The sequence below is a fragment of the Arvicanthis niloticus genome, chromosome 12 (genome assembly GCF_011762505.2).
Source record: "Arvicanthis niloticus isolate mArvNil1 chromosome 12, mArvNil1.pat.X, whole genome shotgun sequence".
Classification (NCBI taxonomy): Eukaryota; Metazoa; Chordata; class Mammalia; order Rodentia; family Muridae; genus Arvicanthis; species Arvicanthis niloticus.
In genome coordinates this window covers 23,307,225-23,549,506 of record NC_047669.1, presented here as the reverse complement: position 1 = coordinate 23,549,506, position 242,282 = coordinate 23,307,225, and the positions used below count along the sequence as shown (strand labels likewise).

Below are 242,282 nucleotides of genomic sequence, written 5' to 3'. Positions count from 1 at the left end.
AAAAAAATTAGTGTTTCTGGTAGAGCATAATTTGAGCTGCTTTCCTCTTGTCTAATACGTGAATTAAAATAACAGAGGTGGGGGTGGGGTAGAGGCCACTCCTGGGTTAAACATTCCAGATTCTAAGCTAGTTGTATGCTGAATTATTTTGGGCTATCTAGGCTAGTTCCATGCCGAATTATTTTGGGGCTATCTCAGCCCCTTAAATAGCCACTTGTTTGGTCACACAACTCTTGTCACGTTCTTGGACTATTAAGTAAGTCTTTTTGAAATGTACAAACAAACCCTTAGCTTCCACCAACCCAAAAGCTAAGCATGCTATCCACATCTGAGCCCCACAGCAGAGGTTTGTCGTGATTTGCTGGATCCAACCTACATAATGTTTCCACCAATGCATCTTTAAAATGTCTTAATTTATAGCTCTCTTTGCTTTGTAAATATTAAAAACTCGGTGAAGCTGCTACCACAGAACAGTATATAGAGCGATTTAAATGTGTTCCTGGGGCCAGAGTAACTCATATTGGTTCCAGAGTAAACTCTTGTAAAGCCCACTGAAAAAAGAACTCACGATCCGTGGAGAACTGCAGACGCACCCCGAATTACTCACGAGAAACACAACTTGATGCAATCACATGAGGTTTACTGGCTAGCCAGGGCTGTCTTCCCTTCAAGCCCACGCAGGGGCAGAGGAATTCATCCCCAAACAAAAGAATTTTACAGCTTTTAAGGGGGAATCTACAAACCAGGTGGGGGTGGAGTTAGGGAAGGGGGAAGGCTGAGAGTGGAGTTAGGGAAGGGGGAAGGAGGGGGAAGGAGGGGGACAGGTCACTAGGTCATCGATACATTTGATCTCAAATTCCTAAGATGGATGGTGTGTCACTTTATAATTGGCTATTTTGGACTAGTTTCACACTATATATCATGAGCTCCAGTTCAAGGGGGTCAGGCTTATCTCAAACTTTAAGCATTCTGGCACCAACTGTCTCAGGGCTGTTAGTTCAAAGCGAGGCCAGGCTAATCTCCGGCCCATAGCATCCTGACACCCTTAATATTAGGGTTTGTTCAGTTAGGGCCATCTGTTCAAATGCTCAGCTAATTTCCTGGGACTGAGGCGACACAGTGTTTGACTTACAGGTTTTTATGTCTTTGCTTTTAAGAGTAGGGTTCAGGGGATCAACTTAGATTTTTCTATCTTTCATTCTCTTACTCCCTTTGAGATGAGAGCTGCACTTTTGTGTTGACATTTGATAGGGAAGGGACTATTTCTGCACTGAGAGGAATTCTATCCTGAGGATCGTATGATCAGAACTGGAGATTCTGGATAGATGCCTTCGGTACTGAAAGAGGAGACTCTGAAAGCGCATGAGGGGCCTTCTGAACGAAGAACCTAATAAATGTGCTTGACCAACTTCTGGACATAAATTGGTGCCTGATAGTTGCCTAGTTCCACAGCTCATCTCCACAGGCCAACTAGTGGATGGCGAGCCTATCCTGAAGAAATTATGGCCATTAGTTTGGAGGGAAGAAAACGAAAGAGGTGAATTTAGGAAGCGGTTAAACAACAATATTCTAAAAGCCCACCAGAGGGAAGCATTACTCCATGAAAGAAACGCTTCATTCCTTTACACATTAATTCACTAGGAAATTATTGGGCATCAACTGTACACTAGACTATGTGTCAGTGATGCAATGTGGAATGGTTCCTGCTCTGAAAGATACTGGTGCAAATATTGACTAAATAGATTATAAATTTAAATTGTGACTACTGCTCAGGGATAAATTCTATCAGAAGACTATCAGAACAGAAGACTATCAAAGGAATCCTGACTTATCGTCTCAGTGGAAATTAAAAGTCCAGCTATAGACCTACACAGTCTGTGTCTGGGTTTAGAAATGTAATAATTGGTTAATAAAGTTGCTATCTTGGGCAACTTTCATAACCCCTCAGTATTTCCACATCATATGATAAGAATACTAAGGGTCTATTATTATGTGGATGAGTGTGTATACAGAATGCTGAGACCAGGGCTGCCATATAAGTTCTGTTCAGAGAAAATTACATTACATATTTTAACAAGCCCTAATAATAATCCAAGACTGTAATGAAGAAAGAATAAGTCAGGGAAATCTCTTATAGCTAGCCCATCAAATACTAACTTACTTTATTAAGTGAACTATGATGAAATAAGGAAGACCACTAGGAAAGCATTGAAAGGAATGGTCTGTGACCTGCTACAAGCCTAAACTATGCTTTTGAATCTTCAATATTTATTCCCAATATTTTTTAAGTCTTTAACTAAATCTGTAAGGCTCGGGAAGCCCCCAAAGGGGACCCCACTAGAGTCACAGGATGGCGCGCACCCAAAGGACACACGGAAGACCAACTTGCTGCAAGAACACGAGGTAGTTTAATGGCGGAACGTTCCGGGCCGACACGTGTCTCAATGTGGGAGATAGGGGCATCGACCTCGTGGCTCCAGGGTTTAGGGTTTATATAAGCTCGGGGTGGGGAAAAGGAGAAACTTTCGCGCGGGTGCATACGATTGGTTGTTTTCCAATTTTTGAACATCTGGTCAAACCGGTCCATGGGGGCGGGGAGCAGTTCCTTATCAGGATCTTCATTCCTGGGATGCCTCCGTAGCCCATTGTCCTGTAACTCTGCATTCTTTGTTTACGGATTAACTGGCCTCTGGTTGGCAAACCAGAGGGGCAACTTTAGCTACTCAGGCTAGGGAAAAAGAATCTATAATTCATGGGACCCATAAAATTTTCTTTTAAATCCAAAGCTACTTCTCAAAAATATCAGTACCATAGACCTGGCCATAAACCCACACATAAGGAGGTTGTAGATCCCAGTAAGAAACATTCTGGTATTGATTTGCTAAATGGGCATGTTAAATTGCCATCAAAAATGTATCGTTAAACCCAATGATTAATCTGACTCTCAACTTTGGCAGAGAAACATCTTTCTGTAGCTATGCAGAGAGGTCAGGGCTCTGGGAACAGATGACTGTTGAATGTTCAGCCCTAAGAGGGGCACCAATACAAGCCCTTGCAAGGCTCGGAGAACACTTGGGAAGAGGGGACTAAAGAATGTAAGGAGGATGGAGCTGTGAGACACTGTCTTCTGGACATGACACAGCTGTTGCACTCAGTGACATCACCACAGCTGTGGTCACCCGCACATGATCAAACCAACAAGATCAGTCAACTTTCCGGCAGGCATCACTGAACTCAGTAGAAGGGAAGAGGGAAGACTTGAGCTCCCTGCTAGCACCCACACAGTAAGCCAGACAGCAGCAAGCACCTCTAATCCCATCAGTAGGGATTAGGGGAGGATTCCTGGGGCTTGCTAGATAGCCTCAATGAGAGACCTTATCTCAGAAAACAATGTGGAAACTGATAGAAAGGAGAAAAGTAACTGAATTCTTGGCTTCAATAACATGTCTTTTTAATTGCTTTTTTGTGCACTGCTTGACTATGAGGGAAGGCAGTAGGTACATATCAAGAGAGAGGGGCTCTAGACCAACCCCATCAAGGCTTAGAGAACATCCAGGTATAAGGGCAAACTGACCTCCAAGACCTTCTAATTTAAAAGGTTTACTCCCAGACTCTTGCCCAACTCCCTTCCCTGTAGCAATGAATTAGTTAAACGGCTCTATGCTGCTGGTGGTTCATGCTTCCAGCCATTCACCAGAGCCCTCTGGATTCACGAACAAGACACACACACACACACACACACACACACACACACACACACACACAACCAGTTAATTTTGAAATGCCTTGGCTAGCTCAGTGACTGGGTACTTCTAATCCTCCCAGCGGCTAGCCTGTATTTCCCTGATACTCCTGGCTTAACACTGTCTAATTCTACGTTTTATCTTTGTTGCCCTGTTAACTCCATAGGGCCACTTTCACCTTCCACCTACATTTTGGATGATTTTTCTTCTGTAGCTCCTGAACCCAATCCCTCTATCTCTGAGTCATGGCAAATCTGCCTCCTATCTGTCCCAAGACCAGGAAATGGAAAAGTCCCACCTCTGTCTTCCCCGCCCAGCAATTTTGTAGAACAAAATTTTGCTAGCAATTTTAGAGAACAAAATTAACATTATAACACAAGCAGCATTAGGCCAAACCCACTTCACTTCTCCCTTACTGCTGACACCTCTCTCTTTTTCTCTCTCTCAGGCCAGTAGGCTAACTCCCAGTCAGTAGTCAAATTCCCCACCTCTGCTAGCCATAGGTTGCCCTCTAAGTGGGTTTGGCTGGGCTAACTTCCTACCAGCTGACTAACACCTCCCTCTCCCAGCTGCACTGTGGATCACTGAAAACAAGGCCTGGTAGGCTTGGAGAGTTTACATCACCAGGAGAATTTCACCCTTACTATCACTTAAAATGACCTAACCAGCTAAATGCATCCTGAATGGTCCAACTGAAAAAGGAAAATAGAGCCAAGCTTTGCTCCACACCCTATTAAAAAGTATATAACTATGATGATTTTATAATTTATATATTTATGATTTATATAATTATATAAATAATATAATTATTTAATATATAAGTAATATGATAATGGACTGAACCTCTGAACCTGCAGTCCCAATTAAATGCTATCCTTATAAAAGTTATATATGGGGCTCACTCTGGCTTTTTGTATTGTATGTGTTTCTATGCTATCTCTGCTGAGATAAATCAAGTATGTGATGGACTACGAATTTCTTGCCCTTTAATTCTTTTGACAGAGAAGCAGATTGCAGACAAAGCTAGACCACAACAACTAGATTACTTATTGCTAGATTACAAGTGGTAGGGAGAGGACACTGGAGAAAACAAAAGTAAAGGTCAGCAAAAGCTGTCAAACAAAGTCATTAAAGCCACATGTCAGACTTCTGATGCTGTGGCTAAACAGGGTGAAATGTGGGCGGCTGGGGAAGGGACAGCAGTTCAAAAATAGAGCAACACGTCCTAATTTCAGAATAGAGCTCAGGAATGTCCAGGGTTTTGAAATTCAAATGCATTCAGATTAAAGACATAAAATGAAACATAGATACAAAAAATACAAATAAATTGTGGGGGAAAGTATAAATATATTTAAAAATCAGCTAGACATTAAAATTACCTCCAAAGGAATAAAACCATAACCACTGGAAGACTTTTCAAATAAGTAAATAAATTCTATACTTACCTAATCTGTGGTTTAAGAATAAAAAATTATAATAAAGACTTTTGAAGGGAATTGAAATTGTAATTAGCAGACCCTCACTAAGTGGGCTACTCCTGAGTCTACATCAAAAAGAACAAAGAGAAAGAACAATGATCAAAGAACTCAGACAGGATTAAACCTAAATAAATATTTATGGCAATAATAATAATAATAATAATAATAATAATAACTTGTGAAGAGCATAAGAGCAAACTTGATCCAAAACAGAAGCACAAACAACATGAAAGGTTACATTTAAACATGAGTTCGGTGTTTGAAAGCTGGATATTTTATTTTTGGAGAGGAATATAGAGAAAGTGAGCAATTTTTTTTTAAATTAAACTAAACTAAAAAGAAAAAATAAAAATAAGCAAATCAAACTTTAGGAGGCAGCTTGAATAGCTGACACATAGTAGGAAGCTTGTAGGGGGCGGGGGGGGGGGGAGGGACAATAGCGTTCGTGTTCATTACAGTTGCCTGAGACTCTAAGCAAACTTTCATAGACAGGAGGAAGAAAGGGAGAGCTGGAGGAACAGAGAGAAGAAGGCAGAGAGGGCAGGAGAAACATCAGTGTGTGTGTGTGTGTGTGTGTGTGTGTGTGTGTGTGTATTTGGGTGGTGACAGTGGGTATGTAAAATCAGGTTTTAAAATAATAAAACGTTAAAGCTTGCATGTACCTTACATACAATATACCATGTGGGAGCAAGAAAAAATTAAGTATAAAGTACAACAGAAGGTTGGAAAGCCCGAAAGAATACATATAACAATGTACAAGGTGAGGAGGTGAGATAACCTCAGATATGTCCCTAATCCTAGCAAACTCTAGTGGTTAAATCCACGTTGAAATTCTCAGACTGGACTGCCTATTGAAGGGCACACCTAAAACTAAAACACCTAAATCGCGCTTATGTGGCTCCCTGAGAACTTAGAAAGCTGATGGAGGCTTTGATACAACGTGGGAAGCTTGAGCTAAAAACAGTAATGAAGTCAGATCCTGTCACAGTTGCACAAGACTCTAAGCATATGTGTATGGATGGAAGGAAGAAAGGGGGAGAAAGAAGAAGGGAGGGAGAAAAGGAAGAATGGAGGGAGGGGAGAGAGGGAGAAGAAGCATCAGTATGTGTGTTTGGGTGGTGATGGTAGATATTGCTAGTTATTGAGGGTCAGAACCTGTGCCATGATAGATAGCCTTACTAAATCAGGTTTAGCCAACCTGTCATTTAGAAAACAGTTAACTGTCAAATTAAACAAACAAGGAATAGGTAACAGCAGAGAAAAGGGTTACTCAATGTGGCAATATTGGGAAACAGTATGAAGAGATCCAGTGATTTGCCTCAGGCCATATTCAGGGGCTCCAAAAAGAAGACAATGATATCTGTAACTAAGCAGTGTGGTCCGGCTTGTCACTGAACCATTGTTGTCGCTCCAGCCAAGTGATCTGACCAGTATTCCACACTGGTGGAATCTCTGTGGGTAGAGGGGCTACTCTGGCTGCTTTCAGGCTTCAGTGTTCTCCTTCCAGCATGAGATTTCTAGGGGGAATTAAAATGCCCTAGCATGTCTTGTTTTAACAGCCTGGGTAGCCAGAGTGAGGTACAAATATCTCTAGATGGTCTCTATTCCTCCCAGATGTGCTGGTTACATAATTAAGAAATGACATTTAAATTCAAGGCCTTTTACCATAAGGATACACACACACACACACACACACACACACACACACACACACACACTATATGCGCCCAGAATGAAACCCATCAAACAAGACTGGAAATGGGCATTCCAGAGGATTAATAATAGCTAAGGTGGGAAATAAGAGAGAGGCAGGACAGAAATGGGCATCAATATGGTGCCTAAGATGTCTAAAAAGACTTAAAGGATACAAGTCACCAGGTTCCATTCACAATGAAGGGAATAAGAAAAGACAGGACTCTGGGCAGACGAACATCCCACTGGGTAGTCAAAACGGGCACAAATGAGAAGCATCTGGTAGTGAGTTTGGTCCACTGTTATGTTTTCAGATCTCCCAGGCTGAGTTCCCCAGGCTTAAGCTACTTGCCAATGACTGTGTTTCATTCTCTTCCAAGGCACCAGACATAGATCAACACTTGCCTGTGGGAGACAAGAAGTATCCATTCTATGGGTAAACACAGTATTCCTACTTGGCAACTGTGTCTTGTGTTCAACATACCCCTGATGGGGGACCTACTCTAACTTCTTTGTTGAATCTGCTACTGTTAGCTTCAGACTCGCAAAGCTCTTCCTGGGAAAGTGGGTAGGGGTTTAGATTGTGCATACAGCAGTCCATATGCTACTGCTATAACTGACCAGACCATATGTGTCTCTAGTCGTGATTGACTGAGGGTTGGATAAATAATGTATGCCCGGCCATCTGGGTGTCACGTTCTACTTGGTTTTTGTTTAGGGTAAAAAATATAGAATTAACTTCAATCTGCTGCAGGTAGACATCCAGAATTGCTATGCATTTTTTCCTCCTTTGTGCTTTTGACACTTCCATAAAAGGGGAGGGGTATAGCTTTGATGGTTTGTTTCCTGGTCCCCTGTCTACCTGTCTTGTTGTTATGCTAGCACCAGCCTTTGTTTATCACTACAGCTTTGTAGTATAATTTGGGTCAGGTATTGTGATACCTCCAGGATTCTCCTCAGGATTCTTTGGCTCTACATGGTCTTTTATGGTGCCATACACATTCTTGGTTTTTTTTTTTTTTTTTTTAGTTTTGTGAAGAACTACATCACAATTTTTATAAGAATTGCATTGAATTGGTAGATTCCTTTTAGTATAGCCATTTTCACAATACTAATTCTGCCAATCAAGTAGTATGGAAAGTCTCTCCTTTATCTAATAGAACCCTTGATTTCCTTTTTTCCAGTGTCTTTCTTACTTTCTTTCTTTCTCTCTCTCTCTCTCTCTCTCTCTCTCTCTCTCTCTCTCTCTCTTTCTTTCTTTCCTTCTTTCTTTCTAGACAGGGTTTTCTTTGTATAGCCCTGGCTGTTCTAGAACTCTCTCTGTAGACCAGGCTACATACAGACTAGCCTTGAACTCAAAGATGCACCTGCCTCTGCCTCCCAAGTTCTGGGACTAAAGGTGTGTGCCACCATTTCCCAACTTTCCATTTCCCATTTTTATTGTAGAGGTCTTTTTTAAATTGATTATGTTTGTTCCTATAAATTCTGTCTCATGGAGTTATTATGAATGAGATTTTCCCTTTAACTTCTTTCCCTGTAAGTCCACTTTAGGTACATAAGAAGGCCACTGATTTTTGTATACTGATCTTGTATCCTTCATCTTTGAAGTAGTTGCTAAATCTCTATGGGGTCTTAAGTATAGTCATGTCATCTGTAAACAGAGACAGCCTTCTTCCTTTCTTGTTTTAGCCTTTTTATATTTCATTGTCTTACTGCTCCAGCTAAGGCTTCAAGCACTGTATTGAAGCAGAAAGATGATTTAGAGTAAGTTCTTTTGTTTTTGTTTTTAGTTTTGTCATTTAATATGTTTTCTATAGACTTGTTGTATATCACCTTCATAAGTTTCAGATATGATCCATCTACTCCTAGTGTCTACAGAACTGTATCACAAAGCCATGATTAACTTTGTCCAATGCCTTTTCTGCATCTAGCAAAACTTCAACTTTTATTTGAATTTGGCTCTCCAAACATACTTCCTCCTTTTCCTCCTCTTCCTCCTCATCCTCCTCCTGCCCCTCCTCTCCCTTCTCTTTCTGTTTTCACAAGGTCTTGGGATGTAGCACAGGCTAGGCCCAAATGCCAAATCCTCCTTCCTCAACAGGTTGTATGCCACAACACCTGGTCTAATGGTTTTGTTTGTGTGTGTGTTTTTCTAGGACTAGAAATTCTAACCCAGCACTTTGCACAAGGTAGGCACGTAATCTACCTTTGAGCTACATCTCCAGCCCCCATCCACACTTTTTCACAGCAACACTCCCTCTCTCCCCAGTTCACCCTTGTGAAGTCTGCCCAAGCAGAACTGGGATAATCTATATGCTCTTTCTACCTCTCAGCACCCTCTGTGTGAGTTGGACAGAAAGCAAAGGCCTCTCCGGAAGGACTTGGGAGCTATGGTAGAATTTGTAATGGGTCAAATGGATGGCTGCTCTCACTACTCCTCATATTCTACATGGCTAAGAATTTTGTAGGAACCCCAGCTAAATTTATTATGAATGTATCCAGGTTTGGGGAACATGCTGAGAAATGAGTGAACCCAAATAAAGACCTTCATGATGGTGGATATTAAATTATGTACCAGTTCTCCCCTGATTTTTACTTATGACCTCGCTGGCTTAAAATAATAAGCATCTGTTATAGTTCATGAATCTATCAGGCGGCTAGGTGGTTCTGGCTGAGGCTGGGTTCTCTTGAATGTTTGAACTTTGGCTGCCTCTAAACTCTTTAAAATAGCCTAGGTTGGGGAATGTGAGCCCTTCTTGGGGGAAGGGGTTGGGGGAGGAGTCTGCACAGCCTCTGAAGCTGGCACACAAGCATGCTTCCGTTTAGGTTAGCACTCTCTACAGCTCAAGAAAGTGTGATTGAGAGCAAGATAAGAACACAGACAAGACAGAAGGAAGGGCTCAGAATATGATCTGAAAAACCACTCAGCAAGATAACTCCGTCCTTTCTTATGTTTTGCCAAATTTTCTAATAAAGAGAATTATGTGTTCCCTGAAATCAAAGCCATCTGAGTAGTCTAGTATAAGAGTAATATTTAGAAGACAGAGCCTGGTCCAGCTTGTTCGGGCAGCCGCCATGTTCCTGCTGCTCGACTGTGACCGGGGCTCCGGCTAGTTAGATTATGGCACCAAAGACCCTGGCACCCATGAGAAGCCAGCATGGTGGATGGCTCTGCCAATCCCCTATGCTGCATCCACAAAGCTCAGCTGAACACCAGACAGTATCTGCCGTTCTCGCAGTACCGGTAGAATGAAGACTTTTAATGCTTAAAGATTATCCAATGGATTTATATATTTGGAAATGCTCAAATAATAAGATGCCCATGCAATTAGAATTGTTACCTAATTAATATCTAACCTTTTGATAGAAGTTGCTACCTGGAACTGCTTTCGACTCATCCATCTTCCTCCATGATCCATAGCCTCCTTCTTCTCCTCCCCTTCCTCTTTTCCTCCCCTCCCCTTCTTCTCTTCTTCTCCCAGCCCCACCTCCTCTTCTACTGCCTGATCACCGAGCTCCACTGCGAATACAGTGTAGCAGAATAAATATCCTGCTATAGTCTAGTCTAATAATAAAGTGTGTTATGTTTGCATACTTAAATTTACTTTCCTCAGGCCCATGGCACTTGCAGGTGTCATGGTTGGTCTCTGTACTGCCCAGAAGCTCCGCAGTCACCATGAGACCAGAAGTGGCATGATAAACAGTACAAGAAAGCCCACTTGGGCATATCCCTGAAGGCCAATCCATTTGGGTGTGCCTCTCATGCTAAGAAAATTGTGTTGGGAAAAAGTAGGGGTTGAATCAAACAGCCAAATTCTGCCATCAGGAATTGTGTCAGGGTGCAGCTCATTAAGAAAGGCAAGAAGATCACAGCATTCATGCCCAATGATGGCTGCTTGAACTTCATTGAGGAAAGTGATAAAGTTTTGGTTGCTGGATTTGGTCAAAATAAGGTTCAAGTAGCCAGTGTGTCTCTTTTGGCTCTATACAAAGGCAAGAAAGAAAGTCCAAGATCATAAAATTTGACAATGGAAACACAGTAATAGATTTTCATATTCTGAAAAAAATTTTTTTAAATTTAGATTTCCATCTCTTTTCTATCTTGTAGAAGAAACTCATAGTGAACTATGTACTATGTCTCACTCTATGTACTAATAAAAACACGCCATCCTACATGAGGTTTAATTAGATAAGAAAGCACTTTTTCCAGGCATGGTGGTGTACATCTTTAATCCCAACACTCAGGAGGCAGAGGGGAAGGTAGAGATCTCTGGGAGTTTGAAGACAGCCTAGTCTACAGAGCAAGTTCCAGGACAGTTAGGGATACACCAAAAACCATGTGAAAAAAAAAAAAAAAAAAGCAGCACTTTTAACTACCTTCAAAATGGAACATAAATTTGAAAATCCCAGTCTCATTATGTAGTCCAGGCTTACCTTGAACTCGTGATCCTGTCTCAACCTACCAAGTATTAAGTGAGTTGTTGTTGCTTTCTAATTTTAAAAAAGACATCTATCATATGTTTTGATAACTTCTCTTACCAGTTGTGGTAGTCAGCTTGTCATACTTCACAAAGGTGTCTGTGGAGATGTTGATGAGAATCAAATTCTATCCTGATGGTTGTGAGGGCTGACACCTACCTGGTACTGAGCCCATTTCCTTATACATGCTAAGTAAGTATTCTCTCACTGCACTCAGTTCCTAGTTTTCCCTCACTTCTTTCACTAGAGATGGGGTCTTACTAAGTTTCCCGGGCTAGCCTTGAAGCTGCTCTGCAACCTATGTGGGCTTTGAGCTAGCCATTCTCCTATTTCTTCTTCCCAGCTAACTGGGACTTCAGGCGTATGTTATCATACCAGCTCCACTAGCACTGCTGTAGAGTTTATTTCACATGCAACTTACACAATTCACTGACATACCTTTAGTTGTTGTTATTGTTGTTGTCGTTGCTTCTGCTGCTGCTGCTGCTGTTGCTGCTGTTGTTGTAATCCCCCCTGAGTGCTGGGGTTGAAGGCATGAAACACCACACCTGGCTTCAGAGGCATTTTTAAGTATTAGGTTTATTTTGAGGTAATGGTGCACGAGATCATTCACAGAGCAATGTTGGCATTATGTTTGCCATATGCTGTATATCAGCTATAAATGGTTACACCTTAATTTCCTATTATTCTTCCGACAAGTCCAAGTGTTTTTTCAGTGAGTCTTTCAAAGACTAAGTCCCCCCAATAAAAATACTTCCTTTTTATTAGACTATTTTTTTTTTTTACTGATTTGCTTGTTTGATTTTTGCCTTTGCTAAACACACCAGCACAACACAGCACTGTATCTATGGCAACATATTTTGCCATATATTTACACTGGTGGGAATGCTTTTAGTATTTCCTTACTATGTATTCTCCTGGTGTAAAGCAAAGCCTCTGGGGATGGAAGTTAATGGAAAGACCACACCTGCTGCAAAGCTGACAAACTGATCAGACCCTTAATGACTATAGGTAGGTTGGAGTGTTGCAGGTCCAGAGCCAAATTACAATTTATTTTGGCCTATCTTCTTGTCTGGTGTGCAACTGGCATGCCATAGGCATTGTGCTTATGGAAAATAAGGTTTGGATTTTTGGATGATGCATAACAAATGCCTAAGTTTCAGAAAAAAAAATCTGTTCTACATGGAGTGAGTTTTCCTAGGATATAATTGGGAGTTGTAATATATAGATAGATATGAACAGATATATAGATGATAGATATAGATGATATAGATTATATAGAAACACACAGAGATGTATATGCTAAATATGTGCAGATTGCTAAAAGTATCAAGATATTGCTCTTCCTTGCCACATTGCCTTGAAAAATAACTTGGCTTTTTGCATAGGATTAATTTGTAACTGAAACTCTACCCTGTCTCCAAGCTTTTCACTTTTCCTCATTTAATACCAGATTGACCTATGTTTCCCTCTTTCTCTGCACCCCCTATGCCCTACCCCTTCTTTCTTTCCTTCCTCTCTTCTGACCGTCAAACGCAGAGCCTCCAGCACAGTGGGCAAAAGCATTCTGCTGAGCCACCATCCCCAGTCTAGGTTCATTTGTAAATTTTCATTTGAGCTAAAGCTGACTGGAAGTGTTTCAGGCCATCTGATTTCTACTCCTACAGTGGCCCTGATGAGGAGAAAGCCTCCTGCAACTCCTCAGCAACACAACTTATGCAACACCTGACACCACAGGATCAAGCCTGTTCCCGTGAATCCTGCTCTCCAGTCCCCACGTCCTCTCTAATCTACCCATCTTCTCCTGGAAGCCCTCGTCCATCCTCTAGAATAAGAGAAGTTGCCAAGTTCAAGGGAAAATAGACTTCAACTGTTCTAAATGTGTGTGTTGATTTGCCTGGTTTCCCTGGAAGGGAGTCGTGTGGTAGGACAGCCAGAAGCTGCACACTCTGTTCTTGGACTCTCAGTGTCTCATTCTCCTACAGCTGGATATGAGAGTCCAGGTTGGCCTCTTCTGCCTCAAGTCTTACCTCCCGACCATTTCATAGACTTTTCCTTTCAAAATGATATGTAGCCTATTTGGTCCCCTCCACCCGAAACCCCACTCCTTTACTTAATCTTATTTTTAATACTATTATAAAGAAGTTTGGAATAAATTATTTTAAAATGCCAACACTTCAGGCTCTTCTTGATAATTTGTGCTTTAGGAAATCACTTTTAGCCAAATAATAACTGTCAAGAAAACAATACCATTATAGACACTTGTTGCATAGGAACTGATTAACATAAAGTGGAATGTTTCTTTATACAAATATTTTTATATAGGAATCAGGAGGTCACAATAAGTGAACCTTGAGTTTATGTGAAACCCATTTTACCTGAGTAGTTTTATATCTATAAGTAAAAATAAATTCCAAATAAGGAAAGAACGTGCCCAAAACAGGAAACAAATGGTCAATGTTCTAAAATAACTAGGTTATCACAACTGTGATTCGAGCCAAATGGAAAGTTAAATTTGATTTCCTCTTAAGAGTAATGTCTATGTTAAAATTATTATGCATTCTATTACCACATTCATTGTGTCTTGGTGAATAATCTCAGTTAAGTATTGTTTGTTGACAAAACAAATCTCTTTAGTCAATCTGATACCATCACTACTGTACCTACACTAAAATATAGTGTTATTTGCATAGTCAATAAAAATAAAGTATAAAGGGCTAGAGAGATGGCTCAGTAGTTAAGAGCACTGACTGTTCTTCCAGAGGTCCTGAGTTCAATTCCCAGCAACTACATAGTGGCTCACAACCATCTGTAATGGGATCCAATACCTCTACTGGTGTGTCTGAAGACAGCTACAGTGTCTCATATAAATAAAAATTAAAAAAAAAAACTTTTAAAAAATCAAGTGTAAAATAATGGGTTAAAGTTTTATACCCACCAATCAGCTCTCTGTATTATCACTGTCTATGATGCACTGAAGTTTACAGTCAGTTCCTTTGGTCATTCAGCTCTTACAGTCCAGAAATCTGAGCACACAGAAGCTGCTTTCCTCTTCTTTCAGCATAGAGAACACAGTTGTCGATCATAGAAGCTTCACCTCAGTGTGGGTCTGTCCTTCTATTTCTGTAAATGAATTGCTAAAGGCTGCATATTATTATGTAATATAGAATTATATTATATATGTTATATACAAACATGTTATATTTACATTATATTATAGAGAGACATTATTATATATAGATGTTTTCAAATGTCAAAGAGAACAGACAATAATGAATTCTCATGAGTTTGCCATACAATCTTCACAAATATTCATTCATCACGTTTTTGGAGTTCTCCTTGGTGTAAAGTGAGTCAGCAACTGGTTCCTTTTTACTGCTGAGTAGCATTTCTCTGTGTGGACACACCACATTTTGTATAGTCATTGCACAAGGACATGTGGACTGTCCTTAGCTTCTGGCTCTCACAGACACTGCTGCTATGAATAGTTGTGTGCACATCTTTTCGTGGGTTCATGCTCTCATTTCTTTTGGGTAGATTTCAAAATGGAACTGCTGAATCATGAGGCAAGTTCATGTTAAACATTTTAAGAAATTACCTGATTTTAATGGTAATATCCCAAGTATTTTATATTCCTGCTTCAGCTAATGAGATTCCAAATTCTCAATCTCTCATCATATGCCTTTAAATATTCTTCATGGAAATATTTTTCAAATCTTTTGCTCATTTGTTGTTGGCGGTATTGGTTTTTCAAGACAGAGATTCTTTGTATAATAGCCTATCCTGGAATTCACTCCATAGACTAGGCTCGTCTGGAACTCATAGATCTGCTTGCCTCTGCCTCCCTTAGTGCTGGGACTAAAGGTGTGCACCACCACCATCCAATTCTGTTGTTCAGTTTAAAGTGTGATACCTGTCTTCTTAATTTGGAGATTTAGTAGTTTGATATTGTTCTAGTTTGCTCCTTTATTGCTATGGTAAAACACTGACCTAAAATAACTTGAGAGAGGGAGGAGAGGCTTTATGTTAGCTTACAGGCTACAGTCCATCAGCAGGGAAGCCAGGCTAGGAACTGAAGCAGAAACCATGGAGAAATGCTGCTTACTGGCTTTCTTCTCGGGCTGGTTTGGCTATCTTTTTTTTTTTTTTCTTAATGGTGAACACCTGTATTTAGAAATAGCTAGCTGGACCCAATATAGATGATTCCAGTCTCCAACATCCAGAGCGACATAATCAGGAGGCAGCTGAGCACACACCTTCTTCTCCCCACCAGGTCTCATCAGGATATTGACTTTGGCCACATCAATGTCACAGAGTTTCTTCATAGCCTGTTTGATCTGCTGGCTTGTTAGCCTTGGCATCCACAATGAACAGAAGTGTGTTGTCTTCTGTCTCATTCATGGCTGACTTAATGGCTGGAGGAACGTCCTGTCTTTCTCCCGGGTCCAATATTGTCTGGGTATTTGCCTCCAGAGCATCAGGATCTGAGGCCACAGGAAGATGGGTGACAGGTGAGTACCTTTTGTGGCTGTAGACAACTTTCAGCTCTGCCTTCTTGATTTCCAATGCCTTTGCTTCGGCTTTGGTTTTGGTTCTGACAGGGCAGGAGCTTCCTTCTTATGGTGCCATCTTGGGAAAAGCTCAGCTAACTTTCTTATAGAACCCAGGCTCACCTGCCCAGGGATGGCACGGCCCACAGCTTTCCTCCTCCATCAGTCAGCAGTATGAAAATGCCTCACAGACATATCCGCACAGACATATCTGCACAGACATATCCGCAGGCCAGTGGATATGTATATAGGAAGCAATTCCTCACTTGAGGTTTCCCCTTTTCCCAGGTGTCAAACTGACAACCAAGATTAATCACCACAGGTTTGCATTTCAGATCCAAGTCCTTCATAGCTGCTATTCACTCTCTACCTAAAAAGGGTCCTTTTATGCCTCTTTCAGAGCTGGTTTGCTACAATGGATGCTTTCACCTTTATGTATCTAATAACATCCTTGTTTCCTTTTCTTTTTTGAGGATTGTTTGTTTGTTTGTTTGTTTGTGACAAGGTCTCTGCCTTAGTTAAGGTTTTTCTGCTGTGAACAGACACAATGACCAAGGCAACACTTATAAAGGACAACATTTAATTGAGGCTGGCTTACAGTTTCAGAGGTCCAGTCCATTATCATCATGTCAGGAAGCATGGCAGCGTCTAGGCAGGCATGATGCTGGAGGTGCTAAGAGTTCTACATCTTAATCCAAAAGCAAACAGGAGAAGACTGGCTACCCCCATGGCTAGGAGGATCTCAAAGCCCACCCTCAAAGTGATACACTTCCTCCAATGAGGCCATACCTACTTCAACAAGGTCACATCTCCTAATAGTGCCATTCCCTAGGCCATGCATATTCAAACTACCACAGTCTCTCTATGTTGGCCTAGTTGTCCTATAACTCACTCTGTAGACCAGGCTAGCCTCAAATTTACAGAGATCTGCCTGCCTCTGCCTCCTAAGTTTAAAAGGGTATGCCATGACGTTAGGGTATATATATATATATATATATATATATATAGAGAGAGAGAGAGAGAGAGAGAGAGAGAGAGAGAGAGATAGATATATCTCCTATTGCAATGGCCTTTCTTTAGGACCAAGCTCTGTAGCTTGTAATGTTGTCTGTTGTTGGCTCAATAGCATACCTTTCGCTGGCTATCTTCTGTACTCTCATCACACTTAGTTCTAAAAAAGTACTTTAGGGGCTGGAGAGAAGGCTCAGCACTTAAGAGCACTGGCTTCTCTTCCAAAGGACCTAGGTTTGATTTCCAGCATCCACATGGCAGCTTACAGCTGTAACTCCAGTTCCTGGAGAATCACTGCCCTCTTCTGCCCTCCATGGGTACTACACACATATGTATACATACATACAGTGAAAATAAACATTCGTAATGTATATAAGTCTAAAAAGGACATAATAAATAATAATAATGTACTTGATTTTAATCTCTATATCAGTGATGTTTTAGTATATGAATACATGTTCACATGTGTGTAAGCATATGTGTACATGCATGTGCATGCATGTATGTGTGTTGGCCTGAAGTTGACTTTAGGAATTTTTCTCCATCACCCTCCACCTTATTCACTGAGCAGGAGTCTCTTAATTGGGCCCAGAGCTCACGGATGCAGGTAGTTTGGCTGGCCAGATCCCTCTAAATCACCTAGCATTTTGCATGGGTTCTGGAGATCCAGATTCAAAGCCATCTCTCCAGCCCCCTCCTCCCCCCCCCCCCATCATTTTAGTTGAGTCACAGAAGCACCAGCAAATAACACCTTCCATTCCCAGGCTGCTGTGTTCTTTGAAACCCCATCACATTCCAAGCACAGCCCCTTTTCCTTCTTCCTTCTCTGGGGTTCCAGACCTGATCCTCATTTTTCTTTCTATTGGCTGCTCTCATGCTTGGCCATGATGACTGGAGAGAACTACAGGGTTAAAGTCTGACTGCTTTCCCCCAGAAGAATCCCCAGAAGGCTTCTTCAATAACAGATCTCAATGTTTTCTTTCCTCTTACTCCAAGTTTGGTTCCAGAACAACAGACAATAGGCACTAAAGCAACCGAGCAAGATCCTTGCATCAAAGACTAAGCCCACCTTACCAGGAATTTCCACCAGTCTTCCTTTCACTCTTTTACTGCCAGGGTCCTATAGCTCCCTTCCATCCTAACCTTCAGGCCCTCTGATTCATGAACATCTCTCTTTGTGAGAGTCTCATGAGTGAGTCTCAAATGCAAGTGTACCCACTCCCCAACACTGGAGAGGTTCATGGCTTCTGCTTCTATGTGCTCCAATGCTTATGACATAGATCCAGTCATACATGTACAGCTCTCCTGGTGAAGGTGAAATGGGCACTCTTTCTTCCATGGTATCCATATCATTCATAAGGTCTTAGCCGTCACAGGGATCACCTTCAGATCCTCTGCTGACCCAGTGGTAAATCTGTCCTAGGTGAACCTAGTCTAGTATGAAAAGCCCAAGCTTTGCAGCCTGTGTGCTAAGAGACAACCTGGCTTCCAAGGTCCCTCAGTAGGGTAAACTGTATTTCAAAGTACTAATAAATGCCAGACTATTTAGAAAAATGAGTCTCTTCTTGTCCCTACCCACAGTGCTGAGGATTGAACTTGGGGTACTCCATGTGGCAGGTGAGAACTGTACCACTGAGCTAAAACCCAGCTCTCTTTGTTTCTTTTTTTAGACATGGTCTAGCCCTGGTTAGCTTCAAATGCATCACAGAAATTGACCTGCCTCTGCCTCCTGAGTGCCCAGATAAAAGCTACTCACCATCATGTCTGGCTCAATCTGTTGTCTCTATTTGTCAGCATTACTTTCCTTTTTATGGAAAACCTATTTTTGTCTCCTAGTATAGCTCAACAGGGCACGATCAGCCACAGGACTTCCAGGAGAAAGCTCTCCTAGAAGGGCAAGAGACTCCAAATTTCCCCTCCCCCAAACTATCTTAAACTTTTGACAAGAGGGACAACAGATTTAGGGGTCATTTACTTTTAATGAATGGAGGCTATAAACTTCTGTTTCATTCTTAACCTTTAGTTTGAAGGCTTTCCATGGGGGATTTCCAGTCAAAGTTTTCAAGGAAACCACCACCACCACTGAATTTAATACAGTGTGAGAGTCCAGATAGAGGAAGGACTGGAGGAACCAACATAGAAAGATATGGATTTCTGAAGAAGCAATGTCTAGGAAAACTTACAAACTCAGTAATCCTCTAAATGGTACTCAGTACCTTTTCTAGCCACACAAAAACCATGCAGAATCAGAAACATTTTCAATACACATTTAAAAATGAGAACTTCTCAATAAATAATATAAAAGGCATTTGGAGTCTGTCTTAGGGTTGCATTGCTGTGGACAGACACCATGACCAAGGCAACTCTTATAAAGGACAATATTTAATTGGGGATAACTTACAGGTTCAGAGGTTCAGTCCATTATCATCACGACAGGAAATATGGCAGCACGCAGACACGGTGCTGGAGGAGCCTTGAGTTCTACATCTTGATCCGTAGGCAGCAAAGAGGAGGCTGTGTCGTCACACTGGCCAGACTTGAGCATAATATGTATATATAAAATTGTGCCTGAAGAATATAGTTTGTATATCTCTTTTTAAATGTATTACTTTATGACTCTGGTGATTCAAATATTCTTGGCCCATAGGAAGCCCCATTATTAAGATATATATATATATATATATATATATATATATATATATATATATATATCTCACATATATGAATGAGACCTCAAAGCCCCACCTCCACAGGGATATACTTCCTCTAACAAGGACACACCTCCTAATAATGGGAATATTATTATTAGGAATATTCAAATCATCAGAGTCATAAAGTAATACATTTTAAAAGAGATATACAAACTATATTCTTCAGGCACAATGGAATGAAATTAGAAATGAATAGCAGGAGAAAATCTGGAAAAAAATCACAAAAGTGTAGTCATGAAAGAACAGGTTCCTTCAGGATAACTGGAGTTTGCTTTTAAGTGAATGAAAACAAAAGCACATGCACCCCGGGTCTGCAGCCTCCCTGCATCAGCTCTCAGCAGGAAGTGATAGCTGCAGATACCTGCAGACAAGAAGGAAGGCATTGCATCACAATGCCTGCCAACGGAAACATCAAGGGGAAATATGGAATCAGATAGAGATGGAGCAGTGTAGAACATGACCAAGAGAGACGATTACCTCATGAGATATAGAGTTCTGAGCTTATATCAGTTATTAGCATCTACCCAATCAAAATGAAGCAAATGTTAATACAAGTTTGGAAACACTTGAACGATTATAAAAACCACAATACAAAATGCACACTCTGGGGGATGGGGATGAAGCTCAGTTGGTGTTTCCCATTCATGTTCAGAGCACTGGGTTCAACTTCAGCACTGTACCAGAGTGAGCATAGTGGTACACACGTGCAAGCCGAGAAGTTCTGGATCACCATCAGGTACATAGTGATTCTGAGGCCAGCCTGGGTTATATGGAACCACAGTGCAGGGCAGGACCCACACCCAAGAGTAGTAGGGCAACACAAACTAGACTCGATGAGGGTTTCCAAAAGAAGAGGGAAATTCACACTCGGGTGGGTGGAGAGGTGAGGGTGAAGAGGGTGGATATGGTAGGAAGAGGCAGAAGGGCAAACGTGATCAAGATACATCGTACGAACTCTCAAAGAATTAAAATAACACACACACACACACACACACACACACACACATATTCTTTTCAAGCACATGCCAGAGCACAAAAACAGTCTTAACTAAATGAATGCCACATCAGATAGCCCTCCTCAGTCATAGACAGCACAGTTTAAAGAAACCATCACTTGCCCCTCTACTTAGAAATTAAAATCAATTGAGAAATCAAATTTAATCAAATTAAAATCAAAATTGAGGAAAAGCTGAGATGGTACTACAGTGCTTGCCCACTGTGGACAAGGCCCTGGGTTTAATCCCCAGTATCACACATGGAGAAACAATCAATGAAGAAACTCTAATTTGAATAAATAAGAAATAAACCCTTTCCTCTCCATGTTGCTTTTGGTCAAGGTGTTTCATCATAGCAATAGTAACAAAGTTATGTACCAGACCAGATGAATGTTACCCAAAAATTGAAGTTTGGTTCAATATAGAAACACCAATCAATGCAATACAAGAGGTTCAGAAAAACCATCTGGTAAAAGTCTTTCATGATGAGACCAATCACTAAACTAGAACTACCTACCAATTCCCTGCCTCAACATGCCAAAAGCTGCCTGAAAGATTCACGGGGAACTTGTACTCATCCGTGAAAAGTTCTACGTGTGACTTATCGACTTACCGATGAAGGAGGGGTTGTCCAGGACAAGTCAGGACAGCCCCTGTGCCGATCCTTTTCAATATAGTGTAGTACACTCCAGGCCAGGCACAGGGGGAGGGAAGAAAATAAAAGGCAGCCAGTCTGGGAAGGAAGGAAGCATACCTCAGTTGACTGAGGCGTCATCTACAATCCTAAGGAATCCACAAGAAAACTTTATTACAAAGTCAGCCAAGTTCTACAGTATAAGACACATACAGAAAATGTGATCATTTCTACCGTCTGGCTTTTCTGGATGAGTTTGCCCACATGGGCATGGGAGAACGGGGTGGAGGGAATTTCAGAGACTGCTCATCACAGCCGAATTAAAACGCATCTCTTTTCTCTGAAGATACACCCACATTGAAAGGGAGCTAGACTAAGCACTTTGTATGAGCTAGACAATATTCACATGTTGTTATTATTATTGTTGTTGTTGTTATTATTTTTGGTTTTTCAAGACAGGGTTTCTCTGTGTAGCCCTGGCTGTCCTGGCACTAACTCTGTAGATCAGGCTGGCCTCGAACTCAGAAATGCACCTGCCTCTGCCTCCCAAGTGCCGGGATTAAAGGCGAGCGCCACCACCGCCGGGCTTATTTTTTTTCTTCAAAGAAAAGGCTGAAAGAACTATTTTGAGAAGGATCCGATAAGGAATCTCAGCCTATGAGAAGTCTTTCTTCTAGCGCTGAGCCTTGTGGTGATGGATGAGTAGTTCACCCTCCCTGATCCTGTGTCTTTTCCCCTGTAAAGAGGAACTTGTACTGACTGATAGCCAGCTCTGCTACCACCTCTGCTTCTTTGGACTTACTCTCTGCCTGGTTTCTCTCTTTCCCTTTCTCTCCCTTTCCCTGACACCTAGGACAGGCAAGGGCCAGAGGAGGGCAGATGCTAACCTGTCCTGAGAAGAACTGGGAGAAGCAGGAGCATGGAACTATGTCATTTGCACAACTTGCGGCCAGTGAGGGGCTGGGGTGGAATACAAGGTTATAATTAGAGCGGGAGGCCAGCTGCTTCTCCCCCAGCTCCTGGACACAGCTGGACCTGCCTACGGTCCACAAAGGACTGTGGCTGTGCTGGCCTTGCCCTGACCCTTCTTGCAAAGGCTTTTCTCCTTCCTCTGTGAAAGAAAGCCCAGGGTTGGCATAAGCGCTACTTTCTCATGGGCTCTCCTGCCCCTCCAGCACTTAGACATTGCGTGTTGATAACCTACAGACGAAAGAAGTCGTAAGCTGAGCCCGGTCACATTGCCCTGTGATATAGTTTTATTTTTAACTTTGAAACACTTGAACTATGTCAGTTGACGTTTTCGCCCTTTCACTTGCCTTTCCAACAGAACTCGGGTGCTCTGCTGCAGCAGAAGCACCGGCGCCCACCTCCTCCAGTCCTGCTTGATCAACGGCAAAGGGCTGGTAGCTTCGGATGCTGAGCCAGCTTGTACCATTTAGGTAAGATTTTCAAACAGGGGCATGCGTGACTTCACCCAGGTTATTCAGATGATAAATGTGTGGACCACATTGAGGCTTACTGTGCGTTACCTTTGTACCGGAGGGTGGGTTGTTAAACAAACTTTATTATGTGTGGGTGATGGGGGAAAGGTCGGTACTGGAAAGCCCCAGCCATGTCTAAACTGTTTAGGATTTAAAATCCTCCAGCAATTTGCAGTGTCAGCAGCCTTCTGCCAGCTTAGGTTTTCTTCTACAGTCAACCAGAGCAGTTCAGTGCTACCTTACTCACTCAGTGGAGACGGGAGGGCAGCGTGGAGTGAGGAAAGAAGTAGACACCCAGGGTTAGTCCAAACGCTGCAATGCTTTTCTCCAATCACCTCTGCTGCTCTAATTGCAAGTCATGGTCACAAGGCTTAAATTCCATCTACTCAGCCACACCGCAGGCTACCGAACCACAGCACTCACTGCTCACACTCTGCCTGCAACCTGAAACTCAGTTTTGCCTTAAAACTGCCCCAAGGCAGCTCCTTCCTACCCATTTCTCGTGGGGGAAAAAAAAAAACAGCCATGAAAATGAAAGCTGAAAATCATACACAGACTTAGGCACCCGAACTCAAACTGTGACCAACTGGAGGCATGTACACCCAGCGCAGCAGAAGCGAAGTGATGAAAGACATCCATGGTTTTAAAAGCTTAAGAGGCAGATAGATTACTTCTAGCTCCTGGAATAACTGTATCTCAGCCTTCCTAATGCTGTGACCTGTTAATACAGTTCCTCATGTTGTGGCGACCCACGCCCATAAAATTATTCCATTGCTACTTCATAACTGTAATTTTTGCTACTGTTATGAATCATAATGTACATACCTGATATACAGGATATCTTATATGTGACCCCCAAAGGGGTCATGATCCACCAGTTAAGAACCTCAGCTACATATTGTTATGTGCACAAAAAAAGTTAGTAAACGCAATGGGCCCTGTTAATTTCTTTATGTTTCTCTAGTTCAGAGTTCAACTGAGGTCATCCTGGGAAGTGGCCTGAAGAGAAAAGGATCTGAGGTGTTTGGGTTTGAGCCATCAATGCTGAGTCAAAGGAGATCTAAAGCGACTACTCGGATGCCTAACATCTAGCTCCCTCTTGTAACCCACTGTAACCTCCAACTTAGAGGAGTAACCCCAAGTCTATACAGGAATCTATGTTAGTATCCTTCCTATTTGCTTAGGCTCAGTCAATTTCACTGTGGCATTTAATTTTGCCAGTGTTTCCATGGCAATGAATCGGAAATGTAAGGTGGGCTGCCATCCTTATGAGACTTGAGTATGTTAGCTTTAGAAGTCATCAAGGGGACAACCTGACAGCTGCCCCACCCCCACCCCAGTTAAATACTTTATGAGCTGGCCCCACAGAGGGTTATATAACACTGATGTCAATGTAGAAGTACACACAATGAGAATCAAAGCCAGTAAGTGAAAAGCTTTAAATACAGAGTGACTTCTGGAGGTGAGGACTGCAGATCGTAAAGCTGACAGGATCTGGGGAAGCACAGTATATGTAAGGGTGTGGTAAGCTTGCTGGTATCACAGCCCAGAAGCTCAGGAACCATATATGTGATTTATCCTCAGATGCCTAGGAGAGGTAAAATCTCAAGTGGTAGAGAGATGAATTTCTTTCTCTAGAGTCAAATGTCTCCAAAGCAGGGAAGTGGGTGAACAGTGAATAACTGAATGACTGGCTGGCTGGCGAGAGGGTTGGGAGTTAAAGAATGCCTCTGCCTTTGGCCTTTCCCTTTGCCCTTCAACCTTGCTACTTTTGCTGAAGCTGAACCGAAGTCAATCATTATTGTGAGGGCTGGCCACATGGGGAGTCAGAATAGCCGCACACCGTATGACAGTCACTGAAAGGGCCATTTGCTTAAAAGTATCTCCCTGACATCAAACCTGTTTGTCACTAACTTTAAAACCACAGTAAATCATGTTAAGATGATTATCTTAATCCCATTAAGAATGGGATATTAATCCCATTCTTTCTTACTTGATTTAAATACACCTACTACGTGTTGTTGCCCAATGACACTTTGTAACCGTCTCCTCCAACCTCCCAGGCTCGGTCCCCTTGTCACCATCTAGGCTCTAACACATCCTTGGCCACCTCCACTCAGGTAGTAGCTGTGTGGTGCTGGCACTTCTACAGACGTAGCAACGAGGGGCAGTGGAAACACAGCCTGTGACTAGAAGCAGAGAATATTAGAGTACACACAAGACACAGTCGTCCTCAGAGTCTCAGGTTCACCTTTGAACACTGGAGAGGTAAAACTTGGACTATGGGCACTGCCTGGGGATGATGGGGGAATTCCAGACTTCCCTCCAGTCCACTGAACTCTAGCACAAAGACTGCCCCAGCAAATGGCGTGTGCACTGATGTTGGAGTAATCCTGGAAGAGGGGCTTTCTGAGTTTCTGCCTGGTCCAGAGATGTCTGCAGGCTCGGACCTCTCTGAACAGCAGCACAGCTGCAGGCGTTCAAGAACACATCCTGGTGACTATTCTAGCAGCATTCAATGTGTGTTCCCCATCAGACCCACACAAGTGTCTCCCACTCAGGGCAGGCTTCCTTTACCTAAGGGGCTAAAAAGCTTTCCTCTCCAGCCTCCCAACTCTATATTAAAAAAAAAAAAGAAAGAAAGAACTGAAATGACATACATCCAACATCACTACAGTTTCTCCCCAGAGCTGCTTCTAATTATCCTGGGCTCTTTTGGAATGCCCCTTAGTTTAAGGTTTTTTTTTTTTTTTCAGTGTAGTACAATTCAGTCCTAGTCCATAAATATTAATTGAGGAGAAGAACCGACAGCTACCACTTTGCTAAGCCAGCACAATCCCTAACTACGTTTTAAATTTATTTTTTTAAAATTCTTTATATATCTTTATTTTTGTATAGTTGAAGGTTCTATGCTAGGGACACTCACTCTCCAGCTCCTGGTCTAATACATTTCTTGAGACATACTTGTGCCCTTCATTAATACCCTGGCGAGAGGTCCTTCCACTGCCTGGGTACACCTGCCGGTTGTAGCGTTTGCTCTGAGCTGCCCATCTAAATGCCCAGCATTCCTAGTGGCAAAGGGAAGCTCTCTATTTAAATAAAAAAAAAAGTTCAGAGATTAAAATATAATTATGTTATTTCTCCCCTTCCTTCTTTTCCTCCCTCCAAGTGCTTTCACTTTTTCCATGGCATCATTTTAACTGTTATTGTATACCTCTGTGTGTGTGTATGTGTGTGTGTGTGCGCACATGCATGTGTGTGTGTGTGTACATGTGTATTCCCAAATATAAAAAATACAACCTGCTCAGTTCATATAATGATGTTACTTGGATTATGCTTTCAAGGCTGACCATTTGGTATTAGATAACCAAATATACTTTCCCTTGGGCAGATTACTTCTCCCATGTTCAATATTCCTTAGTTGCCTGTAGTTCTTTGTATAGAGTTAAGGTCTCCTGAGATTTCTGCCTTCCATGTATGCACATCTATTGCTTTTCTCCTTCGTCAGCACTTGTTTAAGCAGCCATGTTGGTAAGACTTCATGGGTATAATTTCTCTGACATTTCTAGAAGACATAATCTCATAGCCAAACTTCCTATTCCCCTGGCTCTTACAGTCTCTCCACTCCCTCTGCCACAATGCTTCCTGAGCCTGAGGTGCAGGAGTTGGGTGCAGGAGTTGTGTTATAGGTCTGTTACTCGGGACCTGGCTCTACAGCTCTGCATTTTGATCAGTTGTGGTTGTTTGTAATGGTCTCCATCTGTCTTAGTTACTGTTCTACTGATGTTCTACTTTTTGTTTGTTTTGTTTTGTTTTGTTTTGTTTTGTTTTGTTTTGTTTTTCGAGACAGGGTTTCTCTGTGTAGCCCTGGCTGTCCTGGAACTCACTCTGTGGACCAGGCTGGCCTTGAACTCAGAAATCCGCCTGCCTCTGCCTTCCAAGTGCTGAGATTAAAGGCGTGCGACACCACTGCCTGGCTCTATTGATGTTCTATTGGTGTAAGGAGACACCATGGCCAAGGCAACTTCTAAAAGAAAACATTTAATTAGGGGCTTGCATACAGTTTTAATTTTTAGCTCAAGACCCTTATGGCAGGGAGGATGGTGGCAATCAGGCAGGCATGGCACTAGAACAGTAGCTGAGTTTTACATCTGATCTGCAAGTTGTAGGCAGAGAGCTAGAGACTGCGTCTGGCATGGGGTTTTGAAATCTCAAAGCCCACCGCCAGTGATACACCTCCTCTTACGAGGCCATACCTCCTAATCCTTCAAATATCTGTGGTGGCATTAGGAGGTGTGGCATTTTTAGAGATGTGTCACTGGGGTTGAGATTCAAGGTTTCAAAAGCTCAATGCATTCCCAGTTAGCTCTCTCTTTAGGTCTCATGGTTGTAGCCTCAACAAGAGCTCAGCTACTGCTGCAGCACCATGCCCGCTTGCCTACCTGTCTGCCACACTCCCTGGCATGATGATTGTGGGCTCTAACCCTCCAGAACTGTGAGCCCCAGGAAACTCTCTTTTATAAGTTACCTTGGTCATGGTGTTTTATCACAGCAATAGAAAGGTAACTAAAGCACAGTCTTGTGGCAAAGAGAAGTTTCCTCAATGAGGGATGAAAGTGACACTTATCTGTGAGTATAGGAACAAATGTTTAGAATGTAGATATGCCAGTTTAATAAAGAGGTAGTTGTAGGTTTCCCTCCAAAATCCATGTCTTCACTAGTCCTGGATAGTTGGCCAGGTTTCCAGTATCAGACATGATTTTTCCCCTCTTGTTAAGCAGGCTTTAAGTCTAATTATAGCGCTGTTAGTTACCACCAAGTACACGTGCTGCTACTACACTCTTAGGGTTACCTTGCCATGCTGGTCATTGTTGTGGTTCGTAGGCATCACAGCTGAGTAAGACTATTGTTCGCTTCCCTACTTTGGTACCTTCTGGTAGCATGAAAGCTTCTCTTTAGGAAGCTTTTGGTTTGATCCAGCTTGCGTCCTTTGGGACGTGTGACTAAAGTGCAAGCTGTCTTTAGCAATAGTGACACACCTTCTGCATCTAGGGGCAACCAAGGACAACAGCAATAGCCTATAATGCTTTGGGAGTTTTGGGGGATAACTCTGACCAACAACTCAAAAGAAGGCTTCTCATGCCTGGTCTTGGGCTTTTTTATGTTTTAACATAGTTTATGACTCTTGAAGAGCACTGCTAATCCAGATGGAAAAATTGTATTTAAGATAGAGATAGAGAGAGAGATAGAGATAGAGATGTCACATATTACATAGTATAACATATATATTATATTATATAATTTAACAATTATATAATTTAGTAATTATATAATAATTACATAATTATATATTATATACATTTTATATTTGTATATTTACATGTTTATATTTATATATTATAATATAATTATATTATTATATAATTATAATACAATATAATTATACTGTCATAATAATATATATTATAGTATATCTTATATTATAAACTGCATGTTTTATTATATTATAATAATTATCATAATAATATAACTATAATATATAATATAGACTATCATATAAAATATAATATATTATGTTTTATACTATATTATATAATTATATAAAATGTTACTATATGTAATAATATATAATATATAAATATAATTATATATAATATGTAATAATATAATATATAAAATATAATTATATAATATATACTAATATATAATACATATAATAATAACATAGGTATATAATATGTAATATATATAATAATAACATAATTATAGGTCCTTTTAAGTAGATAATTAATAATGTGGCTCCTTTTAACTTGTTCAGACACCCTTACAGTTTTTTACTACCCCCAATTCTTCTGTGTTTAGCTTCCTTCCCTTCTCTAATTAAAGCTTCCCTCCATTTTCACATTCCCCTCTTGTACTGCTATCCGCCTCTCTATTGCTCCCCAACTCTTCACCACACAATGGCCCCCTTTTACCTCCTTGGTTCCTGAACTTACTTCAGGATAGCCTGCTCACATCTGAAAATTTAGAGCTAGGGACCTCAGGTGAGAGGGCACATGAGATTTTGGTCACTCTGGGTCTGAGTTACCTCGTTCAATGTGATGTCTCTAGTTCTATCCACTTGCCTGAAAGGTTCATGACTTCATTTTTCTTTCAAGCTGAGTAGTAAACCATATTGCCACATTTTCTTTCTCCATTTATCACTTGTGGGACATTTAGGTTGTTTCCATTACTTAGCTATCATGAGCAGAGTAGCAATGAATACAGGTTGTCAAGTATTTAGGAGGAGCAGGATGTCAGTTCCTTGCTATCTGGCTTACACCAAATAGCAGCATTGCTGGGTCATATGGTAGATTTATTGCGTTTTCCAGGATTCTCCACCCTGGTTTTCAGAGAGATCAGAATCCCACCAACAGTGAATGATGTCCTTCCTTCCCTACGTCTTCCCCAGCATCAGTCATCAGTTATTTTCTTGGTCTTTGTCATTCTGAAATCTCACAGTTGTTTTGATCTGCATCTCCCTACTTGTTAGGGGTGGTGAGCATTTTCTTAATGAATGTGGTAGTATGGATAAGCACTAAAAGTTATAAACTACAGCCTAGGAAAGAAAGAGGTTTCCTGAGTTATCCTGTGACTTCTAGAAAGTTCCAGACCTTCTAGTGACAATGGGAGTCCCTAGATACAACACATCAAAGACCTGACCTGAGTGTGCTATCTGCAGTCTTCCAGGACTTAAGAAATGCTTTGTGGTGTTCTGTTGGAAAGAGGATGAGAATTTCTATTCTTTAAAAAGTTAGGTAAGATTTTAAAAAATAGAGTTTAAAGATTATTAAGCCACCCATGGTTGGTAAGCATTAGAAGAAGGAGGAACTGCAAATAGAAAGACCAGACAGACAAGGGCTACAGAGAGAGATGATACAATGGACTAGTGAGGTGGCCCCAAAATATCTTTCTCATACATGAAGTATTTTTTAAAAATGGAATAATTTTATGTTATACAATACTTTGCTTATTTTGTCTCAGGAGACCACCTCAGGTTCTGAGCCTCATTTGATAGATGAATAGATTAGCCTTTGAGATAGTTGATAAGTACTTGGGTAATTGCCTGGTACCAAAGTTGTCACATAAGCTTCTCTGCAGAGGTAACAATGTATTAACTGAAATACAAACACCAGGAAGAAGCTCACAGTGCAAGTAGGGATGAGGGGAGCATGGTCCTTATATAGAAAGAGCAAGGGTGGGTCCTGGCTAGAATAAGTGAAAAGTCAAAGCAAGGGACATAAAGCCAAGGGTGAGGTGAAAAGGACAAAGAGAGAGAGAGTTCATGCAGGGCCTTGTTAGCCACAGGAATGGCATGACAGTCTCTCCCTTGTCTTGGAAATGGCTGGAAGCCACTTCCGAGGAGTGATGACATCATTTTATAAGTAGTTAATATTTCTTTTCTATTGGGAAGGATGGATTATGGGATGGAAGAAAGAGAAGTAGAGCTGATTCTATATCCATGATACTAGAGCAGAGGAGAGACCACAGCACCTGGTCTTCAGCAGTTGTGCTGGATATGGATATGAACACAGATAGCATGGCCCACTGCCTTTCTCTGTCTCTCATGAAGACCCTTCACCTTGTGGCCAGTCTAGGCTACATAGCAAGACTCTCTCAAGAAGAAAAACAAAAGCCTTTCTGCTTATTCCTACCCATCTGGCAGTCTTTCCCTTGTGTTTTAAGCACTGAAACAAGCTGCTTATAATTCAATGACTATTGAATTTGAACTTGCATAAAATCGGTGAGAATCAGTAGGTCTGATTCAGTAGATTTGGGGTCAGAAAAAAACTAGACTTTTAACCAGTTCTCAGACAGAACTGCTCCTTCTGCTGTGGGGACCCCTCTTTAATAAAAGCCTTAGAGGCCACTGCTCTGCTTGCCTTCCCTTAGCTTAGCAACTTCCCACTTTCTAAGTTGTCTGCAGACTACCACCACCAGCATCTAGTTAAACTACTGTCCCCAAACCTTCCAGGTCCTTCCTATATGTCTGTCTGCATGCCTGCCTGCCTGCCTGCCTGCCCGCCCACCCACTCATCTATCTATCTATCTATCTATCTATCTATCTATCTATCTATCTATCTATCTATCTATCTAACTATCTTAGACAGGGTATCTCTTTGTAGCTCTCACTGTCCTAGAATCACTATGTAGACCAGGCTGGTCTTTAAGTCACAGAAATCTGCCTACCTCTGCCTCACAAATACTGGGATTAAAGGTGTGTGCCACCATATCTGACTCCTGCCAGGTTCTAAACACTCCATTTCTTCATAGAGATATTCGTTCTTCTGACACACACCTGCTGTTGCCAACAGACTCTATCTAATATAGCCAATAAGATGAGCTCATGAATACTGTTGGGTTAATACAGCCAGAGCCGTGTTGATTATATCTCTTTTGGAGAGAGGAAATTTGAGTTTCATATTTTGATAAAAGCATTTTGGGCACATGCTTGACTAAATTCAATTTGTTAGGAGTGGGAATAGAGAGTTGAAAGGATAAACAAAAGGGCATAGGAAGTGAAGGGGTCAGAAATGCCTGAAAGTTATGCTTGGACTCAAGTGTATCTTTTTTTTTTTTTTTGGTTTTTTGAGACAGGGTTTCTCTGTTTAGCCCGGGCTGTCCTGGAACTCACTCTGTAGACCAGGCTGGCCTCGAACTCAGAAATCCGCCTGCCTCTGCCTCCCAATTGCTGGGATTAAAGGCGTGCGCCACCACAGCCCGGCTCAAGTGTATCTTTTTACTGTCTTTCCCACAGTGAAGAGTTTCTATAATCTGTATATTTAATATAGTAGGTGTTTCACCTCAAGTATGAGAACCAATATTTTTTATTATTTATTTATTTTTTTACACTCCAGATTTTATTACCCCCACCCCTGTCCACTTTCTGACTGTTTTACATCCCATACCTCCAACCCACTACCCTGTCTCCATGAGGCTGCACCCATTCCCCTCCCCCCACTTTACCTGACCTCTAAACTCTCTGGGGCCTCCAGTCTCTTGAGGGTTAAGTGCATCATCTCTGATTGAACACAGACCAGGCATCCCTCTGCTGTATATGTGTTGGGGGCCTCATATCAGCTGCTGTTTACTGCTTTTTTGGTTGTCCAGTGTTTGAGAGGTCTTCGGGATCAGATTAATTGAGACTGCTGGTCCTCCTACAGAGTCACCCTCCTCCTCAACTTCTTTTAGCCTTTCCCTAATTCAACCACAGGGGTCAGCAGCTTCTGTCCATTGGTTGGGTGCAAATATCTGCATCTGACATCTTTCAGCTACTTGTTGGTTCTTTCAGAGGGCAGTCATGATAGGTCCCTTTTCATGAACGTTCAGTAATAGTGTCAGGCCTTGGGACCTCCCCTTGAGCTGGATCCCACTTTGGGTCTGTTGCTGGACCTTCTTTTCCTCAGGCTCCTCTCCATTTCCATCCCTGTAGTTTTTTTCAAACAGGAACAATTATGGGTCAGAGTTTTGACTGTGGGATGGCAAACCCCACCTTCATTTGATGCCCTTGTCTTCCTGCTGGAGGTGGGCTCTGTATGTTCCCTTTATCTACTGCCAGGCAGTTCATCTAAGATCCCTCCCTCTGAGTTCTGAGAGTCTCTCAACTTCCAGGTCTCTGGTGCATTCTGGAGGGTTCCCCCAACCTTCTACCTCCCTAGGTTGCCTGTTTTCATTCTTTCTGCTGGCCCTCAGGGCTTCAGTCCTTTTCTCTCACCCAATACCAGATCAGGTTCTTCTCTCCCTCCACCTCCACCCCCCACCCCCATTCACCAATATTGTAAGGTAACATTTTAACCCTGAAATGTTCTCTTTCATGTTTGTATTCTCTGAAACACAACACCATCGGATATAAATCTTTCTTTTGTTTGTTCTACTCAAAGGGAGCACGATATTGAATCTGACTGAAAGGCATACAAGAATATCTTCATGGAGACAGAGGTGTTTCCTGATAAGGATCATCTAGCTGCTTTCCACTGTGGAAGAATTACACATGTAAACACTGTGCTGTGCCGACTCCAGCCATGCCCTTGTGTCCTCTTCAAATTATGGAGATGGACCACATACATCTCTGAGAAACACAAGAGAGTGCTGGTTTTGAAGGCTGTCAGATGTAGGTCGCTTTATGACTCAGTGTCCTTGTCTGTGAACTGAAGATGGCAACACCCACCTCACATGGTTGCTGTGAGGACTACATAACATTTATAGGTGCCAAAGCCTTCCTTCTTGTGCTGGCTGGTTTTCTGACAACTCGACGCAAGCTACAGTCATTAGAGAGAAGGGAGCCTCAGTTGAGAAAATGCCTCCATAAGGAGGCTATAGGAAATTTCCTTAATTATTTATTGGTAGGGGAGGGCCTAGCCCATTGTGGGTGGTGCCACCCGAGACTGGTTGTCCTGGGTTCTTTTTTTTTTTTTTTAATTTATTTACTTTTATTTATATCTATGCACTGTAGCTGTCTTCTTCAGACACACCAGAAGAGGGCATTAGATCACATTACAGATGGTTGTGAGCCACCATGTGGTTTCTGGGAATTGAACTCAGGACCTCTGGAAGAGCAGCCAGTGCTCTTAACCACTGAGCCATCTCTCCAGCTCCCTGGGTTCTCTAAGAAAGGAAGTGAAGCAAGCCCTGAGGAGCAAGCCAATAAGCAGGCTTCATTTCTATCGCTCTGCTTTCGCTCCTGCCTCCAGGTTCCTGCCCTGTTTGAGTTCCTGTCCTGACTTCCTTCAATGATGTACAGTTACGTGGAAGCACAAGCCAAATGTGATGCTATATATAACACCTTACCCCCTCCCCAACTTCCTTTTTGTCATGGTGTTTCATCACAGCAATAGCAACACTAAGACTCTTCTCTTCCTCCATGACATTCAAGACAAAAATATCCTCAGTCTAAGTCAGGCAAACTCCAAAGAGGAGAAGCATCCAGTCACCGAGCACCGAATCAGGAAGGGTAAGAGCAGCCTTCTTACATCACAAGGCAACTGACGATGTATCTAATTTGATTCATTTGGGGCAACACTCATTGTCTAAAGCCCAAGATAATCAATTCACTGTACAAATATGCCTGACCCTAAGGGGTTTCCTGAGATGTATGGCTTTCAATACTAGCCTAGAAAAGTCCCAGGCAGTAATTTAGACTATCAAGAGTTCTAGACTGACTCCTATTCTAATGCAAACAATCTCCCCTAAGTATTCAATGAAAGGTTGAGATGTGTTTTTTATGTTGTTGGGTTATGTCTGTCTTTCTCCTTTCTTTTACGGTCAAACTCCTCCAGGGTGATATTTACTCAACACCGGTCGTATCTCAAAGTCAGATGTCATTCTAGAGTTTGGAATGAGATCTTTAAATAGCAATATTTAAAAAGGAAAAGAGGAACATCTTTGTTGACAGAATGCACTATTTTCTTTTTAAAATATTTTCTCTTTCAAATAACCTCACAGGAATAGAGAACAACAAAGCAATATTATATGATTCCTAAGAACAGTATGCAGTTCCTAAGAACCATACTTCAAAACACTTAAGGGGAAGACTGGGCTTTAAGCCCATCATAGTGCCTGTAGCCAGGCACATTCTCGCTGATGAGCAGAGTTCTCACTCCTAGAGTCCAGGAAACTAGCCAGACTCTTTGCTTCTCTTCTCAGAAGTAGAGCTCAGCATCGTGAGGAAGAATGATGCTGGACATTCCTGGTGTGGTAGTTTCCTTGCATGTCCTCACATCCTTTGTGATCTTGCTCTTTTCTACCTGAAAGCCTGAAGGGATCCAGAATCTTCCACACTCCATCCTTATTGGTTTGCTGCTATTTTGAGCAAGAAGCAGATGGTGCCATTCCTTCCAATTGGCCACAATCCTGTCAGCATCAAAGTATGTGCCTCGTCCCCTTTTATCAAGCACCAGTTTCAAATGCACCAGGGTCCACAGCTGAAATGCCAGAACTGCTGTTTGGGGCTTGCTCATAAGCATCATGTGGCCATGGCTGCCATTCTTCTTTGGGGTAGTGTACAGGGCATAACTCACCCTTTCCTTTATATCTGTGACAGCATAGTCCTGATTCACTCAACCTTCTTGTCTCTCCTCTGGCTGTCCTTCTTCCTAATGTCCCCAAAGCGGTCACACATGGCTCAGTATGAATACTTCATGTCTCAGATATTTAGTCAGTGTTCTCATTCCCCACTTAGAGCTTCTTCTCTCACTTGGTTTAGTTTCCACATCGATATGTCTGCATCCAAGTTCCTCTTCTCATCCCAAGATTGCCATCACCTTGAACAATTTATACCAGACTTGTTGGACTCATCTTGCCTCCTCAAATAGCTCCTTCATAGACTTCTGTTTTTCTAAAAAAAAATTGTAGCTAATCTTCCTTTCTCTTGGTTTAAAATCTTGGTATCAACTTTTACTGATTTCCACATCTCCAGTCAGGAACGAACCAGATCCTCCCCTGTGTTGCCTCTCGTCTGCCTCATCTCTGTTTCTAGTATCTTTGGTCTCACCTACACAACTAAATAGTCTCTACAGCAGTTTCCAACTCCAGACCCTTTTACTCCATCCCAGTTTGTTCCCAAATCACAATGTAAAATACCTCTTTATTGTGCACCAAGTACTTTCAGATTTCTTAGTCTAATATTGAAGAATTTCCACACTAAGTCCACCATGGATGTTCCCCCCTTAGGAATGAATGATCTTAATTAAGTATGGCAAGAGTCAGCCTGCATATTAAACTGGTGTTAAACAGTTAGATGGACCATTGCGTACAAAGAAGTGTTCTTTGAACTTACTCTATTCTGTCTCAGTATATCATAGTTCATTTTGGTTACTATAACAAAACACCAGAGGCTAAACAACAACTTATTTCTCACTTGGAGGTCCAAGGTCAAGATTATGGTGGATTTGCTGTGCTTTGAGGGCCTGTATGCTGGGGTCACAGCCATCTTGTTTATATGTGCTGATGTGACAGAAGTGATGAGGGTTCTCTCTCCCAGACCCGTTTTATAAGGATATTGATTTTGTTCATGAAGGCTCTGCTTTAATGACCCTATCATGTCCCAAAAGTTCCACCTCCAAATGTGATCACATTAGTGATTAGATTGCAATATTAAAACCTTTGGTGGACATAACATTTGGCCCATAACATAGTCCAATCCTCTGACCCTCTCCAGCTTCTCCATGACTCTCCTATCCTGCTTTTCTGCTACTGGGTCCTGAGCCCATTTGACGCCCTTGAGTTGCAGCTTCTTACCTGTCTCCTGGTCCAGGGTCGTAGGAGACTGGCACACTCTGGGATGATCCTCCTTCAGGATTACTCAGTGAGCCCAGTAGGGTCTAGAATGAAGATACAAGATAATCAGACTGGAAGTATGTTGTCTTAGTTTGGTTCCTACCTCTATGCTAAACAGCATGGCCAAAACCAAGCTGTGGAGGAAAGGATTTACTTAAGCTTCAAGTTTGTAATCCATCATAAGGAGAAGTCAGGCCAGGAACTCAAGACAGAAAACTGGGGGCAGGAACTGAAGCAGAGGTCATGGAGGAATGCTGCTTACTGCCTTGCTCCTCATGGCTTGCTCTGCCTACTTTCTTACATAACCCAGGACCACCTGCTCAGGGATAACACCGTGCACAATGGGCTGGTTCCTCCCATATAAATCATCAATCAAGAAAATGTCCTAAAGACTTCCCAATAGGCAATCTGATGGTGGCTTGTTCTCTGTTAAGGTTCCTCTTTCCAGACAATTCTAGCTTGTGTCAAGTTGACGAATGAACAAACAAACACCAGGACATGTATTGAGGGTATAATTCCAGTATTTCTCCCACACATAAACAAGGGTTGCAGTCAGATTCTATAGTAGCACAGTGCAATAGGACCCTCCATGAAAACAGGAATGTGGCTACTGAACACTTGGGACATGGCTGGCATGAAGGAGGATTTACTCATCTTATTTCATTTTGACCAAATTGAAACAGCCACATGTCACTGACTACCATATAGAACAGTGCAGATTTATAGGTCTACAAGTGTCACAGCTGATCCTGATGAAAGTGTCCTATGACTCAGTTTGAAAGCACTCTGCGAGACTCACGGGCATGGCTGACACAGAGTGCAGACAACACATGTTTGCTGGATGAGTAGACACATAAACAAAAGCATAGAGAGAGAGCCATCTGTAAAAAAAACTCCTTAAAGATGTGAGGGGTTATGGCAAATTAAAGGTTAAAAAAAAAAGACTTCACTAAGTTCAATGCATTGGTACTGAAAGAATTCTGTTGCTAGCTAGGAGTGGTGGTGCATACTTTAAATCCCAGAATTTAGGAGACAGAGACTTGCAATCTCTGTGAGTTCAAGGCCAGCCTGATCTACAAAGAAAGTTCCAGGACAGCCAGGGCGACATAGTAAGCTCTTGTATTTTGTGTGTGTGTGTGTGTGTGTGTGTGTGTGTGTGTGTGTATGTGTGTGAGTGTATGTGTGTGTGAGTATGTGAGTGTATATGTGAGTATATGTGTGTGTATGTGTGTGTGAGTGTATGTGTGTGTCTATGTGTGTGTATGTGTGTGTGAGTGTATGTGTGTGAGTGTATATGTGCGTGTGAGTATATGTGTGTACATGTGTGAGTGTGTGTGAGTGTATGTGTGTGTATATATATGTGTGTGTGTACGTGTGTGAGTGTATGTGTGTGTGTATATATGTGTGTGTGTGTGTGTACACGCACACACATATCCAGTGTTAGGACACTGGTTTTAGTTTTCTTGGATGAGATGATGGTACCATGAACTCCCGAGGAAAAGGTCCATGCTGAAGTGCTTAGGGATGATGCTTCATCAGCATCTCATTTTCACATCGGGCAGCTCCAAATCTTCAAGAGGAGGAGGCACAAATAATGGCAGGATGCTAACAATTATTATAGTGGTGTGTAGTGAATTACTTTTTGTATATGTTGTCCTTTGTATATGCTTGAAAAAATTAATGGAGGAGAAATTACCCAGGACAAATTGTCAAATTCTAAATATATATATATATATATATATATTTCTGCACTTTCTGATTTTGGAGCACAAACCTGCCGTCTCTGCCCCAGATGAGCACACAGCTGGAACTGCCTTGCTGAGTCTCCAGACCAGCTGTTACAAACTCAGCCTGCAGGTCCGATCTAGCCTGTATACTTTGTTTTTTGCCCAAATAAAATGTTGTTTTAAATTGAATTATTGGACAGGACAAAATTCTGAGGCTATTTTGGTATATCATGTGGTAAAATATTTTGCACTGTGATGAAATATTAAATACTAGTTGTATAAGAGCAAATGTGTAGGTTACAAAGCATTGTTCTAAAAATGTCATGTATCTTTAACTCATTTCTCCCTCTCAGTAGCGCTGCGAGGTAGGTATTGCTATCCTTCTCCTTCAGAGAGGGGAAATGGATTTAAAAGATACTAAGTAACATTCCCAAGGCCTCATAGCCACTGGCCTTGTAGAGCTGGGGAGAGACCTATGCAGTCAGCTCCCTAGCCACTCCACTCAACCAAACTCACAGAAATCTGTCTCCCACATTCTCTGGAAAACCCAGAAGGTCTGGCAACACAGTCCCTCAGAAAACCAAGCAGCCAGAGCCGGGTAACCTCAATTCATCGAAAGGCAGAACAGCTTCTGTTCCAGTTGCCACAGTCCCCACTTAACCACAGAACCTGCTTCTAGAACCTGGGGGATTTGAGCCCTGACCTAACTCCAGCACAGCTGAAGACACTTAGGTGAGTGACATAGGATAGGGATGCCCCAGGTCAAGCTAGATATCAAGCTGTCGACATGAAGCCCCGTGGGAAGGCAGAGGACATTGGGGCTGGATGGGAAATTGAATATAGGCAGTGAGGAAAAGTTGCAAGAAGCAGAAGTCACAGATTCCATAGATGGAATAAGTCCCACCCATCGGGGCCATGTGGGTCAATGCAAAGAGCCTGGGCCAGCACGTCTGACTTGGAAACCTGGCTCCACACTTAGTGGATATGTGAACTTGGATAAGATACCTATCTTTGCAAGTCTCTACTTTCTTGACTGAAGATTGGGGCAACTCCCCCAATATGGTGAGCAGAATTAAATTAGAGACTATGTAAAGTCTCTTTGGTCCCTGATCATACAGACTCTTTCCTTTACTAATAATTCATATTTTCATATTTCCTCTAGAGTTAAGAAGCCAGACGTGGGGAAGCCATGGTAAGTATCTGGATTTTGTTGGCACTTCACTGTTGAAAGGTACAGGTCTAATTCTATTTATTTCAGAGCCCAAGCAAATGGTTGTAGATGTGGCTGCATGAGTTATGATCTCCATTATCGAGGGACAGACACTAACTGAAAGGAAAGATGAGAGAGACTTGTGAGCAAAGATTTATAGTGAAAAACTGAAGATGAATGGCTCAACACATAGAACTAATAAGTAATAAGATAGAAATATTAATTATTCTTATGTAGTCATTTGACAGTGCGATATATATCACATATATAGTATACATATATCACATATATGGTTTATATATACTAAATTATTATGCAATGTCAATAAAAAACATAAACAATACCAGTAATATTTTCAATGGCTATGAGTTTTTTCATTCAGACAGTACACTGAACCACTACAGTGGCCTGTGTCCCATACTAGATGCAAGAGAGGGAAACGTGAACAAAACCAGACTTGTCCTTGTCCTCCAGAATGTCCTCTGGAATAGTTGGCTGGATAAATGATAAGACACTCATAGATTACATACACCATTGTGAAGAAAGTTTGCAAAGAATAAATATTATTTTGGTGTCAAATTAAATTATATACAAAAATATAATCTCAATACATTGTAGATTAAAATGGGAAATAAAAAAGAAATAAAAACTCCAGAAACTATATAAATGCATATCTTTGTGACTGTGGGTAGGAATTTTTAAATAATATTTTTATTAATTCTTAAAGACTTTTATACAACATACCTTGATCATATTTACTCTTCCCCACTCCTCCTGCACCCACTCTTTCTGCTTCTCGTGATCTCCTTTTATAGCTTTAGAAGAGATTATTTCACAACAATTAATGTGTGATGAAAAATATAGGTGAATTGGAGTCCAATAGAGTAAAGAAATGTCAAGAATTTTTAAAGAAAAATTCTAGTCTTGTGTCTAAAAAGCAAAGTACAAAATCTCATTGGTAGTTGTACTGACTAGTCTTATGTCAACTTGACAAGCTGGAGCAGAGGTTCTCAACCTGTGGGTAATGACCCCTTTGGGTCTCAGACAGACCTTTTGCAGGGATCACATATCAGATATTCTGTATATTATATATTTACTTAATTCATAACAGTAGCAAAATTATATGTATGAAGTAGCAATGAAATAATTTTATGGTTGGGGGTCGTCATCGTAACATGAGGAACTGTATTAAATGGCTGCAGCCTTAGGAAGGTTGAAAACCACTGGGCTAGTGTTATCTGAAAGGAGAAAATCTCTTTTGAGAAAACTCCTCCCCAAGATCCAGCTGTAAGGCATTTTCTTAATTGCGGATGGTGCCATCCCTGGGGTTCTATAAGAAACCAGGCTGAGCAAGCCTTCAGGAGCAAGCCAATAAGCGACATTCTTCTATGGCCTCTGCAACAGTTCCTGCCTCCAGGTTTCTCTCCTGCTTGAGCTCCTGGACTTCTTTTAATGGTGAATCGTGACGCAGAAGTGTAAGCTGAATAAACCCTTTCCTCCCCATCTTGCTTTTGGATATGATCTTCATTACATCAACAACAACTCTACGACAATTGTGTTATAAATCACCCATAATACAAAGTTTGAAGAAAAAAAACAGTTGTCAAATGTAGTCTATCACAGTCCAATCTTTGTGTTCTGTTTTGAACATACACACCACTTCCATACATAAACTACTAAAAAGACTATTCTGGATTTCTGTGTTCCCAATTGGCTCTGCATTGAAGTTGCCACTGCAGTCTTAAAGAGACAGAAGGTAAGTGCGTTAAAATCCACTGCAGGAGTGCACTCCACTCCCCTTCCCTCACCTGTCTTCTCTGCCTTTGTCCCCACTGTGTCCAGGGCCGGGCACGCAGGCCTCCACCTGCCCTGCACAGGCACTGTGAGGGATGCATCAACCGCCACTGCCATGTTCCGGTGGAGCCCAGTGTCTCCTGCCTGGTGATAAGCTGCCACCTGCTCTGTGGAGCTACCTTCCACATGTGCAAAGAGTCAGAACATACACTCCTCTGCCCTCTGGAGCAGGTTCCGTGTCTCAACTCTGAGTATGGCTGCCCACTTTCTATGGCACGCCACAAACTGGCTAAGCACCTGCAGGTGTGCCCTGCCAGCGTGGTCTGCTGCTCCATGGAATGGAACCGCTGGCCAAACGTGGACTCAGAAACAGTCCTTCATGAGAACATCATGAAAGAGACCCCCAGTGAGGAGTGTTTGGACACAGCCCTGGCCCTCCAGGACCAGAAGGTTCTCTTCAGATCCTTGAAAATGGTAGAGCTTTTCCCAGAAACCAGAGACGCCACTGAGGAGGAGCCAGCCATGAATGGTGACACCGGTTGGGAGGAGACTGGTGGCGCAGTCGGGGGAGTGGATGCCAGCCTAGTACCAAACTCTTGTTTGCCGGCAACCAATGGGCAAATGATGGAGCTCAGTCAAGAGGAACGAGATGCATTGGCAAAAACCAAAGAAGGAATGGCCCTGGACAAGTTTGGCAAGTGGGAAAGTATGTTCAGTAAGGAGCATGCGGCCTCTGTTTTAACAGGTTCCTCGGGGAGGAGTGAAGACAAGAATGGAAATATGGCCGGGAAAGAGCAGTGTTCTGGTGATGGTGGCACAGGGGATGCAGAGGCTTCTGCCGAAAGGAGAGGACCACAAGAAAGCCAGAAGCCCCAGGAACTTCCCACTACCATTGAGATGACAGGGCTTGCTCCCTGGCAAGACGGTGTTCTGGAAAGACTAAAAACAGCCGTGGATGCCAAAGACTATAACATGTATCTGGTGCACAACGGGCGGATGCTCATCCACTTTGGGCAGATGCCTGCTTGTACGCCCAAGGAGAGAGACTTTGTTTATGGCAACCTCGAAGCTCAAGAAGTGAAGACGGTTTATACCTTCAAAATTCCTGTAAGCTATTGTGGGAAGCGAGCTCGCTTGGGAGATGCCATGTTAAGGTGCAGACCAAGTGAACACAAGGCCGTGGACACTTCTGACTTGGGCGTCTCTGTGGAGGACCTGCCCAAATCCGATCTCATCAAGACCACTCTCCAGTGTGCTTTGGAAAGAGAGCTCAAAGGCCATGTCATCTCTGAGTCCAGGAGCATCGATGGACTTTTTATGGACCTTGCCACCCAAACTTACAACTTTGAGCAGGAACAGTTTTCCTCAGAGACAGTGTTGGCTGACCTCCTAGGCACTGCGCAACCCGGGGGCCTGCACGTGGAGCTCCACAGTGAGTGTGTGACCAGAAGACACAACAAAAGCAGCTCAGCTTTTACCTTTACCTGCAACAAATTCTTCCGAAGGGATGAATTTCCCCTGCACTTCAAGAATGTCCACACCGACATTCAGTCCTGTCTCAATGGCTGGTTCCAGCATCGATGCCCCCTTGCCTACTTGGGATGCACATTTGTTCAAAACCACTTCCGCCCCCCTGGACAGAAAGCAAAAGTGATCTACAGTCAGGAGCTGAAGACCTTTGCCATCAAGCCAGAGGTTGCTCCGGAGCTGAGCAAGAAATGGAAGAGCGACCATCTCCCAGACCGTGATGGGAAAAACCTGAATTCTCTAACCAGCCTGCCCCTGGAGCTTTTGCAATACATTGCTGGGTTTCTGGACAGCATCAGCCTGTCCCAGCTGTCCCAGGTATCAGTACTAATGAGGAACATCTGTGCCACTTTGTTGCAAGAGAGAGGGATGGTCCTCTTGCAATGGAAGAAGAAGAGGTATTCTCATGGAGGCACCTCCTGGAAAGTCCACAATCAGGCAAGTTAACATCCACTCATTCATTCATTCATTTATTCATTCGTTCATTCAATAAGAGCTCTCTTGGTGACAAGTGCTGTACCAGGAACTGGGAAGGATGCTAAAAATAAGACTCACTCAAAGAGCTCAGTCTAGTAGGAAGTGTAGTATATAAGCATGTGTTTGACAGCATAGATGCTAATGTCCGCTTATATGCCTTGAATGTCTTTCATTAGCTCACTTATTCCATACTGGCTCTCTTCTCTATCCTTCTCTAGCTGGTCTACCCCGAGACTTAGCTCTGCAGCTTGCCTCAGCTGTCTCCCCTGCCCTCCAGCTTCTTAACAAGAAGCTAATCCATTGTGAATGTTTCAGGAGGAGAAGCAGGGAGGGGAAGTGCTGACGGTCTCCTCAGCATGCCCACCCCTCCTCTTCAAGACATCATGAAGTGGCTGTGTCCCTCCACTGAAGGTGGCCACACCAGGTGACCTGTTCCACATGGCTACTCATTCTGGGTCTGGTGAACAGCTTCCCTCTTTCCATGCAAGGGCTAAGAGCTCCGGATATTGCCCTCAGATTTGTAAACCATCCCCCTTCCCTGACAAACAAAGCAAAACAAAACCCCTACCTGGGTGTACCTCCTGCCCCCTGCTTGAACTCTAATTGATGTAATTAATAGACAAACAAATTCATCTCAGGCTCATGCCAGCAGGCTTTAAAAAAAAACAGGTTTTGTTTTAAAATTGTATGAGTTTGGTCATTAAGTTCCCATGGCTGAATCACTTATTTAATATAAAAAATTACACCATATAAACCAAATAATCTATTTCTTCAGTGTCGCCATCACTGAATTACAACTTCTCCAGAAGTCAGACTCCTAATTCATCTTACCCAAGGTGTTTGTAGTATCTTTTCTCATAGCAAATGAGTAGAAAATACGAACCCTGCATATACGACGTCTATTTAGGTCATCAACGCCATTGTTCTGTTTGTCCCTAATAGGTGGGCGTTCTCAAGTTGGTATGGAGGAATTACAATTGTTTGTTTATATTTTTATTGATTATGTCCAAGCTATTCTGTATATTTCCCTTAATTATTCCTTAAGCAGTCTTCCTGGAAAAATAATTACAAGACTCTCTTATGTATCTATGTGTGCATCCTCGTGTTAAACACCAGTTGCCACCAGCCACATTAGTGTTGCACATTAGCGAGAACAATGCACTGCCTATCAGTGTCTAAGACCAGTACATATCTTTCTCAGCACAATCAGATGTCAATATTTCAATTTACAAACTAAAAAAAAATTTGTTTGGCAAATATTTGCCCCCAAATCGAATATTTTGGCTACCTTTGGATATCATTTGGGACAGGCTAATTTCCTTACAGAAAGGGAGAAAGAGTTTACACGAGGCCAAAGAATACTCATATGAAAGTACTTTTTAAGTAAAATGGATAGCAGTTCTAAGATTTCAGGAAAACTTTTCTTGTACAGGAACGATGATTAAACTATGATGGTGGAGCAGTCAGGCTGAAAGATTGTCAGTGTATCTAACCCCAGAGCATCAAAGCTAGTGATTTTGATACCAGCCCGAGTGGAAAAAATCAATGTTTGAGTGAGCACCATACTCACCAAAATCTTCTTTGGGGTCTTTTATTCTAACAAGACTCTTCTTTGTTAGGCTATTTTAAATTTTAAGTCTTAGAAAACGAACATAAAGGGGCATAAATGATAAGAATTGTATTAACCTATATAGTTTACAAGTCCAAAGGCAACGGTCTCAGGTAAGGCTTAATCGAGCAGCTCAGAGACCTTTGTCTCTCCTCGCTTCTGCAATACTGGCTTTTTTCTAAGGTAGTTCTTCCTGGGTGCCCTTAGTAGCTGCTGGGGGCTCCTTGGACCCCAGCTTCCTCCTGGTTCAAGCACAGAAAGAAAAGAGAATCAGCTTTTGATGAGCAGAGCCCATGAGTGCTAACCATCAAGATTTGATTGATCTCTGTCTCTGATACGAGTGCTGGTGAGGGTTTGTGCCAAGGCTCGTACAGGTGTTGGGGAAGGTGTGTGTCGATCATAGGGGAGCTGGGGAAGGTGTGTCAGCTGTTTTGACATCAGGCATCACAAGCAATTACAAAGCTGACTGGGAAGATTATTAATCGCTGGGCACCCGGGAGGAACAGACTCATCTCACACACAGTTCAGCCCCACTCTGTCTGTAATCACTCAGTACCCCTGCCCATGCACCTGTAAGCACTCAGTACCCCTGCCCATGCACCTGTAAGCACTCAGTACCCCTGCCCATGCACCTGTAAGCACTCAGTACCCCTGCCCATGCACCTGTAAGCACTCAGTACCCCTGCCCATGCACCTGTAAGCACTCAGTACCCCCTGCCCATGCTCACCTTGAGCTTCTCTTTCTGGCAGATCTGGCAGTTCAGCAGCCTCTTCTCAAAAATCAAGAGCTGGGAGTTTAATGAAGTCACCTCCATGTCTGAGCACTTGAAAACCTGTCCTTTCAACGTCGTGGAGCATAAGACTGACCCAATTCGTTTGACCAGCATGTGCCAGCCCCAAGAGCAGGCCCGGGAGAGCTTAGTGTCCACGTTTAGAGCCCAACCACGGGGCAGACACTCTTAAAGGTTTGCACACCACTGCTCCTGGCTTCTCAGAGTTATTCAAAGTAGGACAGTATGGTTTGAGGGCACCACTCTGAAACCTGCACATCTAGAGGATGTGTGAAGTCCTTCAGGCCTTAGCAACTATACTAGGACATTAGGGGTTTTTTTGAGTCTACAGCTTGCATGAAAGCACCACAATTTTTTTTTACCTTATCTTATTTCTTTCCTCTCCTAAAATAGATAAGTCTGGGGAGAAAAATTAATAACTTAAAGCCATTTGATAAACAAACCTAAGTTCTTAATTGACTGGAGAACAAGGAAACTCTGTAACAAGCATAGACTAGTGCTTCTACATTGAGCTGTCTAGTTTACAAACCACCTTCAAGTTCTTGGGGCAGGTGACACAGGGACAGGGTCTGAGGTGCAGTGACCTCCCAGGGTATCTAGGTGAAGGGAATCCAACTGGAATGTTCTGAAGCTTGATTGGTCTTGACGATTCAGGGCTTTTTAGTCACCCTGCTGCATCAAAGCCTAGATGGTTTTAAGGCAACCCAAGGGAATGGACCACACTGGGTAAGCACAGCAGTTTCAAGGACACCATAAGTCAAAAGCAAAAACAATCTGCTGTATATAGTCTTGGCAACACCAGGAAAAAAAAAAAAAAACTCTTTAAAGCAAAGGAAAGGTCAAAGATCTCTGGAAGCAAAGTAGCTCCTGGTTGAGAGCCACTGTCCTAAAGGATGCTTCATCAGCAATGCTAAGTTAGGATGTTCTCACTTTTTGCTGTGACAAATCTGACCTTACATGGCCAGCATAATTCAACGCAACTCTTACTGGTTTACTAAACAAGCTTTAAACATGTGGTGATGCTAAATTGAGAACCAGATGGAGCCAATCTACCCAATTTGGCTTGGTGTCCTTGGGCCACAATGTAACATATCTTCCCTGCCCTCTTTAGGGAAACCTGAAACCAGGAAAGTCATTTATCTTAAGTTCCTCTTCCATTAGTTGGTGTCATTTTCGAGCAACTCTATAAGTTCTCAAACTAATGAAAAACAAGGCAAAGGGAAAGCAGGCATCACAGGGAACCAGGCAGCCAAGAATCCCAATCTGTGAGCTCGTTGTCTGGGCATCTGTCTCTCTGGCCATGGTTCAGAGCTGGTGCAGATGAAGAAGGTGGTGCAGGTGAAGCTGGTGCCTCTGCATGCATAGAGCATGTCCATTCTGAAGGCATGCTCACTCTCCAGTATATTCCTCACACACTATTGTTAACACAGTGCTATTATTTATTCCTAATCTTTACAGTTTGGTTTGTATTTCACCACTTTTTTTTTTGCGAGTCATCATTTTTCTAAAAGTGTATCTAGAGTGTTCTCTAAGTGAGGATGAGTAACTGAAAACAGCTTTAAACAATGAGGTTGGCAAAAGGGAAGCGTGCTCTATGGGTCTTGGCTCTGCGAATTTGGAATCTGGTTCTTCCCACATGGTGGAATGGAGTTCTCAAAGCTTCTCTGGGTTTATTAGGAAGAGAGAGAGAACTACAGACCATGGAAGGAAATCCCAGACTCAGTTACAAGAGCCAGGGGCACAGAGAGGCAGGGAGGCCACAGGGCTCTGCTACCTTAAGCTGTACTGCTCAAGGCCACCTGGCCAAGGAGGCAGTCAGGAGCCTGACCCCCGACCCCCGACCCCCGACCCCCGACCCCCATTGAGGTATGGATACTTCCAGCCACACTTTCTTCCCCCACTTCCTATCTCAGAGAAATTCTTATATTATTGACATCTTCAAACATTTTTATAAGGGAATTCATTATTTGTGTTAAAGGAAATCAAGATACCCCAGGCATTCCCTGGTCCCTAGAGACACACCCACTTTGTGGGAAGAGGGTAGACATAAAGGGACCATATGGAGATGCCAGGATTGATGAATGATTGGACTAAGAAAATGAAGCTTCAGAGAGCACCATGAGCAGCGGGTACCCATGACAGAGGCAAGACAGCTCCATGAGGCTTCAGATTACACAGAAGCTGAAGAAGGTATGTATTTCAAGGATAGAGCCTGGACTGGAAGACATCTATGAACCGAGCCCTTTGATGAATAGCATCCTAAAGGCAACTCAGAGGTGGAAATCAGCTGACTGCAGAGGGGGAGACTCTAAAGACTATAGAACTGAGCCCCAAATGGCCGGTAGCCTCAGCAACATGGGGAGTCAAGAAGGAAGTTGTCTTACAAGGAAAGGGCAGATGGATCGGAAGCAAGGTGAGAATTAGAGATAGGTTTAAAGCCACACCACCACCGCTGTACAGGTCTAATGTATGTGTGATGCCAAATGAAACTGAAATGGAAAACACAGGTTTGTGTATCTATGGTGACTTACCTCTATATATCAGCAAACCCAATGTCCTAATGAGAAATAAAGGCTGCTCTGCCCACAGACAGACTAAGTGAGTCAGTCTTGTGAGTTAGGTCTAGAGACAGACTTGTGATTTACTGGCAAGCATAAAAGTCATCATTAAAATCTAGCAGTGTTTGTCTTGAAGAACGGCCAGTAAAAAGTCTGGGTGGTGTGGAGCTCTAGAAGGGTGGGGCTACCTCTAAGGGGTTCCAGGCAACTGCAGCCTCAGCTATTAATGTAGATCCATCCCAATGCCCCCTCCGTTTTGGGAGCTGAGACCATTGCCAATACTGCTGAGATCTCCGGCTTCTATATCATATCAACCAATGATGCTCTACTTCTATCCCAGACATTCACCTGGATTGTATACCAGGATCCCCCATCTTTGCTGGGGCTGGTTAAGCCCACTTCTCCTCTCTCATGTCGGTATTGTGCTTGGGGAATCATGTTTTGCTCATCATGGCTACATGGAAATCCTCATCACTTTCTACCTACTCCAGCTCTGAACCACACAGAAGCCTCGTGAGCTTTGTTCATCAGCCCTTTTCTGGACATGGGATCTAGTTGTCCCGGTATCAGGGATCCTTGCCTTCCTAAAGCCCCCAGACACTCTTCAACCCACTTGAATTTGTTCTCGTTTGGTGTTAGTCTTTTGCAGGACAGGCGACCTTCCCTTCCTACTCTTAACCCTCTAATCTATGCTTCTTCCTAGAGAATCACCATCTGCCAGGGAGTCAGGGAGGTGGCTCAGTTAGGCAACTGCTTGCCTAGCAAGCAGGTGGGCCTAAGTTCAGAACCCATGTAGAATGCCAGATGTGGCAGCTTTTGCTGATAATCTCGGTGCTGAGGAGGCAGAGACACAAGGATCCTGGGGGCCCAATTGGTGAGCTCCAGATCAAACATAACTCCTGTTTAACAAGAGGCAGATTATATTCCTAAAGATTGACAGCTAACATTGCACTCTAGTCAACACAAACACACACACACACACACACACACACACACACACACACACACCCCAACTGCTAAAGCCAGCAGAGGCTCAACTACCTTAATCTGGATGGCACCTGGCGCACCTGACCCTGTTATTCCACATTGCTGCCATTCACTAGTATTGCTGGTTGGTTGGTTTTGTCAACTTGACACAAACCTAGACATATCTGGGAAGAAGGAATCTTACTTAGTTGAGAAAATGCCTCCATAAAATGTCCTGTAGGCAATTCTGTAGGGCCTTTTAAAAAAATTAGTGGATGTGGGGGGAGGCCTGTGCACTGTGGGTGGTAACCATCCCTGGGTAGGCGGTTCTGGGTATATGAGAAAGAAGGTGAGCAACAGGGAGCAAGCCAGTAACCAGCACTCCTCCCTGGCTTCTGCTTCAGTTTCTGCCTCTAGGTTCTTGTTCTGAATCCCTGCCCTGGCTTCCCTCAGTGATGGAGTGTGACCTAACAGTAGGCTGAAATAAACCCTTTCCTCCCCAACCTAAGGCAACAAGTTTGTCTGTTTAGGATTGGGGTTAAGGTACAGCCAAATAAAAGGGCCCAGCTCCCAACAGCCATGGCACAGGGGTTGGGCAGTGATAAGCCAGACTACAGGGAATTTTCTGGGTACGAGTGGGAGAAGGATGGAGAGTCAGGGCCAGAGAGCCCTGAGCTCAAAGCACCACTAACCCAGTACAAAGCTAAGCCACGGTCTTGCTTTATTTTCAGTTTTAGGACTAAACAGAAGGGCATTTCCAATGTGACTGCTAAGGGAAGAAAACTGAGCAAAAGCACAACAGGGCGAATCAGGCAGCCCAGTGAGAGCCTCCCCTCTAGGCTGGCACCCAGAGTGGGGGTGAGGGAATCCCAGCACTCTAGAGAGAGGACAGAAGAGTTGGGGTGTGGTTGGAGGAGGCAGGGCTACAAGATGATTTCATGAGCTACTCCAGGGAAGAGTGGACACAGAGGGACAGAAGGATACCTACCCTCTACCCCCACCCCCACACCTGCCTCTAGCGGTTCTACCTAAAACTCTTAAAGGGGCAGGAGACAGACTGCTAGAACTTCAGGCTTCCCACGACATACAGTTAGGTCCTTGCAGCAGTACCATGGAGAGGGAAGAGGGAGGCAGAGCAGCTTCGAACACAGGGAGTTAAAAGACAATGGGCTGGTCACTAGAGGAGCTTGACATAGTTTGCAGGAAAGAGTCCAAAGTGGCCATGGCATTGGCCCCGCCACCAGCCTTCGTCCACCATCTCAATGTCAGTGATGACGTCATCTGGATCAAAGGAAAGCTCATCACTTCCCTCTGGGGAGGAAGTTGAAGAGATGTTAGGATGGTCAGACAGGAATTCCTCTGTGCCTCTCTGTGCCCATTCTAGGCCTCGGGGAAGGAAACAGGCCAGGTTTTCTGAGCCCTTTCTTGACCCTCAGAACCCACCCCTTCGCCTTGATATCATGGGCCACCAGGTATACCAGGCCCTTCAGGCGGCTTCAAACTTACCTCCTTGGTAATCATACAGAGCTACAGCAGAGATTCCTGCACCACCAGCCCTGGCTGAGGGTCCTGAATAGTAACAAATGTAAGCATCAATGTGGGGAAAATAAACAGACAGAGAGGAGATTCCTCCTCCTCCTTTGCTGCCCCAAATTTGGGGTGCTTTTCCCTCCCCATTCATCCCACTCACCAGCCTGGTAGGACAGAGAAGGGGTGTCCTCAGGCTCCAGGACATCCTCATAGTCTCCCTCTGCATCCTCCTCATGCTGGTCTAGCTCCCCAACATCCTCATAGTCAGGCTCAGGCTCAGGCTCGGGTGCTGCTTCATACACTGGCTCTTCCACCACCTGGAGGCCTTCTGGGGTCCTAGGGGGCAGGGCTGGGGGCTCCTCATTGTCCTGAGGAGAGACAGGTGGACCAGGAGGATTCAAGATGGTTTAATGAGGATGTTAACACCCTTACTAGCAGCCTCTTCCCTGCTGTTTAGAAGCTTTTCCTAGGGAGTAGTCTGTTCTTCATTTCCCAGTCTCCTAAAATACTTGTCCTCTCAAAGCACCCACCCAGAAACCACAGGAGGGAAGCTCCAGGTGTGAGGGTAGGGAGGGGTGCATATGAAAAACAAGGCGGAGTGTTTGGAAAACCACAACATCAAACCAAAAGGACACTGTTGGGAGAACCAGCTGCCCAAGTTTGTCAAGGACAGGGGAGATTCCAGAGTGCTGGACTCTAGTGCTAAAACCAGACCATGCAAAGCAGGATGGTTGGCTACCCCTAGACAGCTCTCCTTCCTAAGAGGAGAGAAGATGAGGCAGGAACAGAGAATCTCTTGGGCTCTGCTTACCTCCAGGGGATTCTGTAGTGGAGACTGCCTCGTGGGCAGAGAGGGCACAGGTTGTTCCCTTCTGCTTCTCACCGGCTCAGACTCTGACGGTAGGTGACTCTCTGCTGGAGGCCAGACCTGAAGAAGGAGACATCGCCACACTAAGCGCATCTATCTGCCATGTTCTCTCTTACACTTTCCAAGAACCACCCTTCCATTCTGCTAATTCAGTACAACACAACCCTCAAGATGGGTCCCACATTGAAGGTGATGGTGCTTTTATCTTTGGTTGGTGCAGCAAAGACTATGTGTTGCAGCTGCAACCTGTCATCTTAAACTCTAACAGGTAGAGTCTATAAATCTTGGTGACTTTGTTGTTTTTTCTTGACTTTCTGCTACATGGGGCCAATTACACATACTGAGTCTTTGCAAAGACAAGTATAACAGACTTTGTTCAATAAGAAAGACATTTGCCTTTATCTGTCTGTCTGTCTATCTATCTATCTATCTATCTATCTATCTACCTACCTACCTATCTATCTGTGCCTATCACCTGGGCCCCTGAGATATCAGTCTGAAAAAGAGACCTTGGACCTTCAATAACCAGGCACTTACCTCTGAGGAGAACTTCTTGGGCAACTGGGCTGGCGCCGCCGGCTCTTCCACAGGCATGGATGGCTGCTGAGCTTCGCGGTTCATCTTTACAATAGCCTTTCGCTCCTGTTGCTGCCTGGCCATCTGCTGCGCCTTCTCTTCTTCCTCTCGCTTCCTCTTCTCCTCAGCCATGGACTCAAATTTTGCCTTCAGCCCACGGGCGCCACTGGAAGCTGCAGACAGAGACGAGAAAAATCAAGGGTGTCCTGGATCGTGAGTGGAGAGAGAGGGGATGGTACTTGCACTCTGTTAGCTATGCAGGAGGAGGGAACATGAGGAGGGGAAGGTACAGAGGTAGTGAGAGAACAATAAGGCCTGGGGATCCTAGGGCACTAAAGCCCAGATTCCATGTGACAAAGGACCATTTGTCCTTTCAAAGTTATGAGTCCTTGAACCAGAATCTTTCTTTATCCATGGGCCTCTACCAAACACTATCCTAAGCCCCGTCTCAAGGGTCTGTCTATTCTGTCTTTCCAAGGTAGTTCTACTCTCTTCCCGGTGTGTCTCTGACTCTCGGTTTGTTTTTTTCTCTAATGCCAGCCCCCTTGCTATCCAGTTGGTCTGACTTCTAGGAGACAGAATCTGGAATGGTGAGAGCAGGAAGCTCATCTTCCTTGGCCAATCTCAGTAGTTAAGGACATACAGGGGATAGTCTGGGAGGAGAGGAAGCCAGGGGAGAAAGGAGACTGAAGGGCACAGAGAAGGGAACCATGGAAACTAACCAGCTTCTATGGGTGTTGTCTTCTTATATGCCGTGGTTGGGGCCTCCATTTCATTGAAGCCAACAGCGCTCTGTAAGCACAACAGTGTTCATAGTGTGAAGAAACAAGAGGATAGTGATCCATAAGACAGTACTGGTGCCTAGGGCCACCCTTCAAGGCACCTGTAGCCATGTGGCAAGCAACAGTTGGACTGGGGTCTCCCATATTGTCTCTTGGAAGAGAGAAGAGTAAAGAACTCTATTGGTGGGCTCAGTTCTACTCTGAATCTCATGTTTCTGAGCCCAGTTACCTAGAATGAAACAAGGTCCTTGCTTATGCAGAAAGAGAAACTGGTGGGCATACAAGACAGTGGTGTGGAGCGGGAAGAGACTTAAGATGGGATTAAGAAAAGCCTGAAACGTCATGTCTGATTTCCCATTCCTCTCAGCCACCCTCCCTCGGGGTGTGGAATTCATGCTCTTTAGGCATTGAAGCCCAGCACGCCAGGCTCAGGACCCAGGTCCAAGAGTTCCATTTTGCTTCTGGCTTCTCTCTTCCCTTGTACCCACTTTACCATAGAGCCATCCTTAAAACCATCGTGTCCTGTGTTTACCTTATCCACTCGGTCTTTCTGGATTCCATATTGGCCACCAAAGCCCTTGGCATAATCTATGAGAAAGAAAAATCTGAGTGTGGGGCCATGAAAGGATAGCTTGGGTTTTGGTAAAGTGCTGTTAGAAATAGCCTGGAGACCCAACAAGTGTCCATGCCCATGAGGGACGGGCATCTATTTCACTGCGCTCCCAGAATCCAGGCTCCTGACACATGGTGAAGATCTCTATTGACCCACTCCTTTCAGTCACATAGGGCGATACAGCTTCTCCCTAAGAGAGGTTTGAGTCACCCTCCACAGGTAGAGGGCATGACTACAGGTTTCAGGGCCTTGAGAGATTTCCATATTAATGAGATACCTAAAGGCCAGAGGGCATATAGCCAATTACGGATTTTTCCCCAGACCCTCCTCCCTCCCTGTTTAAGTCAGGTCCGCCCTGACCTAGATAGAGGGGAGGGGTGCATCCAGATTCAACTACCATCCGCTATGAAAATAAAGATAAGACATTTGGAACCATGGACTCCCCTCATGTCTTTTGGGGCCTGCCATGGAGTTCCGCAGTAGAGGACCGCCTCTTCAAGAAAGGGAGCTTCCCTCTCTCTCCCCCTCACTTCTCTCGGCATGTGAGACGGTTCCACCATTACTCCCACAGTCTCTGTCAGCTGCGTCTGGGAGCCCCGAATGGAGACATCTGCCTCTGGGTCCACTTGAGACCCCCCCACCCCCCGCCAGAACCTTCAGACTGAGTTCTCCCCAACACCTAGGCAGGCCCCCACAGCACCGGCCTGGTGCAGCACACGCCTCTGCTTCTCTCTAGAGGCGTGTCTCCCTGAGCCGCCCAGAGCCCAGAGTAGAAGACATGCGGGACCCACAACTCAGCCCAACAGAACTTACACCCAAGCCCACTCGAGAGCTAGTCATTCCCTGCAAGAATGATATCAGGAGATTAGAATGCTGGGAATTGGTGGGGAGGGAGCAGCAAGGATTAGGAGATAAAAATAGGGAAGGTGGCAGAGAAAGAGGAAGAAATGTCAGAGGGGAGAGAGAGAGAGAGAGAGAGAGAGAGAGAGAGAGAGAGAAGAGAGAAGAGAGAAGAGAGAAGAGAGAAGAGAGAAGAGAGAAGAGAGGAGAGAAAGAGAGAGAGATGATGGGGAAAAAATAAAAAGGGTCGGAGGAGAAAAGAAAGAGGAGTGAAAAGAACCAAACACAAGAGTACTGGCTGCCAAGGCAAAATACAAGAAAATAAGCCATTCAACCATTCCTGCTGAGTCCCAGAAGAAAGTTCTCGGTCCTCCCTGAGGCTGACTGGCCTGTGAGACTGACCAAGCCACCACCTCGGCCCATCACTCAGTCTGGTTACACTCCTTCCTTCTTGCTCTTCTCTGCCCTACACCCAACCCTTCCATTCCATCGGTGTTGACCTCCCTCACGCTCCTCTTCTGCTCATCTGCCTCTGTATTCTGGGACCTTGGGTCAGCTTCCAAAACAGAAGGAAAGAGGGGCCTGTGCTACCTAGTAACCCCTCAATCTGACTTACCTCGCTGAGACTCGTGCTTCTCCGTCTCTCCCTTGTAGTCGTATCCCAGAGCTGCTTTGTCTCGTTTATCCTTCTCTACCCCGTAGCGGCCACCAAAGCCATGAGAGTAATCTGCAATAGACAGGGAAGGCTGGAGAGGCCAGCGTCGGCCCACTGGAAAATGCTAGAGAGAGAAGTCTGAGGGAAGGAGTGCCGCAGTACGTCAGGCTCGGATAGAGGTGAGCTACTTTAACATAGAGGTGAGCTAATTCAGCAGGTACATCCCAAGATGAGATGCACATCTCCATATTTTCTTCCCTTCAAGGCACAGCTACACAGAGAGAGCATGAGAGGACATCTCCACGACAAAGAGCAGGCAAGGAGTCCACAAGAAAGGAGGAAGAGGAAGAAGAGAAGGTGGGGAAGGAACAGGAACAAGAAGGGGAGAAGGGGAGGGGAAGGGAGAGGAAATAATCCTGGCTCCAGGAAGAAACAGGAGAGTCAGAGCTGTGTATGTGTGGCGGTGAATGTGAGCAGCCAGTCACAGAAACCCTAAGCGCTTTAAGGTCAAAATGTAATGACTAGGGATTAGGACCTAGGGTCTGCGGTTGTAAAATCTATACAGGACTGGGAAGGAGGGGGTATAGGAACTGAAAATGAGGTACAGGAAATGTCAAGGGGTCTTGGAGCCTGTCCAGTATTTGACAAGGGGACATTTTACGAGTAATTGCTGGAATTCTAGTCCTGTATTCAATTGTGGAATGTAATTATGTTTTCATAATTAAAGTTTCATAGTTAAAGGACTCAGGAATTCTAAGCTAATACATTAACAAATACTAATCTCAGAACACACACCCACGGCCGATGCAAATATGAGGACCTGGGTTTGGATCCGAAGCACTGGCTACAAAACTAAATGTGATGGTGTGTGCCCAAGATCCTAAAGCTGGAGGGCAGGGATGGAATGCCCGAGGGCTGGTCTTGTCACATATGCGATCTCCAGGTTTAGGGAGAGACCCAGTCTCAAGAGTTAAGTTGGACAACAATCAAGAGAGCACCCAACACTGACCTTTGGCTTCTACACGCATGAGCAAGTACATGCTTGGATGGTCATGCACAAGGAAAATATCTATGTGGGAAGAACACCCTACAGAAGGTAACATGAACACCACATGAAGTAGACTTCACGAGACAGTATCCTGAATGGCAAAGGGCACATCAAGAAGTGCCATGAGGAAAAGCCCCCATCCACCAGGAATAACTGCACTGGCATCAAGTCTATTAACAGCACCAAAACTCATGAAGCAAAGCCCAGTAGAAACAGTAAGACAAATAGAAAAACATACTGCCAGTATTGAAAAATTAAACCCATTAAACAAAAGAATCATCAATTTAGTCATATAAAATCTAAATACCTTTGTCACTAAACCTGACTCTTAAGAACACTGTATCCCAAATTATACAAGATATTCTTTGACTCTATGTACATGGGACACACACACAAACACACACACACACACACACATATATACACACACACACACACACACACACACACATATATATATATATATATATATATATATATATATATATATATATAAATTCACCAGGATAATTAGAAAATGTTTTATACTTAATTAAATTTGAAATATACATAGAATTGGTTGAGTGCAGCATTAAGTTGTATTGTGGGGGAAAATGTGTGATTTATCTGTATTAGAAAGAGAGCCAAAATCAACTGTCGAAGAAGAAGAAGAAGAAGAAGAAGGAGGAGGAGGAGGAGGAGGAGGAGGAGGAGGAGGAGGAGGAGAAGAGGAGGAGGAGGAGGAGGAGGAGGAGGAAGAAAGGAAGGAAGGAAGGAAGGAAGGAAGGAAGGAAGGAAGGAAGGAAGAAAAGAAGGCTACATTAAGTATAAATACATTAAGAAAATAATAGAGTCAAAATCTCATATATTTTTAGAACAGATAAACCATTGGTAAAATTAGACACGCCAAGTTAGAGCTTTTTAAAAAATGTGGGCTGGGCAGTGGTAGTGCACACCTCTGATCCCAGCACTCAGAAGGCAGAGGCAGGTGGGTCAAGGCCACCTAAATGCTCTGTGACTGACCTACACTCCCTACCCCCTTTAATTTTGAGGACAAGACTCTCTAACTTGTCCATGCTGGCCTTAAACCCATTGTGTAGCGCAGCCTAGCCTTGAACTTGAATTTTCTTGCCTCAGTCTTCCAAGCAGCCAAGATTAAAGACCAGTGCCATCAGGTCTGGCTTAACTTTTTTTTTTTGTTAAAGAAAGATATATTACCTATAAAGAATGATTATTAGACTGACACGAGAGACCCCAAATGATGAAATAATATTTTCAAACTAATGAAAGGCAAAGCATGATGAAACCACATAGCTCATGGGCTGGGGCTGAGGGGTGGTGCAGGAGTTCTTTCACAGTCTCTAAAATAATGATCCGGAAACATTTCAGCAAGAAGAAAATAGAAACAGCAGAAAGAAATGATAAAATGTGAAGAACAGCTAAGAAGTTGGCCATTGTTACCCAATTTAAGCATTCATTGGTTATATATATAATAAATTTAGACATTCATTGGTTTTAGTATATATATAATAAACTTAAACATTCATTGGTTTTAGTATATATACATAATCTTTGTTATATATGTCTCCATATATAACATATATGGCTGGCCTTGATTCACCCGCCTCTCCCTCCCAGCTGCTACGAGTAAAGACATGTGCCACCATGCCCTGTACCACTATGGAGGACCTTGAAATGCAGCCTGGTTTCTGGTAGAGCATAGGCTGGAAACCCTGGTGATCTCAGGTGATCCAGAGGGACCCCAGGTGACACTAAGGGATGGCAGACTCCCAAGGATGCCCCCAGACTCCAGGTTCCTGCAGGAAGCCACAGCCCTCCATAGATTTGTGTCCTTCAGCCATGTAAGGGCAATGCCCTCAGCCCCTCCACAGGTAGAGGACGGGCCACACAGCCTCAAGACAGATCTCTAGTTTAATGAGGTACCACCTAAAGGCCAGAAGGGCTTAGCCAATTAAGTTTTCCTTCCCAGATCCTCCTCCCTGCAAAAGATATTTAACCTCAGGCCTGCCCTGAGAAACTGGGGTACAGTTCTCATCTACTTTCCACCATGACAATAAAAGCCTTAAGACCATGGACTGTTTCTGTTCATCGGGGATCCGCTGTGGGGAACAATGGAGAAGGCCTTTGCCTACAGAGTCACTGTCTAATCTGCAGAAGACTTCTCTGCGTTCCCAGCTACAGAGACCACCAAATCAAGCCTGCTGCCCACTGCGACCAAGCCAAGCTAAACCAAGCCAGCTGACCAAGACAAAAACTCTCATCCCCGCGGGACCCTGCCAGAGCTTCTCTCCCTTTCTCCCCTCGGAGGCCACCCAGTTCAGCCTTCGGGGGTGGGGGGTGGGGGCCACTTCATTCTCAATTCGTCTGTAGCTTCCGGTAGTACCTGGGTACCCAAGAGCCTGAAAAGCAGACGGTCCCTGGCCGACCCTGGAGCCAGCTCTGGCTGCCCCTCAGGACCTCAGACTGCGCTCCGCCACCTCCAGAGCAGTGTCCCCATGGCTTCACATAGCCCGACTCCTGCCCAGCCCCTGCACATCCTGCCTCCCCAGCGGCCCTAGCCATTGTATTATTTATCAGGTTTAAAACTAAGATACAAACAATATACTGGACAACAATAATATAGATGATAGAAAGAATATAGTTAAAATTTTGTTTCTATATTATTCACAAAGACATAGTGATTAATTTTAAACTTAAGTCAAAGCTGTGTGTTTTAAAGATAATAAATTCTAGAACAAAAAAATAAATATTATATCTTCTATCCTTCAACCAGGAAAAGAAAGAATTAGACAGACTCAGTCAAGCTCATAGAATGAATTTGAGAGAGAAGCCCGCCCATAATTGGAACTGAAAAGGAGCCTAACCAGTGGCGAGCCGGAGGCAGGGAGCTATAACAAGCTGCAGGCAGGTAGATGTGAGCAGGGAGGCTGGCCAGCCGCTGTGGCCAGGGCTCTGGGCACTTGCCTTTCTGAGATGCATGCTTTTCCACTTCTCCTTTGTAGTCAAAGCCCACCGCTGACTGAGGGACAGGAAAGAAACAATTAGCCACAGCTCTGTTTTCTCCCTCTCTGATTTACCTTTACTTTCTTCTTGGTCCCAGAGGCAGTTTTAGGGACCCCCAGCTAGGCTCGCAGGCTTAAAATAGAAACAGTGTTCCAAAGCAGTCAGTACAGGCTCTGGACACTACTAGACCATTTGTAGTTGTTTAGCTTTGTGAGTGTTCCTTAACACCACTCAGCAGTGGTCTCTATTACATAATATTAAATGTATCTTACCCACCACACCAGTAAATTGAGGAACATGATCTCTCCTCATTTGGAAGAATACAGCAAATAAACAGAACAAGGTAGCTATAGTATCTGCACTGAGTTACACAAAGTATCGGCACTTTTTTTTCCTAAAGTGTGCCTCACAACCTTGTAACTAAAAGCTAAAAGCTACGTGTGCATCTGGGCTCCTCATCTCACCCCCACTGAACTGTACTGGTCTCAGCATGGTCTCACCAGGCTCTAAGACACTGATTTTGTTGGTTCCAAGACCTAACATATCCTGGGAGCGGTGTCCCCATTTGCTCAGTAACTATGGGTTTCTAAATAAGGGTCAGTCTCACATCTTCAGAACTAACTAATATCTCTCTCTCTCTCTCTCTCTCTCTCTCTCTTCTCCCCCTCCCTCCCCTTCCCTGCCTCCCTCTCTTTTCCCTCCCTCTCCTCTTTTCTCTGGCTCCCCTATATCTGAGGCTGACCTCACACTCTCTCTGTAGCCAAGGATGACTTTGAACTTGAGGGAAGACAGAAGATAGTTCATTCTTAGATAAGTAGATAGCAGGAAGAGAGGTCCTGGAGGAGATCAGGCTAATCCCTGAGTGTTGCCACTTTAGATCCAAAACATCTTACTCCAGGACTCCACACCAGAAGAAATCCCCTTATTGCTCTTCCTCTCCCCACCCCATTGCAGGCCACTGGGCTACTCCTAGCCAGTGGGCCAACTTCCTCCTCATGCCCTTGTGCCCACAGATAACCCACCAGGTAGGTTTGGCTGGGCAAATTCCATGCCAGGAGGCTACTTCTCCCAGTTTTCATGACTCTGTAGGCTACTGAAAATGAGGCCTGTGGAGTCTGTGGGTTTTCTTCTCTGCAATTTCAAAGGTCGCCACCAGGGTCTCACACAGTCAGATCCCTGTTGTTACTTAAAATGACACAACCACTAACTGCATCCTGCCCAGGTCAATTCTAGAAGGAGGAATGGAGACACACTTTGCTCCACAGCCTGTTAACAAGTCTATAAACCCAGACTCTGGGAGCAGATGCTGCTGTCTCCCCAGACGCATGCCTGTTCATGTTCTGGCTTTGCGTGCCGTGCCGTGTGCTATCTCTTCTTCAGTGAATCTCACGAGTGCATCGACTGCTTCAGTTCTCATCCTGTGATTCTTTACTTGATGGACCCCAGGCTAGCATGCCTCCAACAGAGCTACCTCCCCAGCCTTGAGTCTTGATTTACAAGACACATGGGTTGCTTAGGTGATACAATTTGTGCTTGTAAAGTAACATTTAACAATACGGGGTTGGGCAAAGAGGACCGGGAGGAGCCAAGACTTAGCAGGAAATGCTCTCTCGTTTATAGAACCTTACAGGCACCACATGACTTTATTGACTTTAAACATGGTTTCTGTGGTTTTTTTCTTGCTTTTGCAGCATATTTTGAATTTTCTTGATTTTGTTTTGGCTATATTTTCTCCAAACAATTACCATCCTAGCACTTAGCAGCTTAGGTTCAGTCCTACCTAATTAATAACTGCTGGCAATCATCACCGTCACCACCACCACTTCTTATCCAGGTGTGAAGAGTCCCCACCCCATTCCTCGATTCCCCCACCTCTTCTTTTTTTATCTCTCTGCCCCTCTCCTTCCTACTCTTCTTGCTTCCCCTCCCCATCTCCCTTCCCCTCTCAGATGAGACTCCAGCCTGTACCATGAAGAAGGATTCAGAGTCTGATATTATAAGGTATAATTTAAAGCATCAAAAAGCCACCAGCTCTGCTCTTCCCACTGTATCAGCCTGTACTCACTTAGTACTGTGTTTTTGTTTTGAAAACTACCCTTGTGTACGCAGGAGCATCTAGCAACACTCCAGCTACATAGATTATTGTTTATACGTCACCTTTTCAAAGTATTGCCATCCTAATTAACTGGCTGGTGTATTTGCTTATTTTGAAAAGTCTCTCTTCTCTCTGCTAATGCCTTAAGGAATTCTTATTCAAGTTTCATGATCTTTGCCTATGAGTGACGAAATGATGCTCTGCTGATGAACCCCGAGCCTCTCCTGCGCTAGGCCAGAGCTGCACTACAACCTGAGGCCTGCGGTGCATCAATGGATGACTTGATGCTCAGCATGCAGCCCCTGCATTAGCACCAAACCCACCGAGAGAGAGGACATGAGACCTGGCCATTACCAGCCACTGATGGCCTCTGCTGTCCTGTCTTTCACCTCAGAAGCATGAGCCTATACTTTCGGGCTGGGTGGTGGTGGTAAGGCCCACATAATTTAAGGAGTATGGTAGAGGGAGAAAGCTTCCACCTACCTTGTCTGCCCGGTCCCTCTCAACTCCATATTTGCCCCCAAAACCTCTGGCAGCATCAGTCTGAGACGAGTGTTTCTCCACATCAGCAACATACTCGTGGCCCACGGCACTCTAAGGGAAACCAGGAATAGAGTGAGCAGAAGATCAGAATGACCTTAAAGAATAGATAGAGATGGCAAATGGATGTCAGGATACAAGAAATTCCATTCTCTGTCAGATGTGTGGCCTCTGGTCGTGGTACCAAGGAACCTACGACAGGGGATAATGTCACCAGAGAGCCATTGCTCAGAAACCTGCAGAGATGTAATGGAAGGTGGAAGAGAGAGAAGAGAGAGTCAGAAGAGAAGGGAGAGGAGAGTCAAACAGGTCCAGAGTGGAGCAAAACAACTGAGCAAAGCTAGGGCATGTCAGAGGCACCGACTAGATACCACAACTGATGTCTTCCCTCCATCAACCAGGTATCGTTGGACAAATGTAAAAGTGAATTCTGAACTTTCCAATGTGTATATAAAATATTACTAAAGGGCTGAGGGGCTCAGAGGTCAGAATCTTTGTTCTAAAAACATAATGACCTAAAATCTCTAGCACTCAAAAAAAAAAAAAAAATCTAGGCCTGTCTGCATGTGCCTTTAACCACCAGGATGAGGAGGAGGTAGAAATGGGTGGATTCTGGGAGTTCCCTTCCCTATCAGCCTAGAGGAAATAGTGAGCTTCATACTAGTGTAAGATCCTGTCTCCAGGCACTGAGGCAGAGAGCCATAGAGGATGGCATTTGACATCCTGCTGTGGCCTCCCCTTGTGCACACACAGCAGGACCCACCCCCACACACGTGCACATATGCATGCACCGAGCACAACACATGCATATACCGTGCATACACAAATAATCACATAATACAGTCAAGCAGCGGTTCTCAACGTTCCCAACAACGTGACCCTTTAACATAGTTTCTCTTGTTGTGCTGACCTCCAGCCATAACATTATTTCGTTGCTACTTCATAACTGTAATTTTGCTAGTTATTAATTGTAATGTAAATATCTGATCCGCAGGATATCTGATATTCGAACCCCAAAAGGGTTGCAACCCACAGGTTGAGAACTGCTGCAGTAAAGAAAATGATGAGAGATGTTGCAATACAGACAGAATACACAGCATCTAAAGGTAACAGAGGATTCTATAGCCTCTCCTTCCTTCTCCACTAATGCTCCCTGCTTTCTCAGTCTAAGTGTGGCCTAGTTTTGTTTTTGTTGTGATGATTAAAACACTGTTCCAAAAGAAACTATAAAGAAGAAAGGTTTTATTTGGTTATGATTCCATGTTAGGGTCATTCATCTTGGGGACATCAAAGTAAGGACTTGAAGGAACCAGTCAAATTCACAACCAAGAGCAGAGAAAGAATGCATGCATATTTGCTTACTGTTCAACTCACTCTCCATACATTTATGCAACATAGGTCTAGAGAATGGTGCCGCCCACAGTGGGCCGGGTCCTCCCACATCAATTAAAGTAATTAAGACTATCCACAACAGACATGCCCACAGATCAACCCGATCTAGACAATCCTTCACTGATGCTCCTTTCTCTGGTGGTTCCAGATTGTGACAATTAAAACTAATTGTCACAAGGGGTCACAGTATATCAGAAGGTAAAACAGGCCAGATTTTCTACTAATTTGACTCTTTTCTTTATCTTGGGTGTTGAAATGAGTAGAGGAGAAAAAAGATACAAACATCACAAAGACATTCTGCTTTAAAGGCCAAATGGATACCATGGACACCATATTTAAGGATAAATTTTAGAGCATCTGTAATTTGTTTTCCATTTTTTTTTTTTTTCTTTAAAGTAGCTCTCTCCCTTCCCACTCACCTTGTCCATCCGGTCTCTTTCCACTCCAAATCGACCCCCATAGCCATGGGATGCTTTAGGCCCCGCCTCCAGCTCTCTCTTCTTGAGAATGTCATGCTCCTCCGACACTTTGTTCCTCAGCTGGTGGATGCTGCAAGTAACCACACTCCTGAGACTCTTCTTAGTCAGGGACGTCAACAGACTAGTTCTCAGAATGGAAATCTCTTGTACAAGCTCTGAGTCCCCAAGTAGATCAGGTTGACAGGCTTAGAGTAAGAGGTTGGTTACAACCAGTGTAATCTGATTTATACTCTCTAGAAGCTAAGATCCTGTGGTCTGTTATCTCACTAACATAACCTGGTGTGTCAGAGGACAAATGATACCTATATGCTAACAACTGAGAGGTTATTGTTCTTTCTCTGAGAAAACCTGCCTTTAACCAATTAGGCGGTCTGTCTCAAGAAAAGTAAAGATGTGCAAATAACTTTCAACCTTACACATTTCTGTTCTAAGAGTCTGATCCCCCAAATAACTTTAAATATGTCAAAGCTTAATGTCTAGTGATTGAAACATTACAGATAACAGCAAAACCAATCTGCATGCCCAGGACGTGAAAAATAACTTAGAAAATTGAAATGCTACCTTTCAGTAATATAATGAAAGTCATTAAAACCCATGCTTATAAAAATGTAGTATTTGTGTGTGTGTTTGTTTGTTTGTTTATTTTTATTGTCAAGCATTAACATTCTTCAATTTAAGCCTGATAATTTCTGAAAATAACAAAGAGAAACAAAACCCACTCATCATTATCTGTTAGAACAGTTTCAAGTCCCCCTCACTGAGTTTGGGATTCTGCCTCTGAGAGCACATGACACTGGAGGGGGCAAAGGACACCTACTCTTCTTGCTTCCTTTAAGCTCATTTTCATCTTTACTATCTCGGAGGCTGCAAGACCAGAAAGGGCAGACAGCCACCAGCTGTGTAGCCTGAAGACATGAGTGACAGCTTGGCAGCTGTACCAATGAATGACAGCAAGGGCTTATAAATTTGGAAACATTGCAAGGACCCCTGGAACTGTATAGAAATATCTAGGTGAGAGAATTCTAAAGTTTAGAGACCCAGTTTTCTGCTGTAAGCAAGGGGCTGGGGTTGTTGCTGTCCTTGGGACTCCACTAGCTCAGGCCCAGCAGAAACTGGTTACAGGCAGAGTGGCCATGTCACAGGAGAGACCTCCTCCTTTCTTGGAAGATTAGACCCATCTGCTGGCCTAGCGGGATAATCTCACTGAAGGCTTTTTAAAAGCCTTTCAGCTATAGCCATGGTTAATTTTAGAGAGCTGGCGAGGAATCAGATGAACTGGGTCCCAGTGCTGGCTGCACCCTGTGTTCCCGTGCCTCACCTGACCCCATGGGCCACAGGGAAAGCAAAGATCCAGTGACAGCTCAACAACCCCAGGGCTGCCTGTGTCTGAATGGCTGACTATGTGAGGCCCCAACTGAGGAATTCAAGTGAGAAAAGAAGGGCCTGGGACAAACATTTTCAAATATGCAAATCCACCTAATCACCTGCGCTCGCCAGTCTGAGGAATGTATCAATAGCTGACATTTTTGAATAAAAATGTTGCAAACAAAAAAAGTACATAATATTTTACTTTGTTTTTGTGGATTTTTTTGGGTTGGTTTTTGTTTTTGTTTTGTTTTGTTTTTGAGAAGCAGTCTCTTCTACCCAGGATAGTTTCTCACTCTCTGTGTAGCCAAGGATGACCTTGAACTCTCGACCTGCCCACCCTAGCACCTTCAAGTGCTAGGATTATAGCTATCTGTAGCCACATCCAACTGAAAATCCAACTTCTTATACATTTCTTTGTTATATAGCTGAATCCATCCTGAGTGGCTCTTAATATATAATCATTTTATCTGATAAATATCAGTTAAACAGCTTTTGAGTGTGAAGCCTTACCAAGCTCTGAGGACATACACGATCTCATGTATGGAGACAGTAGACAGATGGAAGGGATACAGGAAAGCATTCAGGGTGGCAAGTGTCATACCTAAGAGGCTTTTGACGCACTAACTGTCTCTGCTTTGAGTTTTCAAATGGCTGGTAGTGACAGAGCAAGTGAACCTAGCAAACTTCAGGGCTTCAGATGTGAAACAACAGAAATAAAGGCATAAAGCCGAGCAGTTCTGACAATAAAATCTTTATTTGCAAACAATATAATTGCATGTTTGGAGAAGCCTAACTAATCCACAAAGAAGCTACCAAAACTACTAAGATTTCAGGATATAAGGTCACTATATATCAAACTCAATTGCATTTCTATCTGCCAGCTGCAGACATTTGAAAAGCAGAAGTTAAAAGTAACATGACATAACATGAAATGTTTTAGGATAAATTTAACAAAATATGAATTAAGACTTGAACACTGAACAATACTTCTGAAAAAACGTAAGTCAAAGAAGGTCTAAATAAGTAGAGGAGTACCTCAGGTGTTTAGATTGGAAAGCTCAATGCTATCAACATGTTTACTATCTGTCTAAATGACCTATATCTCCAGTGGACTCACAGGCAAACTCTCAGCAGGCAATGTGTTTTGTTTTGTTTTGTTTTTCCAGAAGCTGACTAGCTTATTCTAAATGCATGAAATTATAGGATCCTGGGATAGTACAAAAAGCTTTTGAAGGAGTACACGGTTGGAGGCCTATTCCATTTCAATGACTTAGCACACACCTACGACAACCACTGTACTGTGGTAGCATGTTGTCATCGCAAACACATTGCTTAACGAAGCAGAACAGAGTCCAGAAGTCAACCACACAGGAGGTCAAAGAAACCTGCTAAGTCAGTGGGAAAAAGATGGAGTTTGGATTGTGTTTGGTAACTGGGTATCTATAGAGAAGAAAAAACCTTAATCTCAACCTCATACTGCATGTAAAAATTTAAAAATAAAATTTTAAATTGAGGCAAATGATAGAGATAATCTTCACAACTCTGAGGTAAATTTTTTCTTAGACAAACAAAAACAATAAAACCAAAAACCCACTAATGATAAAATAATCTTTTTATATAAATTAGATTTCATCAGAATTCAAATCTTGTGCCTTTCAAACAATAGCATTAGAAAATGGAAAGAGGCTTCCAGTCTGGGCCCAAGCAATGAGCAGATCCTGGGTGGCAGCTCTGCACCCAATTTCACAGAACCCAGAGGAAGCTGGACTCCCAGAGGAAGCTGGACTCCCAGGAGCTCTAACCTGGGCAGAATCTTAGGTAAGGAGACAGCAACACCCGCCCCAAACAGGGAGTAACTGGGACCCACTAGGACCCAGGAATTCACTCCTGGCCTGGAGCACTGGTTCCTTCCTGTCTGCACCTGAGCACTGAGCAGATCTTGGGCCCCAGCTCTAACCCCAGTAGTAACACCCACCCTACACAGTTTTGATACAACCAAGATAATAGAAAAGACAGGCTCTAGTCAGAGACAGGGCAGGTAGCACTAAGGAGATACAGATGGCGAAAGGCAAGGGCAAGAACATAAGCATCAGTAACCCAGGGTACTTGGCATCATTAGAACCTAGTTCTCCCACAATAGAAAGTCCTGAATTCCCCATTATCACCAGGAAAGCAAGATTCAGATTTAAAATCACTTCTAATGATGATGATAGAGGACCTTAAGGATATAAATAACACTCTCAAAGAATTTGAGGACAACACAGGTAGAAGCCCTTAAAGAGGAAACACAAAAATCCCTTAAAGAATTACAAGAGAACACAACCAAACAAGTGAAGGAATTGAACAAAACCATCCAGGATCTAAAAATAGAAGCAGAAACAATAAAGTAATCTCAAAGAGAGACTACCCTGGAGACAGAAAACCTAGGAAAGAAATCAGGAGTCTTAGACACAAGCATCACCAACAGAATACAAGAGATAGAAGAGAGAATCTCAGGTGCAGAAGATACTATAGAAAATATTGACACAACTGTCAAAGTAAATGCAAAATGCAAAAAGTTCTTAACACAAAATGTCCAGGAAATTCAGGACACAATGATGAGACCAAACCTAAGAATAATAGGTATAGATGAGAGTGAAGATGCCCAATTTAAAGGGCCAATAAATATCTTCAACAAAATTATAGAAGAAAACTTCCCTAATCTAAAGAGTGAGATGCCCATAAACATAGAAGAAGCCTACAGAACGCCAAATAGACTGGACCAGAAAAGAAATGCCTCCATCACACAATAATCAAAACACCAAGTGCACAAAACAAAGAAAGAATATTAAATGCAGTAAGGGAAAAGGGCCAAGTAACATATAAAGGCAGACCTATCAGAATTACGCCAGACTTCTCACCAGATATTATAAAATCTAGAAGATGCTGGACAGATGTCATACAGACCCTAAGAGAACACAAATTCCAGCCCAGGCTACTGTACCCACCAAAACTCTCAATTACTATAGATGGAGAAACCAAGATATTCCACGACAAAACCAAATTTACACAATATCTTTCCACAAACCCAGCATTACAAAGGATAATAGTGGGAAAGCTCCACTACAAGGAGGGAAATTATACCCTAGAAAGAGCAAGAAAGTAATCCTCTTCCAACAAATCCAAAAGAAGATAGCCACACAAAGATAATTCCACCTCTAATAACAAAAATAATGGGAAGCAACAATAACTGTTCCTTAATATCTCTTAACATTAATGGACTCAGTTCCCTAATTAAAAGACATAGGCTAATGGACTGGATACATAAACAGGACCCAGCATTTTGCTGCATACAGGAAACCCACCTCAGTGACAAAGACAGACTCTACCTTAGAGTAAAAGGTAGGAAAACAATTTTTCAAGCAAATGGTCCTAAGAAACAAGCTGGAGTAGCCATTTTAAGATCTCCAGCCCGAGAACACAAAGGGAGGGACTCATGGCTCCACCTGTATAGGTAGTTGAGGGTGGCCTTGCCAGGCATTGGAGGAAGTGGACGGCCTTGGTGCCTGAAAGTTTGGATTCCCTAGTATTGGGGAATTGTGAGAGCAAGGAGGTAGCAATGGGAGGATGGTGGGAGCACACCCTCATAGAAACTCCCAGAATTATATGGATTAGACATAACAGAGGCAGGCCACCAGAAGACTAGACTCCAGAATTCAAACAAAAAATTATCTTGATACTAAAATTTGTTTTGAGAACAGCCTTGGTATATCTACTCATCAAGCAAGCTGAGCAGACCTGCTCGAAGCTCTGACGTCCTGGAATTTCAGCTGGATACAGTGAAGACACAGCATTAGAGGCTTATCAATTTACTCTTCCCCCAGCCCTTCTTCTAATATCTCAATGCCCATAATCAGCTTAAATAAGTTAATGAAGAGTCGGTTCCCCTATTCCCTGGGCTTGGGGACTGAGGTGGTTAGTATTGGGCTGTCTTTCTAGGGAAAAGTAGTAGTTTTGTTGGAACAGGGAGGATTAGCTAGGATTTATTGCATAGCCATAACCTATTGGTAGAAATATGTTTGTTATTAAGATAAAGTTATAATTTTTTAAATGGTACAAAATTTACTTTGATTTCAAATTTAAGGTTTTCATTGGTATGACCTTCTTATTGATATAAAAGTGAGATGAATATTGTTACTCTCATAGGCACTGTGCCTGTATAACACATTTAGGAATGCAAGGCTTAGACCCAGTCCTTTAACTTTTCTAACTGATTTGAGATGGTTAGCCTGTGAGTTAAGGGCATATAGCAAATTCATGGCTCCGAGTTTATTGTTAGGGTATTTTCTATATTTTATTTAGAAATAGTTGAGAGGACTTAACAGACAACAGTCCAAATTGCCTTACACGAATAGTTGGTTTTCAAAATGTCAGAAGTCCACAGAATTGACGTTACAAAGATTTCTGTATTAATGTTCATTTTGATTAGAGACCTGTCTGCTCCTGACAGCTTCCTGTCTTGGATTCTAAAAAGAAATTGGGCATCTTTGGAGTTACTCCAGTTGTGGTGAGTTAGCCACTAGGCAAGAATTGCCTCTTTTCATCTACAGACAAATCACTGTCCAGATAAGGACACACTTGCAGAATAGTCGACTGATTATATCTGCCAAGACAGAGTAATCAGCCCTTAATAATTCTGCATCACTAGGTCTGTCAGATGATTCTGGGCCAGAAGGCTGAAGATCAGATGCTCCAACATTCTGTAGTACAGGGACTGTCCAGGTGTTTAGTGGTCTCTATAAATTGGCTAAGTTTTAGAAGCTATGCTTTGTGCTTCCCATAATTTCAGTTAACTCAGTCATTCTGGATTTCTGATGGGGTTGAAGACTTATAATCTCATAGCCAATCTCGGCTACTTACTTTGAGAGAAAAGATTTGAGAGGATGTTTTTCAGCTGATATTTATTCTAAAGGCAAGAAAAAAAAAAAAGCCTGGTTCAGAACTAAGCCTTTTAGTTAGGAGGGATGACAGAGGTTCTGGTTAGTCAACAAAATGATGGGCTGGGTATTAGGTCTATCTTGTACCTTACTGATACAAATTCATACAGTTATGCTTTAATTGTATTTTGAGAGAAAAGTTTTATTTTAACAGAAAGGGTGATATGTAGGAGCAGCTAAGGTGGGAGGAGTAAGGAGAGGAAAAGGGGGAGTAAGGAGAGGAGGAGGAGAAGAAGAGGAGGAGCTAGGTGACAAGAGGGGCGGGGGTAGGGAACATGGAAGCATTTGTTCTCGTGTCTCCACCAGTCAAAAATAGTTGATATATCTAGGTTTGGTATTGGATTATACTTCTGATTGTATGGGCATCTTGTTATTGAGCATTACCAAGCTTATAAAGCCTTTGATTAACTTTAAAAAAAAGAAAATTAAAAGAGCAATCACTACTCTTGGATAAAATATTTATAAAATACACATCTTACAAAAGATCTGTTTCCAAAGTATACAGGGAACCCAATAAAAAGATAACTACTTTTAAGGTGAAAAAATATTTGAACAGACATTTTAGAAAGACGATAGATGAAGAGACATGGATGGCACAAGAAAAATGCTTAATAAAATTTTCTTACCCAAGAAATACAAAGTAACATCACCACATACCTACAGAGTGGCTAACATTCAAAATACCACCAACAACAAGTGTTGACAAGAACAGAGAGCAAGTGGAACCCATACATTTCTGGTAGAAATGAACTATGGCAAATTTCCTTTTGGAAAACTAGATTGGTAGTTTCTCAAAAGGCAAACACACGGACTCCATGAATAAGCATTAGATCTCTAAGTATACCTTAGGAAATATAAAAATATATGTCAAAGAAGAGAGTTGTGCTCAAACCCTCATGACATGTTTGTAATAAATTTTGATATCTAGCAACAGAACAATGAATAAATCAAATGGTAAATATAGCTACACAGTAGATACTTTTAGACAGTAACAAGAAATAAAAGACCAATATATACAATACTCTAGCTAGAGTTCAAAAACATGCTGAATAAAAGGAAATCAACACAAAAGAGATGAACAGTCTTTGTTATTCATTTACTGAGGAAAGTAAGTCTGCGTTTGTGTGTTCAGCAAGGGACACTGACTACAGAGACACACAGGACTGTTAGTGGTCACTGAACTCTTCTATGTCCTCACTGTATTGGTGGTTCCTTGTAGTATTATCAAAATTCACCAAACCATTGGTTTATAACTACTACAAATCAACAACACTGACTTTTAAAAATAGGATGTATTAAATGAATGATGGCTTTCTGTACTCCAAAAGAGGTCCATGCCTATGCAATGAGTATGACATCTTGTTAAAGAGAAAGTATAATATACTTGGAGGCTTTAAAGAGAAGAGTGATCTTAAGGAAGGGGGACAGTTGATCATGGGAATTCACATTCCATTTCAAAAGGAAAATTGTGAAGGTGACGAATTATTTTTATTTAAAATGATATGGCATAGTGGCTAAGTATTCAGCCCATAGATTCAGACTGAGCTGAACTAAAATTATTATTGTCCATCTTATGTCAATATCCTTAGACAAATTGTTAAAATCAAGGATGAATATCTGACTTTTCTGTGCTATCAGAATGTCATCATCATCTATAATGTACATGCATGATTGCAATACAAGTCACAACTCAATAATGACACCTTCTGTTATCATGGTATAGCAGTGGCTCTTTCCAAGGTAACCCAGCGAGGTGAGGGGGACCAGGACTATTCTCTCTGATCATATGGGTAAACACTGGCAGAGTAGTGAAATTATTTTCTTTACTGCCCCAGGTGCTGGCATAGCAGAGCTGGCACCAGTCCCTGGACCACTGCACTTCTTCATTTTCACTTTGTGTAAAATTGTAGGACACAAAGATTTGCTAAGCTGCTTAGGCTTAGGTTAGGTCTCAGTGAGACCTAACCTAAAGACTTCAGGACACACCAAAGGCCTTGTCCAGTGTAATGCTGCTCACAGAACTGTTCACAGTGCAGTCTGGGAGCTGACCTGTTTCTTTTCCACAATCAAATAAGATAAAAATCAAAAGTCTGACTTTATAAACAAGAACACCTGTTTTACATGGTGATCTTGTATCTGTTGATTATAAAATAAAAATTGTGCTTGTCTCTTCTACTTCATTGTTTGTCAATCAGTTATATTTTATTACATGAAAGTATCTATCTGTAACGCATTTGATAATAGAAAAAAAGCAGACAAAAGCGTTTGTCCTTTCTCACAAAGAGTTTAAGGATTACTGTTTGAGGGTAGTAAGGCTCTCTTCCTAGTCAAGAAAGCAGGTGTGGAAAAACATGGAGAGGACAGGGGGTACTAGCCCTTAACTGTGGGGTCATTTCTCTGTACAATTATGAGAGCCGGTAGAATCACTTAAGCTAGTTTCTGAATTAGAAAGCCATCCCCAGACTAAATTTATTCAAGGCTGACCTGAAAAGAAACACACCCGCGGTGGTGGCGGTGGTGGTGGTGGTGGTGGTGGTGGTGTGTGTGTGGGGGTGTATCACTCCTACCAAGAAGCACAGTCACTTCCTTTTCCTGTTTGAGTCAGCTCAGTCTGGCAAGAACTTTCCTCTCCAATTTCCCCTCCACTCCCAGGGTCTTGGTGATTTCCACTTGACTGTGAAGGGTTGTTGGGCCTTGGACAAGGTAACTCCATTTAACCTGCGCCCTTCAGGCACGTAGAGGGCGTGATTAACAACTCTCCACCTCCAGAGATTTAAATATTAATGAGTTATCTAAAGGCCAGGGGAGTAGCTAATTAAGTTATTCCCTCCCCTCTTCCCCCTCCCTATAAAAGGCCAGGTGAGCCTGGCTTTCTGGGGAGCGCTCATCATCTACACCCACTCACCATGCCATGAACAATAAAAGCTTTGGGAAACTCCACGTGTCGCTTGATCTGCTGCTGCCGCCAGGTTCCCAGCCTTTGGAACCCCGAACCCGCTGTCTCTGTGAATGTGGGACCCCGCCGCTGGACTCCCTCCCCCGAGAGATTTCTTCCCCACAAAGGGTGCCTTAGTGGGACCATCCAAAGAATATTACTGACTTTATGCTGAAATGCCACCTGAAGGGCTACTTGATGTAGATGGGAAAACTGAAGACCAGAGAGGAGAAAAGATTTGTCCAAGGTTACCTAGCTCATTCCCAGAAGGGTCCAAGCTTTTGCTCTTTCAGTTTGTTAAAGCTTTTGGCTTTAACAAACTGAAATGGAACAAGCTTTTATGGAAATATCTCCAACGTTTACTATAGTGGATATAACACTATAGTAAATGGGCAACATTTACTATAGTGCCCAGCTTCATGGGCAACAGAGCCACACAAGGTACATTTTATTGATGCCTTCTCATTATGCAGCCCAGGCTGGCCTTGAAGTCACAGAGATTTGCTTGTTTTCGCCTCCTGAGTGCTGGAATTAAAGGTGTGTACAAGCACACCCAGCACTGAAGTCTTCTCCGCCCATTGGCAGTCACCCTACACATGTTCTAAACTTTTACAAAAGTTTAGATGAAATGGCATAATTTATAGATTATAGATTGATGATAGATAGATATATGACTGACAGACAGATAGCATTATAGACCTTCAGCATTAATGCCCACTTCTCTGCTGCCTAATGTCTGATTAAAGGGAGATAATTAATACAATGATCCCTGTTCCCCACCCCCAAAGTTTCAGAGCTGTTATATATAAAAGACATATAATAATATGTAGATGATGAGAGAGATAAAGTAAACATGAAGACATAGGAATACTAGGAACACAGAGATTCTAGATAATAAACACAGAAATTCACAGCCATGGCTGTTTCCTTTCTGTAGCCCTCCGGCCCCCCAGCCTGCAGGTTCTCCATCAGGTTCTTGGGCACCTACTTGATATGCTCTGTGCGTCCAGAGCCCTCAATGGTCTTGGCTCCCCACCGTTGCTCCTTCTCGGAGATGTCATTCTACGAAAGACAGCATGCAACAGTGTCAGCGAGAAATGTGCTCTGTTGCAGGGAGCCTCATCTCAAAACCACAGGAAAACTAAAATTAAACCAGTGATTCTTGACATAACCTTGCTTACTCTGAATCACCCATCCTTTTCTCTTTTGGTATCCCATGACATCTCAAATCATGGCTAATAGGCCAGAGGAGTCCCAGATTAAACTGATCCTTAACTTCAGGACGGAATGACCTAGTCCTTCAATGTCACTGTCAAATGACCCACACCTATCCCCTTCTATGCTCCACAGTAGCTATCACACATTCCTATTAAGGAAAGCTAGTGGTTCTGCCACTCCATCCCACCACTAAGACCGTCTTAATCTCAGATAGTTCTCTCTAAGCCCAGTTAAAAAAATCAGAGTGACTGAGATGCTCCTGACTGCTTCACTGTTCAAGCAAAGCTACTTCTGTACTCACCACAAAGTCGGGGTCTGTGTCCCAGTCATCACCCTGAGTCTCCACGGAAACAGATACATCATGTCCCACTACAGACTTCCACATCTTAGGGTAACAGATGATGGAAATAATCAGGAATGAAAAAAAAATCAAGAGGAAGGATAGTAAGAATGCTGAAGTTGGCTACGTGAGCATTTGAATGTTTCCCTCTATTGTTTCTCATCTCATTTATCTTAAAATAAATCAGTATGGTCTGAGCCCACCCACATCCGGAGAGAAGTCAGTACAGGCGTAGGTAACACAAGACAACCTCTGTGTAAGTGCTGGGATTGTTCTCTATGTCCACAGCTTGTAGGGGTGACCAGTGGTCATACAACACCTACCACTGGATTGCTGTAGCAGTTCATTCAGATTTCTCCATGGTTTCCTTTCTAGCTGTCAGGACGTAAATGAATCCAGTGTCCTCTCCTGTCTATAATCTGCTTAGCTACATTGAAAAAATGTTCACCCTGTCTGTGGAAGACTGCCCCACATTCACTGTAGGACTGACTGGTCACTCACTGCACAACTGTGGGTCATTAGTGGGACAACTGGCTGAACAACCCACACTAGCTGATGCATGGGGAAGCATTAAGTGAAGGGAATCCTCAATTTTCTAACAAAGAAAATGTCAAGACTTTATTTGTATTAGTTAATTGTTCAATTTTGTTTAAAGATACAAGTATTCAAACTTAGCATGTAACAGCTCCCTCTGTTTGAAACACTATATGAAATTTACCAACTAAGTAAATGTTACAGAAGTCTTTGAAGAATGCTAGCTTGATCGGGTGTCAATCATTGTTCCAGTGGGCACCTGTGTTTTATTGAGCCTTGCCAAAGGAGTGTGAGGAAGAACTGTTCAGTCACACTGTGGGTTCTAAGGAGAGATAAAAAGGGACAACACCCGTCTGCCCTGGCTCGAAGACTCTGCCCATCCTTTTTTGTCAGGTGCCTCCACCACCACTGAAGAACTTCCTGGTGCTCACTACTCTCTCCCAAAGGAGATACCTTCAATCACTCATCCCCAAGGCTCTGCCCATCTAGGCCCTATGTCTCCACTTTCTCTGCCAACTTGGAAGCCTCCATCCTTGCCCACACTTTATAATAATCTCTAGAAGATCAGCCATGAAGAAATCTGAGGTAGACAGGTCAATTAAAGATAGGGTACAGAGCAGCTGGAGAAGAGGTGAGCTACCGTGGCCAGAGTGAGCTACTAAGAACACCTGCGCCTTCCCCATATGGTAATAAGGGTTAGGACAGGTAAAGAGGACCTATGACACACAAACTTAAGGCTTCACTTTGGCACGTCCTGGCTCTTGTGCTACTCTGCAACAGAAGGAAACTGGAAAGGAGAAGTCAAATACATTTATGAGCAACGAGGAAGCAGTGAAGTCTTCCGGTCTCATCTTGTCCTATTCCCCCGTCTCTCCCATCAACCTCTCATGTTCGTTTTTTAAGAACAAAATAACTTACTATGCTTGTACTGCCGGTCACTAATGGAGAAAGCTGCTAACTTAAAGGCTGGAGACAGGCAATGAATGCAGGGCACATCCAATGCCTGATGACAGGGCTGACTTACGGCACCCATAGTCAAGAGATCCATGGGCACTGCAGTAATAGGACAACCCCTGTAGGACCCCTGCCTGTGACGTGACACAGAATCGATGCTACTTAGCCAGAGACTAGACTAAGCAATCCACCAATATTAACTTCCTTGGACAAATCACTGATTGTTGTGATTTTGTTCCCCAATGTTCCCTAAATGATGAAGGGGTTAACACAGCTGCACTCCCCCTGTAATACTCTGGGATTACCACAAACATAGAAAGCTACTCCATCTGAACAATCATCTTTGCATTTGGCCCCCAAAAGCATTTGGCTCAGCACCAGTGTTCATCGGTGGTTAAATCCTGTCCCCTCACATTTCCCATGTGCATTTGTGTCCCTGCCTAGGCCATACAAAGGCACACTTTGTCCTCATCTTCCATGGGTCTCCTTCAGGTTAGCACACAGGGGCAGCCAGCCCTTTAGAGTGGGCTGCATAGATCACCAACAGAACCCAGAGCATACTTGGCTGGGCCCAGGGTCCTAGATGTGTGACCAATCATTCACCCCAATGCAGGCCATTTCCTTGTTCTCATCCTCAGATGCTCACTGTCAACCACTGCACGCAGTCCTTATGACCACCAAAGGTTCAACACCTTCTAGCAATGACCTCCCTTAACAAGGACTAAGTGCTCTGCAGATTGTTCTTCCATACTTCCCTGCGCTCCCCGCCCCACCCCCACAGCTCAGAGCACCCACCTTTACTGGATGCTGGAGCTCCGGCTCTTCACAGCCACACCCGGCGCCCCCTCCAGACGCTGCCACTTCAGGCCAAGTAACCGAGCAGCTGCTTCAGTTCCGTTTTCAGGTTTTCTGTCATTTCCTGCCACACTGTCCTCACAGCTACTTCCTGAAGTTTGAGTCAGTTCCTTCTACTTTGGGTACTTGAAAGGGTTAAGTGGTTCTGTGTCTAGCATTTTGCAAAGTTTTTCAGGTCATGGGAAGGTTATAAGAATGACTGTGGAGACACATCCCTGACCAGTTAAGACACATCAAGAATGCTGCAGGACTGCTCTGTGTCCTACACAGGACAGTTGCATCTGAGATAGTAAAAGAATTCCGAAAGGCAGGTGGGTGTGGTAGCAAGTATCTGTGATCCCAGCACTCAGGGGTAGCCTAGACTACAACACTGTTGTACGCTGTTGTAGAAGTCTGGCCTGAAGGAAAAATTTATATATATCCATTCGATGTAGGCTGCAGCAATAAAAAAAAAAAGCTTAGTGAGAAAGTGATCTGTATGTGAGTTTTTTGAAGGGCAAATCTTAAAACAATTCTCCTCATTATGTGCAGTACTTAAGACGTGGATGAGGCTCACACATACCTGATAGCTGAAGACTAGCTCATGAGAAAGGTGGGCTGTGGAGGGAGAAAACTCCGTAGTTTGTTGGGAAGGTGTGTGGAGTCTGAATTCACTGATAAGAGATCTGACTAGCCTGGCCTTCTCTAAGCAGGCAATGTGAACTCTGACACACTCTACCCTGTTAACATCTACGGCCCTCCCCTTCTAGCTTCAAGACATGCTCAGGTGACTTGTTGGGCCAATGAAATAGGCCCTTTCTGATGTGAAGGCCACCGAGAATTTTGCTATGCTTTTACTGGCTGCCTTATAAATAACCACCTCCCCCTCCCCAAGCGTGGCTCCTCTTGCAGCCTGGGACACTGATAGACAATAAAGACAATGCAAATGAAGTCCCAAAGGTCTCTGGCTGAAAAATAATCCTATTAACAATTTGTTTTTGAATCTGACCCTGGCTCTCTTTATCTCTGTCATCTGCAGAGTTCTAACTTGCCAGGCTTACAGAGAATGAACCCCACAAGGGTCCCAGGTTGGTGAAACTAGACAGAAGAGAACATTCTGTAGCAAGAGAAGGCTTCTAAAGTTGCTTCCCAGTGGATGCTAGACTTGGAACACTTTATTTGTTCTAATAAAGCTATTTTATAGTAGAGAAATATGTAGAAAGGGGTAACCTTAAATTAGGGCAAGATATTGTACCACACCACACAGCAATGCAGTTCTCTGGAGAACCATAGAACTTCAGTGATGACACCAAGAAAACTCATTTTCCCCTTACAAACATCCCATACTCATCCCTGGAGCCGAAGTGTTAACATATAGGAATAGCACAGCTTCGAAGCCAAGGAGAACAGGTCCATTTATCCTCTTGTGCCTTGAGTAAGCCGCAACTTCATTAAGAGCATAATACCTACCCAACCCGCATGAGCCATGAAACTCTCCTGCACTGTGTTCAAGGAGCCTGTGGTTTTGTTGTTGTTGTTTCTTTGAGACACTCTTGCTAATGTAGCAAAGGCTGGCCTGAACTTACTATGTAGATAAGATTAGCCTTGAATTTGGTCTTCCTGCCTCAGCCTTCTGAGTGCTAGAATTACAGGCAAGTGCCACCATGCTTGGTGGCCGAATATTTTCCGTATTTTTCTCAGGACTATACATAAGGTTTCACAAATTCACATCCTACGGTTCTGCTCCTTTAACTCAATCCCAGGATGGATTTTCTGAACTGTACCTTATCTCCTTTGGGTCCAGCAACTGAGGCTAGAAGGATGCTCACAGCCATCTCATGCTGGCCAGTGAGAAGGAAGGAGTTTCAGAACTTTCTACTAAGGATGCTAGCAGCCATGTGATGCTGGCCAGTGAGGAGATGAAGTTTCAGAACTTTCTACTCCAGTAACTACTCCTCCATCCCTCCCTCCCCATAGTGTGCAAACACAGGCAGGTAACATTTGTGCCAACAGATAGTCTCACACAATTCCTTATTCTGAAAATAACTTTATTATTTTACAGTAGTTGAGGAAAGTTCTTGGGATGTTGTGACTAAAATTTAATCACCACAGAACAGAGGGCTGATCAGTGAGCTCAGCAGTTCTCTCTTCTTTAGGGGGTGAGAACAGGAAGGGAGCACATTATATCCATAAGGGGGAGGACCGGCACAGTGGGATCCATTCCTAGCCATTGTTCTCAGGTCTGGATTCAGGTGCTTCTCTTTCCACTGCCTCAGCCCTGTTCCCAGAGGCGGGGGACAATGGCACTGGAGACAGAATAACCCGGCACCAGCACAACAGTGCAGCAGGTCAGTAGTTCTAGTTGTGATGTGGTACTCAGACCCGATTCCAGTTCACCTTGGCATGGCCCCGCTGGCCTCTGGACACCGTCTTAGGACCCCTATGGAGGCACATCCAGAACACAGGACTATAGAATTTGAACCTTGCTATCCATTGCCAGTGCTTCCTGCTTTTTGGTGCAAGGAAAGGCACTGGCCATTTAATACCTTAGTCTACTGTGACCGAAGGCAAAGACAATGGGGTCCGGTCCTGACAATCCACAGCAACAAACCCTCCCTCTGCTGGCGATGGAACAGGCAGGAAGAAAAAGCCTTCTTCCCTGAGATCCAACAACTGAAGCTTGGGAGCCTTCCAGCTCCCACCTGAGTCTCCAAGACTGCTCACATGTCCTATGGGGTGGACCATGTGTTCATTGCCCACAACACTGCATTCATCCCGAGGCAACAAGACAAAGCAGGTTACCAAGAAAAGTGATACTGGAGTCCAGATTACTGTGTTTATTGGAACCATCTTGTTGGCATGGCTGGAAGGCCTCTCCCAGCATCCTACAAGGCTGCACAGGATGTGGATCAGCCACAGCTGAAGAGCAGTGAGCACAGCACATCTGGGAAGCTGCTCAGACCAAGCACAGTTGTGAAAGGAAAGCAGCTATGGCAGGCCTTACTGTCCCACCCGTCCTCTGTTCTCACAGGCACTTTCCAAGAAGAGGTGGATGGGCTGAAAGTGAGAAGGCTGCTGTGGAATCGACAATCCTGACACTAGAGATGAAGGAATTACAAGTTCGAGAGTTGCAGTCAAGAGACAAGTTTATAGGTGACCCGTGAAACACAGAACCAGCAAAACATGAATCATTAGGAAGTAGACGGCTGCGAGCAGTGGTACTCGGGTCCGAGAATGGCAGAGTGAACGCAGGACCCGCTTCCATCCAGCACCACTCCGGGTCTGAAATGCACAAACAAACAAATAAAACCCAGGAAAATCAGAGCTCTTCCCCTTCACTGGTAATCTGGATCCCATCCTCTAAGTAGAGAGGCATCCTGGGAGACTCTCCTCAGTGGATGGACACCTACACCATCTCCCACTCCACACCTGAAGCCCATTCCCATAGCACAGAGCCCGCCCTGTGTCCTCCTCTTACCCTTCGACAGCTATTGCCTGGGAGATCTAACAACAGCGCCTGCTCCTGAGAGCCACAGGCACCAATGATAGGAGTCCGGGCCGAATCCCATTCGCTGTGCTCCAACCTGTGTTGAGGAAAACATACAACATGGGTCCCCTGCATGCGATTCTTCCCAGTCATCCCAGGAAGGTGGCCCAGGGGACTGGCAGCAAAGGCTCTTCCTATGGTCCTGGCCCTAACTGTAGTAAAGTAAAGAGACTGCCTATTTAGGATGCAGGCTTGAGTACTTCCAGCTCAAAGGCTGGTTAGTGTCTTGTCCACGACAGCATGACAAGCAGGCAGGAAGCAGAATCCAATACCTGTTTGTCTTTATGACTGCTGTTCTTCATTCCCTCTCTATGCCACACTTGACTGAGAAGCTTACTCATTTCTCCTCTCTTCTCTCCCCTTGCTCTGCTTTTTTGTTTTTGTTTTTGAGGAAGAAACTTATTATACAGCCCAGACTAGCTTTGGATTTACAATTCTGGCTCTGCTTCCCAGGGTTGGGATTACAGGAAGGCACTATCACCACAATTGGCACTTTTTTTTTTTTAAATTTATAGTAGGCAAAAGCACTCAAGAAATTCTCTAGGGCTCTTAGAAGTCTCGGCAGCTTTCTGTTTCACTTTCTGCTAATTTGCTTATTTCTTCATTTTGGAAATTCTCCATTTAAGAAGAAGCTTCCACCGCTCAGTGGCCTCTGAGGACAATGGGGCGAGGCCATAGCTCATTAGCACAAAATCATAGGTTTTCACTAGACTGGGACAGATGCAGCTCCTCGTTCCTCTGCATGTCTCTTCCCCACACAGGGACGGTATCAGTCGAATACTACTTCTCCCTGTGGGCCACTCTCTTCTTCAGCAGAGCAGAAATGCCTTGCTCTGAACCAGGTCTGGGTGGCTCATCCTCAGTTTGTCACCCTGCTCTCCATTCTGCTCTCCACCAGAAGGAAAGTGGGAGGGGCTAGCCTTAACTGATGTGGTCCAGACACAGGCTCCAGAGCCATCCCGACTAAGCTGTCTCAAGTTGTCCAGATGAAGGGGATTAACCTCATGGGCCAGGTTTCACAGACCTAAACAATTTCGTAAGTGGCATAGAAATGGCCATGAACAAATGGGCCCGGAAATCTTTGCAAGGCCAGTACGGCATGCTGCGCTGTGCTCCCACAGAGCTCACGCTCAAAGCTACCTAGCCAGGTGTTGAAAACACAACAGCTGTGAATATAATGGATAGGAAAGCAAGAAATCTCAGCTAAGACCTGCTCCCTGGGGAAGGCACCACAGGAAGGCAAAGGCAGTGATGCACCCAGTGCCATTACTGAGGGAAGAGACATCACACACAGTGGCTTGCCCTTGCAGACATAGTAACGGTACCAGCAAAGCCTGTGACTGGCAGGGGAAGATCAGGCTTAGGCAATGTGTTTGCCCATAAATCAGTCACATACTGTTTCTTAAGGGCCCTTTTATTCTTCCTTAGGTTACATTCTGTAAAATTTTAGTTGGTTAGCTATGTGTGCTGGCTCAGTCCTTTAATCACACAGCACTCGGGAAGCAGGGGTGGGGGCGGGGGCAGGGACAGGTGGATCTCTGGGAGCTCAAAACCAGCCTGGTCTATAAATTGAGTTTTAGGCCAGTCAGAGCTACACAAAGAGACTGTGTCTCAAAATCAACCAACCAACCAACCAACCAACCAACCAACCAACCAACCAAACAAACAAATGTCTGGGTATCAGATTACATAAGGTAATGAGAATGCATTTATTCGATCCTTTAGAGGCTCTGACACTGGGCTCTGGAGATGCTCCGTGGGTAGTGTCTGGGTTACAAGCATGCTGACCTGCACGGAGATCCGCAGCACCCATGGAAAGCTGGCCCGACTGTGCACACCTGTAGCCCAGCACTACGGAGGCAGAGGATGGCTAAAGACTTGCTGATCACTAACAATGGCAAATATCAGGTTCAGTGAGAGACTCTGTCTCAAGGAATAAGGAAGAGAGTGGTAATAAAGCAAGACATCTAACGTCTTCGGACGTTGTCTCCCTGTCCCCCACATGTAGACACAGACACACGAGAACCCCACATGTGTGTTAGACTAAGTGAGATACCTTTCACAGCTTACTTGTGAGATACGAATGGTAAGTATATTACTAACCCCTAGGAGCTACTGCCCGGGAAGGCACAGGCCTCTGAAATTCCAGGAGTGCCCTGCTTTTTGACGATGACAATGAAATCATCGTCTGACCAAGTCAACTCACCCTGAGCCTGGCCAAAGAAATGTGCAGGAGCAGGGTCAGGAGGGTGAGGCGTGAGCAGGAGGGGCCGTCCCACACCTTACCGTCTGATCTGCTCCTCGGCCAGGGAGAGTGCATTTTCAGCGGTCAGTCTTTGGTCTCGTTCTTCTTCCAGCAGCTTCTTTAACTCACTCAGCTCTTGTTTAGTGTTGCACAGCTGCTGCTGGACCTCGGAAAAGCTTGGGTAAAAGGCAAACAAAGGGCAGCGCTGATGTAGCACCAGTCTCTAATACATCTTCCCAAGGCTGGACGTGTGTCTCCAGACACACTAACATGGAGGCCCAGAGGGCAAACAGCAAGAACACCTCGGGGAGATGTGAGCCTGTGGGAACAGCTGAACTGTGGCCTATGTGGTATTGTGTACACACACTTACATTAGAACTGCTGCTCGCTTCCTTCACACAATTTGCTCGGTGTTGTTACCCTCAATCTCTACATTACTTCTGTGTCAACAGTCAGATAAACGTATTAAGTATACACGATGAACTCTATTTCCACCAAGATTACAACCCAATTTCTTTAAAATAGCACACACTGATCACACATGACAAACTTCATTATGAAATTTCCATACGTGTAGATAATGTGTATTTTTGTCATATTCATTCTGATTACCCTCTCTGGTCCACCACCCAATCTCTCCACACACAGGGCACGCTGGAGGGTGCGGTCTGCTCCTACCTTGGCTGTTCCTCCCCTATGGTCTCAGGTTCATTCTTTCTGTGAATTCCATCCTTTTCCTGGGGCGCTCCTGGAGCAACATCTGCATTTAGTGGCCCCTAGAACAAAAAGCAATGTAGTAGCTATGAGGGAAGCTCTCAAGACACTGTGTATCTGCAAACTGAAACCCTGTTCCACAGCAGAGAGAAGGGACAGTCCCTAGCTACCTTCCCACCATCTCACTGAGCACTGTTCTTTTGTAGTTAGGAATTTCTTTAGCCATTTTTCTTAGGCATCATCCTATAAGCACTACAACTTCCTCTTCCCGCCGCCTTCCCGCCTCTGCTGCCTTACCGCCTGCAGCTTCTGCACCTGCTTCTCCAGGATGGCACAGTGGTTGAAGAGGTTACTGTAGTGGTGCTGGTTCTCACGGAGACTCTGGCTGGCATCACTGAGCTGGGTGGAGAGGACGTTCTTCTCTTCGAGCAGCTGAGAGAACTGAAGTGGGGGAGAGGGTAAGTGACTCCCCAAGAACACCTTGAACAGTGCTTAGGCGACTGGCCTGAGCTTTCAGGACCTGAGTTCTACCTACCCTTGAATCATGCCACAGTTTGTTTCTTTCAAAGTGAAAAATGCACTTTTCAAGTGAAAAATGTTTCAATAACAAAAGGAAAATAATTCTGGAAGAGTAGCAGGAAACTTTTATCTTTAATGGTGCCAAGGTCTATGAGCAGAAACCCCTAATGAAAATTCCAGTAGGACAAGCTACTCCAGGAATGTAAGCAGAGGGCAGTAGGCCGGGTCCGTGCTTGAATTACTATAAAAAACAAGCCCCAGAGCTTACTATAACCAGACAGCAAACTCGCCCTTAAGCTGTGTGTTTAGAGAGAAACCACCGTGACAGCTCATTGATTTTATCTCACTCCAGTGTCCAGGAGCAATTCATGTAGTGAGATGGGACCCACAGAAAGTGAGACGAAGCTCAAACAACTGGAGGTTTCAAAAGAAGCCTGTGAGTCCTCAGTGGCTAACATGGTCAGACTCTGAGCAGACAAATGTTTAACTAATGGGTAGGTGATTGGAGTTAGGGAGGAGGGATCTTCCTCTCAGTTGAGCCCTCAAGAGACCTAGTTCCGGCCTCCAGTGACAATGGCCTATGGCGGTGCGGTTTGTACTTCATGCAGTTATACTTCCATTAGTCCTAAGGTGGGTGGCTGTGGTCAGAGGGAATGAGGGACTGGTGGGGATGTGGGACACCCTGGTTTTTTATCTTGAGTGCCTGTTACACATTTGTTTTACTTTGAAAAAACATACCATGCTATGCTAATGATCTGTTCTATGTTTTACTTCAATAGAACATTTAAAACTTTTAGCTGTTACCATCTACCAAAATGATTTATTCCATCATCTATAAATAGCTCTGCTTCAGTTTAAAATGCTGTCATAGGGGGTGGATGTCTAGATGGAGCCTCAGATTAGAGAGGAGTAACACCTGAGATGGGCCTGGGAGCTGTTCACTGGATCTTTACAGCCAAAGAGCTACAGAGGGCAGGGTTTCTGGAAATAGATAGGTGAGAGGAGAACCCCGCCCACAAATGAAAAGAACTAAATGAGGGTTGGCTATTTCATCAATTCATTCGAATTTAAAGCTGTCTCTGGCATTTCAATGTTAGGTAACTTAAACATCTAATGAGTACCTTCTATGTGTAGCAAACACTATCTTTCCACATATAGGAGCCCTAACTTAGGCATGGCCTCCTGAAACCTGGAGAAGGTTACTTAGTACCTGTGGGCTTTTCTCCTCATCTGGGAAAACTATCTCCTGATTTTTATGATTTTGAATCATGTTATTGGTTTATTCTATATGTGTGTGCCTATATACGTAATGCCCATTCATGAGCGTAGGTATGTTCATTCTACAGCACACGTGTAGAGAACAGAGAACAACCCTCAGGAGTTGGTTCCATCATTCCTCTGTGGGATCCAGAGATCATACTGAAGCCACCAGGGCTTCGAGGCAAGCACTTTCACACACTGAGCAGCCTTACTAGCTCATGTTTTACGAGTTCTGGTGATAGGTCATGCGCACCCGTCACCCCAAACATACACTTTGGACATTCACAACTCTCCTCAAAGTAGATCTCTGGACTCAAGTCTCACTGACCTAAAAGAACTTCAAATTCTGGCAGACACTACCTATCTAGGTTTCTTGGAAGAGGACAGGATCGGGGAGGAGCTGTTGAGGACACTCTGACCAGTCAGAGGGCAATAGGAAGACAATGACTCACAGGGGACAGGTGAGACATGCTTACACATTCCTAACACTCATTAAGACCTGCCCAGGGCAAGGAGAAAGTAGGCTGTGCTCTCTGCTCTGGAATAAACACCAGCTCTTATAAACTTCTGTTTGTAAGAAATATAAACTTCTTCCCAAGTTATGCTGAAGCCGGGTGCCTGTGCCAAATCTTATCTCCAGAAAGAAAAAGAGAAACTTAATTTCAGTCTAGCAGGAGACACGTACCTTGCTGTTTAGCTGCTGAATTCTTAGCTCCTTCTGATGAATTTCCTTTAAGCTGTCATTGAGCTGAGTCCTGAGAAGTTCTGTCTCATAAACTAGGTTTTGTGACCCATCAAGGGAAGCCGATGTCTCTGGGGATGCCTGCCAGGACAAGAACATCACTAAAATGGTCTCAAGAGTGCTCACACTGAAACCCTCCCTCTAGAAGAGGTTGTCTCACCCCTGAAAGAGCCGGGAGGAGGCTTGCCTCATGGTAGCAGATGGGCAGTTAGAGGCAGCTCATGCCCTTGTGGGTAGCAGCACCCTGAGTAGAAATGTACGGATCTCCTCACCTGTCGCTGGTACTGTGCCGGGAGAATCTGAGTCTGGGAGGAAGACCTCAGCTCCCTCAGGAGACTCTGCAGATGACCAAGCTGCTGATCTTTATCTGAGATGGCCATAAGGTACTGTTCCTTCATTCTCCTCTCATGCAGCTCCCAGGAATTCTTCTCCATTCTACAGCATGGAAAAAAAAATGGTTCAAATATACTCATGACACGAAGAATAATAATTCCATACTAAAAAGATTCCCATGTGGTATTAGCAATATAGCAAAACTAATACATATCAGAGTGAAATTTATGCTACGTGGAAACACCCAGGAAGCTGATGAGAGCAATGCTGTGCCAGCACCGAGGGAAACTCCTCCTGGCAGGGTTGCACCGTCTTCACAGAAAGGCCAGCACTGGGTTTGGAACCTGAGCTAAGAGCTGTGTTCCAAATGGGAAGAGCAGTTCAAGATGGGCGCGAAAACTCAGCACAGGGCACTGGTACTGATGCAGAGAGTAAATTGCAGAACTGGAGGAGTCAGTGTGTAGATTAGATATGTACAGAATGAGGATGACGAGGCCATGCAGGGCATGGAAACCCACCACAGCCCTTCAGTAGTCAGACCCACGATGCAGAATTCATGTAAGTATGCACTCTCAAGGACTTAGAACTCTGGCTCTTGCATACACTAGGTATGAGATTTGAGCAAATTAATCTCACCAAGCACCAAGTTTCTTCAAGAAAGTCGGAATAAACTAGTTATTCCTTAAGAGTACTGAAAGAGCTAAATGAGACATATCACTTATGAAACACAAAGCATGGCACATATTAAACATTAAGTAGTAAACATTGGTTGTTGTTATCTTTATTTACTTCTTTTCCCAAATTTGGTAAAGAGTGGGACTTGTACTGAACACCAGCTACTTCTCTGCTATGCTATGCTGGGTGTGCGCGTAATGTGTAGCATGGCAGCTTTCTGTGAAGGACAGTAGGTGAAGCACACACAAGTGCTCTCTTACTGCTCTGCAGCATTATATAAGTCTGTGACTATTTCAAAACAAAACGTTAAAATGAAATGAAATAAATAAAATAAAATAAAATAAAATAAAATGCTTCAAGTTGCAGTCCTACCTGAGCTGATGCAGCTCGTGCTGCCAGGAGAGGTTTTCCTGCCTGAGCTCCTCCTTCATCATCTGCAGTGCTTTTGTCTGATCTTGAGATTCCTGGAGCTGAGCCTTCAGCGGGCGGAGCTCGGTCATCTCTTGGTTCATCTGTAAGTACTGCTGCTGCAGATTCTTCAGTTCCTTCAGCTTTAACCAGAGGGAGAGCAACGGGTGACTCACTTCTTACTCCTTACCGACCAGTAGCTCCTACCTCAGGCACCATGGATCGTCAGCACCTTCCCACAGCCCAGAGACAGCCAAGGGGCTGCTGTCAAGGCTACTGGGCCTAACCATTCCTTTCACTTCTACCCCACTGGCCTTTGAGGTCTGAAGCTACAACTCTAACCTGGGGCAGACTTAAAGGATCTACGGAATGACTGAATGGAACCCATTGAGCCCTGCGCCCTTACGAGGCTCTATCTCACTTACACGAACACTGCAAGGTTTTCTGTGTTGCTGCTGTTGCTGTTTACTTACTTGTTTTGTCCTTGTTTCCCAATTCTTGGGATCAAACTCAGGCATCAGGCAAGTAGGCTTGCACGTATTCCTAACCCACATCCCTGTTGGCTTCCAGTCTTAAGCTGAGCTGATGTCCACTATAGAGAGGGTGCACCCTGGTGGCTAAGGGCACCCTGGCTCTAGAATTAGATACCGTACTGTTTCTAAGTCTTTCCTTCCCTCAACTACTAAATGAATATAATTACAGTACTTTTCCTCATAAGAATATCAGACTTAAATAAGAAAATTAGTATGTCTAATACACAAAGTTAGTGAATATTATGATGGGCTTGCCTTTAGCAAAACTGCATTCTCTTTTAAAACTCTTTCCCAATACTCAAAGTTTGATGTAGAAATAATATTGGGACATCTGGGAAAGACAGCCTTAAACACACACCCACCTTTCGCCCACTCAGAAATGTTAATACTACCACACCAGTGGCTTTTTACAAAGCACCAAACACAAAAAGGAATCAGGAAGCCAACAAAGGTCAGCAGCGACACACCTCAAAGCTGAAAAGCAGATGAATAATGGTAACTGACAACACATCTGTGACAGCTGGATCTTTAGCCAAGGACCAACAGAACTTATTCTGCAGAATCTTCATAGGGCTCAGGAATTAACAGCACCAGGTACGTCTGGAAAAAATGGTGATGGGTTGGAGGGGCAGGAGCTGAGACATGGAGGATTCTCACAGAGCTGCTTCAGAAGCAACTGCACGCTAAATCCTTCAGTTCCGACTTTTTGGTAACCTCACCAAACAACCAGTTTACTCTCTGGAAAAGGTAAAGGAGGTGCCCCTGGAGCGTGAAAATACCAGGCCCAGCTGCAAGTAAGGGCACCACTCTACAACAACTGTGACTGGTGACAGATGCACGCCACAAGTGATACCTGCCCATCCCTTCCTCAGCTTGGAGATGAGAGTTTCCTTCTATCCAGGTGATGAAAGATCTGATCAGACCCCGAGGAACTAAAGGCACAAACTTTGGAACCACTATTGCTGACCTCAGCAGGATCACGCTGCACTGAATTCACAGCAAGTGCCTCCACAGGCTCTCTAGATCCTACTCTTCTTCACGTGAGGATCAAACAAGGATTGTTCTTCATGTACAGAAAGGCTAAGCTCAGGGATTTCTCATCAGCAAGTGCTGAGACGGGAATTCGCCACAGTAGCAGGGGAAGCTACGCCGATGAAAGATGCAACAGAGAATGCAGGCAACGAGAAACACTACAGCAACGATAAAAAAGTACAAGAAAACTTCACTAGAGGAAGAGGTCAGAGGTCACAGGCAAGTGAGGAGGCATACACCTGTAGTCCTGGCCTTTGAGAGGCTGGTGCAGAATGACTGTGAGTTCAGGGTCAGGCTGGACTACCCTGAACCTCCTAGGCCAGCCCCATCTATATAATAAGAGCCTGTTTCAAAAACAAAACAGGGTGGAGAGATGGCTCAGCAGTTGAGAGTCCTTGCTGTAATTCCAGAGGACCCTAGTTCAATTCCCACATCAGGCAACTTGTAACTGCCTGTAATTTCAATGCCCTCACCTTTATGTCATACACTCATGAACATGTACACATAAACCAACAAAGCAAAGCACCATAAATTAGACAATTCACCCATGAGACAAGAAAAAAATACACAAAAATAAGAAAAAAATCAATTTCTTACAAATTAAGAACATAATGGCAAGGCTGGAGAGATGGCTAGTGATTGAGAGCACTGTCTGCTCTTCCAGAGGACCTTGGTTCAATTCCCAACACCCCCTTGGTGTCCCACATCTGTAACTGCAGTCTGAGGCCATCCAAGGACAGCAGGTGTGCATGTGGTGCACAGACACACATACCCACACACATTAAAGAAACAACAACATCAACTGAACATCACCATGATGGCAGAGACAAAAACACCCAATGGGATCAGAAGATAAAGTGAGACAATGCCTCAGTGGCAGAGGCACTTGTGTGCAGAGAACATGGGACAAATGGTAACACAAGTACTTGGGAAGCAGGAAGACAAGACAGAGGCAAGCAACTGGGAAGTGTGGCGTGAGAACCCAGCTCTGGAATGACCCCCAAAGGAAAGCAGCGAGGAAGACACTACAGCCATGGGGTGGGGATGTGGGCAGGATGTGCTTGCTGTGATCTCTGTGTGCTGAAGTGGGTTTAGTGGCCTGCATGCCAAGAACAAGTAAGAGGCTGAGAAGATGAGGACAAATCGCAAGGTCTTGAGTGGCACACCAAGGGGAGACCCTAAGCTCTTCTAGCCCAATCCTGTACTGTTTCAAGGTTCTGAAGCAGGGCAGTCATAAGAAAAGAAGAGTTCCAGACTAGTTTACCCAGGACTATATGTCTATCACCTCCAGAGGGGTTACACACTGGAAGCAGCACTGTTACATCTGTTGAATATAAAGAAGCTCATGGATCACGGGACGCTGAAGGCGAAAGGATGACATCTGAACAGAGTAAAACACCTTGACGGTTACATGGGATAAAACCAGAGTAGCAAGTTATAGAAATCAATTACGGCAAGTTATAGAAATAGGGAAATGGCTTTTTAAAAAAGGCTTGGCTCATCAACATTCAGCAGACAAGAAGTGTGCAAGTGGGGCCGAGTGACCAAAACAGTGTCCAGAGTTGACATTGCATAACATTATAGGAAGCAGTTCCTGGGACGAAGCACAGCTAGCTCAGAGTCTGATGCAGCCTGGGTGCCTGGACGTCTTTACATATGCGCCTCTGGTGCCACACTGCTCCCCTTTTACAACTGTGTGTTCAAGTGAATGTGTGCATACGTGTGTGTAGGTTAGTGGTTCTCAACCTAAGGACTGCACATCAGATACTCTGCATATCAGATATTTACATTGTGATTCATAACATCAGCATTATCTAGGAACAAATAATGCTACGGTTGAGGGAGACCACACCTCAAGGACCTGTGTGAAAGGCATGCAGCATTGGGAAGGTGAGCAGCACAGGTTGGTGCTAAGGCACATGCAGGCCAAAGGCTGACATCAGCTCTTTCCCATAGCTCTCTCCACTTTATATTTTGAGACAGGGTCTGTTACTTGTTCACTGAACCTGGAAACCACCATTCTGGCTTGACTGGATGGCCAGTGGGCTCCAGGGATCAGCCTATCTCTTCGTGACATTGGTATTGAATATATGTGCTACTGCTATGCTTTGGCTTTTTTATGGTGTGCTGAGCATAGGTATTTATGCTTGGGCAGCGAGCACTGGCTGGGTTTCTTTGTTTTTAAGACAGTCTCTCACTGGCCTGGTGTTTGTCTGCATAAGTTAGGCTGGCTGACCTGTGAGCCTCGGGGACCACCAAGGACTACCAAGGGGTCTGTCAATCAAATTCAGGTATCTCTCCAACAAACTTTTTCCATTTCTAAAAGAAGTTAAAGAAAGTGAGCAGAAACAGGCATGGTGCTATAGTATCATGGTGCAACTGTATCTACTGAGGCAGCTGAGAAAAGAGGATCCTGAGTTACAACATCAGCGTGAGTAGCTTAGCAACCGTCTGTTTTAAAATTAATGAAAAGGGCTGGGAATGCAGCAGTGGTAAAGAACTTGCCTAGCATGCATGAGCCTCTGGGTCAATTTCAGTAGAGGAAAATAAAGAAAGATTGGAAGGAAGGAGAAAATGGGAAATCATTCAACTGCAAACAATCATTTGTTGAATAGTTATTCTTAAAACTTTTTGAGACAGCCTCACTACATTGCCCAGATTGCCTTAAGCTACAGAATCTAGGCTTGTCTTGAACTCACAACACCAGCCTCCTGAGTGCTGGAGTTATAGGAATGTGCTGTCATACCACTCACACTGACTTTAAGAAATCCCTTTTACATTTAACTTCATTCTTGACAAGTTAGGGTTGAGCGATACTTATAAGACAAGCTAAGTCCTTGCTCTTCTGATCTACTGAATGATCAGGGGCTCAGCTGGCACTGTGAAGACACTGAGTGACTGGCCCTGTGCTTTCCTCCAATTCATCTGCTTTAAATTCTGGAACCATTTACAGCATGTGCAAAAGCAGCCTGTTACCTTTTAGTCCTTTTATAACCAATGCAGATTCTGTGCAAAGAAAAGTCCTTAAGTTTGAAAATGGTAACAACATGTCTTCTTCTCTTAAGGCCCAAACTGTGGAGTGTGGGGTAATGTAATTAGAAACATTTACCCTTTTCTATGGCAATAAAAATCAATGTGAAGAATGCCCCCAACCTTTCAAACGCAGATCCAAAGCACACACTCACCAATCGATCTCTGTCATTCTGGAGTGAAGACATGGCTTTTTTCAAGCTCTGTACTTCCGCTGGGCTGGAGGCAGGTGAAGGGGCTGCAGCTCTCTGCTTCCCTTCCTCCGACTTCCGGAATTTCTCCAGCTCACTCCACAGGTGATCTCTCTCATTCTGTAGACTGGTCATGGCCTTGGAGAAGGACTGCACTTGGTTGTGAGAACTTTCTAGTTCTGACGATAAGTGAAGCAATTGCTCATCTTTGGATGTGAGCTGCTGGTTCAGTTTCTCAAGGCGGGATAAGATGTTCTCAGAGGAGGACAGGGGAAAGGCAGCCTGGGAAAGAACGTCACTCTCTCTGCTCAAGTCCTGCTGCCCTCTCAGCTGGGCCAGCTCCTTCAGACTGGCATCATACTTCTTCTTCAGGTCACCAAGCTCTTCAGTGGCATGATCTCTGCTGTCCTGCAAGGAACTCATTGACCTTCCAAAGGCCTGAATCTGCGCCGTAAGATCCTTATTCTCTTTGGTTACCATAAGCAACTTCTGTTCCATCTCAACGAGGTCTCTCGCCAGCTCTGCCACCCTCTCTTCAGCTGTTTCTGTTTCGTTTCGCATTATCCCTGCGTCATGATGGAGATGCTTCAGCTCCTTCCTCAGCTTGTCTTCAATTTCATTTACCTTCCTGGTAGCTTCCTTCTGCACACAAACTAACTCCTCTTCCAGATCTGCAGTTCTCTTCTGAGAAGAGAACAGAGCCACATTTAACCTCTGGACCTCCTCTTCTTTTGCTCTCAGTTGGGCATGGTAGACACCTAGGGTACCTTCTTCCTGTAAGGCTGTCAACTGCATCTTTAAGTTTTTGATTTCTTTAGATAAACCTTGTTTCTCCTCCTGCAGGGCATCAGAGGACATCTGCAGGCTTTGCTTCTCTGCTTCGGACTCCTTCAGCCTTTCTTCTAGCTTTGCACACTCACTTCTCAGCTCTTTATTCTGCTGTAGTTGAGCATCAAGGAGCTGCTTCTGCTGAGAGTCCTTTATGGCTATCACTTCGTTCAGGTCCCGCCTATACTGGATCAGCTCGGCGTCAAGCTTGGCGTTCTCAGAATTGAGGTCATCCATATGACTTCGCAACCCTCGAATTTCCTCCTTCAGTTTATTATTCTCAGCAGCAGCATCTTGGATGAGTTCGTCCTTTTCCAAGATTACAGAGAGATGTCGCTCTTCCAGCTGTCGATAGTCACTGACTATGCGGTCCCGGTCATCCTGGAGAGAGGACATCGACTTAACAAAAGAATCTAACTGCGCCTTCTGCTCAAAGCTCTCCTTCTTGATCGTTTCCAGTGCTTCTGCGAGCTGATTGGTTTTCTCAATGGCCCTTTTGTTTTCCTCTTCCAAGGCCACATTCTCCTCTTCCTCCTGGGACAGCAGGTTTTCTAGTTCTTTCATCTCTTTACTGTGCTGTTGGTGCAGTTCCGCAACAGCTAGCTGGATCGCCTCTTCCTTGCCAGAAAGCAGGCTTATAATCTTCTGTTCCTTCATACTGATTTCGTCATGCAGCCGACTGGTTAGCTCTCTGGAGGCCTTTAGGTCACTCTCCAGTTGTTCACAACTGAACTTACAATTTTGGATATCAGTTTCTTGCTGCTTTATGACCCCTTCCAAGTTGTTTTTGTGTTCTTTACATTTTTCTAAAGAGTTATTTAAATCAGTTGACTGGTCTTTGAGACTCTTAAGTTCTGATTCTAACTTAGTCAGTTCATTCCTAGAATCATGATACAGTTGTCGAGCGTCTTCCAACTGGGACATTAGTTCTTTATTTTCCTCTTGCAGCTTATCATAAGCCTTCTGTTGATGCTGCAGCTCAGTCTGGGCCTTGGACTCCCAAATCTCCTTGTCATGTTCTAGCCTGGGGATGGGGCCAGGGGCCAGGGGGAGAAAGAGGATAGAGAAAAGGAGGGAAGGAGAGATAGTAACTATATGATATACACCGAATTGATCTACAAATCAGTCAATATTTACTGTTGAAAGTTTTAATAGAGATCTTAGTTCTCTGTATCTATACACGTGTACTAAGATGATCTAATACATAGAAAAGATAACTAATGGCAGGTTTCTTTAAAGCTGTAATCCTGGCAAAAGAAACAGTAAGGAAATAAAAGGAGAGGCAGACTAAGGGTAGAGGCAGAGCTGGGTCCTGAGCTTGGAAGGTGATATTCTAGAGTTTGGGGATAGGATTTCTAACTGACGGAGAGAGTATGTTGATGTCAACTGTGGAGAAGAAAGAGGAGAAGACCACTTAGGGAACTGAGGCAATCCTTTGGGAATAAGCTGGTGGAAATCTAGACAAGAGTAGTCAGCTTGTCAAGAAATTTAGAAACAGAAATGGGAAGGCCGAAAAACCTATGGCATCTCTTAACAGAGACTGGTGGGGGGTGGGGTGGGGTAAGATGGCAGTGATTTTATGTTGATGATTTTATAGAGATACACATTATAACAAGAAGTTACAAAACTGGCAAAAAGTGTCAGAAGGGAAAGGATATACTTTCTAAGAGAATTTAAAACAAACATTGGTTCTATAACAAATAAAAAATAAATAAGATAATAAAGTAAAACCAGTTTAACCACTTTTCTTGCCTTCACTACTCTCTCTGGAGGGAACAGGGCCACTGCTCACCTGGAGACGGTGATCTCCAGTTCCTCCATGCGGATGGCCATTTGCCGGAGCTGATCCTTTAGAGCAATGCAGTTCTCCTCTTTGAGTCTGACTTCTTCCTCTTTGGTTTGAATGGCATCACCAAACCTGCGCTCCCATTTCTTAGCCTCATCGATCACCCTGTCCCGGTCATCCTGGAGGGATGACATGCTCTTAGTAAAGGCTGCGAGCTGGGCCAAGGTGCTGTCCAGGCTCTCCTGCAGCTCCTTCACTTCCTTGTCTTTCCTGCTCAGGCTGACTTGAATCTCTGCAAGCGTGTCTTCCACATGGGCCTTTTCTCTGTGCAAAGCCTCCAGCTTCTCTTGCATGTTCTTCTTCTCTTTTCTGTGTTTCTCTTCTGCTTGCTCCAGTCTTCGCACGAGGTCTTCATCTTTTTGTTTTATCTGGCTTTTGATGGATTCTCTGTTTGACTGAAGCTCCTTTTTCAATTTGAGGTTGTCTGCCAGCACTCTGGCAGCTTCGCTTTGGGTGTCATCTAGCAGTATCTTAAAGCTAGATAATTCAGCTTGTGCCTTTTTGCGGTGTTCAACCGCCTGGGCCAGATTTCCTTTAGTTACATCCAAATCCTTTTGGGATTCAGTGTGAACAAACTCGAGGGCCTTGACGGTCTTCTCCAGGGCACTGATCCTCTCTAGGTACCTGAGGCAGTCCTTCTGCAGCTGCTTCACTTCCTGCTGCTTCTCCTTCAGCAGCTCCTGCAGCTCCTTTGCATGGCTTTTATTACCAGGTCCTTTCTGGGCACCTTGTATCTTTTCCATGTACTCTTTTCGTATTTCTGACTCCACCTTGGTCTTTTCCTTGACCAGCTGTTGCTTTTCTTCTTCTAATTCACTCACACACCTTTTAAGGTTCCGCATTTCAGACTCTAGTTGCTCGTTTTTTATTTGGGCATCTGTAACATCCTGGTAATAATTCCCAATGCTTCCATTAAGTTCCGCCAGTTGATTCATCAGCCTCTCTTCTAAATCGTCTTTCTCCTCTTCTGCCGCCTCTTTCAGCTTGGTAACTCTGAAGAGCTCTTCTTGGATTTGCTGATTTAGCGTGTTTATCTTGGCGACTTCTTCCTCCAGGAGCTTTAGCTCACTATCCTTTGCAGATATCTGAGTCAGTAGGGCATTTTTCTCATTTTCTAAAGTCTGGCTAAGTTCCCTGTCTTTCTGTTTCTCCATCTCTAACTCAGCAACTCTCCCTTTAAGCTGATCAAGCTGCTGGAGGTAGTTATTAATGTCATCGTGTGAGCTGAAAGTCTCACTAACACCAGGCTTGGCACCGTTAGCCAACAGAATAGCTTCCGAATCTTCAAGCTTGGCGCTTTCACTCAGAGAATCTTGTTCTTGAGACTTGCCCACCACAGCTTCAGTTACCTCTTCAATGACATCCTTTGGCTCATCAGATTTCTCAGTGGCCTCCAGGCTAGCTTGTCTCAGTACTCGAGCTTCTACCCGAAGCTTTAGATTTCGAGTCTCTTCACTCAGAGCGTCCTTCTCTGCCGTTAAAGCCTCAAACTCCTTAGAAAGGGTTTTATACTCCAACGTGATCCTTTCTAGCTCCTCCTTCAAGCTGGAATTGGAAGAAAGAAGAGCTTCCATGCTTTCACTGGCTCCTCCCACAGGCGGGGCCTCCGCTCTAAGCCGGTCATTTTCTTCCTCTAGCTCAAGAATCTTCTGTTGCTTGGACTTGGCGAACTTTCTCATCTTCTCTTTCATCTCCTCCATCTCCCGTTCTGCGTCCTGCAGCTGCTTCTCTCTCTCTCTCTTGTCTGACTCTGTGCTCCTTAACTTTGCACACAGCTCGTGCTTCTCTTGCCTCACGCTCTCCACTACGTGCTGAATCCTCTCTGCTTCATTGCTCACATTCTCGTAGGACTGCAGGAGAACTTCATACTCCTTCTGCAGCTCCGTGTGCTTCTCCTGCCATTCGGTGCTCTCTGCGATCTTAGAACATCTCACAGACTCCAGCTCCTTCATCAGCTTTTCCTTGTCTTCAGTGAGGCCCTCCAGAGCTAGTTTCAGGCTTTCGCAAGAGCCACCAAGGCTCTGATTTTCCAGTAAAGACCTGTCCATTTCTACAATGAGTTTGTCTCTCTCTTCCTGAAGAAGGGCTAACTTTCCTAGGAATGCATCTTTCTCTTGATTCTGAACAGAAACCTGGCTTTCTACATCGGCCAGAGACTTGGTCAGGCGTTCAACAGCATCTCTGGCTGAGGACAACTGCTCTTGCAGACTCTTGTTTTCTTTGAGTGCCTCCTTCCGGGAGATGAGGGCAGCCTGCAGTTTCCTCTGTAATTGTTGCTTTGCCTTAGTTTCTTCCTCAAGCTCTGTTGGCTTCTTCTTTAGCTCACAAATTTCCACCTGGACCTGCTTTAGCCTCTCCTCATGCTCCTTGGCTTGCATTTCCAGCTGTGTGTGCAGAGCCTTGATTAAACGCTCCTGCTCCACCATTTCTGTCTGTACTGTGGTGAGGGTCTGTTCTTTCTCACTAAGCTGTCCAGAAAGGTAGCTGACCTCTTCTTCCTTCTGGCCCATGTGCTTTTGCAGTGCGTCTAGTTCAGGCTGTAATGTTTTCAGATGTTCCAGTTCAGCAATTTTCAACTGGCTGCTTTCCAATTCCTGCTTCAGCCACTCTGCGTGGGCCTTGGCTTCGTGGGATACTGCCTTCAAATTCTGGATTTCTAAACCCTGTTCATGTATCTGTTCTTGTAACAGAAACACTTCTTCTGATTTTTTGGCCAGCTCACTTGCTGTAGAACTAACTTTCAACTCTAGCTCTTCTTTCTCAACCTCCATTTCTTTCAACTGGGCCTGAATCTGGGCAACAGAAACAGTAGCTTGGAGGGCTGCTGTCTCTCCAGGGTGAGAAGGCTGAACCGCATGTAAGTCAGATTCTGAAGCAGGCTCTGTTTCTTCAAGTGAACTGCCTTCTAAACTTTGGGTGGGAAGACCAGGTTCCTGCTGGTCAGTGCCTGGGAGCTGTCTGTCTATAGACTCCCTTGCTTGACACTGGAATTGCCTTAGCTGGCCCACAATGTTCTCATTTTCCTTGCTCTGCTCATCAAACTGTTTCTGCAGGTGACGGAAAGCAGCCCTCTGCTCCTTGAGTGCTTCCTTTAGATGTTTCTCTTGCTCTTGTGCCTTTTGTAGAATTGCCTTACGGGAAATTAAGGCTTCTTGAAGCTTCTTTTCAAGTTGTGTCTTTTCTTTCTCAAGGTCTAGTATCTTTCCCTCCAGCTCTGGTTTCCAGTGTTCTCCACCACCTGCACTGGATGGGCTGCTCACCACTGTTTCTTTTACAGGTGCTGCTGAGTCTCCATCCCCAGCATCCATGGTGCCTATGATTAACTTCTGAATAGTTGCTTGGTTTTCAGTGATCTCTTCTTGAAGCAAATCTATCTGCTTTGTCTTACTCTGCAGGTCCTGCGTCATCCGTTGGACCACAGCCTGTAACTCTTCTTCTGCCGCTGTCTTTTCTTTTAAATCCCTCCTTATGCCCTCCAGTTCCACCTCTTTTTCAGATAGTGTCTGTTTTAAATCAACTTCTATTTCTTGCCACTTAGAAGTCCTACATTTTTCGGGGTCATCTTTGTTCTCTCTGTCTTCCTCCAGCTTTCTCCTCTCACTCTCCCCGAGGGGAACCTCTTTCCTGGACTCCTCTCTCACCTTGGCTAACTCCTCCTCCAACTTGCTGACTTTCTGCAGTAGCTCCTTTCTGTTGATCAGCGCTGCCTGCAGTTTCCGTTTTCTCTGCTCGCTTTCTTTCCTCAGCCGCTCTAGTTCCTGCTGAAGCCCCTCTTTACTCACCGGCCCCCCTGCGCTCGACTCGTCAAGGCTGGACCCAACTCCACTCTCTTCTACCTGCTCTTTTTTTGCTTCTTCAGCTCGGGATAATAAATTGAGCTGTTCCTTCAGAGTCTTAATTTCGACCCCAAGAGAGAATTTCTCTTCATTAAGCTGAACCATTTTCTCGGTCATACTGAAGCTGAGTTCCGTCACTTGCTGATCCTTCTCCTGGATGGTTTGCTGGAGTGTCTCCACGTCTTTCTTTCTCTCTAACAAGAGTTGGTCCATTTTGGCTATCTCCAGTTCTTTCTGGGAAAGTAGCTGCGACAGTCCTTCCATCTCCTTTGAGATGTCCCTCACACGCTCTGCTCCCTCTAGCACTTCACTTTCCTTCGTCTGTAGCTGGCTCTGCAGGCTTTTCATCTGTGTCCCCTGTTCAGAAAACTGTAGTTGCACACCATCCAGCTCTCTCTGTAAAGCCTGAATTTTCACATCTTTAGATCTGGCTTCCATGCTCAGGCTGTGGATCTGCTCCGTGAGTAGGCTGTGCTGAGCCTTCTGGCTCTCATAGTCCAGACCTCTTTGCTTTTCTGCTTCTGCAAGGCTGGTTTCCAGTTCTCGGACCTGAGCCCGCAGCTCTGCTAAGACATCAAGCTCCTTCACCCGGTAAAGCAGCTGCTCTCTTTCTTCAGACACAGCAGCAAGCGTGCTGTGGGCTTCCTCGGCGCTCTCTTTTAACTCTTCGGTAAGCTGGGTTAGGCTGCTAATTTCCTTCACTTTCTCACTTAAATTTTTCTCGTAAGTTTCCTCTGCTGTACGAAGGCTTGTCTCAAGCTCCACAACTTGAGTTTTCAGCCTTTCCAGTTCGCCCTGATGACAATGACAGACAGGTGGTACGGAGAGAGATTTGTCCACAGTGTCCAGCTTTGGGGAGTCCAGTTGCATTCCGGTGTCATTTAGAGATCCTGCCTCAGATGTTCGATGCTGATCTTTCATGCCTGCCTGTTCCTCTTCAGCTGCTGGGATGCTGCTCTCCTCGCTGGGTGCACAGAGGACATCTTGTGTTGTAACTGAGGGCAGTGCTTCACTCTCCATCAGCTGTGCCTCTTTCCGGTCAAGGACCTCATAGTCCCCCTCAGGCCTCTTGCCCTGTAGCTGTGACTTAAGAAATGCAATTTCCTCCTGGGCTTCCTTCATTTCCAATAATAAAACTGATAGCTCTTTATGTTTCTGAGAAAATGTGTTCTCTAGGACATCCTGTCTACTTTCTTCAGTAGAAGAATTGCTCCTGTTGAGCAAAGTAATATCAGCTGTGCTGACCTATTAAAAAATAAGGAAAAAACAAAACATATAGAAAGGCCTTAATCAAATAGCTCATACAGCGTTACAAATAGCCTAATACAAACTACCATTTCATGGATATCCTAAAACTTAGAACCTTCTGGTTCAAACTTCTTTTATGCCACAAACTTAAAATCTATAAAACTCTGTATCTCCTAAACTGAACATCCATAATTCAATCAACCCCACTCTGAGGTCTCTTTGATGTCAAAAGGACCCAAGGAAGCTTGCAATCCATTTTCTAGATATTTCCCATACAAAAGAACATTCTTCTTCTAGGTTAACATGCCTAGTTATTTCTTCTAAGATCTGCTTTAAAAATAACAACAAAACAACAAACAATTAAATACCCTGTCTGATACCAAGGTGTGTTATATTTCTTTTCCTAAGTAATTTACTGAATAAGAAAGTTGTAATATTAAAAAAATAATAATACTGATATTTAGATTACCAAACAAGCAGATGCGGACATGTTACCGGGGACAAGAAGTCTAGAACACGCTCTGCCGGCGCTTAGAAGTGACATTAGGGACCCATGTGGCAAATATGACTGTGCTAGGTCACTCCCTCATGTCATCGCTTTAGTTGTTTTCTTGGGACAGAAAACTAGTGAGTCTCACAATGTAGTTAATTTGTTTAGGTTCAAAACCCCTGTCTCAAAAAATATAGTAGAGAGTAACCAAGGAAACCTGACGCAGACCTTTGGTTTTCACATGCACACACGCACACACACACACATCATATACAGAAGCACATAAAGGAGTAAGGAGTTTGGGGGATGTAGGCATGGATCATTGGGAAAAGTGCTTGCTGAACAAGCATGAGGACCTGAGTTTGGGCATCCAGCATCCATGTAAACGCCAGGCATAGTAGTACATGTCTACAATCTTAACAGTTTTCATAAGGACTATCTTAATAATTTATAACTCTTTGTTCCCTACAGTATGGAGACCATAATTCACAGATCTCAGTACTAGGCCCTCGGGAAAGTTCTCTATAACTTCAGGTCACACACAGTTTTCATCCCTATAGACAGGAAATTTAGATACAGTAAATACAGTATATATACACATATGTGTATATATATGTGTGTGTATATGTGTGTGTGTGTGTGTGTGTGTATCGCTACTACAGGGTTCAATGTAACCTACTGCATTTTGTTCTATTACCCAATGTGTTTGCATTTCTTTCTACAACTCTCTTTCATATCGCTCATCTCCCTCACTCGCTCCAGTATCTACAGAGTTCAGTTTACTCCAACTGAAGAATCAAGTCATCCTATCCCATGAGAGCTTTGCTCTTTCTGGCTGCCCTCATTATTCTTTCCTCCTCTGATTTTCTTCTTCTATGGATCTTTCTCTATTTAATATCTGTGATCTCAAGAGATATTACCAGTCAGATTTTTAATGCAACATCTATGTTTTAAAATCTTCTTTCTTAATTTTTGTTTGCTAATTATTTTCTGCTTCTTTTGTTTTTCATTGTCTTACTAGACACCCATCTTTCTTATCTATGTTGATTTTTTTTAAAGCTATGTTTTAGCTTGTTTTCTCTAGAAATCATTGGCAAGCCTTTAAGGGAATACCTTTAAGTATTCCCTTGGAAAAACAAAATTTATTTTTAGTCAGAGTCTTATCATTTGTAACTTTATAATAGTACAACTTTCTAAATTAAGTCACCTTTGACATTTTGTGAACAAGGCCTCAATAGCTCCATGAAAACACACTGATTATACGTTTGATGATTAATTTTATATGATAACTTGGTTATATCATGATACTCAAGATCTTTGGCCAAACATTACTCTAGGCACTTCTATGAAGGTATTTTAATTGGCATTAACACTTAATGCCAACTAAATGTTTATGTATATATGTGAATGCGTATGTGCATGTGGTGGGGCCACATACATGTATGTAGAAGCCAGAGGTCAACCTTCAGTGTCACTCCTCAGAAGCCATCCACCTTATTTCCTGAGAAAGGCCTGGAGCTCCCAAGCAGACTAGCCTGGCTGGCCATCAAGCCCCAGGGATCTGTCTTCTCCATCTCCTAGTGCTGAGATTACACTCCTTGTACCATCATGTCTAGGTTTTAGAACTTCTGTGGTTCAAAGCTAGGACCTGACATAGCACAGTAAGCACTTTACTATCTGAGCTATCTCCCCAGCTATAAATTAGGAAAATCTGAATAAGGCAGACCATCCTTTCTAGTTCAGGTGAACCTTTTCCATCAGTTAAGGTCTTGGGAAAGTTACAAAAATTGTCCTACCTCCAAGAGTAAAATCTAGTAGCAGATTATCTCTTGACTCAAGTCTTAATATTTCTTTATGTTGGATAGCCTCTAGCTCAATTGGAAGATTCTGAATTTGCCAATTTGTAAAACTGTATCTCTTTGGGTCTAAAATGGTATTCATACTATGCCCCTAAAGACATAGACTAATATATAATAAACAATACTTTTATTAAGAACTACATTTCTTCCAAATGCCACTTGTCAATTTGAGAGCATGGCAAATTAACTATGATGCAGCTAACAAAGACACTAACTTAATAGACTGATACTAAGCAATGATGCCTCTATTGATTTAAATTTCAGTTGGTCAAGGTGTCAAGAAGAGACTCTAAACAGAACATTTTTATAACACCACCCTCCACTCCCTGCTAAGGCTCAGGGAATGCCACAGAAAAGGTGGGAAGAATGTCAGAGCTGGAAGATTGGGGGAGATATGTGACATTCTTCTGTTTTCTGGATGTGACATTGACTACTACACCCATGAAATCATAACAGCTCTGGTTACTTGAACAAGATTAAGGCAGAGAAAATTCCAGCATAGATGAGCAGGAGCTCTCTAGGCCCTACCTGTTATTAAGAAGCTATTAGCACTTGATGGCTGTTTGGGGAGGGAGAATCGTTCTTTTTGAAGGGTGTCCCCACTCGTAGGACTCCTGTGCTACAATGAATGATCCCATACCCATGCACATATCACCAATACTAATTGACTTGGTAGGTTATCAAAAAAAGAAAAGACATGAAATTGGGAGAGACATGCTAGTGGGGGAGATGGGGGAGATATAATATTTCATACATGTACATGTATGTACATATATAAACTTACAAATACAGAAAAAGTTAGAATTGAAAAACAGAATAAATAAATTTCAGGTCACAAAAGACACAATTTTGTAAAGGCTCCTTTGAAATACAATTCTGAGTTAAAAACTGCCAACTGGGAAACATGAGAATTTCAAGAGATTTTGTTTACTCTCTACTAAGAGGCAAACTCTGAGTCCCTGGATGGTGGTGCCATTTGGGGAAGTTTAGTAGGTATGGTCTTGTTGAAGGAAGTATGTCACTGGGGGAAGGCTTTTAGAGTTTGAAGCCTAGAGCCATTTCTCATTCCCTCTGTCTGCTCCAAGAGTAGTTTTAGGATGTGATGACTGTCTGGCCTGCTTCTGCAGCCATGCCTGCTGCTTACCTGCTATGTATCATGAATGGACTCTTACCCTCTGGAACTGTAAGTCCAAATATGCTCTCTCTTCTTTAAGTTGTCTTAGTCATGGTGTTTTATTATAGTAACAGAAAAGTAACTACTATACAAGTCTGTACTTGTGTTAGTTTAAGACAATTCCAAATATTCGGAAATGAGTAAGTGACTAAGTCTAGTCACTATGACTCTCTTAAATGTCATTTTACTCCATGGGTAATACAATTCTCTGTCAACACTGTTAACTGTTTGTTAGGAGCCACAGTGAGCGTGACAACATTCGCCATTACAAGATGGCGCGGGCATCCTGTGCTCCCACAAGTAAACAACTAACTGCGCAGGTGCAAAAGGCAAAAGCGCGCCAAAGTCACTGCCCATCCCGGGGTGTAATATGGGGTGATGAGTGAACAGCCAATCAGAAGTGAACACACCACTCTAGGGTACATATAGCAGTGCCTTTCCCGGGCTTTGGGTCTTTCCACTTCTGCTGATACAAGAATAAAGCCTCGCTGTAGTAACCACCCGAACACTGCCTCACGTGTCTCTTTCGCGGGCGAAGGGGACTCGAAAAGGGGCGCGGAACAACTGTTAATGTCAGACCCACTTAATCCAGATCCCACTATTACTGTACTAAGTGGTCACTTACCTCATGGACCGTACCATCAGCTTCCCCTGCTCTAGTCTGAGCCTCCAGAAGAGTAATCCGAGAAGAGAGTTTTTCTGAAAGTCAAAAAAGTAGTACCTTTAGAGAATATATGTGGAGCATTTGAAAGAACAGTGATATGGCTGTACCAAGACTACTTGAGATACATAAAATAACGAAGAGAAAAGAAATAAGCAAAGGGAAGATACTGAGGGAAATAAAAGACTGATGCTTCCAAAAGAATATGAGCTATCATATATACCACAACATAATAGAAACCATACATAATAGAACATAATAAATATCATACATAACAGAACATAGTAGATATCATACATAATAGAACGCAGTATGATAATGACCGTGAGAGAAATGTTCTAAATAGCATGATGTTTGAAAGGGTGTAGATGCAAAGACACGTGACCTGGAACAGTTATTTATGCTATGATCTGAAAGTCTACTATCTTAGTTTATCCACATTCCTAGTTTGCATTGTACACTTTTGAACAATTGCACTTTCAGTATTCCAACCTTCTTCAACAGATGTTCAGGTATTAAACGTTAGCACTAAAAGGGATCTGTCTTTTAGTTGCAATTCCAAAGACCAAATGAGGACACACATGACATACTATGAAGAGAACAGCTGGGCTCAGGACCCCCGTCTTTACATACAGCTCTAACATGGGTATCAACACCCAGGAAGATCAGACAATTGAGCGCTGATCCTGGAGACTCTCTAGGAAGTTTACACTCTTTCTGAAACACTGAATAAACTAAAGAAAGCAGGTAGTTTTTATGCAACATCTCCATGCCTCACCATGACTTGGAGCTCGCATGTTTTGACTCCTATCTTATCCTTCAACCCCATCTTGTATTGCTATTACTTTTCACTCTATGACAAAAACTCAGAGCTTCTTTCTATTCTGCAAACATCAAGTTCATTCACGAATCACATCTGTTCTGCTCTCTTCCCTGATTAGTATCTTCTTTGCACGACTGCCCTGCCTTTAGTCACTCGAATGTCAAATTCGCAGAGAGGCCTATCCCGACCTCTGTAATCCTGCCTCTTACCCCAGATATACTTGCAGGATCCTATTCCATCATAATATCTATTACTCTAAAATGCTCTTTTTTATACACGTTTATGGCTGTCTTGCATTCTAAAATGTTCACAGCTGAATCTACAGCACATAGACTAGTGCCAGGCTCACAGGCAAGGAAGAATATTCATGAAACATATGAATTCAAGACAGTACATGTATTGTGCCCAGATATTGCAGACTCCTGAGAAAAATGAAGAAATGGCAGTACAAAAAGTGAAATGGAAGGGACAGGACAGAAACTCAAAGGCCATTTATGACATCAGTCAGAAAAGCCAGGGCAGGGAAAGCTAAGGCCAATGATCCACAAGGGACAGGGAATGGAAATCACAGAACCTGCAAAGCACATGACATAATGGTATAATAAGGATTATGGATAAAGTATCAAAAAAATTGCTTCAAGTGGGCTAAATAATGAGCTGAATTTATGGCTTTACTGGCAATATTAACAATATTTTTTAATAATTATACATTTAATAACGCATAATTTCCAGATAGAAGCTAGGTGGGAAACTATAAAATGGCTACATAAAAAAGTTGGATCTAGTTTTTAAAGTTTATGTGATGTCCCCTCTGACTCATACACAGTACAGCACAGCAGAAAGATATGCTAGGTCAATGGTTCTCAACCTGTGGGTCAAAACCCCTTGGGGGTCTAATGACCCTTCACAGGGGTCACATATCAGATAGCCTGCACATCAGATATTTATACTAAGATTCCTAACAGTAGCAAAACTGCAGTTATGATAGAGAAACAAAAATAATTTTATGGTTGGGGTCACCACAACATGAGAAGCTGACTGTGTATTAATAGTCACAGTGTTTGGAAGGGTGAAATCCACTCTCCTAGATGAATGAGAGTCATAAGACATCCCCACATGCTACAGCTACTGAACCAAGGAGGTTCTCAGGAGGCATACGATGAACAGAAGACAGGCCCAAGAGAGGCCTTCATTCCCATAGACTATACACCCAGTCCAGTAGAACAAAATGCTAACGCGCTCAGCTTAATCCAGCAAGAGGTTATTCAGCAGCTGTTATCTGCCAGGTGTTACTAAGTTTAGGTAAAGCAAATTGAAAAAGTTCTCTGCCCTTAAAAAACTCACACCATGTCTTCCTAGGGCTTACAATAGACAAGATAAACACTGACCATTCTCACAGATCAGTCAAGGAACAAAGGATGTTGTGGGAGCATGAAGCACTTAACCCCGGATGAAGGCTGAGTTCCTAAAGAAGACAGTGCCCTGGATGAGGGCTGACAGGGGCAGAACAAAGCTGACAGGGGTCGTCATCTAAGCAGGATGGTAACATGGTGTGAGCCGACAGAGACCCAACCTGTAGTTTATTTTGATTTCTCCTACCTCATTCCTGTCCTCGTTTTGCCTATTAAAAAAATTCAGCATCTTAATAAAGTTCAATTCCGGTCATACTCCCTAGAAGATATCTCTGCCAGTTCCAAATGAATATGAAGTATTCAGAAATCCTGCAGCATTTACAGTGTATGTCAGAAAGTGTAACCCTGATATAAGCACCAGCACTGTGCTCAGCTACTTAGTGTGCATTAGTTTTATCTGATAGCTACCAGTTCTGCTACCTGAGAACCTTAGTACACAGAGTCAGCTACATGTACATATGCACAGAGGAAGAGCAGAGGCACTTCTGGGATAAGAAGACAGAGTTCTGGCTTTTATTCATACATACCGTTCTCAGCTTTCAACTCCTCCAGCTCTACAGAGCTAAGGAGCAAGGCTCCCCTCTCATTCTCCAGCTCTACCACTCTCTTCTGTAAAGAGGCGACAGTCTCCTCCGTGACTGCCTACACAAAGAGACAACAAATTAGTGATTCCCCAGCGCAGGCTCTCACACTGATGCCCAGAGGGCCTCTGTCATGCATAGCACCTGGAAGTTCTCCAGCTACAAGGATGTTTTACAAACAGCATCTATTCCTCTGCCTGGTGAATCTTTGGAGAAGTTTTTAATTCTAAAGATAAGAAAAAAAATTAAATTTATCCCATAAGCTTCATTGGGTTTTGAATCCAAGAGAGAAGCCTGGATTACAAAGATAGAAATCCCAAGTCAATGGTACATGAAAGAAAGAACATTTTCAAAGTTCACAAGCAACACCTTACATAGATCTGATTAAAGCCAGCAAGCAGCAAGGCCTGGAGGAAAATGAACAGGAAGACAGACTTCTCAAAGGAGAAAGAACTGTTATCGCTGTCCTTGGGTTTTTTTCCACTTAAAACAAAATGTTTTTCTGTTTCATTTATATATCCAGAATGTTTGTCTCTCTTAATGACAAGCCAAGTAACTATATTAAATCTTCAAGTTTTTTCTTTTTACACATTTTATCCTACAAAGGGCTTACTTTATATATTTTTTCATGCAATTAATTCCATTGAAATTGCCATGTTAGATTATAGAGTTTGCACAGAAACTGCAGGAGGTATGCGTAGGGTTTGGGACTTCTACCCAGAGGAAAGTTTCTAGTTTGTAATAAAACAAATATAACAGCTATAGGCATTCTATCTTGAAAAAAAGAAAGCCTTGGGGAGGAACAAAGCTGTAGTATGAGGGAACCAAGCAGGGGAAGGACGTCAGTCAAGGAGTTAACTGCACATTCAGTCTAACCTCCAGATGAACAATGAATGGTACAACTCCTGAGCTGACCAATTACCTGAAGCAGAAATACCCAACTGAGTTTTGGGGCTCTCTCTAACACAGGCCAGAGTGGACAGTGTGGGTCCATGCTACTCGCTGACTAAAAGTCATCAGAATGCTTCAGAAGTTTAGAAACAACAAAACAGGCCATCCCAAATGAAACATTATTAGCATCTAGGACTCAGTACAAAAATCACTCATGACAGAGAGAAATAGGAAACTGTGATTTGGTCTCAAAGAAAAATATAACAAAAACTAACCGCAAAATGATGCAAACTTTGGGTTAGCAAGCAAGAACTTATTTATATTGTGGTGAACAACTGAACCCAGGACCTTTTGCAGGCTCAGCAAGTGCTCTCCCACTGCGCTAACTTCCTACCTTTTGGTTTTTGTCTTGAGTCAGAGCCTCACTCAGCCAGAACTTGGGATGTCCTGGTTCTACCTCCTAAATTCTGGGCTTACAAGGATAGGTTACGATGTCTGGCTGCAAAGTAGGATTTTAAAGTTAATATTCTAACTATGATAAGATAGTATGTTACCAGTGAATGAAAAGACAGGAACTTTAGGTGCAAGACAAACAAACTCTATAAAATGAAAAAGTTTGAAACTGTAGGATAGAAAATCACAAATATGAAATGAAAAATCCAATGAACAGGCTTGATAAAAGATTACAGAGAAAAGAAATGCAGTGACCTTGAAGACAGATCAATATTTAAATATTAAATATTGAAATATACTTTAATTGGAGCATCTCAGAAGAGGAAGAACAGAATACTCAGAAAAATTATTTTAAGATGGCCACACTTTTCTCACATACAAGCTTATATCTGTGAAAAGAAAAAACGAAAAAAGACTCAACAAAAGCAAGAAAATTGCAAAGAAAACCACAAGTGACTACATCACAAAGAGCAAGAGAAAGGTCTTTGAAAGCTCAGTGGGAAAATGATACTTCCATCTATAGATGGTTCCATCTATAGATAGTTCCATCTATAGGAACGATTATTTGAAGAACTACTGGGGCCCTGTAAGGCAGAAGACTGTAAAATATATTTTTTAATGTCCTGAATGAAAAGATGTCAATAGAGAGTTATAAATCCATTCAAGAATAAAACAAAATGCAAATATTAGCTAACACCAAGAGAATTTTTCTTTAGTAGTTCCAACTACAAGAATATGGTGGTTATTCTAGAAAAACATGATACTGGTTTGGTTGAAAGGAAGCCTCAGAGAGGAAAAGAACATGGGACACAGTAAGTATGCCAACATCTTCTCCTTGATGTGTGTTTTAAATACATGTAACAGTTCAATGTACACACGTTAACACCGTATGCTAAAATTTAAAACTTTAATTAACATAAGCAGAAAATGTAGCATAAAGACTATGGTGAGAGTATGTCATTACAGGGTTACTGTATTTAAAGTGATAGCCCTAAGAAGATTACTATGTTAAGAATATGCTGTTGCAGGCGGGTGGGCGTGTGTGCATGCATGCATGTATATCTCTGTATGTATACTTAATGGCCTAAATGAGTTTTCAGGCTGTGTGTGTGTGTGTGTGTAAACTTAGTGCCCTAAATGAGTTTTTAGGCCATGTGTCCCTGAAGTGGGTAACACAGACAGAGCCTGGCTGTCCCTTGAGTTAAGGGGACACAGCTAAGACTCAAAGGAGAAGACAGAACAGAGTGCCACATAGGAGCTGTGCAGAGGGTGTCCCATGTGCACTCAGAAGGCTGCACAGAAGCACATGAATATGAGCCAACCATCTCAGGACATAGAGAACAAACAAGTTGTGGACCAACCTTCCTTTTCAAGTAACAACTGACTCCCATTAAAAAGTTTCAAGCTATTTGTATGAATATATATACTCAATATCTGGCAATCACAGATTATTTGGCATGTAAGGAAGCCAGAAAATATAAGCCACAATAAACAGATCCAGTACTGATACAGACACTAGAATTAAAATAAGTACACCAAGACAGCAGGAGTCATAAAAATAATCTAATGGAAAGCAGCTGCCAAAATTAATGCAGAACTGAAATGCAGAGACTTATGAGAGTCAATGAATTCTAATTACAGGAAGTACAGCAAAAATGAGGGCCTGGCCTATGAATAACCCAGTGTTCAAAGCCACTGATGAAATTTTAAAGCAAAAGAAATTTTAAAAAGAGATTTCCCCATCTAAAACAAAACCTGGCAGGCAAGAGAGCTGAGGAGGACTCTAGAGTAATGAAAGGAACCCCAAACTAAATCTGTCAACGTAGAGGTCTACAGTCAGCAAGACCTATAAGCTGATATAACGATATAAGAATTAGCTGCACAGCACTTCTAAGAACCAGATGCATATTCATGCCTGTGAACACACACAAGAGCACAACACATCCCTGTCTATACCCACTGGGAACATAAAGGCAACGCTTTGTAGGGAATGGCATCAAAAGCCTGTGGAGACTCCCACTTGCTTTTCCTAATAAAATTGTGCTAGAACAGGACCATAGGCGTTCTTTCACTTTTTATCTTCTCTCTGCTCTTGCTCTATAATGGCAAGTTAAAAGAATAAATACATCAGTAGATACAAATCACAAAACAAGTGAGGAAAAAAAGGGCACATGCTCCATGGTTATATTTATAAGCAAACCATGTGAAATCATGGTGGAAACTGGAACAGCAGCTCATGCTTAAGCCCATACTTTGCAGGCTGACAGTAGTATGCTCTACCTTATTAAGAGTTTGGCTGCCGCGGCTGAATGCATCTGACAAAATGCTCATGGTATACTTATGATTTATGCATTTAATGGCTTATAAACTTTACCTCAAGAGAAAAAGAAGACTCCCTCAACTACCAACAAATACTGAACTCTTGTCAATAACACACATGATGAAATATCTGGAGAAAAAGGTCCAGTAGCCCACTGAGACATTTAGAAAACATTAAGATGAACTGATGGACAGAGAGGGACAAAAGGACAGCTAGGAGAGCAAATACATTCAGTCAATGTTAAGATACTATCTGGAGGAACGGATATGAGCATTCGTTATGAAACCCAGTCAATGTTAAGATACTATCTGGAGGGAGAGCACTCATTATAAATCTGTGCCTATCTATCTGAATTGCTGGAAAATGTCTTAGAGTAAATGCAAATGTTTTTCATCCCTGTTGGGAAGCTACTTTAATGCCTTTCAGGATTCTATTCAGATAGTCCACCCCCTAGAAGCATTTCATTAGTAGAAAATGCACATTTACACTCTCTCTCTAATACTCATTAGAGCCCCTCAGTACAGCACATACATACAGATCATAGAGAAATTCACATTTAGTTACCTGGTCACCCTCAGTATAAACATCTGGTAAAGAAGTCTGAGATGCTGTTTCATGTTTTTGCAAGCTTGGTTTATTTACAAGTTGGCTAATTTCTTTAGATTTTTGCTGGAGTTGATCTAAGGAAGAGAAAACAAACATGCATATCTGAGGAAAACAAGACAAGCACACAGAAGTGAGGTCTGCTGGAGTCTGAAACCTCTATGGATACACCACATTGAACTTTACTAGTTCTGCTACCTAATTAAGATTATGGTGCCAATGACATTTTTGACTGTTTGGATCAAAGAGCATCTCAGTAAACTACTTTCTTCAAAAGAAAAATATGCACATGGAATGTTACAGAGTCACAAAGCAAAGTGCAATCCTGACATCTGCCTAAAACTGGAATGACGGGGGACACCGTGCTAAGTCTGAGAGCTGGACAATTGCACAGTCCGTCTCCACTTCGGGAACCAATGTGAAAACACCTCAGAAAGAGTGGTGATTCGTAGGGACCTGGAAGGGAGAGGGCGATGAGAGGAAGTGTGAGGAAGGACGGTCAGAGGTCGTGAACACACACTGCTTGTATGTATGAAATTCTTCCTCTGAATGCTATTAACATGCATAACTGGTAGCATGCTAATAAAGACAGGCCTAGACATTTAAAATAGTCATTTTTTATTTACCCCTTTAAAAATGCATTTGGTGGAGCCAGGCACACCTTTAATTGCAGCACTCAGGAGGCAGAGGCAGATGGATCTCTGAGGCCAGCCTGGTCTACAAAGCAAGTTCCAGGATAGTGCAAGACTGCACAGAAAAACCCTGTCTTGAAAAGACAAAAAAAAAAAAAAAAAAAAAAAAAAAAAAAAAAAAAAAAGAAAAGAAAGAAAAAGAAAAGAAAGAAAAAGAAAACTGGCTTTGGTGGTTTACATTACAGTCCTCATGCTCCACTAGCGTATCGTGAGCCCTTCAGGAGTCTCCAGCAGGGTTTAAATATGACCATGGTTTGGGGAAGGGGACAGTGGGCTCTGATATTTCCTCATGATGCTCTCTAGACTTTCTGGTTGAAAACCAACCTTGTGGTACTTGCTTGCAAATTCCTTCTTCCTAAACTCTTTCTGAGGGCATGCACATTCCCATCTGTCAGTGCAACATGGATACTTTAAAGAGGTTGGTGACATGGACTATTAGAGTTCAGGGAGTTGCACTTTTTTTAATAAACTCCTAAAATAATTAATTTTTAGAGTCATTTTCAATTTAAATAAAACATTTAAAAATATTTCTTAAAACCTGTTTAGAGACAAAAGTTTTCTTCAAAAGGAAATTTTCACCTACAACAAAAGCAGGGTAGCGCAAGCGTATGCCTTTAGACTTACAGATGACTGCTTGCAATTTAGTCTGCGTGTCTAAATATGGCCAGACATTTCCAGAAACACATTCCATTCTGCTCATGGCAGGCACTGTGGTCTTCTGAGCAGTTGTGTTTGACTCCTCAGTGCCCAGACCATGGCTGAGCAGTGTTTAGTACTGAGCTGACAATGTTAAGAGACTTACGACTTGAGAGGCAGGAGGAGGAGACCATGCCAGAGGAGATGCCTTCCTTCTGAGCTTGCCAGGACCAGAGCCCTGAAGGCAGGAAGTGCAATCCACTAAGGGGTTAGAGGTGTGGCTTCACAAGGTACACACTGACCTTCCAGGTGCTGCATGGCCTGGGCCGACTGAGCAGCCTGTTCACGTTTCTCCTGAAGCAGCTTTGAGTTCTCCTCTTTCAGAGCGTCACAGGCAGACTGCAGCTCTTGCTCATTCTTTTGAAGAATCAAAATGAAAGCCGTCTTCTCCTCCATTTCTGTCTTATGTCTTTGCTGGAGGGTACTGTACTGCGTCTCCAGGTCAGCCTGGGCTTGGCCTGCTCGCTCCAACTGTCCCTGAAGCTGATACATCTCTTCCTGCAGGTTATGGAAGGATAACTTTCTCTCTGCCACTTCGAGTTCTACTTTTTCCATCAGGATCTTGGACTCCTGTCTTTCTGTTTCCACGGTATTCTTTAAAGTACTATGTTCAGCCTCTAACAGCTGTAGCTGCTGTGAAAGAACCTAAAATAAACAAACAAAACACCAAGCATCAAGATCTATAACTATGGCACTCTCATTCAGGGAGCACACTGATATATTCCTAGCAGTCTCACATGGGCACTGAACCTGTGGAGTAACAAACACCCTCCATGTTTGCTTTCCTGATACTTTGGACTGTTTACACTCATACTTGCCTTGCATGGGTATGTTTTCATTCGTGCCTCTCCTATTTGGGAACAAGCTCCATGAGGAAAGGAGGTACACTGTTTTTTCCTTACTTGTCTATAGCACTAATACAGTCTCTGGCAAAGTGGACTCAATTCACAGTGAATAAATCACTCTAGTCCACGCCCTGGAGGAACTCAAGGTTCAGGCACTGAAGCAGGCTGAGCATCCTATAAAAACACAGAGGGCACCAGAGGAATATCTGGAAAGCGTTCAAGGGAAAAGGAGAGGGATGGGTTAGAGTGACCTTCCTTTTAAAGACAGCCAAATAGTCTAAAACTTAAAAGTAAGCAATGAGCCAGCCAGGCAAGGAGGTATGAAAAATGGTACTTCAGGCCAAGAGCTAAGGAAGAAACATGAGTACCAACTGCCTGCTGGGGTGTAGCAGAATCCTTCCCCAATTAATTAAATAATAAAGATGACAAGAAGCCAATCACTGGGTGAGGAGAAGACAGGCCTTCCAGGTCTGAGAGAGGAGGAGGGAATGCAGGAAGAGGCACTTCCTTCTGGATAAAGGGGAGCGAAAGCAGGTAAAATGTAGACAGGAGACTATAAGATCTGGTGGCGGTGCTTTAAGAAGGAAAGTGCAGTGAGACTTGTAGGTCAGCCACGAATCTCCAGGGAACTGGATACAGACCAAGAACACTGGTGAGAAACCACGGCAGTGGGGAAAGTCACATCTACCATAAGAGGGAAAGAGGTAAGAATGTACATAGTAAGGATACTGGGCAGAGGCTAGTCTGCTGGCAAATACTGTTTAGTGGGCAGGAAGAGAAGCCTATGAAGGAGAGGAAGTAAACTAAGGAAAAGCTCCAGCGGCGTAGGAAAAGAATCAAGATCTGCACTGTGCTAATGGGAATGAAGAAGCTTCAGGGACTAAATGATCAACAGTAACAAATGTCAGTCAGACACAGTACCATATCCCCAGAGCCCCAGCACATGGGAGAACCATGGATTCAAGGGCAGCCTGGATTACACAGAAAATCTATTTTTAAAAAAGAAATAACAACAACCAACCACCAAGAAACAAATATTGCAGAAAGGTCTAGCAAAGTCAGGCTTAAAACACACTCATCAGATTTGAGAATTACGGGTGTTTGGTGATTCTCTACAATGTCTTCAGTAGTGTGATAGCAATTTTAGCTATCCCAATCTTCAGTATGTGCCAAACCCTAATATTTTTTATTTGCTATTTCATGTGATTCTAAAATAGGTCCTTTATATAAATTCTACTATCCTTAGTTTATTGATGGAAAATATAAAGCCTACTAAATCAACCAGGTGTGTGCAGGAATTATCTGTGTCTGAGGTTTTTTGTCTGTGATGAGGGAACGCTACCCACTGCATAAGAGAGCGGTAAAGATCCACAGTGCATTAAACTAATACACAATCTGACAGAGGGCACAGAGATACAGACATTCATGCATCAATGGCCTAGTTAGTACCACAAAGGAGACTAGACTTTCACTGCCTCAGGACACCCAGAGAAAACCTAGAGTCCACATAAAGGTTTTATGAGGATGAAAGCAAGGGGAACATGCTTCTATACTACTAAGAAACCTGCCTCAAGAAGGCGTTGCTGGACATTAAGGAGGAAGGGTATGACTGATTTTACCAGGCAGCACACAGCACCCAGGTGAACAAAGGCTGTGTTGCTACTGAACCAGTTCTGCATTAGAATTTGGCGACCTGGATATGATGATAGGACAAGGGCACAGGGAAACCACAGGTAGGTAAGAAGAGCCAAAATGGGAGGCATGGGTCCATGTAGAATAGTGTTGGGTCCTGCTAACTGAGGTCAAAGTCTGATGTTACCAGAAAGTCCTGAGCTTGGTGCAAAATGGCAGACTCCTTTTACCATCAGGGTGTCTCCTTTTCTGACCTCATCTGGGGTGTCTGAAACCCCTAAATCCTCTATTTACAGAATGTCCTGTAGCCTTGGTGAGATTACAGGTTCAGCTTCCTTCCTCCAGATAAAAAACTTTTTCATCAAGCACTTGAGATTCCTGGAATCCCTTTCCCCATGCTAATGAGGCATCTCAGTACCTTCAGCCAATGAACCTGCCCACCCTGGATATTCCTATCCACTTCCCCCAAACTATATAACCCTTGATTGACTCCGAATAGTCTCCTCAAAGTGTACTCACAGGTCATGCAAAACCCTGCTTTTCAACTCTGCTCCATTTGTCCTCTTGGGCCAGTGGCCACCAACCCAGGGAAAAGGGAGACCCACAGATAAGCAAGACAAGAGAAGAGACTACTGCATTATAGGATCCCTTCAATCCAGCAAAATATTGTCCAACATAGATAGGCAAAGCTGAGACTATGCACAAGGCACAAGAAGCACGAGTCAGACAAGGGGTACAGTGATGGAAAAGAAACTCACTAGAGGAAAACAGGAAAGTCTCCAGAAAGACTCTAGACCCTTAATGGAGAAGGGAAATTCAAGAGAGGATGGAAGTGGGAAGGCCCGGGGAAGGAAGTGCTTGTTTTACCACTGTGTCACCAGCAGTTAAGCACAGAAGGCACCAAGCCTCTGAAGGCTCATAGGCTTTGATACCTGATGCCTGACAACCTAACGTGCAAATGGACCCTGACCCTGGCAGGCAGTAGGAAGAAACCACAGATGGTACCTGGTTTCTCTGTTCTGCTGAAGTCAGCTCCTTCTGCAGCAGGTCCACAACCTGAGCACGGCCCAGCAAGGCCTCTTCATGTTCCTCCAACTTCCTTTGCATCACCCTCAATTTCTGGAGAGAAAACATTTTAGGCATAATTATGGATAAACAAGATGATTATTTGCCTACCTTTCAAAATGTCACATGAACCTATAAGGCTATTTTTCAGAGCTTGGAAGGTAAGAGATTAAAGAGTGGACACCAGGATGCCATGGCCCATACAGAAGCAAGAGAATCTCCAAAATGCCTTCTCCAGAGTATGACAACAACCAAACCCAAATGCAAGCAAGGCCTTGAATCAGGGCACCTAATATACTCAAGATAAAATGACACACACTCACTTTCAAAGTTATATATAGTTCCTGTCCAGTCCCTAAATATCATAGGTAACATGCATTTCTTACCTACAAAAGAGAGCAATCTGTATATGCAAAAATCATTTCTCTTCTGTTTTCAATCACAGGACAGGCACTTGAAAAATACCCACTGAATAAATAAATCAATATATACAGTCAATATTCAAATTTTCAAAGCAGTGTACTCTGAAGCTCCATGTAGTAGTAGTTCTGAAAGACTGCTTAGAACGTATAGTGAGTTTTCACTCAAGAACAAACATGAGAGGCTGGAAAGGAAGGTACAACTTGCAAAGTCCTTGTGAGGGCCTGTGTTCAACCCCCCCGAATCCATATAAAAACCCAGGTCAGGTGGAACAAGCCTGCAATCCCAGCTCTGAGGAGGTAGAAACAGGGTTCCTGAGGCTTGCTGGCCAGGCAGCCTAGTCTAGCCTAGTTGGTGAGCTAGGCCAATGAGAGACCCTGTCTCAGAGGGGGGAAATCCAGGCAAATGGCTCCTTAGGAAAGAATGACACCCAAAGTTGTCCTCTGGCCTCCACATACATGTACATGTGTGCATGTACACTTGTGTACATAAACATGCATTTGCACATACACAAACATACAATCAAACACAGATCAAACAAAGCGCCACTAAAGTGCTTTTCAATACTACATGGTTCTACATTCTAAGTATACATGATGTGAGTTAGTACATGGGAAACTCCAAAACAATGAAGTCAATTTCCATTGTCTACTCAATGAACTTGAAAAATATTTTAAAAAGACTTAGTTGCTTCAAACTCAGTTTTATCTCTCTTGTTTTTTAAACTACAAAACTGACTTCATCAATTTGAAGTTTTGGATCAGGCTTAGAGCATGAATGGTAGGTGTGAATGAGCAAATGAAAGAGAAGCCAGCCCACTGCTCACCCCACATAGATCCCCACGCAAGCTCAGCTTTAAAATGCCAAGCTCCAACCAGATAAGGAAAAAGGGAAAGTAAAGTCAGGACCCAAAAATGAGGCAACAAAAGACGGGGCACCAGTAAGAAGCCAAGGACCGAATGGCAGCTGTGTGAGGGCTGTGGGGAAGGGCAGTGGCTGGCACGTGGCTGTGAAGTCTTGATTAAATGTTAACCAAAATGACAGTCATTCTACGGAGTTTGAGCAACACACCTGTTGCATCTCTGTTTCCACATCTGACTGGGTTACTAACTGAAGGAGCTCATCTTCGTGGAGACGAACCTGTGTTTCAAAGCGGGCGTCTTTCTCTCGGACCACCTGCTGCATGGAACTCAACTGAGGACACACACCAGAGAAACTATACAAGTTACACTCTAGAGCATTTCACAGACAACGCTTACAGCCTACTCTGCAACAACAGGCCCTCAGCACTGACAGACAGCAGTTTCCTAAATCTCATCTGTGAATGGCAAGGGTGAGGATGTTGGGAGAGCAAGAGGCCCAGCAACAACTTCCAGACACGAGAGAAAGCCTGTTCTCAGAATCAACTCAGATAGAAGTTTAATAGAAATTTTCATGGATACTAAAAATGCCTTAAATATTCAAGAGTTGTTTTTGTTTTAATTCTGAAAAGATCAGAAATATAATGCCTACAAGTGAAGTTAGACTCTGTCAATCCCTGGTACTTCTTTCAGTGTCAGACACAGGCTCAAAGACAGCCCCAGAGCCTCGTGCCCGTAACAGAGTAACTAAAGCTCACGCACGTCACTCAAGATACTCTACAAATGGAAATACGAAGCTTCTTATTTTGGTATGGTTTTCGAAGATTTGCTTTGACTCAAGAATTGGGTGTCCGGCTGCCATTTCCTGCAGGCTTTCCTTTAATGTACTGCACTTTTCTTCTCTGCCTTTTCTAAGTCTTCTCCCCAACCCGAGAGCTCTGCTTGTCTAGAGAATTGCCTATCTCTTTGGGTTTTGTTTAAATCTCATCTTTTCCACGTAAGCTTCTATAACTGCCATGTTCACCAAGCACATTCTCTTAAAATACTTTGATGCTAATGTTACTTTTATCACTTTTATTTTTTGAGACAAAGTCTCACTGTACAGCCCCAAGCTGGCCTGGAACTTGCCATGTAGCCAACAGTGGTCTCAAACTCACGATCTGTACATTTCAGCCTTCTGAATGCTACAATAATGACTTGCGCCACCACACTTGGCCTTATTTTTTTATTTTTTATTTTTTTGGAGTGGCTTGCTCCATGGTGGAATGTATTCATGTCTTTGTTGCCTTTGTTTCAAGCAATTTAAAAATGGATAACATTTTCCTATCCTACACTGTATATATAGTGCTACACATTAAAAACCCAACAGAAGTTAATAGGATAAACTTATCAATTTCTGGATATATGATTCTTGCTGTGTATACAAATGTCGCCCATTCCTAGATAAAAGACATCTCTGTAATCAATGTATTTGACAGATAAAATCAGCTATGTACAAAGACCCTCCAGGGATTAAAAATGTGTTGTGATCCAAAAGCATTCTCAAAGGAGAACTATGTGGTAGGTTGTCAGACAGGAAACTGAGAAAAGCAGAGCGAGAGTGCCAATGCAAACCGGCTGGCTCTGGCTTCAGAAATGAGGATGAAGAAGGATGGTACATTGTAGAGCCATTAGCAGGGAATTCCAGACTCTTAACCATTTCTTTATTTTCACTAAGTAACTTAAGGCTAAGATGTATCTTCCTAACAAAATTTTAATTTATGGAAAGAATGGAGCTAATAATTTGTATTTCTTTTCGTTTATCTGTCAGTCTCTTTTAAATTCAGCACAAGCCCGGTCTTTGTGTGTTATTAAAATGGAGTATCTGGAATTATGAGACAAAACCAGGCATCAATAAAGCTATGGCAAGTTCATGAACATGAATTGCGTTTCTGAGAGGCTCTGGTGCTTCCTGTTAAGATACGTGTCATCACTCAGCGTATACTTACCACACTTCCAACTCTTCCACACCCTCCTAGTGTGACACCCTAACTCTCAAACTTTCATCTTTGAAAACTGACTGCTGGGACTGATGGCATATAACAATATTCTGGGTCCCATGAGACTGTTTTCTAGTGAAGGTGCCATCGTACCTGGGCAGCTTGCTCTGCCTGTGTCTGGCTGAGCTGTGTTTTCAGAGTGCTGATGAGTTCTTCCTGTTCTTGGAGCTGCTGCTTCATCAGGACGAAGTCTTCCATCTCTGCAGAGCTCTTATCCAACTACAGGAGGGAAATATTAACTTAAGCAAAGCGGTGGGCGGTCTCAGTTCTTTGATTTTTCTCATCTGTCTTGAATACCTATCATACTTCCTTCCTTCTAATTTCTACTTTAACACAAAAAAAGAATTCCATATATTAATTTTTGAAGTATTATTGAATTGTTAAAATTTGTCAGAAGAAGACAGAAGCAATAGCAAAACTAGTTTCAATATCTTTGAATGCTTACATAGGAAAGAAGCAGACCAACTAGACAGTGAATGTAAAAATGTAGACAATATTGACAATGTAAATAGGAAGATATCCTATAAACAATTTAAGGACAAACCATGGAAATCTAGATTTGCTTGGCATTTGAGACTGTATGAGAGAAAGGGGTCAATGACAGAACTACATCTGATGGCCTTGGGAATAGGAAAAATCCAAAGTAGCCAACAAGTATTTGTTGGAACCCATGGCAGCCGGTGTCAGAAGAACAGCAGCACTTCCCATTCTTTGGTCATAGGTAAATGCACAACTTCTATATGAAGAAAGATGAAGAAGGCAGGGCTAATCTAGACCCTCTGCCATCTCCAACCTGAGCCACAGGCTCTATTGTTAGAAATAGATATGCAAATACACTTAGAAGAAACTGTGAGGAGTGACAGCAAAGAGAAGCCACTGGCAGGCTGTCTGCCCTGCATGGTCAAGGCCGTGGGCTCTAGTTTCACTGGGAGGCTGTCTGCCCTGCATGGTCAAGGCCGTGGGCTCTAGTTTCACTGGGAGGCTGTCTGCCCTGCATGGTCAAGGCCATGGGCTCTAGTTCCACTGGGAGTCTGTCTGCCCTGCATGGTCAAGGCAGTGGGCTCTAGCTCCACTGGGAGGCTGTCTGCCCTGCATGGTCAAGGCCATGGGCTCTAGTTCCACTGGCAGACTGACTGCCCTGCATGGTCAAGGCCATGGGCTCTAGTTCCACTGGCAGGCTGACTGCCCTGCATGGTCAAGGCCGTGGGCTCTAGCTCCAGCACTAGGGCTGACAGCTGAGTACAGTGGAGCGTGCCTGGGATTTCAAAAACAGAGGGCTGAGACGGAAAGACGAGAGTTCTAGTCTGGCCTGGGCTATATAGTGAGGACCTCGCTCAAAACAAAGAGCAGAAGAGAGGTAATATAGAGCAAAAGGGAACCTGTATGAATAAGCTGCATCATTTGGTGTCAATCAACCACACAAGGCTAGAGAAGTCTTACAGTGTGATGCCTCCAAAAGTGTTTCATTTAATAATATTGCTTAACTAAAATTTAAAGTTGAATTATAAATTAATTTTTTATTAGATACAGTTTCGCTTTGGTCTGAAGACATGACTTTATCTGTTATATCAGATGAGATTTTAAAAAGATAGAAAAAAATGTCTATGTATATGTGTGTGCTTGCATGAGTTTCTATGTACCACAGGTATATAGATGACTGTAGAGGTAGGTCAGTGGGCATCAACCAGATCCTAAGGAACTAGAGTCACAGGTGATTGTGAGCTTCCTGATGCAGACACTGAGGGCCTGACATAGGTCCCCTTCAAGAGCAGTTAAAAAGCTCTCTCTGGTCCCTCAGGTGAGGTTTTGATAAGGCAATGCATGTGCAGTGGCCAGTGTATACACACTTTATGTCAACAAGTTGATCAGTCTGAATGATTGTTTTTTGCTGCACTTGTATGCAATATGGTAATGTGTTAATATGAATATGCAAATAGCATGAGTAACAGTAGTAATCAAGATAAACAAGAATAAAATATAAAGTTAATTATTTTAATTATAATCAAATAATTTTTCTAATTCAAAGGTATACAGTTTGAAGTTCAAAATGAAGGCAGACTAGTGAATTCTAATTCACCCCTTTTGCACTCCTAAGCAGTATTCACTGTAGATATTCCATAGTTTGTTTAGATATTCACCTCTTGTGGAAAGTGAGCTGACTCCAGTGTTGGGCTCTGATCGCTGCACCGTGCTGGTGCAGATCAGAGTGGAGGATGGGAGGAGGCAGGCCACAAACTGGAGAAATCTACCTCCCATATATTTGAGTACAAAAACCACAAAACAGAAGTCTATGATTTTTTTTCCTAAAACAAATCTAAATGTTTAGAAAAACAAATTCCACACAAAAACAGAAATTGAAAGTGATCTCATTTAATAATCAAAATGCCTACAAGATTAGGGCATATAAAGATGACTCAGTGGTCATGAGCACGTGTTGCTCTTGCCACAGACACAGATTTGGTCCCCACGCCATCTCTAAGTCCAGCTCCAGGGGATCTGATGCCCTCTTCTGACTGCCATGGCACTAGGCACACATGTAGTGCATACATGCAGGCAGAAACACTCACACATAAGGTAGGAAGAGTAATCATGTAGTGTCACTAGAAAGCCAGGCATGGTGACTCGTGCTATAATCTGAGCACCCCAGAGGCTGAGATAAGAGGACGGCTACAAGTTCAAGGGGAGACTGGGCTACAAGATGAGATCTTGCCTCACAAACAACAGCAAAAACCTCATGAAGACTAAGGCGCGGAACAATGTGCTGAAGGAAATTAGAACTCATTTCAGAGCTAAAAATGTTTTTAAAAAGTGTACAAGACGAGAGGAAAATCAGAAAAATTCAAAAAAGTAGTAATTAACCAGGAAATTGACTTTAAAAAAGCTCATTCCAAAAGAGAAAACAAAACATAAAACAGAATGCCTTCAGATAAAAGAGGAAAAATAATAAATCTAAAAAAAATATAATCAATAAAAATAATAAATACTGAAGACAAAGCCCAAACAGAAAAGTTAACAGAAACCAGTCTGCAAGGAAGAAACGAACAGCAATGGAGCAGAGCAGTCTCTGTCAATCACAAAATTCAAGTTTCGGAAGACATGTGAACCATATACGGACAGAATACACTGAGTATGTACAAATGCCAGCAAGAGCACCATATACCACTGCAAACCCTAATCCCTACACTTGGAAGGGAGGGAGGGCGGGAGGGGCAGGCAGGGAAGGCTAATAGGAAGGAAATAGCTACTGACTATGTAACAAGAGGCATTTACAAAAGAAAAAAACAAGCTCAGAACTCAAAGGCCATTATTTGTTCTTCAAGTATTAGTGAATTAAAAATATATTTAAACACATGTAAAGTAATTTTAAATATAATAAGTGCATGTTATATATTATTAAGTATTGGTTACTATCTACTACTATAATATTAAAGTATACAAAATAAAACTTAATATTGATATACCCTTAAAAAAAGAAGCATTTACCATCTAAGTATCCGCTGGCCATGAGTGATCTGCTACCTAATGCTAACGAGGTGACTCATTCCTACCTGCGAGGCTTGTTCTGACTGTGCCTGCTCCAGCTGGGCTTGCAAACTGCTAATTATTTTCTCCTTCTCCTGGAGTTCATGCTTTATTTTTTCTACTTTCATCTCTTCTTCTGTTAAACTCTTATCATGCTGAAAAATGAGATAAAGTCACTTACTTAAAAGTTGTAGTCATACATATTCCATCTTTCACACTATTGGCCCTTTAGAGACATTTAATTACAGTTTCATTAACCGGATAGGAGCACTCAGAGGCAGAAGCAGGAGGATCTGAGTTAGAAGGCAGCCTGCTCTAGATGGCCAGAACAGGCAGGACTCTGCAGAGAAGCCTGCCTGAAACAAACAAAAAAGCCTGTGACAGGAACAAGGCAAAAACTAAGAGCACTGGATTTCAGGCTGGAAAGAGCTCAGTTTTAATCTATGAGGACTAGGCTCTGGATCCTAGAGCCACATAGCAAGCCAGGGTCCCAAAATACCTGTGATTCCAGCTTCAAGGGATCTGACACCTTCTTCTTGCCTCTGATCTGTCTAATCCACTCCTCCCTCCCTCCCTCCCTCCCTCCCTCCCTCCCTCCCAATACCACCTCTCCCTCACTAAGTATACCATGGTTAAAGGGTTGCTGGGACTAAGTGGACATCATTTATTTAACGGGGAGAGGAAATGAAGGTATAAGATGCTGACACACAAGGCCCGAGGGCTAAGGAAGAAGTGAGCTAAAATGAAAAGCAGAGCATAAAATAATTTAAAAACCTAACATGACTCAAGGGAGGTTTGACAAACCTGGACAAACATGGAAAGGAAAAAAGTCAGTGTCTGCCACCACAGGCAGGGGAAGAGTTACCATAGGAACCATAGAGGAAGAAAAGAATTCAAACAAAGAAATTACCTTGCTTCTTAAAATCAACTTTGAGATGTTAAACAATTCTATTCTGTTTTTCCTCCTTCTTGGGCTCCTGCTGTACTGAGGCCTAAGTCTAGAGCCTCATACATGTGACAGCTGCTTTTCACTGAGCTATACCCCCAGTGCAAACAAGGGAAGGTAATGTCCTCTGAATGCTAGTCTTTGAACGGCAAGGCTCACCTGGGCACTGAGAAGTAATAAGGGCCCTCAGAGGCTATGACTCTGAACCTGAAGCCCCCTGCTTCCACCCCATGAATTAACATTTCTGAGAATAATAATATCATAGTCAAAGAGTGTGCAACAGACAAATTAAGGAAACACAATGATGTCTCCCACAGGGTGGTCTAGGCTGACTTGTAACTAGTGTGCAGTGACACACCTGCATCAGAATAATTTGCACAAATATTCAAAAAACCCGATGTTTGGTGTTCTCTATGTAGATAACTTCATGTGGCTCTGAAGGGAAAGCTGAAGAGAATGCGCCCTGAGCAACACCATGCTTCCCTAAGGACCACTTTCCTTGGTCCCTTGCATCCTGACTAGACACTGCTTTGTGGTGGCAGCCATAAACTAAGGAGCCTCTTTACAGGGAGACCAGAGTGATCCAGGCAAGTTAGCCCATAGTTCATAAAACATCAATCTACCACTATTTGCTTACAGGAATAGAAAATAACCTATGTTAGTTAAGGAATGAAAGGATTTGAGAGCAGGGCAAAATCTTAAAGATCATAGTTTTTAATGTTTTAACCAATAATCAAAGTCATCCGCAAAGCACATGCTTCTCCTCTCTATACTTATTAGTACTCTCCAGGACTTATTCCTTCCAGTCAGCCCTTTGGAATTCTGAGGGTGGCAGCAGCTCAAGCCCACGCTTTGCTCTCCCCGTGTGGGCTTCAGTCAAGGCAAAGCACAGGCAAGGGCGGCGCTCTTCACACCACGGCTGCTGTGCAGGGCTCGGGAGGCACCACGTCTGTAGCCTGTCCTCATACCTTGGAGAGCAGCTCTTCCGCCTGGGCTTCTGGAGGCAGAGCAGCCCCTCCTTGCGCCTTCATTTCTTCTATGTGTTTGTTCAAGGACATGATCTTGGCCTTTGCATGAAGTTTTATATTTTTAATTTTGTTTTCAGCAGCTTTTTTTTCCTCCTGTCATCGAGCAATGAAGACAACAAATGTGAATTCACCTTTTACCTCGCACACAGCTTGTGTAAGACAGGCAGTGAGCTACGCATAGAAATAAGAACCAGATTCTCCAAGAGTCTAAGCTAATGACCTGTCTCTATCAAGTGCTCTGCCATTGATCCAAACAACAATACCTGCAGAGCTTCGTCCTTCTGCTGGAGTTGAGCATCCTTCTGACTAATGAGATCTTTGAGCTCCACCACTAACTTCTCTGCATCAGCCAGGCGATCCAGGACATCCTCTTGAGTGCTATTATTCGATTCCATGGCAGATTCCTGGGGTAATTCCTAATATTTAGACAAAAACAAACAAAACAATGCACAAGGAAAACTACCCTCAGAAATTCCCACAACCCTGCCTCATCTTTTGCCCAACTCCTCTCTTCAGAAGCTGAGTTCTAACTAAGCCGGCAACAGTTCACTTCAGCATTACAATGCAGTAGTTTGTTGAACTTAAAGTACTACTATCCTAATTTTATCCAAGAGGAAAAGAAATCAAGGAAGTCGAGGATTACATACTATTAAGTGGAGAAAGCCAACATTTAAAATTAAAGGTGAGCTGCGGACTGGGGATGTGGCTTAGCTGGTGAAGGGAAGGCCTTGTGTGACTGCACTAAGGCCTGCCTTCAACTCCCAACCTTCTACCAGCCAGCGTGGCAGCACACACCTATGACCCCAACATGCAGAAGGCACAGGCTGGAAGATCAGGAGTCCAAGGCCATCTTTGGCTAGCTACATAGTAAGTTTGAAGCCAGCCTGGGATACATGAGATCCTGCCTCAAACAAAATAAACAAATAAAATAAAAATGAAAGACGTTATTAAAAACAAAACAAAACAAAAAAACTTTTCCTTAACAGTTTGCCTTTCAAAAAGCTAATAGACTTCTGATTCCTTAAGGGTCAGAAAATACAATGTAAACTAAGAGAAAGTGGGAGGTGAATTTATAGAAGTAAACAGCTGTTTTCTTTACTCCTTTCCCCTGAAACAGGAGGAATGTTCCCAAGGAGGGAGACGAGGACAAGGACCTCTTCAGACAGAGCCATCCGAAGCAGGCTAAGCAGACAACAGAGCTTCCCAAGCTCCTCTAGCCCTGGCTTCCATCCCCACAGCTGTGTGGCTGCCAAGCCTGAGGACCACAGAGTTGCGATTCTTTTTGTTGGTGTCATCACTTCTGCTTAGCACGAAGGAGTCTGCTCACACCCCTCTAGCTTAAGCCATTCTCCTCAGAAGAGCAGAGAATGGGAGTCCTATCAGTTTGTATGCAACAGAGCTACTCACAGCTTCTGAGGAAGCCATCAAATTCCAGTCAGTGTAATCGCCTGATAGTTCATGCAAAACATTATTTGCTAATCCCGATAATCTGCTCAGCATCTCTGCAGGTGAAACAGACAAGAAAACGCAAGGATCAATAGAGGCAGACACAGGCAGCTCCGAGCATGAGCAAAGCAGGCAGGTGCTGCTAGACGCTGGTCCCCGTGTCATCTATGTGACAGTGGGACACACTGAAGGCAGTATGCAGCCAGGCAGTGCATGGTGCAGACACACCCTGTCCTGCACAGGTTCCATATTATTAGCCCCGTCACTAGGATCAATGTGAGAAGTAAAATGTAAGAAGATAATCCTTAAATACAAGGGCATAATGGTCAAGTATGTCCTCCTAAAGGCTGTCTTTAGTGCCCTGTCTTTCATCATAGTTCTGTTTATAAGCAAAAATCTTAAGTTTTCCTTTGTCTAGATTTATCCTTTTCTGATTTTTCAACTGAATGCCAAGGTTCAGCAAAATTTTCCTCTTCATGTTTCCTGGACTCCTGTTCCTTCACGTAGCTTTCCTGACAAACCATGTGATTTCAGTGAATTCGCTGTTCAGAATAGACTGTAAATCTTTATATTAGTCAGTGGCTGAAAGCAATACCTCATACCTGTTCTGCAAGGAATTAGAAACAGGAAACAAAAAGCAATATACGCAGAAAAAATGAAAAAAAAAAGCCTAGAGCAGAAATCAGTAAATAGAAAATTAAAACAAAGGTAGTTCTTAAAAGAGATCAGTAACGATGATAGGAGCCTGAGTATTTTTTAACTGACATCAGAGCATCAGTATTGACCTGGCATACACTAAGGGGGGAGAGAGAATGAAGAACGTGAAAGAAGGAAACACAAATACTCCTACATCCACAAACTCAGAAAAATAGGTAAAACAAGCCAATTCCTTACAAGGTACAAGCTACCAAGTTTCAAGCAAATGAGAGAACCTGAAAACAGTTATACTGTTGGTGGAATATGTAGCAGTAATCTCTCTCTCTCTCTCTCTCTCTCTCTCTCTCTCTCTCTCTCTCTCTCCCCACACCCCCCCATCCCCCCACCCCACCCCACACACAATGATACTGAGTTAATATTGTATTTAAGATTTTCTGACAAAAGAAAAAAATCTAGGTCATGGGAGCTCCACTTGGTGGGTGACTGGGTGATGACCAATAACTAAGGATTGAACAATACCAAGTTCAAATTGCTTCCAGAAGATAGGAGGCAGCACTGTGCAACTCATTTCACAAGGTCAGCAATATATAACGTGAAAAAAGAAACGAGATTACGGAAGAGACACGTTACTATACTATAGGCCGACAGCCCACATGCTCATAACAGAAGGTTCAAGTTCTTGAACAAAAACATAAGGCAATCAAACACAGCGATACATGAAAAGCTCCTGCTTGAAGAAATGGCAGGTTACTCAGAGAAGATACAAGACGAGACAGTGACAGAAAGGAAGAGCTGGAGAAAAAATGGGTCACATGACAAGGAGCTAACCTGAAGGAGCTAAAAATGACTCACAGTAGGGTCTGCAGAGTTGGTCAGAGGTTAAGAGCACCAGCTGCTCTTCCAGAGGGCCCAGGGTTCGCTTCTCAGTACCCACGAGGCTGCTCACAAGTGTCTGTAACTCTAGTCCTAGGGGATCTGATGTGCTCTTCTGATCTCTTCAGACACTGCATGCAGTTGGTGTATAGACATACATGCAGGCAAAACGTGCACATACATAAAATAAAATGGACAAATATTTAAACAATAAAATTTTTAAAATTCACAAAATAAGTTAATCAAAGCCACAGAGAGACATGTAATTGAATTAAAATTGTATCTATTAGTCTACACTGACAAAATACATATATTAAAATAAAAGAAACAAATTGCCTTACAGATTAATTCTAAAATATTAACATAATAATATTCCCCCTTAGGAAGTAGAACTTATTTCCACCCTCACCTGACTACATGCCCCTGTCAATTGCCACAATATAAAGGCCCTCTGATGTGATTCTCTTACCTTTGTAGGGGTCTCCCTGCAAACCCAAAACCCAAGGTCAGAGCAGAAACCAGGAAAAACTAAAACAGGACATTCTAAAACCACCTCTCCTGCATTCTTCAAAAAGTGAGGGGGCTGGAGAGATGGCTCAGTGGTTAAGAGGACTGACTACTCTTCCAGAGGTCCTGAGTTCAATTCCCAGCAACCACATGGTGGCTCACAACCACCTGTAATGGGATCTGATGACCTCTTCTGGTATGTGTGAAGACAGCTACAGTGAACTCATAAATAAATAAATAAAATCTTAAAAAAAAAAAAGAAAAAAGAAAAAAAATTGCTGGGCGGTGGTGGCGCACGCCTTTAATCCCAGCATTTGGGAGGCAGAGGCAGGTGGATTTCTGAGTTCGAGGCCAGCCTGGTCTATAGAGTGAGTTCCAGGACAGCCAGGACTACACAGAGAAACCCTGTCTTGGAAAAAAAAAAAAAAAAAAAAAAAAAAAAAAAAAAAAAAAAAAAAAAAAAACCCAAAAAAAAAAACAAAAAAAAAAAAAAAAAAAAAAAAAAGAAAGAAAGAAAGAAAAGAAAAGAAAAGAAAAAAGTGAGGCCATGTTGATTAAATCCAAAATAGGATGTCAGACTGAATTTGGAATGGGAAAGGACTTTTCAGTGGGAAACACGGTGAAATATAAGTGAGCTCTCCCTGTAGTTAGTTAATGGCCCTGCATAACACTTAGGGTTTTGAAAACTGTGTAACTGCTCACATAAAGAGACATTAGAAAAGAATATGTAATATCTCTGTGTTAATATTTCTAAGTTTTAAAATGTTTACTTCATGTGTATGGGTGCTGTGCTTGTGTGTATGTCTAGTCTATGCACCTATGTACATGCATGCAGTGTCTGCAAAGGCCAGCACACAGTCTTTGGATCTGCTGGAGTTACGGGCAGTTGTGAGCTACCACATGGGTGCTGGGAACTGAGCCCAGGTCCTCTCGAAGAGCAGCCATTGCTTTCAGTTACTGATCCACTTCTCCAGCCCATAATCTTTTTAAGTTACAAATAAATCTGAAATTGTACTAAAATTAATTTGCTTTCATAACTATTACGTTACACAGTGAGAGGAATGGCATTTGCCAGTTCATATATTCTATAAAATAATATTAATGCAGTGACAGAAAAAATATTGAAATGGAACTGAAGTGTATATAGCACTAGAAACTATGGTGAATTTTATGATCTGTGTTTAAATGATATCTGGACTTTAAAAACTCCCAGAAGGGAGAAATATAAAAAGTAATTTGCATCTTTCTCCTCAGGGTAGTCATGCTTAAGGTGGCCATGGTCCTCAACCAGGATGCTGTTCCTGCTCTGGGTAATGAGGATTAGGGTGGCCATGGTTCCCAGCAAGGATGCTGTTTCTTGAATGTAGCGTACACATTCCCAGATGTGTGAGATGGGAGAAGCAAGAGAGAAGGATAGCATAGGACCCTGTATAACTACCTGCTCGCACTACAGTGCTAGTGAATGGAACGGTAACAAGGGGCCATATATTAGTGCAGAGGGCCAGGTATAATCATTTGTCAGTTTGAAAATAAGGCTCAACTCATCACTACACAGATTTTAAATTTTATTTTCAACTTTCTAAGTCCGACTTTCTACAGTTTTGTGTGCTGCTTTTGTTTTGTGTTGGGATAGAATCTGAGACCTTACACAACAAACGCTATATAACCACTCTACTACTGAACTATACTCCTAGGCCACTCTTCTAATTTGCTTCATTTTATTTTGTGGTGCTGAGGATTCAGGGACTTGTGAATGCTATGTAGACATACTACTCAGCCCTCTATGAGAGATTTTAATAAAGCAAATGAATATAATCATTAATGAATCTTTCATAGATATAAATATTTGCACAAATCTTTTACAGAAAATCATATCAGAATATACCTTATCAGACAGAATCATTCTATCTCTAGAATTTACATGCCACCTTTGGGAATAAGCAAACCGGACAAAACAACTGACTGATGGGCTCAGAAGATGGTTACAGGCAGACAAGCATGAATTTGTGTGCTTCTTAAACCCCCACATAAGAACAAAGCAAGCAGATTAACACTAAAAGCCTCTTGGCAATCTGGATAAAACAAACAACCCTAAACAACAAAAGGTCCTTATTTAATCAAGTTTCTTATCAACTCCCAAGTTAATGTAGCAACAGTCAAAATCAACAACCACTACAAAATCAGGTATCCATTCAAGAGGAAGCAGAGGGTAGCCACTGGAGTGCAACAAACCAAGAAAGGACAAGAGCCAGTTGGTATTTGTTCACTAATAAACATGCCAGGCCAAATAGAGAAGAGCCGCTGACATGAAGAGGGTCTTCCTTCTCATGTGACAAGGACAGGGACCTCCCTTATCTTTGGGAGATGTTCCATGATCCCAGTGGTACAAAGAGGATCAAATCATATGTGCCTGGTATAGCTTGACATGGCCTGTTATGTATGTGTATGATATGGTTTAGTATGGTGTGTGTGTGTGTGTGTGTGTGTGTAGTAACACACACTCAAATAGCGTTTTTCTGTTTGTTTTTTCAGACAGGGTACGCACTATAGCCCAGAATGACCTTGAACTCATATACTTCCCTGGTCTCCCGAATGCTGTGACTGCAGGCCTGCAATCTTGGTTTCTTTGGTATACTGCTAATGCAGCATGTTAACCTAAGAGAACACTGGGCGAAAACTAGGAGAAACATATTAACATTAAAAACCTTTTACTTAATTATTTCTAATAGTTTTATTTGTTTTCAAAGAAACAAAGAGTTAAGTGAGAACAGTATTTAAGAAGCAACCTGGATTGGGTTTTCTGAAGAAACAGCTAAGGAAGAGCAGAGATGGGGGGATATGTAATCCAAGAATGCTTACCTGATACTTAAAAAACAGATCTAAAACTACGTATTGAAAAAGCCCATGAGGTATTTGAGAATATCAATTCACAATTACCAATCATATTGTTTAATAAAATTATTCGATTTAAATACTCACTCCTTTCATGTCAAAAGATCGAATGTCTAGTAAGGCAAGGAAATAAGATGGTCACAACACTGTTTTACAGCAATACCTGGACCAGAAAAGCCACAGACTTAACATACTCAACAAACGGTGAGCCAAAGATTTCCTTTCCAGCAAAAATGAAAGCCACATATCAAAAGCACAGACGAGACGCTACACAATGGGCAAGAAAATCCATAGAACATTTTCTGTAAAGCGTTTTTTGAAGATTCTATGGGAGAAAAGTTAAAGAAACCATAATGCAGAAAGAAATCCTTATGAAGACTGGTGGTGAATACCAACCATACAGTTAATGCAACCCAAGATTGGGAGGCGGGGCAGGATATGGTAAGTGTGTGTTAACAACATATAGGACAACTATGGCTATTAGGAAGAATGGAAATATACATAAAAATAAAACTCTTGTAAAGTTGTTAACTATCAGAGTAGTAGCATGGGTATTATTATTCCTAGATTATTATATGTGGAATGCAGAATTAAAGCACATTAGTAATTAAGGACAGATTAATTCTATCAAACTTTCAGTGTAAGAAAAGAGGACAGAGATGTACTACAGGAGAAATATATAACACAGTTCAAATTGATCTTAAATCTGGTTTGGGAACATTAGTATAAGTTTGTGAGGTATTTACCATATACTTTATCTTCATCTCTCCCCAACTATCCACTAAAAAAAAAATGAGTTTAGTAACAGTGATAAATCTCAGTGTCCACATGGCAGTCTTGTCACAAAGGCAAGTGTCTAATGAGAATGTTTCCTAGAAAAGTAGGAGATATAAAATCACACAGGCATTTTTTTTTTTTTTTTTTTTTTTTTTTTTTTTTTTTTTGGTTTTTCGAGACAGGGTTTCTCTGTGTAACCCTGGCTGTCCTGGAACTCACTCTGTAGACCAGGCTAGCCTCGAACTCAGAAATCCACCTGCCTCTGCCTCCCAAGTGCTGGGATTAAAGGTGTGCGCCACCACTGCCCGGCTCACATGGACATCTTAACCTGCAAGCTAGCAAGAAGCTAGCAGAGACAATTACAATCATGTCAAGAGGATCCCTCAACAAGTTCCCTCTGGCTAAACAGAAGGCCTGAATTAACAGAAGATGAAATTGCAATAGACCAAAAACTATAAATAAATTTAAATTTGAGAGAATGTAATAACTAGCTAGTTATCGAATCTGAACCAATAACTGTAGAAAGCAGATAATATAAGGGTTTATGCTGCCCTTCCCACTTGAACTTTATCTCCTAAGAAGCATACAGTAGAGGAGGGAATGACACACATGTGTAACCCTGGCCCTGGGAAGTAGAGGTAAGAAGAGTCACTAGATAGCCGACAGAATCCAATTAATGAGCACAGGTCCCAGTGATAGACCCTGTTTCAAATAAACAAGGGTAGAGGGTTCCTGAGGGCACCCAAGGTTGACCTCCAACCTAAACACACACACACACAGTGTGTACCACCTCCCCACACCCCAACAAATTATTCTGAAAAGACAACTACTCTAACATTTTGAAAAACCTAATGAATGAATGTATCTAGATATTGATCAACCAACAGCTGAACACAGAGCAAAGCCCAGACATTATGACTTTCATGATGAAAGAACATAACCACCTTCTACAGTCTTGACAAAGGACAAAAACTCAGATCACACCACTCATTCTGCTACCTCTGAAAAAATGCAGAGGACAGAGGAACACTCTGAACTTCCTAGACAGTGTCCAACTCCACAGGACCTACATTCCTCAATACACAAGTGAAAGGAAAAAGACGGGAGATGTATCAAGCTTTAAAAGGGCAAGTTTCCCATCTGGATAATAAAACTATAAGGAAACCACAAAGAAGTGATTATTTAGAAAGAAGGGACTATAAATGGGATAGGGCTTCTAGAATGATTAACCAAGTTATATGTTACAGTAACTTATGAATATATATATATATATACACACACACATTATATATATATATATATGTATACATACACATAATAGTGTGGTTTTCTTAATCTCTTTTCTTATAATGAGAAGTGTTTTTTTAAAGAAAAATTAACAAATTGTCAAACAATTATGTTTAAAGCCACCCATTAGGAAGTTTTTATTGATAGCTGTACTGTACGTACGGTATATGATGCTGGGATTTAGGCGTGCAGTAAGTAGTCATCAACTTAGGCTAGTTATCATATTCATAAGGGAGTTTTCAGACTTAAAGCCAGGCTTTGTTACACACCCTGACGTATAAACCCTTAATTAGTTGGCTGCTTTCCATCACTGTCAACTCAGATTCCCCAACTCCACTGTACTACAGGCCTGCCTATCCCACATGCAACTTACTTCTCAGGGTAGCTTGCACTGTGATGTACTGCTTTTAGGATTAATGAGAAAAAATGCTGAAATCGCAGGCTCAGGATTACTAAACTGCTTTTAAGTCATACTTTTTAAAAGAAATAAATATAGCATGCTAGGGTACGGGCATGTGTATACATTCTCACCCGAAGCACTGTACCTTAAACACCCTGCACACTAGCATTAAAAGATAAAATGGGCTGACCGAAGAAAATCTAGAGGTGGATGCGAAGGGGATGGCATGCAGAAAAGCACCGTCCGGGGGCCGAGTGACAGGTTTCTGCCAGCAGCTTCACCACATCATGCCCCCAAGTCATTTTACCTTGTCAGTGCCCGTTCCCTCATCTCAGGATGAAGATTCGAGGGAACCAGTTAAAGACAACTAACGTGAGTCCACGAGCCAAGAGGGTCTTCTGTAACTGAAACTAAGGAATGAAAGGCATTTTTCACACAGCTGAGAGCTTTGTATAGCTCAAAGCCTAGGAATCCAAGAGCATGAAAGCCAAATGGAGCGAGATGGTTCTCTCTCTCTATAAGGCTCTTCACAAAACACAAATGGCAAATATGCTTGTAAGGTCAGCAAACAAGAAAACATTGTGGTGAATTCACACGAGGAAAACGTGATTGCTGTCATTCTGTAAAGTGCCAGGATCACAAAGAGCAACTAACCAGGAAACTAAAACAGAGCTCCAGGGGAAGGCCAAGCTTCTATAAAACAGGCAAATAGAAACAGACTCTCCAGGTTCATGCTCGCCACGCCTTCCCTGCCATAAGACCTGACACTTATTTTAAGGAGTAATGCAAAATCAAATAAAAAGCCTAGGGCTGGAGAGATGGCTGAGTGGTTAAGAGCACTGGTTGCTCTTTCAGAAAACACACATTTGATTCCTAGCACTCTCATAGTGACTTACAACCATCCGTAACTCCAGTTCCAGGGGCACTAGACACATACTTAGTGCACAGACATACACACAAGCAAAACAAATCATCCATACAAATTAAAATAAAATTTAAAATAAAATACAAATAAATTTTTAAAAAATTTTTTTTCTCAAAGCCTTCATTGTTTATTGACAATTATTAATTTAAAAATATGTATCTGGTGCGTAGTGTTTTACTAGGAATTATACAAATAAAAAAGTAGATGGCACATCCCTAACCATAGAGACCGTAATTAACATGCACAGGAATAGAAGGAAAGTAATGGAACAGCAGAAGCGTGTGTCTCTGTGCACTCCCACCCCTTTCTCTGAAATCTGAATCACACGCCCACGGGCCACTGAGCCACTCAGGTTCATCTCATGCATCTGTCATTGGCTCTCGGTGTTTTTAATTTCTTAATTTTCAAAGTGATCTACAACCAGACTATAATAGGACAGTATTGCGACAACAGCTAGAAAATCCATATTTGAGATTAGGATAGACCTTTACAAGCAAAAATAACATTTTATAATACGAAAAAACAATCTTTACTAACTTAGAAATAAGTGGTACCTACAGCATATATACACATACCACTCACTGCCTACCAAGCAATGCTCCAGGGCTTTACATAGAAGTATTTGTCCTGATTGTTTAATTCACTTTATCCAAAAACGCTAAAAAGGAGATACAATCAATAGCTCTGACTTTAAGATGAGTAAACTAAGACGCAGGGAATTTAAGTAAATTTGTCCAGTAACACAATTCTACAAGCTTTTTGGCTAGTGGTGTCACACAAAAGACACCCCGTTTTCTGAGTACTTCCTCGATCCACACTCTTCATCCAGGATGAAAACAGGGATGTGTGTATGCGTGTGATGGTGGTGGTGGTAAGGGTAGACATTAATAGTGATATGGGTGACCTTATTGTTATTAATGTATAAACTAAAATAATTCTCGGTATGCCCTCAGGTAAGTTATTTTTCCACATATAGGTTCACACTGACACAAGCACACATGGAAACAAAGATGTCCCCTCAGCAGTGCTTGACTGTTCATGACTGCAAGTAACCTAAATGCCAGTCAGGGGAGGACTGCTAACTGGTGTTTTGTTTTGTTTTTCTAAATTTCTACAAGGGAAAGCTGTATAGCTGTCTGACAGAGTAAGGTAGCATTTTACACTTGTGTTTACTGAAGATATTCAATGTAGATTGAATATACTATGTCAAAATTCTTGGATTCGGATTTTGAAATGCTTTGGAGTTTGGAGTGTTAATACACATATAAAAGAGCCATGTTGAGAACAAGAACTAAGTTGAAACACAAAAATCATTTATATTCCATGTATATTTTATACAAAGAGACTGACAGCAATTTTACAAAGTATTTGTAATCATCTCTGCATGAACTTTCATGGCATTGGACTTTCGTTTTTATTTATTTGAGTGTTCTCTCTGCATGTACACCTGCCTGCCAGAAGAGGGCATCAGATCACATTATAGACGGTTGTGAGCCAACATGTGGTTTCTGGGTCTTAAATGCAGGCCTTTCTCCTGTCAGCATATGAATACTCAGAATGCTTTATTTTGAGCCCCTTATGATTCAGACATTCAGCTCAGAGCTGCTGTATAATATTAAGTGGCAAAAAGATGTATTATGACTCTGGGGTGGGAGGAGTATGTACTACTGGCAGTCAGAATGTGTTTTAGGGGCAAATTATTTAAGAATTTCTAGAGTGGGGAATGGAGACAGGTAAGTAGATAGAATTGTTCTTTGCATTATAATTATACTCTTTGGTTTTGAATTTCCTTTGATCAAGAGCACATATAACTGAGCTAGGCAGAGGCAACATATATCTTTAATCCCAGCATTTGGGAAGCAGAGGCCAGCCTGGTCTACAGAGGCAGTTCCAGGACAGCCAGGTATATCTGGAACTATTGAAAAAAAGAAAAAAAGAAAAAAGAAAAAGCACATATAACTGACCCTAAAATAAGAAAGAAGATTTCTCATTTTCTTCATTACTTCATAAAGTATTCTTCATTAAGGGCTGGGGATGTGGTTTAGTAACAGAGCGTTTGCCTCACGTGCATAAGGCTCTGAGTTTGAGTCCCAGCCTGAAAGGGGCAAGGGGATTTTATGCGGCCCAGCCAGGGTTGTTAAGTACAGACAGTATGTACTGAGCATCGATATGTCACAAATAATTTATTTCTAGTATGTTTTATAAATCAGCATAATATCAACATCTCTTTAATCCAAATGGGTTGGGGTGTTGGGAAAAAGAAGTGAACTTTAAAAGTCAATCAGAAAGTTAAAAGGAAAACCTTCTAAAAATACATTCTAATGATTACTGTTAGGAATATATTACAGTACAATGGGAACCCCCCCCCAACTGCCCCCCTCAAATCATGGGAATCCTCAGAAACGCTGACAATTATCTTGAGAAACCAAGAGGCACTTTTTATGTGATCTTCAAATTCTGTTGTGAGCCTTGTAGGCCAGATTTTTTTTTCATTTAATTCTCTTGGTTTTTTTGTATATTTTATAATCTATGTGGTGCATTTTCAGAGTTATCCTTACACTATCCAAATTAACATAGGATCTACTTAATACATACACTTAGGAATATGTTCAAGATGTTTTACTATAGCATATGCAATTAAAAATGTTCCGAAACTACTTCTGTAGTCAAACAAATGCAAACTCAGTGAAGACGAAAGCATCAAAAGGTCCTACCGGGATCAAGGAAGTAAAAGCAGTGTAATCAACACACAATGCTTCAAGCCAGGGCCTCAGACCTACCACTTGGGTATACTTCTCACCTCTGAAATTTTGAGTTGTCTTCAATTTTTTCCCCCGTGGACACTCCAAGTCGTCTCATTTTTCTAACAGAACATTTCCTGAATCTGACCCTTTACAGTCATTCCGATCATCCAAACCTTATTAACTTATGTTTCTAGAAAGGCCTCCACACTTTGTTATAAACTCTTCCACAGTCATCTTGCTCAAATCTGGAAATCTGTTCCTTTAAGTGTCTGGAGAGCTTCCAACTATCTCCAAAAGTCAACGTGTTTATCCATGATTTTAAATATCTGTTCCGCTCTCAAAACTGTCCTCTCCCCCACAGACCAACTGTGGGGCTTTAAATAAACCAGGCAAATATTTCCTTCAATCGCCCTGGGGCTCGCTCGCCCTTCTGTTCCATTCCTGCTGCGCATCAACAAATGCCCGCAACACGGCCAAACCAAGGGTTTTGTTTTTTGTTTTTTCCTCCAGAACTCCCTTCGAGGTTCCCTTCCTCCTGGATCATCTCTCCCTCATCTTCCTAACCCATCAGCAGGATCACTCGTGGGCCTCCGACCGCGGTAACCGCGACAGTGGAACACTAAGTTTGTCCAGGGCCCGAGCGAGCACAGACAGGGCTGGGACAGGTTACCTCCAGCCTCCCCGGCTCCGTGCCCAGGCTGGCTTCCCCAGGCCGCTCGGACACAGGGCCGTGCACGCAGGGCTGAACAGCTCGCCCGCCTCCGGGGCTCCCCGGATAGGAACGACCCTGCCGATAGACTGACCGGGTGTCTGTGTCCCCGGGCCACGTAGGGCAGCAGGCAGTGGGCGAGCACCTAGGGCGGGCAGGTGACGGCGCGGAGACCGGAGGTGAGGGGCGGGGCGGCCGGCTCTGCGTCGCGCCCCGTGGCCCTTGGCCGGTGGCCAGCGGCAGGGCCGTTGCGGAGCTCCCCGCGGAGCTCGCCGCCCCCACTCACCTGCAGGTGACCGTCCCAGGCAACTCCGGACGCCCCCCGCCCAATCTTAGCCACGTCAGCTCGGGTAACCCAAGCACGGCGCCACCATCGACGCGCCCCTGGGAGTCAGCCACTCACCGTGAGAAGGAAGGCTGGATTAAGGCGTCGGCCTATCGGAGCTGCCCACAGGGCGTTACCATGGGGATCAGGCACGCCTTGTTTGTAACTAACTGAGTCAAGATGACAGAAACCAACCAATGCCCTAAAGCCTTCCACTTCCTCAAAGACGGAGCCAATGGATTCTAAGAAGGACTTGCTGGGCGGAATCATATGGCGTGGTGACCCGGAAGAAGATCCAAGAAGGCCTGGAAACACCGAAAGGGGTGGGTATTCGGCAAAGATCAGCTGTTTGCTGGATGGGTTGGAAGTTCCGGTTTACCCTAATTTCTTATCTCACGCTGTTCCTGCTAAGGAGGAGACTTTGGACTAGGGGCACCAGCTGCTAGCATTTGGGTTTGTGTGAGTAGAGCCTGAAACTTGGTCTAGTATGACATTTTAATTTTCGGTGAAAAAAAAAAAAAAAGAGACTAGCCAAAGACAAAGAGCAATTTTGTAACGGAACTCCGACGACAACCTGAAGTCACAGGGCATCACTCAGGATGTGAGGGTAGGAGACAGTCGTGAAGAGTTGAAAAGGTCCCAGCGCTTCAGCTGGGATAAGCAAACTGGGATTTAAGGGCTCAGGCTCTGTGAGGAGTCAGTGAGGAGCTCCAACAAGAGACAGAAAGCACTCATCAAGTGCTGCTTCACTCTAAAGGGGAGGCAGGGGAGCAGAGACCCAGCCAGCTCCTAATGAGTCCGACGTTCTTCATAAGAATGTTAGTATGAATTTATTGAATCTCATTTTACATCAAGCATTTAGCCCACTAGATTTGCAGTCTCATCCTGATGAACACAACCTTTTGAGGCTCAAATAGTAGCATAGTAAGGCATCTCCTAGGTGCTCATTTAAAATTGTGGCTCTTATATTTACTATATCTTTTGCCACCTAACATAACTATTTGATTTATCTTATTGTCTCTTAACTAGTTTATTAGTTATAAGAAATCCTGAGACGTGGCTCTTTTGATCTCAGTTGTATCTCCATCCCAGAATAGTATACAGGAGGGTACTCAGTGTCCTTTGAATCAATAAGAAATGTGTGATTTTCCTCAAATATTAGTTAATTAATAATTATTGTTAATTATTATTTATTATTTATTAATGCAATAAACTTCAAAAGACTGATTTATACACAGTTTTGGGGGGAGGGACAGAGCTGGGATATGAAATAAACTTTATCTTTTCTGTATACCTACCTACATTTAGCCTTAGAATAAATGTTTCAGTTTTAGGATAATTATACCTCCTTACTGAAGAAGTTAGAAAATTATCTAGTAGGTGTGGCTCCACCTTCTCTTCTGGTCATTCACAGAAAATTGCAGTGAACACAAGGGAAACAGGAAATGTGAAGGAGTTAGAGCTGAGCTAACTGAGCTTTTTGGTGCTCCTTCAAAAATCAATGGACTAGAGACGGTTTGGACTGCAATTCAACTGCAGCACATTGGCTCTGAGAGGTGGAAATAGTAAAAGGTAATTCAGGAATTATCTAGGTGTGTGTGTGGTGGCACATTACTTTAATCCCAACATGCCTTTAGTCCCAACACTTGGGACCCAGAAACAGGCAGCTCTCTTGAGTTTGAACCCAGTTTGGTCTATACATGGTGATTCAAGGTCAGCCAGGGCTGCTGAGTCAGTCTGTGTCTCTCTCAAATCAAATAGGAATTAACACAGAGAATGAGAGTGAAGATCAGTGGAGGGCACGTGGTAGAGGCAGCATCATTTGTGGACTGACTGGGATATTTGACAATGGTGATATGAACTGATAGGCAAGGAGCATGTTGCCTATATAAAATTGCATTTTATGCAAAGATATTTGGATATTATTCTGATAACACACAAGTTTGCATCACTCAGATGTTTCTTGGGAGATTCACTGAGATGGGCCCATGAGATGGTTTCATAGGTAAACCTCTTGCCATGCAAATGTCATGGTCCAAGTTTGATCCCTGGGATCTATGTGAAGGTGAAAGACAAGAAACAAACAGAAGTTGTCTTCTGATCTCTATGTGTGCTATGGAAGTCATATACACACATCATACACAATGAGGACAAAAGGTGTCCTATCTTGCAGCACACATGTAATAGTGAAGTAGAGGAGGAGTACTGGAGATGGAAAGGCTTTAGGTGCAGAGTTAGAGATGTGTCTGGAGAAATAAGGCTGAAAAGTCTAAGTGGAAAAGGATATGGGAATAGAGATGTTAAGAAGAGGTAAGGCAACAGCTAACCCAACTAAGGATTCATGGGAAGCCTTACGGAAAACCACTACTTTGTAAGCTAATTTTAAAATATGATTTTCTAAAATGGAGTTCTAGCAGAAGTACTTTGCATGGGTGGATAATGCTGTTCTTATACCCATGGGTTATTCAACAAAACACTAGGTATGGGATATATCCCTGAGTTATTGGTCAAGAAGGACCCAGAAACTCAAAAAATATAAGCTACTGCAATTGTTCTTGCTGTCCACCACCAGAACTAGATAATAAAACTGTGTTGTAGACCATACACACTCATTACAGGATTTAGAGGAATTGAAGTAAAACTAACTTAGAAACCAGCTAGTCCTCATAGTGCTAGAAAGTTTGGCTACTGGGAGAGAAGTTATCATTGGTCTTAGCCTAGAGAGGACCCTGCATTCTACAGTACTGGCTTGCCATACAATAATGGCACGACAGCTTTGAGGGTTACCAACCCCTTTCTGTTTGGATTTCAGACATGCGATAGAAAAGACAATGTCTGATACTGTATGTAAATCTGGTCAAAAGCCTTTGGCTGGGATCATAGACACTAGGAAGGAACTTCTTACTGTTGTTTTGCTGAATGGACATGTTTTCACATTGCCTTCTAAATATGTATAGACCCACTAATTAGTGATGCTTCTTTTTGAAGTGAGGAAAGGTAAATTCAGAAATTTGTAAGTAGTCAAAGGACGGAGAATAAGATCTGTCAAATACTCAGCCTTGAAAAAAACATCTGTATTACTTCCCACCTCCATGGCTTAGAGAACATCACAAAAGCAGAAAGAACCTAAAAACTGGAGGATGGGGAGGAGTGCTTTGAAATGCAGCACTCTGAGCATGACATGGCTATTATTAACATGAATAACCAGTAGCAGTGGAAACTTCCATAAGATGCTTGTCAGTATTCCAGCATGGATGGAGGAGGGGCTCATGAGGTCCTATTCCTAAGTAGCTACTGGCAGTTTAATGCCTGTTGGGAAGGGGAGTCATTCTTTTCCAATGTCACCACTAGTAAATTTCCCATGATTCAGTAAATAACCCCTTACCTATACACATGAAAACATCCCTAATTAACTCAATGTGTTATTTTTTTTTAGTGACATGAATGTGGGGGTGGGGGTGCTGGGAGAATTTTCTCGAGAGACTGAGAGGAAGCATGTTCCTGATCAAAATGCATTGCATACATGTATGAACTGTTAAAGAATTAAAAAAAAAAAAAAGTAACAAAAGAAACGGTCTCACTCTTCTGATTTACTGTTACCCAATTCCCTCTCAAGGCCTTCTTTCATCTTCCTCTACACCAAATAAGACATCCCAAGACTTGCCAATGTTGTGCCACAAAGCATTTGTGAACCCCAAAAGACCACCAAGGAGCCATTTCTGATGTGATCACATTAGGGTCTCTTTATTACAAACTAGCATTTTAGGCTTACTCACCAGAGGACCACAGGACTGTCTGGCGAGACAGCCCTAACTCCCACTGGGACAAGGTTTTCTAGGAAATGGAAGTAAGTGAGGGAGGGTACAACCTGGCAAGCATCTAACTGTCTATTGTAAGCCAACAGGTAGGTGCTCTGAAGTAAGACCATATACAATCACTAACGGGTCTGAAAGTACATCTAAAACAATCAGACTAATCTTTGATTAACTGTTGCTAGGAAGTAGCTAGGGAATAACCAACCAAGGACAAGCCATGGGGTCCTTCCTGGTACTTGGGTGCAGCTGGAGGCCAAGTTCTCAGGCTTTTTTTTCTTTTAAGATGGAGGCAAGTTCCAAGATGGCGTAAGTTTGGCCTCTCACCAATGTATCTTCAAGAGATAATGTTTTATTTTTAACTTAACATTTATTTGAATATCCGAATATATACCACAAGTATAATATACACCAATAAATCACTTACAAGCTAGAAAAAGTGACCAATTAAAGGCTTTTTATTGAAAAGTAGTGTATGGGGGCTGGAAAGATGGGTCAGTAATTAAGAGCACTTGCTCTTACAGAGGACCCATTGGGTTCCCAGTCCCAATGTCTGGTGCCTCATAGGTACCAGTAACTCAAGCTCAGACACCCCTTTTGATATTTTAAGTAAATACGCCCACATGGACACTCACACACATACACATACATTCACAAGCAGTAATTGAACATATTTTCCACTTCACCATTTTAAAAAGGAAATAAACAAAAGCAATGGTCGGGTATGGTGGTACATGCCTCTAATCCCAGCACTAAGAGGAAGCAGCAAGTAGAACGGTGAGGTCTAGTTAATTCCAGGCCAGTCAGAGATATATAGTGAGACTTTAAAAAAAAAAACAAAACAAAAAACATTATTTTTACTATATGAACTATATAAACTACTGTTTGTCTCTTCTCCTGTCTTTCCTAATGTAATGCTATTTAATTGACCAATTATTTTACTAAATTTTGTCAAGGTCAAAACCAAAAAGGCAGTAGTGGCACACAGTTTTAATCCCAGCAGCCAGGAGGCAGAGGCAGGTGGGTCTCTGGGGATTCAAGGCCAAAGGTCTATAGAGCCAGAGTTCTAAGACAGAGAACCCGTTTAAAAAAAAAAAAAAAAAATATATATATATATATATATATGTGTGTGTGTGTGTGTGTGTGTATGTATATATATATATACATATATATATTATTAATAAAATAATGGAAATTCTGAATAACAAATGTAAAACATTGAAATAATCCTGACAACTTTTCCAGAAACACTATTTATTTAAAAACAAAAACAAACCAACTTTTAGTTAGAAAACAGAAAGAAATTTCATATTAACAATAAAATTTTACATTGAGTTCTGTCACACAATTAAAGCTCACAAATCTGCTTGTGACTAGAGACAGGGTATACAGACGGGAAAGAACTGAGTGAGGTAGGCAATGCTCTGCTTTTTTTTCCAAGTGTTGCATGAAGCTGATGCTCTGGAAAGCCACTGGCATAGCCCTAGTCTTCCTGCATGCCAGAGGCAAAACTAACAATCTCTTAAAAAGGTAAGATTGCCAGCTTTCCCAGTAACTCTCTAGGGAGGTTTGGTTCCACCGATAAATAAAGTTCCTAAATCTATACTAAGCTCATCTTTTGGAACATCAATCTCATCCCCTGGTTCTTCTCCAAGCTTCTTCCACCAGGGTGCTTGTATGTGCTTCAGGGTAGTAAGATGGGCCTGCTTGGCCTTGGCTGCCACAGGCCTAGATCTACTTAGGAATTGCTCAGGTTCCTTTCCTTCGGCTTCCTTCAGACTTGGTGCCTCTGCAGCAAACAGAAAGTAAATGGATTAGTGGAAGTATGCCAGGCAAGCAGCAGAGCTGGAGCGTAGCCATAGTCAGAACAGGACAGGGTTCTAACTCTGAATATGCTGTCACTGCTAACTATGAAGGTAGGTGTCTAGGGAAAAATTACAGATGTGGGTGACAGCAACAACTCCAATCCCTGGCAACTTCCAGCCTTAAAAGGAAAGAAAAACGATATATTGTGTTAGACAGCTTAAAGAGAGAAACTTCGGTAAAAAAGTCATTAACAGTTATTTCTGACAAGTTTGTTGTACTGTAATTACTGTCATTATCTAATTCTAAAATAAAAAAAAATTTTTTTTAAAGTTTTGGGCAGAATATGTCTAGAAGAGCACAACATCTTTGAAATTAGTAATTTTGATGGAGTTGAAATATTTGAATTTATAACAAATATAATGTTATAGAGTTGAAAACTGGGGTGATGTAAGATTTCCTGAGGACTGGAATAAAGACTATTTGTGGCACTTCTAAAGATTTTGGATGCCACAGCTCTTGCATGGGGTATTCCATTTATGAAACAAAGATGGATGTAGAGCATACTCATCAACTGTTCAATATTGGTGCTGATCTGAGCCATCAAAGCTTCTCTGTGCTGCTGGGCTCGCTCTTCTATGGCTCTTCCCATAAAATAGTGTTGAAGTCGTTCCTGTGCTTGTGCATGGAGCTCCCTGCTGGCCACATCTGACGTCTGAGAGCCCTGAAAACAAAGGACAGAAAACTCGTCATAAACACATTATGTATCAAAATATGATTTATAGCAGAGCTAGAATTTTTAGCAATGTCCCATTTTATCAATAGAATCTTATAGCTCTTATCTAACTTGTACACTAGTGTAAGTATTAAATTATCTTTAAAAATAGCTTTAGTTCTGAGTATTCATGCCTGTAATGTCAACACAGGAGCAGAAGCAGGACAATCATAAGCTCGGGATCAATCTGGGCTATATAAAAATGTAAAAAATGACAAACTGGGGTATTCATTAGACTTACACTCATCTTTTCATATTTATGAGATCTACATTCATATTCAACTAAAAAACCAAAGCATTAGAAAATACCACAATATACGCTAAATTTTTACATATACAAACTTCTAAAAGATAGACTCAAACAACAGTTTACACTGTCTTTACTTTGATTAGAGGATGTAAGTAACCGAGAGGTAGAATATACACAAGGATATGCAGAGCTTATGTGGAAGAACTACACCACTGACTAAAGGAATTGAAGTTCCTGTGAAAGAAGAGAGGTTGAAAAACTAAAAATAAGAGCTAAAAGTGTGTAACAAAAGGCAAAATGAAATTCATAAAACTAAAGTTTTTTTGTGCATTAAAGGACACAGTTAAAGGGCAGGCCACAGAATAAAATAAAATCATTTATCAGATAAGGAACAAAATACAGAGAACTCATTTAGCTCATCAACAAAAATGCAACCAGATTTGAAAATGGGCAGAAATCTTGAATATATGTTTCTGTAAATGGCAAATAAATACATGGAAATATACTGAAAATATCTGATCAAAATAGAAATGCAAATCTAAAACACAATGGTATAACAAGTCATATTTACTAGGTATATTTAAAACAGATATTGGTTGAAGACCCAGTTCCATCAGTAGAGTGCTTGCCTCACACGCAGAGTCCCTGGATTTAACCTCCAACACGACATAACACTGTACAGTAAAGCAGGGCATGTCTAATCGCAGCACTTGGGAGGTGAAGGCAGGAGCAGAAGCTTAAGATCACCTTCAAAGATTACACAATGAGCTCTACACCAGTTTGGACTTCATGAGACAAACCAAGGCAAACTAAGAAATGTATACCCTCCAAAACAAACAAACAAACAAACAAACAAACAATAAAATATGCAACACATCAACAATGGACTGTTATCCAAAATATTATTTTTTAGATAGTGTCTATTACACAGCTCAGCTAGGCCCCAAATTCACAGAGATCTACCTGTCTCTGCCTATGAAATATGCCCAATGGAATTTCATTTACATCTTAAGAAAAAAATTTAGACACAATCTACAACCTGAATGAATCTTAAAGACATTATACTAAGTGAAATGAATTGTGTACAAAGGATATGACTTCATATTAAATAGTTAAGTTCAGACACATACTGGTAGTTGTCAGGAGCCAAGAGAGGGAAATAGGTATTTTGTTTAATCAAAAGTAGAAAAAAAGTCTAAAGATAAAATGGTGGTTAAAGCTACACAACAAGGTAAATGTACTTCATGTGTCTAGATAATTAAGTATTGTTAAAACAGTATCTTTTAGGTTTTGTAGTTTTACTTTTTCAGTGCTAGATATATGCAGGGTTGTGCATATACTAGTAGTTTATATGCTTTTAAAGATTTAATTTTATTTGTGTGTGTATGTGCATGTGTGCATATATACACAAGCATGTGGATGCCTGTGGAGGCCAGATGGGTGTCAGTTTCTCTAGAATTGGAGTTCCTGGTGATTGTGACATGGGTGTTGGGAATGTAACTCAGGTCCACTGAAAGGGCAGTAAGCACTCTTAAGCTCTGAGATATCTCCATCCTGATACATATATGTTTAGTAAACTATCAAATTACTTTTACATTCTTATCAGAATCTGAGCAATCATATTTCTTCTATGTGCTTGCCAACACTGTGGTTTTTTTTTTTGGGGGGGGGGGTCTTTTTTAAATTTTTTTTTATTATTATCAAGTCATAATTTTTACTTTTTAACACAAGGGTTATAAACACAAAAATGCAGGATGTGGGGAACACTCTGTTTTAATCTTTAAAAATCTAGCCATTCTAATGGGTGTGGCTCACCTTACTGTGGTTTTAATTATAATTTTCTCTAATGGGTGCTGATGTGCCTTTTCATGAGCTTGTTACTTGTATGTTTTCTTTAGAGGAACTGTCTTTTCAAGTCTTTGGAAGTGGTGGTACACGCCTTTAATCCCAGCACTTGGGAAGCAGAGGCAGGCGGATTTCTGAGTTCGAGGCCAGCCTGGTCTACAGAGTGAGTTCCAGAACAGTCAGAGAAACTCTGTCTCAAAAACAAAACTAAACAACAACAACAAAAAAAAGATACTCAAGTCTTTAAGCCATTTAAAAAAATAGATCATGTATTTTCTTACTATTCAGTTTTAAAAATTCTTTGTATAGATTAGTTTGTAGAAAAATGAATAGCAAGATGTTTTCTAACTCTTTGATTTCTATTTTCATTATCTTAACAGTTCTGAAGAGCACATGTTTTAAATTTTGAAGTCAATCTATTAATTTTCTTTTTTTTTGGCTTCTGGGATATTTGAAAAATCACTGACTAATTCAATATAACAATGTTCTACCATATTTTCTTCTAGAAGTTTTATAGTTTTAGGTTATGCATTTGATTAGATTTGATACATATTGAATTAAATTTTGTGCACGATATGGAATTTGGATTAAAGTTCTGTTTTTCTATAAATAGGTATGCAATTCCTTTAGTTTTCTATTGTACTAATTACATGAACCTCTAGACATTATGCATACTTAGCTCCTGGAACCATGATTCTGTTTTCTGTTTCTATCAGTTGATGAGTCCATCTAACTTGGACAAGTGGAGCCACAAACTATTTATTTCACTTAACGATTTTCATCCACACTGGCTTTGTGTATTTTAAAGGTATGTTATTGGGTACATAAAGCTTTAGAAATTTTATGTTCTCTTAAGTAAATGACACTTTATGACAGTACTGTTTTACTTTACTTTTCCATCTAAAAAAATACATCTCTTCTAATTAATATATAACCAAGCCTGTACCGCACCTGTTTCCATGTGCACCATGTATGTACAGTGCCCACAGAGGCCAAGGGAGGGTGTTGGCTCCTGAATACTAAACTTATAGGTGGCTGTAATTGTCTGAACTGAACATGGATCTTCTACAAGAGCAGCAAGTGTTCATAACTGCTGAATCATCTTTCCCATCCAGATTTTAGTTTTAATTTTGCTCTGAAAAATCTGATTTTTTTCTTTTCTAACTAGAGTCATACTATTTATATTTATATCAACATAATCACGCTTTAGTTTCTTACCTTGATTTTTCCTACTAGTCCTATTACTTTCTTATACATTCCTCCCTTTTCTATTTTCTTTTTGATTAATTAAGTATATATATATATTTGATTTGGTTTGATTCCCTTTATAACTTTTTGCTCTTTGTTCATTGTTGTAGGATTCGTATTATGTACCATTAATTTGCCAATTTAATTCTGAGTGATACTATACTAATTTATATATAAGAATTTAAATCATACCTGTATTTCTTCTCTTCTGGCTTTTATGTTATTGTTTCCATATATTGTTTTACTTTTTAGTATGCTACAAAGACTATAATTATAAGTTATTACTATTATTCAAAACAAGGTGCAGCAAACTAAAAACAAAAGCTTATTTTAGAAAATAGTTTTCAGTGGCAAGATGGCTCAGTGAAGGCTCTGTGTGCTGCCAAGTCTGATGACCTGAGTTTGATGTTTATAAACTACATGGTGGGAAGAGAGGACTGACTATAGGTTGTCTCTGACCCCTAGACAATAAATAAATAAACAAACAAGCCAATATAAATGGTTTAGTTGAGATACTACCATACCTATTCATTTATTCATCTATAGTTACTTTAGTCCTACAGCAATAGAAATGTATAGTTGTCTTAAAGGCTGAACACTCCATAACACTGGGGGTATTAACTATGTGGTGCATGTGACAAGAGTCAGTGATATTTGATAAAGATTTAAACAATGATGAAAACCTCTTATATAGGCAGGACTAAACATTATTATACAATTTACTTTCACTGTTCTGTTACAATGGTTATCAGGCTCATGTATGGACACAGACACATTTTTATTCTGCTTTTCATTGTATGGAGGACAGGCTCTGGAAGAATAAAATGTTAAGTGGTAGGATTACCTAAAACTATTATATCAAACCTTTAACATAGTCACCCTACAGGTTTTTTTTTTTTTTTTTTTTTTTTTTTTTTTTTTTTTTTTTTTTTTCTTTTGAGACATGGTTTCTGTGTAGTCCTGGCTGTCCTTGCTCTGTAGACCAGGCTGTCCTCAAACTCACAAAGATCTGCCTGTATTTGCCTCCTGAATGCCAGGATTAACAATGTGAATCACCCTTCTGGGCTCAGACTTTAGATTGTTGGTATGAAAGGAGGAAGGAAAGGAAGAAACAAACTCAAACACAAGCATCATTAGCACAGTCCTAATAAAATATGAGTAGTAGTTTGATATACTAAGAATGATTGGTAACAGATTGGGAAAAGATCTTTACCAATCCTACATCTGATAGAGGGCTAATATCCAAGGTATACAAAGAACTGAAGAAATTAGACTCTAGACTATCAAATAACCCTATTAAAAAATAGGGTACAGAGCTGAACAAAGAATTCTCAACTGAGGAAACTCGAATGGTTGAGAAGCACCTAAAGAAGTGTTCAACATCCCTAGTCATCAGGGAAATGCAAATGAAAACAACACTTAGATTCCACCTCATACCAGTCAGAATGGCTAAGATAGAAAACACAAGTGACAGCAGATGCTGGTGAGGATGTGGAGAAAGAGGAACACTCTTCCATTGTTGGTGGGATTGCAAGCTGGTACAACCACTCTGGAAAGCAGGCTGGCGGTTCCTCAGAAAATTGAACATAGTATTACCTGAGAACCCAGCTATACCACTCCTGAGCATATACCCAAAATGTATTTCAACATACAACAGGGACACATGCTTCACTATGTTCATAGAAGCCTTATTTATAATAGCCAGAAGTTGGAAAGAACCCAGATGTCCTTCAACAGAGGAATGGATACAGAAAATGTGGTATATTTACACAATGGAGTACTACTTAGCTATTAAAAACAATGAGTTCATGATATTGTTAGGCAAATGGATGGAGCTTGAGAATATCATCCTGAGTGAGGTAACCCAATCACAAAACATACATGGTATGCACTCTCTGATAAGTGGATATTAGCCCAAAAGCTCACAATACCTAAGACACAATGCATAGACCACATGAAACTCAAGAGGAGGAAGGAAGACCAAAGTGTGGGTGCTTTGGTCCTTTTTAGAAGGAGTATCAAAATACTCTACCAGAGCTCGAAGGGTCTAAACCTCCAGCCTGAGAACACAAAGGGAGGGACTCATGGCTCCACCTGTATAGGTAATTGAGGGTGGCCTTGGTAGGCATCAGTGGAAGTGGAGGGCCATGGTCCCCGTAAGTTTGGATCCCTAGTGTTGGGGAATGCAGGGAGGCGGGATTGGGAGGATGGTAGGAACATACCCTCATAAAAATAGGAAGAGGGGGTATGGGATAAGGGGTTTGGGGAAGAATGGAAGAGGAAATAACAGTGAAAGGTAAATATGTAAAATACCCAATTAAAAAAAACCAGATAATGGGTCTGGCAAAAAAAAAAAAGATAGTTTACTTATTTCAAATTATTTTCAAAAGTTTCCAGGAGATGCTTATTGGCTAAGATCTTACTTTAAGCTCTTCACAAAAGAATTTGAGTCTCTGTTTAATATTCTCATGAGAGATGCAAATCCTAATTTTCCTCAACAATTAATTGAAAAAAGAGGAAAAAGAGGATAGAAGAAGCTATCATTAATTGATATATTATATAGATTAATTAATTGTTGGCTGTTTTATAATAGTCCTTTGATAAAAGAGATTATTAACAAAGATTTGTATTTCTTTAGTGTCTTCATGACTCTCTGAGGGTGGAAGGAATGGCTGTTGACGCTTCTGCCCTGATTTTACAAGAACTCTGAAAAATTGGCTTTAAAACAAAAGAGGGGAAACTGTATTTCCAGAATGAGTCTCCCAAAAATACTCTCCATCATGCCTTGTTCACTTTTAACTTTCTAAAACTGAAAGCTCATGGTGAATCTGCTGCTGACTGCCTCTGGCATCGCTGAGACCAATAAAAACTATGGCACAGCTATGTGGAAGGACCCTCTTACCCTTAAATGGAATGGCCAGGACCCAGTTCTCATATGGGGCCGAGGATTGATATGCCTGTTTGATACCACAGAAGGCACAGCTAAATGGCCGCCAAAAAGATTAATGAAATAAATAGATACCCCACAAAACCAGGCCCAATTATAAATAAGATGAATAACAATTGACATCCAGGGAAGAGAAATCTCCCTGAGAATTCCCTTCTTTTTCCTTTCCAGGTAAAAATGAATCACCCATGATGTCTGCTGTTAGGAGTTCTAATGCTGATGCTGGCCTCCGGACTTATACTACTCAGACCTTCGATGGGCCTTTTACAAGGACATCAAACAGCTAGAGATTGACATCACTAATCTGAAGAAATCCCTCATTTCACTGTCTGAAGCAATCTCCAAAAATTGCAAAGGACTTTATTGGACTTGATTTACTCTTTTACAATAGAAAGGACTGTACAGCTCTAGACTCTGTATAGCCCTTAAAGAATGCTGCTTTTACATAGATAAAACAGAGATGATTAAAGAGCATGAAAAAGGTCAGAGAAGGTCTTGAGAAAAGACAGAGAGATGAGAGCTGGTACAAGAATTGGTCTTCAACCTCTCCATGTTTGTCAACCCTACTTCCTTCCATCTTGGGACCATTAATTGGGTTATTTTTGCTTATTTCTTTTGGTCCCTGGGCCTTAAATAGGCTGACTGTATGAAACAACAGATAGATAATCTGATAGCAAAATCTATTCAGATACATTATCATAAGTTAGCTATGGAGGACCATGAGACTCAAGATGAGGTTCTTACTCTATCCAGGGAATTTCCAAATCCCATCTCCACCCAACCTAAAAGAGGGGCCAACCAGAACCCTCTCTGACTGGCAATCTCAATTCTTGCTTAGGCTGTGAGGCTAAGCACTACAAGGGAATATAAATAAAAGTTAAAAATATGTTTCTGGGTTCCCTGAGGGACAAGCCTGACTGCATAGGGGTTGATGTCAAAAGTATCCCCTCTCCAGAAAAAATACATAGGGATGGGTATGGCCCTCATGCCTCACTGGACAATGACAGAAGGACTGGAGCCATTACAAGGTCCTCTTTACTGGAAGTCAGGCCTCTATCCCCGCCTTGGCAAGATTAGAATCGCCACAGCCCTTCTATACTTGGAGAAAGGAGGAGATGCCAGGGGCAGCCCTACTTATACACTCACTGAAGGCCTAAAATCAGCCATAAGCCTAAAATCAGCAATAGGCCTGACATACATGCTAACATGAAGTCTTGTGTCTCTGTAGAAAAACACTGAAGCAGATGGCTATAAACTATTGTAAATAGGCACCTTTTGTGGAAATTTACCAGCCTGAGTAGTCATAGACCTTGTAAATAGGCAGCCTTGGCGGATAGTACCAACTTAGATAAGGACAAGTGAATCTTAGGCTGAGCCATAGTGACCTGTCCCCTGAAACTTCACCCAGCTGATACCCTGTTCTGAAAGATATCTGCACTCCCCCTGAACACCTATGCTCCTGTGTCATCCCCTTCCCCACATCCTGCATTTTTGTGTTTATAACCCCTGTGTTAAAAAGTAAAAATTATGATTTGATAATTAAAAAAAAAAAAAAAAAGAATGGTTGGTTCAAATGAAGAAAGTAAGAATTCTGGTTGAAATGAATAAATTATCAGTTTTTCCATAGAATTTGAAAAGTGTGGAAACATGGGGAATAAAAGAAAAATGTACACAGATATATAGCTGATTATAATCACAAGAATGGTTGAGTCCTTCTGAAGACAGACAGAAATGTCTTTCAAAGATGTGCAAAAGTGTAAGGTCAGAAACTCAGAAGGAAGAAGCAGATAGCACGTACTCTGCATCACACAAAGTCAGAGAAATGGATATTTCTGCTGTGGAAGAGTGTCAACAGGATTACAGTTTTAAAACCAAAGAGGCATGGCATCAAATTGTATATCTTACTATGTCTTTGGAGTTTAGCCTAGTGAATATAAGTTCTTATGCATGTGTTTGAGCATATGGAGATAAGAATGAATACTCACTGATTAACAATATATATTCTTATTAAAAGATTCAAAGCACACAAGATTTTACAGTACTATTATAAAAGAACCAATGTATGAGTTTTGTTGGCATAGTACAGAAAATAGGCAGTTTTTAAGCTGAGTCCCTATTCACCACCAATTATACCTTTGGATCCTGTAAAAAGAGTGCAAGTCTACTAAGTCTATGGAACTTGCATCCAACAGTCAATGTGAATATATGTATGAGATACTACTTTGGTAGTAAAGACCATGCATTAATAGAACATGTATTTCAGCATGGAATCCTACATACCGGATGTCTTTTGACATAGTCATCCACTTGTTGCTTCAGTTCAACTCTGCGTGCATCAGTGAGTTCTTGGAGTCCATGCCAAGAGGCAAAGAGTTTCTTTTTCCTACGGCACTTTGCTAGGAATTTAAGAACCTGGAGTGAAGTAGAGAGGGGAAAAAAAAAAAGAAGTGCTTTTGATTCTGTTCCCTTAATAGAACTCTTTTCCCTATAATCTAAGTCAGTAACACCAAGGTTGTATTAGGCAACTCTGAGTATGCATAAGGAGGGGAATGAGACTGTGACAAAATAAATATAATAAAATTTTAACTATACAGATCTACCCCTACTTCTAATAAGGCTATGTCCAAATAAGTCCATTTTAAGTAGAAAATACTTGTAAGTTGCAAATATGCTTAATACCTCTACCAGTTGAAGTCTGGTTTTTATTAAGCATATATCACCTTCCCACCATGGTAGTAGGGTAAGAGTATATACCTTGAATTTTTTAAAAAGGTGAACTGGCTTGTTTTGTGTGTCAACTTGACACAAGCTAAGAGTCATCACAGAGAAAGGATTCTCAGTTGAGGAAATGGCTCTATGAGATCCAGCTGAAGGACATTTTCTCAATTAGTGATCCAGGGGGGAGGGCCCAAACTCATTGTGTGTGGTGCCATCCCTGGGCTGGTAGTCCTGTGTTCTATAAGAAGGTAAGCTGAGAAAGTCAGGGGAACCAAGTTAGTAAGAAACATCCCTCCATCTCCTCTGCATCAGCTCCTGCTTCCAGGTTCCTGACCTCCTCCAAATGATGGATTATGATCTGGAAGTGTAAGCCAAATAAACACTTTCTTCTCCAACTTGCTTTTTGGTCATGGTGTTTTGTTGCAGCAACAGAAACCCTAACTAACACAAGTTGTACCAGCATACTGGGGTATTGCTGTGACAGACCTGACCATGTTTTGGAGAAGATTGTGAAAGGGTTTTGGAACTAGAAACAACAGTGAGTGTTGAGACCTCATTGGGATGTTCTGTAGGAGCTTGAAAGACAAAAATGTTAACAGTAGTGCAGAAGATGGAGGCATAACCTGTAAAATTTCAGAGAGACAATGTGAAGGCTGTTGTTAATTTAAGATTTTGTAGTTCTGGTTTGCTGGAGCTGAACAATCAGCTGTGATTAACAAGATACCAGAACTACTAAAGTGAAACTTTTTCATTACTGGGACTATTGATGCTGGTTAGCTGGACCTAAGACATTAGCAGTGATTAAAAAGGGATCAGCATCACTGAAGTGAAATCTTCTGGGAAATGTTTTCTGAGAGCAGAGAAGCTCTGTTCCAGAGACAGCCAAGGTTGTACCTCGTGTTGACAGCTGGACTTGGTACTGTTTAAGAGTTACCCAGGTAGTACTGGTTTTGAAGATGTGAAAGGGTCATGGAGAACAACTGAGGCTTGGTATTCTGAGAGGCCAGGAAGGCCACTGGTTGAAGGTACAGCTCAGTAGCAGTTGAAGGCCCAGGATTGAAGGGGTTATGCAGAGAAGTTGAGGCTGGGCACTGTGAGAGCCTATGAGATGCTATTTGTGAAAATGCAGCCCAGCTGCAGCAGATGACCCCAGTGTTTTGACCATATCAGTACCATGGGATGATCACAAAAAAACAGCAGCAGCAGTGGAGGCAGCCAAAGCTAGAAGACAAGATATGTGCTACAGAGAGGGCAGAGCTGGAGAAGTGACCCAAGTCCAGAAGAGCATGAGTGGATCCTAGACATTGGATGGTTAGAGTTTGATTTTGCTTTGCTTTGATTGCTACTGTGCCTTGATCTTTTTTTCCCCCTCTTGAAGTAAGGAAGCATTTTACTAGAGCTCACAAAGAGAGTTTGAATTGTAAAAGATTTTGGATTTTAAGAGATTGGATACTTTAAAGAAACCGAAATTTTAATGTGTTTGAATTTATAAAGACTGTAGAGCTTTTACAGTTATTTAGATGTTGGGGATGAACAAGAAAGTAAGGGTTGAGGCTTAATAGTGATTTGTGTGTCAAGTTGACAAAGGGTCAGTTGCACTGGCTGCTTTTTGTGTCAACTTGACACAAGATAGTGATCACAGAGAAAGGTGCCTCAGTTGAGAAAATGTCTTCATGAGATTCAGCTGTAGGACATTTTCTCAGCTAGTGATCAATGAGGGAGGGTAGAGCCCATTGTGGGTTGTGCCATCCCTGGGCTAGTGGTCCTGGGTTCTATAAGAAGGCAGGCTGAGCACGCCAGTAAGCAGCATCCCTCCATGTCTTCTGCATCAGCTCCTGCCTCCAGGTTCTAGTTCTCCTTGAGTTCCTGTTCTGATTTCCTCTAATGATGAATTATGACCTGGAAGTTAAGCCAAATAATTAAGCCCTTTCCTTCCCAACTTGCTTTTCGGCCATGGTGTTTTGTTGTAGCAATAGAAACAGTAAGACAAAAGAATATACCTAAATATTTCTATTACTGTAATTTTTGATTTGCCAGGCCTCATATAGCTTAGGCAAACCTTGAACTAACAAGTAGCCAAAGATAACCCTATCTGGTCCTCCTGTTTCCACCTGCTTAACCCTGGCATAAACTGTATGTGGTGCTAGGCATCAAACCTAGGGCTTTACACATTTAGACAACATACATATCTTATTAAAAATTTTAAATATTTGTTTCCCCTCTCCAACTCCTCCTAGATTCTTTCCAGCTTTCTACCTAACTTCATGTTCTCATACTTTCTCTATCAACACCCAAAAACCAAAACCAAAAACCTAGTAAGAAAAATGCCCAAACAAAACAAAATATAATAAAGAGCCCACAAAATAAAACACATGGAGTTTTGCATTGTTCAGCTACTCCTGGGCATGGAGTCTCTCCTGGAGTATGGCTGATACACCCAGTGACACTCACTGATTTTCTCTTTATCAGCAGGTATCAATTCCAACTAATAATTCCTTGGTTAGGGATGGGGCCCATGTTCACTTTCCACTCTCAGTGCGGGGATTTCATCTGGCTTGAACCTGTACAGGTCCTATGAGTGCTGCCACAGTCTCTGAGTTCATATGAAGCACTCATTATGTTTACAGTAAGAAATGAGTATATAAAAGGAAATAAACATTGAGTTCTAATCTCAATTCTAATTCCTCATAAACTCTTGATTCTGGGCAAACCACAGGTTTCTATAGGACATGCTCTATGCTAATAGAAAACAAGGACCCTAATTTTACATGTTTTACAGTATTCCAAATATAAAAGAGACAGTAAGAAAAGGCTTGGTAATGATAAAACATTTTAAAATTTTAAGCTATGAGACTACTGATAAAAACAATTTTTTTGAATGTTTTCGCAAGTCTTTTATAATAGACTTATACAGTTTTGGCACAAATATAAAATTATTCTTTGCAATTCTTCATTTTTTTCTCCCATGTTTTTATTTTCACCAAAATTATATACTGTTTTAAAAGCACTGGCTGACAAGTCATAGCACACAGGTCAAAAATAATAGGCTGTTTCTGTATAGTAAATACCTATTTATTTCACTTTACATGACAAAAAATTTCAAAGAAAACTTTATTCTGTGACATATAAAAGTATGTGTACGTCAAAACTCAAATGTCTACAAATTTTTATTGGCATACAGCTATCCCTGTCTAACTACTGTCAGTCTGTTATCTACAGCTGCTTTTGTGCTTCAACTGTTAAGTACCAATTACAGGCTATATACCTTGTAAAGCCTAAAATATTTCCTTATCTGGTCCTTTCCAGAAAAACCTGGCTAGTATAATTCCATTGTTTAAAGGTCAGTTTTACAAATCCCAAAGGCAACAACTTTAACTTTTTTTTCCTTCAAGTGAGCTCCATCCATCAACAAATTTCTACGATTTCTTTCCTCAGATTAAACATATTATTTATTGATTTTCTTGAACAGAAATACAGATTTAGTTACTTTTTACTGCATATACTCTCATGTACAGTCCACCCTATGTAATTAATGTCATTTCGGTAAAAATAATACATGATTATTACATAAAAGTAAGGTAGTTTTATTTGGGGGGGGGGAGGCAGGGTTTTATTATACAGGCTATATTAGTCTCAAATCTGTAATTCTGCTGTGTCAGCTCCCGAGTGCTGGTATTACACATACACAATGACAGGTAAAGCTATATTATTCATTCTGAAGCACATATTATAATTCCTTCCTTGCATATTTTGTCTGAAATTAACATTTCTTTTTTCCATGTGCTTGATTTCCTACATACTTAGTTCTGACTATGTTCTACAATTTCATTCTAATCAAGACATTAATATATCAGATACTGTAGCACATACATTTTCTGGGGGTTTCTAACCTACCTGTTCTCTCTACCTGGCCCAAAGCTCATTCTGTGGTCTCTGAACAATTACCTTGGTTTCTCATTTTATCTCTCCCTGTACTTCTTGAATTTCAGCTTCTTGGTTCTCCCATTGGCTTAAGAGCTTCTGTGATTATATAAGTGTCTTTAGTCTTCTTTTTAACTCCCTTTTCGATGAGCATATTAATTTTAACTGGAAATCATTTCTCTCAGACATGTCACAGTTTGAGCTCAACATTTTTTCAATTCCAATGCTGCTGCTAAGTTCTTTGTTCCCAATGTATTTCACAGAAATGTGAAATAAATGTTTTTTGATTTATTAGACATTTATCAATGCTGTAGTTCTAGAAAATTCTTTTGGTTTCCTCTCATCTGTATTTTCTGTTCTTGATTTTAAATATTTATGTATTTGATTTCCCTGATGGATAATATTTTCTTTCATCCTGCTCTCTGGTAAATTTTAACTATTTAACCCAGGTCTGTCTCCCTCCACGCCCCAACCTTTCCATTTTCCCTTTTCATCATGTTGGTTTTGTACCATGTATTTTCTTATCAGAGGAAATGATAGAATAAAAACAAATCTTATTTTCTAATTCCTGCGACAACTCTCTATAAATATTTGTCGTTGTTATTTTGTTTGTTTTCCCACCATTATTAGGGATATTGAATGTAGGACCTCATATATGCTGGTCAAGTGCTCTACCCTCTGAGGTACATTTCTAAGTATTAAATTCTCTATTTCTATCAAGCAGCTTTCCTCATGTTCACTTATATTTGCCTTTGGCCTATATGGTTGGGCACTAAAAAGCTATTTAGATGTGCTAGGTGCTGTATAGGACTCATCTACTACGCATTTCAGCATAGGACTAATGAACCAAGTTGTTTCATTTGGATACTTCAACATTAGTAAACTCTGACTTTATGTTTGGAGATTCTTTTTTTACACATCCTTTTCTCCTCCATCCTTCCTTTTAGTACCACCCTGGGTTTATGACATTCTAATGAGAACTTCTATTCTATTCTATTCCTCAATTAGAAAAACCCCCTTGATGTTTTTCTCTTATCTTTATTTACTTTTCATTTTACTCTTCTCTGCCATTGTTTTTTGGCTTTTAAATTTTTCTTTTCTTTTTTGTTTTTTTTTGTTTGTTTTGTTTTTTTGTTTGTTTGTTTTTCGAGACAGGGTTTCTCTGTGTAGTCCTGGCTGTCCTGGAACTCACTCTGTAGACCAGGCTAGCCTCGAACTCAGAAATCCGCCTGCCTCTGCCTCCCGAGTGCTGGGATTAAAGGCGTGCGCCACCACCGCCGGGCGGCTTTTAAAAATTTCAATGGTTTGTTTTGCTAATTCTTTTTATGGATGCTTAGTGATGGATGAGTGTATAACATTGTGTATTAGCACTCTAGAGCCAAGCTACCCTTCTGGATCTAGAGATCAACCCTTTCTGAGTTACTGCTGATTTTTAAAAAGATGAAAAAAGAAGAAATCATCTAAAAACATTCAAAAGCAACATTCAAATTTAGCTGCAATTCTAATATTGCAACACTCACTACCAAGAACTCTAATTTATCTATGAGAACAAAGAACTCTAATTATTGAAGTGTTTTCAGTGTTCCTTTATTTGGGGAGCATGTCTAGCTACGTAGCCCAGGAATGCTTGGAACTTGCTATGAAGTCTAGGTTGACGCTGAATTTGAGATCCTGATTCAATCTCTTGAGTGCCTGGATTAGAGATGTAATCTACTACATTTCATTTTGTAATCTTTTTCCTTCTACTTTTATCAACTAAAAAATATACTGCCTCAATTAGGTGTGATAGTGCACTATGATATTAGTAGTGAGGGGTGAGAAAAGATAATTTAAGCTCAAAGTTAGCAACCTGGGAGGCATAGTGAGACACTGTCTTAAGAGGGGTCCAGGTTTTTGTTTTGCTTTACAAAGCAAGAAACAGAAGGTAGATAAATGGCTTAACTTTGCTTTTGTTGCCAAGTACCTGAGAAACCAATTGTTCCTAAAAGACAAATAAATGTAAAGGATAACCTTACTGCTTTGTATTTACTTTTAATGAAGCTGATGAATTATTTCTCCCTTTCTCTCTCTCTTCCTTTGAAATGAGAACTTGCTGTGTAAACCAGGATGGTTTCAACCTTAGAAATCATGGGATTCTCTGGCCTCAGCCTTTAGAGGTCATGTTACAATGCTTGGCTTAATCTTTTCTTTCTTTCTTTTTTAAAAAAACCACTAAATGAAAATTGCTATAGAAATATAATACAGATCACAAATCCTAGTTATTTTAAATTTCATGTAATATAATGTAATAATATAAAATATATCTCAGTTATATAAAACTTAACTATATGTGCTAGCTAGTTTTTATGTCAACTTGACAAAAGCTAAAGTTATTTTGGAAAAAGAAACCTCAACTGAAAAAAAAATGCTCCTACCAGAAAGGTCTGTGGAAAAGCCTACAGAACATTTTCTTGATTGATGATTAATGTGAGCAGGACCAGCTCAATATGGGTGGTGCAACTCCTGGGCTAGTGGGTGCTATAAAAAACAAAGCAGGCTGAGCATTAAGCCAGGAAGCAGCATTCCTCCGTAGCCTCTGCTCTAGTTCCTGCCTTCAAGTTCCTGCCCTGACTTCCCTCCCTCAGTGATGTTACTGGAAGCGTAAGATGAAATAAATCCTTTTTTCTCCAAGTTGCAGTTGGTCATAGTGTTTTTATCACATCTGTGGAAGTCCTAAGATGCTATATGTAACATTAGCATTCCAACATAGGCAATATGAACATATTAATGAGAATATATATATGCAACACAGGCTTTCCCACAAATCAATCTAGTTGGGCAGCTATCACAAAGAAGGCAAATAAAATATCTCTAACAAGAAGCATCTTCAACTGGATATAAATGAGCTATCCTCAGGTTGCCTTGGGTCACTCTCTTTGGCTCAGGGTAAATATCAGGTTTGTTACATATACAACATGAGGAGGAAGAGACAGATCACTCTTCACATTTCCCTAGTATTTATTCTACTGGTTTTTGATGGTTTAGAAATATCTTCATAAGAATGGAAAGACAACTGAGCAGTTAAGACTGCAAACTGCTCTTGCAGAAAACCACAAGTTTAGTTCTCAGCACCCATGGCTCACAACTACCTGTAACTGTCTTCAGGCACTGTGATGCTTCTGGCATCAGGGGGTATTAGCACTCAAGTGCACACACCCACACAGATAGACACACATGCTTACATACACTTTAAAAAATTAAAACATCCTTATCAATGTTAACCCACATTGAGTGCTCAAAATTTATCATGGTACGAAATGAGAATTAACAGTAAAACCTACAAAAAAGGTGATTAAGCTACATGCTTTCAGACTTGAAATCTTTTTTTTAAGATTTATTTTATTTATTTCATGTATATGAGTACACTGTAGCTGTCTTCAGACACAGAAGAGGGAATTGGATCCCATTACAGATGGTTGTGAGCCACCACGTGGTTGCTGGGAATTGTACTCAGGACCTCTGGAAGAGCAGTCAGTGCTCTTAACCGCTGAGCCATCTCTCCAGCCCCAGACTTGAAATCTTAATAGAAGCCTAATGATGTATAAGAGAAGTAAGTATTAGACAGAAAAGGTTACTAAGTGAAAAAAGAAGCCCTGTGCTATGCTTTTCCAAGATAATATGACTTACTATACATAATCCCTAGGAAAACTACCATTATGAATACCATTCTACAATTCAAGAGTTCTAATTATATGTACTAATTATAGCTAGTAGCTAGTACTTTCTCTGTAACTTGACTATTTTAAAAGAATCAAATAAAATATACATTTGCACAGGACTGAAATTTACAGACTTTAGAATCCTCACGTATGTCATCTGATTCTGATGTATATATATAACAGTTTATAAAAGACAGAATATCCATTCATATCAAGCTTGTTGAGAGCTGACACCAATATAAAAGGCTTAGTTCCCTATCCTTGAGGCACTTGCAGGCCAAATAGGAGAGACAAATAAGCAACAGTAACAAGGTTACAATCTAGGAAATGGCATACAAGATTTTAAAGCAGTACTTGGACTTGGTATCTAAACCAGCTTGAGCAGAGGCAAATAAGTGTTGTTTGTATTGTTTTTTGTTTGTTTAAATGTAGGCTGCTAGAGATTGAGCCTCGGGTCTTGCACATGCTAGGGAAGTACTCAGCTAATGAGCTATACTTACAGTCCCAGGTTCTTATTTTATAAAGAAAATAAGCTCAGAAAAGCAAACGGGCTTGATCACAGATTTATATTTGGTAAACAGCAAAGTCAATTTTGAACACTTGTTTGCCTCCTTATGTAGAGCTGCGTATACTATAGCAGACTCACTGCTCTTTGAAGTGTGACGGCTGCTTTATACTCTGTGAGAGATGGCCTCTGTTGGCGAAAATTCTTCCTTTCCCTGTACCCTCTCCAATGTTTCTGGATAGTCAATGCTGATTTCTCTTCCATTTCCCTATTGTACTTCTCCACTTGACCTAAAGAGATGACAGGCATTATTATAACATACTCAGCTATGTTCTCTCAAGGTCTGAAGTTAGGACAACAGTAGTAATAATGATTTTACAGGTTTTTTTAAAAAGTATTTTTCAATACTGTTTACACTAGTTTGTCTATCTCTTTCATTTTATAATAGTTCTAAGACTGTAGAAAGTAAAGCTTTCCTAGAATATTCAGTTTCTTTCCAAAAAGGACTTATAATATTACAATCCCAGAGTAAGGAGAAAAGGGATAAAAGGCCAATACCAAAAGCAGTCTGACAAATAAACAAACAAACAAATAAATAAATAAATAAATAAATAAAAATAAAAAGTCATGAATCCATGTAGGAAAGCATTTGGGATGACCAGAGGAAGTGAACAAAATGTATTTATGTGCTCTTTAATCTACTCTGTCAGTTTCCGAACTTCTGATAGTTCACACAAATAAGCTTCCTTTGACTTTGGAGTTGGTTCACAGAATTCAGGGTTCATAGTAGTTAAATGAAAGAACAAAGCTATAGAACACAGCACCAGTGGTTAACACAAAGAAGGTATCTTAGAGAGAGGATTAAAAAACTAATTGGATTTAATGGCTGACCTGATATAGAAGAGTGACAAAGAAAATGTAAGAATGCTGATTGAAACTGAACAGATTTTTGATGCCATTTACATGAAATGGGGAATCAACGGAGAGGAAATTTGGAAATAAGACTTTAGTTTTGGAAACATCTGTGAGTTGCAAAGAAAACTATCCAGTAGAAAAGATGGTCATAGCAGCAGCCATTAACTACATGTGGCCAGGCCACTAAGTAGATTTAAATAAAGTAAAATTAAACATTCAAAGTCCTGAAGTACAGTAGCACATTTTAAATACTCAGTTGCTACTTCTAGCTACTGCTACTGTACTGGTTGATAGAGACAGAACTTTTCAATGATAACATAGATGTGTTATTGGGCAGTGCTAATGGGGAATGCTTAGTGCTGCTTATGAGAAAGTAGGATGAGAAGCTAGGTATGAGGGTGCTAAGCATTTTGCTGATAGCTGATAGCATAGTTATGGATGGGACATATAAAGTAAGACAGCGTGAGAATAACTGACAAAGAATAAATTCTGAAAAATATATTTAAAGTAAAAGGAGAGAGTGAACAAGTGAATGTTCCTGGGAATGAGTAATAAAAAGGGAAGTAAATGAATGATGAAAAACCTATATATGAGGGGATAGACACATTGCTCAGCTGCTAAGAGTACTTTCTAGCATGCATGAAACTCTCTCTGGGTTCAATCCTTAGCAATGCATAAAGTCAGAAGGGGTGGCCTACACTTGTAATCCAAACACTTGGGAGGTAGAAGCAGGAGGGTGAAAGTTCAAGATCATCTTTAACTATGTACTGAAGTCATCCCAGACTATATGAGTTCCTGTCAAAAAACAAAACAAAACACAACAAAAAATTCTAGGGCATAGATGGTTAAGCTGATAAAGTGGTTACTATGTAAACATGAGAATCAGAGCTTGGATTCCTAATACCTATGTAAACATCTGGGCACGGTGGCACATGGCTGTAACCCCAGTACTGAGAGACTAGGAAGAGCCAAGCAGTCCTGACAGTTTGATGGCCAGCTAGCCCAGGCAATCACTGAGTTACAAGGGTCTATGAGAGAACCTGTCTCAAAACTAAAGTGGAGAGGGCTAGAGGAAGATACCTTATGTTGACCTCTACCCATATATACATATGTATACCCACTACACATATATAAGCATGTACACATAGATACACCACCACAGAATGTTTTTATTAATTCAGTTTCATTTGTCACAAATGTTAAGATGGTGTCACAGATTTTATACTAGGGAATGGATGAAGTTCAGATGAAAGACTGGAGTCCTTTCAAATTGTTTTTAATGTCATTGGCCACTATCTTTAATTATGAACATTTATGTTTAACACATGTATCTGAAAGTAAAAAAAAAATTAAGTTATAGGTATGAGTCAGAAAAGCTGTAATTTTTAAAATCTAGAGCTGTAATATGATTTCTCTAGGGAAAGAAAAAAGAGAGAAAAGGCAAAGGTTCAAAAGGAGAAAGAACAAAGAAATTTTACCAGGTAAGCAAAAAACTTGGTTTAAGATATTCTAATATTCTTACATTTATAAAGTTGATATTATTCACCTGGATGAATTATTTCAAGCATACTCAAACGTGACTCTCGGGAAAGTCTCATGGCTCTCTGTCTTTGAAGTTGCAATCTTAATCTAAGGTCTTCTTCTTCCTTCTGCCTATTTAGCTCCAACAACATCTTTGTTCGTTTAGATCTGTAAAAGAAAAGGAATAAGTTCCTTACATACAATTTTATAAAACATGTCCAGCAAGAAATGTATGAAAAATCTTGATCTCAAGAGTAATCAAACATGTAAAGACAAAAATGTTCTGGAAGGTAACTCCTAGCATTGTAGGGTTGTAATGGTTTATATATGCTTGGCCCAGGGAGTGGCACTTTTAGAAGGTGTAACCCTGTTGTGGTAGTCTGGCCTGGTTGGAGTAGGCATGTCACTGTGGGTGTGAGCTTTAAGACCGTCATCCTAGCTGCCTGGAAGCCAGTATTCTGCTAGCAGCCTTCAAATGAAGATGTGGAATTCTCAGCTCCTCCTGCACCATGCCTACCTGAATGCTGCCATGTTCTTGCCTTGATGATTATAGAGTGAACCTCTGAACCTGTAAGCCAGCCCCAATTAAATGTTGTTCTTATGAGAGTTGCCTTGGGCATACTGTCTGTTCATAGCAGTAAAACCCTAACAAAGATAAGGGTATAATGAAATACATTGTTCTTATATATAAACTTCTCTATAGAGATGTTTGGATAAATATATCAAAAATCCAAAGAAATATTTTAAATACAAATAAAAATGCTAAAAAATATAGACGAGCCAATTCTACTTCTAATACTTTTCTTACTGAAATAATCAAATATATAAAGGCATGGTCAAGGATGTTGTAGCATAGTATTACAGTGGTAACAAACTGAAAAGTATTTCATTATAGTGGATTGAATAAAGAAATATTGAGTCATTTAACCAATGGAATTTTATTTATTTTTAAAATAGAAAACTTGCAAAAACTTAGTGACATGTACTGTTAGGTAAAAATAAAATGAAAATATAGAAGAATATGCCAAGTGGTGGTGGCACACACCTTTAATCTCAGTGCTTGGGAGGCAGGAGGATCTCTGAGTTTACCAAGTTCCAAGGACAGCCAGGCCTACAAAAAGAAAACCTGTCTCAAAAAAACAAAGAAACACACATATACACACACACACACATATATATACATATACATTACATTGTATATACATTATGTATAATATATAATACATTATATATTATACATATATATAATTATACCATATATATACATATACATATATATGTATATAATTATACCATAAAGTGTAAACCAGTTGAAATTTTAACGTTTTAAAATAATTACATAGAAATATAAATTATTTTAAAACGTTAAAATTTCAACAGTGGTTTACACTTTATGGTATAATTATATCTAACTTTTAACTTTTTGGTTTTTCTTTTTCTTTCTTTTTCATTTTGTTTAAGATTTATGGGGCAAGAGAGATGGCTCTACAGTTAAGAACACTAGCTCTTCTTCCAGAGGTCCCAAGTTAAACTGCTAGCACCTACATGGTGGGTCACAACTGTTTAACTTCAGTCCAAAAATCTTGACCTTATTCTTGACACCACAAGCACCAAGAATACATGTGGTACAGACATATATGCAGACAAAATACTCATTACTTTATAAAAATTAAAAACAAATGTGTTTTACATTTATCTGTCTACATGTCTGCATGTGCAACACATGCATGTCTAGTGCCTATAGAGGCCAGACTAGGGTGTCAGAGCCTGACACTGACACTAGGGATGCAGTGTGAGCCACCATACGGATACTGAAAATTGAACTCAGGTCCTGTACAAGAGTAGCAAAGGCTCTTAACTGCTGAAATATCTCCCCAGACCTCTATTTTTCGTTTTGTTAAATTTGATTTTTAATTACATTTATTGTCTCTGTGTGTCCCATGTATTCTATTTGTGTTCAATGTCAGCTATGGAGCATGTGAGATCAGAGGACACCCCGAAGGAGTCAGTTTTCTCCTTCTACAATGCTGGTCCTGGGGATCTAAAAGTCATCAGGCTGGATGACAGACATCCTTATCCCAATTAGCCATCTAGTCTACCCCCAGATATAGGTATTTTTCAACTATTTACTAAATACACAGTTTTATAACTGACTATAAAGTTTTCTGTGTTCAAAGACGTTTTGTTTCATTATAATTTCTATATTTTCTGCTATTTACCAAATTGTTTTTCAACTACTGCAACCTCATCTTTGATACTTCCTATATGTGTCAGTATGTAAAGCATCACAAATATTAGTATTCAGTATATACATTCAAAATATTTTTAGGTACCCATAGAGGAAAATCAGGAAGATATGGAAGAGGATAATATACTATATTTGCATGTCTCAAGATTATTTTTTTTCTCCCAACAGCAACAACAAAAATAAATACTTCAAAAAACAAATTAGGAGTTTGAACCCTGAGGGGGTTACATGAGACATTGTCTCAATAAAATAAAACAACAGTACCCTCAAACAAAATAACCTCCAAACAAAATGAGTAAGTTAACATACCACAGAGATACTTATATAGCCACATTAATTGATACATTCTTTACAATGACTAAGAAATGGTGGCACTTAGATATGTATGAACAGATAGAAGGATAAAGAAAATATGGTACATATATAGAATGGTTTTATTCAGCCATAAAGAAAAACAAATTCATGAAATTTGCATAAAATGAAGAGAACTAGAAATTATTAAAGCTAGACTAAGACATATATGCAGAACCTGTATTAAATTTTGTGTGTATGTTTAATGAAACTATAAAGAGGACTGTGAAAAGGTAAAATGATATCTTAAGGAGAGGTAAAGAAAAAATGAGTTTATTTGAGGTAGGGAAGAGAACTAGCCAGAGGTGGAGACAAGGAGTATGGTGAGGGTAGTGATGGAGGGAGGAAAAACAAAGTTTACCAGCACATATGTGTGAAAATGCTATAAAGAAACTTATTACTCTGTATGCTAGCTTAAATTTTTTAAATGATATTAATTAATATTAATTAAGATTCTGTAATACACATTTACATAAATGAACTCACAATCCTGAGGTCCTGAGGGTTTTTTTTTTCAGTGTAGTGATTAGACTGCAAGCTAACTATGCATTCTAGCATTGAACTAAGCCCTAATCTAGAATTATATGTATTAAGGGCAGAAATTATATGTATTTTTCATCCTATTTTTAAAGTGCCATATACTAAAACCTTTTAAATTATTCTAAATGTATTATCTCAACCTTGTTAGGCACATGAACTTTAGTAATTCATTCATGTAATTTTTTACAATGCTGGTAAGTCAACCTAAGGTCTTGCTAGAAAAATGTTCTACCACTGAATTATATCCAGCCCTCTTTATACCCTTTGAGACAGGGTCTCTGCTAAATTGTCCAGCAGTAGCAGCTTTCATCTCATTCTGTAATCCAGGCAGGGTTTAAACATATGTTCTTCTTGCCTCAGTTTCCTGAGTAGGTGAGATCACTGGCCTGTGCCACAAAACACAGCCATTATCTCTATTTTCTAGATTTGAAATTTGAGGCTAAGAATTTTGATAACTTGTCAATAAGTTGCTGAAGCCAGATACAAACTCAAGTCTGTTACTTTCTCTCTCTCCATATATGTACATATACAAACACACACACACACACACACACACACAATTTTGGGATCCTTTCATATAATTACATATGTAAAATAATATACACATACATAAAATGGACATATCTCCAGCCCCCCATGTGTGTATATGTATGCATCTATGTATGTATATGTACACACACACACAATCTTCTTGATGAATGTTTGAAAACTTGATACTTTCTTTGCTGATAACACTCATGCCCAAAAGTAAAAATACTTGTCTTTAAATTTGTCTAGAAGAAAGTTTTTATAGGATATCCACTAAATAGCAAAGCCAGAGCGATTAATTGTGTGACAGTTTTGAGCAGTTATTTTTAGATGTTTTTGTAACAGAAATGCAGCTGCAGTTAATAAAAGTATGGTTTCAGTTTTTAAAGGTTACTTCTGTAATATGTCAGTTTCACTTTGTTGAGTTAAATTTAGCTTTAAGTAATGATGAATGAAAATAAAATCACCTCTGAATAGCTCTACTTTATCATCAATGTTAACTATTTTTTAAGTTTATTTTTGCTATGATTTATTCTGTAATCTTTAATAATGTGGCTAGGTTAGTAATATCAGAAGAAGGTGACCCACATCTTCAGTATTTCATTTTTAATAACTGAAGTAGAAATCAATACTTTTGTCATATCTAAAGGATCACATTTGCCCATGCTATATTTACTCAGGAAATCTTGGTCAATACCTTTAATCTTTATGTATCCACAAATATAATTATATATATGAGCACTTATGAGTACTGCTGGTTTTGAGGATTTAACACTATAAATTTCACTGGCTCCCTCTTCAGGATTGGCCCACAAACCTGGATAGGAAGTGGACAGGACTGAGTATTGGATTCCATCAGATTTGTCATATTATGCCCTTTGTTCTGAAAGGGTACCTGGCTACTTGAGCGTTGGTACTCAGTAACACTATGGAACAGAATAAAGACAAGAATAAAACAACACACATTAGGAAAGTAAAAAGAAAAGAAAAAAAAAAACACACACACAAATACTCCCCTCCCCCACTTGCATTCAACTGTGCTCTGGTAATGCTCTCATATTGTTTTTTCTTCTTTTTTCCTCTTTTTTCTTCTTTTTTCCTTTTTTTCTTTTTCCTTTTTTTTCTTTCTTTCTTTCTTTCTTTTTTTTTTTTTGGTGGGTGAATGGGATTACAAATTTACATGCAAAGTTAGATCATCATTTCAACCAAAAATTTGGTTTGGGTTTTCTACCTGAAACTCCTCTGCAAGGCAATCACAGCAGACGGAAGCTTCTTTAATCTCTTTCTGGTCTGGAAACCTTTCCAATAGGCTTGAATCAAGCAAGCTGCTTTATGTAGTTTCTGAAATTATATACCAGAAATAATTTTGATACACTCTAGAAAAGTCTTTTTGAGAAGTTTATCTTTTAAAATACCAGGCCAGGATAAGTGTTAATCATCATCTCGAGACAGATGGGTAGCCAGAAACATGAAGTTCATCAGGTCCAGAATGTCCACCTATGCTTACTATATCTCACTTTCCAGATATAATGTTAAGCTCAGGTAATATCTAGAATATATTCAAGGTAGTCTAGTTAGCTTTAAATTCTCTATCTGATCTCACTTTCTTTTCTTTTTTTTTTAAATAAACTTTTATTTTATATTTAAAATTTATTTACTTATTTTACGTATATGAGTACATTGTTGCTATTTTCATACACACCAGATGAGAGCATCAGATCCCATTACAGATGGTTGTGGGCCAACATGTGGTTGCTAGGAAATGAACTCAAGACCTATGGAAGTGCTCTTAACTACTGAGTCATCTCTCCAGCCTCTCACTTCCTTTTTAAGGACTTCACAACTCTGCCTTAATCTTTTATAATCTATTTTGAGCTAAGGTCTTTTGTTTTGTTGGATTTAGTTTTTGAAACTACATTTTGTTAGATAGCCAATGCTGACCCAAAATTATGATCCTTCTGCCCCAGCCTCTGAAGCACCAGGATTAAATGTGTGCCACCATGGCCAGGGAGCTATCTTGCTTATGTTTAGTACTTTTAAAAGATTTATTTTTATTATTTTTAATTAATGTGTATGTGTGTGCATGCACATATGTAGAAGGCAAGGTTTCAAATCCCCCTAGAACTGGACATGCAGGCATTTCTGAGCCATCCAACATGGCTGCTGACAATAGAATTCAAGTCCTTTGCAAGAGCAGTATGCAGTGTTGACCCATTGCTCCAGTCCATTTAGAATTAGCAACTTGATTAGGCTTAGGCTATTAATTTTATTAATATAATTTATGAAAAAAGAAAATGTATTATTTTGTATCAATGAATAAGAAAGCTCACCACAGGTGGCCATATATATTAAGTTCTGTTGACTATGTATGTATGTATGTGACTATGTATGTGCAAATCTGTTTTAATTCTGTAAGCTTTTAGGATGCTATTTTTAGTCTGTTCATCATATGTATAATGTTGAAAATAGTCTATGGAAGTAAAATTCTTTTCCTTTACTCTCTTCCTTCCAAATTTCTCCCTTTATTCTCTTGCCTAAACTGTACTTCCTTTCAATTACCATTTGTTTAGGATTTTAGGTACATAATAATCTCATTTCCTTTTACTCTAAAAATATATTTTATTATTTTAGACTCTACTTTTCATATTTAAAGGCCTCACCTAAAATCACAAAAGTGTGTCTCTACAGAAGTAAGGTAGCTGGAGCCTCCATTTTGAGTATATGTTGAGGATGTATGATAAAATAAAACCTCTCACATCTCAAACATAATTTTATTAATACAATTTATGAAAAGAGGAAAAGTATTATTTTGTATCAATGAATAAGAAGGCTCACCACAGGTGGCCATATATACTTTGTAAAATGAGAGATATTTTTAATGAAAATGAAGTTTAAATGGCTTACTGATAAAGAGTAAATAGAGGATTTCATGAGACATCTTAAAAAAAAATTAACCTGCTCAAATCTATAAATAGATATAAAAGGAAGATTGAAATTGCATTGAAATGGAAATCTATTGAACAGAAATAATATTTTGCTTAAAGTGTTAAGAGAAGGAAAGTGAGCCATATTTAAGGAGAACCAAAGTTCAATACAGTTATCAAATATCACACAAATTATTTTTATAATACCTGTTCTTCTACTTCCTGATGGATCTTAGGGGTTAAAAGATCAACGAGCTGTCTAAGTTCTCGACTAAATTCTGTAAGAGTTTCCTGTTTATTTAGCAGACTTCTAAGTCCTGAAATATAATAACAAAACAAAACAATTATCAATAAAGTAAGATTTTTTTAAAATCTAGGTATTAATGAAATTAAAGTCTTGTTTGAAAATGAAGAAATACAACAATATGATTAAGTATATGGTTTTACTTTTTCTCAATGATTGCTGTATTGAGGTCTTTCCAATCTTCCTCTGTTGTGATCATTTTTATGTCCCTCACTTGTGACATCTGAATGTAAGAGTGTCTAAATAATTGCAGTAAGTCAGAGAAAAAAGAATTTGTTTTCTTTTCGACATAAACACCTTAAATTGAAACACCTTAAATTCTTAGGAAGGTAAATTATAAACACATTACCTATGTACGCCTATCTTGTAGAAGCACTTAAGCAGGTTATTATTAGTTGCTATTAGTAAGTTTTATTAATCAATTCTTCTTACACTAACATCTATAGTTTGGAGGTAAGCCAGAAGTGCTACGACATTAGGACACTGCATTTTAATTCCCAAATAACACAGTATCATAAAAAGTAACCTTTGATTCTAAAGCATGTGATATAATAAAAATAAGTAAGCAAATAAAAATGCCTTTCATGTACATCTGGGGCTGCCATCATATGGATCATTGAGATACAAGTGCTCAGCAACACTTACAACTGCAAAATAGCTCAGTGAATCTGAGTAAATTCTGCTGCTGCAATTTTATCATTCAAAAAAATGGAGAGAATACCAAGGTCAATTTTACTTTTTTGTTGTTTTCATTTTTTTTTTATTAGGGTTGGGGTTTAAGACAGAGCTCACTATGTAGCTCTGGCTGTCCTAGTACACCACTCTATAGACCAGGCTGGCCTTGGGCTCACAGAGATCTGTCTGCCGCTGCCTCTCAAATGCTGGGATTAAAGACATATGCTACCACACATAGAAATCTAACTGCAGTACTAAAAAATGTATGTCTAGTATAGTAACAACTAGAGGTCTAATGCTGGTGCTAATTCTATCATTTTTCTTGCAATATATAAAATAATTAAATTATCTATATTAATGACACATAAGGAAAGTTACTAAAACACCTTTTGAATCATCAAGATTAAAGGCTATTCTAATTGATTAGTAATTAAACAGACCCTACAAATTTTAAGTCTCATGAATCATTTTATATTAAGCATATTTAATGAACTAAAACCCAGCATTTTACTATACTGAATATAAATACATTGGTTAACATAAAACTAACATATAATTCTGGATGGTAATTGGAAAATTACAGTCTTTAGTAAATGACCTAACTTTTTCATGCCTCTTATTCCATGTATATATGGATAAGAATATCCTTTAGTATTAAATTCCTTTAGTATTAGTAATTCCTTTAGTATTAAAGGAATGTTATAAAAATTAAATATAAGTATGGAGATTAAATTAACACTCTCACACAAGAATGGTAGTTAACAATGAGTTCATTTACTCTCAAGATTTATGACTTTTCAATTAATGAGTTTGGATGTGATATATATATATATATATATATATATATATATATACACACACACACACATATATATACATATATGGTATATACAAAAATATATGTAATACATTAAAATATATGAATATATCACATATGTATATCACATATAAGATTATGTTATGTAATTATATATTATACATATCATATATAATAAATATAATATTTTTTGAGTAAAGGCCGTAAAAGACTAAGGGATTAATTATTAACTGATAATAATGCACAATTCTATTATCTTCTCTAGAATAAATTTGGATAAGGTCATAGTCATCTTTGGTCATTATTTTCTTATACTATTTGGTATATTCAGTATAAATATTTTTGTCAGAAAGGGAATAAACATTATAACACCATCAACAAAATATGTAAGTTGTCTGTTGATTATATAGTGATATCTGTTCTGAAATGGCATATATTGTAATAGGTTTGTCTGCACAGTTCAGGTACTAACTTTTCAAAATATAAGGGTTTTATCATTCATAAACTGTCAATGCATTTCTATCTTTGAGAATAACAAGAAAATATGTATGTCCTACCTTTATAGCAGGCACTTAGTCTCAGTAAAATCAAAATTTCCTGATGGGATTCAGCCAGTACTAGTAGGAGCTTTGTAGCAGTACTTCTTATGACTGGACTAGGAGTTGATAAAAGCTTGAAAAGAATTTCATCTAAAATAGAATGCAGGGCTTTTCCTTCTATTTTGAGTAAATTACCACTAATAGGACAGAATAAAAAAGTATAATTAATAATTCATACATGGTTATCACAACAAATTTAAAATAAATGTTTTAGTAACTTAAATGCCTGTGTGTGGCCTAGTCCATGAAGATATATCTTTTAAAGTATATAACTTTGTTTTAAGAATTTAGACTCTAACATATTAAGTCAACTAACATTTCAGATTTCCTACTGTGAGCAGGGGACCACCTAAGTTCAATAGAGAATACAAAGTAGATGAAGGTCCCCTCTTTCTTCTCAGAGAAACTTGTTATAAAATTGAATATTAAAAAAATGTAAGATTAAGTAAGTGCTTCAAAACCTTCAGGGTGACAAGACTTGCAGTAAGATTCAACAATTAAATGACATACATGTGCTTAATTTATAAAGAACATTTAATTTTGTTTGGCATTTTTTAACTATCATTTTGCATTACTATTGTGAACTTTTTGTTTTGCTGTTTTGTTTGGGCTTTTGTTTTACTGTTTTGTTTGGGCTTTTGTTTTACTGGCCTTTTGTTTGTTTGTTTTTATGTTCATTTCTGTGTTTCAGTGGAGTTTTACATTTTTTGATTTTTTTTTTTTTTTTTTTAAAGAGACAGAAAAAGAACATAAAGTTTGCTAGGTACTAGGGAGAGGTAAGGAGGACCTGAGAGAAACTAGGAAAGGTGAAAAATCTTGATCAAGCCAGGAAGGTGGTAGTGGTGGTGGTGGTGGTGATGATGGTAGTGCATGCCTTTAATTCCAGCTCTTGGGAGACAGAGGCAGGTGGATATCTGAGTTTGAGGCCAACCTGGTCTAGAGTGAGTTCTAGTGTACAGCTAGGGCTACAAAGAGAGACACTGTCTTGAAAAGGGACAAAAATAAATCAAAAATTTTTTTTTAGGTTCAAGTCTGGAGCAAATGGCAGAGGTGCCTATGTCAAAGTAGATGCTGGTTGCCAGGTTCTCTCTGCATTCCTTAGTAGATACCAGTTACAGGGCCCTCTTGGCTGGCATACCCTACATCCCTATCCCAAACTTCTCCAACCTAAGGGCTGGGCTGCCCTTTCCTATATAATCCTACCTGGCCCTTTTGTCTACTCTTTAGGCCTCCTGGCTGCTGCACCTAGTTCTCCTCTCCCTCCCCCTCCTCACATGACTCAAGGTCATATCCACTCAGGGCTCTCCCAGATGTCCCTGCCTCCAGCTATGCCCTCCCACATAGCTACAATAAACCTTCTCCACCACCATACCTAGCAACAGCCATGTTCCTTTCCTTTGTACTACTATTTTTCATCCAGTATTGTAAGAAAAACAAATTGAAAAATGCAGTGTTAAAAACAAAACTTATCTATATCATCTAACTTGTTAAGTTTATAGCATAAAGTTGTTCATATTACTCCTTTGTGATTTTTAAATGACAATAAATGATATTACTCCTCTAAACTTTTACAAAAGTTGCTGGCAGCTCTATTTCTTTTCTAATCATTTTTGCTGTAGATTCATTTCATTCATCTCGATTTCAGCTTATGGTTTCTTATTTTTTTTATTGTTTTCATTGACTTTATTAATATTGATTGCTTTCATACTTATTATTTTCCTTCTTTGGCTTAGAGTTTAGTTTTCCCTTCTTTTCTTAGTTTACTTACAGCAGAATTAATGTTAAGATTTGAGATTTTCTTTCCATATATATATAATAAAATTTCTCCTATGTACTGTTTGAATTAAAATGTACCTCAGAAACTCTCATGTTATTTTCACATCCGTTTATTTAAAAATAATTTCCAATTTTTCTTTTAATTTCTTCTTTGTTTTATGTTACTTAGGTGTATTATTTATTACATTATTTGGGTACCTTTCAGAGATCTGCTTATCTCTTATGTCCAACCTCATTCCATTTATAGGCCAACTTTTTGTTATTTAAATCCTCGTAAGTTTATTTAAAGAGTTAAAAGCACTTGATATGCGTTTTAAAAAATGTTTCCTTGTAACTGAAATAAATGGGTATCTTTTTACATTTATAAGTTGATTGGTACTCTACTGCATTTCTGAAGAGAATCCCTCTGTAGATCTCTAATATAGCTCTCTTTTCCCTAGTGTTCTGCCTGTGAATTTTAGGTATATTGTTTTCTCTAGATTCTCAGCTTTATTTCTTTTCTTTTCTTTTTTTTTTTCCATATTTTTTATTTATTTATTTATTTTTTAAATTTTTTTATTGAACTCAAACTTTCCTGCTATACCATAGCCTAAAAACTTAGTACTAATTCAGGGCAGCTGTGAGACTTTTTGTATAGTTTGGATCTCGAATGTACTCCCAAGGCTCATGTGTGAAAAGCTCAGTCTCAAGGAAGGAGCTATTGGGAACTGTCTGAATGTTTAGGACGTTACTGGGAGGCCTGGAGATCATTAGGGGCATGTTCCTTTCTCTCTTTTTGTTACTTCATGGCTATAAAGTGAGTAGCTTTGCTCTGCTATCTGTTCTCACTGTAATACGCTGCCTCACTACAGGCTCAAACCAGAAGGCAAATAGTCATGTACTGGAGACTCCAAAATGAGCCAAAGTAAACCTTTTCTTTTTATAAATCACCTATCTCAGGTAGTTTGTCACAATGACAGAAAGCTAATTACCTAACCTTACTTACACTCCCCGATCCCACTCCAGGCTTTCATTCATACACTGATTCACATTTAGTTTATTGAGAATTGATCCTTCATAATTTGTCTTTTTCTTTTCCCCTAATGGTCCAGTAAATTCATCCTCGTAATTCTATTTTAATCCAAAATAGAAATAAAGATTTTAATAAGATTTAATAAGATTGTAATTAAAAAAATAACTATTCCCTATTATCATTGCCAAAATTTTATTGTTTTACTTGAATTGCTACGGTTTCTTCTTCATTTTTTTCTCACTATTGGGCAACAAATTTAGGATATTTAACATCCAAGGCAAGTGCCCCAGCCCTAGAATACCTCTAGTCTTCCAACTGTCTTCTTTATCTAGTTTTGTTCTCATCTTCTCTCTATTAGCAACCACAGTAATAATACTGAAATGTAATTGGACCACATTCATCTACTTAAATCTTCAATTTTGTTTTGTCTACAAGATATGTTTTCTTAACATATATCATTTTTCATAGTGTAAGTCTCTTCAAAATGTGCTGGCTGTAACTGATACTGAATTTTAAATCCCAACAGGATAAATCTTCTCTACTTTTCACCCCCAGCATAATGCTTCTTTCTTGTCTGACTTTTGCTTATGCGGTTACCTCTGCCTAGAAATACTGCTTTCTTCCTCATCCTCCCTAGATAACTTATTTTCAAAGTTTCATCTTGGGTTTTAACTTCTCCAGCATGCATCTTCACTCAGTTTGGTTAGAACACCATTTGTAACACTTGTGGATAACTAACATTGCAAATTAATATACCAAAATATAATGATTTCTGTCTCAATACTCAATTGTCACTCATTGAGGACAAGATTATATCTGAATAAGCACTGTAAACACTAAGATAAACATAGTAATTGTGGCCCATGGTAGCTGATGAATAAACTGATATTCAAGTAAAATAAGGAGTAATTCCACTAAGTATATTCTTTCTGTTTGGATCTCATGAAGTACCTATTACTTCTTTTATACTATTTTTTAAAAAATATTTAGTTTGCTGCTTATTAAATAGGTAAGTAAATATTTTTTTACTGTGATCCTAATATTTTTCTTTAGGTGTCACACCAATTCTCTTTCTAATCCTGAAATTTTCTATAGCTTTTAGATTATAATTTGATAACAAATTTCTAATCTTTTATAGTATTTTCTATTACCTTTTACTAAAAGTCAATCGTAAGAGAACTTAAATTTCATGTATAAGTCATATGTAGTAGATTTAGACAAACTAATAAAATTAGTAATGCTTCTGATTAAAAATTGTGTAAATCAAGTCACCTGTTGATCTGTAGTATATTCTGTAGCAGAGTCATGACTGTAGCTCCTATCTGAACATTGTCAGTTTGCAGTAAGTGTAAGAAATGGTCACTCTGCAGTACTGAAAGAACAGAGAAAAAGAAATGTTAAAGATTTTATAATAACCTAAGGAAGGATTTGTTTTTTAAATCAAATGAAAGTTTGATCATTTCTGCTAAACTTCTGGCATTGAATGCCCTATAATGAAGTTTTTTTTATAGATGCAGGTAGTTTTAAATGGCTATTAGTAAAAGTCATTCCATTTTTATGTAGTTATCAATCAAATGGGTCATCTATAAATACCAAGCTAAATTTTTATTATTACTTGTTTTAAATTGAAGATAACATCTAAATCTGAATCTTTTTTTCTAACAATGAGTTTCACTGAAATAAAAAATTTTCCTAGGTTTATAATTTTTAGGCTCCATTAGCCAGTTACAAAAACTTGGTGTTCAATGCCTACATAAGTTGCTTAACCTCTGTCCCAACCAGTTTTGTGTCAACTTGACACAAGCTAGACTAGTCAGAGAGGAGGGATCTTCAGTTGAGAAAATGCCTCCACAGGATCAGGCTGTAGGGGCATTTTTAAAATTAGTAATGGATGTGGAATGGCTTAGTCCATCATGGGTGAGGTCACTCCTGGGCTGGTGGTTCTAGCTTCTATAAAAAGGCAAGCTGAGTTAAGTCAAGTGGAACAAGCCAGTTAGCATCACCCCTCCATAACCTCTGCACTGGGTTCTGACTCCAGGTTCCTGCCCTTCCTTCATTCAATGATGAACACTGATATGGAAATATAAACCAAATAAACTCTTTACTCCTCATGTAGTTTTTGGTCATGGTATTTTATCACAGCAATAGTAACCCTAACTAAGACAACCTCCCATAATCTTCATTTCATCATCTGTGAAATTAGAAATAAGTAACTCTCTTAACTGGCTAACGCATAATGTTCTAGAAAAGATTATGTTCCCAATAAATGTCAGTTTCTGTTCCTTACATCAGTTGAGCAACAAAATTAATTAAAAATAAGGTCAGATATGTTATAGGCTGGCCCGTGGAAGACTACTTTAGCTTTCTATTTGTTCTTTCCCACATTAATACCTGTTCTTCATTTATACTTATAGCCCAATTATTCATTACATATCATTTTATAACAGCATGGAAAGAACAAACTTCTGTTTTACATTGTTTCTTTAGTAGTGAAAAGTAAAATCCCTGTAATTACAATAAGTGTATTTTCTATTTGTGTCATATTCTACTAATGACTCTTGAAATAACCAGAAATTTACTAAAATCATATGGTATGTAGTTCATAAATTTCCCTTTTTCTCTGTTGGAAAAGGACCTGTCAATTTGGTTTTTTGTAATAGAAAATTTAATGATACTTAAAAACAGACAGGATAATGTAGTGAATCCCCATGAACAAGTCAATAAATTTTAACCATCACTTCATGGCCAAACTTGTTTTATTTATGCTCTCATTTGCTTTCATTGTAGGTTGAAACAAATCTAGGCCATCAGATTATTTTATCCATAAGCATTGCAACATAGCCTGAAATCAAGACGGATAAACAAAAAAGCATAACCACTATATCCCTCAATGAAAATTATCTCCTAATTTCATCAAGAAGCCAGCCAGATAAGTGTTCCAACTTATAGGTGTTTTGTGAATTTTTAAATTTGTTTCAATTAAGATTCTAGTAATACCCATGGACCATGGTTATCATTCAAATTTTTTAAAAAATCAATTATTCTTTCATTTTTATTTTCTTTGTAATTTATTCAGAAAATAAAACCATATAAATTTCCTCTAGTCTCTGCAGGTTTAATTCTGTCACTTTATTCCTGGAATGTAATTTGTTTGATTTCCTCTAACTTGCTAGTTGGCATTAGAGGATTGAAATAATGGAGGTTTGAAATTTTGGTTCTGAATTTTATCTGTGATATTATGATAATGCATTGGGAGTGTTTAGCTGTCTCTTTTTAAACATGTTGACAGGCATAAGTAGCTAATTCCTACACCTGCTTATTCATGAGAGATTGCAAAATAGATGCTACTTTTTCATGCCTTCTTCATTTATTAGCTGGAATCCTTTCACATAGAGAAAAATTTCATTGATGTATATGATAGAATAAAAGCTAGATTTAGATTCATTTTTGTTCAAAAATAATGTATTCTCTGGCAGGCTTCAACAACAATATTTAGTGTGTTAAAGACTTACTACACAACTTTTAGCTAGTATATTAAACTTATAGCTCAACTTTTCTTTATTTGGCTAGCAGAAGCCTTTTTAAAACTAAAATAAAAATTCCTCTCCTTATCTGTTGAGCCAGTTCACTAGTCCTAGTAAAAGCCTCTTTGTGTGGGCTTCTGAGTCCTTTTAATACTGATAAAGTTTAATTGCTTCATTTACATCTTGTATTTAAGACACTTCATCTGTATACACTTCCTATCCTAGGCCTATACAGGTCAGCAAATATAGGTGTGAAACATTTTATATGGAAAATATTATTAAAAAAAATATTTCAATATATACATTTGGTATTTTACTCAGTGATTTTATAAACATTTAAGAAATTTTTGATAACTACATTTTGGTATCATATTAACCCTAGACATACTACCATTTTATTATAGTTCTATTCAATATAGAATATGGCATTTTAAAAAATTATTCAGGTATCCTCTTTCTCCTTTATATGCCTTTATATCAAGTCTAAGTACTTTATATTGTTTGGTTAAAGAGTCTTTAAATTGGGAATTTGTAATAATGGTTGATATATATTATAGGAAAAAAGATAATACTTTAAATTAAAAAAGATTTAGTCACTCACTTAGTTAAAGGGCTACAACTACCAAAAGTACTCGTTACAGTACTATCAAAGTAGTAGCCTCTAGAAAGTGGTAAATGGTAGGGATTACAATCCCTAGGAATGTGCTTTTTATACTTAAAGAATTATGTGACTCCTTACAGGCATGAATGATTCTGAAAGGATGTAGAATTAAAGATTCAAGTGTTAATACCTAGAAAAAACCTCACAGTACAGCATTTATGTAATGTGAAATTTGTCAAAAGAGTAAGAATTGTGCCATGATTATCATAAAGGAGTATGGTTTTAGTCTTATGAAAACATAAAATTAATAAATATATTTATAATTTTCAATGTAAAACAATATCCAATGAAACAACTTTAAAGTTTGGTAAAATTTTATAACAGCTTGTACTTTCAGATTCTGAGTGAAATTCTATTTACTCTCTACATGGGGATTTCTCTAGAAATCTAAAGCTAAATTTATAACACTAACTGTAATTTTAAAAAATTACTTTCCTAAATAGTTCAAATTTAAATTAATCAAATCTCTCAGGTTTTCTAAACATAGGAGAAAGTTATATTTCAGGAATAGTTCCTTTAATTGGGCATTTATAAAGCAAATGCTGCATGATATTAGTTATATTAAGCAGTATTTCTTTCTTACCATTCTGTATGAGTTGAACATGACCTCCCAAAAGCCAGAAGAGAGAATCAGTCACAATTTGGAAAAAATGTAGTAATTTATCTTGCTCTTCACCCTTAATACAAAAGATACAACTAATTTACTTTTCTAATCTACTTTTCTGAAGAAAAGACCTCTCCAAAGTAGTAAACAGACTTGATTTCTAAATTCAATAGCTATTTTATAAAGTACCTGAACTTCTGTGCTTTGTTTCTTCATTTGTGCAACCTGCGGTTTTAGTCTATGAACTCTCCTAATTCATAGTGATTACCCAGACAGAGTAAGTAGCTTAAGAATCACAGATGGATACACTGGAACTGAATGCTTGAAATGTAGCAGTGACTTGTGGGACTTTTAAACTACACCTCTGTACATATCCAAATATACAAAACCTCAATTTCCAAAACTAAAGTCCAGACACCTGTATCTTCATAGTCAGCTGAGACTTTTTTATATATAGCCAGGGTTAAAAACTCTGGTAATACGAAAATGTAAGCATGTAAGGAATTAATAATTTCAGTTCTTAGTTTCTACTCTAATACTTTATGAGAGCAGAGTGCATGCGATTTACTCCCCATTATAATTCACTGTCTATAATTCTGATGTATAGTCTATGTCCCATTAATATATACCAAGTAAATAAACAATGTTTCTGCTGAAACTAATCTTGTGAAAAAGTGGTAATAGTGCCACAACAGGAGACAAAACAGATTCCACTGACTATGTCTGTCATTTACTGACTATATAACTTTAATGTAAAGTTGTATAAACCTATCCAGATCTGAATGTTTCTACTGTACCATAAAATTGATAGCAAGTTAAAAAGTAAAGCAAGCAAATAAACAAAACACACATTAACTCAAATAACTTCTCTTTTCCTATAAAACTACCAAACGTAAAAATGTCATTAAACTATGTTTCCTTAGTCTAGTAAACTGCTTTTCTAATTTCATCCAAAGATACAATGAAAAGGGGCATCATAATTTTTTGTTGTCAATCTCAAAGAAAGACCTTGTAGTTTTAGATGTCCAAATTATACTTTAAAAGCCTGTTAGATGATGTCAATCATTAATTTATAGGTCCTGATACATGCTAACAAAATTTTCCATTAAAACATTTCAAAGTTCTTAAATAGGTATTTTTGTCTTCTGATATGGATTTAAAAAAAAAAAAAAAAACCAACCTAGTACATAGCTTGGGCCTGAACATCTAATATATGTCCTACCATTTTTTATACTATTTACAAACTAACAAATTCTTAAAAATTTTTTCAAAATCTTCTAAGTAGGCTAATGGCTCCCAAAATTCCAGATGTAGAATATATGATCTCTGAGTTAAATCCTCTGCCAACAGTATTTCTTATATTTGAACTAACATATTGTCCATATTGTTAAATTTCTCATTTAATTCCATTTGTTTTGTTTTTAATATGTATGAGTGTTTTTCCATGTATGTATATTATGTGCATCACATCTAAGAATTGCCTGAGGAGGCCAGAAGAGGGTGTCAACTATAGGAGGTTGTGAGCTACCATGTTTATTTGTTTTGATTTTTGAGACAGGGTTTAACTACCTAATAGTGGCTGACCTGGAATTCTAAATGGACCAGACTGGCCTCAAACTCCCAGAAATCCACCTGCCTCTACCTACAGAATGCTAGGATCAAAGGCATATACCACTATGCCCAACAAAAAGCATTTTATTCCTGACTCATGGTCAAGAAATACTTCACTCACAAAAAGCCTTCTTTTAGCAAGGTGTCATGATGGACATCTATATTATGGCAGTCAGAAGATTGAGGCAGGAAGATTGTGAGTTTAACGTTATTTGGGCTGCATAGTGAAGCTCTATCCTAGGAAAAAACATAGTGAAGGAAAAAAAAGGTGGGGGGGGGAATCTATAACAATTGGCATGTTCATTCTTTCCTATGCACATTAAATTTATGATTATGGCATATTTGTAAATATACCTGTCTTGGGCTGATTTTCAGGTAATTCACTCAGTAGTCCAGGCTGACCTGGGACTGAGCAGTCCTACTGAATCAACTTCCCAAGTCCTAAGATGATGAGCCATTTCCAGTCTATAATTCTCTTAATGGCTAATTAGGAGTTGCTATAAACTATATGAGCTTGCAGCTTTCTCAACAGTATTGAGTTTATATGAATGTCAGAAAACTGGTAACCAGTTTTCTAGTCTCAACTTCTATGAGATTAGCCTGTTTTAGATTCTATATGTCATTGAATTCATACAGTATGTGACTTTCTGGCTTGGCCTACTTCACTTACTGATCTTCACTTCCTTCCATGGTGTTGCAAATGACAGAAATCTGTCTTTTTTATTTCATTATTAATGCATTGACTGCTGATATTTAGGTTATTACTATTTTTCACTATTATTTTAAGTAGTGCTGCAATAAACACAGGAGTACAGATGCTTTGATATTACTCACTCCTTTTAAATAAATGTAAGTCCAACAATGTAATTACTGCATATCAATGTTGTTTAACTACCACATATAATTAAAAAAATTGTAGGAGTGGAATTAAGGAGGTGGAGAGAAGGCTTAGTGGTTAAGATCACAGGCTGCTCTTTCAGGGGACCTGGGTTTGATTCCAATCAGCTGCATGGAAGTTTACAATAAATAAAGACAAGAAGTCTTTGGTATTCAAAGTCTTTGGTATTAGAATCTGAGTTCTCTGCTGTGCCATTCTAGGCTAACTTAACCAACTAGCTGAAAAATAAATGAAAAATGAAGAAATTCTCAACTTCTGGTCCTATTCCTAACCTCACAGTTAGGACTGAGGACTGAACATAAATCCACTCAAAGCCTACTGTGAGCACAATGAGACAATCTTGAAGATAATCACTTAAGGTCAAGTCAAGCTGTTAGAGGAAGAATGGGCATCATAGATGGGAGACTGATAAGTTAGTTATATGATTGATTTAGTCATCCTCAAGAATGGAAGCAGAAGCTACCAATACTATCCAACAAACAAAGGACATGACTACCTTAATAGGCAACAGTGCTAAGTAAATTCCTAATGATTCCTCATTAGGCATGATTCTTTGCTTATACAGCATACAGTACAAACATAGTGAACTATGTCAACAAAAGTGAAATATGAAAATAGATCTAACAGGCTTGGACACTTAAGAGTGGTAGAACACAAGGTCTTTAAAAATTTGTTTCTCTTGTGATGAAAAGGCCTTAATTCAAATTCAAAAAATAGTATGGCATTTGCTGCTGTTCTAAGGTGTGGTCACAGATTACATTTTCAAAGTCTGATGTACTGATGTGGCATTTCTTTACAGAAGGTAGACTAGATGCAGAACATTCTTAGATACTAGAATACTGATTTCCATACACAAGGCCTAGATTTTGCCCAACAGCTCCTCAATCTGAAGATCTGAAATAGGTACTTGATAAAGCAAAGAATCATTTTCTCCATGATCTCCTCTTCCCTCCTCCCCTCCCTTCCTCTCTTTCTCTGTATATAAATATTACATAAAATATAAAGGTATCAAAATATTATATAGTTCCCTTAAAGTATGTACAACTAACTTTATGTGTCAATTAAAAAAAATAAAAGCTATGATCTAACTAGCCTGAGGTGTCAGAAAAAGTCTGAAACAGTTATAACAGTGTGAAAAGAAGTGATGCCATAGATATAAATATATATGCATGTTTCCTCAAATTAAGTGGTAAGACAAACTCCTCAAAAATCATACAGTATTCTTTAGCTAACATTTGCAAATTTTCTAATGTAGAGACTAAGTTCTTGGTTGTAATTTTTAGTTAAAGATGCTTAAATTCACTACTCTACTTGTACGTTCAGCCAGATATAGCATATTTGAAAGATGACAGGGGACAACTTAGGAAGGGATAGATATGATATACATCCACGTAATTCCAGTGCTCAGGAGGCTGAGGCAAAAGGACTGAGACTCTTGAGACCTGCAAAGTTATACACTGAATATGAAGCTAGCCTGGGCTATACAGTGAAACTTTATTTCAGGAAAATAAAAAAGAATGAAAATTATTTGGATTTACAACACTAAACATATACCTTAGTTGCATTGATGAAACATGTTTGCAATCGTCTCTCCAGGATAAGAAAATTTTCGGCAGCTGATGGAAGTAATTCCTTGTAAAATTCTTCTCCATCTTCTCCTGGCTCTAAGCCCACACAGCAGTGGCTGAAATAATAATAAACAACTCTGTGTTAATAATAAGTATCACTTGAATATTCAAACTTCCATAGGCATTGTGCCTTAATGAGAATCTTAAGTGCCATTCTTATGTTGACAAGTCAATTAAAAAGATGCTAGAAATTTTCAGCTAAGGAACTACACTGTGAAATGGACCTTGCTTGCATTTAGTTCCAGGGTTCACATATGCTAAAAACAAACATGCTGGCTCTTTAAGAAATGAAAGATATGCCTACGTGATGATGTATGCCTTTAATACCACACCCTAGAAAGCAAATACAGGAAGATCTCTGTGAGTTCAAGGCCAGCCTGGCTTACATAATCAGTTCTAGATCAGTCAAGTTTACACAGTGAGACCCTGTCTCAAAAATACAAAAACAAAAAAACAGAAAGAGAGAGATCAAGGGAAGGGAGACAGCAAGGGAGGGAAGGAGAGGGGATAAAAAGAAAGAGAAGGAAAGAGAATGAAAGCACATGAAAAGCACTTGGTTAACAATCAAGAAAAATGAGAGAAGTTTTCAGGGAATTGGCTACTATCACCTTAAAGGAAAAGAATGCCTTGACTGTTTAATTCATGTTAATTTCTGTTAACTGATGTATTTTAGAATCTAATAGCTAAAAATATCTAGGGTGAGGTTAATCGTTAAGAAACAAAGATAAGAAAATCAAACACTCTAGTTTCTAACCAATTCCTCTTTCTAAAGACCTACAAATATCTGCCTGTCTATTCCTTATATTAGAAGGAAAAACAGTAAAAGCGCTAACCTACTTGTAGCAGGAATAATACACATTGAAGAAGAAATAGCACTTTATAGAAATACTATCTTCTTAAAACTATACATTAAAGCTAATCCCTGGATATGAGTTGAATATATTTAGAAATATTAATAATAAAAGTACTTATATAGTAGTCTTATACCAAAAAGAGCCTTCAACCCAAAAGTAGGTATTAATTAGTAAAAGTAAGCACTATTGTCTAAATCTTTTCAACAAAATGTATACACGTTGATAAAAAAATGACAATTACAAATTAAAAACCTCATTGGCTAATGCTTGTTATCAAGTTTTTATTTTCTCTTTAGTTCTTAAACTTATGTTTAATCAATATTGAAATAATCTTGAAAATTAAGTATAAAAGAGTAGTGCATAAAATTGTTAACCTTTTTTTGTAACTGCATACTTTGAATTAGGCCTTTATGTAATAACAAAGTAGAATTAAGCAGTTTAGAAAGTTAGGATCTAAGACAGAATAGTGTAAGTATGAAAAATATCTCCTGTGAGAATAGTTAATTTAAAATCAAATGGGGTGGGGCTGAAGAAATGGCTCAGTAGTTAAGAGTACTTGCTACTCTTACAAAATACCAGAGCTCAAATCCAGAACCTATGTGCTCTTCTGTTCTCTATGGGTACCTGTACTCACGTACACATACCCACATACAGACACCAACATATACACATAATGTAAAATAATACATTTCATAAAATCAAATGCAAGTGGAAAGAAGAGTAACTCAGGTACTGAGGACACTTTATCTTTTATCACCTTCTTTTAAAAAATCATTTTGATCTTTCTATTTTTAACATAGCAGTAGAAAAGTAAATGTTGCTTTTAAATTTCATGTACAGGATTTGGGCTCCCTAATGAATATACAGCTTAAATAGCTGTATCATTACAAATGAAATGAAGTTTCTATACATGTTCTTCTACAGTTCTTTGCTATACACGTTCACTCTGTCACCTATTCATTGTATTTATATCAAGTATCACTGCTACTTAATCTCTACTGTAAGTTTTCCAAGTACAGAGCTTTAATTTATTCATTTCTTCAAATATTTCTAAGTCAAAAAAGAATACATTAGCTAACTGGGACTCAAGTGGCAAACAAATGACATGATCATGTGTAAAATCTTAGGACAATCAATTGCAACTGAAGTTACAAATGACAGCATACAGTGTTAAAGAAAAGTACAACCAAAATATATAGGAGATTCCAATTCTTAATAGAATGACAAATAAAAAAAAGAATTATTGAAAATTAGAACAAACTAACCTATTTGCTTCATTTTACCTTAGTATCTGTGTAAGCTGGGAAATTGTAGACCAACCACCCTGGATTCGAGAAGAGTCTTGACTGAGGACCAACAGACAATACTGAATGAGGTCATAACAATATATATCTTGTTTGACTTTCTTTAACTCTGAGCTTCCCAAAGGGGTGTTGTTTATTATTTCTAAGGAAAGAGAAAATAAGATATACTTATTTTTGCTCAACTCATCTAAGAGATACTTGTATTTATATGTTGTTATCATTAAAATACAGCAAAAAAGAAAATGTTATTCCACAGTGTTAAGATTTCTCCAAACAAATTAGAATACTAACACTGTGTCATTTGTAAAAACCAGTATTTACTTAACATCTTTTCTAACTATAAAAGTATATTCTTACCTTTTAACTTCAGTAATATAACAGGGACATTTTGTTCAGGACTTTTCGCAACTTCAGCAGCTAAAGACAAGATCCTTGGGTCCGTACCTGATGGCTTCATTTTTTTCTACCACCTATGCTTAAACATAGTAATAATTTAAGAAAAAAAATCAAATGTATTAAGAATCAGAAATTGTACCAGCTTCACATTTACTCTCTCTAGGCAACAATTCTAGGGTAGACTTCATACAGGAGAAACAGATTGTACAAAGAGTTGATATGGCAGGCTTAAGTACAGCCTTTTCTTCAAGGTCATTTTATAAGGCTGGCTGTTGGCTAGTATCTAGAATGTAAATTTCAAAAGAATTTTTACTGTTCTCTTATAAGCTTGGATCATTGTGCCAAAACTCTTATAAATAGAATGGCTGTGGTACGTAAACATCTGTTTTCCTTTTAGATTCTGAGAATTCTGATACATGCTTTGCCTGATTTTCAATATTTAATAAGATACCTGAGGCATTTTACAAAGAGGTTTATTTGGCTCACAGTTCTAGAAGTTCAAGGGCCTTATGTCAGGGCACTGGCTTCTGGTGAAAGCTGTCTTGGCTTTCCCATATTATAGATGGTATGATAGCATGAACAGAAGAGATATAGCACACAATACCTGAGAGAGACTAAGGAGGGGGCAGGCCTTTTTATAACAGTCTTCTCTTAAGGACTATCTAAACTCTTACAAAAACTGTATCAATTCTTCTGTGGGTGACCCCAACGATGTAATTACTTCCCACTAGGCCTCACCTCTTGATGGTTCCACTACCTCTTAGTATTGGCATAAGGAACCAATCTTTCAACACAAACCAGTAAAAATTCTGGTCACTGAGTGTCTAATAAGCATCTCTAGTAGAAAATACTTCACAGGTGTGGTCATGACTGTTTTCCTTAGGAAATTATGTATATCCTGGAATTCTACAGGGAGTGGATCTTGGAAGACTGTGCCTGGTTTCCTGTGGATGTATCCTGTATTATCTTTTCACTTTACTGACTTTGCTTTACATATCTTCACTATAAATTACAGCTACAAATAAGACAATACATGTGTTGAATCCTGTGAGCCCTTCCAACCTAATCAGTGAACCTGGAAATGGTTTGGAAAACTCCAATATACTAGATCTAAGAAATATTATGAAATTATAACAAAATTAAAAATTACTTATAGTGTATCAATTCTAAAATTAATAAGACCACACCTCAATCTTTTTACTAAAACTTTTCTCTGTAAGTCCTATGCATTTGAAGCTCAATAGTATCACTAATATAAAACATATTTTAATTAATAAAGATAACATTTATTATGAGGTAAGAACTATGCTAAGTGGGTTTTAATGCACTATTTTATCCTTACAATGGGATTATGAAATAGTTACCATAATCATCTCAAATGTGCAGTTAAGAAAAATAAAACTTAGCTGGACATAGTGGCACATCCCTTTAAATCTCAGCACTTGGAAAACAGAGGCAGGTGGATCTCTGTGAGTTCGAGACATACATAGTGGATTTCAAGACAACCAGAACTAAGTGAGACCCTATTCTTGAGTAAGATATAAATCATTTCTAGACAAATTCACTGAAACTATTTTAAAGAAAGCCCTAGCATGTAGAAGATGTAAAACTTTCCTAGAGAATGCATGTTATCTTACTCTCTCCAGTGTCTACATTATTCTATTCGCTCTTTGTAAGAATTCATCAAAATACATTTGAACATCCCCTTCACTGGTGGCCATTCAGGTTGCAAATTATTTTATACAATATGGTAATAAAAATCAATGTGAAAGTATATATCCACTCACTTGTGCCACTGAACAAATTCCTCTTGACATCAGATGGCCACAAAGTCAACCACCTGGGTTTCTCTAAACCAGTGTTTTCACCTGTGAACATAATAGCCATTCCTTGTCCCTAGACTTCAAAATTTAGAAGGCATTCACCAATGATAAGTCTAAAAATATGAAAGCATTGCTTAACCCAAAGTAATTATTTAGAGAGCTCTATTTATTGTTTTACTTGCTTGCATAAATTAACTCATTTAACCATCTCAACAATTCTAAGGAACAGGCATTATTTTTAACATGGCTATTATTATTTCCCCAATTCTAATTATAAACACATTTGTTTGATTTTCTTGCACAAAATCACATCTGCAAGCTCAGAGATTCTGGCTTCAGAACCTTCCCCTTGTATCTTTAAAGGGTAGAAGGCAAAAAATAATCACCCACCCACCTGGAAAAAATAAATTGACAAATCTATTTAAGAAAAAAAAAAAAAAGCATAGTGTGATCACACAGTTAACCCGAAAAATCACCTGAGGGGGCAATTCACTGTATACTTTCTGTGAATTCTCCTCCAGTACAATGCATGCTTTCTCCTACTTCATAACAATTCTGTGAAGTGTCAAGGGGGAGGGGGGAGAAAATTATCAATCAATTAATGCTCTTACCCTGTTGCTAGACTGATCTCTGAAGAATCAAGGGTCCCAAGGCCGTGCCCTTCACTGTTTCCAGGAATCACTACGACAGAAACAAATGCCAGAAACGTACAGTAGTCAGTTACCCCTAATCCTATGCTTCTGGGTCTCCTCCGGAAACGCCCCCTCCTCAGGTCCTAACCGGGCGGGAAAAGCCTGTGTATTTAATGGTTTTGTTTTTTTTTTTTTTTTTTTTTTTTTTAAGGAATTAGAAAGAAAGGGGTAAAAAAGGCCTCAAAGGTAACTGCGTCGCTTCCAGAGGCTCCCAGTCACATCACCTGAGGGGGCGCGGCTGGGGTTTCAGAACCGCCTCGGAGCAGCTAGGCCTCAGGAGGCCACAGGCCTGGGCCCAGCCGCCACCTCTCTTCAGGCGTCCGTTTGCACAGCAAACCTGCGGGCCCAGCGCAGAGGAGGCCCACGCTCCCGTTACCAGGCCCCGCCAGCCAGTTCTTCCCTAGGTTTCTGGTGTCCTAGCTTCCCCGCCCCCCTAGAGCCTTCATCCATCCCAGCCGCCATCTCAGGTCTGTTACCTCATCTCTTCCCCGCGTTCGTCCACCTCAGGGCCCGACCCGCACAGCGTACCTCAGCGTGGCGGCCTTCGCCGAGCTGGGTGCGTCGCGACGCGGGAAGGGGGCTAGGGGCGGGGATGGGGGCTAGGGGCGGGGCGGGGCGGGGCCCGAGGCGAGGGGCGGGGCAACTGTCTCCAGACAGCCAATCAACACTCGGGGCGCCCTAAGGGGCGGCCGCACGCGTCTGGAGATGAACGGAGCCCGCTCGGGTTTTGAGCTTAGGCTCGCGGCCAGTGCAGCTGCTTCAGAAGGCTGCGGCGGCGGACCGTGAAGGCCAAGTGGGAGGCAGAGGACGAGGATGAATGGACCAGCGGGACTCACGTACCTGGACCGTCGAGAGCGGATTCTTAAATTAGGCGAAAGTTTCGAGAAGCAGCCGCGCTGTGCTTTCCACACCGTGCGCTGTGAGTGCGGACGGTGCGGGATACCCCGGGTTCCTCCTGGGATGGGAGGGTGGTACGGAGACAGACTCCTCGAGATTCTGTAACTCTGTCCCCGTGGCAGAGTGACCCACTACCCAGTTGTCAGCTTCTGTGCAGGCACCTGGCGTGCCGCAGGTGTAGCAGAACCCTGGAAGGATTTAAGAGAGACTGACAGTCAGGAGAGGACGTTTTGTGGGAGGATCTGCAGAGACTAGTGTGACAAGTGGATGTTGCAGAGTTTGGAAAGGTGACAGACAGATGGAACAAAGGCCTGAATGCAGGGCAAAGGTGATGTTTAGAGGCCACAAGGACGTTTCTTCCCCGTTTTCACTGGTCCTCACTCTGGCTGATGAGTCCCACTTTGTGGGGAGAGATTGTCAGCTGTCTCAATCTTTTAGATCTCAGATTTTATGGTGAGCTAAGTAATTACTGATTATCAGAAATGGAAAGGTGGGTATTTTTTTTCTCCTTTCTTTAAAATTTTGCCTCCTAATGATTTCTACCCTTTGGTTTTCTTTTTTTTTTTTTTTGTTCTCTGGAATCTATTTTAGTAAGTTATTTTTAATATTGTTGGAAAAGAGGTTATAATGAGCCCTTTCGTTTTAGTAATTAAATGAGATGCCTGTATAATTTTGTATGTAAAACTTCTTTTTTGCATAATAAGCCGCAGAATTCTAGAGCATAAGAATCGCTGAGTCGTGACCTTGTGTGTGTGTGTGTGTGTGTGTGTGACAAATTGTAAAGTAGATCTTTTTCTCACCTTTTCTCCAGCCCAGCTCTTCTTTATTGTCTCACTATCCTACGTTCCTCTACCATTCTGTCCCTTTCCTTATAAAGTTTATATTCTGAAAAACACCCATTTAAAACTCAGTCTTCAAAGTTTAAGTTGTAGACAATCTAGTTATAATAACTCAGAGTAAATGTAGGAAGAACAAATGGAAGGTTTTAACCTTCCATTGATACATTTAAGCTTTATAAAAAAGATTTTATTAAGCAAAAATAGCATGTTTTTGTGGAATAAATGGGAGAAGATTACCAACAGAAAGAACTTCAGTGGTGTCCCTTGTTCGTTTTGCTCTGGATTATCATCCAGAGTTCCCCATAATGGAACAGTGAGTGTTGTGCAGCCTGTAGCGTCTCTCTCTCTCTCTCTCTCTCTCTCTCTCTCTCTCTCTCTCTCTCTCTCTCTCTCTCTCTCTCTCTCTCTCTCTCTCTCCAAAAAGCAAGATAATGTTCTTATCTGATCTCTCAATGCCCCTTTCCTAAGTACCATGTCCTTTTCCTCTTTCTTCTCAAGTATGCAGTGATATTTTGTTTTTCAAGCCACAAGGTTTAAGATTACAAAACAAAGTTATATAGACACAGATATATTTACGTTTTATGTATATGTGTGGGCCTGAGTCTATACATGTGCATCGTATTTTGCAGTGCCCTCAGAGACCACAAGAGAGCCTCAAATCTCCTGTAACTGGAGTTAACTGTGGTTATCAGTGAACTGATGCTGGTGCTGAGAATGACCCAAGTTCTCTACAAGAACAGCAAGTGCTCTTAACTGCTGAACCATCTCTCCAGTCCCTCAATGTATATATTGTTTACAGCTTAGGTGAACATTCTTTTCTTATGGATACAAATCCAAAATTAAATGAATGAAATACAGCTTTGAAAAAGTGCCTTGCAGGTGTTTCTAAGACTTTTATTTATAGGTTCTTTGGTTAATTGATTGATTAATTACAGTGTTAAAACTCAAACCCAGGGCCTTGTACATACTAGGCAAGTTCTCTACCACGGAGCTACATCCCTGGCTTTACAAAAGTTCTTAAAATATTGAAAACATGTTTTCCAAATCAGAGTCACAAGAACGGCAATAAACAAGACTATGCAAAAAGACAATGCATAAAAACAAGCACAGAGTGAACAAGCTTAGACTCCACACTTAGTCCTGCAGAAGACTTTAAAAATGTCCTGCCTCTCCCACCCCCTTCAATTAAGTATATATAATATCACACAGAATCCTTTTTAAACAAAACCTGCCATTATCCTTGAGAACAGGTTCATTTCCAGTGTGATCCTCAGTCTCAATAACTCAGTGAGGAGTGGAAACTATATAATATAGAATTTGACATTTATACAGAACAGGTGGATCGAATTTACACCAAACACTCAAGCCAATGTTATCTGAGAGAAAGTATTATTTTGTCTCATATATGGGATAACTCAGATAAGCCTAGCTGTGAACCCTGAACTTTACCAAACCTCTATGTAATGTGACTTTGCGAACATTCCCTAATCTTTCTACCACAGTATTCACTTGTGAAAATGTAATTAATGGTAATTAACTACCTGTTGGATTCTTTCCTAGAAAGGTTGTGGTAACTTAAAAAACCTAACATGGGATTTAGAACATGGTAAAGAATAAATGGTAGTCATCGTTAGTTTTTATGAGTTTTATTCAATTTTGTATGAAGAGTACTAATGCATGTAACTTTTTTAAATGTAACAATGACAACATTTAGCAACAAAGATTCACTACGTAACATTTGAATAACTCACTAGAATTAATTTTGGATTTGGGATACCACCATCATTATAATTTATATCTATGTAAGGGCTGATAATCAGTAAATTTCCTGTTTTCAGGAATAACAAATAAATTTGTTATTGTTACAGAATGAGTTAATGAGTAGTGGCTACAGAAAGGTCTTCTTCTATTCAAGTAGGCCCACCTACCACAAGTAGTAAAGCTTCGCTGTGAGTAAATTATCAGAAAACACACTAATTTAAACTAGGATTTGATGATATTGATAGTTACAGTTCTTTGACCAGTGTGGACCTTGACACCCTTTTTACGCTAGGATGGATTGTACTCTTTAAACAGTGACCCAAGGGACTCAGCAGTTAAGGGACTTGCTGCCTTTCCAGAGGACCTGGGTCTGGTTCTGGTATTCACATGGTACTTATGTCTATCTCTAACTCCAGTTCCAGAGGATCCACTGGCCTCTTCTGGCCGCCTTGGGCTCCTGCACATACATACATGGAAACAAAACATGCATACACATAAAATAAAAATAATTAAAATAAACAAAACTACCTGTGAACCCAAATAATCCTCTTAGTTGCTTCTGTCACTGTCTGTTTACAGTCATGAGTAATACATATCTTATAAAAATTGATATTTGTATCTATTTTTAGATGACTTCAAACCTGCTTCTATTGATACCTCTTGTGAAGGAGATCTTGAGGTTGGCAAAGGTGAACAGGTGACAATAACTCTTCCAAATATAGAAGTAAGTAGTTCTTTATGAAGATGAAAGAGATCTCTTCTAAATGATTTCCAGTAAATATCAATGAAAATATTTGCACCATTCATATAATGATGGTTGGTTAAAGTGATTAATATTGTTCATAGGAAGCAAAATCAACACATTTCAAACTGTTTTGGCTGAAAAACTTTTAAAATACTTCAATTCATATAATGGTTTCAAGGACTATCATAGCCAATGACTTGAAAGTGATTATAGGGATAGTAATTATAAAATTCCTATTTTAGGTCAGATTTTATACTCTGAACTAGGGATGATAATAATAATAATGTTTCTTGCCTTATAGTTTTCATTTGCTATTGCAGATGGACTTGTAAACAAATAGCTAATGTATAAGTTAGAGCATATATAAAATTCCCTGAATGCACTTAAATGGAATAAATTCCTCTGCCCGATGAAATCTTGAAAGGCTTCATAAAACAATCAGTAATTGAGCTGAACTTTTAAAAGACAAATGACAGGTAGACAGGAAATAAAATAGTCAAGCAGAGCAGTGTGTAAAAGTCTCTACTGCTGAAAAGAACAGGCCTATAAAGTAAATAACTTATTACAGAAAAGTACAGTAGAAATAGATTAAAGGAGTAAAAATTGAAACAGACTGGGATCAAATTAGTACATTTTATGTTGAAATTTAAGATTTGTTCTTCATTGTATTGATACTAGGAATAAGTCTAAACAAAGAAGAATATGGTGAGATTTATGGTTTGTTGGAAGAGATAGTTTAGAAATATACACGTTGAACATCTTTTATACAAATTCTTGGGACAATACTTTCTGAGCCTTCTAACTTTTTTTTTTAAAAAAAAATTGGAATATTTGCAAATATATAATAAAATGTCTCGTGGATAGAACCTACATCTAACATACAAAATTTGTTTACCTTCCATATACTGCATATGCTTCGCCTAAAAATAATTTTATGCATTACTTAAAATAACTCAGAAGATGAAACAGTTTATAATGTAGAATTTTCCGCTTGTGGTGTTACGTTTGAGCTGAAAGATATGCAATTTGGAGAATTTTTGAATTTTGAATCAGGGATGATCAATCTGCAGTTTAGGAACTGGACTCTTCAGGGCCAGGTGCTAGGTTCTGGATCCCTTACCCAAACATTTTCTCTGTTTTTAAGATTCTCCAAATGAATTCAAATACTGCAACCAATGTTACTTGCATAAAATACAAGTTTACTTAGTTCAATCCTTGAGTTAGAAATTTCTTATTATCCAGAGTTTTGTTTCTCTTTTCTTTAATACTGACTTCATCCATTATAGAAAAAGTTGTAGATAAAACCGACTCCATAACTTTGTGTTGCATATTTTTAAAACTGGACTTTTTGAGATGTCTTGCCTTTAATTTTATATTGGGAATAGTTTAGAGTTGGCCAGTTTACTTGTCTTACATGGATCTGTGCGCTGGCTTGTCACAGTTAAAGGTACAGTAGTTTTTATCTTCTAGTCTGCTCTCTTTTCTTATGCTATAATTCAATGCCACTTACTGAGACCCCACCACTGTGTCAGATGGAGTCAGTTGCTGCTTCTGAAGGTTTGCTTAAGGTAGGGCTTTGTATGCATATGGGAGTTCTTATTGAATATTTCTCATTTGTTTCCTTAGGAACTGAAGAAAATGAAAAATCAATTCACTATGAGATGTCATGGATAAACTAGCTTTTGAAATCCTCTATTATAAAAAAGTTCTCAGATTCTGGTGTTTCTACGCCATTTGGACATTTATTCGGAAGCATCAAACCTTATTTGTTCTATGGTGTCTGTTAAGGAACAAACTGAATGAGCCATTCAATTTTATTTTCATTTTTTATACTATTTAAAAATAAGTTTTTAATATAAATAGCTATACTTTCCACCTCCTTTCCTGCTTTCAGCCTCTCCCAGCTCCCTTCCCTCAAACCTCTCTCATGTTCTCCCCATCCCTAGACACTTAAAGAAAAGCAGCCACTTCATTATAAAAGTGACTGAAAAGCTCTACGTTCACAGTGGGGACCCCTGCTGTGTAGTTTCAGGCTGTGGTAGTGTTAGCCAGTTAGTTTGCACTAGGATCAAGCTGGGCTGTCCTAGCTGTACAGAATATCTGTTTTTCAAGTTACAAGTCCTGTTTCATCCCTTCTATTGCTTTGCTATAGCAACTCTTCTATGTATTGATAAACATTATTTTGTTCACTCTTATCCTGCTTAGTGAAGAGTTATAATCTACCATGTTGTATTAGGTCTCAATAGAAATCTTCTTATCGCAAATGACGGTTGGACGAGGCCTATATTCTCAAGCCTATGGCTTGTAAATGTCTGAAATGTAGAAAAACAGTGGAGGTAAGTAACTACTACCTTTCAGTCTGCTAGAGATACCTCCACAAGCCTCTGCATTCATGTGCACATACCTACACACACTCATAATTAAAACATGAAGTTATTAGTTGGGCAGGCGGGCACACACCTTTAATCCCAGCACTCAGGAGGCAGAGGCAGGTGGATCTCTGTGAGTTCAAGGCCAGCCTGGTTTATATAGAGGGAGTTCCAGGACAGCCAGGGTTACACAGAGAAGCCCTGTCTTGAAAAACATAGATAGATAGATAGATAGATAGATAGATAGATAGATAGATAGATAACATTTTTTTTAAAAACAAGAATAACTTCAGGTTCTGATAGGGTTTTTTTTTTTGATAAGGTAGATTTTAAAATCCATTTCTTTTTTTTTCTATTACCAAATAAAATAAACAAATAAAAATGAAGTCTGTAGACCAGTTAAATACTATGCACTTATAAGTTTTATAAACATTTTTTTAAATAATAAATACTAATGATAGCAAACATCTGTTGGATGCGGCATGGCTGGTCTCACATGCTGGGCTTAGTGAGTTTTACGTATTACCCACTTAATTTTACTGACTCTTTACAACAACGACTAGGAGCTTACTCCTATGTAATAGAGAAGGAAACTGAGGCTTAAAAAAGTAAATACTTTGCCCAAACGTATAAAGCTAATAGATAACAGGCAGGACTCTACTCCTGTGTGGGTTGTCGTATTAACCAATAGCATACACTTTCACATTGCTCACTCCGTGCCAGGCACCATCTCAAGGACTTTAATGTTCATAGTCTGGAAAAGTAGGTATTGCCACTCCAGTTTTAACTAGAAGGAAGGGGCCCAGAGAGGGACATTTTCTCTTCTATAAATACCTGGCAGAACAGGTCCTCTGAGTTCTAAACTCCTATTGTTTGACCATATCATTACTTTATTCCATCCCAGGGATCATATCTGCTCATGCCCATTTGCAGAAGAGTTACCTAGCAAGCAATTGTGAGGGTTCTTGCTTTTTTTCATAAACCGTCTGAAATCTCTCTAACTGGCCTTGCTTGGGTAGTTCTTTGTTTTCCTCGGGCAGGTGTGGGGTTGAGGTGGGGTCTGCTCTTCTCCTGTGCTTCCTTCTGAACATCTGCGAGTTTCAAGTTCTCTGTGAGTCTCCTTTTACATAGAAGGGAGGGGCTGGGAGGACATAGAGGAATGTAGAGTTCTAAGAGGCTCAGTGAGCTCTTTCCTGTCCATCCTGTTTTGGACAGTTTTGTTTAAGGAAAGTGCACATTGTACCTGTACACTTAGCAAACAAGCACAGATACCACTAATGTTAAACGTGGAATAACAGACAAAATGTTCCATCTGAGGCTTCTGATAGGCTATAGAAGATCAAGTTGAACTACAAATGACATTTTTTTAAAGATTTAATTTAATTTAAAAAATTGTGTGTGTGTGTGTGTGTGTGTTTGTGTGTATACACACTTACATGGAGTATTAGTGGAGGCCAAAAGAGGCCATTGGATCACCTGGAGCTGAAATAATAGGCAGTTGTGAACCCTGCAACAAGGGAGATAGGAACTATACTTTGATCCTCTGTGAGAGCAGTATGTGCTCTTAACTAAGGAGCCATCTTTTCAGCCCCGTAAGTAAACAAATTTGAAAGCAGAATTGAGATCCTCTTTAGAAGACACCATAAATCTGAGAACATACAAAACCAGGAATACTAACTCTTCTCTTTAGTTTTGCCAAGAAAGGGAAGATCTCAATTTGTCTCTCTCTGGAGGGGGAAAAAGAAACTCCTCAGTGAGCTCTTCTGCCATCTGTACTGAGACAAGCAGGTGTGGGTGAGCTATTTCTGAGACAGGAATGACATAATCATGGGGCATGACTAAACCTTTGGGAAACTGCTGGACAGATAACTGAACATGTGAGACTTAGGGGTGGTGGCTGTGTGTCTGATGTGGCAGAGCCACTGAGGCACCAGACATCAGACAGGCTAAAGATGATAACCACAGATACCACCAAAACAGAGTTGTTCACGTAACCAAGGGGCATGTAGAGAAGAAAAGTATGAGTGAGATTTTATTTCTTCTAATCCAGATTTCCTCTCAGCTTTCCTCTTATTCCAAGAAACACCCCCTCAAATAAGAGATACCAAGTTACAAAGTTTGCTCTTAAGTCCCCATTTTGATATAAAGGAAGAGGATTCTGCATCCAAAACAGCAGCTATTTCTACTTAACCCTGCTTAATTGTATGTATGTAACCATGGGTAGATGCAACATATAAATGCAGATTGCTCAATTATAAGTAATCTTTGCCCAACATACCACAGTATTATAAAGTGAACACACAAATATTTGTGTCACCCATATTCTATTGAAAGAAATTCAATTTAGACTCAGACCATTTGTGAATTTTTAAAAATGGGGCCTTGCTATCGTCATTCCAAATCTTTGTCCATGGCTGTGATACATGCTGACGGAATGAGACCTGGGAGTTAGAATCAAGATACCAGTGATAAAAGTCTTGCTCCACTCTGTGGGACTCCAGGCAGAGCTGTCTTCCTTCACAATGCAGTGTCTTTCCTTGTAAGCTGAGAGTAAGAGTGTCTCAAGGGGCTATGGTCAAGCATGCATGAGGTAACACAAACAAAAAAGCCTTTGTAAAGATGGAATCATAATGGAGCTGGAGACTCATAGGTCACATTAGAGAACTGATGCTTTGTCTTCTGTATGATGGGGAATTACAGCAGTTTATGTAGAGAGGGGATTGAAATTATTTCCTTGGCTTCTCCCAAAGTTTCCTTTTCCATCTGAGCTACCTAGTTTCCAGTACTTCAGTCTCCTGTCCACTATTCTGCACCTATTAGTTTCTAGAAGTAGAACAAGAAGGACATTGCTAACAAGTAGCAACAGATTCCTCCAAGGTGGTGGACCCATGGAGGCAGTTAGGTTGGATTGGAGTGACTAAACACTTGTTTATTTAATCCCTTTGCATACCTAGTTATATCTCCATTTCAGAGCAGTTAGAAGTCATAGAGCTAGAATCAGACTTCCTGTGTTTAAATCTCCCTTTGCCTCTTTCGGTGTGAACTTGGGCAAATTATGAAGTCTTTTGTGCCTCATTTTTTCATATGAAAATAATAATTGTCTCATAGGGTTGTTACAAAGATTAAATTAATTAGTATGAGTAAAGTACATAGACCAGAACGTAGTCCACATAATAATGTTATGCTTATTGGCATTTTTAAAAAAGGCTGCTTTTGTTGTTTCCATGTTGACTTGGAGTGGCTTAGAAGACACTTCTAGGAGAGATGGCTGGCTCAGGGAGATTGCTATGTAAGCCTTGCAACCTGATTCAATCCTCGGGACTCACATAAAAGCAAAAGGACAGAACTAGCACAGTAAACCTGTCCCCTAACCACAGATGTGCTATGGCATGGCATGCTCCCTTCTCTCTCTGTCTCTCTGTCTCTCTGTCTCTCTGTCTCTGTCTCTGTCTCTGTCTCTGTTTCTCTCTCTCTCTCTCTCTCTCTCTCGCTCGCTCGCTCGCTCGCTCTCGCTCTCACACACACAAATACATAAAGCTTTAAAAAGAAGGCACTAGGGGAGATTATCAGAGGGCAGATCTTCCCAAGTGACCTATGGCCCGTGGCACCACTAATGGTGAAGCTCCTCCTAGTGTACCCCTCACTGCTGCCTTCTTGTTCTTGTCTTCTCTGTATTAGTTGTGCCCATCCCCACAATCCTTAAAGCCTCACATGCAACCTTCTGAGGCACAGCACCTTTCCCAGTGTCAGTTCCATGTAGTGCAGGCCCTGTACTTCAGCTGTTAGAGAGAGCAGAGGTTCTGGTTGTTGTCCTCACCAAGCCTCTGCCTGAGACTGCTGTTCTTCCTGTAGTGAAGATGGCCATGGGCAGTTCCTGTCTTCAGTCTCATTTCTTTTGCTCTGAATACAGTATCCCAGTTTAAATAAGGGATGAAGGACATGTGCTTGTTTTGGCTTACCATCCAGCACTGAGAGTGCTAGATCATGAGGTAAATTCATGTATATGAGGGGTTTTGTTATTATTGCTTATTTTTTGTAGAATCTCTAAACTGTTTTCCATATAATTGCAATAACACATTTTACAAAATTTTCATAGGGTTAGCGATATTGAACATGTTTTCATGTGCTTATTCGCTATTTGTATTTCTGGTTTTGCTAAATGATTATTTGAATCTATTGAATTACTAAATTATTGAATCATTTTTAATTGGTATTGGGTTTGGTTTTGGCTATTGAGATTTTGGAATTCCTTCTGTAATCTATGTCAGTTTCTTGTCAGTTGTGAACATTGCAATGTTTTCTCCTATTGCTCTGCACTCCCTTGATCATTTTGGTTGTTATGTAAATTTTTTTTAGCTTAGGCAATCCCATTTCTTTGTTTGGTTTTTGGTTTATGTGCTTTGGGAATTTTGTCCAAACATCTCTTACCCAGTACAGAAATGTCCAGAAGCATTTCCTCTATGTTTTCTCCTGTTGTTTTTATAGTTTTAAGTCTTACACTTAAGTCTTAAGTCCATTTTGAGTTGATCTTTAAAACTGGTGAGAGGCTGGATTCTAGTTTCATTACTCTGTCTATGTATATCTAATTTTTGAACAGTATTTCCCTAAGATTTTCTATTTTGCAATGCATATTTTAATAACTTGTAAAAAATCAATGGGCTCTAATGTGTTGGATTATTTCTAGACTGTTGATCCAATGGCTTATGTGCTTTCTTTGATGCCAGTACTGTGCTGCTTTGTTTATTTCAGCTGTTTAGCATTTTTTTTAAAAACTCAAATATGTAATGCCCTGTGTTTTGCTCAAAATGACTGGCTATTCATGGATATTTTTGGTTCTCTTTAATTTTGGTTATATGATGAATATCATTTGTGTTTTGAGAAGAATTATACTAAATCTATAAATCACTTTGGGTAGTATAGGCATTTTAACTGTTAATTTTCTAGCCTATGGGAACAGGGTATCTTTCTGGTTTTGTGTCCTCTTCAATTTCTTTTATTAGGGTTTCACACTGTTATTTTTTGAGATCTCTCATCTAATTATCAGATATGTTTTATAGCTATTATAAATAATTTCTTTCTTGATTCTTATTTCAAGTAGTTCACTATTGGAGTACATATATGATAACACTAATGACGTTTGTATTGATTTTATATCTTGAAACTTTGCTGAATTTATTTATTTGTTCTACTAGTCTTGGTAAAAGTTTTGGGCCAGGCAGCGGTGGCACACGCCTTTAATCCCAGCACTTGGGAGGCAGAGGCAGGTGGATTTCTGTGTTCGAGGCCAGCCTGGTCTACAGAGTGAGTTCCAGGACAGCCAGGGCTACACAGAGAAATCCTGTCTCGAAAACCCCCCCCCCCAAAAAAAAAAGAAAAGTAAACAGTTTTGGGGCTCTATGTATTGAAGATCATGTCACCATCAGTGATTACTTATTTTATTTTCAAAGACTCAACTCATGGTTTCATTGATCTTTGGAGTGGGGGGCAAGGGCAATGTGTGAACGTGTGCATGTGTGCATGTGTGCGTGTGAGTTTCATTTATATCCTTTTCTTGCCTAATGGCTCCGGTGAGGTCTTCCAGCATGTGCTGAGTAAACATGGTGAAAGTGGGTATCCTTGCCTTGTGGCTAATTTTATAGAGAAAACACTGGCTTTTTTCTATTCTATGTGATGTTAGCTATTTCATAAATGTCCGTTACAATGCTACATGACTTGAATATTAAATTTGTCCAACATTTCCGTCATGAAGCATGTTGAATTTTATGGAATGCCTTCTCTGTATCAGATGGAATGTTAGTATGGTTTTGTCCTTTATTCTCTTGATATCAAATGTATTGATCTATATATATCGAACCATCCTGATTGCTCTAGGATGAGTGACACTTGGTTAAGGTGAATAATTGTTTAATGCATTATTGGATTTAATTTGCTAGTATTTCACTGGGGAGCTTCATGTCTGTTATTAAGCATATTGGCCTGTACTCCTCTTTTTCTATTTGTACAGTGAAATGACTGATAACTTTTTCTCAGTACTGGAAAGATTTCTGAGAAACCTGCTATCACCCAAGTGAGCATTTTGTTCTTTTCGGTTTTGGTATCAGGGTAGTTCTGGCTTTGTAAAATGTATTTGTAAGAATTACTTCCTGTCTACTTGGAGAATTTTATTAGTTCTTCAACTTGTAGAATTCTGCTCTGCAGTGAATCCTTGTTCTGACTTTTTAAAAAAATGTGAAATGTTTTTTAATCACTAATTCAATCCTATTATGTGGATTTTATTGATTCAGGTTTATTTATTCAGCCTTGATATGTTATGTTGAAGAATTTGTCCATTTCTTCTAGATGATTAAAGTTGTTTGCATATAACTCTACATTCCCAGTGTCTGTTGTAATGGCCTTTTTAAAATTATTCTTTAAATCTCTGATTCTACTTGAGTCTTCTCTCTCTCTCTTTCTGTCTTAAGAGTTTTACAGCTGTGAACAGACACCTTGACCAAGGAAAGTCTTATAAAGGACAACATTTAAATAGGGCTGGCTTACACATTCAGAGTTTCATTCCATTATCAAGGCAGGAGAACATGGTAGCATCCAGGCAGGCATGGTGCAGGAGGAGCTGAGAATTCTACATCTTCATCTGAAGGCTGCTTGCAGAATACTGGCTTCCAGGCAGCTAGGATGAGGGTCTTAAAGCCCACACCCACAGTGACACACCTACCCAAACAAGGCCTCACCTACTCCAACAGGGCCACACCGGCTAAACAAACCATCACACTTTCTTAAGCTAGCTAAGAGTTTATTTCTCTATCTCTCTTTTCAACAAGACAGCTCATTAGCTTCATTGATTTTTAGGGCTACATTTTTTAGTATACATTGATTTCTCCTTTGATGCTTACTATTTTATTTGTCTTACTAATTTTGGGGTCGGCTTGATTTTCCTTAAAATTCAGTGGGTAGATTGATTGTTTTAGGTCTTTCTGCTCTCTCAGTTTTGGGGACTATAACCCTTCTGCATGTCTACAGGACTGCTTTGATCTGTACAGTGACAGCCAGGAGCCTGACAGATTTCAGTACTGAAAAGATTACCAAGAAACCTGCTATCAGACTAAGTGGGCATCTTTATGTGTTAGCAGTTTCTTTTCTCTTTCAGCCTTCAGAATGTTCTTTATCTTTTTCCTATGACAGCTTTATTGCTTTTTACTTTGGCAGTAAAATATCGTGAGGTAGACTTGATTGAGTTCAATTTGACTGGTACTGCTCCCCTTCCTGCACCTGGAGTTTTATATCCATCTATAAGTTTGTTCAGCTTTATGTTATTAATTTGAATAAGGTTTCTACCACCTTGGTATCTCAGTTCCTTCCTAAGCTGTAAGAGTTCAAATGTTTGCTTTTTATTTAAGCACCATACTAAAGTTCCATAAACCTTTTTTTATTCTTGAAATGCTTTTTTTCTTATTCAACTGTATAGTTTTTTTAAATTTTTTAGATTGATTTGTTTTATCTCATATATATGAATGTTTTGCCTGCATAGATATACATATATCATATGTGTGACTGGTAAGGTCAGAAGAAGGTATTAGATCCTCTGGAACAGGAGGTGCCGATGGTTATGAGCCACCATGTGGGTGCTGGGAACCAAACATAGATCCTCTAGAAAAGTAGAGTTCTGTTGATCACTGATTAGAGTAGTGCTGACTTATTATGTAACGTTGAGTAGTATAGAATGTTGATATTTTTATTATGAAACTTTGTATAGTGTGGCATTTAATGATGTTAATTTTCAAAATCTACGGGTATGGGGTATCTCTGATTTCTGTGTCCTCTCCAATATCTTTTATCAGTGTTTCACACTTTATTTTTAGCCAATCACTGTATATTTTTTATATCTTTATTTTTTTATTAGTAACTTTTAAAAAATGTTAATCAAAGGCTTTATAAGTTTGGTAATGCTCAATAACAAGATGCCCATACAATCAGAAGTATAACCCAATACCTAATCTAGATACACCAACTATCTTTGACTGGTGGAGACACATGGACATCTGCCTCCATGTCCCATGTCCCCCCTCCACTCTCTCTCCCCTGCCTCTCTATCTATCTCCTAGCTCTTCCTCCTCTCCTTACTCCTCCTCTTCCTCTCCTTACTTCTCCAACCTTAGGTGCTCCTACATATCACCCTTCCTGTTAAAATAAAACTTTTCTCTCAAAATACAATTAGAGCATAACTATACCAATTTGTGTCAGTAAGGTACAAGATAGACCCAATACCCAGCCCATCATTTTGTTGACTAACCAGAACCTCTGTAATCCCTCAAAACTAAAAGACTTGGTTCTGAACCTGGCTTTTTTCTTGGCTTTAGAATGAATATCAGCTGAAAACCATCCTCTCAAATCTTTTCTCTCAAAGTAAATAGCAAGGATTGGCTATGAGACTATAAGTCTTCAACCCCATGAGAAATCCAGAATGACTGAGTTAACTGAAAGTATGGGAAGCACAAAGCATAGCTTCTAAAACTTAGCCAATTTTTAGAGACCACTGAACACCTGAAAAGCCCCTATACTACAAAACGTTGGAGCATCTGATCTTCAGCCTTCTGGTCCAGTGACAGACCTAGTGATGCAGAATTATCAAGGGCTGATTACTCTGTCTTGGTAGATATAATCAGTCGACTATTCTGCAAGTGTGTCCTTTTCTGGACAGTAATTTGTCTGTAGATGAAAAGAGGCAATTCTTGCCTAGTGGCTGTCTCACCACAACTGTAGTAACTCCAAAGATGCTCAATTTCTTTTTAGAATCCAAGACAGGAAGCTGTCAAGAGCAGACAGGTCTCTAATCAAAATGAACATTAATACAGAAATGTTTGTAATGTCAATTATGTGGACTTCTGATGTTTTGAAAACCAACTATCCATGTAAGGCAATCTGGACTGTTGTCTCTTAACTCCTCTCAGCTATTTCTAAATAAAATATAGAAAACACCCTAACAATAAACTCGGACCCATGAATTTGCTATAGGCCCTTAACTCACAGGCTAACCATCTCAAATCAGTTTAAAAAGTTAAAGAAGGACTGGGTCTAAGCCTTGTATTCCTAAATGTGTTATATAGGCACAGTGCCTATGAGAGTAACAATATTAATCTCACTTTTATATCAATAAGAAGCTCATACCAATGAAAACCTTACATTTGAAATCAAAGTAAATTTTGTACCATTTAAGAAATTATAACTTCAGCTTAATAACAATTATACAGATTTTTACCAATAAGTTATGGCTGTTCAATAAATCCTAGCTAATCCTCCATGTTCCAACAAAACCACTACTTTTCCCTAGAAAGACAGCCCAATATTAACCACCTCAGTCCCCAAGCCCAGGGAATAGGGGCGCTGACTCTTCATTAACTTCTTCAAGCTGATTATGGGCATTGAGATATTAGAAGAAGGGCAGGGGGAAGAGTAAATTGATAAGCCTCTGACACTGTGTCTTCACTGCATCCAGCTGAAATCCCAGGATATCAGAGGTTCGAGCAGGTGTACTCAGCTTGCCTGATGAGTAGATACACCAAGGCTGTGTATTCTGCAATATACAATTCTCAAAACAAATTTTAGTATCAAGATAATTTTTTGTTCGAATTCTGGAGTCTAGTCTTCTGGTGGCCTGCCTCTGTCATGTCTAATTCATATAATTCTGGGAGTTTCTATGAGGGTGTGCTCCCACTATCCTCCCATTCCTGCCTCCCTGTTCTCAAATTCCCCAACACTAGGGAATCCAAACTTTCAAGCACAAGGCCCTCCACTTCCATCGATGCCTGGCAAGGCCACCCTCAACTACCTATACAGGTAGAGCCATGAGTCCTTCCCTTTGTGTTCTCAGGCTGGAAGTTTTAGAATGGTTACTCCAGCTTGTTTCTTAGGACCATTTGCTTGAAAAATTGTTTTCCAGCCTTTTACTCTAAGGTAGTGTCTGTCTTTGTCACTGAGTTGGGTTTCCAATATGCAGCAAACTGCTGAGTCCTGTTTACATATGCAGTACATTAGTCTATGTCTTTTTATTGGGGAATTGAGTCCATTGATGTTAAGAGATATTAAGGAACAGTGATTGTTGCTTCCTGTTATTTTTGTTATTAGAGGTGAAATTATCTTTGTGTGGCTATCTTCTTTTGGATTTGTTGGAAGAGTGTTACTTTCTTGCTCTTTCTAGGGTATAATTTCCCTCCTTGTATTGGAGCTTTCCTGCTATTATCCTTTGTAATGCTGGGTTTGTGGAAAGATACTGTGTAAATTTGGTTTTGTCATGGAATATCTCGGTTTCTCCATCTATGGTAATTGAGAGTTTTGTTGGGTATAGTAGCCTGGGCTGGCATTTGTGTTCTCTTAGGGTCTGTATGACATCTGTCCAGGATCTTCTCACTTTTATAGTATCTGGTGAGAAGTCTGGTGTAATTCTGATAGGTCTGCCTTTATATGTTACTTGGCCTTTTTCCCTTACTACATTTAATATTCTTTCTTTGTTTTGTGCATTTGGTGTTTTGATTGTTATGTGATGGGAGGTATTTCTTTTCTGGTCTAGTCTATTTGGCATTCTGTAGGCTTCTTGTATGTTTATGGGCATCTCATTCTTTAGGTTAGAAAAGTTTTCTTCTATAATTTTGTTGAAGATATTTATTGGCCCTTTAAGTTGGGAATCTTCACTCTCTTCTATACCTATTATCCTTAGGTTTGGTCTTCTCATTGTGTCCTGGATTTCCTGGATGTTTTGTGTTAAGAACTTTTTGCATTTTGTGGTTTCTTGGACAGTTGTGTCAATATTTTCTATAGTATCTTCTGCACCTGAGATTCTCTCTTCTATCTCTTGTATTCTGTTGGTGATGCTTCCGTCTATGCCTCCTGATTTTTTTTTTTACCTAGGTTTTCTATCTCCAGGGTAGTCTCCTTTTGTGATTTCTTTATTGTTTCTACTTCTATTTTTGTGTCCTGGATGGTTTTGTTCAATTCCTTCACCTGTTTGGTTGTGTTCTCTTGTAATTGTTTAAGGGATTTTTGTGTTTCCTCTTTAAGGGCTTCTACCTGTTTATCTGTGTTCTCCTCAAATTCTTTGAGAGTGTTATTTATGTCCTTCTTAAAGTCTTCTATCATCAACATTAGAAGTGATTTTAAATCTGAATCTTGCTTTCCTGGTGATATGGGGAATTCAGGACTTTCTAGTGTGGGAGAACTAGGTTCTAATGATGCCAAGTACCCTGTGTTGCTGATGCTTATGTTCTTGCACTTGCCTTTCACCATCTGGATCCCCTTAGTGCTACCTGCCATGTCTCTGATTGGAGCTTGTCTTTTGTATTATCTTGGTTGTTTCAGAACTGTGTGGGGTGGGTGTTACTACTGGGGTCAGAGCTAGGGCCCTAGATCTGCTCAGTGCTGGGGCGCAGACCAGAAGGAACCAGTGTTCTGGGCCAGGAGTGAATTCCTGGGTCCTAGTAGGTCCCAGTTACTCCCTGTTTGGGGCAGCTGTTGCTGTCTCCTTACCTAAGATACTGCCTGGGTTAGAGCTCCTGGGAGGCCTGCTTCCTCTGGGTTCTGTGAGATTGGATGCAGAGCTGCCGACCGGGATCTGCTCAGTGCTAGGGCCCAGACTGGAAGGTATATTTTCAAGTAGATGTTTTCAAGCATACTAATTGTTTCTTCTGTTTAATTTATCCTGTTATTGTTACATCCTGTATAGCAGTTTCAAATTTTCCTTAGTGAATTTCAGCTCGAGAATTTCTATTTTCAAAAGTAGTTCCCTTGTCTTTTAAATTTTTCTGTTAGACTATTAAGACATTTCTTTGTGACATTTAAGACATTGAGACTGTGAGATTGTTCGGTGTCTTTAAAACAGTCGCTTTAAATTGTTTGTCTGAGGACTCCCTTGTACTGATTCCTTCCTAGTCAGTTTCCAGCACTTTATTTTGAGTTATTAAATATACTTGGTTTCATGACAGTTGGTGGTGTGTGTAGTGTGTGGCACCATCAAGGCATTCACCAATCTGTTATCTACTTTACTTCCTAATTTGACTCTCCTTATCCACCTCCATAAAGTCTAAACAGGTTTCCTCTTTTCTCTGAGCCTGTGTTCATTCCTACAATTTCAACACTAGATGGTGCCCAAGTCCAGATTTTTCCAGAAGTTGGTTTTAGGTGAGTTGTGTTGTTTCAATACTAAAAGGCACTCTTAGCCCAGATTTATATTAAATACCCCTTTGGCGTTCTGTTCAGAAAAAAATAGCAGAGTACAAGAAAGACTTATATGTTCCTACAAATATATTTCTGGGTCTAGGGTAGGCATGATTGCCTTGTATACAGTAAACTGTCATTGGACACAAGATTCTGCCTGACTCTAGATACTCACTGTGGATAGATGCGATTCCTGTGAATACCAATCCAACCAAGTCAACTATGAGCCTATGCTTCACCAGCATAGTTCTTGATTAGGGCCAAGGCCTATGATGCTGTGGACCCTTACTATAGTGAACTTGTGATCCAGAGCTACTGTAAGTCTTAGCTGCCATTGGCTGAAAGTGAGGTCCAAAAGAAGCAGATTGTGGTCTTCACCCCCCTTGGAACTGTGGTTGTTCAAAGACAGGCCTAAGGATGGGACATGCCCAGTGTCAGGTGTCACCACCATTAAGTTCCAAGGCAAAATAAAACAAAAACAAATAAACAAGCAACAACAACAAACCTATGCTTGCTATTATGTCCTACTCCTGCGGAGAAGTCTTGAAATACGCTTTACAGCTTGGGGTTGGAGAGTGTTTGGGAAGGCAGCCTATGGGCCACCCACATTGGTGTTATTAAGCTAGAAGACATGAGTCACACAACTACAAGGACCTGTGCAGCCTTAAGGTATGTTGGTGTTCACAGTGGAGCTGCTGCTGCTACAGATCAAAACACAAGTCTGTCCCACTAGGGCACAAATCTCAACCACATCTGAGGTTTGACAGTCTTGTCTATGAGTTTGGCCTTGTGATATCTATGCTGCCTGAGGATGGAGATAGGTAGTAGAAACAGTCTCTTAGCTTTGAAGAGTGTTATTCAGTTGGGTTGCAGCTGTAAAATCCTGTACCTTAGGTGGAAATGACTATAGCCTAAGTCCACATTGTGCATAGAACGGATGCATTCAAAACCATTCAATCCCTTCAGCTCACAGGTCTGTACCTGATGCTAGGGCCAATCTGGAGTTTCTGTGAGCTCAGGGTCTTCAGTTTTTACTGAAGTTTTTACTGTGCTTTTCTACCTTTAGATTTTGCCCCAATCGGTAGAGTTCTGCTTTCTGTCAACTGACTTTGTAAGAGAGATGGGTGAAGCAACCAGCTACCTGACCTAACACAGGTCCACTGCTTCAATCCCCAGTGTTAGCCACGTGATAGGGATTATGGGGCTTTACTCAACACTGTGGTTCACTAGGATGGGCCTGCTGTTGGTTTTTAAGTCTGAGGACTGGACTCTCTCCTAACCCAAAGCTAGAGGTGTGATTCTCCCTGCACGGTTGCTTACAGTTGAGGTGCAGGTGATTCTGGCATTTCTTTCCTTCTTGTGTGCTTCAGTGTGTCCTTTTGTTTTGTTATACCAAAAACAGGTAGGGTGAGCTCTCACTTTGTTTCCTTAGCTGCTTGGAAGAGAGTTTATTGTGTGAATAGCTCTTCATCTTGGTGTGTCTCCAGGGAAGAGATGACCAGAGAGCTTATCAGGTGTCATCTTTCTCCTCCTTAACTTTTATTTTTATTGGTTCTGGGGTTGAACCCAAAGCCTTGCAAATGGTAGGGCAGGTACTCTATCAATAAATGGGCTATATTTCTAGCCTGCCTTATTTATCCTTTTATATTATTTATTAGTATTGCTAAACATCAGTTATCTTTCCATTTTTGTCATTATTTTGTGTTTATTCCCCTTTCCTGTTATTCGTAATCAAACCTGTAACTCTCTGTTATTTACGAAAGCTATGTTTCTCCAGGTCTTATGAAATCATATAAGAAGGGTGTTAGGGATATATTTCTATCCTTCCTAGGATCCTTCCCTTCTTCTTCCCACTGCCCTTCCCTGCCACCTTGGCCAGACATCCAACTTTTGTTAATGTAACGTTTTACTGCAAAATATCTTTAAATAAATTTTAGCTTAACATTATGCATTTATATAGCCTATTTCTATCTATTTAAAATTAATTATATATAAATAACCAAATTCCTTTGCTTAATACTGCCATGGCTTCATTCCCTTATACTGAGGTTCTGTTCTGGTCCATTTGTAGTTCATGCTTACAAGTCTTTGAGCTCACATCTTAAAGCATGTTTCCATGTGAAGATGGTTTTTAGTTTATAACTAAAACATTGTTTCAGACCAGAAATTTTAAAACATTTAAAATTCTTTAAAATACAGAAGTGTGAACAATTCCATATTTTTATATTAATTTTTTCTTATTTTATATATGTGTATGTATGTGTGTGTGTGTGTGTGTGTGAGAGAGAGAGAGAGAGAGAGAGAGAGAGAGAGAGAGAGAGAGAGAGAGACAGACAGACAGAGACAGAGACAGAGACAGAGACAGAGACAGAGAGAGAAAAGATGCCCTTTGAGTTCTATACCCACAGATGCCAGACACCAGATTTCCTTTCCTTTCTCAAACAAGCTGTTTTCCCACTTACTTTATATTTTCTTTTGCAGTATGCCTCTTGGCTGACCACTTTAAGTCAGTTATCTCTACTGTGCCACAAATGCCTATGATAATAAGTCTGTAAAGGGAAAAGATTGCTTTAAACTTGTGGGGTTTTTTCTACTTTAACCATAGCAATAAAATAAAATAAAATAAAATAAAATAAAATAAAATAAAATAAAAGTTTATATTATAGCCAAGACCAAAATCCTCAAATCTCCTTCTACAGTATCCTTCCTCAAGTCTTCATCTCTTCAACGCTCATCCTCTCCCAGTAGCACCAAGTTAGGAACCAAGCCGCTTATACATGATCCTTTCAGGAACATTTCAGATCCACCTGTAAACATCCCATTCTGGCCCCCAAGGCTCAAATCTACCTCTCAATGCTAAATACCTTTAGTGCACCTCAAAAAGTCCCCAGAGTATTAAATGTTCATAAGTTCAAGTGTCCTCTGAGACTCAAGACACATTCAGCTGTGAGGTCTGAAAAAATAGAAAATAAAGTTATGTGTTTCCATTGGTACAAAATAAACAAATATTTATCCTCCAAAAAGAAAGGACAGTGAGATAGCAAAAAAGAATGAGGTCAAGCCCCAGTAGATATACATTAAATTCTAGATCTTCATGCTTGGCATCCAGGTCACACCATGTAGGATGTTGAATCCCCAGGGCTTGGGCAACTCCATCCCCCACAATCTTGATGATTGCAGCCCACACGGCCACACCTCTGGACTCTGCTGATTGCGGTATCCCTAGGCAGGTGTTCCACATTCTGGCCTTTTCCCCTCCTGGGTCTCCACTGCAGCTCCTGCTTTACTCTCAGTACTCTGAGTCTCCTCCTGTCAGGGGCTGCTTGCAGGGACTCAGACCCTGCCACAACACTACCTGTCGCCCCAGACTTGCCTTTGAAATCTCACTGGAACCCTACATGATCCCATAACTTTTATATTCTGCATATGGACAAAATCTAGATCCCACATATAAGGCTATGGTCTGTCATGGAAGTGCCCACAGCCTCTGAGTTCCTTACTGATTTAAGCAGTCCTAAGTGAACAGGGTGATTTGGAAATCTCTTGTCAAAATGCCCTGGAAAGACTTTGAAACAAATTTGCATTCTTTACATCACCGAGTCCTTAATGGCTATGACCTCATAAATTTCAGAGGTGCCTTTAAGGTGACTTTCTTTTTAATAAAGGTACAAAGCATTTGACTTCTTTCTAATAATATTAATCTTTTTAGCAACCTCTCTTCCTTAATGCACTGTTTCTAGCTAAACTGCAGATTTTCCAAATTTTTATATTTCATTTCCTTTTTTTTCTCACTATAAATCTGGCCAGTAATATCCGTGGTGTAATCTAGGTATTTTGCTGCCTTGAAGCTTCCTCCACTAATAAATTTGCCTTTAAGTTCAGCCTCCAGAAAATTCTCAGGAAACGAACAAAGAATTCAGGCATATATTTATAATGTATATTATAACAAGGATGGCTTTAGGTCCAATTCCCAACAGAATCCTATTTCTATCTCAGACCTCACCAACAGCATCTTTCCTATCTCATTTTTCTGTTGGTATTACCACATTGTAAGCTGTAGTCATAGCAATGACCCCACTTCTTGGTACCTATTGCTTAAGTTAGTCAGTTTTCCAGTAATATAAGAAACCCCTGAGATAATCAGCTTATAAAGAGAAAAACTTAATTTGGGATCATGGTTTTAGAGGTTTCAGTTTATGATCAAGTTGATCTAGTGCATATCACACTGGGAATACGTTGGCAGGAAAAAATGTTGCTTCATGTTCCAATTGCAATAGATAAATATATAAATATTAGAATAAGAGGAGGGCTTGGAGTTCCAGCACAAGCCTGAGGGGTTTAGCCCTAATAACCAGAGTACTGTCACTAGACCCCACCGTTTTAAGTGTCCATCATTTCCTGATAGCACCACTTCAGTGGATGACAAGACTTTAATTTATAGGCTTTTGGTAAATAGCCAAGGTACAAACTATCATACATATAAACTAGGTATTTATCGTCCTGATTTAGAGTGTTGGAGACGAAATTAAAACATCATAAAGGACCCTGTCTTAGGGTTTTACTGCTATCAACAGGCACCATGACCAAGGCAAATCTTACAAAGGACACCATTTAATTGGGCTGGCTTACAGGTTCAGAGGTTCAGTTCATAATCATCAAGGCAGGAGCATGGCAGCATCCAGGCAGGAATGGTGCAGGAGGAGCTGAGAGTTCTACATTTTCATCTGAAGGCTGCTAGCAGAATACTGACTTCCAGTCAGCTAGGATGAGGGTTGTAAAGTCCACACCCACAGTGACACACATACTCCAACAAGGCCATACACCTTCTAATAGTACCATTCCCTGGGCCAAGCATATACCAACCATCACAAACCCCATGTATAGGTTTATAGTATATGACTCTTATCCTGAGTACATAAAGTTTGATTTGCCTATTAGCATAATTAGTAACAAACTTGGAAAGAGAACAGAGAAAATGATGGCAGTAATCTAGGTGAAATATTGATTGATTCCCCCAAGATGGATAATAGTGAATATGGAGATGTAGGAAGTATTCAATAGTTATTTTGAGGCAAGGATAATTCATACACTTATAATTACTTGGTACTTTAAGGAAATGAGCAGAAATTAAATGTTAAGGGTTAGGAATGGTGGGGCTAGAGAGATGGCTCAACAACTAGGAGCACTGGCTTCTCTTTCAGAGGAACCAGGTTTAATTCCCAGCACAACATGGCAGCTCACTGTTCATAACTCCAGTTCCAGAGGATCTGATGCCCTCTTGTAACCTCTGTAGGCACTGGGAATACACATGGTGCACAGATGTGCATACAGGCAAAATCCCCAAAATAAAATTTTTCCTTTTTTTTTGGTTTTTCGAGACAGGGTTTCTCTGTGTAGCCCTGGCTGTCCTGGAACTCACTCTGTAGACCAGGCTGGCCTCGAACTCAGAAATCCGCCTGCCTCTGCCTCCCAAGTGCTGGGAATAAAGGCGTGCACCACCACCGCCCGGCAATAAAATGTTTTAAAAAGATTTTTTTAAAGATTAGAATGGTGTTTAGTTTGATAAAGAAGAAAGTTTATAAACTTCCTTAAAATATAGAGACTGTGAGAACTTGTGAAGCTGTGACGAGAAACTGTCCATGTTCTTTTTCAGCATTCAGTGTGTGTGTAAAGTTTTAGTACTGGGAGTAATTTAAAGGAGTAATGATTGAATTCTTATTTTTTAAGAGATCAGAGCATGGTAATACATTGTAACTTTAGGATGTATTCTATCTTAAGGAATAATAAGCTTATCTAAGAAAAATAGATTCTACAAATCCATTTTCAACTATAGTTTGGTATTCATAGGTTTCTATATTAGGATAGTTTACTTGCTTGTTTATAGCCGAGTTTGAAAATCAGAGAGTAAACCTAGTTCTGTTTTTTTCTTTGTGTGTTTTTGGTTGTTTTGTTTTCATAACCACACTCCTGGCTCTTCGGCTCAGCAGAACCCTGGATACGTGTTCCACACCTCACTGTTCAGCCAGGTTTCCATGTCTGTGCTAATTGCTCCTGATTTCTGTAGACGGCTTTAGCTTCAGGAAGGCTAAGGAAGTTGTTCCCGTGTGGGGTAAATAGGTAAATGCCGCTGTATGCTTCCAGCGGGTGCGCATGAGGCTCTGCACCTGCCCAAGAGCTCTGGATTCACGAATGAAAACACACATGTACGCACGCAACCTTCCTATTTTGATATGTCAAACTTACTCAATGGCTGGTCATTTCCAAACCTCCCCACGGCCAGCACACACTCCCCTCTAAACACTTTCTAAATTTATGTTCTATCTTTGCTGCCCTGTTTCCTTCTGGGCAGCCCCCACGCCCCATGGGGCCACTTTCCCTTTGTACCTACATTTTGACCTTCTTACCCTCCTGCTCCTTCAGGGTCCATCCTTTGGCCCTCTTGTGATGTATTCCCTTCTTTTCTCCTCTGTATTTCTTGCCCGGGGAAATCCTAAAAGTCCTGCTTCTGTTCCCTGTCCCCGCCCCTGCTCAGCCATTGGCCATTGGCTCTTTATTGATCAACCAAATCCAATTGGGGACAGGGACCCTAAGCGTCCGGATACATTAGATTCCCATGTGATTTTGGGAGCCAAATTAAGACAAAGCATTAGAACTAATCTCCAGCAGTCCTTGCTCTCTTTCTTGTTCATCGATTCCAGTCCACACCTCTCACAAGTCCCTAACCTACTTCCTGTCTGCGCTGTTCTCAACCGCTATATTTATCTCCCGTTGCTTTTAGTAGATATCTGATAGATCTCTAATAATTATTAACATGTTTAACATGGTGTACATCTAACTTTCTTTAGGTGACCCTTTCTAACCTAATTGTTCTATTGTGTTTGATAAAAATTAGTATAAAAGTATTTTAAAATGTGAATACACTTTTAGAAAGCTCAAAAACAGGTGAACTATGTTTAGGAATTATATATGTGAGACTAAGAGAATGATAATATAAAATTTCTTTATGTTTGGAAGTGGCAGTGACAAAAAATAAGGAAATTTGAAGAATAATAGTAGTGGGCTGAGTTTCTATGTGTGTGTGTGTGTGTGTGTCTGTGTGTGTGTGTGTGTGTGTTTGTGTGTGTGATTGCATGTGCAATGCACACACCAGAAGGCATCTTCACATTTAGTTTTCTTGGAGCCATTCACCTTACATTTTAGATAAACAGATTAGGCGAGGATAGCTGGCCAGCAAAGTCTGGAGACTTGCCTGTCTTGTCTCCAGTGCTAAAACCGTGAGTACGCACCACTGTGTGTGGGTGCTAGAAATTGAACTCAGTTCCTCGTGCTTCTGTCGCAAACATTTACTAAATGAGCCATCTCCTTATCCTTTCTTTATCCTTTTGTTAAGAATGACATAATAGAAAACTTAACTGTTACTGAGTGATTATTCTCTTACCACTCCTTTCTGGTACATTTTAAAGAAAAATTCTAAAGTTTAACTCATTTCTTGAATCAGTATTTATGCATTGCTAAGAAAGAACTTTTCAGTTTTTAATTATCTGTTGTTATCACATGAGAATTAATAAGATTTGGTCTTTATTGATGTTTTCTTAATCATCTCAAAATGAGACAGTTTCCTTCCCTGTAAATATATGCCTAGTAAAAATACAACAAATTAACTATTTCAGGGTAATTACTTTTCCTTTCTTCAGTGATAGAGGTTTGGATCTCAGCTTGTGTGTGTGTGTGTGTGTGTGTGTGTGTGTGTGTGTGTGTTCGTTCATGTGCATGTGCATGTGCATGTGTACTTGGACCTAAAGTTTCATACATGCTAGACAAGTGCTGTACCACTGAACTGAATCCGCAGCCCTATTTTTCAATGTTTATATTGAGATAAGCTCCTACTAAGTTTCCTCACTGGCTTTGTACTTATTCTGTAATCCAGACAGACTTTGAATTTGGGACCTTCCTGAGTCTGCCTCCTGAGCAGCTAGAAATAGAGGCCAGGTCTTGGTCTCAGCCTTTTAAAACCACCTCCGTCTTTGTACCTTTATTTTTAAGCCACACGTGTTGGTTTTAGGGTAGTAAGTTTAAATCATTTATAAGTGATTTGATATATAACATGGATTAAAAAACAGTACAAAAAGAACTCAAAGCCCATCTCAATGGAAGTACTATGATAAATTTCAAGTAATGATGATAACTTCTTAAACAGGGTTCAACTCCACCAGTCACAGTTTTCAAAGGTTCCAAGAGACCTTACTTAAAAGAATGCATTTTGATTATTAACCATGATACTGGGGAATGCCGCCTAGAAAAACTCAGCAGCAACATCACTGTGAAAAAAACAAGGTAGGTGGTGCATTGAAAGAAATTATTTTACCAACATATAAATTTCTAACAAAAATAATAAATGGATTAAGTCAAATTATGCTATGAGATGTGTTTTTTAAAGTCTTTTAATTAGGGCTGCAAAGATGGCTCAGCTGTAAAGAGAACTTGCTATATATGCATGAGGGTTATAGTTCAAACCACATCACCCAAGTGACGAGCCAGAGATTCTGTATGTGTCTGAGAACTCAGCACCTCAGCACTGCAGCTGTTTGAACCAGGAGGATGAAGGGCTTGCTGGCCTCCAGCCTAGCCAAAACGTGCAAGCTTCAGGATCAAAGAGAGACCCTGCCTCAAAAGACTAGGTGGAGAGTGACAGAGCAGCATGCCTGACTAATGCACATTATATGTACATGCACCACACTCAGATCTATACACATACACAAACAGATGCACAAAGTAAGGTAAATTTTTAAATTTTTCTTTTAATCTTTTAAAGTTTAAATTTAGTTATGATTCTTAGTGAAAAGATCTTACCATACTACCTTGTGATGTTGAAATGATTTCTAGGTATGTAAGTATATATTTTATGCTATTGTAGATATTTTCATATCATTAAACTGAACAGAAATATCCACTAACCAAAATAACTTTACCTTTATTAGTAAATTGAGTACTTAGAATATAAAAGGTACACTACAGAAAGGAAAGTTTGCTAAATAAAGACAAACCTTAAGACTTCTACACTTTATACATTTTAATCATACTAACAGTTCACTTAATTTAAATCCCTTTTAGATATAAATGGTATATTTTAAACCAGATAATATAAGAGCATTGCTCAAAAAACTAAACAAACAGTAGAAATAAAAACTACTGTAATAATTGAAGGGAAGGATCATGGTTGATGAAATCTTTAGAAAAACTTTGTTGAAAATGTTACTTCTGGGGCTCAGTAGTTAAGAGCACTTGTTCGTTTTATAGAGGATCCAGGTTCAGTTCTCAGCACCAACAGCTCACAACCATCTGTAACTCCAAATCCAGGAGATCCAATGCCCTCTTCCAACCTCCACAACCTCTGTACCATGTGGTACACAATACAGAAATACAGATAAAACACAACACACAAAGTAAAATAAATAAATCTAATACAAATAAATTTTTAAAAAAGAAAAATGTTACTTCAAAGGCAGTTAAAATTCTAAGAATTACCTTAACCTGTGTTTAAAACAGAGGTTGCTGTAATTGGGGAAAGCAAGGACTGGAGAATAGATAATATTGAATCACATTATACATGTATGAAATGCCATGATGAAGCTCATTGGCTTGTGTAGCTAATACACACTAACAAAAATGTGTTTTACAAAGTAGCCGCTCCCAAAGCTTACTTCAACTGAAAGAAGAAACCTGAGCACCTCTGTTTGTTAATGGCCTTGCTGCCCCAGCTCCCTTAGCCTGACCAGAAAGGATGTGAGAATATATAAAGCAAATGTAAAGGCAGGGAGATATATATATATATATATTTCTTTCAGGGCTGGTAAATAAGACTCTTTAAACAAAGCAGGTGTTTGTCTCTGTGCTCCTGTGTAAGAATTGGAAAGTGGGGGATGCTGGTAGTGGATTAGAGTTTAGGTTGTAAAGGCAGGTTGGGGTTAATGCCTTGAATATTAACTGAGAACCAGCAAGGACATTTCCTTGCTGCCAGTAGTTACATATTAAGATCTTTCCAACTAGGGATTGGCATGTTTGCAGTTCTGGCCCAAAACATTACCAAAGAAACTGAATAATAATAATAATAAAGCAATGTGGAAAACTGGAAAGTGGGTAAACCAAGATTTTTGGGAGTGTAAATGAGTGAGAGAAAATGAGGGGCTAACACTTCAGGAAGGAGGAACTGGAAGGATTTGATCACAGGAAACAGGAAAGGCGAGCCTCAACCATAGTTTCTGAAGTGTACTCTTCCTTTGTTTATATGCCTGCTTTAAAATAATGAGTGGAGAATGTGGAAGCGATTTAGTTTAATTTACACATATATTTTCTCCATATTGTAGTCATCTGTAAGTGTGCTGTCTGCTCCTTTTAGCGGTTGCTTTGTTTTGCCGTTATCCATCACGTCCGTCCATGGACCAGTGTGTACACCACACATATAGGAGGAACTCGATACATATTTGTTAAATGGATTAATAATTTAATCCTTAAATCATTGAGAGCTTTCTAAAGAACAAGTGATAAAGTTCAGTAACTTAGTAAGTTGAATTTATGACATTTTTAGCTTACCTTTTTTTGATATTTGATATTCTTAATTGCAGAGTTGAAGGAAGTAGCAAAATCCAGTACAGACTAGAACAACAGCAACAGCAAATGTGGAATCCGCCTAGGACTTCCAACCTTGTACAGCATTCTCCATCAGAAGACAAGATGTCTCCAACGTCTCTAATGGATGATATTGAAAGAGGTAAAATCTAAGTGTATATAATGTCAGTTTATAAAGGTAAGTAATATTAAGTAAATATTAAATGTTAATTTTCACTAACAGTAGGACTTAGGGAAAATATAATGTATTTTATAATTGTGTACTTCTCTGGGATAATGATATATAAATTAACATATTTATGTAGGTATGTTGGGTTGAATTTTGGGTCCTGTGTGGGTCCCAAGGAGCTAGGGCCACTGTTTGGAGAGGCAAGAAGCAGGAAGTTTGACTGTGCTCTCCCCATGCAGCGCAGGGAAGGTAACGGGCTACGTGAAGCTGCAGGACCTCACTCCGGGTGGAGGAGTGCAGTCTGAAGTCCAGCGGGGAGCCGGAGCTCTTGGCTTGGGGGTCCCCGGGCCAAAAGGCAGCCAGAAACCGGCTGGTTCTCGGGCTCTTGGACCCCCAGGCGCTGCTGGGGGGCCGTGAAAGGGCCAAGAATGAAGTGGAGGTGTACGGACTAGATTGGCCCACAGCTGAAGGGGATTGGGGGAGAGATGAGCTTTGGCTACATCCCACAGGGAGAAAAATTCTTAGTAGGGTGGCTCGCTTGGCTTGGTCAGAGCTGGCTGGGCTTGCTTGCTTGGGTTGGTGTTCTCCGTGGCTGGGAACTCAGAGAGGTCTTCTACGAGAGATTAGATGGCGGATCTGTAGGCTAAGGCCTGCCCCACTGTTCCCCATGGAGGATCCTGAAGAAGAGAAACAGTTCATGGTCTTAAGATGTTTATTGTCATGGTGGAAAGTAGATGTATACCCAAGTTTCCCCAGGTCGGGCCAGAGGTTAAATACCTTTTGCAAGGAGGCCGGTCTGGGAAGGAGTGCTTAATTGGCTATGTCCTCTGGCCTTTAGGTACCTCATTAATATGGAGATCTGTCTTGAGACTCTGTGGTCTGTAGTCACGCCCTCTACCTGTGGAAGGGCTAGTAGGGGTGTTGTCCTTGTGACTGAAGGACCCAAATCTATGGAGGTCTGGGGCCTTGTGTCAGGAGCCTGGAGTCTGAGAGCATGGCAAATGTCTATTGTCCCTTGCAGGGAACCCTGTGGGATCACCTGCTCGGTCACCAGGGTTTCAAACCTAGCTCAACCAGAAATCAGACTTCCTTTCATGGTCCTACATAGGCATATTCATGTCACATCATTTTTTATTATCATTTAGGAGAAAAAAGTGTTTCATCAGTTCTTTATAGCATCTTGCTTTGAAATTTATTGTTTATAGTCAGTTGTAGATGGCCAAGGCACCACCAAATCAAAAGAATCAAGAGGAAGTTTCTTTCTATTGCTGTGTCCCTTTTTGCAGGAGGGCATTTCTGAGAAGGTATGGGATATTCAAGATGAAGGAACTGAAAGCTCTACTTTTTTCTAGCTATACTTAGGATTTTGATATTATAGTAATCGAACATCAGCAAGACTCCAGATCTTGAATTTTATCTTATGACTACTTCCAAAAGAGTATTATTCCTATACATGTATATAGTTAGAAAATAAGAGATTAAGGGGAAATTTTAAAGTAAATTTGCTAGTTGTTAAAATTGAAATGGAATTTAGCTTTGTGCTTACTGAAGAGCAAAACAAAAATAAAGATATGTTGCGTATTTTATATTATCTTAATATATAGTATACTAAGATAGGTTCCAAAGAAACATTCTATTCCTTGCTACTAGATCCTAAAAGTAATTTTAGAAGGCAATTGTGTCCTCAGTAGTGAGTCTGTAGTATAGGTAGAAGGTCCTTCATGTGGCACTTCTGTGTCAGACCTTAATTAAAGCAGGGCTTTGACATTATACCTCATAGAAAAGGTAGAGACTCAGCTAGCCTGAACCAAGAATAGTTTTCTTATTCTAAATTTGTTTGCAAAGGAACATTATCTACCTGGAGATGCTCACATAGCATCCTTAGACTATATTCTATCAAATGTTTTATTGACCCTATAATACTACTAACTTCTATTTTTAAAAGATTAATTTACAAATGATGTGTATATGTGTGGGAATGCATGTTTGTTCACATGTGTGCAGGTGCCCACAGATGCCATAGAGGACATGGGGTTCCTCGAACCTGGAGTCACGAGTGGTTGTGAGTCATCTAACATGGGTACTGGGAACTAAACTTGGGTCTTCTGGAAGAGCTCTTCACTGCTGGGCCACCTTTCCAGCCTCGTGACTGACTACTTTCTGATGGTTGAATCATCTTTCCAATTTATATCCAGAATTTACACTAGAAATTCTGTGCATCTGTTTTTGCATTTTCATCTTTGGGTTATCTGTAAATTTGTGTTTAAGAAATTAGATAGGGCCTAAAATTCCCGTGTCACTCAGAGACACCAGGAAGATGAGTGTTGCAGCAAAATTAATAATGCTATGTAAGTGTTTGGGGTCTTACAGTGCTCCTCTGTGCTTGGGTTGAGACTGTCCTCCATCAGGAAATGCATGGGCAGAAGGCATGTGTGTGTGGCACCACACTATGACAAATGCTCATTCCCTCTCCATCTCCCAGACAGCTTCCCTGCCTTCAAAGTTTTCTCTCCATTTGAAAGGCACCTTGAGACAGGGTGACATTGGTAAGGAGCACCTGCCATAACAAGCACCTTGCTGGGAAGCACTTTTCACTCCCCCTCTCCTTCATGGGAACGCGCGCGCGCGCGCACACACACACACACACACACACACACACACACACACTGGCACTCAACCCTGGAAGCAGTCTTTGTTGTATTAAGCCACAGACTTCCTTTTCCCAGGAACTGGGCTTCAATGGTAGTAAAGCTTCTTTGTCAAGTTTACCAGTGGGAACTCTAGTTGCTGGAGATTTACCAAGAAAACCACAACAGACCTGCAAAAGGTCTGTGTCATTTGTCACAAGAAAAAATAGGCAAGTATCTGCATGCTAAACCTGACCCAGGACTGCCTGCTAAACTAAAAGATTTAAATCAGTTGTCCCCTAGAATACACACTAAAAGTAAAATATATTAGGAAGTTACATATTATACTGTAAATCAGGAAAATCACAATTTGAATGAGAAATGTCTATAGTAATTCCCAGAGAAAGTAGATGTAGAATTATCTATCCTATGATGATCTTAAAAGAGCTTTCACAAAACAATTTAATTATAAATTTTCTTGAAGCAAGTGAAAAGTAGAATTAAAAAGAAATTTTAAACAAGGCTCAAATAGAAATTATAAAACTAACAAAATAACAGCGCAAATCTAGTGCGCAGGCCCACTTACTAGAGAATAAATAGACTGAGAGAATTCACTTTATCTAAAACAGAAAGTGTACTTAAGCAAAGGGAACAGGCCCCCAAGGATTTGTTGCAGAGTAACAAAACTTCCAAGAAGTGAGGCAACTGAACTCTCAGAGGACAAAGAAAAGGAGACTGAAAAACAATGGGAAGAAGTAATCCCTGAAAACGATCCCAGGTTGATTAACATGAACTCATAGATTCAAGAAATTGAGCAAATCCAAAACAGGGTAAACCCAAAGAATTCAAGATGTTGAATTTTTGTGTCTTGCATGCTAAGACATACAAATTCAACATCTGAAAACTAAGGACAAAGATAGAAGTTCAGAAGGCAAGAGAGCTATGCCGGATTACACAGAGGAACACCATGGCAGTGACATCACATGTCTTATTGGAAACTCAGAAGTGGCTCTACACTGCTTAATGCTGAAAGTCATGAATTGTGTTCACCAAAATCAGTCTCAGTAATAAAGGGGAAATAGACTTCCACAGAAGTGAACACTAAAAATATTTGTTACTAGGGGACTGCTCTGAAATGTTTGCTATAGAAATTGAAGTAATCATAAAAGAAATGATAACAAGAAGGAATTTGGGAGTATCAGTTAGGGATAAAGAACAACAGAAAGATAATGGACAATAGAGTATGATTTTCCTCATGATGTCCCCAAGTCATATGTGACAATCAAAGCAAAAGCTAACGTTTTGCTTAATACTGATACTTACGACAATAATATTTAAAACTTGAGAAGAAAAGGCATCTAAAGTAAGTGATTTTCACATCTTACTTGTAATGGTGAATCATGGCAAGACATGTATGCTAGTCCACCATTATATATGTAAAGTGACACCTAAACACAGGAGAGAAAGGAAGGAAGGAAGGAAGGAAGGAAGGAAGGAAGGAAGGAAGGAAGGAAGGAAGGAAGGAAGGAAGGAAGGACTCTGAAAAAGTTTCAGGTATCCCACAGAAATGAAAGGAAAGTGAAACAGAGAAATCAAATACACAGGAAAAACACGTAAAACAAATAGTAAAGGACACAGGTAAGCCTTAGTGAGCCAGTGATTGACGTAAACGTGAGTGGTCTAACCAGTTATTTGAAATGGAGATTGCAAACAAACAAACAAAAACAGTACAGCTGTGTGCTGTTTATAAGAAGTTAATGCAATAGGCAGCTTTCAAGTGAAAGGATAGAAGAATACACTGTATAAGCATTTAAAGCAATGCACTTGTGTGAATATCAGATACAAAACAAATTATCACAGCGAAGTACACTAATAACTAGAGGATTCATTTAGCAGGAAGACAATGTGTCTAATGATGAAATTGCAAACTTATGAGATAAAACTGATACAATGAAAACAGAAATATAAAACTCTACAGTGACTTACTTCCTCAATGTGCTCTTGGCAACAGGCAACACACATTCACACACCACATATCAACTAAATACAACCAAGGAATGAACTTATCTTCCATAAGTGTCTACTGAATGAGTATTCAACAACATAAACCATGTCGTGACCTTGATTCATTTATTTAAAACAAAATCATAAAAATTTTGTACTCTGACCATAACACAAACATACTAAAAGTCAATAGCAGATGACATTAAATAAATCTCTAAACATTTGGAAATTTACATACTTTTAAATGGCCCATGGGTTAAAGAAAAAAGAATAAAAAGAAATTAGAAATACAGGGTACTAAATACAGAAAGTGAACATGTATTCAAAGCAGTGGCAAGGGGGTTTGGATCTGTGGCTCTAAATGCTTGAATTAGAAGAGAAAGGTGTCATACTAACGTTTCAATGCCTAGGAAAAGAAAACAATAAACCTCCCAAACCAAACAAAAAAACAAAAACAAATAATAAACCAAAAGAAAACAATAAGCCAAAAAAGCAAAAAGAAAGAAATAATAAAAATAAATGAAATTGAAAGCAGTAGAGAATGTGAGTGAAACAAAGAGTTTATCAGTGCATATACACAATTGATAAATGTCTATTAAAAAACAAAATTGAGGGCTGGAGAGATGACTCACCAGTAAGAGCACTGGCTGCCCTTCCAGAGGTCCTGAGTTCAATTCCCAGCAACCACATGATGGCTCACAACCATTTCATAATATAATCTGATGCCCCCTTCTGGTCTGCAGGTATAGATATACATTAAATAAATAAATGTAGATATACATTAAATAAATAAAATTTTAAATAAAAACAAAGATGAAAAGACATGAATCATTGATATTGGGAATTTAATGAATGTTTCTACAATCAGTAGTATAATCTACTATGGGTCCAGTAGCCATTAAAAAATTATAGAAGAATATTACAACTATGTTAGGGAACATTAAGGAAGAAGAGAAAGAATATCAGAGCCAAACCACAGGAAAGAGGGCATGCTGTGGGGTAGTGACATGCTGTCTGTGGCGCTCATGAACTCAAAACAGCTGTAGTTGCATAACCACAAATACAAAACAGATAGTAACCATTCAGTCACATATGAGGAATTAATAGGCCTCTGGAGGAGAGGAGGTCACTGTCTTCAGTGGCTGTCATTGATGAGCTGCTCATCTTCTAGGGTGTAGCTTCATTCCCATGCCCATGAGAATGGCTCTATAAGCCCTAGTAGGTCACAAAGCAGAAGCAAAACCCAAAAGACGTGAGAGTGGGGTGGGGACTTCATGCCAGGAAAGCAGGAGTGTGCTGAGAGTATAAAGAGTGGAAGAATGTGACCAAAATGTACTAAATACATGTGTGGACATATCAAAGAGGGAAGTAATTTTACCAAGAGCTGTTGCCTGATGTTGTGTGCCCTAGAAAGGGGTATTGTCTTTCTAGCGCCTTCCTCTTCCTGTCTTGAGTTCTTGCCCTTATTTGATTCACTTATGTGCTTCCTGTCATTTCCATCTGACATCTCCATCAGATGTATAAACCCAATAGGTCTGCCTGATTGTGAACTGAGACCTCTTAACACCAAGATCAAAATAAACCTTATTATTTATTTATCAATTTTTTTTACAGTAATAGAGAGGTGACCAACATAGAACATTGATAAACTCAAGCTTATTGTTTTAGGCTAAAATTGCCACAATATACAAACTGAATTAATATGTATAAAAAACATAAAAAGTTAAACCAGTATCTTTCCTAAGCTTAAAATTAAAAACAAAAATTCAAAAAAATATTTAAAAATTCAACATTATACAAAAAGAATTGTACAATGTGCTAAGACAGAATTTCTCTTTTCACATTGTTTATATTTGGCCATGTCGATGAGGAAGAGGAAGAAGGAGGAGGAAAGGGAGGAGGAGGAGGAAGAGGAGGAGGAGGGGGAAGAGGAGGAGGAGGAGGAGGGGGAAGAGGAGGAGGAGGAGGGGGAAGAGGAGGAGGAGGAGAAGGAGGAGGAAGAGGAGGGGGAAGAGGAAGAGGAGGAGAAGGAGGAAGAAGAGGAGGTGGAAGAGGAGGAGGAGGAGAAGGAGGAGGAAGAGGAGGTGGAAGAGGAGGAGGAGGAGAAGGAGGAAGAAGAGGAGGTGGAAGAGGAGGAGGAGGAGAAGGAGGAGGAAGAGGAGGTGGAAGAGGAGGAGGAGGAGAAGGAGGAGGAAGAGGAGGTAGAAGAGGAGGAGGAAGAGAAGGAGGAAGAAGAGGAGGTGGAAGAGGAGGAGGAGGAGAAGGAGGAGGAAGAGGAGGTAGAAGAGGAGGAGGAGAAGAAGGAGGAGGAAGAGGAGGTGGAAGAGGAGGAGGAGGAAAAGGAAGAAGAGGAGGAAGAGGAGGAAGAGGAAGAAGAGGAGGAAGAGGAGGAGGAAGAGGAGGACAAAGGACTCACAGCTAAAGCTAGAATAAAGGATGTGTACAAATTAGTGAGGAAAAAAACAACCAAATATTTGAGCAGATGCTTAACAAAAGAAAATATTCATGTGGCCAATGAATATATGAGAATTGCTTTGGATCATTGCTTATTAAGAAACTAGAATTAGGGCTGGAGAGATGGTTCAGCTGTTAAAGGCTAGGCTCACAGCCAAAAATATAAGAAACTAGAATTATGGGTCACTTTGAAAGCTGGTGGGTTTTAATGAAGCTAAACATATTTTTTCTACACAAGAAAATGAATACACATGTCACAAGTTTTACAGTGTGCTTTAGAGAACAGCTTTATTTGTTATCACAAACTTGTTACTACTAAAAATGGAGAACAACCAGAGTATCTATAAATAGAAAATTGATAACCAATGCATGTAGTGTTTATATAGTGGATATTATAACAATTGAGCAGAATGAGATGAAGAGTCATTAAAAACACAAATGAATATATAAACAAGATGTGGATGAAAGGCATGCACAAAATGTCATGAGTGAGTGACAACATTTATATGAAGTTCAATAACAGACAAAAATCTTTGGTAGTAGAAGTCAAAATGGTGGACACTGACTAGAGGAAAAGCATAATACAGTGTTTATGGGATGGGTCTTGTTCAGTGGCAGATACACAGGGCAATTTATGCTGAAACTCATCTAGGGTGTGCGTTTTACCATAATGAATTATGGTTAATTCATTATTAATCACAAAGCACACAACAACAAAAACCAAGAAGACCTGGATAATGTCTACCCTAAGCAAAGTAAAGAGCTAGTGCAAAGGATTTAGGGTGGAAATGGCCAGCCAGTGAGTCTAGAGAGACTGTGGGAGTCAGATATTATTAGCTAACTTAAAAGGGTACTACCCTGGCAAGATACTATTTGACAGTGTATTGACTAAGTGTTTTATACACTTTCAGGCTAAAACTTATTCACTATTTTTATAGAATGCTAAAAAAACAATGACCTGAAAATAAGCAAACTTAGTTCTACCCCCAAATATTGGTCCTTTGGTTTCTCTGCTTCAAATCACTTATTTGAAGAATGAGGTTGATCTTCCCACCCACCATAATTTCTGTGTGTCTTAAAAAGAACTTTAAGAACACTAGAAGACACTAACATTATTATCCTTTTTGTCCATAAAACTATTCACAACCAAAGTTATAATGGAAATTGGCTTTTTAAAAATACTGGAGGGCAGTGGTGGTGCACACCTTTAATCCCAGCACTTGGGAGGCAGAGGCAGGTAGATTTCTGAGTTTGAGGCCAGCCTAGTCTACAGAGTGAGTTCCAGGACAGCCAGGGCTACATAGAGAAACCCTGTCTTAAAAAAACCAAAACAAAACAAAAAACCAAAACAAAAAAGAAAACAAAAATAAAAATACTGGAATATTTTAAATCCCCCTTAAAGAAATAGGCTGGAAACCTGTGTAAGGAAGCTTCATCAAAGCTTCCTCTAGAACATCTGAGAAAAGAATGAAGTTCTTAAGTACGAATGACATTGCACTGTGCATATTAAGGAATAAGGAAAAAAACTAATAATGCATTTTGTAAGTTTGCATGTTTAAACTTTTCATTATTTATTATACATTTGTTACATATATATAATGTTAGATTTAGATACTGCTTGTGGCCTTTTTTTGAGACTTTATTTATTATGCCAATGGATATATTACCTACATATATAACTGTGAACCACATACATGCAGTACCCGTGGAGGCCAGAAGAGGACATTAGATCCCCTGAGACTGGAGTTACGGATGGTTGTGAACCACCACGTGAGTGCTGGGAATCACACCCTAGTCCTCTGGAAGAACAGCTAGTCTTCTTAACAGCTGAGCTTCTCCCTCTTTTTGAGGAATAGTCTGACTGTACAGCTCTTTGAACTTGGTATTCTCCAGCCTCAGCCTCCTGAATGCTAGGATTACAAATTATGATGCCATTCCCAACTGGTTACCTAGGCTTTTATTCTCATAATACTATTATTAAAATGCAGCTTTGTGCTAAAGGAGGGTTTTTAAATTATTTTTTCTAAATTTTTGCGAGTATAATTTAATTAAAACATGTCTCACGTTCCTTTCTTACCCGTAAACACTCCTATATACCCTTTTCCACTCTCCTTTAAATTCATGGCCTCTTTTTTTTCACTAATTGCTATTGCATGCATATATGTACATGTAAGTACACATATATTACTAAATATAACCTGTTTAGTCCGTATATTGCCGTGTGTGTTTATCTGTCTGTGTGCTTCTGCATGTTTTCAGGGCTGATCATTTGGCACTGGACAGCCAGTTGGTGTGCTCTTCCCTGGGGAAGGCAATTTCTCTTGTTCCCAGCTTTCCTCAGTTGGCTATAGTTCTTTGTGTAGAGATGAGACCTCATGGGTTTTTCTCTATCCAGTTTGGCATGCTCGTTTGTGTCATCCTTCTTTAGGTAACACTTGGGCAATAGACTCTATGGATATAGTTTCTGATGTTATCAGGAGACACAATCTCACAGCAAACTCCCTGACCTATTTGTAAGATTGTAAGATCTGAGAGCCTTACAATCTTTCCATTCCTTCCTCCCTAATGTTTCCTGAGCCTTAGATGCAGATGTATTTTGTACGTGTATCTGTTAGGACTGGGCTCCACAACTCAGAATCTTGATTGGTTATGGTTTTCTGTTTTGATCTCTGTCTGTTGCAAAAAGAAGTTTGCCAGATGAGTGGTGAAGACTACACTTATCTGTGGATATAAGGACAAATGTTTATAGATTGTTATTATTAAGGAGTATGCTGGTAAATTAGTGGTTGTAGATTCTCCCCCAATAACCATGACTTCACTAGCACTGAGAAGTTAACTAAGTTTCTGGTACCAAGTATAGTTTCTCTCTCTAGCTATGTGAGTCATAAGTCCAATTAGAGAGCTGCGGTTACCACCAAGGTATGTGTACCACTACTACTCTGTTAGTGTTATTATGCCAATGGATGGGGTTCATGGGCATGATAGCTGGGTGAGACTGTTGCTCGCCTCTCTCCATTGAAGCTTCCATCTCACCTTCTGGTACCACGAAAGGTAGTTCTTGTGGAAAGAACTACAGGTCAGTTCCAGCAAAGTGGTCTTTGGACCCTGTTATTGAAGTACATGGAATCTTCAATTGGGACCCACCTTCCACCTCTGGAGGTAACCAAGGGCAACAGTAACAGGCTGTATGTTTAGAGTTTCTTGGACAGTGCACTGCAGGAATTTTTAAAATAAATGGTTTAGATGCTGGAATATGTGTTTTAGTTTTATTTATTCCTTAACAATTTCTTCTTAAAAGCTAATGCATTTATATATTATTGTGTTTCTTCATGTTATTTATTTGACCTATTATTTCTATTTTCAGAACTGAAGGCAGAAGCTAGCCTTATGGACCAGATGAGTAGTTGTGATAGTTCATCCGACTCCAAGAGTTCTTCATCTTCAAGTAGTGAGGATAGTTCTAGTGATTCTGAAGATGATGTCCAATCTTCTCCTCCGGGTCCAAGGAAATATAGCTTGGAGCACCCTAGCATGTCTGCCGGGCCACAGTACAGGACTTCAGATGCTGATCCTACTTGTAATAGACTTCATGACAACAGTACCTTTCTGATGAGTACTTTACGTAAGTATGCATAATCATAAGTAACTAAGGACTTAGAGTTGTAGCTACATTTGTTGTGAACTAAAATTTAGTTAAAGAAGAATCTTAATTTATGTATTTTGTAATCATTAGCCATTTTTCTCCTTTGCAGTTTAAAATGTACTCTATCACTGAGTGGGGGCTCCTCAAAGTTTTCATGGCCAATTTCTTCTTATTCTATCTTATTTTTCTTAGGTAATCTCCTCATGCTCCTGTTTCAATCAATAGATAACTTTCAGATACCCATCTCCAATCAGACCTCTGAGGCAGATAGGTCTAGCTTTGTCCCTTCAGTAAAAGGTACTTCAAATATATGTTGTCCAAAATCCAACCCTACATTTTTTGGCTTACTGCATATTTGCCTGGTGAATGACAGCATTTGTCTCATTATGTAAACCAGAAGCCTGATTGTATTCCAGGATTAAGTTACTCTCTTTCCTTTTTGTATGGTCAGTATTTCACCAAGTCCTTTCGACTTCTACCTCCTAAATATTTTTCAAATCCATCTACTTCTTTTCATCATTACAGCCAGCACTGTAGTTCAGCTCATTTCCTCGATTCCCCCAGCCATCAATACCAGCTCTTCCTCCCAACTTCATGTTCTCCCTTTCTCTTAACTACTATGCCCACTTGATGTCGCCAGTATGTGTATGAATCTACTCAGTGAAGCAAGGGCAACCTGCTAGGGATGCATTTCTGAAGATAACTGAGCTTTCCTTCCCTAGAAGCCACCAACTGCCAATAGCTTCTCATCTTAGGGTGGGGTTTTTTGAGGCCCTTGCATATTCATGTTGATGTTTTGACTGGCTTGATCTTAAGCACGTCTTGTGTATGCAGTCAGAGGCCATTTTGATCCACTGTATATATTATTGGCCATATTGATCTTTTAGTGATTCAAATATAATTTATCATCTCTCTTGCTTTAAACTTTTCAAAGTTTACAATTTATTTTGTGATTTGAATATGTTTGGCCCAGGGAGTGGCACTATTTGGTGGCTTGGCCTTGCTGGAGTAGGTGTGGTTTTGTTGGATTAGGTGTGTTAATATGGGCATGGACTTTAATATCCTCTTACTAGTTGTCTGGAAGCTAATCTTCTGTTTGCCTTTGGAACAAGATGTAGAACTCTTAGCTCCTGCACCATGCCTACCTGGACACTGCCATGCTCGCACCTTGAAGATAATAGACTGAACCTCCAAACCTGTAAGCCATGCCCAATTAAATGTTGCCCTTTATAAGAGTTGCCTTGGTCATGGTGTCTCTTTACAGCAGTAAAACCCTAAAACAGAAGTTGGTACCAGGGTCTGGGGTGTTGTTGTGATAGAACTGGCCATGCTTTTGTTTGGAAGAATGTGGATTTGGGAACTTTGGATTTGGAAAGCAGTGGAATGCTTTAAGTGGGGCTTAATGGGCCATCCTAGTAGGAATATGGAAGATGTTGCTGAGGGTGATTTGAACTGTAGAAGCCTGACTCTAGAGGTTTCAGAGGAGAAGAATTTTAATATGTGACCAAGAGACTGTTCTTGTTTGATGAAGAATGTGGCTGCTTTTTGCCCCTGTCTGAAGAGTCTATCTGAGGCTAAGGTAATGAAATTTATATTAATTGTGTTGCCAAAGTCTCAAGAAAGCTCAACAGAGATTTTGTTCTCTGGTTAATTCTCATGAAGAACATTTAGAAGAAGCATAGCAGGCTTAGAAAGGGAAAATATAAAATGTATGATTCAAGTAATAAAAGGGCAGCAGGAAGTGAAATGGAGCTGAATCCTGTGTTCAAGGAGATAAACAGATTAAGGGAGTGTGACTTTGTGGCAGGATTCCACCCAGCTAAACTTGTTGTTTATGTGCTTACCATTGTACAAGGAATAGTTATATCATGTTAGGCATTACTTGATTATTGTTTTCACTTGGACTTTTAATCTGCAATGAACTACAATTCAGAAATGAAAGACACAGGCTTTTAATCTTGATATTTAGGCATAGTGGCCATGAAAAGCTTAGGTCCAGGTAAGGTGGTATACGCCTTTAATTTAATTTTTAATTTAATTTAATTTAATTTAATTTAATTTTTAAATTTTTAATTTAATTTCAGGAGACAGAAGCAAGTAGATCTCTGAGTTCTAGGCCAGCCTGGGTCACAGCAAATTCTAAGTAGACAAAAGCTTAAGTCCAGGCATGGTAGACCACACCTTTAATCTTAGTATTTAGGAGATAGGCATGCAGATCTGAGTTCAAGGTCAATCTACAGAGCAAGTTCCAGAACTGCTCAGCTTAGGAAATGAAAGAATTAGATAACAGAAAGCTGGTGATAATGTAATAGAACAAGGGTTCATGTTCCAGCCCCAATAAGCAGCAGAACTGAGCAGCTTCCGCCATGTGACTCTGAATGTAGAGTCAAGAATAGAAGAGATTCCTGGGACAATTGATGCCGGTTTGCTGGAGCTAATAAATTAAGTGATTAAGAAGACACCAGCATCACTGAAGTGAAATCTGAGAAGTATTTTCCAGAGAGCACAAAGAAGCTGTGTTTCAGAGATAGCAAAGGTTGAACCTCATAGTGCAGCTGGATTTGATAATGTGTAAGAATCACCCAGATGGTATTGGTTTTAAAGGTATGAAGGGGTCATGGAGAGTAGCTGAGGCTTGGCACTGTAAGAGGCCATGGAAGGCCATTGGTGAAGTATAGTACGGTTGTGGTTGATGGCCCAGGACTGAAGGAATCAAGCAAAGAAGTTGAGGCTTGGCACCATGAAGAGAGCCTATGTGATGCTATTGATGAAGCCTAGTTGCAGAGGAAGACCCCAGTATATTGGAGATGCCAGTACCATAGGATGATCACTAAGAACAGCAGCAGCAGTGGAGTGGAGTCAACCAGAACTTAGAGTGCTGCAGAGGGCAGAGCTGGAGATGTGACCCAAGAATTTTGGAGGAGCCCAGAAGATTATATATGGATCCAGACAGTGGAACAAGAATCTGTTATGCTGAAGTTGCCTTGGAAACCCCAAGATGTTCAAGATGCCAGAGCCATAGGATATCCGCTGAGGAAAGCTGCTAACAGGGAATAGAATTAGGCCAAGGGAACGAAATTTGTTGCAGTCAACAAAGATGAAAAAGGAGTTGGAGATCTGAAGATCGCTTTGACATCAGACATGGAGATGCAGAGTTTGCCCAGCTGGTTTCCTGTCTTACTTTGGGGATTAGAGTTAAAGGATTGGCTGAGTCTCAGAAGAGACTTTGAACTTTGGACTTTTCACATTGTTTGGACTGCTATAGACTATGGGGACTTTGTAAGTTGGACTGAGTGTATTTTGCATTATACTATGTTTAGGTATGGCCCCCATAGACTCATATGTTTGAACAAATCTGTGGGGGTCAGGAAGTGGAATGTGATGGTTTGAATATGTTTGGCCCAAGAAGTGGCACTATTTGATGGTATGGCCTTGTTGGATTAGGTGTGTCATTGTGACTATAGACTTTGAGACCCTAGCAGCCTAGAAGCCAATCTTCTCCTGTTTTTCCTCTGGAACAAGATGCAGAACTTACAACTCCCCCTGCACCATACCTGCCTGCATACTGCCATGCTCCCCCACCTTGATTATAATGGACTGAACCTCTGAACCTGTAAGCAGCCCCAGTTAAATGTTTTTCTTTATAAGTATTGGACATGTTATTACTTCATAGCAGTAAAGCCCTAACTAAGAGACTTAGGTTTATGTATATTATATTTGTTTATATAGTGTGTGTGTGTGTGTGTATGTGTGTGTGTGTGTGTGTGTGCACACACACACACAACTCCATTTCAGAAGCCATAGCTTATACAGCACTGTCACTCACTGGCTCCTTGAAGGGACCTACCGTATCTCCAAGAGATAGCAATCTTCAATGTGATTGTAAAACCTATTTCTGGTAACTGGGGCTGTAAACTAGGTTTAGAGAATCACAAGATCCTGCAAAGAGTGTTATAAAGGTGAGAGAGAGAGAGAGAGAGAGAGAGAGAGAGAGAGAGAGAGAGAGAGAGAAACTTTCTCCTCAAAGTGGGCAAATATAATTCTGAAACAAGGAAAAAAACCATGTGATCCTAAGGAAGATATATGATGACATAGCCTTTCAGAAGCCTTTCATTATATATGGATCCAGACAGTGGAACAAGAATCTGTTATGCTGAAGTTGCCTTGGAAACCCCAAGATGTTCAAGATGCCAAAGCCATAGGATATCCGCTGAGGAAAGCTGCTAACAGGGAATAGAATTAGGCCAAGGGAACGAAATTTGTTGCAGTCTGGCTGGCCTGGAACTTACTCTGTAGACCAAGCTGGCTGTGTATAACAAAACAAAGGAAAGCAGAAATAGAACAAAATCCAATATATTATAAATAAGAATCAAGTACCTCGAGAGAAGAGTGCTTGCACACCATACACAAGGCCGAGAGTCTGAACTCCAGCATCAGTGCGATGGCTCAGTGGGTAAAGACATTTGCCACCAAACTTCCTGACTGGAGTTCAATCCCCAGAGCTCACATGGGAGTGGGAGAGAAGTGACACCAACAACCTGTCCTCTGACTTCCACATGCATGCACACAGTAGAAGGTAAAGGTTTAAAGATTAAGTTTGGAGGAACGGGTCATAGGAATGTTTTGAAGAATATCAGTAAGGAGGCAAAACGAACGTAGGTGAGAAATGAATTAGTGAGATGTAAGGTGCTGTCCCAGAACACAGGCTAAAATAAAAACTAAGAGAGGGAAAATACATGGAAAAGGTTAAATGCCAAATAGTAGGAATTCCAGGAAAGAATAGAAGGGATGGTGTGAAGACTTAACCTTTAGAATTTCCCAGTACTGAAGACCGCCGTGCATTTACTCCAGATACTAAAGTGAGCAAATGAAAATAATAAAGATACACCTTCACATGTAAACCACAGCGTACCAGGGAGGAAGTGACACTCGTGCTGGCACACGTGGGTCAGTTTCTCTCCTGCTTCCATGTTTCCTCTACACCATCACAGTGTAGTTACTGATGTAGTCAGGTTCAACTTAGTTCCTGTTAAAACTGTCCCGTGCTTTCTCATTGTGTTCAAACAGTCTTTACTGTAGCTTTCTCTCTACCTTTCTGACCTCATTCCAGATCTTTGCCTTCCTCGTTTCTCCCACTCTGACCACCGTAGCCTTTTTACAATGAAAAAAGTTCATATAGCCCCTACCCCTGTTTTGTCAGGTAATGAATGCTAAGGGAGGAAAAAGTGAATTTTCTTCAGAAGTGTGACGCAAGCTTCAGTAGGTGGCTCTACACCCTGGGATCTTCAGGCAGAGCTCATTGGACCCAGTGGGCTATTTTTAAAAAAGAAGAGGATGAAGAAGAGAAAGAAGATATACAGTTTGGAGAAAGATGTAGTGTCAGGGAGAGGGGGTGCAGGAAGAGTTAGCTTCAGGGGTGAGTTGGAAGTACATATGATGTAAATACATTACATTCATGTGTGAAATTACCAAGAAATATAATAAAAAGAATCACAACTAGTCTACACTTGCCTCAGAGCATTTACACTTGTTATCTTAGATTAGACACCGTGCCTCCATTGTTTAATGACTTTTTTGTTCAAATGTTGCCTCTCATAAAGCTTTCCCAACTACAGTAGGTACAGTACCACCTCCTGCTCCTCTCTCCACAGTCCCTCAGGACTTATCCCTACTTGACATTATACCAGCTATATGTTTCCCGTCTTTCTGCTCCACTGAAATGTTGCCTCCATGACTAAGCACACAAATAAATGACTTACAAAAGCAGTTAGTGCTTAGATATTCTTTATGGTACTGGGAATTGAATACAAGGTCCTGTGCATAGTAGCCAGGCATCCTACCACTGAATTATATCTGGTCTAAGGGTTTTTAACATCAGTTTCATAATGGTTTGGATTGCATCTGAAGGTTAAAAAAAAAGGATAATTTTTTCACTCTTGAAAATAATAGTCTGATGTAATAAGTGAGTAGTGTAAAGGGAAATGATATTATCAGCATGTGAAAGAAAACTAAAATAAATGCCAGGTAATTCGAAATGCTGGAGTTTGTTGCTGTGGGTTTTACTTTCTATAGTATTGATTGGTATACCAGGTATGTGGCTGAATTATATTATAAGCAATCATATTAGCCTAAATGAATTTATTAAATATTAACAGTTCAAGTTTTTAATTACTACAGTTTTGTTATGTTTTATTTTAGGAAGTGATTTGCAGCTGAGTGATTCTGGAAGTGACAGTGAGGACTGAAGCAATATCAAGCTATAAAGAAAACATTTGTTAATATGTGTGAGAATCTGTTTTGTATTAAGAATAAATATTCCTATGTTTATGGAAAATATGCAACTTTTGCTGAAAAAAATAAAGTTGGTTCAGAATTTTCAACTATTTGTTGGTATTCTCTCTCATGAGGCATCTTTGTTTACTCCTAACAAAACATTATCACATTTGATAGTTGAAAAAACAGATTCAGATGATTAGGGAACTTGCCCCAGTTATTGTTAATGAACAAGCTGTAGATCAAGTATTCCAGAGTCTCTGTCCACTGTTCTGTTTTACCACATTGTTGTCCCAAATTGTGAAATGCTAAAATAATTGATTTATAGTAAGGGTTTGTGGTTTTCATTAGAGTTGTGTCTTTCCTGTCTGATATTTCTTAAGTTATGACTGAACATACTTTAATTCTTGCAAAATTTATATAAAACTGAAGTTAAATAATTATCCTAATAGATGTTTTGTGAACACTTATAATGTTTTTCTGTCAAGAGATTAATTCAAGTATTAAGTATTTTGGTATTTATGTTTATAATACTTTTGAATTTGAAGGAAATACAAGTATTTAGTTATAGATGAAATCTACCAAACAACATTTTTTAAATTAAATTTAAAGCAGTTTTAGGTTCACAGAAAAACTGGTATGAAAGTTAGGAGAGTCCTTTTCCCTCAGACCCTCCCTGCCACCTCATGCCAAAGGGGCATTTACTTGCTCTAACTGATGGCTCTCCATTGGTACATCACCACCACCAAATCTATAGTTTATAATAGGATTTATACTTGGTGTTGTATACCCTATAGATTTTTCACAAATGTGTACAGTCACAGCAAAAATCTATCACTATATTAAGCATAGCATAGTTTCATTGCCTTAAAAGTCTTCTGTGCACTGCCCATTCTTCAGGCTGACCTTGAATAAAACTCACTTCTCCTGCTTCATGCCCCAGGTGCTGAGTTTGACATGTGTCACTATCACTCCTGGTTTGACATCATATGATACATTACTGTCTCCATAGGCTTTGCCTTTTCCTGATATCCTGTAGTTGGAATCATACAGTATATGGCTCTTTTTCAGATCATTTTGCTGTGATGGCTCAGTAGTCTTACTTCCTTTTAATACTGAATACTATTCCATGTCTGCATACACCATAGTTTATCCATTTATCTATTGAACCAACATCTTGGTTTCTTCAAATTTTGGCAATTATGGAAAAGTTCAATGCCATCTGTTCTCACTGGTATTTCTTTAGCTGTAATTTATGGGCAGTCTTATGTTCTGGCTTTACTTTCTTGTACTTTCTTAATTTTTCCTTCTCTTTAGTCCCCCTCCCTTAATTTATCTTTATTTTCTGCTTTACTCAGCAATACTTTACTGAAAACTACCATTATATCATTTATAAAATTTTTACTCAAATTTTTACTCAAAATTTTTACCATTATATCATTTATAAAATTTTTACTCAAAGTTGTTACGCTGGAATTCCTTTTGTAACTATTAACTATAAGAAATGGATGAGCTGGGAAGGCTAGCTCCCAGATTTAGTTTTCTATGATCAAAACAGCTCATCTTGTTTCCTGCTTTTATTTTCCTTGTAAATGAAATATTTTTACTATTATTTTGAGGGAGCAGCATGTTTTGAGACATTCTCAGTCAGTATGTAGCTCAGGGTGGCCTCAAACTCATGATCCTCCTGCCTCAGCCTCCATTTCAAGGATTAGGCATGCATCACCACACCCAACTTAAACATCATTATTATTATTTATTTTTATAAATAAATTTATAAAATTTATTTATAAAAATAAATATATAAAATTTTATAAATAAATAATATTAATAATATTATTTATTTTAGTTTTTATTCTTTGTATACATTACATCTTGACCCCAATTTCCCCTCCCTCCACTCTTCCCATTTCCCCCTCTCTCCCCAAATCAACTCCTCCTATTTTCCCCTAAGGGGAAAAAAAAGAAAAAAGAGCAGGCCTCCTAGGGATAGCTCAGGGATAACCAAACAAAGCATAATAAGATGCAATAAGACTAGGGACAAATCCTCATGTCACAGCTGGACATGGCAACCCAATAGGAGAAAAGGGGCCCCAAACACAGGCAAAAGAATCAGAGACCAGAACACCAAGCTACACAACCATAATGTATATGCAAAGTTCCTCAGAGTCATATGGGGTCTGTGATTATGTTAAACTCTGTGAGCCTCTGTGAGCTCGGCTAAATTGGTTTTGTGGGTCATGTTCTTGTAGTGTCCTTGACCCCTCTGGTTCCAAGAAGCCTTCCTTCCCCTCCTTTGCAGCCTTCCTCTGGCTTCACCCAGTGATAAACACCATTTCATTGAATTCATTTTTATTGTTTATACCCTTCAAGGGGATGAAAATAAGGTTTTTGGTTTGTCCTGTCGTCTTACACTGTCAAAATCAACTCAAAACAAAACAAAACAATCCCATGGGATCCCAAAATGTGCGGTGGCTTTCTGTCCAGCAAGCAAGTAAGCAATTCTGCAGCAGATGCAAGTTGTATGTCCTTTAATACAATTCACTTTCTGATGCTACATGTCTGGGGACAGCATCAGATGGCACATCATGTGGGCCCACTTGAGATGTCAATTCCAAGCACTTCATTAGTTTACTTGCTTAAGACCAATTGACCATGAATAAAGGCGGCTATAATCCCTCCTCTTGTTCAGTTGCTTCAGTGGCCTACAGACTCATAAACATTTTTGTGAAAGGTAATGTGAAGAGGTGATAGGCCAAGGTATGAGGAAGGGGTGTGGAGAGGCCACACCCTCCCTGGCCACACAAAGTTCAGCAATCCAGATGTTCTCCAAATCATGTCCTTTCTGATTCTACAGAGCCTTTATTGCATAGGTGCGACTGCAGATGTACTGGATGAGAACACCTAGTGAGGCCTATCCAGATTCTTCAGTATTTCTTCCCCAAGGGCCTGGGGCAAATTCTTCTGGAGTTAAGAGGGTCTAATGACCTACTATTATGCAAAGAAGACCAGACTTTTTATGACCTGCCCTAAGAACAATAGGATAAGATTAAGGTATATTTTTAGTCTCTGTGGTCTTCCTTGTCAGAGTGAAATTCTCGTTTCTCTGGTCTGCCTTGGGAGAAATGAAAGTAGGTGTGAGGGGAGGAGGAGAGATGGATGGAGGGAGGGAGAAAAGGAGGAAAGAAGAGAATAGGGGAGGAGGAAGGGAGATTGCTTTCTAAGACTTGCTTTGGAGGTTGGAAATATTCTAACATTATCTCGTGACTTAGAAGACTTAGAGAATAAGAATTACAGGAGCGATGAGCCAAGAGTCATGGATGAAAATCAAAGGATGTATATCATAGTATCACAGACACTCTAGAGAGACTAAGGGAAAGAAACCCTGAAAGACATAGAAGCAGTGTATACTGCAAATATATTGTCCTACACTTACAGATCCATCAGGAGAGGTGGGGCTCATCTCAGCAAATCACAACTTCTACCCACCCAATCTGGGACTCATGTGCTGCTTCTTTTCTACTTCCTGACTCCGGTGTAAAACCTAAAGCCGTACAGAGAAGGTGATTCTAAGCAGTTTCCAGTTTAAACTAAGTTGACAATTACCAACATGAAAGCTGGAACCACTCAAGTATCTGTCGACGTAAGAATGGCTAACTAAAGTGATATATATGTATGGTAAATTTGATGAAATAGAAGGAAAAAAAATCTTGCTTGGGGCAACAACATAGAGGAATCTCACCACTGTAGTATTGAGTAACAGGAATAAGACATAGAAAATGCAAACAGCGTTATTCTATTTACATGAAACAGAGTCAAAGCAAATAAAATCCACAATGATTGAAGACTGGTGATTACTCTGATGGAGGAGAATTTGCCTGGCAAGCAGAAAGCAAGCAATGGGTATTATTCTTTGAAGAACTTCCAGCAATGAAGTGCTACAGAATATTTTTTAACTTATCTGTGTAGTAGGTAGCGGTGTGGATTTCACATATGTAAAAATAAATGGAATTGTAAGCTTGAGATTTGTGCAACTATGTTGTAAGTTATATTTAGTTGCAAAGGCCCATAGATTCAATTCAACAGAAAAGACATTTGCAAGGCAAAGAACGGCAGTGTGAATATCAATAATATTCAAATATATCTTATAGATTTACAAAGGTTGACAATCCAATAAAGAAAACTGGGCAAAAAAAAAAAATTATAGATAACTTGAAAATTCAAAATCATTTCTTTTGGCCCAGCAGTCTCTCTTTTATATATTGTTTTACAGGTAAATTTAACTCATATGCTCATAGTTGAACTGTATTTTCACCCATATAATTGATAACCTGTTCACAGATTTATTGACTATTTGGGAAACATCTGTTCGTTCCTTTTGACCATTTTTTATTAATCATCTGTAATTGATTTTTGGAGGTGCTTACATAGTATGGGCACATTATTTTTGATAGCTACATTATAAACATTTTCTTGCACTGGGATGTACTTTTTCATTCTGGATGGTGTCTTGTAACAAACAGTGTTCGTTATTCTTAATATTATGTATCTCATTTTTCTTTTATTATTTAAATCCCCAATTTATGAAGAATTGATTTATTTTTTTATATAATCTTCAAGAATTTTAGCTTACTCCGTGGTTACAAACATATCTCTTATGTTTGATTTTAAAAATCTTGATTTTGACTTTAATATTTAAATCCTCAACCTATGAAGAATTGATTTATTTTTTGGTATAAGGGAAAAAAAAACACTGTTCTCCATGAGCATATCCAAATGGTATATTTTTTGAAAGCGCCATAGCTCTTCCCCACCCCCATACTGAATTCTGTTCTGTTCCATTGATTATCTTGTCTATCTTTGTGGCCGTTATGTTGTAATTACTTCATAATAGGTATTGATTAGGCAGTTCAAATCCTCTATCGTTATACTTTGAAATATATTCTGTTATTCCTGACTTTTTGATTTTTTTTGAATTGTAAGAATCAAATAGTCATTTTTTACTTTCCTAAAACCTACTGAGATCTTGTGCTACAGATATAAGGGACTGCTGACATTTTTATAACATGAGCCTTCCCAATCATAACTATGCCATCCTCCATTCATTCAAGTCTTTAATTTTCTCTTCCTTTCCCTAATGCTTGAAAGCTTTAGGGGTGGGGTCTTCAACATCTTTCATTTCATTTATCTTTTATGTTACTAAGATTGGTATTCTAAATCCCCTTATCTATTTATTTGGTACTGGTAATTAAATAAAATTTAGTGTGGGGTTCTTATATTTTGGACATTATTAAAGACATATTTACTTTTAATTTTATATTTGCTTCTCTTCTCTAACAACTTATTTTAGAGCTCATTTCTACAAGTAGCTGAAAACTTTACTCTCGGCTGTCATATCACAGAAGCCACAAATACCCTTTTCTGTCGTTGATGATTGATTCTGATAGTCAGATTCTTCTATTTCTATTGTCCTTTGTGTATCTGAAGGGTTTATATTTATTCTATGTCAAAGATGTTTTTTTTTTCTTATGTATCTCTTAGACCTTCATCCTTCTATTTCAGGCCAACCTACCAGAAACAGTAGATAGAGTGTAAGCAAGCATCTTGATATGATATTGCTCTAAGTGATTCTTAGCATCAGTGGAGCTGAATTCACCTAAGGAAAGTATTTATTCTGTGAATAAATGCTGTTATTTTATTGCCATTATAAAGAGACAAATGTCAGGCTTTGGGCTATAATTTAGTTGGTAGAGTGCTTACTTAGCATTCACAAACCCCTGAACTGACTTCAGTCTCCAGCACTACATAAACTGGGAGTGGTGGCTCATTCCTGGACTCCCAGCACTCAGTATGCTGAAGGTAGAAGTTAGAGGGTCAGAGTCAGGGATCAGAGGATCCCTACTTGACTAAGTAGGGAGATGAGTAAGACCCTGTCTCACGTAAAGACAAATTTCTGTGAAATTTGTTCATGCTCTGGAGTTTGGTGATTGGAGACCTCTGGCTGTGCGTGAATGGGTGCATATGGGCACTACTTCACCTGTTCTTCCCAAGTAAATGCCATCGAGAAGTACAAGGCCAA

General features: G+C 40.4%; 5 protein-coding genes and 1 pseudogene across 15 annotated transcripts; 3 read left to right on the top strand and 3 right to left on the bottom strand.

The window, feature by feature from the left end:
• The first annotated feature begins 10,531 nt into the window (after positions 1-10,531).
• LOC117718027 (small ribosomal subunit protein uS12 pseudogene) lies at positions 10,532-10,967 on the top strand (annotated as a pseudogene).
• Positions 10,968-15,776: 4,809 nt separating this feature from the next.
• Fbxo40 (F-box protein 40) lies at positions 15,777-47,852 on the top strand. 3 transcript variants are annotated; one of them, XM_076942904.1, is made up of 6 exons: positions 15,777-15,903; positions 22,621-22,732; positions 38,978-39,007; positions 40,868-42,784; positions 45,183-45,397; positions 47,202-47,852. In XM_076942904.1, the coding sequence occupies exons 3-5, from the start codon at positions 39,005-39,007 to the stop codon at positions 45,393-45,395; spliced, it is 2,133 nt and encodes a 710-aa protein (XP_076799019.1). In that variant the 5' UTR covers positions 15,777-15,903; positions 22,621-22,732; positions 38,978-39,004; the 3' UTR covers positions 45,396-45,397; positions 47,202-47,852. The 3 variants fall into 3 exon arrangements, with proteins under 3 accessions (XP_076799019.1, XP_034371324.1, XP_076799018.1); XM_034515433.2 differs by lacking the exon at positions 47,202-47,852 and having other exon boundaries at positions 15,778-15,903; positions 45,183-46,272; XM_076942903.1 differs by lacking the exons at positions 15,777-15,903; positions 47,202-47,852 and adding an exon at positions 22,283-22,511 and having other exon boundaries at positions 45,183-46,272.
• Positions 47,853-49,451: 1,599 nt separating this feature from the next.
• Hcls1 (hematopoietic cell-specific Lyn substrate 1) lies at positions 49,452-76,432 on the bottom strand. Its single transcript, XM_034515200.2, has 14 exons — positions 76,289-76,432; positions 73,967-74,050; positions 73,436-73,509; positions 63,109-63,238; positions 61,241-61,351; positions 58,624-58,678; positions 54,573-54,683; positions 53,036-53,091; positions 52,444-52,513; positions 51,683-51,894; positions 51,089-51,205; positions 50,438-50,645; positions 50,254-50,316; positions 49,452-50,058 (listed from the first exon to the last, which is right to left on the bottom strand). The coding sequence occupies exons 2-14, from the start codon at positions 74,048-74,050 to the stop codon at positions 49,925-49,927; spliced, it is 1,425 nt and encodes a 474-aa protein (XP_034371091.1). The 5' UTR covers positions 76,289-76,432; the 3' UTR covers positions 49,452-49,924.
• A 1,922-nt stretch (positions 76,433-78,354) lies between these two features.
• Golgb1 (golgin B1) lies at positions 78,355-127,326 on the bottom strand. Of its 3 annotated transcripts, none has more exons than XM_034514813.2 (22): positions 127,282-127,326; positions 125,734-125,828; positions 124,590-124,742; positions 124,267-124,419; positions 122,379-122,507; positions 118,924-119,049; positions 117,003-117,125; positions 115,452-115,565; positions 112,212-112,614; positions 110,543-110,658; positions 106,261-106,375; positions 103,463-103,536; positions 94,177-99,311; positions 91,521-93,408; positions 86,735-86,913; positions 85,627-85,789; positions 85,298-85,435; positions 83,131-83,274; positions 82,798-82,895; positions 82,161-82,295; positions 79,806-79,911; positions 78,355-79,609 (listed from the first exon to the last, which is right to left on the bottom strand). In XM_034514813.2, the coding sequence occupies exons 2-22, from the start codon at positions 125,824-125,826 to the stop codon at positions 79,475-79,477; spliced, it is 9,720 nt and encodes a 3,239-aa protein (XP_034370704.1). In that variant the 5' UTR covers positions 125,827-125,828; positions 127,282-127,326; the 3' UTR covers positions 78,355-79,474. The 3 variants fall into 3 exon arrangements, with proteins under 3 accessions (XP_034370704.1, XP_076799010.1, XP_076799011.1); XM_076942895.1 differs by having other exon boundaries at positions 117,003-117,107; XM_076942896.1 differs by lacking the exon at positions 117,003-117,125.
• Positions 127,327-142,917: 15,591 nt separating this feature from the next.
• Positions 142,918-190,212, bottom strand: Iqcb1 (IQ motif containing B1). Of its 7 annotated transcripts, XM_076942902.1 has the most exons (16): positions 190,072-190,212; positions 189,515-189,584; positions 188,868-188,948; positions 187,042-187,154; positions 186,664-186,826; positions 184,453-184,582; positions 180,369-180,462; positions 176,873-176,972; positions 172,771-172,949; positions 170,625-170,734; positions 168,725-168,834; positions 163,852-163,994; positions 161,532-161,680; positions 152,829-152,960; positions 144,051-144,207; positions 142,918-143,469 (listed from the first exon to the last, which is right to left on the bottom strand). In XM_076942902.1, the coding sequence occupies exons 4-16, from the start codon at positions 187,139-187,141 to the stop codon at positions 143,240-143,242; spliced, it is 1,797 nt and encodes a 598-aa protein (XP_076799017.1). In that variant the 5' UTR covers positions 187,142-187,154; positions 188,868-188,948; positions 189,515-189,584; positions 190,072-190,212; the 3' UTR covers positions 142,918-143,239. The 7 variants fall into 7 exon arrangements, with proteins under 7 accessions (XP_076799017.1, XP_034371099.1, XP_076799012.1 ...); XM_034515208.2 differs by lacking the exon at positions 188,868-188,948 and having other exon boundaries at positions 190,072-190,193; XM_076942897.1 differs by having other exon boundaries at positions 143,332-144,207; positions 190,072-190,193.
• A 79-nt stretch (positions 190,213-190,291) lies between these two features.
• On the top strand, positions 190,292-236,296 carry Eaf2 (ELL associated factor 2). Its single transcript, XM_034515212.2, has 6 exons — positions 190,292-190,514; positions 193,722-193,816; positions 216,605-216,741; positions 219,030-219,175; positions 229,652-229,909; positions 236,129-236,296. The coding sequence occupies exons 1-6, from the start codon at positions 190,409-190,411 to the stop codon at positions 236,173-236,175; spliced, it is 789 nt and encodes a 262-aa protein (XP_034371103.1). The 5' UTR covers positions 190,292-190,408; the 3' UTR covers positions 236,176-236,296.
• Positions 236,297-242,282: the final 5,986 nt, after the last annotated feature.

Excerpts from the sequence above, each read along its gene's own strand:
- Fbxo40 (XM_076942904.1), top strand. Across the intron at positions 42,785-45,182 it reads CCTGGAAAGTCCACAATCAG|ATCTGGCAGTTCAGCAGCCT; the intron begins GCAAGTTAACAT and ends TCTTTCTGGCAG.
- Hcls1 (XM_034515200.2), bottom strand. The coding sequence starts at position 74,050 with ATGTGGAAGTCTGTAGTGGGACATGATGTATCTGTTTCCGTGGAGACT. Across the intron at positions 51,206-51,682 it reads CCAAGAAGTTCTCCTCAGAG|GTCTGGCCTCCAGCAGAGAG; the intron begins GTAAGTGCCTGG and ends CTCCTTCTTCAG. Across the intron at positions 50,646-51,088 it reads CACTACAGAATCCCCTGGAG|GACAATGAGGAGCCCCCAGC; the intron begins GTAAGCAGAGCC and ends GTCTCTCCTCAG.
- Golgb1 (XM_034514813.2), bottom strand. The coding sequence starts at position 125,826 with ATGCTGAGCAGATTATCGGGATTAGCAAATAATGTTTTGCATGAACTA. Across the intron at positions 119,050-122,378 it reads AGTCAGAACAAGCCTCGCAG|TTGGATAAGAGCTCTGCAGA; the intron begins GTAGGAATGAGT and ends TCCCTCCTGTAG. Across the intron at positions 79,912-82,160 it reads GCCGAGGAGCAGATCAGACG|GTTGGAGCACAGCGAATGGG; the intron begins GTAAGGTGTGGG and ends TCCTCAACACAG.
- Iqcb1 (XM_076942897.1), bottom strand. The coding sequence starts at position 187,141 with ATGAAGCCATCAGGTACGGACCCAAGGATCTTGTCTTTAGCTGCTGAA. Across the intron at positions 186,827-187,041 it reads TATATTACTGAAGTTAAAAG|AAATAATAAACAACACCCCT; the intron begins GTAAGAATATAC and ends CTCTTTCCTTAG. Across the intron at positions 144,208-152,828 it reads ACTATGTCAAAAGACATCCG|GGCTCTCAGACGTCAGATGT; the intron begins GTATGTAGGATT and ends CTTTGTTTTCAG.
- Eaf2 (XM_034515212.2), top strand. The coding sequence starts at position 190,409 with ATGAATGGACCAGCGGGACTCACGTACCTGGACCGTCGAGAGCGGATT. Across the intron at positions 193,817-216,604 it reads TAACTCTTCCAAATATAGAA|GGTTCAACTCCACCAGTCAC; the intron begins GTAAGTAGTTCT and ends CTTCTTAAACAG. Across the intron at positions 229,910-236,128 it reads CTTTCTGATGAGTACTTTAC|GAAGTGATTTGCAGCTGAGT; the intron begins GTAAGTATGCAT and ends GTTTTATTTTAG.